This window comes from Sminthopsis crassicaudata, chromosome 1 (assembly GCF_048593235.1).
Source record: "Sminthopsis crassicaudata isolate SCR6 chromosome 1, ASM4859323v1, whole genome shotgun sequence".
NCBI lineage: Eukaryota > Metazoa > Chordata > Mammalia > Dasyuromorphia > Dasyuridae > Sminthopsis > Sminthopsis crassicaudata.
In genome coordinates this window covers 674,598,927-674,883,511 of record NC_133617.1, presented here as the reverse complement: position 1 = coordinate 674,883,511, position 284,585 = coordinate 674,598,927, and the positions used below count along the sequence as shown (strand labels likewise).

The window sequence follows — 284,585 nt, the reverse complement described above, 5'->3', positions numbered from 1 at the left end:
TTGAGCTAAAATCTGTGAAATAAATTGTTCCTTTCTCTTTCTGTGAATAAGTAAAATAAATTTAATCCCTGAGAATTTAATAGCCAAAGTCCAGAGTTTCTAGACCAAAGGGGAAAAAAAATACTGCAAGCTGCTGGCAAGAAGAAATTTAAATACCAAGAAAATATAGTCAGCATCACATGAATTTCAGTACTTAATACCATAAAGAAGTATAAAGCATGGAATGAAATATTCCAAAAGGCAAAAATAATAGAGCATGGGCATCTAGATGCTATAATGAGTAGAGTACCAGCCCTGGAATCAGTAGAACCTGAGTTCAAATTCAGCTCAGATACTAGCTGTGTGACCCTAGACAAGTCACTTAACCCCAATTGCTATATACATACACATACACACACACACACACACACAAGTTATACTTGTGTGTATATATACATATTACAACCAAGAATAACTTAAAAACAAAATTAAAAATAATCCCACAAGAGAAATAGAGGACTTCCAAGCATTCCTAATTAATTTTTAAAAAACCAGCTGAATAGAAATTTTGGAAATACAAACACAAGAGTAAAAAAAAAACCCTAAATGATCAATAAGAAAAAAACAATTTATGTCTATAAATACTTTGTTCAATAGAAGAAAGAACAGATGAATGAGTTAGGCATGCAATTAAAAAAAAAAAACAATAGAAATAAGTCCATGAAAAAATTTAAACACAAAAGTAAAAACCCTGAAAATCAAAGAAAATATTAACAAAATGGAAAGCAGTTATGGAATTAATAAATAAAACTATGAGCTGTTAAAGAAACAACACAGGTAAGCCATCAGCTAATTTGATTAAAAATAAGAAACCAAATTACTGATATAAAAATGAAAGTAGAAAATTTACTTTTTTTTTCCCTTTTATACTGAGGCAATTGGGGTTAAGTGACTTGCCCAGGGTCACACAGCTAGGAAGTGTTAAGTCCTGACTTCAGGGCTGGTGCTCTATCCACTGTGCCACCTAGCTGCATGAGAACTTACAACAAATGAAGAAATAAAAATTATTAGAAACTATTTTACTCAACCATATGCCAATAAAACTGGCGACATGAAATATGTAAATATTTTTAAAAGAAAAAAATTACAAATTAAGCAAATAATTTAAACAACTCAATCTCAACCCCCCAAAATTAAACAAGTCCTAAATGAACTCTCAAAAGAAAAAAAAAAAAAACTTGACAGATGAATTTCTAAGCCAACTCTATGAAAGATCAATTCATTCCAATATTACACAAACTGTTCCAAAAGAGCAAAAGAAGGCATCTTGCTACATTCCTTCTTTGCCTCAAATATGGTCTTGAACTAAAATCATGGAAAGTTAAAAACAGAGAAAGAGGGGCAGCTAGGTGGCGCAGTGGATAGAGCATCAGTCCTGAAGTTAAGAAGACCTGAGTTCAAATGTGGTCTCAGACACTTAACATTTCTTAGCTGTGTGACCCTGGGCAAGTCACTTAACCCCATTTGCCTCAACAACAACAAAAAAAAAAAAAAAAAAAAGAAAGAAAGAAAGAAAGAGAAAAACAGAGAAAGAAAACTAGATCAATATCCTTAATGAAAATTGATGTAAAATGTAAAAAAAAATTTAAGTAAAATATTAGCAAAGAGGCTACAGAAACATATTACAAAGATTATACACTGACCAAGTTGGATTTATATCAGGAATACCAGGTTGGCTTAATGCTAGAAAAACATGATTGACCAACAAAAATCATGATTTTTCAATAGATACAGGAAAATCTTTTGTCAAAATATAACCCATTTTTATTATATACACACACATACACAATAGAAAAACTAGGCATAGTAGTGCACACTTGTTTGCCTTGCTACCAGGGAATCTTAGATTGATGAGTCTTTACAGTTTGGGAGTTCTGAGTTTCAGTTGTCTAAGCCAATGGACCATCCAACTTAGGTTAGGTATTCATATTTATTAGTAGCACTGTATTAGTAGCAATGGGTTAACAAGTTGTCTAAAAAGGAATAAATTGGTGTAGAGCAGAAATAGAGTAGGTTAAAGCTCCATTAAGAAGGGGAACAAATCTATGAGTAGTCTATGCATTTCTGGACAGGGCAAGATAGACATAATCTTTATAAATTTTAAGTATAAATTTAAAAAATTATTTCTGGAAATCAAAACCAGGAGAAAACATGGGACTAAAATTATTTTTCCTTCACATGAAGGAAGGTTTAAAACCAGGAGCTGACACAGAATGAATAAGCAAGGTCCATTGTCCATTTTTACGTAGTACTAGAAATCCTAAGGCAATAAGACATGGTCAAAGAAATAAAATGATCATTTTTTTTTTTGCAGATAATTTTGTGTATTTAAAGAATCCTCAAGAATCACTTAGAAAGCAATTGAGATAATTAATAACTTCAGTAGAGCTATCGATATAAATTGACATAAATCATTACCATTCTTGCATACTGCCAATAAAATCCAGCAAGAAGAGATATAAAGAGAAATTTCATTTAAAATACCTACAGAATGTATATAATACCTGAGGAATCAATCAAAACACAACCAAGAACTGCCTAAATGTAACTACAAACCACTGTTTATAGGAATAAAGATCTAAATAATTGGAGACAATAATTGCTCATGGATAGTCTGAGCTTAATAAAAGAAAAAATGGCAGTGCTACCTGTTTTTTTCTTTTTTTCTTTTCTTTAATATTTTCCCCCAGTTACATTCAAAACAATTTATTAAAAATTTGTAAGATTTTTGAGTTCTAGATCTTCTCCTTTATTCCCATCCACTATGGGAATACATGGGAGCCATCTGACGGTGGCTGCTGGAGATCCAACCCAGAATGGATCTCCTCTTGTGAGAGGATGATACAAGGAGACCTAGAGACAGTTGCTGTTCTCTGACCTCTCTGACTGAGAGACCATTGCTTTCTCTGACGTCTCTCCTTTTCCCTCTGCCTCTAATTTATCTCATTCTCCGTGTACATCTGTGTCAGCAAAGGCTGCCTTGCAACTCCTTCAGATGCTATGATTCACAGCTGTGAAGACTCTTGGAGAATTGACCTGTCCCTTAACAAGAAACCACATATGAAGTTATGCAAAACATTTCCATAAAAGTCAAATTGTGAAAGAAGGCACAGATCTCCCATCCTAATGAAAATAAAAACCCTCAAGAAAAATTAAGTTAAAAAGAGAGAGATAGAAAGAGAAGGAGAAAATGCTTTAATATGTATCCTGATTCAAGTCCTTCAAATTACTCATGGATGATTGTACTACTGAGAATAACAAAGTCATTTACAATTGGTCATCCCAGAACATTACTTTTATTTTATATATAAGTACTATCTAAATTAATTTACTTATTTAGTGCCATACCAAACTATCAAAGGATTACTTTATAGAACAAAAACATAAGTTATCTGAAGGAACAAAAGAGTGGTCAGAATCTCAAGGGAAATAATGGTGGAGAAAATGGGGTGGTGATGAGGGTGGAAGGAGGAGAGAGTGATTAGGAAGAGAGTTAACAAGATCAGATCTCATACTATACTACAAAGCAGTAATTTTCAAAACAATTTGGTACTGATTTTAAAAGAGAGAAGGACAGCTAGATGGTACAGTGGATAAAGCACCAGGACTGAAGTCAGAAGGATCTGAATTCAAATCTGGTGTCAGATACTTAATATTTCCTAGCTGTGTGACCCTGGGCAAGTCACTTAACCTCAATTGCCTCAGCCAAGAAACAAAAAACAAAAATAGAGAGATCCCTTCAGTGGGATATATATGTATGTAATTAACAGATAGACATCAGCAAAAGGTTGCCTATTTAATAAATTCGGAGATTCTAATTGCTGGAGTAATGTTTCACTAGTTGAAAATAACTTCTAGGAAAATTGGATAGCAGTTTATTTCTAGACCAGCACCTCACACACCAAGATAATCTTTAAATGGATATACATGACCTAGATATTAAAGGTCACATAATAGAAATTAGAGGAATTTTGGGAAAAATACCTGTCATATCTATGAATAGAGAAAGAATTTAGTGTTTAACAAGAGTTAGTGAGATTCACAAGAGGTAAAATGGACAATTTTGATTTTATAAAATTAGAATGCCATTGCACAAACAAATCCTATGTCTTTAAGATTAGAAAGGAAACAATTGGGGAGGAGTAGTCTTTGTAGCAAGTTTTATTGATAACATTCTTTCTCTTTTATGAATCTTTTACAACTCCCCTTAGCTGTTAATGTCTCCCCTTCAAAGTTACCTTGAATGTGCTTTGTATGTGTATAAGTTTTTTGATTTTCTCCATTAGAATGTAAGCTCCTTGAAGGCAGGTACTGTTTTAGTTTTGTCTTTGTATTCTCATCATATAATCCAGTGCTTGGTGCATGCTAAGCATTTGATAAATTATTTGTTGATTGAATGATAGGAAAAAAGGTTCCATAATGCAGCAGGAACAAAAACAGAGGCAGAGAGTGAAGGTCAGAAAGAAGAGTTCCAAGGCAATGTGATGGCTGCATGACTTTTTGCTTGGACTGGTGGCTGAACCTATTCACCCTGCTGCTGGGTGGAAAAGTTCTATCACCCATCATATCTCTAGTTCTGTCTCAGAATGAGCTAAGATATGTTCTATTACGTACTGAATGTCTGAGTTGGAAACTGCAATCCAAAGAAATCAACTTTGGGGAACTAATCAAGCTCAAAAGTACAATTGTCAGAACTTCTGGGTTTGGAGCAAGAATTCTGATTCAAGAAGAGAGATAGTCCACTTACTAGATATTCTAGTAGAATCAACTATTTAGGAGATATTATATTATGTGTAAAAGAGAATGTATGGTATTCTCTTCCACATATGCAATTCAGCTGATGAAGTTGCAGATGACAAAGTTTTAATAGATAATAGCTCCACCATCTTTATTGCTGATCGTGACCAGTTTGGGGGTTTTTTGAGTAAGGATATTAGAATGGTTAGCCATTTCCTTCTCTGCTCATTTTTATAGATAAGGCAACTGGAAAACAGGGTTAAGCAATTGTTCCCGGTTCACACAAGTAGTAAGTATCTGATGTCAAATTTGAACTCAGATCCTTCTCACTTCAAGACTAGCACTTTATCTACTACTCCATGGAACTTCTTGGGGCTCTACTTTCAAATACATCCTTTGAGTAAATCAGGGGGGGAAAAAAAAGGACAATGTGATTGGCTGCACAGAAAACCAACAATGCCTTTGAGAACCAATAAAAGGCTGAATTGCTAGCTTAGCAGTGCTTGGTACATGGTAAGCATTTAATAAAGGTTTATTGATTGAATGATTGTCCCTCCCAACCATAGCATAGGACAAAAGAGGATTTGGGTTGTAAAGCAAGAAGAAATGACATAATGAAGCAGGAATAGAAACCATGTAGACCTGGGAAAACTTTGTAGAAAAGATTTCTGCAGTGGGGCAGAGAGGAGAGAAGATCTGTCTCTTCTCCCAACTCCACTGGCTATGGCACCTAATAGCAACTTGCCCAAAAGGAGACATTCTATCCAGCAGTTTGGTTGAAAGAAATCCAGGCACAGATATAGACACAGAAAGGGAGGTGTCTGAGGGAGAAAGAAGCTTTGAGGAATGGGAAGCCTGATCTTGAAGAGGTTGGATTGTGGACTCAAAATAGAGCTAGCCTTAGTGTATAAGGTGTGTATGTACATACACACACATATGTTATAATTATAAGGAACTTGAGTTTGGGAGCCCATCTGAACAACTTACTCAGCAGAAATGTTGTACCCAAGAAGGAGCTGTATGAGGATTCTATGAAGAGATAAATATTCAGCCTCTAAAATTACATAAATCCTCATCTTCTGTGTTCCATTCCTATCCATTGATGTACCTCCAAAGCTTTGTCCTGCCAGCTCTTTTCTTCTTCTCTATTCCCTCCCTCTTGATCTCTTCAATTCCTATGACTTCATATATCATCTCTATACACATTTTCTTTTCAGGTCTATAGAATTAAATACTAATCTCTCTCATTAGCTCCATATCTCCAACTTCTTGCTTTACATCTCTACCCTGATGTCCTTTAAGGATTTCAAAATTAACATATCCAAAAAAGAAGCACCATCATCTTTCTTCCTAAACTCACTAGTCCTCCTACCTTCCCTATTTGTTAAGGACACCACCATTCTTCCAGATAACACAGGTTTGAATTTCACTCCCACATTCAGTTACCAACCCTTGTTGATTCTACCTCATCATCTCTCCCTTTTCTCACAGCAAAATCATCCGTATCCAGAGCCTCATAACTTCCCAGGAGTAGTCTCATAATTATCCTCCAATCTCTTCTTTTTCCAATCAATATTCCATGTAGCTGCTAAAGTGATTTCCTGCATTACATGCCTCCTTAAAAAAAAATAATTGATGTCTTCCCATTGCCTTGTATATAATAAAATACATATTTGGCATTTAAAACTCTTACAATATGGAGTTAACATATCTTTCCAGCCTTATTATACTTTAATCTTCCCATGATTTGGGCTCACTATACCAGCTTGAGATTCCTATCTGTTATCTATCTGTTTCTCCTATACAGTATGCTTTTGCACAGGCTATATCATTCTAGAACATTACTCTTCTCTGCTTCTTAGGATTCCTGCCTTCAAGGATCAATTCCAGTGCCACGTTCAAAAATCCCCCCTGATTCCTCCCAGGGATTAATCCTATGCCCTCACCCCACCCCAATTATTTATATTGCATATAACCTCTCTGTGTATTCATTATATGTATATTAACAGAATGGAAGCTCTTTGTGGGCAGGGCAGAGACTCTTGCTTTTTGTAGGGCACCTAGCATTGACTCTGACACATCCTTCTTTGTGGTATTTCTTATTCTTTCTTTGTTCCTTCACCTCCTGCCAGGTTGCATACATCATTCCTTCTCCCTGGTGGTCCAGCTTGCTGGGATTTTTAATTGAGTTATAGGTCAAACTAAAAGCCCTTCCAATTCTGAAATTCTCTGATTCTAGATTTATTGCATGGCTTTTGTTCTTTGTTTTGTTTTATTATTATTATTATTATTAAAACCTTTCATTGTTTCTAAGTATTCACATTTCTATAATTTCCGTCAGATAGCCCCTTTTTCACAGATTACAGCAATATACAAAAGGCCAAACATTCTTTATTGCTCTCTTGGAATCCAGTCTTTTGCATGTTTGTCTGATTAGGACTGAGTTGTACTATGGTAGAATAGATCAGGCACAATATAGTCAGTGTGGACACCATCAATCAGCCCGGATCCGTTGTCATGGATAAACCAGCAGGAGACCTTGGTGCCCTGTCCAGAGTCCTTCCTATAGTCTTTCTGTGAACCCCTGAAAAGAAAAAATGATTCATTGTAAAATTGGTCAAGATTGTGAGATATCATATAGGAAAAAGCAGATCTGTCCAGGATAGGGATTTAGGTGATCCTGTGCTGGAGATCTGATTCCAGTGTAGAATAGCAAAAGAATGAGTCCCTTGATATTCATCCTGGGGCTTGGACTTCTCTATGGACCAAATATTTCTATGGCCTCTCTTACTGAAAGGGCCCCCAAAGAAACCCCTAAACCATGAAAACAGTGATCTAAAGATCTCATTGGAAATTCTGTGTGGTCCAAGGGAAGTCCTCAGAAATACACAGGATAGGAAAATTAGGTTTTTAGGGGAACCTATTTACCTGGTGACTGTCAGCTTATGGTTTTTCACAATCATGGTGGCATCCGGCTTCTTGGGGTCAGATCCTGGCCGAACATCAAAAACTTCAAAGTCAAAAGGGTGAAAGAATTGTCCTAGAAAGAGAAAGATCACACTATGAACACCAATTCTCCTATGTCACTTCCCTAAAACGTCTATTTTGACATGATTGGTTAAATGTTAATCTAGGAGGCAAGAGAGTTCTATAATCATGGCTCTATCAGATTTGCTGTATGATCCTGGATATGTGATTTCACTTTTTTGAGCTTCTTATTCCCTCATTTTTAAAATGGAGAATAATATTTTTCCCTATTTAGTTCTCCAGGATGTTGTGAAAATCAAATGAAATATGATTGTGAAAGTGCTTTGGAAACTACTGTGCTGTGTAAATAGTAAACAGTATCATCATTGTCATTATTATTTAGGGGTTTTTGAACCAAATACTATTCTTCCAAAAATAGTGTTATAATAATGACAATACTTTAGGGATCTGTAATTTTAGCAACGTGGCTGCTCCTTCCACAGATGACAACTGCAATCCCTTTCCAGATCTTAGTAAATATAGCTTTCATGAGTTACTGTGACTGAAAACAAGTCACCATTTGGTGGTGAATCAGCTTTTCCAAATTCAGAAAGGCTGAACAAACAAGCACAGTTCAACATCAATATTCAAAGTCACTCAGTAGAACTTTTCAGCACTTGTGATTCACTAGTATAGTCTTTGAAAACTCACCATGATGAACATTGGAGGAAGGATTTTGTGTGATCATTATTATCACTATTTGCAAATACAGGGAGTTATAACAAGAGATTATGTTAAACTCAGAGTACTTGGATCCCCCTAAAGCAGGAGTTCCTAGCCTGAGATTTCTGAGCTTTAAATATATATATATATATATATATATATATATATATATATATATATATATATAATTATACATATTATATATTACATCATACATATTGTATATTCAACAATATATTGCATATGATTTATATAAATATTTATATGTATTGTGGGTTCTAATACACAAAATATTTACATATAAATATAATAAATTTGATGACCATATTTCAATATAATTGGTTTCTTTATAATCCTATATATTTTATTCTATGTATTTAAAAACATCATTTTGAAAATGAGACATACACTTAACCAGATTACCCAAGGGTACCATGATGCCAAAATGTTAAGGTCCTTGGCTCTAAAATATGCTTAAACTCATACCCAGCAGTCCATGTGTCTTTGTTGACATCCGGTGACTATCAACTGTATATAGCCCAAGGAAGTCCTGGTGAATTGGGTGTTTCTTCCACACCTGATGTAAGACGATCACAAAGGTGGCTCCATCTCCAATTGAGACCACCATGTTTTTCTTTCGATTGATGGTCACTGACAAACTGAAAAACAAAAAGTTTTTGCCATGTATTGGAGAGATTGTCCCCAGACATTGTCTGAAGTCCAATTCAAGGGAAGCAACATCTCTGAATTAAAGATAGAATCTGAGTACAAATAGAATTCCTGGAAATGTTCTGAGATCAATTGTATTGTGCTTATTATATGGGCACACAACTAGTTCAGTTAAGGGATTTTTCTGAAACTTAGCCTGGGGGGGGGGGGCGTAGAAGATAATTTGATCTCTTTCTCTGACTCCATCAAGTCAAGGTCATTTTCCCTTTCTAGGCTTCATGATATATACAAAAGGGGAATAATGATCTCTGCCCTGCCCATCTCAGTAGGATTCTGTGAAATGTAAAGTGTTGTAAATGTACAGAGTTATCATTGGCTATTGTTATTGCTGTTATTATTGTTATGGTTATTCTTTTCCTATTTACATCTTCATCTATTACTTTTGTCAGAATCAGAAAAGTTCCTATGGGCAATCCCTTTAAATCTGTCTCTGATGCAGCCATATGTGGGTGAGAGGAGTGGTCTTATTATTCCCTAACACCCCAACTCCTCCTAGTAACTCCTTAGGAGTCTACACTCCAGGGATTTATTGGAATCCTTCTGAAAATGGTCCTATTTTCTCTTGTACTGCTTCTCAGAGTGAAATTTAGAGTTATTTCCTAACGGTAGCTTTGTAGATTTTGCCTCTCTGGATCTCAGTTTTACTAATCTGTAAGATGGGGAAGCTCCATTGGATGGTATTTAGGCTGCTTCCAGCTCTAAAGTTCTGTGATCCACAACTTTGTTGGGTTTTTTTAGGGATCATTCAGGGTTTCTGGAAGGCCAGACTCTGAGTCATTTGGAAAATCTAATTACCCATTTTGTGTGATAGTGACCGTGTCCATCCATGTAAAGCTGCTTTTCCTGCCTCCACTCCATAGGGTAATCTTCTGGGGTGTTACTTCCACCTGCAAATCCATCTGAAGGGCAACAATTCCAAGCTTCCCAAAATATGACTTCCTTTGGTTTGGTTCTGAACTGGCTTTCTTTTCTCCAATGATCTCCCCATTAACTGTGATACCTGGACAGCAGTGGAGTGAGAAGTGTGAGTGAGTGATCCGAGGTTCTCAGCCTCTGATCCCTGCCTGAAGTCTGAGTTATTAACTTGTCTCCAACAGCAGCAGACTCACCCCAATTCTGCCCAAACCAACGTCCAATATTGGCTCATATACAAGTGGTTTGCATGCTGCCTCCTCCATGAGATTGTGAGCTCTTCAAGAGCTTTTGTCTCTTTTACATCCCCAGTGCATAGTGACTGACACGAAGTAAGTGCTTCATAAATGTTTATTGACTTACCCTTCTAACCCAGACCCCAGACTGACCCATGGAGAGAGCATTGGGTCCCAGGTCAGAGGACTATCTCTCCCATCTCATCTCTGACATATGGGACCCCAAGTATGTCATATAAGATGAACATATATAAAGCACTTTGTAAAGCCCTACTAAGTACTAACTATTATTATTATTAATTATAGGTATGCCTTTTAAGCACCGTGGGGCTCAGCTTCCTCCACTTTGAAGGAAGGTGGTTGGTCTCTATGCTATCTGAGGTGCCTCTTAGGACAGAAGCCCATGGAGCCTCCCTGTTGTTGTCTGGTCTCAGGACAGCCTTCCTAAGGCCAGTTTATCCCCAGCTTTTCTCTGCCTCAGCTCCCACCTGTGTCTGGATCCCGGATGAGGTTCAGCACCACCCCGGGCTGTGCATCAATGTTGAAACAGAGAGCGTCATCCTTCTGGGGCACTTCAATGATAAAGTGTGGGTCTCCGTCCACTGCCGGCACATGGTAGATAGAAAATGGGTTAGATACTTGGGAGGGACAGGGCATGAAGTGCTTGACCAGTGTTATATTACTATATTGACAAGCATGAGAGGTATGCACTAGTAGTATTATTGCACCCATTTTCCAGATAGAGAAGCTGAGACTCTGAGAGGTTAATTAATTGAGTTAGTCAAGAAGTGTCAGAGGCAAGATTTGGATCTGGCTCTTCCCGGATTCTCAGAAATCTCTGCTGTACCCCTCAGCTTCTCAAAGGCCCTGACATGGGTCTATGGATCTGACTTTGCCCCAAGACAGTACTGAAGGTCATGAAAAGGGTGAAAGTCCTAAGCTACTTAACTGGAAGACTCTAGGCAAGTTTATCTCAATTTCATCATCTATAAAATGAGATAATAATAGATCACCTCTCCCAGCATGGTTGTAAGGGTCAAATAAAAATAACTGTAGAGTGCTTTAGCACTGGGCCTGACACACAGTAGGCAATATATAAATGCTATTATTGCCCTTATTCACTTAAAGTTGAGAGTGAGAGAATGTATTGCATCTTATCTTTATTTTTAACCTAAAATCCATTACCTGAATCTTTCCTCCTGGCTTTTCTCTGTACCCCTCCCTTCCTCTCTTTTTCCCATCTCTCCCCTCCTTCACATAGGATTTCTTTGTAATTCTTCCTTTATTTTCATCTGACTACCTCATTTCTATATAATTTTTATTTTTCTCTTTTTAAATAATAATAGTTTTTATTTTTAAAGTATATACAAAGATAGTTTTCAACATTCACCTTTACAAAACCTTAAATTCCAAATTTTTCTTTCCTCCCTCTTATTCCTCTCCCCTAGATATCAAGCAATCCAATTTATGTAATTTTTTAAAAAATGGATGCCTAGTACATGAGTGACACTGTGCCTCCTAATAAAGCAAAGAAAAGATAGAATCCAGCCAGTTGTCATCCTGAGGAAGCTATTGGTCTAATGAAGGGTGCCTCACAGTTTAATACCTCCCCCACAGCTCTGATAGCTCTGCTAAGAGGGAGGTACAAAGTCCTATGAAGGGAAGGGGGGTTCAGCTATTCTTCCCCCACCAAGTATCTCTTCTTCCTCTGCAACCAAAAATTTCTCTCTTTAATTTCCCTCAATCCATTTCTACCCTCAGATCATCTTCCCTTCCCCCAAGACCTCTCCAACCTTATCCCCTTCCCCAAGGTCCCTTTCACTAGCTCCCTCTGTGTGGGCTCTTTGGTCCCCAGGCTTCTCATGCTGGCCCAGAGGGAGGAAGGGGTTTTCTGAAGGAACTTTTGCTGCTGCTGTTAGGATCCAAATGCTCAGAGAAGACTTGAGACTCACCCCAGTAGTAGGGATTGGATGGAGGCTGATAATTAAGTTGGGTTGCATCTGAAAAGACATAGGAGTAAACAGCAGTATTACATGAGGAAGGCTTGGTCTTCAATCAGAGTGTTGATTTTAATGCCCAGACTTGGATGCTTCAGAAAAGAAAATATCTTTTTTGAGGTCTTTGAAAGAGGAATATCCTTTGATAGTTCACATGCCTTCTCACCCAAACACCTTCAGCCTTTGGTCACTAACTCTTTTAGAAAAATCATTTCTTTAATCCTAGCCCTTACCTTGGCAGAATAAGATACTCACAGACATGGGAGATTTGATCAGCCTTCACTGTAAAGGAAAGACAGCAGTTTTTTAGTCTTACTCCAAGGCTCATGGCCTACTCTTGGGTCTACCTGACAGGACTCTCTATGAGATCTCTTCAGACTTTGGACTTGGGCTAGGCCATTGGAGCAAAGGTATCTCCAGTAAAGGTGGGACCTTAAAAAGAGAGTGATCATAATGAATAGTAAAATGAGTTCTGACTTTCTTGTTGAGATCCCTTGTTATATCCTAGCTCTGACATTTACTAGTGAGCAATCATGGGCAAATTCCATAATGTCTTTAGGTCTCAGCTTTCTTGCCTATAAAATGAAAGGGTTGAACCAGATGATCTCCAAGGTCCTTCCATCACTAAAGTCTATAGGATATTTCTGCTTACGCCTCTTTCTTCCTGCCTTTGGGCAGAGGAAAAAGCTGATAGCTCATGATAAAGATGGTTCATATTTCTCTTTCTTTCTTTCCTTTTTTTCCCCCTGGGGTTAAGTGACTTGCCCAGGGTCACACAGCTAGGAAGTGTTAAGCGTCTGAGACCAGATTTGAACTCAGGTCCTCCTGACTTCAGGACTGGTGCTCTATCCACTGCGCCACCTAGCTGTCCTTGTTGGTTCATATTTCTATAGCCCTAAATTTACAAGACCATCCTATGAGGCAAGTAGTACTAGTATCCTCCTCCTCATTTTAAAGATGAGGGAACTGAGAATCAGAGAGATAAAGAACTTATCCAAAGTCAGACTGTGTAACTGGCAGACTCTAGTTCTGAATCCAAGCCTTTTGCTTCCAACTATTTCCCCAGGAGGAATAGCTTCATTTCACTGCCTCCCTATTATTTGGGAAAGAGTCCACACTCTTTCTCCTATTTCCAAATTGATAGTTTCCAACTTAGGTTTTCTCCCATAACATAGCTATTATAATGTGGTTGGTCTAAAGCCTCCCTCAGTGTCCTGAGCATGAGGACCTAAGGCCATATCATCTGAGGCACTTAAGAGATAAACTTTGGAAATGGTGAGAAGGGGGGTTGGAAATCCTTTTATGACGCTATTGTTGAGTGAGAAGTTGGGAGAAAGACAAGTAGCCCAAAAGAGGCTGTGAATATCAGGCTGTTTAGTGCATGAAATTATTATGTTGGTTGGGGGGAGAGAGGTAAATGATCCCTTACATTTGCCAAAGTTCTTTCACATTCATTACCTCACTGGATCATGGCGACCATCCTATAGGTCAACAAGGTAGGTCACTTTACAAATGGGAAGACTAAGGCCAAAAGAGGGGAAGTTACTTATACTCACATAGTAAGTTAATGACAATTTTAAGACTAGATCCCCTGTCCTACTGTGCTCCTTCCATCACCGTACAGAGGTGAGTAATATGATTAATACGCACAGATAAGTCTTTCGATATTTAATTTAACTTTTGACAATGCCAGGGGATCTAGAGCTATTGAGTGTGGGTTAAAAAACCAAAAAGCAGAGGAGCTTAAGGAAACCTGGATATTACTTGGGAAAATTTTCCTATTTCTTTGCCATTTCCACCCTTTCTCCATGATCCCCTTAGCAAGCCCCAGCCAAAAGCAGATATCAAGACTTACCTTCTGTTTTCCAGGCAATCAAGTGATGGGGAAAAAGAAAAGAAGTCAAAAGTGGTTAGTTGTGCAGAAACTTAAGGCAGTTACTGCCTTATTTTTTGCCAAATTTTGAATTAACAGCGACATCATTCATTCACGTTGAAAATGAATAAACTCAGACTGAATATAGCTTAGAACCAAAGCTTTAACTAGTGGAACTGTCCTTAAAAGTCACCTTGTCCAAGCCTGTCTTTTATAGAGGGTGGACCTGAGGCTTATAGCAATCAAGTGATCTGCCCAAAGTCCCACAATAAATTAATGACACATGGGGAGTTGAACCCAGGTCTTCTTATTTCCAGAGACTGCCTTTTTGTACCATTTTCCACTGTCTCTAGACTGTGTTCTAGACTGTACTCCACAGTCTCTAGACTGTAGATATTCTCAGTTTATCTGAACCTTAGTCCCACCCAAGCCAGCTTCCTGCTGCCTTTAATCTGGGCTCCTTGCAAAGCATGGTGTCTGGCCCCCTACCTTCACCGGGCTTGTCTGCGATAGACTGTGTTTCTTCATTGTCTTCAGGCTTGGTGACTACCATGGATGTCAGTGGTGTCACAAAGTGGTACTTTAGGGACAGATCCAGAGCTTGGGCTGTCAGGTTCTCCTTCTCCTCCCCTTCAGCATTCTTCCTGTGAGGGAATGGGCAAAGGGGTGAACTCCCTGGACAAGTGCAACCAGAACTCCCTCCCTACTCCAATGCTAATGTAATAGTACCCTGATTTTCCTTTCCCTAGATGCTTTATTTGTGGAAATCCTGTTAATGCTTAAGACTGAACTTTCTGAGACCACATATGGCATGGGAACTTCATGACCACTCAGGGATGGATGGTTCCCTAGCAACAGTGCTGGGCTCTGAGATAACTGGAGGCTGGCGTAGAGACAGTGGTCTTCAAGTTGTTGGCCATAGAGGTCTATTTGTGGATCTCAGCTCAGGTCAACAATAGCTCCTAAAAGTAATTCTCCTAAAACAGAGCCAAAAAAGGTAAGGCCATTGCAGATCTGTGTTCAGTCCCTACCAAGTGAGTTCAGTACTTGAGGGAGAAGGATCCAATTCAGGAAAGCACTTGAGGAACTGAACTGAGAGGATAGTCAAACAAAAATCAATCCTGGATTGTACTGCTAAGTGGTAATTATTAGCATAAAAGATTAATTGGAAGCAAAGGTTTTCCCAGTTAATTTGATGTTTGCTGTCAGGCAACTTTTTAGGATCTTATGGACCATACTGCCCATGGGGTTTTCTTGGCAAAGATAATAGAATGGTTTACCATTTCCTTCTCCAATGAATTAAGGCAAGTAGAGGTTAAGACTTGCCCAGGATTCCATAACTGGTAAGTGTGTGTGAAGCTGATTTCAGGCCTTCCTGACTCCAGGCCCAGCCTTCTGTTTACTGAGCCATCTAATTGCACCTGTTTACAGAGTGATAAGTCTTTGTCTAGGGCTAGGAAAACAAATCCCTGTTGTCCATTGACACCTTGTTAAAAGTACAAAAGATATCTATCTCCTGATTGATTTTCTATTATTTAAACTCCTGATTTATTTTTCTTTTTTTTTTAAATTTATTTTGCTGAGGCAATTGTAGTTAAGTGACTTGCCTAGGGAGCATGGAGTATCAAGTATTAGAGGCTGAATTTGAAATCAGGTCCTCCTGAATTCAGGACCTGTGCACTGTCCACTGTACCAAATACTGCTTTCCCCTTTCTCCATTGGTTTTTAGTAACTTAAGCTGCACACCTTTCTGTCAAAGGGGAGTCACCTTTGTGTACTAGCCTAAGAAAGATCACTGACACACTGCTTTGGCATCTTTTCACCTTTGTACTTGTCAGAGAAGAATGGAATAAGACTATACCTTGGTCATGGCAGGAGAAAAAGGAAAAGGGAGCAAGAAAAGGGGAGATTGGAGTCTGTGGATTCCATAATCTATAACTGAGGATATTAGTAATTGCATTGGGAAAACTACATATACTGGCCCATACGACCAAGGAGAATTCATGGACAATGGTGAACAACATCCTTCAACTGACTCCTTAGTAGAGAAGGGGAGTCCTCCTAGGCAGTTTGCTTCTAGTCTTCTAGTCAATGAAAGAAGATTTCTTGGGCAGTGCTAGTCTTGGGGTTGTCTTGGAAGTAGCTCCAAGTTCAAGAGTTTGGGAACTGGATTTCTCGAGAGAAAAAAGCAATTCCTTAGAGGCATGCTTTTTAACCTTTTGCCTACGTAGTAACAACTACTACATAGGAGTAGAAGGAGCAGAAACAAAGAGCATAAAGCTGGACCATCATTGAGCAAGATATCAAAATCTTGCCACTCCCCACTTTTATAGTGACTTATTTGAATGGTGAAGGTCCAGTAGGAAGAAGTTTGTTCGTCTATCTGTTCTTCTAGAGTTAACTGGAATAACAAGGTAGCATTATAGTCTGGGAGGAACTGTGTATAAGAGAGAAATTTTACCTGGAAATCAGTATAACTCTGCAAACAACCTCATGATCAGTTCTCTTATAAGGGAAGCTGATGGGCTATAATAAATACTTTCTGGGGTTTTTTTTTTTTCTGTATTTCTTTGTGAGTACTTTTAAATCTTCCATATTTCTTTAAGGCAGAATAAAAATTGTCTTCTGTTTATATGCATATATAACTGTTATATATGCATATAAATGTTAACTCCCTTTGTATAAACCTAGACACAAGGGGAATTTGGAGATTATTTCAGAATAAATGAGTCAGAGACCATATTGATCTTCTAAGGAAGGCTCTAAAAATCAGATCTCATCCAAATGAACTTAAGAGTCTTGAGAGACGCTGAGTCAGGGTCTTCACGATTGCCTCAGTGTACTAGCTAGAAGAGAGGTAAAAATAAGGTTACCGCTTTTCCAGGAGCTGTTCAATTGTGAGGTAGGCCCAGAGTCTCTCAATGTAGTCCCCAAAGATATATTCTTGCTCTTTAAGGGCTTCTTCCATCTCCTTCATGTCTACTTCTTCTGTGAATGTCAGATCATTTAAGGCCTTGGAAGAGACAAAAAGATGGTCAACATCCTGGTTTTGGTAGAAATGGGGGAGGGGGGTATTATATTCAGCAGAATATCAAGGCCCAAGGCAGTGGATCTAACTCTTATCTCAGGTCACCCCCCTGATTAGATGGGACACATTAATATGTTTTTGCAGACAGAGAGCTTCATATATATAGGTGATTGCCATTGGATTCCCAAATTTCCAGAGGAGGAAGCTAAGGGAGAGGTGACTGTGAGTGAATTTCCTAACAATAAGTTCTGTGTCATTCATAAGAAAGCATCTTGAGCACCAAATCCCAAACTGGCAAGCTGCAAAGGTCAGATGCCACAATAAGACAACCTCCCTTCTGATGAGGAGCCCAGTACCAGACCCCCAATCCAGAGAGTAACTCACACCATGTCCCTTAACATCAGCAATGAAGCTGTTTGTCTCCAAGTCCACCACTTTCCCAGCCACCACAATCTCAGAGCCGTCATAGAAATGCTGGTAGTTGTTCTGGGTGACGTCACTGATGGCATTCTGTGGGTACTGCAGGTCTACATCGATGAGCAGTGGGTTGGCCACTTCATCATAGAAACCCTGAGAAACATAAGAGGTAGGACATAGTCACCCCTGACACCCAGGGGCAGTCCCATGTTAACTCAGGATATCAACAATAGAACATTAAAGCTTAGGTAGCTTTTAACCACTCCAAAAAGGAGAGAAACTGTGCCTTGTAACTGAGAAATAGCAAAAGCAACCTTGCTAAGCATTTATGGATATTGTCATGATGAGAACAACTCTCTTGAATAGCTCAGCAGGCTCGAGCTCCCTGCTGCATCCCAATAAGGGACTCCCTGTAATTTGGAAACTTGGCCTTGGAAATTATATTCATAGAAATGTTAGGAAAAGGTAGGATTATTGAAGGCTTGTAAATTCAAATCATAACATCTTTGAAATGAAAGTTTAAAATCATAGAATCTTTAGTATAGAAATTAGGATGTGAAATTTTAGACTTATAAATTAGAATTACAGATCTTAGAAATGAAAGGATGAACCATGGAATCTTAGATTTATAAATGGGAATGAAAAGATCTGGAGGTGACAGAGTCTTGGGGTCTGGTGGGGTAAGGGGATGTGACGGATTTATTATTAATTTTTATAGGGAATTCTCAGTGTAAAAACTCCCACCATTCATATAGAAACTCAACTGGAATTTATAGTTGCAGGCACTGAGAGTTTTAATGACTTACTGTTAATCATGCAGCTATTGCATCAGAGAAAAGGCATAAAGCCAGGCCATGCTGAGGCCAGAATAGTTTTCTGACCACCCTGCTCTTCTGTCTCTTATGGAATACTATAATTGTACATTTGCATTATCAGATCGTCCAAGCCAGATACATAGAATTTTAGACTTTTAGATTAGAACAAACAATTCTAGAAGTAGAAATAAGAAGCAAAGAAGGACCAGATCTTGGGCTTAAGATGCTGGGGACAGAGGGATTTTTTTCTTACTGATGTGGGATTGGACTTGTACCTGCAGTTGTAAATTTGCATCAGAATCTTCATAGATTCTTCGGGCCACCCCGTGATTCTCCAACGCCATCTTTTCCAGGAAGTTATAATTGACATCATTGCCAAAGCCAAGATTATATAAGGGAAACTTGCCTCCAATGGCATTCTTCACATTTTGCTGGATTTTATCAACTCTACTTTCTCCTGCAAGAGGGATTGTAAATGACTCAGGGCTAGATTCAGAGCTGGTCACAAGAGGGTGAATTAAGAATTGGAGAAAGGGAAATGGAAAGCAATTTAGGAAATCCTTTTTTTAGCTTGGTGAGATAAACAGTGTTTAGCAGGGGATCTAATTCATTCTTTGGACAATTAAATTCTTCCATCCGGGGAGCCTCTAGAACAAAAGATAAATGAGATGTAAACTACTGGCCTTGTGGGGTTGAAGATGCAAAAGAGATTGAAAGATTTTGGTTTTTGGCTCACTTAAGGTGCTACCTCAGACACTGAATTGTGAGTTGCAATTCCACAACAACTGCGTAACTTCCTCCTACCAGAACAGGGGTCTCTTTGTCAGTAGACCTGCTATTTCCCATAATGGTCCTTCACCCCTCCCACCTTTTCTGTTGCTCATCCACCTACCAACATTGGCTTCCCCATCGGTCAGCATGATGATTATAGAGGTACTTCTGTCAAGGAGGATTCCCATCTCTCGAGCTCTGTTCACCATCTCAATGCCCTTGAGAAGGCCATCATTGATATTGGTTACTATGACACAGACAGACAACAGACAAAGCTCCATTGGAGGAGAGCTTCTTGGTCTTCACCTTTGCGATGGATAGAGCACCTGAGAAGAGCACCTGGGGAAGACCTAGTCCCAAATCCCCTACTAAGTTATACAGCTGTGAGCCTCCTTTTAGAGGAGGCTTACACTTTCTCAGCCACCTTTTCCTCATTTGTAAAATAGAAATAATAATTTGTGCCTAAGTCATTTGAGCTGCTGTTAAGATCCCAAGTAACAATGGATGTGTAAGTGCCTTGAAAAATGTAAAACCCCTCTATGAATGTGAGACACTCTAATGGTAATTACTCTACTCTAACAGAGGCTGCTTAGTCTTCCACTGATACCTCATAAGCTATGGAAGTAAGCTACCTGTGGTGGGTAGACAGGTGCTACCTTTTTGGAAAGATTTTAAGACTAGACCTCATCCTAAAGTGCATGTCTGTAGCCCAAGCATCAGTCTAGTTAAATTCAGATTATAACATCACCAGGCTTGGCCACAGACTGATGGATTCTTTTGGTCATAACAGCTCTTGAAGGCTATTGATAAAGCTATTCATCTACTTTAGTAGATATGCCCATACCTACAAAATCCCAGATGCTTTTTGTTCGGCTTAGTTGTTTACATTTGCAATGAGGTTTCTTTTTCTTTTTCCCCCCAGGGAAGTAAAAAGAGAGAAAAAAATTGTCTATTAATTGAAAAAAAATTAAATAACATTTTTCTAGCAGAGGAAAAGATCTTTTTCAATCTTCAAATCTCAAAACTTCACCAAATTAAAATGTTTTCCTCTGCTAGAAAAATGTTATTTAATTTTTTTCAATTAATGGGCATTTTTTTCTCTCTTTTTACTTCCCTGGAGGGAAAAAGAAAAAGAAACCTCATTGCAAACATAAACAACCAAAGCCAAACAAAAAGCTTCAACTTCAACTTTGAAATGAGAGAACTAAACTAGTCCAGGGATTCTTAACCATTTTTGTAGATGTCACGGACCCTTTGGCAATCTGGTAAAACATTCCTCTCCTCAGAATAGCATTTTTAAGTGTATTAAATAAATGCATAGAATTGCAAAGGAAATGATCAGAATTCTGCGGAATTGCAGAAATGCATTGGAAAATATTGAAATATACTTTTCAAAGTGTTATTTTAAAAAATAATTCACAAATTCCAGTTAAGAATCCCTGGATGAGAAGATCTCCAAAGTCCATCCAGTTTTATCATCTTGTACTATTGTATCATACCATCTCATTCTTTTCTCCGTATTTGGCTCTCTCTCTCTCTCTCTCTCTCTCTCTCTCTCTCTCTCTCTCTCTCTCTCTCTCTCTCTCTCTCTCTCTCTCTCTCTCTCTCTCCATGACCCAGGAAGATATATGGCTCCAGAAGGGAACCAGAAGACATTTAGATAAGGGACACCTATTGAATTAATGGTATTATGCAGAAGTTGGGTCACTGTCCCTGCTTGGCTAAGAGAATTTGAGCCTAACAAGTTTCTTCTTAAAGACTCTTAGGTTGCTTTCCTACAATCCCCTACTTAGCCAGGAATACTTTAGCTAGTGCTTAGCTAGATGCAGTAGGACTTAGCACAGATGATTGTGATTGTTAAATCAAGCCCCACCCTGATCTGGAGGACAGATGACCAGATAACAAGGGGGTCTTTGAGGATGGAATGGGGTACATGAAGCCCAACTGAGGTGACAATTCTTACATCCAGTGGTCTGCATGTTTTCTACAAAGTTTCTTGCTTCCTTGAGGTTCTCAGCAGTAGCTTGGACCATATTTTCTTTCCAAGTGGTCACATCTGAACTAAACAGGATAAAATTGAGGAAGTCATCTTCTTTTACATCATTCAAGATATGGAGAAGTGCATCTTTTGTCTGTAAGAGAGAGGGCAGGTTTGTTGTTTTGTGGTTTTCATTTAAAGACACAAGGGCAAGGAACTACTAGATTAATACAAAGGACAGCACTTTTTTTTTTTTTAGAGTATCAGGACCAGTATGACTCTTGAGGATAAACTTTTTTTGTGTGTGAAGCAATTGGAGTTGACTTGCCCAGGGTCACACAGCCAGGAAGTGTTAAGTGTCTGAGGCCATATTTGAAACCAGGTCCTCCTGACTTCAGGGCTGGTTCTCTATCCACGACATCATCTAGGTGCCCCAGATAGACTTTTGACTTGGAGTCAGAATAACCTATATTTGAAGCTTTCCTAAACTAAGTGACTCTGGGAAAGGCATTCAACCTTCTGGAGCCTGTTTTCTCATTTATATAATGAGGATAATAGTACCTATCTCAAAGACTTGTGAGAATCAAATGAACTTATGTCTGTGTATTAATTTGCAAAATTTAAGTTACTATTTGTATCAGTTACTATTAGGAATTAAGTATTAGAAGATCAACGAAAAGATTAGGGAGGATAGAATAATAGCAATGCACACACAAAAAAATTCTGTTTTTTCTTGGAGTTATCTCAAACCCTTAACACTTCCTAGCTGGGTGACCCTGGGCAAGTCACTTAACCCAAATGCCGCAGGGGAAAAAAGAATTTTTTGAAAAGGAGGGATAGTACAAAACACAAGTAACAAGAGTTAAAAATCTAAGATAAGTGAAGAAATCATAAGAGAACTAGATGCCTTTAATAATTTTAGTCACTAGTTCAGAGAAACTACATCTCAGACTAGGAAAAGAATTGGGAGGGGCATTGGCTGAATCTTTGTTGGTAAATTTGAAAAATAATCATGGGAAAAGAAAGGAAAGGAAGGGAAAAGAAAAGGAAAGGAAGGGAAGGGAAAGGAAAGGAAGAAAAAAGTAGAATAAATGAAAGGGAGATAAAAAGAGATGACTTGTGAGCAATTTGAAAAGGAAGAGGTGATTAGTAAGAGTAAACACAGGTCCATCAAGAAATTCCATGAGAGAGTGACCTAATTTTCTTTATAAGGTCAATAGACTAGTAGATAAAGGGAATATTGTAGACCTTATATACCTGGAATTAAGAACTCATTAAATTATTTGACCCTAAAAGTAAAGACTAATGGATCAATGTCAAGATGAAAGATTTTTATAAAAGAGTGTCCACGTTGTCTGTCCCTGGTCCTCTGATGATCAACATTTTTATCAATTATTTGGATGAAAGCATAAATGACATGTTTATCAAATGTGCAAAAGACACAAGGTAGAGAGTGATAACTCTAAGTGAAATGTATCTTTTAAAGAGAACTTGGTTGGCCTTAATAATAATCAAATTTAAAAAGAAAAAATTTAGAAAGGATAAATGTAAAATTGTAGATTTGGAGCTGAAAAGGACAGCAGAGACCGTCTGGTCCAATCTCCTCCTTTTACATATGAGCTAAATATTTAGAATCCAAAGATAAATTTGAAAGCAGGTCCTTCTAACTCCAAGTGCAGCACTCACTATATATCACCTTATTCTGCTTGGTTCCTGAAGAGCAAATCCAGGAGTAATGGGTGGAAATCATAGAGACAGACTTAAGCTTAATATATGGAGGAAAAGTTCCTAAAAATTCTGCCTTGGGAAGTAATGTGTCTTTGGGAGCTTCCATGTGATCAAGGGGATTCATGTTCAGATATGCATTGTTCTAGATAATTTGTTTCTCTCCGAAGGAGGGAAAAGGTATGTCTTGTTGCTCCCCAACTTAGCAGAGCAGGCGATAATGTCTGCCTGGTCAAGAATGTCTCAAGTTCATCGTGAAGGCATGGATGTCCCTAATAGTGCCCTCAGCCCAGATTCCTTCCAGCAAGACAGAAAATGACAGATTTTTTTCACATTTGTATCACTTTCTCCTTTCCTTGGTGTTTTTTACAGAATAATCATATACCTGCTCCAACTTCCGACCAGACATGGACCCACTGATATCTATGACAAAGATCACATTCTTGGGCACAACGGGAAGGTTTTGGGGAGCAAAGAAGTGCACAAAGTAGCCATTGACAATCTGAAAAAAAAAACACAATTGGTCGGCAAATCTTACTCGACAAAATCTTTGAACTCAATTCCCTTCTCATTATTCTACACTTATTACCTCTCACTTGACTATTGCAACAACCTGCTAATTAGTCTCTTTACTCAAGTATTTCCCCTCTCCAAACTCATCCTCTGCATTATTGCCAAAATTATTTCCTAAGAAGCAGACTTGACCATGACCTTCCCCTACTCTATAAATCCCAGGGTTCCCTATGACTTCTAAGAAAAAATTCTTTTTCTTTGGCATTTAAAGCCCTTTCTATGTTTACTAAAATAACTTCTCACATTCTATGGTTTAGTCAAACTGTCCTTCTAACTGTTCCTCACTAAGTTTCCTCCATCTCCTCTCTAAATCTTCATGCTGAATGACTCCTTTTCCTGGAGTGTACTTCTTTCATCTCTCTACCTCTTGGGTTTCCTCCAGGTCTCAAATCAAGAGCTACTTTTTATACGAAAACTTTCCTGACTTCTTTAAATGCTAATATCCTCACCTCTACCTGCCTTCCCCAAACTCTCATATTTACTTTTTATATATTTACCTATATGCATGTTATCTTTCCCTAAGCTCCTCAAAGAAGGGACTGTTTCTACTCTTGTTTTTAAGTCCCTGGAGATGAGTATAGCATCTGGAAAATTAGTAGGCACTTAACAAATGCTTGCTGATGAACTGATGGGCTATTTCTTTCTTTCCTTATGGGGAAGGAGCCCAGTGTAAACAGTTTATCTTAGACAAGGTTATTAATGGACTATGCTGATACCTGGATGCCTTCATCAATGAGTAGAGAAAGCTGTGATAGAAAGTGGGTGATAGAAAGGCTAGACAGACAGACTGACAACCCAACATTATGCCTTCCTTCATAATAATCACATCCTCATGATTCCACCAGAGGCCCAGAACCAAACTCAAGTCTCCATCTGATAAGTGACTCTACAAAAGGTAAGATTTACCTGCACATTCCCAGGTTGTTCTCTGTTTACATCATATGTTATTATGAAATCCCCATTCAAGAGAGAAGTGGAGCAAGTTGGACATGAGCGTTGCTGATCAAAACTTGGCTTGAAGGACACATGACCCTGAAGAAGAGGGAAGAAGATTGGTTAAGTGATGTCAAAGGTTGGAAGGCTATCAGTCTTGGTATTTGGGAGTTTGTTCCAGTGAATCATAGTGCAGGGGTGCAAGTTCCAAAGAGCTCCACTTTGGCTCAAGGGGAATATCCTAACACTGAGATCTGTCAATAATAGCCACCTTGGGAGAAGAAGAGCAAAGAATGACAATTTTCTGAAGAAATCATTGAGCAGATTCCTACATCAGGTAAGGATTGAACTAGATTTCCTGAACTACTTTCCAGCTTTGAGATTCTAGGATCCCAAAATGATTGTCAATGGATGAAAAGCATAAGGTCTAAAGGAAAAAGAAAAAAAAACAACCCTTGATCCAGCAGTTGGGAAATGAGTTTGGGGGCTATTTCCTTCATCCACTCTTTGTGTCATCTTGGGAAGGTTACTTGAGATCTTCTGCTTTCATCTTCCTTTTTACAGATCATACCTATGATTTATGCTATGAATAAATTTCTGGATCCCCAGCCCCCAAATTGGAATTCTTTGTATTCTCATGGTAACATGGAGACAGTGATAGATGGACTATTCTAGTACCGGTCTCTTTAGGCACTTAATGGTCTACAATACCTTTTTCCCTGAGAAGGACTTTGTGAGGACATTCATCAGGTCATTGGTGATAAAGGAAACATCAGCATTCAGTTCTTTGATCCCTTGGGGCTCATAGATGTCTGCCACAATCTACAACATGGGAAAGGTAAAAAATAAGGCCAAATTAGTGTTGTTCTGGGAACAATGAGAAGGCCCTGGTATCTCCAAAAGGGCTACTCCACAGATTCACTGCTGCCTGAAATTCTGAGCTTAGAATTTTATGCACTTAATAAATGTGGAAATATGTTTAGAAGAATTGCACATGTTTAACCTATATTGGATTATTTGCTACCTAGGGGACAGGTAAGGTGGTGGGAGGGAGAGAGAAAAATTTGGAACACAGGGTTTTGCAAGGGTGAATGTTGAAAACTATCTTTGCATTTGTATTTTGAAAAATAAAAAATTGTAATTTTTTTCACATTGCTTACTTGGTTACCCTCCAAAAAAGAACTGAAACATTGTCTTTTGATTTAACTTATATAACTTTTTCAATTTTATGTTGTAGTACTGAAGATTTTGTAGTTGGGAATTTTAACAGGTTTATTCATCTACTACATGTAATTTTGTTTTTCTGCTTTATAATTTTTAGATAATAATTTTTCCTAATAATTCTTTCATTTTATTTTGGTTTTATACTGATAGTTTAAATAAATTGCCTACAAAACTTGAACCCACACTTATTATTATTATTATTATGTATAATAAAATATGCATGGAAATAGTTCTATTAATTGTAATCTGTAACACATTTGGAACTTTTATTTATGTTAGTTAATAGTTAGATTTCTGTAACTAAATTTTCTGCCTGTTTATTTGTTGAACATACTAGTTTAAAATTATATATTTTTTTAAATAAAGAAGAGCTTGGGTTTCTTTAATGAAATAAAAACAAAAAGATAATATTATTTTAAAAATGTATGTTTTTGACCTGAAGTCAAAGATAACATGAGATAATGAAAAAAAAAAAAAAAAAACACCTGACATAGAGACAAGAAACTTGGGGTCAAATCCCATTTCTTATTCTGAATAGCTATGTGTCTATAAGAGCTTAATGTCTCTCAGCCTCAGTTTTCTCACCTGAAAAATGAGTTTTATAATCTGTTGGTTCTGCTTGTGCAAAATCTTTTTACTTTAATGTAATCAAAGTTGTCCGTCATACCTTTTATAATGTTCTCTAGTTCTTTGGTCATAAATTTCTCCCTTCTCCAAAGATCTGAGAGATAAATTATTTCTTGTTCTCCCAATTTGTTTATGGTATCATCCTTTATGTCCAAATCATATGCTTATTTTGACCTTATTTTGGTAGGGGGTGTGAGGTCTATGCTGAGTTTCTGACATCTTATTTTCCAGTTTCCCAGTAATTTTTGTCAAAAAGTGAGTTCTTTTTTCAGAAGCTGAGTTTGGGGAGTTAGCAAATACTAGATAGGCCTTGATTTTTGTGTTGTGGCTATCTTACCAGTAAAATAAAGAATTTGGGACTAAATGGCCTCTAAGGTCCCTTCCAGCTTCTTATCCTATGGTGATCTAGCTGTGATCCCTGTTAGCAGGTGAATATACCTGGGAAGCACCGACCCCTTAGGATGAAGGAGCTTTGGTCCTCTCCTGAGAATAGACTTTGGTGAGAGTATTGTAGAGCAGAGTAAGGAGATTCTGTTTGGGACGACAGTGAAAGAAGGAACACCAAATTTCCCATCATAGGACTCAGTGAGAAAGTGAGCTGTGTGAGCCTTTACTAGGCTGAAGGGAGGTGTGGAAAGAAGGAGGGTAGAGTGAGTTTTGGAGGCCAGATGTTTGGCCTTCAGATAGTCTCTGGGCTGGCATTATGATCAGTTCACTTTATTGTGGCCACTTCGGTCTTTCTCTCAGCCTCCTATCTCTCCTCCCCTTTTCTTCTGACCTTTATGTTCTGGCCTCAGATTTACCTCTGATGCTTACCTGTTTCCCTTGGCTATTGATTAGGACCTTAGCTTCTCTGCCTTTGACATTGGATTGTACCTTTGGGTTCCTTTCCCAATGTCCACCAGCAGAAATGCCCTTGTCCCTGGTCCCCCTGTAGCCTCTGGACATCAGCTCTGCCCTGTCCTGCCCCTGCTTTCCTCTGAAGCTACATCTCCTCATCTGGCACTTGCCTCAAAGTGATTGATCAGTTGCTTGGGCTGAACCTTGATGTACATCTCATATTTTCCTTTGTGCCGCTTTAACAGTTCCTCATAGGTCAGCTCAAAAGTAACTTTGCTGCCAGCAGCCACATTCACAGAGACAGTGAATTTCTCCAGTTTTCTTCCTGAGGCTCTTTGTAAAAACAAGACAGGGACAAAGTATGTTTGTGCCAGTAATGAAAAGCACATACACATCCCTCTCACCCCTTGCCCCAATCAGCAGAAACCAGTTTGTTTAACCTGAAGAAAAGCAGACTTATTGAGGAGAGGACTACTGCTCCCTACTCTCTAAAGGACCATACTGTGGTGGAGATCCCTGATTGGTCCCAGAGAATCAAAAACTAGACAAGTGGGTAAAAGTTACAGGGAGGCAGAATTTGGTTCAAAGTGAAAAAGAGGTGGTTAATTAGAGCTGCTCAATGATAGAATAGAATGGACAGCATAGAAACTGATGAGCTTCTAGCATTAGAAGCTTTCATATGAGAATAGCATTGCATTTAGAACTCAGTCACCTGGGTTCAAATCCTGACTCTAGGAGCAGCTAGATGGGACAACAAATAGAGCACCAGTTCTAAAGTGAGAATAGATCCAAACTATCTGGCCTCAGACACTTACTAGCTGTGTGACTCTGGGCAAGTCACTTAATCCTAATTAAAAACAAACCATATGTAATACATATACCACAATAAACTAATTGAATCAGCAATATGTTTTAAAATAATTTTTAAAACTAAAAGAACTTTTTAAAGCTATTTCCTAAGGAAGGATAGATAGAAGGAAAGAAGGAAGGGATGAAGGAAGGGAGGGAGGAGGGAGGGAGGAAAAAAGGAAGAAACTTCAATCTGCACTCTGAACCAATAGTGGAATCATTTTAAAAATGAAAATATTTAGGAAAACTGGACAGCTACATAGCAAAACAAAGCAAAAACAAATCACATCTAATGAATATACCATAACAAACTAACTTATCAGCAATGTATTTTAAAATCATTTTTAGGAGTAAAAGAAAAGAATTTTTTAAGCTATGAAGTGGTGGAGCATTTGTGTCAAACAAATAGAAAAAATCATGGAAAATAAAATGGCTAAGATTATTCAAACATAAGATTTTGTCAATAAATATGATAGATAAATAAAATAAATAAATAAAAATAAAATCTTTAAAAGGGAAGAAATACATTAGTAAATATATTTGCAGGAAATAAGTCAGATGCTGACATCCAGAAAGTATATAGAACTGAGGAATATGAGATTAAAAATACATACTATCCAATAGCGATGGGCAGTGAACATGAGTTTTTGATTTTTAAGAAAGAAACATAAACTTCTTATAACCATATGAAAAGATACTCATATTCACTAATAATTATGAAAATTCCACTCACTAGAATGACAAAAATAACAAAAATTATACTCCATAGTGAAGAGGTAGGAAAAAATACATTGTTTATGGGACTACAGACTTACACAAATATTTTGGACAGTAGCATAACAAATATATTAAGAACTATAAAAAGGGTCATTTTTTAGCCCAACAGGATTCTATTACTAGATCTTCAAAGGATAATAAAGAGAGCAAAACAAAACTATCTATGTAAAATATTTATATCTGTCCCATCTGTAATGGTAAAAATTTGCAAATAACCTGCATGTCCACCAATCAGAATATGGTTAACCAAATGAAAGGGGAACATAAAGTCCACCATGTGTTTCTATTGGTATATGGCATTGTCTTGATTGCATCAAGCCCCAGAATATTTCAGAGCCAGCCCATAATTATTTAAAAGTATTTGACCTAAACATCCACACATGAAAAACCAAGTAGATGAAGAATGGCTGGTCCAGATATAGTGCTGGATGGACAATTTATTGAGCTGGTGTATAAGTGTATATTATCTTAGACTAACATTGCAAATGAGTAATGAGTTGGGCCCAGAATTGAACAGAAGAGGAACACAGGATTGCTTTTGGGAAACTGCACAATATTTTTTAAAATCCCAAGCTTCTTTCTGAAATGAAAACCTATGTTTTAAACAATATTGTTTGGTAGATGCTATAAATCATGGAATTCCCCAAACTCCAAAACATAAAAATTGCAGGTCACCTATAGGGCAATGAAGAAGCTGATGGTAGAAATGAGCAGATTGCGACACAATACCAAGTGACAAATTACAGAAAAAAAGTGCTTAGAGAGCTGTATATTATATGATTGCAAAGGATGGTAGTTAAATCATGTAAGAAATGTGAGGGATAATAACCAATGTTCAAGATTTGTATTCTGTATTCAAGCAACGAAAAGAGATCTATTGGCATCCTCCTGCATGTTGGGATGTTTGTGAGGATAGAGACAAGAAGAACCTATGAGAAGCAGGGGTGGATGGATTATGAACTGCTTTGGGAAGGCTGGGGGGAAGTACCATTACCAGTGAAAGTCCAGATCCATCAAAATGGAGAAGCACAAGAAATAAATATGAAAGAAATTTGGAAAGACCTTTATGAAGAGATACAAAGTGAAACCAGCAGAACCAGAATTGCAAATACTTTGATAGTGTTTTTTATTCCATAAAATCTAATTTTCAAATAATCATGTTAATTTTATTTTCTATGATTTCTTTTACTAGTTTTATTTAAAACTGCCTAGTTTTAAAATAAAGCAAAGGTCATAGAACTTCAGATAGATCCAGAAAGAGACACAGGATTGTAGAGGGGAAGTAGGAAGAATAACAACTAATATTTATATAGCTTCTACTATATGCCAAGCACTGAACTTTATAATTAATAATAATAACAATTTAAATAACACTTATTAAGTGCCAGGTACTGTGCTAAATAATTTACAATTATATTCTTTGATTCTCACAATCACCTTGGGAAGGAGGTGTTATTACTATTCCCATTTTACAGATGAGAAAATTGAGACAGAGGTAAAATGATTTGTTCACAATCACACACCTAGGATGTGTCTGAGGCTGTATTTGAACTCAGAACTTCCTTTCTCTAATTTCTGTGCTCTCTCCATTGCATCATCTAGATGCCCAAATGTTTTTAATGAGAAGAGTGTGTGGAAAAGGGCACACCCTCTCATGAGAGGCCAGATTCCCAAAACAAAACCCTTACCCAGCAATAAAAATAAGAAATGGGGCAATAGCCCAGTCCCTACAAAGGGTTCTTCAAGGAGACTAATAAGGACACTCCCTCCACATCGTGGATAGCAGCATGTCTGTAACATAATATAGTTAAGTCCTAGTTTCATTGAGATTAAGTCCAGGATCATAATAAGTGGCAGAATTTGTACCCAGATTTTCCTGATTCCAAGCCCACTAATTATCTAGTTCTTAAGTTAAATCAAGGTGACACATGTTTATTCAACATTACAATCCTTGACCTCAGAGAACTTCCAATATAATGGAAAAGATGATATGGAAACTGTTATGTACCAAGAAGTCTGTTATATACAAGCAGTCTGCTTGTTCAATATGTGGATACACATGTTATGTATATATGTCAGAGACCAGCAAAGCCAGATGAGCATACATTTCAACAAAGGATGAAAGGTGACCTGAACCAGTCCAAGCTGGAGGGTCTGGGGGGAGTCCAAGCCCATGCAGCTCAGGTCTCATAACAATGGGCTTCATGGAGCCTCAGTACCAGATGCCTTTCCCTTCCCAGGCTCCACTTACTTTACCAGGCCAGCTGTCTTGCCCTGGGACACAGCTTTCTCATACTGCTTTTTGGCGACTTCTTTTTCCTTCACATTTCCAGGATAGGTGATGCCATCAATTGTCCTGTTGTCAGGAAGAAGATGTGTAGCAGTCACTTTTGCTTCCCAGTGTCCAGAACCTCAAGTCCCTGATGCTTCCTGCTATCACTTCATCTTAGCAGAGAATGTTATCATTCTTTTGTTACAATGGAAGATTTGGGATTAATCAACACATTTTCACCTCTTTTGCTAGTTCATAAAAGTACCCATAAGTTTTGTTGTCAAATCTGCCTTATTTTTTTGGACTTGACTGATTTCATCTCCCCTGCCCCAAAGATTCTCTGAGCCATCATTTAGTTGTCTTGAAGCAGAGTCTTTCTATGTCCTATAATGCCCTCTAAGAAGCTAGTAGGAATCAATTAGACAATTGATATAAGGAATGTTCAAAATAGTTTCCACTCAGCCTAGAAACACAGCATCCATTCTAAATAACAAAAGCAACTCCCCCCCCCAAAAAAAAACCCTTCCTTAGACCCTGCTATCATTTTTCCCCTTCACTTCTTTTAGAAAATGTTTCTTATTCAGGCTGCCTTCACCTTCTCACCTTTCCCTCAACCCTTCTCAGTTCTCATTTTTCTTGACCACTTGACAACTTCTAATATTATGTTCTATTTCTTGATACCCTTTCCTCCCTCACTTCCATGACACTTCTCTCTCCTGGTTTTCCTCCCATCTACCTGACCTCTCCTCTCTGTCTCTTTTGTAGAATCATCATCCATCTCATCCCCCTAAGTGTAGGTGTCAGGATTCTGTCCAAAAGATTCCATTTCCTTGAGGGACCCAATTTTAGTCTTTATTACTCTTTATTGTAACCACCTTGATATGTTTATGAAACATTCATTGCGTATCTACTGGGCTCACTGCAATAGATTGAGGGTTAGGAAAGTGAGGAGAGGAGAGGAAAGACATTCTGTCTCAGGGAACCCCCAATTTGAGGTGGAGATACGGGGTTTGGCCTCTTAGTCTAAGGGAAAAAAACATGATCTTGTCTTAAAGATTCTCTCTTACTTCTGAAGGTCCCTTATCGCCTATCTAAGGGCTGGGCTCATAAGATGTGCTGAATAAGGAACCTTTAATTTGATACACAAGCAAACAGGGAAGATAGTTAAAAAAAATCCTAAAATTGATGTAAAGTGACATAGATGTCCTAACCTCCAGTGACACTGAGGGGTTCAGAACAGGTATATGGCAGGGCCAGATGGGGTTTGATCAATCAAAAGATATAGAGAAAACATTTCAAACAGGGAGTACCAACCAACAGATACCTACATGGTAAAGTTGGTGATGAAAGCTGTCTTGGGCAACTCCACATCAAAGGAAATCTCCTTGGCAGTGTCTGCACGGTTGACAGCCCTTGTTGTGACCACATTATGGGCAAAACGGGAGGTCACTTTGCAGTTGATCTTGGTACTATATATTTCAATGCCATCCACAACCTGTCCAGAAAGAAATAAAGAAAGGATAGCAGGATCGGGCCAACAAATTACATAGAAAATGCTTATTAAATTCTTTGTTGTTCATTTATGCATTCAGGAGTCATAATGGGAGCTGGGGTTCAATAATCCTTAACAAATTTTGATTAAGTCCCTATTGTGTGCAGATATCTGTTTTTAAATAATGGGGGAGTTACCATACCCTCATGGAGTTTAATAGGACAAGACATCAATATAAATAAAAATAATACTTAACAATACATAAATAGACCAGAGAAGTATAAACAGTGCTATGTTGGGCCCAAAGGGGAAAGTTATCACTGGCCAGAAGAACAGGGAAAACTTCTTGAAGGAGGTGGCATTTGAACTGGGTTTTAGGATTGGGCAGAAATTCAACAGGTAAAGAAGGGGAAGATAGGCATTTCAGGCACAAGGAACATCACAAGCTCATGGCGGCAGGGAGGCAGAAGATCTCAAGGTATGTTTGGAGGATGGAGAGTCTAGTGTGGCTGAAACCTAGAGGGTATGAGGGGGAGAGGGAATAATATGAGATAACCTAGAAAGTGGCACTGGGTGGTAGAAGGCCCTGGAGGCCAAGTTAAGAAATTTGAACTTCTCTTGGAAGTAGTTAAATATTTTGCTCCTTCAGGCAGATTCAAATAGAAATTATTTTAGGATTACTAGAGAACAACCAAGAAGGGGATAGTTCTATCTTTCAGGATGTCAGCCTCCAAAGGATGGCACCAACCCAATCTATTCTATTTCTCTCTAACCCAGAATGGGTCTGACATCCAATAATTTATCTATACTTTTCTTAGATCCTTTCATCCTTTTACTCTAGACTCCCCTCCCATAGCCCCCAACTCCTGAAGTTCAGTTGAGAACTCAGGGGCCCAATAAAAGCAATACTCCTTCTTTAAATCATTATAAGAGCCTTTTAGGCTCTTTTAATATAACCCTAATCTGTTAGAGTTCAGGTCCCTTTCTCTAGGAAGTGTTCCTAGAATGCCCCCATCAAGTATAGCTTATATCCCTCCTTTCCTACTTTGATAAAATTGATGCTTTAAGATTTTAAAAACATTTTACAAATATTATCTCTTCTTATTTCATATCTTACCTTGTGCCTTGAGTTAACCTGTCAAGGTCTTTTCAACTAGACTAGGAGATCCCTGAACTCAGGGATTTTGTCTTCCTAACTTTGTATCGCCAGGCCATTTGGTAGACAAAAAATGAATGGATGGATGGATGGATGGATGGATGGATGGATGGATGATGGGAATCAGTCATAGCCTAATAGAACTTAAAGTTTAAAAAGGGTCTTAGAGATTAACTAATCCAAATTCTTTGTTTTATAAATGAAAAGTGAGACCTAAGAAGGAGAGAGTCTTTCTAAAAGTCATATGTGGAGCCAGTAGTTAATTTTTTTGATATTGTACAGAACAGGGTCCTGCTGTATGTGTGAAGCACATATGATCTAGCTAAAAAACATGTAAGTTCCTACTGTGTAATGTGTGGCTATTGTCATCCATTTGGCGATTGAGCAACGTTCCCCCAAAATGATGAAAGCATTACCGTATCTGGGAGGCTCCGCTTCTGTGAAAACAAAAAATAGACAAAAATGTGGTCAAGGAGAGACCAAAGGGTGATCAATCACACAGCTGTGAACATATGGGGGTGGTCTGAGAAGCAAGGACTGTCTCCTAAAGCTGTAAATAGCCATTTTTGTGCCTTGGGTAGGATGGGGAGCCTCTCGTTGGTTTAGCTTCATGCAGGAGAAGGAAGTATGCCCTGGGAGACCTGACTCTCTCTGCTACTAGTACAGAAGGACTGACAGCTGTTAAGGAAGGTGGGAGTGAGGGGACTGGGGATTATACCCTCAGGGAATGAAAGGATCCTAGAACAAATTCACTGATTCCTGTGTGGGGAGTGGGAGGTAGGAAGGTGGAGGGTTAGAAAGGGGAAAAGATGGATGTGAAGAATCCCAGCAGGACTTCATTCCTTGAGCTTTCTACATTTTCAGGATGCAGGGGAAAGGAGGTGTGTTCAAGCTGCCATTGAGAATGGGGATAGTGGGGCAGTTAAGTGGTGTAGTGAATAGAGCACCAGCCCTGAAGTGAAGAGGCTTTGAGTTCAAATCCTGCCTCAGATATTTAACACTTACTAGCTGTGTGATCCTGGACAAGTCACTTAACCCCAGTTGCCCACAAGAAAAAACAAAAAGAAAAGCTTATAGGGAAATGAGGACAGACAAGAAAATGGATTCCTATACTTATAGAAACAGTTGTAGGATTTGGGAACTTCAAAGGGAATAGACAATGGAGAGCAAACATCCTTGCGGTTCTGTCCTTAAAGGTCAGAACTAGGGCAGGGATGCCAGTACCCTCTGATTTTCTACCCTGGCCTTTTGGTCCCATTGTAGATATAACTGACTTTTGAGGGCAGATCTCCAAGGCTACTCTCTTTCCTGATTTTCTCACTCCTCCTTCTAATCCCTCCAATACCCCCATCATTCTCTCTCTCTCTCTCTCTCTCTCTCTCTCTCTCTTTTTTTTTTTCCTGAGGCTGGGGTTAAGTGACTTGCCCAGGATCCCACAGCTAGGAAGTGTTAAGTGTCTGAGATCAGATTTGAACTCGGGTCCTCCTGAATTCAAGGCACCTAGCTGCCCCCACCCCATCATTCTCTATTGATTCTCAGATTTTCTCCTCTACAAGGCAACATCTAGAAAGAATGTCTCCTCTGGGGGCAACAAGTGATCCCAATTTATGTCCTTGTCAAACCTGGAGGCTTGTCCCAACCAAATCTTTCCAGCAACCCCTGATCTCTAATATTTGTGGAATACCTTCTTTCAAGATTTCATTTTCATTCAAAGGACTACTCTTTGTAAAGATGGCAGGCTAAGTATTATTATTCTCATTTTGCAGATGGGGAAATCAAGGGCCAGAGAAAAAAAAGTTGCCTTGCTCAAGCTCAGGAGAGAGGTCAGTGGTAGAGTTAGCACTCAAATCCAGTTCTGTTGCTTTCTAACTCATTAGACCCTGGTGACTTTCTCAGAAACCTGAAAGTCCAGAATGAAGGTCTGACTGAGAGACACTCTTCATACCTGGACCAGGGGAAGTTAGTAAGATTTATTTCCTGGGGAATTTGAGGCATGAAAGCAGCAGTTGCAGGCTGGGGAGCACAAAGTAAATACCTTAGGCATTCCCCACCTGTCTGCCTGCCCACCTAACCAAAGGTCTACCAGCACTGGGACATAGGTTTGTTTGTTACCAAAACCTTAAGTATAGCCCAGATCTCAGAAAGTAGAGATTTTAGACTCACCCTGTTGTTCCTTAGAGGATTTATCAAAAAATGAGAGGTCCCCAGGCCAGCAAGCAAGACCAGAGAGATGTACAACCTTATTGTGACAGCCATGATGAAGGACTGAGCTGCCCCCCAGGACAGTCACCCCCTGATATGGGAATCTGCTATTTGCCCAAAGTCAATGAGTAACATGTTAGGCAGCCAGCCCAATGAACCTTCCCCAAGGCAGAAAATGAAAGAAGTGGCCACCTCCACATCCTGAGAATGGAGATTTGGGGTATGATATAGCCTACTGCCATATAGGAAATATTGCAACTTGACTTTGTAGTAAAATATTCCTCCCCAACAAAAATGGATTATGGGTGAACAGTGGAGCTATAATTAGAATATGAAATTTCGAGAGCATTTAAAGTATTTGCTGTCTGCAGTGTGAAAAAAAAAAACAGAGCTCAGCATGCAGTTAGAGAGAATTAATTAAAACAGAAAGCTTCCAGACTGTACTTCCAAGCTCCACTCATCACAGCATCCCAAAGGAAATACCTTTCCTGATCCCATCCCCTTTCTCCTCACTCCTTCTTTGAAGTATTATCCTTGAGGGTCTTTATGTTATTCAGTTTGTCCCAGATATTCTTTGTACAGTCTCAGATACAAAAATAGTTTACACCTCTACTGAAAAATGATGTATAAGGCATATAGGCAAGTAGCAGACATATAAAAGGCCAAAAGCCATACTCCAATAGATAAGTGATCAAAGGATATAAACAAATAATTTTCAAAAGAAGAATTGCAAACTATTAATAACTATAGAATAGAATGTCCTAAATCTTTTAAATAGGATAAACACACACCAAAATAACTCCTGAGGTTTCACTTTATATCTTGTAGATAGCCAAAGATGATAAAAGATGAGAATACTAATTTTTAAAGGAATTGTGGGAAGATGATCACACTTATGCATTGTTGATGAAATTGTGAATCAATACCACCATTTTGGAAAACAATTTGGAATTGTGCAAATAAAGAGGCTCAAATGTCCATAGTCTTCCCCCTCAATATTCATTACTAAGTTCATACTCTAAGGAGATCATTGATAAGAAAAACATCTTGATGAAGCCAAAATATTTATAATATCTCTTTCTATGATAACAAAGTATTGAAAACAAAATAGATACCTGTTGGTTGAGAAATAACTAAATAAATACATAAATGTAATCAAATGTTATTGTATTATAAGAAATTTGATCAATTTAATGAATTAAAAAATGCTTGGAAAGATCTGAACTGATGAGATAGTGAAGTAGGGAGAACCAAGAAAATAATACATACATAATAATGACTAAACAATGTAAATAGAAAAATCAGAAGTGAATGTTGCAAAATTTTGGAAAACAAACATGACTTGAAAGAAGAGATATGAGAAAAACATCCAGCCCACCCTTGTGCAAAGGTGAGAGGTCTATAACTGTAGCACAATGTACTTTTTCAATGTATCAATCACGTATCTGATTGTTTTTTCTCTCTCTCTCTCTCTCTTTTTTTTTGTCTTAAAAAAAACTGTTATATGCAATGGCTCTCTGGGAAGAGAAGGAAGAAGTATACAGAGAGAAATAGAGTGATATAATAAAGACTCATTTCATCATGAATAATAAGATATTCAAACAAAAACTCTGAGGTTTCATCTAATACTAAATATATTAACAAAAATGACAAGATTTTAACAATGAATATTGGAGGGACTGTAGAAAGACAACAACACTAATGCACTGTGAGTGAAGCTGTGAATTGGAAAGCAATTTGAAATCATGCAAATAAAGAAGTTAAAATGTGCATATCCTTTGACCAGAAGATTCAACTTTTAAGTATATATCTTCAAGGAGGTAAATAACAAAAAAGAAGGATTCAATGCACATTAATATATGTATGCAGCCCTTTTTGTGGTACCAAAAGAACTGGAAACAGTAGATGTTTATCAGTTAAGGAAAGGCTAAATAACTTGAAGGACATAAATGTAATAGGATATTTCTGTACTATAAGAAATATTCAATGTGATGAATTCAGAGACTTCAGGGAAGATTAATATGAACTGAAGCAGAATGAAAAGTTAAACTAGGAAAACTACAACATAACACAATAATTATAGTGACCTAGATTGAAATAACCATCAAAAAACAAAACAGAATGTTGCAAAATTTTAATGATCAATGAGAAAACTGAATCTCAGAGCAGAGATATGAACTGGTGACACTTCAATGATTTTTGCTAAAGATCACATGAATTTAGTATAAGAGCACAGGTTGAACTCCAAATCTTCTGACTCTAAAATGGTTTTTTTGCACATTGTGCTGGATTCCCATTGCATGATATAGCAGAGTAGAGGTCAGAAAGAATGATAATGCTAACTAGGGAACAGGAATGGGTTGAATTGAGTCCTTTTTCCAAAAAAAAAGAGAGTTAGACTTTAGAAGGAGATGGCACCAAGTGGCAGGACTTAGGGAAAAGCCCAAGACTAAGAGCAAGCCAACAGAAAAAATATAAGATGACCTTAGTGTTGACCATAAATCAGGAAGTGTGGACCCAGAGAGAATGGACCCCTAAATCAAAAGGAGTTCTAAGGAATGGTAAAGAGAAAGTTATGGTAGGATAATGTAAGGAAAGTAATGGTAGGAGAACTGGGTCTTAATTTAGTCTTTGCTACTAACTAATCCCCAACTTGGGCTTCAGTTTTCTCCTCTGTAAAATGAGGGAGCTAAACTAGAGAGAACCTTTTTAAGGTGTTCTCAGTACTTGTCATTTTAAGACTCTAAGGCCAGAAAACAGGATGTTTCCAGTTGGGCATCTTTGGTCTGAGTTTTTTGAGGATGTCAAAAGAGCAGGTTAGAAAAACAATATTAGAAGCTGTATTCTGTTTTTCAGGAAGAATGAGTGGTTGTTTTCCTGGAGTAAGAGGGAACGAAAGGCCAATTCTCACTTCTGGACAGGATTCAAGGCCACTTTCCTGTAATTTGTGTAGTACGGAAACATAGCCAAAGCAACAATGAAGAAAGTAAGGATAACCCTCAGCAAATCTAGGAGGTTGGAGTTCAGTGTATCCAGGCTCCCAGTTATATGTTTTTTCCTTTCCTAATAGTGCCCCAAGTTCCTAGTCTCTAACACTTATTAGCTATATGCCCCTTCTTTCAGATTCAGTTTTTTCACCTGTAAAATGGGGATAATAATACAAGTACTATTTACCTTACAGGATTGTTGTGAAGAAACATTAAATCATTATAAAAATGTGAATTATCATCATAAAACGTCCACCATTTGGTCCTCTCTCCACCATCATAAAAAAATAGAAATGAACTCATACAAGCAGTCACCTTCCTGGTGCTCAAAAAGGATCTGAAACTCCTTCAGGAATAGGAATGAATGGCAGGTGATGAAGAACTTTAAATTTTAAATAGTGTTTAAATTATTCTTGAAGCAATATATGGAACTTATAGAGTAGTGAGTCATATGGTCAGACCTGTGCTTTAAGAAAATTACTTTGGCTATGTGGAGGATGAATTGGAGATGAGTGTCATTTGGAGCAGGGACTCCTTTATGTATCCCAAAAGGAATTACAGTCATTAGATCTTGGGGTCCAAATTTAGTCCAACCTCTCACCCATGTAGGAATCCTCTTAACAGATTACTTAATATGGGGCTGTTCAGTCTCTGCTTGTAGTAATAGGGAACTTACTCCCCAGTTAACCTATTCAAGTTGTTGGATAACTCCAATTAGTAGACAGTTCTTTCCCAAACTGAACAAAAATCTTTCTCTCTGTAGCTTTTCTTTATTTCTCAAAGTATTGCTCTATGGAAAAACACAAAATAATTTTACTTCCATTTCCATGCATAATGGCTTTGCAACTATTTTAAGGAAGTACTATTGTATCTCTTCTAAGACTTCTTTCTGAAGGTAAACATCTCCATTTCCTTAAGTCAGTCTTCCTAGGAAATGTTTTTTAGACTTCTTCCAATTCTGAAAGGAAGAAAGAAAGGAAAATTTAAGAGGAAAACATTGCCAGCTACATGTCTTCAGTCATTATGTACTGAAATATTGAGATGTGATCCCACTGTGTCCTAATTAACAACCTGTCAATAATGTAGATCTATCACCTCTTGATTTTCCGCTTCTATTTTTTTTAGGTCATTATATTCTGTGAATAGGTCAACTTCCTCTTTTCTAATATCCAGTCTTTTCCTCTTACTTGTCCCTTCTGTGACACTTTCAAATTTGCCCAATCCTTCCACATCTTTAAAATCTTTTTTATTAGATCTTGTTTTTACCTTAAACTATCATCCTATATCTCTCCTCCCTTTCTCAATCCATCTCTAGAGAAACAGAAGAACTATATTTATTGTCTTCATTTTCTTTTAACTCTCTTCTAAACTTTTTACATTATGACTCTTCTCTCAATGGAAATTGTTTTCTCCAAAGTTACTAGAGTCATCTTAATTACCAAATTTGATGGGCTTCTCTTAATGTTCTGTCTCTTCTCTGAAGCATTTAAACAGTGGTTGACCATACTTTCTTCTTCAATACTCTTTCTTCTCTGGGTTTTCTTGACCTTGATCTCTCCTAGTTTTCCTCCTGCCTATCTGCTCTTTTTCAATTTTTTTAATCACCATCAATATGTAAGAAAGGGGATTCCTGCCCACCTTAGCTGACATTCACATTATGCGTCAGATATGATGATATTTTATTGTGGAAATAAGCTATGTCTATGCCTTGATCATTTTTTGAGATGGGAATGCTTCTTTCTTGGTGCAGTACTTCCAAGTCTTCCTCTTCAAAACTATATGACTATTGGGAGAAAGGACAAAAATTACCTCTTCCCTCTCCCCACATCTTTATGAGGATTTCCTCTCTAGAAAGCTATTCAACTCTTATATTCATACTGCTCATTACATTTTAAAACCTCAACATGAAAGGGACCCACATGTGCAAAAATGTTTGTGGCAGCCTTTTTGGAGAGGCAAGAAACTGGAAACTGAGTGGATACTTATCAATTGGAGAATGGTTGGGTAAATTGTGGTATACGAATATTATGGAATATTGTTCTGTAAGAAACAATCAGGAAGATGATTTCATAGAGGCCTGAAGAGACTTACATAAACTGATGCTAAGTGAAATGAGCAGAACCAGATCATTGTACATGGCAAAAGCAAGATAATACGATGATCAATTAGATCAATAGATGTGGTTCTTCTCAACAATGAGATGATTCAGGCCAGTTCCAATGATCTTCTGATGAAGAAAGCCATCTACATCCAGACAGAGGATGGTGGGAATTGAGTATGGATCACAGCATAGCATTTTCACTTCTTTTGTTGTTGTTTGCTTGGATTTTATTTTCTTTCTCATTTTTTTCCTTTTTGATCTGATTTTTCTTGTGCAATAAGATATTGGATATATATATATATATATATATATATATATATATATATATATATATATATATTTTAACCATGTTTAACATATATTGGATTATTTGCCATCGAAGAGAGGCATCTGGGGGAAGAGCAGGAAATTAGAACACAAGATTTTGTAAGGGTCAATGGTGAAAAATTATCCTTGAATATGTTTTGAAAATAAAAAGCTTCAATAAAAATATTAATATTAAAATTAAAAAACTCAATGTGTGTGATAATGTTTTACAAACATGTTAACTGAAAGGGGAAGAAATCCTTTCCTTTACACATGACATGCTATAGGTAATTCTATAACTCTATACTGGGCTCTGTTTTTTTTTTCTTTGTCTACATATTCTTATTTGGTGACCTCATTAGCTCCCATGGATTTAAGCATCACAGCTATGCACAACACCTGCAGATATATATATATATATATATATATATATATATATATATACCCAAACCATCACTCTCCAGCTCTCCAGTCCCATATCAGTCAATTAATCAACCAGTATACATTTTTAAAATAATTATTATGAATAAGGTACTGAGCTAAAGTATTGAAGATACAAAGAAAGGTAAAATCTATCCCTTTACTCAAAGGAACTTACATTCTAAATGGAGAGACAACGTATAAATAAATGGGTTCATATAAGACATGGCTCATTCATTGTGCTTCCTTAATTCTTGAAAAGGACCATGACATCAGGAAGGTGAAGCCATGACTACTTGCAAGTACTTTGGATTTAAGTGAAGAAGGGCTGTACACTGTGTGTGTGTATGTATTGTATGTATATATATATATGCATATAGGTATATATGCACCTATGTGTATATATGCATATAGGTGTATATATGTATTGTGTGAATCTATATACACACAATACACACACATATATAAATAGGTAGAATGTTATTTTAGAAGTGAAGACACTAGCAGCTAAGAGAGGAACTGGGTTTTTGGTTGAATCTTAAAGGAACTATTGAAGAATGAGGCAAGAGTGAGGAGGGAAAACATTCCAGTCAATGCAAAGACCTTGAGACAGGGATGAAATGTCTTACACATTGAAAAACAAGAAGGCAATGTAGTTGAATCATAGGGATAGTTGAGAGTAAAATATAAGAAATGCCTATGGTACAACCTAGATGTGCTGTGTCTAAAACAAAATCCATCATCTTTTCCTTCAAACCAACTTCCCTTTTGAACTTTTCTATTTCTGTCAAGGATACCATCATTCTTCCAGTCTTTCAAGTTTATAACCTTGGAGTTACCCTTGACTTCTTCCTCTTTCTTATTCCACATATCTCATCAATTGCCAAATCTTGCTGTTTCTACCTCCACAATATTTTTCATATTTGGCCTATTCTCACTGCTCACATAGTCACCACATTAGTTCCAGGTCTCATGGTCTCTCTCTTAGATCATTACAATAAGCCTCTTAATTAGTTTTTAACAATCCAATTCATCGTCTATCCAACTGCCAAAGTGATTTTCCTAAAGCACAGATCTAACTAAATCATTCCTAGACTCAATAAACTCCAGTGACTCCCTATTGATTTTAGAATCAAATATAGACTCTGTTTGATTTTTAAAAGTCTAATCCCAATCTATATTTCCAGCCTAAATATACATTATTCCACTTCTCACATTCTATAATCCACCCAAGTAGTTTCTTGCTGTAACATATACACAATACTCCATTTCATGCTTCCATGTTTTTTTTCTTGTCTCCTATACTTGAAATTTGTTCCGACCTCACCTCCACTTCATAGCATTCTTTCTTCCTTCAAGATGGATCTCAAGTATCATGTCTTATATAAAGCTTTTCTTGATTTTCCCCAATTGTTAATGTCCTCTTTCTCTATTTATCTTGGCACACATTAAGTGCTTAATCAATGTTTGTTGGTCAATTAGATAGATTCATAGCTTGTAGAGTGTAAGATTTGAAAAAGACTTTAAAAGTTATTTAATCTGGCTTTCTCATTTTACAGATGGCAAAACTAAGGCCCAGAGATAGAAAGGGACTCCCCCCCCAAAAAAAACCAAAACATAGTTAATTGAGAATCTAGAACTAGAGTCCAGTTCTCCTAATTCCCTTTCCACCATCCTTTTCACCACACCATGCTGGTCCTTTGAGGCCATCTTCCTTTCAGTCCCAGTGAGATCAACAGGAAAGATTCAAAATGTATGGCAGAGCACATGCATTTACTAGCTCAGAGATATATGTCTGTATTATATGACCATAGGCGCTTCTTTTGTGGAGGTCCATTTATAAGGCTTTTGTTTCTGTACTATGAAATATGATCTTTTGATTATTTTATAAACTCAAACAATCTTTAATCATTAATTTTTTGGCAAGTTCAAGTACTTGCTTTTGTTAGCTAGTGTATGTATGAGTAGAAGGAAAAGCTTTTAGATGGCCTAATATAGTGTAAAAAGATTAGCCAAGAGAATCTCTCTGATTTGATAAATCTTTGTCTACAGGTGGGAAAGCACCTTCCCAAGAAAAGTATATACATGCTTGTTAAGAGGTTAGATATATGGCTTTGATTGGTTTATATTGACTGGATTTGCCCCCAAAATGGAACTCTTTAGGGCAGATTATTGCTGGGAATAGCTAACTCTATAAAATTAAGAAAACAACATTTTTTCAGCTTTTTTCCTTTTGTCTTTTGATTGTCAAGGCAGTGAAATACCAGAATCTAATCTCCTAACCAAGATTTCCTGAGCAGCATTTGTGTCTGTGGATAATTCCAAGTTAAGTTCAAGGGTTTGGTGGTTCAGCCTTCTAAAGAGAGAAGAGGATTTCCTAATCAGAAAAAGGAGTACCCACATGAGTACCACTCCTTCAGCTGGAGAGCCACAGTAAGGGGACTAGGAGAAACAGAATAAAAGATGTGAATGTTGTCACCACGCACACAGAAACACATGCACTAAGTGAGTTATTTGGAGAGTATGAGTACAGTAGAAAAGTTGTGGTTTACTCAGCAATCCCAAGGCAGTTTTAGGTAGAATGAAATATTTGGGGGATCATCTGAATCTATCTCTGAATTGAGAGTGACATGACATGAGTTTGGGATATATTGTGAAGTACTTTATGGGAGGATTTATTAATATGGCAAAAGGCTGTCCCAATGGAGTTCCTTCTAAAGAGAACCACTTAGTGCTATATTATAGTCTCCTTATTTGCCTACATTATTCTTTAAGTCCTTTAAATGCCTTGTATATTTTCTGCAGCTATTTCATAGACTCATAGATTTAGAGCTAGAAGGGACTATTTTTCATATAAGGAAATGGAGACATAGAGAGGTTTAACACAGAGAAGTTTAAGTGACTAGCTCATGGTCACACAACTACTTGGTTTTAGAAACTGGATTTTAACCCACTTCTTTCTTATTCCAAGTTCAACATTTTACCCAGTATCCCACACTGTGTCATCATAAGCCCTTTTTACATTTTCTATGGGGTGAAGTAAAAGTTATCATCTACTCATATGCTTTTGCTACTTTAAATGGTTGTACAAAATCTGGGGACTTTTAAAATCTATATTTGTGGAGACTAGATATGACCTATACTTGGAGATTTTCTAGGAGCAAATTTTACATGGGGATATAATGGATGAAAAAAGAGGAACTGTTACTTTTTTCTTTTCTTTTTCCTTTTTTTGGGGGGTGGGGTCATCCTCCCAGAGCACAACCACTCTGTGTAGGCTTTAAACTATAGGTTCACATAACAAAAAGTCAAGATTATTTTGCTGATTTCAGATATATACAATAAAAGCAGGCAGGTAGGCCAGGAAAATGGAAGACAATAACTTTGCCTCCTTTACTTAGCTATTTTTCTGGCTCATGTTCATTTGAAGAAGATATTGGGAGTGAAATAAGCTTCATAAGCCAACGTCTACATAGTTATACTGGGATTTCCTTGTAAGAACAACTTGAAATAATTACTTTCTTAGAGATCCACCTTTGAGAGGGATTTGATGGAATTCCATAATCACTCATGTTCCCTTGGAATAGGGAGAATGGAATTATAGGAAAAACTGTTTTCAAAAAAAGAGAAGATTCAGAGATGATAGGGAAAAAAAGTGAGTTACTGTTTGTTTTTTTTTAAGTGTTTACCAGACCCTAAACAATCAACTTTGAGGATTTTAAGGAGAGGATGCCGATCCTTTGGGAAGATAGGTCTCCAGATCCCAGGTCAAGTAGTTTTTCTGATTTTTGTTAGCCAGACATTCCCTTTCTTTCTCACTTTCCAGTATGCCATGTCTGAAGCTCTATCTTTAAAGTTTCATTTATGGGTTGTTTTGGGCTCTTTAGATGTCAATGTCCCCCAGTAATCACTCCCCTATTCCCTAAATATACACAGTTGCAAAGCAGAATGAAGCTACCATTTAATGAAGTATACAAAATATTAACCATAATTATAGAACAGAATTTAAAAGAGATCATGGAAAAATCTAATTTAAAAAGCAAAAAGGAGTGAGGTTAGAGCGCATGTGAACATGCTGAACTGCTGGCCATTGCTCTATCCAGACTTATCCCATAGGCTGAAAATGCTTTTCCTCCCATTTAAACTCAAGCATAAATGCTAAGAGGGGACTCTCATGTGATCAAAACGACACACTCGTGAGGAAAAAAGATTTTTCCAAATGGTGGGGTTAGAATATGCTGGGGATGATGTAGTCAGTGTGGGTGCCATCAATCAGCCCATCGCCATTATTATGCACAAACCAGCAGGAGACGTCACTGCCCAGCCAGGGGTCTTTTCTGTAATCTTTCTGTGAGCCCCTAGAAGGAGAAATACATACATTATAGTATAAGCCACCCAAGGAAGGTAGATTCCCAGCCATGCATAATGACTCTAGCTTTCTCTTCACCCACTGAAGGTTGTGAGTTAATGGGAGGAGGGAGGAGAGGGTCAAAGACCCTAGAATGTTTGTCTCAATCCTTCCTCATTATTTTCTTTCAGGCCCCACATAAAACCCACAGAAAGTCTTCTTTGTTATACCAGTGCAGTGGTACAGCTAGATGGCATAGTGGAAGGAATACCAAGTCTGGAGTTAGAAAGACCTGAATTCAAATCCAGCCTCAGACACTTACTATATAATCTTGGGAAAGTCACCTACCCCTATTTGCTTCAGTTTCCTCATCTGTAAAATTAACTAGAGAAGTAAATGGGAAATCATTCCAGTATCTTTGCTAAAAAAATCACAAATGGGTTTGTGCAATGGTTTCCATGCTCCATGTGGCCTTGTCCCTTACTGTAATTAATGCAATTTTTATGATAATTCTTTTACCTGTTATGTTGATTGATAATTATAATTGTTCTCTAGTTATTTTATACATGCTAATCTTGTCTCCCTAGCTAGATGGTCATGAATAAGGACTATTTTCTTTTTCTCTTGCTTCTCTTCAAAAAATTTTCTGTTTTAATATAATCTTAGCAAAACATCAAAAAAGATAAACATTTAAATGCAAAAATAAAAATAAAGGAAAATTATTAACTTCTGTCAAAGTTTAAGAATTATATTAATAAGATAATAACAAAAATGTCCTATGTGTTTTTAAATTGCTTTCCTTCTGTGTATTTTTTCATATTTTCTTTCTCTTATTTTCTTATTATTTACACAATTGTAGTTGCTCTATATACTGTGGGTTTGATTCTGCTTTCTTTGCTTTAATTATTTCATACATCTTTTTTCTATTTCTGAGTTCATTCTGTGATGTAAAAACAAAGGACATCAGTAACAATATTTAAAATATATCTAATTTTAAAGCTCAAAAAATTCTCCTGATAAATTTAGTTATATTATTAGGTACATAGTCAGTGACAGATTAAGCATATTATAATTGCCTTGTTTCAATGTTGCATCTTCACCCCTAATAATGGTCCAGATCACAATTTATTCTTGTTCGCATATTCTGTGAAATTCTTGTTCATTCCATTTTCTTCTAGAAGTTTTATATGGAGAATGTATCTAATATCCTTCAGGTATTTCTTAAGGCTTTTTAACATTCTGTCACTGGAGAAACTGGACTGTCCATCCATCATCTCTCATTCTTCTTCTATGACTGGCCCACCTCATTTTCTGATCATATATTCCTGAAACGGCATCATTTAAGCCACTTCTTACATACAAGTCATCAGTAGTAACATCCTGAAGCCTACTTGCCATCCTTATGAATCTTCTCATTGACAGCAATTTTCATTATTTTATCATTTTTTTTTTTTTTTAGGATTTTTTTTTAATTTTTTATTTTATTTTATAATTATAACATTTTTTGACAGTACATATGCATGGGTAATTTTTTACAACATTATCCCTTGCATTTACTTCTATTCAGATTTTTTCCCTTCCTCCCCCAACCCCCTCCCCCAGATGGCAAGCAGTCCTATATATGTTAAATATATTACAGTATAATTTAGATACAATATATGTGTGTAGAACCGAATTTTTTGTTGCACAGGAAGAATTGGATTCAGAAGGTAAAAATAACAGTTTACATTCATTTCCCAGTGTTCATTATTTTATCATTGCAGTGCTCTATTATTTGAAACCACATGTTTCAAATTGCCAGGAGGCTCTTGACATTAAAAATTATGGAGTTTCATGTCACGGAGCAGCTTAGGTTCATTGAAGATGCTGCATAATTTTGGAGTTTTATAACAAGGAGAAGCTTAGGTTCATTGAAGATGCTGCACTATTTCCCAAATACAGTCTAGCTCTCTTTCTCAATCCTATTAAATTTTGGTCCCAAATCAGTCTCCATTAGCAATGTCTCTCCCTTAACTGTGAACATTATCATGTTAGAAGAAAGCTTAAATGAAAAAGGAATTTTTACCTAGAAGACAACATCTTTCCACTCTTCTATTTCTAGATGACAAGATGCTGACTGTATTGAGATTTAAATACTATATTCTCTTTTTTTTTTTTTGAGAGAAGATGAGAATAAAAATACTTATAAAACTTTCACAAGAGAATTGTAATTCTTTGTTACAATATTAATTGTTATAGATACTTATATTCATGGGATAATACTATTGTAAACAAATGGTTATGCTATAAAACACAAGCACTTTCTATTTTCAACAAGCCCAACTAATAAAAATTATCTTAAGACTGATTTATGTTATATCTATATGTTTTCAGGAATATCTTTCATGTTTATGAAGCATAAGCAGAACTTATTGTTTAACTATACGTGTGGACCTAATATCAAGCAATTTTATAGAATCATAATAGCTTACTTTGCAACTAGACATTCTTGTTGACTGAAAATAATGGCTGCATCTATAGTAATAATTCAATTTCGGGCTTCTTAATGGCCCACAGATTTTATTTTGTAAAACAAAATTAAAATCCATCTTTGCTGAGTACTAATAAGAGCAGCATAAGTGTAAATTATTTAGTATATTCAAATATTACATATTCAACAAATTCATTAAAACACACATATTTTCTATTTTTCTTAAGGTTTAAAAATGTATCAACTGAATGTCTAATTAGACAAATTAGCCTGCCTGGGGAGGGTAAGTATGAGAAGAAAGAATGGTCTTTCTTTGTCATTAAAAGCATAAAGATTTAGCTATATTGTGCACAATTTTAAGGATGATGGCAAATTCTGAAACTAATAAAAATACATTGTGTTGCTATATGAAATAATGTCCTAAATATTATCTAAAATCTTTTAGCTTTAAGATGGAAAAAGTAGAAATAGATGTTTTAGGTTTTTCATTATTGAAAAATTAATGGTAAGAAGTACTGAACATTCCATCTTAATGTGTAATAATTTCAGTTGTTTAGTACTAAATACTGGGTTTTTAAGGCTGATATTAAAATACTTAGTATTACTAGAGTATGTAATAAAATTTAGTCAGTAGTGGCTTCAGTTTCAATTATATCTCTAATTAGTTTTCTCAATTTGTCTTTTTTCCTGCAGGTTCTTTAACCGCAAAATTATGCTTATGTCATATTGTTTTGGGGGTATCTTGCAAAGGAAATCTACTGTTAATTCATCTCCATTATTTAATTCAATCTTTCCTTATTACATCCATCTGTTGTTTTCTGGCTAAGTGCTAATGAGATAATGAGATATTAGGTTCTTAGTAAGAACCTAACAGAATAACATATTGAATGCTTTAGAATTCTTTTTGACAAGTCTTGTAAGACTATATTTGTCATGTTAGTCAAGCTATATTTAATTTTTATCTCTATTTTCCACTGCACATAGTTGAGCTGTTACTCAATTTTTCCCAAAAAAAACTGCTCCAGCAATGGGGAATGTTCTTGCTTGTAGTGTTGAATACTTAGAGGCCATACAACATCAGTTGGACCTCATTAATCTTACTTTATTGTAATTCTTCCTCACTTTCAGTCAAGGGGTCAGAGAAAGACTGAGAAATCAAATATTTTCTATAAACATGCACACAGTGAACTGCCTTTCTTCATTGTTCCAAATAATTCATCTTCAAAATGATCACCTTCAAAGGGTTTGCTCTTATTGCTAAATACAATATTTTTGATGAGTGTGAGAATATTCTGGAGATCAGAATGAAAATCTATTCATATCACTGTATATTCTGAAATTTCAACATGGTTGATGTAGCAGAACTGCTTGCCTTCTAGCCATGGTAAAATAAAAGAATTTTTCATCTTTATCCTAAGACTTGGTTAGGTTGACTGGAAGATCCAACTACAAGTACCTCATAGATATCTTTAGAAGATTATATTTCTTACATCTCTCAGTTCTTCATTTGCTTGAACACCATTCTTGTGGGATGGAGTAGTGAGGGTAGGAAGACCTTGGTTATTTTGGAACAGAGTTACCTTTAGCTATAGGCTCTGGGATGTCAACAGGCATTCTTCAATGAAATCTCTTAAAAGAGATTGGCCTAATAATTCAAACAAAACTAAATGGATCAGAATGTCTCTTGGTCAGGGTATGGCATGCAATTGGGAGCTTCTCCAATGGGAGTATTCTCCTAATGCTCCCAATGTTTATTTTAAATTCATATTTTTCTGAAGTCATCACTGTAATTACAAAATTTCTAGCATCTTCCCAACTTAAATCTATAAGGGACTATCTATGTTAGAATTCCAATATATATCTCCATTGTCTTGGAAGATGAAAAAATATTTGTTTTTTAAATCTTCAAAGATCCCCCCCATTTTTTTATGTTTATTGTCTTTCTTCCAGTTTCATTCTTAAATATCCTATTATTTTCTTAGTTGGATATTTCATCAAATTTCTTTTTAACTTGTTTTCTTTTCACTATACTTCTTGCCATTTTATGAAAGGATACTGTTTATAATCTTCCATCTTTTTCCTCTGTAAGATCTTAACAGTTCAATACAACAAATATTTATTAAGCACCTACTTTGTACAAAGCATTGTGCTAGCCTCTAAGAAGACAAAAAGAAATATGAATGAGTTTACATATTGATATTCCACATTTCTCTCCTTGGAATGAAATCAAGTGTTTTCTTGATAAGAAGGCTTTCAGGATTTTTTATCTCATTGTGACAATTAGTTTGTAGTGGTTAAACTTCCTTAAGAAATGTAAATAGTTAATGTAGATGTAACTATTCCACATAAATAGTTAATGTTCTTTTATCCATTTGATATTTTTCAGCATCAACAAATTGTTTAAATACATCAGGTTGGAGTTGCTTCAATTGATTGATATATCTTTGTTTCATTTTTGTTCTTTCTTCTAGTTTGAGAGTGATTTTTATGATTTCCTCTAACTAGTGATCTGATTATACCTAGATAGTTAATTCAGAAATGGCTACCTCCTTAGTAATCAATCAATTATAGCCCATTGAAATGTAATCATTCCTTTTTGTGTTGTTACTCATATGTGCAATATCTTCCAATTCTCTTCTTGAAAAAAATATTCAGGGGGCAGCCAGGTGGCGAAGTGGATAGAGTACCAGACCTGAATTCAGCAGGACCCGAGTTCAAATCTGCTCTCAGACATTTAACACTTCCTAGCTGTGTGACCCTGGGTAAGTCACTTAACCCCAGACTGGGGGGGAGGAAACAGTGAAAAAAATTTTCAAGATATATATGCAATGCTTTTATATAGTCTATAACTTTTCTTATTTACTACTACTGAATCATGTTTTCCAACATATTTGTCCAGTCTTCTTCTACCTCAGTTTTGCCTTTGAAGTTATCAAGAATTAAAGTATATGTCAAATTTGGAATTATGGGGAAAAAATTGCCAAAATATTCATATCTTTTATACAGCAATCCCAAGGAGGCAAAAAAAAAAAAATAGAAACAAAGGTTCGATACACATAAAAACATTTACAGTAGCACAATTTGTGGTAACAAAAATCTGGAAACAAAAAGTGCTTCTTGATTCTAAAATTTCCAAACAGATGTTTCAGTTCACATAAGCTGTAGAATACTATTGCATGATAAGAAATCATAAATGTGAGGAACTCAGAAAAAAAGAAGAGAAATTTGCAGGAAATTAAGCAGGATGAAATAAAGAGAACCAGAATAACAATTTACCCAGTTTTCCAAAACATAGTCTTACAGACTCCTGGGGATCTACAAGACTCTTTCAGGAACATATTCTATGAGAAAATGTTCTATGAAAGCAAAACTATTTTCAAAATAACACTAAAATGTCACTGACCTATTAAAACACTACTTTTTTCTGACTGCCTATCTGTGTGAGAACATATTTTTTCATATTTCTTCAAATAAAATAATGTTACAATAAACTGAATGAAGAAGTAAATATCCAGTCATTTACTAAGTCCGATATTAAAGTGATTTGCAAAAAGTAGTAAAACATTGCCACTCTTCTCACTAAATTATTTTTGTTTTGGAAATTACAAGTATTTCTCATTAAGTATGTCATTTATGACAACATGTAATGGTCTTGTTATTTTAAGTGAATATATAAGTACATGTTTTAAAAGTCTCAATTTCTAATAGAGTAAATATAGATAGATATTACCCACATACATAAAAGCTCTTTATGATCTCAATAATTTATGAGACACTGAAGGCAAAAAGCTTGAGAACTGCTTATTTATGCAGACTACAATAATGGAAATGAAAGCAACACTAAAATAAATAGCCAACATTATATAGAGCTTTTGGTTTTGCAAGACATGTAACAGATATTATTATCTCATCTGGTCCTCACAACTGTGTAGAGTAGGTGCTATTATCTGCATTTTACAGATGAGGAAATCGAGGACAGAGGCTCTAAGGGACTGGTTCACAATCACATGGGTGATAAGTGTCTGAAGAGGGATTTGAACTCAGACTTCCTGACTCCAGGTTCAGTGCCCCTAATGACTACAACCACCTAGCTGCCTGCCTAAAAAAACAGGCAAATTCTGATAAATTACAATGACAATGCCATGGAGCTAGTGATAAAACATTTGGATGTGCTCAGTCATGTCCTTTATAGCCCTCCACTTGATAAATGTAGTTCTCCACTGCCATAATCTTAGAGAATTCTGGGCTACCTCTATACAGCATTATGTAGCTTTGAAGTAGGACTTTGTTCTATCACTTATAATTGCTCAATGTGACTTATATTCTATCATATTCTATTAAGTTACTCATTTTCGGGGAAAAGAGAGTACAATCTTTCTAATTGTACAAAAATTAATCATTCTCCAATCTTAATAAACACACAACACAAAAAACTCCTATTTTTATAAAAGTATAAGTTGCAAGACTATGTTTTGCAAAAACTCTACTTCTTCATTATTCTCCACACTTACATAACTGTCATTCTGGTGTTACTTCTCTCCATCTTTCCCTTATTAACCTGCTCTTTTTTCTCTAGCACTTCAATATTCAGTCATATCTAAAACCATTTTATGCTTCTTCCCTTTTCCTCCTGTTTTTCTCCTTTCAAACTTATTTGTTACTTGGTTATTAATCAAAATAATGCTAATGTAGTTTTTAATTTCTCCATGGAAACATAGGGAAATGTTGACATAGCAATATTAATATAGCAATTAGCTATAACTAGTATGATCACATTTGCAAATTACCCATTAATTTTTGATGATTCATTTCTAACTCTGTAGCTTTGTCAGTTTTTAATGTCAAAAGCTGATCTAAGTTTGTGCCATTCCCATCATTAATTCAACATATTAAAGTAGACTAAAAATGGCTGTCTTTTGTCTCTTAGCTTTTCAGGGAAACATGATATTCAAGGTTTTTTTGTATTTGTATTTATTGCTTTTCTTGATTTGATAACTTTGGGGGAAATATTTTGCAATATGAATTGGAGCTTTCAGATATATATTGTCTTTTTTTTTCCTTGATCATTTATAATATCGTCATCTTGTCCTAAGTTTGAAGCCTGGATTTTCACATTCACCCTTATTGGCACCCTGTTGATTTGAAATGTGTACTTTTAAGATATATTTATGGAAATTTTTCTTGTATGGATTTCTTGAAATATAATGATGAGTCTCTTGTCACAGTTTGGGGAAAGGCCAATAATTCTTAAATATTCTCCATTCTTACTCTATTCTACAGGTGTCACTTTTGTCTGCATTGATTCCAAATGCTTTTCCGTCATTTTCTGAGCTATTTTAAAATTTTCATCTGCTATTTCATTTATTGTGATTGCAAATTAGATAATTATATTTTTCATTGAGCCTGTTGCTTTGCTAATATTTGCAATGGAGATTTCTAGATTCTTGAACTTTTTCAACATGTTGTCTTGGGATTCTTTGGGACACTGGAAAAGAAACTAAGTTTAGAGGAAGAGGATTTTAATTCAAAATCTCAGTCCTGATTCAAAATCCATTAGGGATTTTCTTAGCAAAGAAACTGGAGTAGGTTTGCCATTTCCTTCTCCAGCTCATTTTATAGATGGGGAAACCGAGGCAAACAAGGTAATGACTTGCCCAGGATCACACAGATACTAAGTATCTGAGATAAAATTTGAATTCAAGTTTTCCTCATTCCACACCTGGTGTTCTTAAATAGAACCATTAGTTATGTTGTTAGCTGCCCTTCACTATCCCAGAAGCTTTCTCAGTTCCTAGTCCAAAACACAGAAAAGGGCCAATAAATGTTTTGCTGTTAAGTTCATTTTGAAATTCCTGAACTGGGTTGTAAGACAGTAAGAATCAGAGTTGTATGAAGAGATGAAGTTTTTTGGTAAAACTGATCATGAAAATGTTTGTCATAATGTAGGCATCAGACTTGATGTAACAACAGTGATGTGGGAGAGGACCTAGTGGCCAACAAGACATAATTATGTTTTATTAATTAGCTATGAGGCAGCCCTCATTTTAAATCTGCTAGGAAAGACGTGCTGGAAGGTGAGCAGAGACCTACTGATACTAAGACATCATTGGGAAGTGGAGATCCATGAGTAAGTATATATTGCTTGGAATGACTTCTAAAGAAACTAGGAAGGGTGCCAGGAGATTATGATGGCCAGATTTAACTCCCCATGGGGAGAAAGGGTTAGGAAGAATAGACTTGACAAGTTAATTTATGGGTCATGTAGTAATTTAAATAGCTAATTGGTTAATTTATAAACTCACATAATTTTTCCACACTATGAGTTCTACTTTGTTTTTTGCATGTTCCAAACTTCACTCTCTTCCCTTGCAAGTCAAGCCTTTCTCATTATATTCCCAGTGGGATGTGGGAATAGTAAAAAGGATAGAGAAGGACATCTTTGCTAGGACTAGGAACAAAATACAGAAAATAGTTGAGAGTGCAAGTTGGAGCTTTTAGCCAAAGCCTGATTAAGTTATTTGGTCTATAAAGTGAAGGATTCTTCTGAATCACATTGCGCATAATGACTTAGAAATCTGAGGAAGCTGTGGTCATATTCTACTCAGAATTTGCCAATAATAGCCTCCTTCTGCCAGTGCATGAGATTCTTGAGATGTTTAGGGATGGCTAGCTTGATAGGAGACCACTCTTGTTAAGAGATGTGACAGATTGGTCCCAGCAATCTGGGAAGGAATGGAGATGGAGTAAGAGAAGTCTGTCTTTCGGCCCTAGCTTCTGGACATTCATCCTGAGAAAGGGCCCACTCACTTCAAAGGAGGTTTTATGACTTTGTCCTAACAATTCTGAAAGGCACAAAAAAATTACCCAAAGACAATATTTGTTGATTTATTTACCTGGTGACTACCAGTCTATGATTTTTCACCAACATTGTAGCATCAGGCTTCTTGGGGTCAGAGCCGGGCCGGACATCAAAAACTTCGAAGTCAAAAGAATGAAGAAATTGTCCTGAAAATTTTCATCATAAGTTATGGTTAACATTTGTGCATTTCTGCAAGATGAACGATTGAGACACTCAACCCAGAACTTTAGCAGAGAGCAGGTGCTTGATAAATGTTTGCTGAGTAAAGGAAGGGAAGAATAATAAAAGCTGACCTGCTGGATGTCATTCAAAATGACATTAAAATCATCAGTTTTAATCTAGATTGGTAGGTCTTTAGTTTTTCCCAAGAAGGACTACTCCAACAGGGCCAAAGACCCTGAGGTCCTTCTCTCTCAGCTCCTGTACTTCAAATCACTATGACAAAAGATGAGCCCAGTGCTAAGTGGGTAAAATAAGATTGCTTTGGGTGACACATCAGTAACCAAAAGAAAATTATTCATTGAATGAAATGGGGTCTTGCTATCAATTTAATAGCTTGGTATCGTGTTCCTATTCCATAGTAACTTTTTAAAGCCATCTTATTTTGATGAATTTTGGGACATCAAACAGCATCAAAATACACCTTATCATTAATTTGTAGAAATAAAATTATGGCCAATAAGACTACTGAAATAATCATGTCTAATTTTTAATGAGCTCTAGTGACATGAGATTGCACTGAATGAATTTTTGGGGTCACAGAATCTTTTTTAAAATTATCATTTTTATCAAATTTATCAATCAGAAAATTTTAGTCATTATCATGCTACATACATTAACATGTATGAAATCATATGGGCCATTAGCTGTCACTCTTTAGAAATTGCTGGCCCATGCAGTCCTACATTTCTGGCACATCTTCTAACTGTTATTTGTCCTTGTTTTAGATCTAGCTGGCTAAAGGTTTTACACAGAAATAAAAGTTCAGTAAATAAAATGCTGCTTTTCAATACTGAACATAAAAGTCAGAGGGTTCCAAAAGCCCTTTGTATGCTGATATTAATAACTTGTTATGATGTCAGCCATATCCCAGGGGTTGCTATAGACATTTGACCCCATCCACATCCCAAGGATGACAAAATCAGAGCAGCCTAGAATCCTACCTAGCAACCCATGTGTCCGTGGTGACATCTTGTGGCTGTCCACTGTATATAGCCCAAGGAAATCTTGGTGGATGGGATGCTTTTTCCACACGCGATGCAAGACAACCACCATGGTGGCTCCATCGTCCATGGAAACCATCAGTTTCCGAGTAGGGATGATTGTTACTGTCACCCTATGGTGAAAAGAATATAGATTTGAAGCCAGAGCATCTGGATTGACATTCTAGCTCTGACACTTAGTTCTTTAGATCCTACATCTGTAAAATGTGGGATTTAGATCAGGTCATGTCTTTCATCCTAGGATGCTCTGGTCCCTGCTGGGGAATGGTTCAGAAAACCTACAAAATGTTCTCTGGAGGACTCTGTGGGGTATGTATGTGTGCACACAGGCTTTCTAGCTGTCCAATTAGATAATAAACCCTTTAAAGGCAGGGACTGAGCTCTCTGTGTTGCCTCCCCTCTTGTGCCTAATGCTAAGATCAGTAGAACAAACCTTGATTTTTGTTTTCTGGGGATGAAAAATTAGACAATGGGTCCATTTATACCCTGTTCTCTCAAGTGAGCCAGGGCTACCTTACCCTTCCTGCCTCATTGTGATTTGGTCCAGCCAGGAAAATACAGGTCCCTTCATGCCAGAGTGAAGGGAGATATTCTGAGGTGTCACCTCCAATGTGAATCCTGTCTTTTGGTTCATAATCCCAAGCCGTCCAAAATAAGTGTTTTTGTTCTTCCCATTGTCATGATTTTTATCACCAATGAGCTGCCCATTCACTGTGATACCTGGGGGAAAAAGTGTATAGAGATCCTATTGAGCTATAAGGTCCCCTTCCTCCTTGCCCTCCCCATAACTTATGTGACCCTCCCCTTATTTCCCCAGACCCACATCAGTCCCAACCTGTGTCTGGGTCTTGGATGAGGTTCAGCACCACACCAGGTTCCTCATTGATATTGAAACAGATGGCATCGTCTTTCTCAGGCACCTGGATGATGAAGTGTGGGTCTCCATCCACTGTGGACAGAGGTATATCTAGGAATTCTGTTATCTGGTATCTGGGGTAGGCAAGGTATAGCCACAGTCTGGCCTGTTTAGGTGACATTTTGCCAGAAAGGAAAGTAATCTATCCTCTAAGGAGTCCAGCTTTAATAAGCTCAACCTTCTGGCCCCTAAGAAAAGTCAGAATAGGAAGGTAGTAGGCAGGAGCATTATGACAGGAGATATTTGGGAACAATGTGAAGAGATACAAGGTAGATTCTGAAAACAGCCACAAATCTGGGATTCTCTGAGATAGATATGAATTATGAATTCTTTGTTAAAGTTCTCACTCTCCTAAGTATCTCTGCTTTTTGTCTAACAGCCCTCAGAAATAAGGCATTTAGAAGGTTATAAGTAGGAGAACAAGAGCTGAGAGAAAAGGAGCCAGTACAAAAGGAGAGGAACCAAGGCAAGCTTAGACTAGTACTGTAGGTATGTCAGTGGAGCCCACAGTAAATATCCAAGACTTCTTATAACTGGGGAACTTTATCCTTTCCTCTGAAATTCCCATTTTTCTCTATGGTCACTAGCCCCAAAAGCCCTTAAAAATAGTTATAAAAAAATAGCTCTTTCTGACTTAAGCAAGTCTCTTTCTGAGTGACAGTATTCATAAAGCTCTTCAAGGTATCTATCTATTTATCTATCTATCCAAATGTATATGTGTAAATACATATGTTTGTGTGTATATGTATATTTTATTATTCTATATTTTAAATATATTAAGTTATACTTTAATATATTTATTTATAAAATATCTATATTTTATCATATATAAATTCACTTACACAACTATTACCTCCTTTGATCCTTACAACAATCCTGCGAAGGGAATGCTATTATTATTCCCATTATATATATATATGTATATATTATATATAATATCATATGTAAATTCACTTGCAATTATTATCTCCTTTGATCCTTACAGCAAATCTGTAAAGGGAATGCTATTTTTATTCCCATTTTATAGATAAGGAAAATGAGGCTAGAAAAGGTTGAGTGATTTTCCCAGTTACTGTGGTAGGATCTGAACTCAGATCTTCTTGACTGCTAGTCCAAGATTCTATTTCCTATCCCACATAGCAGTCCCTAAGGGGAAAGCTAGAAAGCTTGAAGAATGAGGCAGCCTGAGAATGGAATCAGGAGATTTGGGTTCTGGTCCCAGCTGTGTCACTGGCAGATTGGGTGCCCTTGTCTGAGTATTAGTCTCAGCTTTTGTTCCCATGGATCTGATAACAAGTATAACACTTTTGGTGGCCTGAAGAAAAGGACTTGGAAACCTGAGCCATGAAATGTGCTGGAGAGGAGGGCTTAAGCCTCGGGGAGTGGGTGTGCCCCAGGTAATTTGCCCACTAATCTGGAAGGGCTTCTGGATTGATTATTTTCCAAGGGTGGGAAAGGTAAGCAGTAGCTAGAGCCAGGGAAGCCTGGAGTGAGCCTTACTGCCAGGTGAGGGTTATCCAAACCTTCCTGGAGACTATTCTTTGGACTTGTTCCCCATCAAGTGATTATCCTTGGAATTTGTCACAAAATATGAATGGCCTTACCACCAGTCACGTGGGCTGGAGGACCCTGAGGTTGAGGAGGGACCCGAGGTGTAGAAAGGACTCGAGATGTAGGAGGGAACTGCTGAGCTGGAAGCACCATTGCTGCCCAGGAAAAATCAATCAACCAATCAATCAATATGCATTTATTATGTACTTACTGTGTGACAGGCATTGTACTAAGTGTTGGGGGATAACAACCCACTTCACTGTTGGTGAAGTTATTTTCCAGTACAGCCATTCTGGGAGGCAATTTGAAACGATGCCCCAGAAGTTACTAAACTGAGTATAACCTTTTACCCAACATTACTAGGCTTATACTCTCAAAGAAAACAAAGAAATAAATATGTACAAAATGACTCATAACAGCTATTTTTATGGTAACAAAAGACTGGATGGGAAGAGAGTGTCTATCAGTTGAAGAGTAGCTGGAATGTCTGTAATTACTACAAATCTAGTGGGATATTGTTGTGAAATAAGAAATGATGAAAGGCATAGTTTCAGACTAACCTGGGAAAACTTATATGAACCAGTGTGGACTGAAGGGAATAGAACCAGGAGGAGAGCAACTTGTACAATAATAATACTGTAGAAAACAAGCCATCATTCAGTGTCCTACCATGATTCCAAAGGACCCATCTGCTGATAAAGAGGGGTCAGATGTAGAGTGCAGAAGGGGACATGTATGTGATGGACGTGGCTAATGGAGCGATTAGTTTTGCCTGACGAGGCATATTTATTATAATAGAGAGATTGTCTAACCCAACCAGCCCTTGAGCTTCCTCTCATATAAATATTTGTCAGGACAGGACAGAATGACTTTTTGGAAAGAAACCCCTCCTTTGGACAATCCTAGAAGAATCTCTTTTTCTGCCATTAGGGACCTTCTTGGGGGCATATTCAGAGAAAGGATATTCCAAGGAGCAGTGGCGCTCAGTGGTACCCACTATTTGGTTAACTCTCTTGACTCCTGAAACAATGTCTGTCTTTAATGTCCGGAAACAAAATACTAGAGGAAAAGAAGCACTTTGACTATTTAATGACGTGCACCCTGTAACCCCCTCCCAGGGGAAGAAAGCAAAGGGAGACTGTACAGATGGCAGGGGCATTCAGTACTTACTCCTCCTGGGCTTGCTCAGCACTATGGATAAAACAAGACAGAACACACACATCATCATAGGCTTCCAGAGGAAAAGACCCTGTCCCCTCCCACCTGGCACCATTATGCCATCCCTCCCCCTCTGGGCCTCAGTTTCCCCACCTGTAAAATAAGAATGTTCAGTTACTTCTCTTTGTGATCCAGTTTGGGGCTTTCTTGGCAAACATTTTGGAGTGGTTGGCCATTTCCTTCTCCAGCTCATTTATTAAGCTGAGAAAACTGAGGTAAACTGGATTAAGTGACTTGCCCAGTATCATAGAACTTGCCTCTGAGGCCAAATTTGAATTCAGGTTCTCCTAATTCCCAGGCCTAGTCTCTATCTACTATAGCAACAACTTGCCTGAATAATAATAATAATAATAATAATAATAATAATAATAATAAAACCTAATTCACTTACCTCTCAAGGACATAGTGAAAGCAAAATCATGTAACAGATGTGAACATATTTGGAGAGGCATGAAATAGTACATACATGCAAAGAATTAATGTGATTTTCATCATGATTATTAACCAAGGAGCACAGAGCCTAGGTGAATGAGAATGGAACTTGCAGAAAAATGGGAAAATCCTGACACTGAATTAGGAAATATGCAAGATCAGAGATTAAGAAGAAGAAAACAAAACAAAGAAAAGCACAGAAATGTCCCCAGTAAATTGTGAAGGCTCAGCACTGAGACAAAGCATCTCCCAAATTCCATGGCGGAATTCCATGTATGGTCATGAGGGAAAGAGAGAATCATGTTCAAAGAGGACTTGTGTGTCAGTTTATTTTGAGGCACTCCCCAGAAAGCAGACACCCATCAAGCCAGAGAAGTTGTATGCTGTTCATTCCCATAAAAAACACTCCCCAAAGAATCATGCCATTGAGGACTTACATTCTGCTCTCTCTGGGGAAAAAAAAAAAACAAACAAAAAAACAAGCATTTAAGATAACGAGTAAAGTTCAAGTAAATTTACTTCTTCTGTAAGCAAGTAAACAGAGAATAGATCTATTCTAGGTTTCTTAAACTTTTTCCACTCAACCCTTTTTACCTGAAAATTTTTTATGCGATCCTAGATATTTGAGTATATAAAATAGGTATACAAATGAAACATAATAAATTATAATTTTGCGACACCCCTTCATTCAGTTATGAGACCCTATATGGGGTTGTAAACCACAGTTTAAGAAACTGGGTTCTAGGAGATGCTTCATATAGCCCAAGCTGGCTTTGGACCAGCAGCCCTAACTGCTGCATTGCTGAACACTCTTTGAAAAATGCCTCAGCTTCCATACCTTCTTCTCCTGGCTTATCAGCAATGGCAAGCTGGTCATCAGAGTCTCCTGGCTTGGTGATGACCATGGAGGTCAGAGGGGTCACAAATTTGTATTTCAGAGACAATTCCAGGGCTTTGGCAGACAGGTCATCCACCTCCTTTTTACTGTTTGCTTTTGTCCTGAGAGATAACAACAGTTCTGAGCTCTATGTCAGGGGTCCCGGGATGTCCCAACCCAAGGGGGTCTAGAGATATGGATATCTCAGTGAGAAAACCCTGCCTAACATGGTGATTAGCACTAGGGATGTTGGAGAAGGGAAAGGAAGAAGTGCTACCATGTGCCAGACACTAGGCTTTACAATTACTATTTCACTATTATAACAGTGATGATCTCATTCAATCCTCACAACAACCCTGCAAGGTCAATGCTATTATTTTACAACTGAGGAAAATGAAGGAAATAAAGGAGGTGACTTGCCCAACATCATGTAGCTAGGAATTGTCTGGGGCTGCATTTGAACTTAGTCTTCTTGATTGCAAGCCCACTGTTCTTATTCACCTATCTGCATTTTATAAGCACCTATCTGCCTCCTTCTAAGGTACTTATAAGTACTTTAAACAAATAAATACATGCTGTAAACCTGGAAGAGTTGTTCTTGATTCCATGTCAAATACTAGTAAATCTCATGGAGTATTTTTTCTTTAATCATTGTTCAGTTACTTCTATCATATATTATCCCTTATAAAAGATTTCATTATGATTTAAAATCTCAGACTATCACTTAAAATATTCTGAGCTATCTTCCCCCAATGTTGGCTTCAGAAAACAGAAACTAATTTTGGTTTTTTAAAAATGATAGCTACTCAAAGATTATAGTTGACTAATAGATGAATATTAACTTATTGAACAAAATACAATGGCAAAAATTGAGTGTCAATAAAAAAAAAAAGAAAACATGGCAGGTATCCTGAAGCCAAATAAAAAATATTTGGATTATCTGGATTATTGCTCTACTCTGAGAGAAGTCGTGAGGGGACTGTGGCTGTTACCGTTTTTCTAGCAACTGTTGGATAGTGAGATAAGCCCAGAGTCTCTCAATTTGTTGCTCAAACATGTGGCCCCGCTCATGGAGAGTTTTCTTCATCTCTTCTTCATCAACTGAGCAAGTTGTCACCATGTCTTGGCCTGCCTATGGGTTATGAAGATGAAAAAAAAATGCACTGGATGAGGCCTGGGGATATGTGGTGAAAGTCCAGCCTTTACCTTAAACTCAGGTCACGTATTATTTTTTAGTAAAATCAAATCCCCAATCAAGAGGGGCATCTGAAGCTCTACAATAATACATAACCTCCATCCATCCAGACCAGATTCTTCAATAATCATCAAATGGGATATGGGTTGCTGCTTCCATATCTTTTTGATACTATTCCATTATTCTGGAATACTTTATCAAAACTTATCTAAATCCTACATCTCCTCCAAAGAAAATTCAAATATAGGGGATAGCTAGGTGGTGCAGTGGATAGAGCACCAGCACTGAAGTCAAGAGGACCTGAGTTCAAATCTTACCTCAGACACTTAACACTTCCTACCTGTGTGACCCTGGACAAGTCACTTAACCCCAATTGCTTTAGCAGGAAAAAAAATCCAATTACATTTCTACCTTTTCTTTATAGCTTTCCTCCTCTGATTGCATAGTATCCATCATAGGTATTACCTATTTTTCCATTAGCCATCTAAATGTTTTTGGGTAGCCTGTGCACTGTTATTTAACTTTCTGGTTATTTAACCATAATCTTGGCTCCCCAATGAGATGATAAGCTCCTTGAAGGCAGGACCACATCTTGTCTATAGTCACCAGCACCTCCTTGTAGCTTTCCAATTCAAGACATATTTATTAAGGATCTATTAAGTACCAATACTAACACTTTCTAAGTGTTCAAGGATCAGCAAATCAATGAATGAAGTTCACTTTTTTCCAATTTTTTTTTTTGCTGAGGCAATTGGAATTAAGTGACTTGCCCAGGGTTGCACAACCAGGAATTGTTAAGTGTCTGAGGTCACATTTGAACTCAGCTCCTCCTGACTTCAGGGCTGGTGCTCTATTCACTGCATCACCTAGCTGCCCCTTTTCCAATACTTTCCAGTGAACCAGAGAAGAAATTTGGGTCCTCTCCATTCCTTTCCAGGTAAAACACTATATCTGGAAGATATAGGGGAGCTATTATTCTTTTCAGAAATGGATGGGCTTATGTTGGATTTTTCTCTCACTACTACTCAACCAGAATTTAGGAGGTGCTAGGATTTGAAGACCCTCCTGGCTCTAAATGTATGATCCTACAATTTGAGCTTTTCCCCTAAGTATTGAAACCCTAAAAAGCATTTATAGCGCAGCTGGAGAGAGAGAAAACTGAGCTGGCCCCAAGGCAGTAAGAGCAATTAGTCAAATTGGGAAGCTACCAGATGTTGCCCTTTCCCAGGGATTTTCTCCCTTAGTGCAGCCTGACCTGCTCTGCTTCCCTCAGCAAAATCCTTACATTGTCCCAGGGACTCTCTCCAAGGAATGAAGACATTTAAAAAGTTAATCTGAGGGTGTATTTCTTGCACTGCTTGGCTCAGATACAAAAAGTGTTAGTTTTGCTCTGTGAGTAGGATGGGATATGTGGGAAGAGAAACATGGCTGGGCTGCCTTCTAGTGAGAAGGTATAGCCCATGGGTGGGCTTCCCACAGCATGCTGAGTCTCTCCTGAAGCTGAGAGGAGAGGAGGTAAGAATCCCTAATCAGTAAAATCTGGTTTCAAATCCTATCTCAGAAGCTGACTAGCAAGTCAATGCAATGCTGTCTGCCTCAGTTTCCTTATCTGTAAGTGTCTCTAAGGTCCCTCCCATCTCTAAATCTAGGTTCCTTGGCTACTTACTCCTTTGCCAGTCACATCGACTTTAAAGCCCTTCTTTCCACCATCAGTGAGATGTCCAGCCACCACAATTTCAGAGCCATCATAGAACTGCTTCACCCGATGCTCTGTCAGAGCTTGGATGGAGGTCTTGGGATATTGGAATTCCACATCTGTGAGCAGGGGATTGGCAACTTCCTCGTAAAAGCCCTGCAGGAGACACAAGAAGCTGCTCTGGAGAAAAGGCTTCCCACAGTTGAGGTTCTCTTCACCTCCTCCTTATTCCTTGCACCTTTTTCTGAATGGAGAGAATAATAGTGTTCTGTGTCTCTGAAAAATCTAGACACTTGTCTGTGTTCATGCAAAGCTGGAGGGGAGACTTTCTGCAGGAGGAATATCTGCCAGATCACCACAGTGACTTGGAACAGATTTTAGGGAAATAGAATCTTTTTTTTTTCAGGGACATAGAATCCTAGAAGTGTAAGTAACCATCTCATCCAAACCTTCATTTTGACTAAGAAGGAAACTGAGAACCAGAAGTGAAGTGACCTTCCCAGAATCATAGATAAAATTAGTGATGGATTCCAGATTACAGTGTTAACTTCATACCACAGGGAATATTTCAAATGATCATTTTTAGGTTCCTATAATTAGTTATAATAGTTGACAACACGAGCTTTACAAAAGGTACAGAAACAGTAGAGAATGACTGGGCCATCCGTCTCCATTTCACTCTTGTTTGATCTTGTCAGGTCGTTTCTATGAAATGGGCTTTCTCTCAGAGCAGTGAAATATCTTGGTCTAGTTTTGTTAGTTCAATAATTACAGAATTAGCTCAATAGATGACCTCAGTCAAGTCCCTTCTCTTCAGCCTCAGTTTCCCCCTCTGTAATATGAAAGGTTTGGACCAGATGATCTCTAAGGTCCCTGCCTTATTCCCACATTCTACAATGCTTTGTTTTGCTGTTTTTCCCAACACAAGGATATCATGTAATGCCTGTGACCAGGAGTGTCCACTTTGGAAGCCCCAGGGATTACCTACCTTTAGCTGCTCAGCTGCATCATTATCTCTGTAAATTCTGCGAGCAGCCCCATCATTCTCTAGAGCCATTGCTTCCAAGAAATTAAAGTCAACGTTTTCTCCAAAGCCCAGATTGTAGAGTGGAAACTTCCCTTGGATGGCATTCTTGATGTTCTTTCGGATTTGGGCAAGATTGGTCTCCCCTTTGTTCAGATACAAAAATTGGCAAAGTCATAATCCCACCCCAATGGGGGCTCTTTACTCCAATCTCTTCCTCTTCATTCCTGGGTCTTGCCTTATTTGTCTATCTCAATTACTTCATCTATAAAATGGGCATCCAACACTCTGGGTTATTGTTGTGAGGATGAGAAAATATTTGTAAAGTGCTTTGTAAACCTTTAAATATCATGTAAATGCTAGTTGTTTTCATCATCCCCATTAGTCACTAAAGAGCAGGTTCCTATGGGTAGGAACCAGGGGTCTCCCCTATCCAATAGCAAGATCCCTAACTTTGCATCTAGTAGCTGCTCAGTTTGTTAAGTGGACTTCACAAATTGCTTTGCCTGGTTTTTGAGGCCTTTGGGGACTTACCCACAGTAGGTTCACCATCTGTCAACATGATGACTATGGGAGCATTATTTCTGAGCCTGGGGTCGACTTCAAGAGCCTTATTCAGGATGTTAATTCCCTCTATCAAGCCACCATTCAGATTTGTTGCTGCATTTGGAGATAAGCAGGAATAGTTTGGACAAGGGACCAAGCTCCTTGTTTCAAGGAGAAATGGATGAAAATAATGGAGTGTCATACGCTACATGGAGCAGAGAAGGCAAAGTCCTGCAAGCATTTACCTCCTGCCAGACCGAAGGTTTGCACAAAGACTCTGGCTTCCTGCAAATTGTCAGCTGTGGCCTGGATGAGAGAATTTTTCCAAACTCTGACATGGCTCCCAAAGAGGATGAAATTGAAGTAATCTTCTGGCTTAATGTCATCCAGGATCTTAAGGAGAGCCTGCCTTGTCTAGAAGAAAGAAAGGGCTTATTAGAGGACAGGACTTAACACTTGAGAGGACAGCAAAGTCTATTGGAATTATATTTGTGAGTGGGGTTGCCCAGAGTGACCTGGGGAAGCTCCATGAGCAGCAGCATCCCCTTTCAGTCACAGACAATGGAAGTCAGGCCCATCACTCTGAGTCAGGAGGCAGATGAACAGGGAGGCAAGGATGAACCAGGTTACTGAATGAGGAAGGACAGGATGGAAGACAGAATGAATGGAGTAGAGAGAATTGAGAAGCTCCTGAGGGAACAAAAGAGTGCTGGGTGGAAGAAGGGGGAGAGCAAGAAAAATCATAAATAGCCACATTTAGAAAAAAGGGGTATTGTTGCTCATTATGACTGAGAGCCCTAGGGCTGCAATGGGGTTGTCTAAAACATTTTTTAGACTTTTTTTTCCCCCCAGACATAGATGAAAGTGTCACAGAGAGGCAATACAGCATAGGGGAAGTTTGTCTTAGAATCAGCCTCAGCTCCTATCTTTAAAATTAATTGTGCTCTCAATGTAAATGTAATTCTGTATCACAGAGAGAAATTCCATACAGTCAGTTCTCAATCTGTCCAGACTCCCCCAAAATAATAATTTTATTCCAATCCTCCTGTCTGGAAATTCTCTATTTGATACAATAATAATTATACTGGTATTTGTTCAGAACTTTAAGGTTTGCAAAGTATTGCACAGATATCTCATTTGATCAACCCAACGAACCTGAGAGGTTGCTGCTATAGAAGAGGAAACTAAGAGATTAAAAATGAAGGGGAAACTAATTAATTCATTAAATTAATTAATGAATTCAGGTCTTCCTAATTGCATGTCCAACTTTCACTCCAGTATGATCTCAGCATTTTACATCTTCTACAGTTATCATATTCTAACGCATAGAATTTATTTTATGTTTATCTTATTTGTCCCTACTCAATAGCATACTCTGGGAAGGAAGATACCAAGTCTTATTGGTCTTTTGTCACTTTATACCTGACAGCAGGGATTAAATTCTAGCAGCCCTGTCTCTGCTACTATGAAATCCCTATTATTATTACTATCTACAGATGAAGAAACAGAGACATAGAAGAGTTAAAAAAAAAGTTTCCTAAGTCATACAGCTGATTAGTGAATGAAAGGATATAATGAAAATTTTCCAATTCTGTCTTTTGAAGAAAAAGTCAGAGGAGGTAGATAAGAAGTTGGTCTAGTTATTTAAAATTTCTGGTATGTGGGTCAGTATTAATTGATGAAACTTTTCCATTTTGCAAAGCCTGTCACTCACCTGTTTAATTTTCTGACCAGCCATAGATCCACTAATATCTATCACAAAAACTACATTCTTGACCATGTTCCTTAGGTTTTTTGGTGCAAAGAATTGTGCGAAATGTTTATTGACCACCTGAATCAAGAGAGAGAGAGAAGATAAAGAATTCATTTCACACACCCATCTATTTGTTAGCTCAAATGCTAAAAAGGAACCTACCTGGAGGTCACAGGCTGTGTCTCTTTTCACATCATATTTTATTGTAAAATCTCCATCCATCAAGGATTTGGTGCAAGTGGGGCAAGCCTGTTGTTGATCAATTGTAGGATTGAAATACACGTGACCCTGAAATCATTCAATTAAAAATGCATTATTTAACCATTATTATCATCTAGAATTTTTGCTACACCCACAATGGGAACAAGAGGTTGCCCCCTCCTTTTAAGGGAAGCCCATGTATCTACTAGTGATGCAAGGTTCCTCCCTACATTTTCAAAAGAGTATGAAAAGGAAAGAGAAACATTAGCTTAGTAAGCCTGAGTGGCTGAAAGTGTTTTTCTTTATTTTCAATGAGATTATTGTTTTTTCCCTCATCTGGAAAAGAAAGGAAAAGGCAGATGTGAGTGGGGCTCTAGGGATTTCAAGGACCATAATGCTTCCTGCAAGTGCTATCCCTCAGAGGCTTCTACAAACTGCTCTGGTTATTCTCACAGAGTTCTATTAAAAACAATATTTTAAGAAACTTCCTGGCAAGTTAGCAGAATGAAAGATTGTCAAAGAGCTATACAGTAATCCCTGCCTGAGTAAAGATAACAATGCTGTCCCAAATAAACAATAAGAGGATGAAAAGAAAAAGCAAATAAGGAACCTCAAAAGATGTATTCAAATAAAGAAAATGAAAGGAAAGGAATTTGTACATTATTGGGGGTGAGGTAGGAAATTCCAATACCAATAAAAAAAATTATGGTTTAAAATATACCAAAGAGAAGTCACTGAGAGGACCATCTCAATTATATAAAATGTAAATGTTTTGAACAAATAAAAGTCAGCACACCTAAACTCAGAAGAAAATATATGGGATTAAGAAAAACAATTCTGCATTAAACATTTCTGATAAAAATTTGATAACAAATATCTTCAGGGAATTGACACAAATATATAATATTAAGAGTCCTTCTTCAATAAACCACTTGGTCAAGGAATCAATGAGTAATTTTCAAAAGAAGAAATTCAAATTGTCAGTAATTGCTTGACAAAAATGTTCAAAATCATTACTAATCAGAGAAATGTAAATTAAAATCATCTTTAGGTTACTATCTCATACAAAACCTAACAAAAATGCTAAAACTCAGGGGAAATGTGGATATCACTTCACTTCCTATGGAATCATGAATTGATTTCACCATTCTGGAAAACAATTTAGAATTATACAAAAAGTTACTAACGTGTGTTTGTCTTGTCTCAGAGATCTTACCAGATCATACCAGATCTTACCAGAGAATCATACCAGAAAAGGTTACTGTCAATAAGAAAAAAAAGCCCTATATACAAAAATATTCATAGTAACCTTATCTGTGATAATAAAAAACTAGGAATTCCAAATGTAAAAAAAATTGTGCAATGAATGCTCAAATTTTGGTATGTTAATGTAATAGAATACTACTATCACATAAAGAATAATGAATATTAAAAAATCAGAAAAACATGGAAAGACTTCTCTTTAATGGTTGAAAACAAAAAAGCAAAGCATAAAAAATAATATACACTGCGACTGCCAAAATGTCGATAAAGGAACCATAAAACAACAACAACAAAACACTGGTCAAATCCCAGTCACTATTAATACCACACTGTCAAAGGTAAGGGACACAGTCTCTTCTTTCTCCATATTATTAATTATTAATAATGTGGTTTTATTCAGATAATATATTTTATAAAGGGATTTAGTGAAAAGTATATGTATCAGAATATATTACCAAATTTACCATAACAAATTAGAGATTAAGGAAATATTTAATCTTTCATTATTCTGGAGAGGAAATAAATTCTTAACATATCACAACTTAAAGGAAAATATAAAAGAATATATATATATATATATATATATATATATACATATATATATATATATATATACATAAAAAATTTGTGATTTTTTAGCATAGGAAACTCCTGGTGTGGGAACTTTCTCCAACAATATAGATTTTAATTCATCCATGAATTTCTAAATAATTCCTAGGTAAGTAGTTAGCAGAAACTCTGAGAGTTTCAATGACTTTCCTAGGCTCACACAACTATTGTCAGAGATAGGCTTTCAATTCAGGTTCTCCCAATTCCAAGTTTAACATCCAAGAGAAGGATGGGTTTATAATTACTTTCTTATATCATTTCAATGACAGTAGAGGAAATTGTAAAAAATCAAATAAATGAATTTGACCTCATAAAAATAAACACGTTTTCTATAGCACAAAAAAAGCACTCCATCCAAAATAAGAAGGAAAGAAAGTAGCAGGTGGGGAAAGGTAATCTTTATACAAAGTATTACTGGTGAAAGGCATCCTCCTAGGCACCTTAGCTCACAGCATCACTGTCTCCCTCTTGCTCTCTCCTTCCACATATCCAATGTGTTGCCAAGTCTTATTTCTACCTGTACTCCATCTCTCATGTGTCCCCTTTTCTCCACTCACACGGTCCTTACCCTGATACTTTGATCACTTCAAACCTGGACTATGGAAAGAACTTGGAGACTAATTCTCCTATAGCAATCTTTCCCATCCCAATATACCCATATTCACTTGCCAAAGTGATCCTTAATTGATCCTCACCCTTAACTCAACAGTGCTAATGACTCCCTCTTGACTTATAAACCAAATATAAAATCTTACTTGGCTTCTAAAGCCATTCACAATCTGGTTTCTTTCTGGTTTTCTTTTCTTTACTCCCACAATCCAGTGACATTGGCCTTCTTTCTGTTTCCTGCACAGAATAAAATCGACCAATTCCTTGCATTTTGCTGGCTGTTCCCCATACCTGGAATGTTTTACTAGCTTCTCTGACTTCCTTTAAAACTCGGTGCACATTCCAATTTGCAAGAGGCTTTTCCCCATCTTCCCTTCCATATTTTACCATCAGTGACTTCCTTTTGGGAGCATTCTATTTAATATATATCTTGAATGTGCATAATTGTTTGTATGTTGTCTCTCCCATTAGAATATAAGCTCCTTAATGACTAGGATTGTGTTTTCTTTACTTTCTTTAGCATGGTGTGCCTGGCACATAATAAGTTCTTAATAAATGTTTATTGATTGGATGTTCTAAAAATGTATGAGGAACTGATAAGAATACATAATAGTATAAGTCATTCTTCATTATACAAGTGAGCAAATAATATTAATGGATAATTCTTAAAAGAAAAAAACCCCACAAATTATCAACAACTACACAAAAAGGTCCCAAATCCCTAATAATCAAAGAAATTAAAGGCAAAACAAATCTGAAATAAACCAACATTCAACAAATTGTCAAAAATACTAAAAGTCAACAAAATTCAGAGCTGGCATGGTCATAGGGGAAACAAGTATGCCATTTCTGTGCTAGTAGAATGATGAATTAGTTTTTCTGGGAGGGGGGGAATATGGAAGTGTACAATGAGTTATAGAAATAAGCATATCACTGGAGCTGTGAACTGAGCCAACTATTCCAGAGAGCAATTTGAAACTATGCCAAAGGACTATCAACCTGTGTATATCCTTTGACCCAGCAATACCACTTCTAGAATTGTAATCCAAATAGATTTTTTAAAAAGGAAAAGGGCGTTTATGTACATAAGTATTTATAACAACTTTTTTTGTGGTGACAAAGAATTGGAAATTGAGATGATGGCCATCAGTTGGGGAATAAATAATTGAACAAGTTGTGGTTTGTGATTAAGAGATAATACTATTGGACTATAGGAAAAGACAAGCAAAATAAGTTCAGAAAAGCCTGAGAAGACATATGAACTGATGAAAGTGAAAAAAGCAGAACTAGGAAAACATTGTACCCAATAATAGCAATATTATACAATGATCAACTGAATGACTTAGCTATTCTCAACAATATAATGATCCAACACAATCCCAAAGGACTTACAGGGAAAAATACTACCTACCCCCAGAGAAAGAACTGATGGAATCTGAATGCAGATTAAAGTATATTTTTAAATTTTTCTTTTTTTTCTTGTTTTTTTTATTGGTTTATGTTTTCTTTTGTAACATGGAATATGGAAATATGTTTTTCATGACCATATGGACTATATATATATGTATGTAATTGCTTGCCTCCTCAAGGAAGGGAAGGGAAGGGAAGGGAGGGAGAACATTTGAGACAACATTTTTTAAAGAATGTTAAAAATTGTTATAACATGCAATTTAGAAATATATGTATATATATGTATATAAATTTAAAAATGAGCAGTGTTCCTACTTCTGAGACTATGCCTTAAGGAAATCATTGGCAAATTTTTTTTTTCAAAAGACCTAATATTCATGGAGAAATAGTCAGGGATGAAAATATAAAACTATATTTTTTAATCACTCAACATACCTTTTTTCCAGAGAAAGATTTTTTAATAACTTGGCTCATGTCCCCAGAGAGGAAAGATGCTTGAGCATCCAGCATGCTGATCTCTTGTGGTTCAAAGATGTCTGCTTCAATCTTCAAAGTTTAAAAAAACACACATTATATATAGTATGATTCATTATTTTCTCTCTCTGTCCCAAACATAACAGTACCCAGGAAAACACGGCGATATAACCTGAAACAAATTAAATGAATGGCAGAGGTATCGGCTCTCTTTTTCCTAACATATTCAAAGAAACAATGCACTCAACCTCATACACAGAGATGGTAGAAAGTCTACCAGTTTTGAAGTGGGGGACCTGAGTTATAGGTTCCCCTCTGTGACTAAATCTCTGCTTGGCTTTAGGTAAGGTTCTGGGGCTCTCTACGTTATATAATTAAAATGCTGGCTCCAGAGATCTCAAGTTCCTTCAAGCTGTAATGTTCTATCATTCTAGGATTTGGAGAGAGACAAAGCAGAGATTCACACTGAACCTATCACCTCTTTCAAAGTCAACTGAGATTCCAGTATTATCATCCAAAAGCAGTTGCTAAAGATCTGAAGAAAGCATTAATCCCAGCTTCTGAATCCCATTACTATGGTTAAAGATGGATTTACAAAGGATAACTCCTATTTGTTCGTACATGAACAACAAGGTCCATCCCATAGAACATGCTCAGAATTTCTGGTTCATGGTTCAAACCATGTGCATGTTTTGGAAACTGCTTCTTGTCATGTGTGACTCAGTATTGATTGTGACTCTTCTCAAAGAGTCCCCTTGCTGGTTGGCAAGAAGAAAGAACTGGTGATGTTTAAGAGAGGATGACCCTAGCCTTAAATCTTTCTTCTCTTTCAACTGTCATAATTGCTTCAATTTGCTTTATATGAAGAGTGGGAAAGAGAGGTCATCATAAGATCCTTAGTTTATGCCCTGTTGAGTCTGGGTTTGGGACTATCTCTATTGGGTTGGTTTTTTGTTTTTGTTTTTGTTTTTTCTCTATTGGTCTCATTTTAAGTAAACAAGTATCCTGAAATGGATGTTCCTAGACTTAAGTGCAACCTTATGAATCCCAGATATCAGGAGGTACTGGTCCAATCAGATCAGAGATATCTGGAGATAAGAGGAAGAGTTTTCCACAATAGCTTCAAGACTTTTGGAAGAGATTACCTCAATAAGAAAATTGGTCCAAGCCTGGCTCACTTAACCAGAAGATATAGATCAGGAGTTATTTGCACAGTGCAGAGCTGGGGCAAAATCTTAAATGTCTAACCAGAAGTCCTGTAAACTGCTTTATTTTCTGATGTATCAGTTTCCTAAGAAAACTTCAGTTAAGTTACTGATTCCTTTTTCAAGTTGTTCTGTCTCCAAGGCAATCCCAATAAACTTTAGATAGAAAATACCACCTGCATCCAGAAAAAGAACTATGAAGATTAAATGTAAATTAACACATGCTATGCTCATATCATTTTTCTGTTTTTTTTTTCTCTCCTGTTTTTTCCCTTTTCTTCCCTTTTCTCTCCCAACATGATTCATAAAGAAGTGTGAATTAAGGAAAAGTTAATATACATATATACTAGAAAAAAAAAAACACAACTAACAAAAAGTTGTTCCATCAATGCATACTGAGCATTTTGTGTTTATTAGCCTTTCTTTCATGTGTAGGAAGTATATGCCTGATTTATAATATAAACTGAGACTTTCCACTTCCTTTTAAGAGACAATACTTAAGTTGACCTTCCCATGGTGCTGGAAGTAAGAAGATAACAAGCTAAGCCATGTGAGATGGAGGTGTATCACCTCTCATTAAATACTGGTCTTCCCCCAGAACTGAAACCAGTCCATACCATATATAGGTTTAGAGCAAAGGGAATCCTTACGAAGGAGTGGAAGCATTGCTCCAGTATTTAGGTCCAACAATAGTTTTAGGTTGTGGTTGGAGGTTTTGTTTTGTTTTATTTTGTTTTTATTAGTGTTAGATGTGAAACTTTTCTTAGGTGATTTAACTTTTTAATCTTTCTCTCTGTCATGATTTAATTGTGCAGAACATCAAAAGGAACTGGTTCTCAGGCACTAAACTTCACACTACTCAGAGGATCCTTGGAGCCACAATAACCAGGGGGCGACCATGATTGCCTTTCCACTACACCAGCAACCATGGAACCCATAATCAGAAAGTCAGGTTCAAAGTCCAGTGTCCAAGATTCAGTTCCCACTGCTCATCCTCCAAGGGAAAAGTTCCTGAGGAGTACTTCTTGAGCAACTTATAGAACCTGAGACTAGAAGATACCTCAGAGGTGTTCAATCCAAGCTCCCTCCCTACATTTTGGAGTTGACAAGACTGAGAGACCTGAGGAGGGGTTAAATGACTTGCTCAAGTCATAACACTATGTAGCAAATAGCAAGGCCCAGATTCAAACTCAAGTTCTCGGCCTCTAAACTTAATCAATAGTCTTCCCTTTACACCACAGTGCCTCAGAGATATTTATTAAAACTATATCTATCTTTACATGAAAGCCCTCCATTAAAGATATAATAAGATTTTGATGCTTTCAGAGTTGGAAGGACTCTTAGAAAATATTTGTTCCAACATATTAATTTTATAAATATGAAAAGTGGGACTTGGAGAGGATGGGGACCTGCCCATAGCTGTAGAATAAGGAGATAACAAAGCTCGTACTGCTTGCCTATTTAGGATCCTTCTTCCAAACTACTCTGTATAACAAGAGATAGACCATGAGTCCATAGAGAATTTCTGGTATACTCTACAGGTGATGAGAATCAGGCCCAGGGAGATTTACCTCAAACTGTTTGACCAGCTGCTTTGGTTTAACTTTAATAACAATTTCATATTTTCCCAAGTGTCGCTTCAATAACTCCTCATAAGTCAACTCAAAGGTGACTTTGCTGCCAGCACCAATATTAACTGCAATGTTGAATTTTTCCATTTTCCTCCCAGAAGCCCTAGGGAAAAAAGGAAGAAAATCCATCTCTATAGATTCATAACTCTGAAAGCATCATGCTTAAATTCACATTGCCTTTTGCTCAGAGGCTTTGCTTTGAGAATTCAGCATGATTAGGTCAGGTTTTTCTTTTAGTCAAGCTCTGATATCCTCATAAATTGGGACTACCTCCTTTGTATTTTTTCTCTATTTGTCTCATCTTAGGTGAACAAGCATCCTGAAATGAATGTGCCCGGTGTTAAATACAATCTTATGAATCCCAGACATCAGGAAATAGTGTATCCAGTCAGATCAGAGATGACTAGCCACAAGAGGAAGAGTATCCCATAGTTCTTTATCTTAGTAGGAACTAAATGAGTAAAGCAAATTTTGATGGCCAAGGTTCTGAGGAAGCTCCCTTATCTCACTGGTAAACATATTCATTTCTGTATCCCAGCTCTGCCCTAGTATATCCCCCCAACTTTACATGAGTATACACACACACACACACACACACACACACACACACACACACACACACACACAAACATGCCCCTCATACAGGAAGTTGGGGCAAAAGCTCACCTTACTAGACCTGCAGTCTCTCCTCGAACAACAGCTTTCCGATATTGCTTCCACGCAAGCACCTTGTCTTTGATATTTCCTGGATATGGAACTCCATCTACTGTACTGTTTAGAGACACACCAGTAAATGTATATCCCTAAAGACAGCTTCCCAAAAGAGTCTTCCCTATCCTGATCAAAGTGTATGGAGCCTCCCCTGGCCTGAATATATCCTTCTCACAGTAGACTTTAAGCAAGAAGTCACTCTAGTTCACAAAACAGGTAAATACTTGAAGGGTAGGAGTGTGTTATCAAATCATCTCTTCATTTCTGCTGTTACTGTTCAGTCCTGTTTGACTTTTCATGATCCTAGCCTGTCCATGGGATTTTCTTGGCAAGTATTCTAGAGTCATTTCCTTCTCCAGTGGATTAAGGCAAGACTTGCCCAGGATCACACAACTAGTAATTGTCTAAGGTCATATTTGAACTCAGGTCTTCCTGCAGTTAAGTTTTCAGTGAGATTAAAATAATCTTCATATATCTTTTAGTAACCAGAAAACATTTTGTTAATGTGAAGGCCAAAGCTGGAACTAAGCCAGGAAACCTAACTCCTTTTCCCTTCTTCCTCTAATACTAGTTCTATCATGAATATTTTTTTTTGTCAAAAAAAAAAAAAAAAAAAAAAAAAAAAAACAACAACAACAACAACAAAAACAAAACAAGATCAGAGATCTTCCCTGCCATTCTTGTCCCATAGAGCTTGTGGCTAGTTTCATCATCACTTTAAGGAAGATCTTGGAGAAAGAGAGGGAGAGAGAGAGAGAGAGAGAGAGAGAGAGAGAGAGAGAGAGAGAGAGAGAGAGAGTAAGAAGAGAAGAGAAGAGAGAAGAGAAAAGAGAAGAGAAGAGAAGAGAAGAGAAGGGAAGGGAAGGGAAGAGAAGGGAAGGGAAGGGAAGGGAAGGGAAGGGAAGGGAAGGGAAAGGAAGGGAAGGGAAGGGAAGGGAAGGGAAGGGAAGGGAAGGGAAGGGAAGGAAGGGAAGGGAAGGGAAGGGAAGGGAAAGGAAGGGAAGGGAAGGGAAGGGAAGGGAAGGGAAGGGAAGGGAAGGGAAGGGAAGGGAAGGGAAGGGAAGGGAAGGGAAGGGAAGGGAAGGGAAGGGAAGGGAAGGGAAGGGAAGGGAAGGGAAGGGAAGGGAAGGGAAAAGGAAGGAAGAAAGGAAGAAGAAAGGAAGAAAGAAAGGAAGAAAGAAAGGAAGAAAGAAAGGAAGAAAGAAAGGAAGAAAGAAAGGAAGAAAGAAAGAGAAAGAAAGGAAGAAAGAAAGGAAGAAAGGAAGGAAGAAGGAAGAAAGGAAGAAGGAAGAAGAAAGGAAGAAAGAAAGGAAGAAAGAAAGGAAGAAAGAAAGGAAGAAAGAAAGGAAGAAAGAAAGGAAGAAAGAAAGGAAGAAAGAAAGAAAGAAAGAAAGAAAGAAGAAAGAAAGAAAGAAAGAAAGAAAGAAAGAAAGAAAGAAAGAAAGAAAGAAAGAAAGAAAGAAAGAAAGAAAGAAAGAAGAAGAAAGGAAGAAGAGAGAAGGAAAGAAGGAAGGAAGGAAGGAAGGAAGGAAGGAAGGAAGGAAGAAAGAAAGAAAGAAAGAAAGAAAGAAAGAAAGAAAGAAAGAAAGAAAGAAAGAAAGAAAGAAAGAAAGAAAGAAAGAAAGAAAGAAAGAAAGAAAGAAAGAAAGAAAGAAAGAAAGGAAAGAAAAAAAAGAAAAGAAAGAAAAGAAAGAAAGGAAGGAAGGAAGGAAAAGAGAAGGAAGGAAGGAAAAGAAAGGAAGGAAGGAAGGAAAAGAAAAGGAAAGGAAAGAAAAAAGAATAAAGAATGGAGTCCCATCTTTGGTGTTAGGAACTGCAGTCTCAAATACTAGATATATGAGTCAAGACCTAGGAATGGTCCCAAGTTAGATACTAAATAGATTTGCACTTTCTGATTCAGAGAACAAATTGGGGAAGGGATTACCCACATGAGGAAATTGCTAATGTAGGCTGTCTTGGGGATCTCAACATCGAAGACAATTTCCTGAGCAGTACTGCCATGGTTGATGGCTTGGCTGGTGATCACATAATTAGCAAATCTGGAGGTGACTCTGCAGTTAATTTTCATATTCTGAATTTCTATTCCATTGACGATCTAGAGATGAAAGATAATTATACTTTGGTATTGAAGTCTCAGCTGGTTGACAAAAACTCCTTTCTCAGTTCAGTTTTTATCTAGTTCCATAGGTGATATACTTTATTCTGATTTCAAAAAAAGAAAAAATCTAAGATTTTTGAAATCACTGAATTCCTCAGATTTTTAAAGATAATAATCAATGAAGGGGAAGACTGCATCTGAAGCCAAACCCTGGCCAGCCAATTAATTATATACTACACCGGAAGGAGCTCTAAATTCTCATATGCGTGAAAGGAGTGGCTGGATTAATCATTTCAGAATTGCATGCTATTAGTAAAGTTTGAGGAAAAAACCCCACAACCTATCACCATTCTCCCAAGAATTAGAAGTTTACTTACAGTGCCCTGAGTCTGTCTCTTCTGCAAAATAAAAGCAATTTCAAGGTCTAGAAAAGAGAGCTATGCCATTAACAATAATCTGATTATAAAATGTGATAATAAAACCTCTTGGTCATTTTTTGGTCCCTTTTTATTTTCTCTTTAAGGTGTATCCAGAAATTTCATATTTGTACAAAAGAGTGTCAAAAAAGACAGTTTCCTGAGTAACTGAGTAACTTTTAGGCAGTGTTGGGGAACAAGGGAAAGATTTCAGGGAAAAGTAGCAATGCACTTAAATGTCAGTGCACTTAGCAAATTGTACTTAATGTGTCTTTTCATCCCTCCCCTCAAATGATGTTTTTTACTTTCAATATGATTATCTGGACTATTTCAGATTAGCTCTCTATTTATATCCCCAACACCAGCTGAATAAGGCTACATACACATCAGAGGGACCCATTGCTTTGGGCACTTTGGATTTGTACCCCTTTTTTATTCCCAAGTGCAACCCATCTGGTACCTTCTGCATAATGGGAGGAGTGGCTAATTCACCCAATATGGTTACATACCCCAATGCTCCTGGGCTGGCCTATTAAGCTTGATGTTATGAGACCAGGGAGGGATAAAAGGCAGAGACAGAACAGCATCTGACGCTCCATATTGTAAGTCAGCTACAGTTTGAGGGACACACATTGATGACATACTCTTCCCAAACTGTTGATCAATATAATGATGTGGAAACACAGATTAAACATTAGACAGCCAAAGGCAAATACTCTAAACTTTAAATATAAGAATTTAACAGTTAATTTTTCCCTTCTGGGGAGCTTGCCCAAATTCTAATTTCTATTAACCTCCAATAAAATCAGAATGTATACCAATAACAACAATGTTGTTATTGAGTCCATCTCTGGAGATCCCAGGAGACGCGATTCATTCTCATGTACATAATGAGTTTTCAATAGGGGGTGATAGTTTAATTTAAAAAAAAAATTAAAAATTAAAAAAAAATCTCCAGTAGTCAATTGTAACGTGCTCTCCTGGCAGTTACAATTACTAGTCTGTCCTAGACCCACCAGAGTACCTTTGACCACTGTCCTTTGCAGTGTGAACTCTACCCGGCTCGCCTCCTCTGAGGCCTTCAAAGGTCTCCGGCCACGATCTCTTGAATCTATAGTTTAATAACCGGTAGCATGCTCAAGAACAGCCACGTGTAATCTTAAAAGCCTTTATTATACCTACTCACATAATGCCCTGACTGATGCCCTGACTTGTTGGTTTCCGAGTGAACACCTGGTCTGAAGACCCACGTGTTCACTACCAAAACCCTTACCTCTTTTGGCTATCCATCTTGGCTTGGCCACCCAGGCTAGGGAGCCAGGGTTGAGAGCGCCAGGTTAAAGAGGCCGCCTGCTGCCTGCAGTGGGCTTACATAGGGCCTGTGAGGTCACACACACAGCCCATCAGCGAGAGAGTCACCCATTACGAAGCTATCTCAAAATGGATAGGATCCCACCTACAAGGCAGTCCTAATATCCACAGAAATTACTTCTGGGCCTCAATGATGCGCTGTGGCGCAGCCCATTTAAAGGGCCCTTACAGTCAATTAACTTTTTGACAAGATACTATGCCCATCTTACTTCCACCACAAAGCCAAATATTTCCATAAAGCATCATCATTTCAGATTAGGTTCAAATTGAATTTCCTCTAACATACATTTACTCTAGTGAATGCGACATATGCTATCTATAGAGTTGGACAAAATATGAAATCAATTTTGAGTTGGAAAGGAATTGAGTCGGAAAGGCATTTATTTAATGCCTACTATGTTCTAGGTACTAAGCACTTTATAAATAGATCTCTTTTGATCCAGATTGATTTCTTTTTGCTCTCTTCATAATCCCCCTTATATTTATTAGAATGATTAGCCATACCATTAGTTCTACAGAATGTTGTCTCTGAATAATCCATAAATCCTTATTCTCTTTATTACAGTTAGACCTAGTCCTTCAGAATATGATAGAGACACAGGTCAGATATCCATATCACTTTGACTCTGATTTCTGATAAGACTAATAAAAAAAGACACTATTTGGTTAGTCTGTACTTTGTAATCCTGGAGGCGGATTCCAGGAAAGGATGAATTGTCAACAAATCTAGAATGAGGTCACCTAACCCCCAAATCTCTTTCCTGATAAGGTAACAAAAACTAAGTCTGAAGTAAACTTTCCAGTTAAACCTTTGTTAAAAAGATCACTATCAAAGATAAGGGAAAGATTATCATCAACATGACCCACATTTAAGTAGTATGCTAAAGTTGAAAAATAAATTTCTTCATAATAACATTATGAAGTAGGCATTGCAAATATCATTGTCTCCATTTACAAATGGGGTAATTGAAGCTCAAAGGAATTTTATTTTTATTTATTATTTTATATATATATATATATATATATATATATATATATATATATAAATTGAGTTTCAAATTCTATACCTCCTCCCAGGCCTGCCTCTACCCACTGAGAAGACAAACAATATAATATCATGATACATGCAAAATATACTTCTATTCAGCCATGCTGTCAGAAATACAAGAAAAATACAGAAAAATTCTATTTCAATTCGCATTCAGCGTTCAACAGTTCTTTTTCTCTGAAGGTGGATAGCAATTTTCATAGTGAATCCTTTGGAATTGTCTTGGATCATTGTATTGATCAGATTAGCTAAATCTTTTACAATTGATCATCATTATAATATTGTTATAATGATCTCCTAGTTCAGTTCACTTCACTTTGTATCCATCTGTATAGGTCTTCCCAAGCTTTTCTGAAACTATTCCCCTTGTAATTTCTGATAGCACAAAAAGAGCTGCTATAAATGTTTTTGTACATACAGGTCCTCTTCCTTTTTATTTATTCTCTTTGGGATATAGACCTAGTAGTGATGTTGCTGGATCAAAGAGAATGCCCAGTTTTATAACTCTTTGGACATAGTTCCAAACTATTATCCAATATAGTTGGACCAGATCACAACTCCAGGTTATGCAGTTTGAATGCTCTCAATCCATGATGGTCAAGAGGTTAGTGGCAATAACAGAGTTGTTAAATATCCCCTTTAAATCGGCTGCAGGTTTAGAGTGAAAGAATTCAATTATTCCTGAATTATTAGTTGCAAAATGAAAGTTTATTGTTGGACAGAAATCAGTTTGCTAAGGGACTGACTTCTATAGTGGCAAAGATCTATTTGGGAAATGGAGTTTTGGCACTGAGAATGCTTTCTCAGCAGGCAGAAGGGTCCTGGCAACTGAGCAAGCTGCGTAGGGCCATCTGCAAAGAGCTTAGTTGAGGGAAGCTGTTATATTGGGTATCTTGGTGGGAGCTGGGACAGCCCAAGCTGATCAGACCAGGATTCCTCAATTGAATGAGAATTTAGAATTTTTATGGGAGTTGATTTGCCCCTAAATCATATTGCTTCCTCCTGGGAGGATGGGGCTCTGTCTTGAATCCTTGGAGCCTGGGACATCCTTGGAGCCTGATCTCTGAGATCAGAAAAGGGGACAGACACAATCTCTAAGAGTGATAATCTTAAAGGGAACAGTTCCCCTCCCCTTTCACAGGTATATTAATTTATCTATTTTCCTATATCACCTCTAGCATTTATCATTTCTGATAGGTGTAAGGTGGTACCTCATAGTTGTTTTAATTTGCATTTCTCTAATCAATAGTGATTTAGAACATTTTTAAAATATGGCTATAAATAGTTTTGATTTTTTTCTGAACACTGCTGTTCATATTTCTTGATCATTTAGTGGCTCTTATTTTTACAAATTTGATTTCGTTCTTTACATATTTGAGAAATGAGGCCTTTATCTTAGAAATTTGCTGTAAAATGTTTAATATACTTGTCTATAGTGCCTTTTGGTGGAATGTAATTTCCCTGATTATTTCTTAAAAAGCATATGGGATATGCTTTAGAAATGTTTGTTAAGTGAATAGGTAGCTTAGGGGTTTCCCCTTTCACCTGAAGCACCGTTCTGCATGGACAGAGAGAAAAAGGCATGTAAAGGGCAAAAGTAGTAGACCTATAGGCACTCAGAATGTAATCCCTACACGAACCACTAGATGGCTTGCTAAAACTTGAACTACTTATTTGAGTGTTGATGTCCAAGTGCTGACATGATTTGCTTGAGTTCAGTTCCAACTCTGTATTCCATTGAATTCTTTGAGAGCTTTGCATCTCCATTGCCCAGCACAGAGCTTGGTATAGTGCTTGACATACAGCAGGTGCTTAATAAATATTTATTGATTGATTATAAGTACTTGATAAATTTTTTTTGATTGATAAAATGATTAGTGCTTAACCAGATTATCTTTCTAGGTTGTAAAAATTTTCAACATGATTCATCAAAATAGTTTATAATGATCAGACATGATGGTACACAACTGTAATTCCTGGTGTTGGAGAGTCTGAAGCTGGTGGATCACTTGATTTTAGGAATTCTGAGTTGTAATAGGGTTAATGCCAACCAGATGATCACATTGAGTCTGGCAAGAATATGGTGAGATCTCCCAGGAGCCAGGATTCAGGGGATAAATGAGAGATAGACAGACAGACAAAGAAAAAAGCAGAGAGACAGAGACAGAGAAAGAGAAAGAAAGACATGGTGACAGAAAAAGACAGAAAAAAAGAGTAAGACAGGGAGACAGAGACAGAAAGACAGACAGAAAGAGAGACAGAAAGACACACAAAGAGAGACAGAGATAGAGAAAGAGACAGAGACAGACAGAGAGAGAAAGCTAATTTGGCTGGTCAACATGTGCTCTTTGGTTTTTTTTTTTTATATAAAGGGGCAGTTTAGTTGGTTCAGTGGATAAAGCACCAGCCCTTAATTCAGGAGTACCTAAATTCAAATCTGACCTCAGACACTTAATACTTCCTAGCTGTGTGACCTTGGGGAAATCACTTAACCCCAATTGTCTTTAGAAAGAAAGAAAAGTGTATATAAAGTGTATATAAAAATGTCTATTGAAACTTAAAGCTGTGGAATTATAATGGTCAGGTTTGGTCCTAAAGAGGATATAGAACGACAGCTTCATTTCTTGAAGTAGGATACAATCAATGTGAACTTTTGATATGTTGGTTAGTTATATTGACATTTACCCCTCTCATTTTCATTTTCCATTCTAAAAGATGATTGGAGAGAAAGGAAGAAAGATTCACTGAGAAATGCAGGTAATATCAAAATAATCATTCAAATTTATTTTAAGATTTTTCTAAAGTGTCTTTGATTCCTTTGCCCATCTTCTCAGTTTTCTGCAACATAACAAAACTTTCAAGATGATATTAAGGATTACAACCATTTTGTGAAACACAGGGCCAATGAAAGAGAATTCTGCTTTTAGCTTAGTTTCTAAAATCAGTAATAGGGGTTATATTTCAGGAAGTGGTCCTATGAATTTGAATCCACTTTTCCAATTATCAAGACTAGAAACAGGCATTTTAAGTAATAAGTTAAAATAACTTTGAGTAAATCCAATACCCCTGGATAGATGATTGCTAACCGTAAATTATGAATCAGCGAGTATCCAATTATTTTATAGCCCATACTGTAATCTTCAAAAGTAATACAGAATGACTTTTCAACAAATAATTAAGCATCATCTCTTATGTGTAAAATATTCCAATTGCTAGGGATACAAAGATTTAGATGTAACACAGACTCTGTTCTCTAAAAGTTATTGCAAACCCTACAGCTAACAGGAGTTAAAGCTGGGGAAGAGGAAATACACAAATAACTGTGACATATGGAAAAAGAAGGTAAGTAAGGATAAGGGTTCAGATAGAGTGTTATGAGAAATCTGAAGAAGGAAAGATCAATTTCATTTTTCATTCATGGAAAGACACAGGATCTAAGTTGGATTCTGACAATAAAGATTTCAGGCAGACAGTGTGAGCAAAGATGGACAGGTCCAGGGTGGTTAAGAAGAAATAGCAGAGACAGTTCAAACTCAGGTGCAAAACCAATGTTAGTAACATAGTTAATAACAGTGTTAATAACATAATAACATAGGGAAGAGACCAGAATTGAGTCCGAGAGCTTGATCAAAGATCAAAGCTGAGAGAAGGGAAATTAGTTCAGAAAGTGAACTCAGGTTGATTGCATAGCCTGGAGATGAAAGGTAGGAAGATGCCTGGGTAGAATGTCTCAGTCCTAGAGATAGTAGCCATGGAAAGAGTATGTATCAGCAAAGTACTGCTGTAAAACAGTTTCTGGAGGGTGGTGCCGTGTATGTGGCTCCAGAAGAAGTCCATTTCTTTCTTCCTTTTTTTTTTTTGTTTTGTTGCTGAGGCAATTGGGGTTAAGTGACTTGCCCAGGATCACACAGCTAGGAAGTGTCTGAGGTCAAGTTTGAACTCAGGGTCCTCCTGACTTCAGGGCTGGTGTTCTATCCACTGCACCACCCAGCTGCTTAAGAAGTCCATTTCTTGACCTGAAAAATGGTAGAACTAGAAGGCAGAGTTCCTGCACCTACCCCAAGGAGAGAGATGCCAGAATTCTTGGATCAAGATGAGGAGCTCTAGAGTCAAGGTGAAGTACTAAGAGACAAAGCCATAATGTTGAAGCTGGACTTCTCTCCTCTCCTACTCTCAATTCTCCCCGGGCAAGTTTCTGAGTGTGACAATCCCTGACGCTACTTTTACTGCGCTACCACACTTTTGTATCCGTCCTGGTGTCTTTCCTTGCATCCATTTTTTACACTTTTTTTTTTTTTGTAAAATAAAAAATAATAAATCTAAAAGGAATGGTGAGTTTCCTTATTTTCCACAAAGATCGCTTCAGACTTTTCCTCCTTATCATAATCATTTTTCTTTATTTGCTTGTTTCTGAAAATTTCTTTCTTGAGAGTTCGTCTGTGCCTCCTGGACTGGCCAGTCTAGTAGAATTTAAAGCTCCGGGAGTATTTTCAAGTCATTATTTAGCCACACTCCGCTGTGGCCTCTGGGCATACAAAGGCAGAAGTAAAATAGTCCCTGCCCTCAAAGGCTTTGTAATCTAATGGGGGATGGGGTCGGAGGAACATGGTACAAAACTTTGTGTGATATATGTGCATCTATATGTGTCTATAGATTTAAATAAATGGTTTAAATTGGGCCCATATGTATGTTAGGTTTAAATAAAATATATCAAGTAAACACAAAATAACAAGGGAAAAGCACTGGAAGCTGAGGAGAAGTGGAAGAGAGAGGAGAGCTAATCCACAAATCGATGAGAATTTATTAAACACGGGATAAGAGGAAAGGCAGAAAGGCAGCGCCTGCCCGCAGGAAGCCCACAATCCAATGGGGCCGACTCGCCGAGGACTGCAGCCGAGATACAGGAGATAATCCACAGTACTCAGGTGCATCCGGAAAAGCTCGCGGCCGAGATAAAATGGAGATAATCCACTGGACTGGGGGCTTCCGGAAAAGCTCGCGGCCGAAGATGGGAGGTAGACGTGGGAAGGGGAGGGGCGCGGGTCCTCGTGGAATCGGCCTTCGCCCGGCCTTGAGGGCGTGGCCTCTCCTAGATTCGAGGGGCTGCTCTGCCCCGCCCCCAGTTCTCCTTGTCTCTTAGAATCTGTGAGATTCCCCGCCCCTACTTGAATCCTGATACCTTGTTATTAATATCGGTGCAAGCCGGAGTGCTGGCGGAAGGGGAAGAGTCAACACCACTTTTACCTATAATTGTGCCCCATCCCTCCCCGACAAAAGGGGGCGGTGTGCAGCTACATTAGGGCCAACGAGTCCGGTGTACGCTCTGGCCACCGGCGGGACGAGCGTCCCGAATGTGTTCAATGTTTGGTCCTCCGGGGCATGCGCAGTGGCGGAGCAGGAATCGCTATGGCAGCGGCTGCGGCGTCGGCTTCCCTCTGGCCGCGGGGCTCTCGTTAGGCCCAGCTGCCTCCCCAGCCCGGTGAATGAGCGCCTAGGCTTCCCGCCGCCCCTGCCGGGGAATGAGCGGCGGTCCGGCCTCCAGCCGCCACCGCCGCCACTCGCGGAGACCATGCCCCTGGCTGCCTACTGCTTCCTGCGGGCTGTGGGGAAGGGCAGCTACGGGGAGGTGACGCTTGTCCGGCACCGGCAGGACGGCAAGCAGGTGACCCGCAGGGGGGCGGGGGAGAAAAGGGGGGAGGGAGGAATCGGGGAGCGAAAAGGAGGGGCGGGACTCAGAGTTGGGGAGGGAAGAGGAGGAGGAGGAGGGGGACGGTACCGTGTTCTGTACTCTGGGACCTTGCTTCTCCAAGGGAAAACCCCTTTGGGGTTGCTGGTGTTTTCTCCCCCTTCCTCAGATTGTCATGTTTGTGCGACCCTGTTTAATGTAGAATTAAAGGGGGCAGGGAATGTTTTTCCTCCATTTTTTGTTTTTGTATCCCCATTTCCAGCACAAAGACCTAATGTGTATTGGGCTGGACTAGGAGAAGTTAGCAGCCCAAGACTTAGAAAAGCTGGGCTGGGAAATGATGATTCCCAAAGATGCGCATAAAGGTCTAGGCCGGAAACTTTGGGCCTAGAGTCGAGGAGCAAAGATGGCCCGAAGTGAACGGAACTCCGAGAATAATTGCAAGGAGCCAAGGGCTGTAGTGCCAGAGGGGCCAGAGCTAGACCTGCAATCTGGAACCCTGAACTCGTATCTTGCCCCCGAGCTAATTCCCTTCTCTCCTCCTCATCTACTTTATCTTCAGTCCAACCATATCTTTGTGGTGCTGAGGAGTACTTGAGATAATATTGGCAAAGTGCTTTATGAAGCTTAGAGTCTGTTAACAGTCATTCTTGGTATTAGAGTTATGGAATGTGGAGGAGGAAGCGAACCCAAAATGGAAGGTCACCATGACAGCAGGGTTGAAAATGTGGATGGAGGCTCTGGCTGGGACTGTTGGGTGGAAAATAGTGAGGGATAAAGGATTAAGAGTAAGACAATTCAGGCTGAAAATAGGGGTTCAAAGACTAGAGGAGGGATAGTTCTTGGAGTGGATTTCTCTGACTCATCATCAGTAAGATAATTAATTTGACTCCAAAAAAGATTCCTATAGGAAGATCAATTGCAGGTGACCCTAGTCTCTTTACTAGCAATATGTTGGGAGTCTATTACATTGCCCATGTTCAATTTCAAGTCCTAGTCCTGGTTGGTAGTTCCAGAGCAAGGTGGAGTATACTAGAGCTTGTAAACTGGAGTGGGGTCCCTCATCACTGTTCCAGGGCAGAAAAAAGTGCTTATGGCTACTCATAGACCAGAGCAAGGGCCAGGAGAGTAGTAAGCGCGTTCATCTCTTCTGATCATACTGAAAATTTACAGGTCTCTAGAAGTATCTCTGAAAACAGATGCATTAAAAACCCTTAAAAGCTTTGGATACTGGACCGTACACCCTGGAAGCAGAGCCCCACCAAGAATAAAAAATCAAGGAATAGGCTAAGAAAATGAGTCAACAACAGAAAATAATTCTGACCTTAGAAAATCACTATAATGACAAGAAAGATCAAAATGCACATTCTAAAGAAGTCATAGCTTTTTCCTCCAAATGTCCAAGAAAAATATGAATTGGTCTTAGGTCACTGAAGAACTCAAAAAGGATTTTGGAAATCAGGTAAAAGGAAGAGGAAAAATTAGGAAGAGAAATGAGAGTGATAAAAGAAAATCATGAATCAACCTCTTGGTAAAAGAGATAACAACAAATACTGAAGAAAATAACACCTTAAAAACCAGAATAGATCAAATAGTAAAAGAGGTATAAAAAGAGAAGAGAAAGAATGCCTTAAAAAGTAGAACTGGCCAGATGGAAAAGGAGGTACAAAAGCTCACTGCAGAAAATAATTCCCTAAACAGTAGAATTGAACAAATAAAATCTCATGACTATATGAGAAATCAAGAAATAAATAAAACCAAAAGGATGAAAAAATAGAACACAATGTAAAATATCTACTTGGAAAAATGGCTGACTTAGAAAATAGGTCAGAAGAGATCATTTGAAAATTATTGGACTATCTGAAATCCATGATCAAAAAAAGACCCTAGATATCATATTTCAAGAAATTATCAAAGACGAGTTCCTGGATATACTAGAATTAGAGGATAAAATAGAAACTGAAATAATCTACTAATCACCTAAAAAAGATTCCAAAATAAAAAGTCCCAGGAATATTCCAGCCAAATTTCAGAGCTCTTGGGTCAAGGAGAAAATATTGCAAGCAGCCAGAAAGAAACAATTGAAGTATTGTGGAGCCACTGTCAGAATAACACAAGATTTAGCAGCTTCTTACTTTACAGAATCAGAAGATGTAGAGTATGATAATCCAGAGGGCAAAAGAGCTGGATTACAAGAATCAACTATTCAGCAAAACTTGAGTATAATCCTTAAGGGATAAAAAAAATTGGATAGTTAGGGGGCAGCTAGGTGGCTCAGTGGATAGATTACCAGCCTTGAATTCAGGAGGATCCGAGTTCAAATTTGATCTCAGACATTTAATACTTCCTAGCTGTGTGACCCTGGGCAAGTCACTTAATCCTAGCCTCAAAAAAAAAAAAAAAAAAAAAAAAAAAAAGATAGTCAATGAAATAGAGGATTTTCACACATTCTTGATGAAAAGACCATAGCTGAATAGAAATTTTGATTTTGAAATACAAGACTCAGAAGCACAGAAAAGTAACAGGAAAGGAAAATCATTGTTTATATTCCTACCTAGGAATAGGAACTTTCTCATTATTAGGATAATTAAAAGCATATCTAGATAGAGTGCACAAGTATGAGTTGAATATGAAAGGATGATATTACTTAAAAAATAAAATTGAGAGAAATGTATTGAGAGGAAATAAAAAGGAGAGGTAGGTAAAATGAAGTAAATTATTTCACATAAAAGAGGCAAGAAAAAGCTTTTACAGAAAAGGGGAAGAGGAGAGGTGTAAGGGAGTGAGTGAACCTTACTCTCATTAGAATTGGCTCAAAAAGGTAATAACAAACATGGTCAATTGAGTGTAGACATCTGTCTTGTTCTACAGAAAAGTAGGGGAAGAGGTTGAGAGAAGAGGGTTGGTGATAAAAGGGAGGACAGTTTGGGGGAGGAGGTAGTCAGAAGGAAAACACTTTTGAGGAAGGATAGAGTAAAAAAAGAGAATGGAATAAGCAGGGCAGTGGGGAGGAGGTGATGGGGAAGATAGGATGGAGGGAAATATAGTTAGCAATAGTAACTAAAATTTTTTAATCTTATTTCTGTGATTAAAGGTTTCATTTCTCAAAAACAGAACTGAGTCAGATTTATAAAAACAAGAGCTACCCCAATTAACACATGATCAAAAGACTTTTCAAGTGAAATAATCAAAATTAACTGTAGCCATATGAAAAAAAGTAACTCACTATTGGAGAAATGCAAATTAAAACAAATTCTGAAGTACTACCACATACCTATTAGATTGGTTAATAGGACAGAAAAGAAAATGACAAATGCTGGAAGAGATGTGGGCGAAAAACTGAGATACTAATGCATTATTGGTAGAATTTTGAACTGATTCAAGCATTCTGTAGAGCAATTTGGAACTACATCTAAAGGGCTATAAAACCATACACACCTTAGCAATTGACTTAGCAATACCATTACTAGATCTGTATCCCAAAAAGAGATAAAAAGCAAAAAAGAAAGGATATGTGTACAAAAATATAGCAGTTCTTTTCTGGGGGCAAAGAATTGGAAATTGAAGGGATGCCCGTGAACTAGGGAATGTTTGAACAAGTTGTGGAATATCCTTGTGATGGAATACTACTGTGCAATAAGAAATGATGAGTCCAATTCTTTCAGAGAAACCTTAGATGCAAAATGAAATGTACTATGTGAAAAGAATAACTCCTATTCTCAGCAATATAATCATCTAAGACATCTCTGAAGACCTTATGATGAAAAAATGCTACCCATCCCCAGAGAAAGAACTAGTGATATCTGAATACACGTTGAAGCATATTTTTAAAACTTTATTTTTCTTGAGTGTTCTTTTTTTTTTTTTTTTTTTTTGCGGGGGTCTATATTTTCTTTTATGATGTGAGTAATATGGAAGTGTTTTGCATGACTGAATATTAATAACATCAAATTACTTGCCTTCTCAGTGGGGTAGAGGGAGGAAGAGAGAATTTGGAACTCAGAGTCTTAAAAATAAATATTAAAAAATTGTTTTTATATGTAGCAGGGAAGCAAAATAAAATATTAAATACAATTTTTAAAAATTCACCCCAAAACTGTAATTGCTCTACAAATGTTTGATAATATCAGTTGCTTCATGCAATATGATAAAACATGACTGATTCATATGTACTCATAAATAATTGTCATTTTGGAAAGCTAAGGTGGAAAATATCCAATGTTATTCTGAGTTTTCTTCAAGGTTCTATAATTTCACTTTTCCTTCTGCTAACAGCTCAGATTTACCTTTATAACTTAGCATGTGATTTCATGAGTTCCAAAGCAAAGTATTTTTTTGCTTTGGTAACTAAGCCTTCCTTGAGTTCAACCCACCAGAGGCCAATGCTTTCTTGAACCTCTCTAAACTTAACTGGTTCTCATTGACAAACAGGGAGATGTTCACAAGGCTCAAACAGAACGCCTTTTTACCATCAGGATTTGCCAGAGTTTATGTTCCAATGATAATGCTTTCAGAAACCCAAAGTCATCTTTTGTAAGGCATCTTATGAGACATGAAGAAGATAGAATTTCAGTTTTTCAGAAAGGAGAGTAGCAGTATACAGTGTTTATTGTTATAGAACTGGTGATAGGTCAGTTTGGAACCTTTTTTTTTCAGCAATTTCTTTTCGAAGCTCTGCTATCTTTCATATAACAGTTTTCTCACTGTCATTATTACACAATACATACTTATTCTCCCTACCTGAGATGTGCTATGTGAATTGGTCTCCTTGTTGCATAGAGTCGTTTATTTTTACAATGAAATTGTGTTTAGAAGCTAGGTTTTATAGGAATCCTACAAATACTTAGGAGGATTAGAAAGAATATGTCTGTGTATTTGTACTTGTGTGCACATGTCTACATATGTGTAAAAGTGTGTTTTCTTTGCAGTATGTCATCAAAAAACTAAACCTCCGACATGCCTCCAGCCGAGAGCGGAAAGCTGCTGAACAAGAGGCCCAGCTTTTGTCTCAACTGAAGCACCCCAACATTGTTACCTACAGAGAGTCTTGGGAAGGAGAAAATGGCCTGCTCTATATAGTTATGGGCTTCTGTGAAGGAGGGGATCTCTATCGAAAACTCAAAGAACAAAAGGGCAAGCTTCTACCTGAGAACCAGGTGGTGGAATGGTTTGTTCAGATTGCTATGGCCTTGCAGGTATTAATCAGAATGGTGGCAACTCATCTTCTGGGTCCTTCTTTCTGACCTTAAAATTTCAAATGAAATTGGTCAAAGCTTTCACCTCAATTATAATTTTGTCAAATATCAGTGGAAAACTAGTTCAAAAATTTTTATATTGTAAACAAGGATATTCATAATAATGGCATAAACATTTGACTTCTGCTGTATTAAAGTATATCTTTTAAAATTCTTTGTCAAAAAAATAAAAATTGGCATCTCCTGAGCCACAAATTACTAAATCTTTAGGGTGCTTGGTTTCAAAGGAGAACTACTTGATTCTTGCTTTGGGAGCTATCCTTCTAAAAGCAACAACATGTGTGTAAAGCTCTCATCCATCAACATCAGCTATTAGGAACTCTGCCAAGAACGAGAAAATTAGTTTTAAAAAAATCAATGAAAGGAACACTTATTGAGGACTTGCTTTATGCAGACACACTGCCTTGTACTAAAGGAAATGAGTGGTCATAAAGCTCAAGATGTAACCTCCTGCCTTTTACAAAAACCGTTTCTCAGAACCTATAGTGTCTTCATTTAGACACAATTCTAGTACACTTGGTTATCTCCTTTCCCTCTATAGCAGGTTAAAGGCAGAAACTTAGAAAGAACATAGAGGAAGACTGCTAGAGACAGGCCCACTGATCATTAGCTAAAAATAGCAGCTAAGAGCTAGAAAGGAGATAAAAACCATGAAAAGAAGAGAAGAAATAATTGAAGCTAGCACTCCATGGAGCACCTGCCGGATGCTAGGCAGTAGGCTAAGTCCTATAGAAATACTTTTTCACTTGATCCTCACAACAACCCTGAGAAATAAGTGCTTGTCCCCACTTTACAGTGGAGGAAACTGAGACAGGTAGAGGTGAAGTTTTGCTGAAGGTTACAGAGCTAGTGAGGGACTAAGTCTGGATTTGAACTCAGCCCAGTATTCATTGCCTCCCAGACCCCTCTCCCCCTGCCACCTGTACTTAAAAACTATTAACAGTCTGAGGCTATTTTGTGTGATTCCTAGATAGGAATGCATGATGCAATCATCAGTGTTCCTAATCATAGTATCAGGCGTCAAGTAAAGATTGTTCATGTTTAATGTAGTCCACTTAAGGAGGTAGGGAAATACCTCTTATTACATTGGAAATATATATATACACTCACTGTGTTTTAGAAACATTTCTATCCTTTAAGATAAGGTTACATTTGCACTTAAAATAAGTTTTTAATTTTCCCCAATAATGCCAGGTATGTTAGATGTCACTTTTACCATAGAAAACTGTTGGTACATTTCTATCCCAATGATTTTTTTATTGTTTGAACAAATTTGTAGTGTCATAACTTTTCTTGTCACAAGATAATAGGGAGAGATTTCAGACACAGTTCTTTATTCGTTTTAGGAATAAAATTTCCTTTGATAGAAATAATTGAGTCTTTATGACCATATGATGAGTAAATTCAGTATCAATTAACTATTTTCCCTAAAAAAATTGTCTTAAGGTAGCAAGATTTGGGGTGTTAATTAACACATGAAAATATAACTGGACTTCTTCCTACAGATAGAATGATTTAAAAAATAGAAAAAGAAGCTAATATTTAATAGATACAAGAGCATAGTTCCAAACTGCTCTTTAGAATGGTTGGATCTGTTCACAACTTCACCAACAATGTATATCAGTGTCCCAGTTTCCCCACATCCCCTCCAACATTTGTCATTGTCTTTTCTTGTCATCTTAGCCAATCTGACAGGTGTGTAGTGGTATCTCAGAGTTGTCTTAATTTGTATTTCTCTGATCAATAATAATTTGGAGCATCTTTTCATATGGGTAGAAATACTTTCAATTTCATCATCTGAAAATTGTCTGTTATATCCTTTGATCATTTATCAGTTGGAGAATGGCTAAGCACATTTTCTTGCAAGGGTCTATGCAGATTGTCAAGGACACTGTACATAGAAATAATTCTCTGGCCCTGCTTCAGGATGGACCTTGGGGGTGCACACCACATCTCTCTTCCACAGTTATCCTTTCCATGCCAGCATTAAAAAAAAAAAGAAGTTAATAGAAAACAAGAGAACAGCAGAGACAGATAGGGACAAGCCCCATTGGTGAGAAGGAATTGATTTTGGACACTGTGATCGCATGGATAGAGTTCTTTCACATTTGCAAAGCACTTTGATGTAAGCTTCTCAGTGATCCAATGAGGTTCTCTATACAGGTCTTACTGCCTCTATTCCACAGATAAGAAGACTGAGGTTCAGAAATTAAGTAACTTGCTTGTTGTCCTATAGGAAGTTTCTGAGACAGGATTGGAATACAGGCCTTTCTGACACCAACTTCAGTTTTCTTTCTGCTTCCCTCTATTGTCTTGACTCTAATGGAGTAATTGTGGGCCAAAAATTTAAAAAACTTGAGTTTCATTTCATTCTGGTTATGGCTCTGACACTGACTGTGTTATCCAGGCTAGGAATTTATCTTCTGTGCCCCAGCTTCCTGATCTGGAAAATGGAAGTAACAGAGGCTGCCTAGGGGCTGGAAAAAGTCTCAGGTTTAAATGTTAGTGTTTCTGCATGGCCGTTGCGGTTACTTTCTGCTCTTGGATCCTTTATAAAATTAAAAATGAACTAGATGATTTCCATCATTCATTTAAATCTCTAAATCTGTGATATTGTCTTGAATAAAACATCTACCTCAGGGCAGCTAGGTGGTATAATAAAGTCAGGAGAACCTGAGTTCAAATCTGCCCTCAGACACTTAACACTTTCTAGCTGTGTGACCCTGGACAAGTCACTTAACCCCAATTGTCTCAGCAAAAAAAGAAATCTGCCTCAGTACTCAATACCTCAATACTCAACTCAGTGTAATTGTATTTTCTACCTTTGGTGGAAAAAAAATAGAATAGTTTTAACTGGGTTTGTGTAATTCAAGAAAGGCAACTTTTTGGAAATCATTGGAGGTTTCCTTTTACATTGTTCTTACTTGAAAAGACATGTCTTAATATATAAATGCCTAGAAACTTCAGGAGAGACATGTATGGGATTTAATTTTCTTACTTTCAAAGGGTCTACATTAAGCCTTTTATATAATAATGAGGATTATTACAAAGAAAATAGCCCAGGGACTCCAAAACAATGATCTAAAAGATATTGAGGGTTTTGTGGGCTACTAATGAAGTATTCTTTCTCCCTCACAGTATTTACATGAAAAACACATCCTTCATCGAGATCTGAAAACTCAAAATGTCTTCTTAACAAGAACAAATATTATCAAAGTAGGCGATCTGGGGATTGCCCGAGTGTTAGAAAATCAGTACGACATGGCCAGTACACTCATTGGGACACCATACTACATGAGTCCTGAATTATTTTCAAACAAACCCTACAACTATAAGGTAGGGAAGAGCTGCAATTCTCAACTGATCCTGCTTCTATTTGTTCATGTTTTGTTTGCAGGAACAAAAGGGCAGAGTTGTCTTTAAATTTGTATAAGGAAAATTATATTTTATTTTGAAAATTAATAAGCATATAACTATGTTGACACACTTTCTTTTTCTATTTCCAGTCTGATGTTTGGGCTTTGGGATGCTGTGTTTATGAAATGGCTACACTGAAACATGCTTTCAATGCAAAAGACATGAATTCTTTAGTTTATCGAATTATTGAAGGAAAGGTAAAAACAAATCTAGAACTGATAGTATTTAGTGTTGGGAATAAGATTTATTTAGCTCTTCTTTGCAAATAACCACTTTCTGGGTAATCATTATTTTATATTGAATGAGCAGAAAAAAATATCGTACCTCATGGGAAAAGGTGAGCTTAGAAGGGGGAGAAATGGACTGATAATACTTTTTAGTACCAATTGTAAGACTGATTTAATGGCTTTAGAAAAATATTATGGGGTGACTTTTTTGAAAATGGGGAGCTTGCAACAATACAGATTTCATGGAACTTTTGGGGGGTATGTAGTCCATTTATATTTGATATTAAGTTTGTTAAGTTTGATATTAAGTAGTTATTAAATGAAAACCATTGAAAATAAGTCACTTTGTGGATTTGATCATATTTTTGTTCTATAGTAGTCATCATTTGCAACAACTCATGTCTATTCTTAAGTTGAGAATTGCAGAAAATGTTATTATGGATTATGTAGCAAGTCCTCTTAATAGCATTTCATGATTAATGGTTTGACATAATATCCTTTGCATGATGGCTGGGTGAATATGAGGATCCCCTACTGCAGAGACCAAGTTGGAACACTGTGGCTATCCATCTTTCATCCCTTGATCTCATCACATAACTAGCCCATTTCTTGCTAGCATCTTATTGAACTGTTTATAGATTAGATATAAAAATTATGACATTATAAGTATCCAAAACTTGTTATTCCAGTCACAACAGCTTAGCCATTGCTATCTTGGGACAGATACACTGAGCAGGTCAGCTTGGTGGCTGTAAATGCATGTTGGAAACTATTGGAGATGATTTACTTTTTTTCTATCCAGTATTTGAGTTTTATTTGTCCTGTTGTTTCTTCCTACAGCTGCCACCAATGCCAAAGGACTATAGCCCACAACTGGCAGAACTGATAAGAACTATGTTGAGCAAGAAGCCTGAGGAAAGACCCTCTGTGAGAAGCATCCTTAGGCAGCCCTACATAAAACGTCATATTTCTTTATTTTTGGAGGTCACAAAGGCGTAAGATATTTTTCATACAAGAATCTGGGTTAAAAAGTTTCATAGTTGCAGTAAAGGAAGGTGTCTATATTTTTAATATTTCTCTAGGTAGGACTCTAAAGCCAAATCTTTATAGTAAATGCCTTAGGTGGCTAAATTCTCTTGTCTTTTTTGTTTTTGTTAAAATTGGAAACCTAAAGGGTCAAGACAAAGACTAATTTGTTTTGGCTACATAGGATTTGTTAATATCTAATAAGTTACTCTCTGATCTCTGAAGGACCCATGAGGGATCCCCCAGAAAAGTAAGCTCTCATTTTGTCTCCTGTCCTTTTCTCCCCAAACAGCTGTTTCCAGAGCTTTGGGCTCACTTTCTCTCACACTGGAATCCCACTCCTTCTAACTCCAAGTCTATAATGCTCTCTGCTATGTCACATTAGTTCATAGCATTGTGATTGTCCACTGTGGGGGCTTAAAGAGATTGCAGGAAGCTGATCCCCCAGGAGAGGGCGTTGTGCTCCTTTAATATGGTCTATTACATTTTTTTTTTAATGTACTCTATTTATGTATTCTACATTCCAGCCAAACTGGTCTGATTTACTCATGTATGACAATCTTCTTCTGTCTCTAATGTTTTTGTACAGGCTGTCCCCATTGCCCAAAGTGTTCTTCCTCCTTATTTCTGTCTTTGGTCTGCCTAATTCCAAGCTTCAGCTCAAGTGCCTCCTCCTACAAGAGACCTTTCCTTATTTTCCCTTTTTATTCTCATCCTCACCCCACCCCCTTACCTTCTTCCAAGTTATAGAATTTTAGAGTTGGAAAGGTCCTCAAAGATAATCTGTTTTTAAGACAGACCTAATCAAGAATCCTATCTGAGCCATGTGTGGGTCCTGAGGGCAGGGAGAGAGGAATAGTGACTCTGGAGGTCAAGAATGAACAATGAGGAGGGAATATACTAGAAGTCACAGAATGAGGAAGTTTAAGGGAGGAAGCAACTTAGGGCTTGAGCACGATTCATATCACACCTGACCTTTACCTCTACATCTGTGCCTCAGGTCCTGGACAGAGGTCAGTGATGTCCAATGAGAACCTCGCAGCCCTTCATAGCAAAGGAAAGTCCATTCCCACTCTTTAGATTCCTGTGTACGTTAGTATGTAATGGATCTGTGACTATGACTTTGTGGGTGCCCTCTCTAAAACAGCTTGTAGCTAGGCCTTGACTCTTCAGAGAAGCCTTAGGCTAAGTGATTTGTTTCCTCCGTCTGAGTCAGAAACTGGATTTGCATTCTTCCCTTGCAAGATCAGTACTTTTATCTACTGTAGCACACTCCATCTAGACTCATAACAAAGAAGGCAAACCAAAGAAATATTTTCAGTAGAAAGAGCTGAAAAATAATAGATAGCATTTCATATAGCACCTTAAAGTTTATAAATCTCTCATCCAAGTCTTAAAACAATAGTAAGAGTTAAATGCTACCTCACATGACAGATGAGGAAACTCAGGCAGACAATTTAAGTGACTTCCCCAAGATCACACAGATAATAAGTTTATGAGGCTAAATTTGAACTTTGGACTTCTTGATTCCAAGATCAAAACTACCCACTCTTCTGCCTAACTTATTAGGACTGTATTGTGTCTGTATTTTGTATTTTCTGATCTGTGTATGTTTTTACCGCAGTAGAGTATACTTTTTCCTTTTTTGTCTTTGTAACCCCCAGCCCACCTAGCACAAGGTATTAAGCACCTTATGCTTAATAAATGTTTGAATCTTGCCACATTTAATATATTTCCTTTGTTTTCTTTTTATGAAGGAGAACTTCCAAAAGTCATATTAAAAATGGCAATTCTAAAATCAAACCTGCTGCTGAAGTTATTTCTGTAAAAATTGAATCAGAAAATGAAGGAATCATCTCTCAGCAATGTTTCTCAAAGCAATCCAAGATATCTACAGAGGTATGTTTCTTTAAAAGGACACATTTTAAAACAATAGTTAAAATAATAGCTTATCAGACTGTATGTGGGAATAGTTGTAATTTTTAAAAGAATATCCTGTTAAAAAAATGGATTAATTCTAAAACTCCATCCAGAAGAAAGGTAATAAAGTTAATTTATTTAGAACATTTTAAATAATGTGGATTGTTAAAACACTTGAGATAGTAGTACCATAGTAATTCTTAAAGCATATTTGCAGGTTGAAGAAAAATGTCTACCCCAAGGTAATAAGCCTATGGATACTTGCCTCTCAGAAGTAGCCTGTCCTAAAAGTCGTCCCAATAAGAATGAAGTGCACAGCCTTGGAGAATCTTTAGCAACAATCAGCAAAGTGGATATTAACATCTTACCTGCCACTGAAAGGAGAAACTCAAAGAGCGACAATTTACTGCAAGATGACAAATCAAAATATTCTAATATTTTTGATGAGCCAGAAGCTAAATTAAATGTATCTCCAGTGAAGGAACAGAGGCAGCAACTGAGTACTAAACCTGAAAATTTAGCTCCCTCTCAGACTTCTATTGAGGTCGCTGATGAAGAGAATGACACGATGAAACTTTTGCAGCCTTTACACAAGGATCTCAAGCCAATGCACCAGGTGAGGTTTTTGGCCATTGTCAACTCTCAGTTTCAGAGTACTGTAGGAAGTACTGGTTAAGATATCTTGTTTAGGTCTGTTTTAAAAAGAAGATTTTAAACAATAAGATATTTCATATACCCTTTTATATAAAAGCTAAAACAAGAGATTTGCACTAAAGGCACGTTTAGCTATCTTATCCTGTTCTCTACCACTTATGATAGTAGATAGGGAAAAATTCAACAGCTGCATAGATTTCCATCCCTTTTCCCTCTCTTGCATCTTCCTAACTTTCCATCATCTCTTTTTCCCTCCCTCCTCACTATCTAGGACTAAGCCAACTCCATTACTAGTTCTGATTTTTAAAAATTATTTTTCCTTAGTATTCAGTGCATTTCCACCACCATGTGAGCAAGTTTTAATCAGCTTCTAGAGAAGATGTATAGTAAAAAATGAATTAGATAATTGTTTAATTAAGAGAAAGGAGTCATCAGAGGATTAAGAAAGGAGTCAATCAGAGGATTGGAAAGGTAAAGTAGAATAGTGAGGATATTTTTTAAAAATTGGTATCCTAGAACTCCGAAGATGAAATGAAGTAGAGGATTAAAAATTATCATTCTTATTCCTTATTTGGCTCTTAGATTACATTCACAGAAGTTTTGAGAGTTACTTTGAGTACCATTTTCATACTACTTATTCTTTCTTCTGGGTTTTATTTGTTCACGAAAATACAAGACCTTCTTGTTTCAGGATAGTTTGGACTCCACTGAAAAGCTCTTAGCACCATTTGTTCCTGTTGTCCTGGTAAGTCTCTTAACCTTTTAGTGAATATATCTTACTTGTTCAACTGATAAATTATGTTTTTTTTTTTTCTTGTTAGAATTTGATCAGCTGACTTGATCTTATTTAGTTCCTAATGAAACACTTTATAAATTTTGTAAAAATCACTCAAGATAGTAACCTAGCTGTACCAGATTAAAACTATATTATAAAGTAACAATCATAAAAACATTTGGTACTGGCTAAGAAAGAGAGTAGTGGATCAGTGGAACAAGTTAGGTACACAAAACACTTATTTCACTTTGTTCATGGAGGACTTTGTAGGTTTATTTTTTTTTTCCTGAGAGCATCTTGTTCATCATTTCTCAGAGAATAATAATATTCCATCACAAGCAAATATCATAGTTTATTGAGCCATTCCCCATTTGATGGGCATCTCCTCAATTTCTAAATTTTTGTTGTCCTAAGAAGAGAGCTGCTATGAATATTTTTTGTATATATAGGTCATTTTCCTTTTTTTTTCCTGAATCTCTTTTAATATTCAGGACTAGTAGTAGTGTTAAGTCAAGTCAAAGGATATGCATGAATTTGTTCACAGATCATATCTTTTGATTAGTTGTCAATTTGGTCATGCCTTTTATTTTTTATAAATTTGACAGTTCCCTCTGTGTCTGAGAAATAAAGAAACTTGCTTCAAAAACTTTTTTACCGTTACTATTGCTAATTGTATTTCCCCCCCATTTATTCTCTCATTCCTTTCACCCTATTCCTCCTTAAAAACTGTTTTGCTACTGAGCATTCCCTTTTCCAATATGCCTTCTCTCCTTTCTCATATCCTGTTTCCCTTCTATTTTCCTGCAGGGTAAGATAGATTTATTTGCCCCTATTGCATATGTATGCTATTTCCTATTTGAGCCAATTCTAATGAGAGTAAGGATCTCTCATTTACCCTCTTGTCCCCTTCTTCCCTTCCACTGTAAAAGCTTTTTCTTGCCTCTTTTTAGGGCAGATAATTTGAACCATTTCACTTCTTCTTTTCCTTCTCTCTGTACATTCCCTTCTCACCCTTTAATTTCATCATTAAAAAAAAAAAGATATCCTCTCATATTCAACTCATACCCATTCCCTTTGTCTATATATTCCTTATAACTGCTATAATAATGAGTGTTCTAATGAGTTACAAGTATCATCCTTCCATATAGGAATGTATACAGATAAACCTTAAATTCCTTATGATATCACTTTCCTGTTTACCTCCTTATGCTGCTCCAGAGTCTTGTATTTGAAAATCAAATTTTTCATTTAGCTCTGATCTTTTCATTACGGATGGTTGAAAACCCTCTATTTCATTGAATGTCTACCTTTTCCTCTGATGGAAAAAGTTTTGCTGGGTAGGTGATTCTTGGTTGCAATCCTAACTCTATTATTCTCTGGAATATCATATTCCAAGCCCTCCAGTCTTTTAATATAGAAGATACTAACTCTTGTCTTATCCTGATTGTGGCTTCACTGTATTTGAATTGTTTCTTTTTGGATGCTTGCAATATTTTCAACTTGATCTGAGAGTTCTGGAATTTGGCTATAATATTCCAGGGAGTTTTCATTTTGGGATCTCTTTCAGGAAGTGATTGGTGGATTCTTTCATTTTCTCTTTTACCCATTGGTTTTAGAATATCAGGACAGTTTTCCTTGAAAGATGATGTTCGGCTCTTGAGCATTAATTTCAGGTAGACCAATAAAATTAAAAAAAATAATAACTTTTTCTTTTTAATTTAAAGCTTTTTATTAAAAAAAAACACACACACACATGTACAGAACTCCTGCAAAATCCTGTGTTCCAAATTTTCCTTTCCCTTCTTTCTCTACACCCCATCCCCTAGGTGGTAAGTAATCTAATAAATGTTAAACACGTGCATTTCTTCTATACATATTTCCACAATTATCATGCTGCACAAGAAAAATCAGATCCAAAAGGAAAAAAGAAGAAAACAAAATACAAGAAAACAACAACAAAAAGAATGAAAATAATATATTGTGATCCACATCAGTCCCTATACCCCTCTCTCCACTCTAAGACCATTGGAATTGGCCTGAATTATCTTGCTGTTGAAAAGATCCATGTCTGTTAGAATTGATCATTGTACGATCTTGTTTTTGCTGTGTACAGTATTCTCTTGGTTCTATTCACTTCACTTAGCATCAGTTAGACCAATAATTTTTAAATGATCTCTCCTGTATCTGTTTTCCAAGTCAGTTATTTTTCCAATGAGATATTTCCAGTTTTTTTTTCCATTTTTTCGGTTTTGCTTTATTGTATCTTGATTTCTCATAAAGTCATTAGCTTCCATTTGCTCAAATTTATTTTCCTCTGTGAGCTTTTGTACTTTCTTTCCCAGTTGGCCAATTTTGCTTTTTAAAGCATTCTTCTCCTCATTAGCTTTTTGTATTTCCTTTTGCACCTTTCTCAATTCTTTCCCTAATTTTTCCTCTTATCTCTCTTATATGATTTTCAAAATCCCTTTTGAGTACTTCCATAACCTGAGCCCAATTCTTAATTTTCTTTGAGGCTTTGAATGTAGGAGCTTTAACTTTATCATCTTCTGAGTGTGTGTTTTGATCTTCCTTGTATAATAACTTTCCATAATAACTTTCAGTGGTCAGAACCTTTTTTTGTTTTCTGCTCATTTTCCTAGCCTATTACTCTGCTTTTAATTCTTTGTTAAAGTACAGCTCTGTTTACAGCGTGGAGGGTACACTGTTCCAACCTTCTGGGGTTTTATGTAGTTATTTTCAAAAATCTGACCCCAACACTGTTTTCTGCCCTAGAGCTGTTAGGTGTGTCCCTGCCTCACAGTAGCTGTAAGGTCTAGTGTGCTAGCCAAGGCTGCACAGGGACTGCACACCAGATCCCTACCCCTTTGCCACAGACCCTCTCAACTGACCTTCTGAGTCTTCCCTAGTGTCCCCAGGCTGAGAGGTCCACTAGCCTCCAGTACTGCTGCTGATTCAGAGGTCCTGCCTCACTGATGCTGGGGTCCAAGCCTGTGCTGAGATTGCTCAGTAGCCCCCATTCTAGTCCCACAGGCCTTTTCTGCTGACCTTCTAAGCTCCTCTTTAGTGTCTCTCAGCTGAGAGGTCTGGAAACCACCAGTACTTCTGCTGAGTTAGAGGTTAGGCCTGGGCCTGGACCAGAGCTGGGTCTAGTACTGCACTGGCATGGCCCGCACCAGAACTGAATGCTAGACTCCCATCCAGGTATCCCATCCTGTTCTACTGAGCTTCTAAGTTATCTTTGGCTGAAAAATGTTCTACTCATCTTTTTGGGTCTTCTTTTGCTCTAAAATTCATTTAGAGTCATTATTTAAAGGAATTCCTGCCTTTGTGTCACCATCTTGGCTCCACCTCAAAACACAGACATTATAATAGTAAATTTGGAATGTCTCCATTTTGTTTTAATTTGTTATTTTTCAATTAAACCCTTTTTTTTTTCCATTTGTAATTTTAGGAATATATTTTGTTTTTTATATTACCTTCATTTCTGAGTGCATTTTCCTTTAAGTCTTACCCAGTGAGCTTTTCCTTGTAACAGAAAGAAAAAAAAAAAAAAAAGAATAAAGAAAAAAAAATTAGTTCAGCAAAATGAAGCACTTTCTCAGTCAGGTGTGTGCAGTTCCACATTCATAGCTCCTCACTCTCCAAAGAAAGGAGGGAAATGCATTTTCTTATCCAATTTTCATGCATAAGATATGCATTGATTCTTTTCTATAACCATCTAAATTTAGTCCTCTGCATTTGGAGATTTTTACACCTAAAAGTTGTTGCATGGAAATTACTGAAAGGCTTTTTATAGTATTAATTAAATTAAATTATTGAAAGTAGGTTATATATTTATATCCAAATTACTAGTTTTCATCAGGAATTAAATTCAAAATTTAAAAGAAACAAATGGTGTTTTGCTGAACCACACATTTACAATTATTTTTTCCATTAAAAGGTTATAGAAAATTCTTAGCTCAAAGAGTTGTTAAGTTCAATAAATGTTTATTCAGTAGATAGGACTGTGTATTCACCAAGAATACTAAGACAGAAATAAGATTTTTCCCTGCTCTTAAAGAGCAGAGATTTGAGTAGGTAACAGAACATATACACCCACAATGAGGGAAATGTAAGGAGAGAGAGACAGAGACAGAGAGAGAGAGAGGGAGAGAGAGAATGAGCACACTTAACAGCTGAGGGTATGCATATGGATTCTCTAGTGTTGAAGTGAAGAAGGAGTGTATTCGCAGGACAGTCCTTGCAAATGCACAAACTGGGAGATGAATGGAAAGTAGCATTCAGGAAACAAATAGTCCAGAATGATTTGTTTTTTTAATTGGGCGAAGAGAAACAAAGAATTCTGAATTGGGACAGAATAGATTGATGTTATTTTGATTGTAGTCCAGGGTAGCTAGAAGGCATTTATTTTCAGAATTTCTGCACGTACCAAGGGAAATTTTTTCCTCCTAAGCCCCAGGAATACTTTTTGGATGGGAACTAAGAAGGCATGGCCATTTAGAAGACTAAAATCCCATTTCATTCCATGGACATACGAAGTTTTTTTCATTTTCAGGATAGAATCAATCCATACTTACAGCCCCATAGTTCTGTGTCTGAGCCCTTCCACTCCCGGCAAAGAAGGCAGAAAAGAAGGGAACAAGTTGAAAGAAGTAGAGGTAATGGACAGGTAGGTAGAAACTTCTTTGGGATAATTTGTCACGTACCTTTAACAGTGAAATTTTCAGAACTCACAAAAGTTATATATATTGATTCATTGTGGTGTGAAGGAAACTTTGAATTTTCTGCAGAGAGGAAGTTCTGATAGGTTCTACAAGGTAAAAATATTTCACATCTGCTCCTTGTGATGTACTGGGATTTGTCCATCTGAGGGCCAGGCTAATCTCTAGAGGATCATCATGGTGGCCTCAGAAGGATGTTTTTTGGTCATGGCAAATCTTTAAATTATGTTACATACACATGTATGTATGTTTTAAATTTGTTTTACTTAATATTTCCCAATTACATTTAAAAATTTTTTTTCAACATTAACTTATTTTAAATTTTGAGTTTCTTTGAGAAGGCAAGCAAATATGATATGAATTATACATATGAAGTTATGTAAAACATATTTCCATATTAGACATATTACAAAAGAAAACACACAAAATCAAGAAAAATAAATTTTAAAAAGTATACTTCAGCCTCTGTACAGAGTTCATAATTTCTGTCTCTGGAGGTGTATAGATAGCAGTTGTTTATCATAGATTCTTGGAATTGTCTTGGATCATTGTATTGATTAAAGTAGCTAAGTCTTTCATGGTTTCTCATCATTACAGTATTGCTGTTATTTATACAATATTTTCCTGGTTCTGCTCACTTCAATTTGCACCAGTTCATATAAGTCTTCCCAGATTTTTCTGAAATCATCCTACTCATCATTTTAATAGTATTCCATCACAGTGATAGGCCACATTTATCTATTCTCAAATTGATGGGCATCTCCTTAATTTCCAATTTTTGCCACCAAAAAAAATCTATAAATATTTTTGTACAAAAAAGTCCTTTTCCATTTTCTTTGATCTTTTTGGGATACAGACTTAGTGGAGGTATTTCTGGGTTAAACAAAGGGTATGCACCAGTTTTTTAGCCATTTGGGCATGGTTCCAAATTGTTCTCCAAAATGGTCAGATCAGTTCATAACTCCATCAAAGTGCATTAGTGTCATTATTTTTCTACAACCCTTCCCGGCATTTGTCATTTTCTTTTTCTTCCAATTGAATAGATGTGAAATGGTACCTCAGAGTTGTATTAATTTGCATTTCTTTAATCAGAGATTTAGAGCATTTTTAAAAATGTAACTAGTGTTAGTTTTGCTTTTTTCTGAAAAGTGCATGTTCATATCTTTTGACCATTTATCAATTGGGGAATGGCTTTTTTTTTTTAATAACTCTAGCTCAGTTCCCTATATATTTGAGAAATGAGATCTTTATCAAAGAAACATACTGTAAAAAAACTTGTTTCCTGCTTTCCCGATTTTGGGTACATTGGTTTTATGGTGCAAAATCCTTTTAATTTCAGTTAATCAAAATACATTTTACTTCCCACAAGCCTATCTATGTCTGTCTTACTTAGTCATAAAAACTCTTCTTTTATCCAAATATCTGACAAGTACAATTTTCCATGTTCTCCAGTTTGAATCTTTGGATTTATCAAAAACTAGATTACTATGGTTATCACACTTTGTACTGCTCTATTCCAGTGAATCTATCACTATATTTCTTAGCCAATACCGGATTATTTTCTTGATTACTATAATATAGTTTGAAATATGGTACTGCTAGGGTCATGGGAACTCTTTGAAGATCATTTATTATGATAAAATGCGATCTGAATCAGAAGTGGCAACACCTATACTGATAATATCACAAATTCTTGAATAAACTTATCTCACTTGTAATAGACTTTGGATAAGTTGTTTAAAATTTAAATTAACAATTGCCCAAAAAGATACATAAAACACTATCAACAGAAGACCAGGAAATATTTAGGAAAAAAATGACATGCTAAAATTAGTTTTAAAATATGAATCAATTATATATAATAGGGGAAATGTCTACTTTTGAAAGAAGATGGAAAGATCGCTTTGGGTATGTAAGGGAAGAGGCCAGTATGGCTTAATATGCAATTCTCTTTAATGAGGTGTTGGTAATTTTTTCCTTATCCCACACTCATAAATGGAGATAGCTAACCTCTTTAAGGAGTTTTCTCTAGTATTTTTCCTTCTGTGCTAAGAGGGTGGCTATTATTGGGTAGGTTATTGTAAAAATATAAACATTTGAAGCTTTGGGAAAACAGTTTTGGGGATTATAATGTGAAGTGAAAAATGGGAAAGGATGAATATGAAACTGAATTTATTTTTATATATTTTTTAAGTTTCAGGAAGTTCCTTCTAGACCTTTGCCTTCTCCTCCCATTGCTAGTAAAACAGTTGAGAAGATGACATACAGTGATGCTGATAAACATAGCACAGAAGTAATGGTGTCTATGGATAATTCAAGAAGCAGTGAGATAACATCCTCAAAGGTTTGCAGGAATTTTTTGAAATTTAATTAGTCTTTGTAACATTTTTTGACATAAGAATCAGGGTAAATTGTAGAGTTGAGAATAGTATAGTGAAGTGGAAGGGACACTAAACTTAGAGGCAAAAGACTTTGATTTTATTCCTACTTTTATACTTAACAGTTGTGTAACCCTAAGCAAGTCACACAGTCCTCAGTTTCTTCAGCTATAAAATGAGGATAATAATAATAATAATAATAATAATACCATGTCTACCTCACAGTCTTTTTTTTTTTTTTTTCCCTGAGGCTGGGGTTAAGTGACTTGCCCAGGGTCACAGAGCTAAGTAAGTGTTAAGTGTCTGAGATCATATTTGAACTCTGGTCCTCCTGAATTCAAGGCTGGTGCTCTATCCACTGTACCACCTAGCTGCCCCTCTCACAGTCTTTTTAAGAAAACTATTTTGTAAATCTTAAGCTGCTATGGAATAATATACTATTATTCTTCTAGCCTTGATTCGCAGAATGGTTACTTGCAAAATATGAAAAGATGTAAAGAATCTTAATTCCATAATGGAACATCTGCAAATTATAGAATGGAGTAACCTGGGATTGCTTAATTGTGCAGGCAAGCAGCTTCCCTGGTTTAGGTACCCTGCTACTTCAAATACAAAAATTTGAAATTAGGAAGATTTGGTATATTTTTTAAATGCATTGAAAACTACTGATATTCAGACTTCTTAAATATGTGTGCCTAGTTACAGTAGCTTTGATATTGAAAGGCTGGTTTCAAAGCTCCCTTTGACGGCTGGTGCCAAACATTTTTATGTGCTAATGATAGAGTAACTCTTAGCTCTCATTCCTTAAAAGGATCGACCTTTGTCAGCTAGAGAAAGAAGGAGATTAAAGAGGTCACAAGAAGAGATATTTCCTACTGGTAAGATCTTTTTCCCCTTCCCCAACCACTCTTGTTGAAGAAGAAGGGGGTAGGGGAGTGGTTAGGGGGAAGTTGGTGCATGTATTTAATTTTTTTTCAGTGTGAAAGTATGAAAAAAAGAACTCATACTTGATGAGGTATAGGAACTTTCAATATCCAGTTTAGGATTTTGACTAGTATAAAGTAATTTAGATAATCTTAACATTATCAATATATGTTTTTGGTTTGGGAAAGTGTAATCTCCTAATTGGGCAGAACTAACACAAAAGAGTAAAGTAGATTTTTCAAATTTTATTGTGTTTCTACTTCTAAACTTTGCCTGAACTTGTCTAGGGGTCAATGCATTGCTCTCAAGAACATGAATAGTGAGTTAAGGCCATTGGAGAGGTTAGTCCAGATCTAGGGATTATTAAATAAAATGTATGTATCAGATCTTTAACTAGATAATATTTATGTTTTGCTTTACAGAGTGCAACACAAGTCTTGAGATGAATAGTGTAATTATCCCCATTTTACAAACAAAACAAAACCAACACCCAGAAATTAATTGCTTTGTCCGTAACCAAATGGCTAGTGTCCTGCCAGATCATCAGATCTATGTCTGTCTATACTTCTCTGGGTCTCAATTTCTTCATCTATAAAATGAATGGGCTTGTCAGATACCTTCCAGCTCCATAGCTATGATTCTGTGAATCTAAGACCAGTGCTTTTTTATAGTTTCTTCTGCCTGACTCTTGTCCCTAAGTTTTAAGCCAACTGGCCTTTGATAGTTTTTTCAGGTCCTTCAGTGAGAAGAGGATCTCTGGATACAGAAGGAATGAAGTTGCACATAGAAGATGAGCACATTATTGCTCATCAGTTATCTTCAGATGTGGATACCTCTCAGGTAAATCACAAGCCACATGCCTTAATTTGGAAATATTTAAATTCTCTTTTTGTTTTTTTAACAGTATTGCTGATGAAAAAGAGGTGACCCTTCTTGCCAAGGCCAAACCTTGATCTCATCCTTCCCATCTGCCTCTGCAGAAGCATAATTAACCTCTTTTTCAGATTCTTCCTATCTGTTAGTTCATTCCCAGCTGTCTACAAACATATCTGGGTCTTTTCAGTCCTAAAAAATTCTGAATATTGATTAGGCTGTACCATCCCTTTAAGCCATCATCTTCCTTCCTTCATAGCTCCATCATCTTCCCACTCAGACTTCTAGAAAAGCTGTCCACTCTTGTTACCTGCACTTCCCCTGTCTCCTCAGCTACCTGCAGTGTGGTTTCTGACCCAATAGCCAAATCTGATCACTTTTCCTCAATCCCCATCTTTCTTGACTACTTTACACCCATTTGTTCCTATTGATCATATGTCCTCCTGGATGTACTCTTCTTTCTGGGTGTTCATGATACTATTCTCTCTTCCTTCTCCTGCTCCTATCTGAGTGCCCCTGAGTCTCCTTTGCAAGATCATCAGCCATGTTAAGCCTTATAACTTTAGGTATTCCCCAGAGCACTGTTCTGGACCCCCTTCTGTCTGTCTACTTTCTCACTTAATGACCTCTTCAGGCCCTATGGATTTGATCATATTTTTTTAGCAGGTGATCTCCAAATCTATATATCCAATCCTAGTCTCTCTTCTCATTGCTCCAATATTATCAACTGTCTTTTTCATATTTGAACTAGATGTCTTACAGAGATCTCAAAATCAACACATCCAAAGTTGAGCACATTATCTGTCTCTTCACAATGTATCCTTCTTCCACAATTCTTTATCTCTGATGAGGATGCCAATCTCCTTCCAGTCACCAGGTGTATGACCTTGGGATCCCCTTTGACTTTGACTTTTCACTCTTACACACATAGCATACTGCCTGTCTTATCAATTCTATTTTCCAACATCTCTCACACCTGCCCCCTTCTTTCTCTTTATATGGCCAATCTTCCAGTTCAGTCTATCACTTCTTACCTCACGCAGGGCAGGGTCTTCTTAGTGGCTTCCAGATTTCATTCCTCTTTTCTGTCCAATTCATTCTTTACGTAACTGCCACAGGCCTGATACATATCTGGCTGTATCACTCTCCTACTCAAAGATACTCCAGTTTATCCCCGTTGCCTCTAGGCTCTAATAGAAACTCCTATTTCGCATTTAAACCCTTTATAATACAGCTCCTCGCCATACATATGCATTGTTCACACATTCTGATTCCTGCTTTTTGTTACATATAACACTCTTGCCTTTAGACTTGCTGCCTCTCTATCTGATCTGTACCCTTTCCTTCCCACTTAGGGAGTTTTAGGATACTTTGGTTCCTTTAAACCTCAAATACTACCTGATACTTGAAGTTTTTCTTGATCCTTTCCCTCCCTGGCTGTTAGTGTCTCTGTAGCTTCTAGTCACCTTGCATTTATTCTGTATCATTCAATCCTGAGCTTCTAGTTATTCATTTTACTGGATGAACATGCATGGCAGGGGGGCTATATTAGGTCAGACTGTGGGCCAAGTACCCAGAGAGGTGACCAAAAGAGCCCAGGTAGAATCTGGTCTCAGCCTCATACTAGTGAATGGCTCTGGCTACTCTGTCACCCTTTAAATACCAAGTGGCACTAGGAGATCATTATACACTTCAACAATGATACTGTATGAGGATGTGTTCTGATGGAAGTGGATATCTTCAACATAGAGAAGAGCTAATCCAATTCCAATTGATCAATGATGGACAGAATCAGCTACACCCAGAAAAGGAACATTGGGAAATGAGTGTAAACTCTGAGATTTTTTTTTTGTTTGTTTTTTTCTCCCCAGATTATTTTAACCTTCCGAATCCAATTCTTCCTTTGCAACAACAACAACAAAATTCAGTTCTGCACATATATATTGTACCTAGGATATACTATAAGATATTTAATATGTATGGGAATGCCTGCCATCTAGGGGAGGAAGTGGAGGGAAGGAGGGGGAAAATTCGGAACAGAAGGGAGTACAAGAGATAATGTGTAAATTATCTATGCATATGTACTGTCAAAAAAAATGTTATAATTATAAAATTAATTTAAAAATAAGTAAGTAAATACCAAGCAAGTGGCAGAAGAATTGCCACTCTGTGTTAAGAAGGAAATGCTTCCTTAGGGATTCCCTCTGCCAATGAAATCAGGCCAGCCTTGAACCCTATCTGAACCCTGGATCATGCAAATACTTATATGGATATCTGGTATCATCTCCAATTGAATATAAACTGCCTGAGGGAGATAACAGTATCATTTTGTCTTTGTGTTCCCATACAGAGTAGGCACTTAATAAAAATTTTTATTGATTGAAGGTGATAATATTGAAATTAAGAGAAAAATTTTGAGGTATGGTCACATACAACTAATCGTATGCTAGTAACTCATCACTCACTAAGAAAGTACTGTAGTATTACTTACAAGATAGTAAGCTTGGTTCTGATAAATACACGCAAGCACACACACTCACAAACACTTTACTAATATACCCATTTAACTGGCCAAAAGAAAAGCCCTTATTTTCTCATTTCACTACAAATCACTTTCATATTTTCTTTTTCTGATACATTGTAATAGAGCTTGAAAATTCTTTTTCCTTACTTATGAGGCATGAATGTCATTTAGAGGAAAAAAGGGCAAATAAAGATTTCCTAACTAGGGATAAGCTTATTTTTAACTAGAAAACACATAGGGGAAAGCAGTTTTTTACCATTCTACTCTGACACTATATATTATGGTAAAGAACAAGACTTACTTATATCTGATGATAATAAAGTTTCACTTCTTTAAGAAAAATTGTGTTCAATAGATGTTTTACTAATTCATACTTAACTAATTCCTAATTAGTTCAGATTATTGGTTTGAATGCACTTAGTACATCAAGTGTATTCTTCCACATCAGGCAACCTTCTGAGCTACTTACTTCTCAGGTGTTATTGCATCATAATCAAGCTATAACTATCATTTGTTAGATAGAATTTGATGGTTAGTCTAATAAGCCAGGACCCATGTTAGTTAATCCTAGTCATACTGAAAGATTTGAGCATTATATAGAATTGTCCTTTATTGTGTAAAAAGAATATTCTCTTTAAGGTTGATTTTTCCTTGAGGGAAATCAGTGTGTTGCTCTTCAGGCTTCACTTGTGATCTGGATGAGAAGGGCTTTAATTTCCAATTCAGTAAAGAAACTTGGTTTATGGAGTAATTTCTGTCTTCTTCAACAAATAAGTATTAAATGTTAATCATTTTTTAGGAGCTGAGTAAACTACAGAGGTTAGCTAAAATATGGTGTTTAGCTTCATGAATCTTCAAGTCTAGAGGAGTAAGATAACTGTGTAGAGGACTGAAACTGAAAAAGATGTGCTTGAATCAGACAAGAGAGCACTTAAAGCTAATTACCTATTCAATATAAGATAATGGCTCTATAAGCATATATTTAGATGATGGTTCTTCTCACCTTTGGGGCTTGCTGAATGCTTGGTGGTGAGGTAATCGTAGGTAAGGATTGAAGGGCTGAGGGAGAGAAATCAGGGTCACTTAACGGCAGGATGAGGAGGAGAGAGGCTGGAGACACCGGACTCCAGAATCCAAGATATATCTTTGGTAAGCCTCGGGGCATCTTGCCTGCCTGCTTCACTTCTCCCCCTAAAGACCAAGGACTTGGATTTATCTTGACTCTGGCTGATCCTGAGGCCCTCCAGGGAGTTAGCCTGTACTTTTACAGAGTTGTAATATGTGGTATTACATAATTCCCTTAAAGTGATTCAATGAAACAAAATGTTATATGAAATCCAAGGAAATAAGGAAAGTTTCATAGGAGTTGCCCTGTGAGCTTTGCTTTAAAATATGGGTGGTGGTGGAGAGGGGGAAAATGGGTAGGAAATCTAGGCACAAGAAATTACATGAGCAGAAGCATAGAGGAAGAAGAATACAGGTTGTTTACTACAGCAAGTCACTAAGTTAGGCTATAATCTCAAGTATTTGGAGGGGAGACCAATATTAAGCTTCACCATTTGTAGACTGGTGTTAAGTTGTGGAGGGCTTTGAATTTCAGGCTAAGGGATTTGAGCTTTGCTTGTTAGGTAATAGGGAGCCACTGCTGTGTGAAAGATGAAGGAGGGAAGAATAAAAAATAATAAGATTTCAAATGTGGGAGTCTTGATGAAGAGTAGTATTACTAGTAGAAATAATGAATTAGGTCAGAGGACTTACATTGTAACTATATATATATGTTGCTTTAGCTTAAAATTTTCATATAATTGCATTTTGGATATATAATTACTGAGTATTTTGTTAATAGGAAAAGAAGTTAGTTCGTTGTCTGTCTGAGGATGAGTTAAGTTCTTCTACAAGTTCAACTGATAAGTCAGATGGAGATTCCAAGGAAGGGTAAGTATATTTTTTTAACCTTCCTTCATAGGTTAATTAAAATGCCATTTCAAATCTGTGTTTATTAAATTGTGTCCTATCTTAATTAATACTAATGAATTAACCTGATTTTTGTGTACTTTTATTCACATAGAAGATTTATGTTGGCTTCTCATTTATGCAATACTGCAGAAGTAAGTTTTAGTTCAATTTTGTAATAGCTTGTAGACAGATTTTTTTTAGGTATATTTTAATAATACTTTTGCTTTTATATCATATTTATTCCTGAATATTCTCTTCCACACTTCCCCATCAGGAAATTTTCCCTTGTGACAAAGAATTTAAAAAAAAAACAATTTAGGAAAAAAGCTAGTACATAAACCCTGTTATAGCTTATATAACATCAACAGCCATAGTTCTTACCCCCTACCATCTATTATTTCCTTACCAAAAGGAGAAAGCTGCATTTTCTCATTTCTTCTCTGAGACTAAACTTGGTCATTTTGATTACATAACTTTACTTGAATATTGATGGGGCGGGGGAAATCTATGAAAATGATAAATATAAAATTAAAAGTAAGTATTAAGTTGAAAATGATAATCATAAGATTGTGAAAGGTCATTGGTTTCTTCCCTGCCTTTAGATAATTGCACCTAAATTATCCTACTCATATGGCACCATATACTTTTAGCTTAATGTTTCAATTTCATATTTCAAAGAGACTCAGCTAAGGGAAGCCATGGTAAGTTCTTTACAGGCTAGATGTCCTAGAGTCCAGTGGGAGTAGTGAATGTATAAAAGGGACAAAGTATATAAAAAGTCCAATGTAAGATTATATAGAAGGGATAGAAGCCCCCATACTTAGACTTCCAGTTAACAAAATAGATTTTTTTAAAAACTGAGACACCGATAGGTTTGCTAAATCTCTAATCCATTGGTTAAAAGATAAAAATTGACCTAACATCTAGCTTGGGAAGATGACTCCAGAAAAAAATCTGAGGAAAAAAAGGATTGGCAATGTGAAATGAAAGGATTTATATACATTATTTCATAAGTATAAGACAGATTCCTTTAAATTCACTTAGGGCCATGTTAACCAAAAAACAAAACAAAACTTTGTATCGTTTCCTTTACTCTCTTGTATGTTTGCCTATAGTGTTTAGTGTTAGTAAATCTTTAAATATGTGTATATACAATTACATACACACACCGTTGGCTCTAGATACAAAATCCCACTTTACTAAGGAAACTGGGAAAGGTCAAAAAGAAAGCATTGTTTGGGAAACGAAGAACCCTAGGGAGGTAACAATTCAATGATATAATAGTAGGGAAGAGTTATTTTTTGCCCCTAATCCAACACTCATTATGCCCTTTATACAGGGTTACATAGATCACTCATGGGCTTACAATGAAACTCCATTCTGCCTTTGTGCTGCTTCTTCCCAGTGACAGAGAATCAAAAGGCAGAAGTTTACTTAGGGTTAGAAAGAAGCTCACCCAGAGCACTGAGGAACAGAGGAAATTGGGTCAGGACAGTCGTATGTTTATGAGGCATTCCACTGAGTCTGAGGGAAAAAAGCCCAGTGTCCATCTCTGTCATCCCCCAGAAATCACTTGGGTCAGAGATTGAGGCCAATGAAATGTGAATTGCCCAACATGGAAAAAGTCTGAGATAGCCTGGGGATCCAGTGCATGGGGAAACCACCATCAAAAGAGAAAGAGTCAAAAAATCAGCAATAAGGAAAAAAAGTTTAGAATTACTAATGATTTCAAAAGGAAGAATACTAAAAACTTTGAATAAAAGTAGATAAAACATTAGTGAACACATTAATAACAGAAAAGAATATGGCTTTGAGAACAGCTAAGAGAGTCTAGACATCTGTGATTAAATAATGCAACACAATTTAAAAATATGGATCCATGGTGGTAAGTCTTATCAAAGAAACAAAAGAGATAATAATTGATTGGGAATGCATATATACACAGAAGCAAAGGATAGCCTGAAAGCTGAGAAACAAAAAGCAATAACATAAAAAGAGAACGTTATCATGTAAGCAAAACATTTATCTCTGAGATACTTTGCACAGGAAAAAACTTGAGAATTATAGGTCTCCCAGAATATGACAGTCAAAAACCTGACTACAAGAACATAATAAATAATACAAGAAAACTGCCCAGAATTTCTCAATGTAGAAAACAAAGAGGTAATCAGAAGAATCTGTTTTGTTTTTAAAATTGTTTAAAAAAAATACTTACACAGCTACCTCATGCTGTCAATTCCAAGATACATAGAATTAAATTTAATAATTCCAATGACAAGCAACAAATTCTGTAAGCAAGTAGGAGAAAAACCTTCAGATATAAAGGAAAACAAAATTTGAGCGACACAGTTATTCTATACCCACAAGAAATAGCAGAAGGGAATGGAATATATTCAGAAGAGCAACGGAGCTTAAGTTGCAGCTCAAGATTGAGGCATATTAATGGGAAAAAAATTAACTTCAACAAAAAAGAAGCATTCAACACAATTCTACAAAGAAAACTTGATTCTTTTTATGACATAAATATAATCTTAAAACCTAAACAAGGGAAGGATAAGGCATAAAAAAACCTATATAAACCAATATCACTAATGAGTATTGATTCCAAATTTTAAAATAAAAAAAAAAGTAATCTGCAACAATTCATCAAAAAATCATTCATCATAGCTAGGTTGAATTTATAACAGGGATACAGGAATGGTTCAACATTATTGTATAATTATTTTGAAAATAAAAATATCCAAAGTCATATGCTTATCTCAATAGATTTGGAAAGAGCTTTTGACAAAGCACAGTACTCATTTATGATAAGAATCCTACAAAGTAGGCAAAAAGGAATCTTTTGAAACTATCATTCACAATATCTAATACCAAAAGGTAGCATCATACATAATGAAGATAGATTAAAATTTTTCCCAAGAATCGGGGGCGTAAAACAAGGAGGCCCACTTTCCTTATTATTGTTTGATATAGTTCTGGAAATGATAGCAAGAGCAGTAACAGAAGAGAAAGAAATTAAAGACATTAAATTTAGAAAAGAGGAAATAAAACTATCCTTATTAGCTGATACCATAATTTACTTAGAACAACTTAGGGAACTGGCAAAGATTCTAATCGAAATAACAACTTTAGCAAAGTTGCAGGCTACAAAATAAGCCTTTAAAAATCAACAGCATTTCTCTATATAACAACATAATCCAAGAAGCAATAAGAAAGAAATTCTGTTTCAAATAAATATTCAAAATATCGAGAAATATTTATCAAACACAATTTTAATAGATTTGATTACATTGTATAATGCTTCTTAAAGAAATGAGAAACTTAAATAGCTGGGTAAATCATGCCCATTGCTAAGCTGTGTCAATATAATAAAATAATAATGCCAAAATTAATTTATATTTTTAATGCTATGACCATCAAATTATCAAAAGGATACTTAATTTCAGCCTGTCTTGGGAAAGGGAGTTCCAGGATTGCTTATTTGATACCTCCAGGTTAAAGTTCAATGAAACAGATTAGGCAAAAGAGAATCAGAAAAATGAAACTCAATAACCCAGTGCTTGATAAAGTTTCTGATAAAGTAGAAAACAAAATATTTAGGAAAGAACTGCCTATTTGGTTAAAATAAACCGATGGAAAAATTGGAAGACAGTTTCACAGAAGTTAGGGCCAACACCCTTTACTATATTCTTACAGAACTAATTCTAAATGTGACCTTAATATTAAGATCATATTATTAAATTATTTGAAGAGAAGATCATATACCTCTTACAGCTGTGGGTAAAAGATGTATTCTTAACCAATCAAGAGAGAGAAGCAATCACAAAAGATGAAATAGCTAAGTTTCATTAACAGAAAACTGAAAAGCTTCTGTCAAACAAAATTAATGCATGTAGGATAAAAATGGAAACAATAATTAGAGATGAGGATGGGAGGGAAGAATCTTTATCTAAATAGTTAACATATATATGTATAAACATTTACATATAAAGACCTGTAGTCATTCTTCAGTAGACAAGTAGGCAAAGGATATGATAAGCAGTTCCCCTCAAAATTACAAAATATTCAAAATATGATTGAGGCAAATCAGTCATAAGAAAAATGTTAAAAACAACTTCGATTTTTACCCCACACTCCAAGAAAAAAAAGTAATCTGAAAATTTTTTATGAAAATTCATAAAAATCAAACTAATTATAAATGTAATCTTTTTCAGAAAAGGCCATACAAATGAAATGAATGATTTGGTACAGCTGATGACTCAGACATTAAAAATGGACTCTAAAGAGAATTGTGAAAATATTCCAAAACTTCTTCCCATGTCAGAGTTTAGACTTCATCGAAAATACAAAGATACACTAATTCTGCATGGGAAAGTTGAAGAGGATTCAGAGGAACTTGGGCTTAAAGAACTTTCTCCAGGTTTGTGATTTGTTACTTTTGAAGCAAACTGAAAATTACCTCTGTATTGAAGGTAGGATACTTAAAAGCCAAAATAGTTTAATAGTATTTTGTACATTTGATGTTACCATTTATAGATGAAACTTTATTCCAGTTGTTTAAGGGCTACATTGATACCATACTTTATGTGGGAAGTATTTCTCTGAAAAGTTAGGTTTTTTAAAATAATGCCTTATTTTAGATATATTAAGAGAGCTTGCTCACTATATAGTAGACCCATCAGAATTTATCTTTTGCCCCAAATTCTTTCTTCTTGCTAACTTTCTTCTTACTATTGAGCATCATTAGCCTACAGTTACGCTCCAGCTCACAACCTAGATGTCACCCTTGAGTCCCCTCTCACACTTACTTTACATAAAAATCTATTACATTATTCATTATATTTCCATTTATTTCTATTCAAACAGCAACCATCTGGCATAATATCTTACAACTTCATGCCTAGACTGTTGGAATAGCTTGATTGATCATCTCCTTGCCTTCAGTTTCTTCCAAGTTTTCATCCACCAAAATCATTTTCCCAAATGAAGATCAAACTATGTATCTTCCTCTCCCTCTCTCTCTCCCTCCTCCTCCACCCTCTTTCCTCTCTCTCTCTCACCACACACACACACACACACACACACACACACACACACCTTTCCGTTACTTCAGGATCAAATATAAAATTCTCTGGTTTTTAGAGCTTTCACAACCTGTATCCTTCCCACTGTTCTGGTCTTCTTACATCTTACTCCTATCCACATACTCTATTTTCTAACAATACTGGCTTTCTGCTGTGTCTTTTGACACGCCATCTCCCTTCTCCAGACTTTTTCACTGGCTCTCCTCCATGCCTGGAATGTTCTATCTCTTTATCTCCACCTCCTGGCTTCCTGCAAGATTCATCTTATATCTCACCTTTTGCAAGAATTTTTTCTTGTCTCCATTCCTCCCAAACCCCACTAGGATTACATTACATTTACATTGTACATATCTTACAAATATACATATAGCTATTTGCAGGTTGTCTCACCCATTACAAATGATGTTGCCTTTGTTTCCAATGAATACAGTACAGTGTTTCACCAGAAGTTAGCTCTTAATATGTTTATTGGTTTAAAGAGACTTCTTTATAAATTCACTCCCTGATTTACTTGATTTTTAATTGAATGTATCTAATTTTCTTAAAGTCAGGTTCATCTCATTTGGATTTGGTGAGTAAAGATTGGTAATTACCTCTGGAAGCATTATAAATAAGGCTGCTATATCATCAGACCTACAGAAAAACCTTCCTTTGTCTCTCCTCTTAGAAAGTGAGTCTTTTACAAGCAGGCACTAGTTGTATCTCCAGGGCTTAGCACAGTGCAAGTATTTAATATATCTTATCCCATTCATTCAATGAGGTACAAAACTATTTGTGTACAAATTTCTAATGTGAACATAGCTCAAGGATAGATTTCTAGAAATTGTATTCAGTAAGTAGGTTATAATCATTAAAGGTGAAAGTAGTTTAAAAAAAACTTTTTATTTTTCAAGTACATGCAAAAATAGTTTTCAGAATTTAGTCTTACAAAACCTTGTGTCCCTATTTCCCCACTCTAGACAGCAGTTAATCCAATATAGGTTAAACACGTGCAGTTTTTCTAAACATATTTCCACATTTACCATGCTGCACAAGAAAAATGTGATCAAAAGTAGGGAAAATTAGAAAGAAAAACAAGCAAGTCAACAACAGCAAAAAGGTGAAATTACTGTGCTGTAGTGCACATTCAGTCCCCATTGCCTTCTTTCTGGATGTGGATAGTTCTTTTCTATCATCTATTGAAATTGGCGTGAATTGCCTCATTGTTGAAAAGAGCCAAATCCATCAGAATTGATCATCATGTAATCTTGCTATTGCTGTATACAATCATCCTCCTTGCTCTGCTCATTTCACTTAGCATTAGTTCAGTAAAGTCTCTCCAGGCATCTCTAAAATCATCCTGCTGATCATTTCTTGTAGAACAAAAATAATCCATTACATTCATATACCATAACTCATTCAGCCATTACAAAAAGGTCTGCCACAAACATTTGTACACATACGGGTCCTTTTCCCTTTTTCATGTTCTTTGGGATACAGATCGAGTAGAGACACTGCTAGATCAAAGGGTATGCATAGTTTTATAGCTCTTTGGGCATTGTTACAAATTGCTTATGAATTCCATTCTTCTTGCTATGGAGTGTAGATATTGACCATTATTGCCCTTGTCTTATTATTTTTTAGTTGTTGTTTCTGGTTCTGAAAAGATCAGAAGAATGATTGAAGTCTTGAGAGCTGATGTAATTCAGGGGCTGGGAGTGAAGCTTTTAGAAAAAGTGTATGATCTTATGGAAGAAGATGATGAATTGAAAAGAGAGGTAAATATATAGATAACTCTAGATGGTCTGCTTAAAGATAAGTTTATATAAATTTTGAGTGCAGTGTTACTCTGAATTAATGTTTGTTTCCTCCTGCAGAGCATAGCACCTTGCATGTAGTAAACATTCAAGACTGAATTAGTCTGAATGAAGACAGAAAATTGCCTAGAGCAGGGCTTCTTAAACTTTCCACTCATATGACCCCTTTTTGCCCAAGCAATTTTTACAAGACTCCGGGTAAATTGGTATATGAAATAGGTATACAAATCAAACATTTACTGATAAATCATAATTACGAAACCCTATATGGGTTGATGAACAACAGATTAAACTGGGACCCAGAGTTCGAAAATTAGATGTGCCCGAAGTGACAAGGCCAATATGTCAAAAGTGAAAGCTGAACCTAGGTCTTGCTGGCTTTGTAGTAAACTTTCTATCAATGTTGCTCCCCTGCTTTATGTCTTAAAGTAAAGCTATTATTACCAATCTATCCCCAAATTTGACAATCAAAATTGTATTTTGGATTACATTTGTAAATGTCATCTGATATGCACATTTTTCATAGTGATTTTTCTTTGTTACACATAGGTACGTTTACAGGAGCATTTGGGTGAAAAATATGTAAATTATGGCACGAAAGCTCAACTCCTGAAATTTTTTGAAGAAAATGTGAACTTCTAAGCATTTGTTCTAATCTGTTGCCAGAACTGAAGACTTATTTTTCAAGACTTTTTTGGTATTGTTTTACCCAAGAAGATTACCTCTACCAAACATCAGATTGGTGACTTAAATGTAGTGTCTTTTTTTTTCCCCCTGGGATTTCTATATTTTGCAAGAGTTTAAAAATGGATATGAATGAGTGCTGTGTCGACTAATTTAGGAAGAGGCTTTTTAAAAAAATGAATAAATGGGTACCACATTGTGGGAAAATTATTTTATGTTTTACATGAGACTTGTTTGGTTAAGTAGCCTGAAACCATTGTATATCCAGAAATTCTAAAATAGAATAAAACCTCCCAGAGCAGTGCTATCAGTATAAGAACAGAGGTTTTCTAGATGGCTCTAGTAATGTAACAAACTACCTAAACAAATGGCTTTATTTAGTAGGCCTGATAAGTACATGGTGGTGATAATATCAGTACTACAATGGTAGATGATAAAATTGGAAGTCAGTGCATGATCTTTATAGATTTGAAGAATGGAGCTATACATAATTATTTATACACTTACAAAGATTTTAAAATTAATTGCTTTTAGTTTGAACAACATACTTGCAGACTGAACCTATTTAATTTGTGCTTTTGGCTTATTTATTCAGTATATATTTATATACTGGCTTTAATTAATTTTTTCATCAGCCAAAACATGCCCTGAATACTAATTCCTTTTGGAATGAAACAATTTGTAAGTAAAATACAGGTGCTTTTAGGCTGAATTTGAGGCATTTTATGTCTCTTGAAATATAGAATTCAGCTTCTTTGCATAATCTCCCTTATTTTATATCATGACACTTATTATCCTTCTTTGTTTTAAAGGTCTACTGTGTATATTCTAGTAATTGTTTTTTTATGAGGTAAAATTGTTATGAAGCAAATAAAAAGAATTTTGTAAAATAAAATTTGTTCAGTAAATTTCCAATGTAATGGAAAATGTACAGGACTTGGATCAGAAGACTTGGGTTCAAATCCTATTTCTAAAATTTGAGGGCATGTGGCCATTAACCCCTATCGGTTTCTTCATTTACTGTGAAACAATACTTAAAACTACCTACCTCAAAGGCTATTGTAAGGAAAAATCTTTGTAAGCCTTAAAATGCTATGTAAATGGAACTGCATTAGAGAAATGCTAACATTTTAATACTTGAGACATTTTTCTATTTTGTAAATTATTTACCACTTTGCATGCTATAAAAACCTTTGCAATATTGCATCCCTTCTGGTTCTACTTTTTTTTTAAACTAGGCTATTGTAGAGTTTGTTAAAATGTAACAACTTAGATGAGAACACTGAAACCAAGATCCGGAAGGCCTCCAGAAAACTAGCCGAGCCCCAAGTAAATAAAAAGAGTTAAGATTTTGGAAGAGACAATAAAGGATTTGGAGGTTAACAACTGGCTGCATTTGGGATGGTTACAGTGAGCTGAAACTAAGGCTGCTCCCAGAGATTATATTTTAGAGAAGATTACACATCATGGATGGACAGTTCACTTCCCTATAAGGCCTTAGATGACAACTTGAATCTTTTAAGAACTTGAAACCAAGTAATAATATGTGAAAATCTCAGAAGTAAATTTGCAAGATATTCTTTTAGTACCACACACTTTATAAACCATTACACTGTCATGAATTTTATTAATAAATAGCACTAGTTCTACTGTTCTCCAATTCAAAGAAACCATAGAAGCAGCATTATGGTGTGATGACAAGCCTCAGATTTGGAAAGAGAGAACCAAGGATAGTTGAATACACCAATTAACACATACTATTTTTCTTTTTACCTGCTGCTATATAATAAAACTTCCTAAGGAAGTTTATCCTATGTTTTAAAAATTGAAATCAATGTTCTTAAAGGTGCTTTCCAGTTCCAAAGAACTCCTACAAATCTTGCCTGCTGATTTATTATAACAATATATTAGGTTTGTGTGGGAGAATAAGGTTATGATTATTAATTCGGTTTCCTGAGTCTCTAAACCCAGGATTTAGAAATGGAAATCATACTTCTTTTAGAGGTCTTCTCCAAGGCCAATTCTAGCTCCATATTCTGATTGTGTCATCTGGTTAAATCTTCCCTCCATGAAAGTAATCTTTTCTATGTTGAGAAGTGGTCACTTAGCCTTTAAGTTCCATCATTGTTATTAGAATTCTTACAAGGTGCTAAGTCAGTGGAATTGATAGAGTGGTTGTTTAGCATGGTGCTTAACAGTTCTCTAGAGGTACTTAGTACTTACTACAGTTCTACAACATTCACACCTTTAAGAGAACATATATAAGCTAGAAGCCTCAACCAGGAGGGACTCTGGGAGATTGAGAAGCCACGATTCAGTAGGGCAGAATGAAGGTACACAAGAGAAGTGGTGGCAGGCTGTCCTGTGGAGAACACTGAAACCAAGATCCGGAAGGCCTCCAGAAAACTAGCTGAGCCCCAAGTAAATAAAAAGAGTTAAGATTTTGGAAGAGACAATAAAGGATTTGGACGTTAACAACTGGCTGCATTTAGGGTGGTTACAGTGAGCTGAAACTAAGGCTGCTCCCAGAAGCTCCCCCCCCAACCTGTTCCCAGAGATTATAATATTTTAGAGATTACACATCATGGATGGACAGCTCACTTCCCTATAAGGCCTGTGTTAAGAGAATCCTTAGTTCAAAAAGACTAGTATGCCCGAAAGCTATCTAAATTGTTTCTATGACTTAAATATTCCTGTTCCTTATAAGAGGCTTTGTCAAGTTTGATAGACTTTTGTCATAAAATACATTCTACTTCGCTAACCATTAGCTCATTCTTAAAATGTTTTAACTATCTATTCCATATTAGTTTGGAATTCATGCCATCCACCTTCTACTTCCTACTTCTTGGAATGAGCTTTCTAGTTTCTTCAGCCTACTTCAGAGAGAAAGCATAGATGCAGAACTTTGTAGCTGTCAGCAGCATTAGTTAATTAGCAATTAGAAATGTACTATAAAAGCAGAATAGCAAGTCACAGATCCCAAAATCCCATTTAGTGAATGCTTAGAGCAATAACTATTTTACTGAGAATTATTGCTTAATCATTCAAAAAGTTACTTACTGCATTTGAGGGAAAAGGGTGATTCATATTAAGAGTATTAAAAACCTTGGGAGCAGCTAGGTAGATAGAGCACCAGCCTTGAATTCAGGAGGACCCAAGTTCAAATCTGGTCTCAGACTCTTAACACTTCCTAGCTGTGTGACCCTGGGCAAGTCACTTAATTCCAGCCTCAGAAAAACAAAAAAAAAAAAAAGTATTAAAAATCTTTTTAAGAGGCAGCCACAGAAGTGGTATACAAGTGTACTTTCATTCACAAAAGCAGTAACACAATAAAAACTAGTTTTTGTCTTTATTGTACAAAAGACCCTTTAATCAATGTAATATTGGAGTGGCTTTGTTTTATTGAAAAAAAACCCAACTTTTTAATTAATTCAAAATGCAGTGTATAAAATAGTTAATTGTAACAGTCATCTATTAAATACTAGTATGCTTCAAACGAAGAACTTGCAATTACAATTGCAAGGCATGTTCCACATGACAAATACTTTTCATTTCACAAGAAATTTATGAAGCCAGAAGCTAAAAATGTTTATGAATAAAACCCAATTGTTCTTAGTAAACAATAGATAATGAATTCTAAGCATAGCTCTGCAATGTAGGTACTTTTATTGTTTTGGAAATGACAAATTTCACAAAGAACAGATTTGAGTATTGTAAGGTTGAATCTTAGAATGTTTCAGTTATTTTTAGGATGCCGTTTTATTTTTTTCTCTGCTGGTTTCTTGTCTTCTGATCCTGAGTCTTGAACAGGGAGCCATTTGAGGGGATGTCGGCGATATATGGGCCATGGAGGAAGTGTCAGCTTGAAGAAGGGAAGGGAAAAATATATACCTTATTCAAGTCTAAAATGATATGAATCATTAGTCTACAAATCTTTTCTCTAACTTATAACTGATTCCTGTTTTAGATATATAGGAATGTGGACTTCTTAATTTGTATGTATTGTAACTGTCTCTCAGGGCTGTACCAAACTCTTCTCTCCTAAGCCGCCTCTACCATCTCAGCAGAAGCCATTATATTTTTCAGAGAAAATAAAAGCCATTCAGTATTGGCTCCCTTTTCTTCCCTGGACATCTTCTGTTTTTTTCTTTGTTCCAGTATGTGATGAAGATCAGTCCTTTTACTTGTATGTTTGATCCCATTCCCTCTTGTTTTCTTCTATATATTGCCCCTATTCAATCACCATCTTCTCAAGGCTTTAATCTCTTCCTGGTTCCCTCTGCTGCTGCTTACAAACCAAAACTAGGTCTCCCTATACTTTAAAAAAATGAAATAAGACCAGTATCTTTAGGCCTTACATACCCCAAACTACTGTCCTCTTTCCCACAAATTCCTAGAAAAAACTTTACACTAGCTGTTCTGACACTTCCTCTCCTCAGCAACTTGCAGTATAGCGTCTTGTCTCATCATTTCAAAAATGCTCTCTTGTCAAATATGATTTGATAGCTGTTTCTCAATCCTTTTTGACTTCTCTGGCCTGATACCATTAACCATTTTATCATCACAGATATTTTCTCCTCTATGGCCTTTTTTTTTTTTTTTTTAAATGGCACTACTTTCTCTATACTCTTCTCCCCCTGACCCCCTGGGCAGCTGAGGTTAAGTGACTTTCCCAGGGTCACACAGCCAGTTAGTGTTAAGTGTCTGAGACCACATTTGAACTCAGGTCCTTCTGACTTCAGGGCTGGTGCTCTATTCACTGCGCCACCTAGCTGCCCCTATATCTCTATACTCTGACTTGGAAACCTAATCAGCTCCCATAGTTTAATTATTATCTCTATGCAGATGATTCCCAAAGTTGCATATAGTTTTAAACCATAACCTCAATCCTTATCTCTATCCCTATACCAATTGCCTACTGGACATTTTGAACTGGTCCCCAAATGTCTTCTCAAATTCCCTGTCTCTGTTGAGTATACCACCATCATCTCATCACACAGGTATCACCTGTAACTCATCCCACAAATCAAATCAGTTACAAATCATGGTAACATCCCTCTTCTGTCCCATTCTTTCTCTTTACAAGATTCCTATCCTTGTTAAGGTCCTCATAACATTCTGGCCTACTACAATGAAATCACCTAATATCATCTTTCCCTTCTAATCCAGCCTCCAAATAAATTGCAAAAGAATATTCCTAATGCATGGAATGAATTGTCATTGCTCTGCTCAAGAACTTTCTGGTAATTCCTCATTTCTTCTAGGTTCAAACACAAATTTCTCTCTTTAGTATTTAACCACCTGGTTCCAACCTACCTTTTTTTTAAACATTCTTACACATCATCCCCATTACTGTACATTCCAGCGTAGCCAAATTGGTCTTCTACTATTATTTCCACATATAATATTCTACTTTTCTAAAACTCTGCATGCACATTTATAGACTACCTTCCAGATTTGCCATGCATTCCCCCTTCACCTCCACTTCTAAAGTTCCCTAGCTCAAATACACCTCCTCTTCCCTGATTACCAACTTTCTATTACTGCCTTCCCCCTTGTCTTTACTTTACACACACACACTCTCTCTCACACACACACATAATACGTTTGTCACCATGTGTACACTACGAGCCCCTTGAGAACAAGAACTAATTTCTGTCTTTTTATCCCCAGCATCCTATACAATGTCTGGCACACAGCAGGTACTTTGTTGGCTGATTGTAGAAATACATATACTTTCTAAATGGAAGAAGGGGAAGGACTTTTTTAGCAGCAGTCTCTCCAACAGACTAATCCTATGTGTATGAAACACTCACATTTGCCTATGTCACACTGAAAATGCATATACATATATCTCTATGCCTAAATAGCCTGTGAGGTATTCCCAGGCACTTGACTGATCAAATCGGTGATTAGTCTTTCATATTTGAAGTTTACTCAACATCTTTGCTCCCTTCTCCAAAAAGAACTGATTGTCAGGCACTATGATAAGCACCGGGGATTCATGGACAAAGGGGAAAACGTTACTATCTTCAAGAAGTGAAGAATCTATCCAAGGGGAAAAAATATACAAGCTTATTCAAGATAATTTTGAGGGAAAGAAACCTCTAGAAAGGCCTTATGTAAAAGAGAGCCCTTGATCTGCGCTTGGGAGTAAACTAGATAGGCGAGGGTACATTCTGGGTGCCTATCCCAGAGGCGGAGGGCCCTGAGTGGGGTCAGGCCAGACAGGGAGAGCACCAGAAATTCTTCCAGGCCCGTAATTAAAGACTATTGTCTCGGTGGAGCTAAGTCGGACTGCTCACTCTGATGTATACAGCTCAGCATCTCCGTACCAAGTGGGGATCTATCAGACTGTTCCAATGACAAGCACTGGAGATGTGACTGACGGTGTCCAGGACCCAATTTCATCTCACCCTCTTCCATCATCAGTGCTTACAAAATGAAGACCAGAACCACAAGCAGGATCCAAAGGGGCATTTCTTACCAAGCACGAAAAAGCAAATCCAGCCATAACAATATAGACCGTCCAACCAAACTGTTCCGCCACATAGCCATAGATAAAGCCAATTACCTAGAGCAAAGAGAGATCTTATTAGGAAAGGCTATGCTGAGGAAAGCTAAACAAACGAAGACGGATACTTACTGCAGAAAAAAGAATAATTCCCTGAAACATCTGTTCAGCTAACTTCTGACCCTTATAATCCTGCGGGAAATAAAAAACAGAAAAGTCACCACTTCAACAACCCTTCATTTTTTACCAATCATTTTTGATTTGTATCTTGCCCCAGATCGGCCACGAGAAGCGATGGGGGAGGGGGGCGGGGCGCAGGGCCCGGGAACTCGGACAAAACTAAATTAGGGGAAGGTAAAGACGGCCGAAGTCAGAGGACGAAGGCGGGGCGTGAGGGCTGGTGAGGGGCTGGAAGGAGACACGATAAATGCCCTGACAAGTTCAAATGAGCTGAGCATCACAGAGCGCGCAAGGAGAAGCCCAGAACTCCGAGCCAGAAGGGCGAGAGCCACGGGAAAGGAAGGGACACGCAGCGGGGGGCGGGGCGGGGGGGGGGCAGCCGGGAAAGGCCTGCTCCTGCACCAGCTCGGTCCCCGGGAGTGGAAGCTGCTGGAGCGCAGGCGGGCGCCGGGCACACGAAGCCTGCCCGGGCGCACTCACCATCTGCGTGGGCAGCGAGCTCAGTCCGTCCAACATGACTGCCTTCGGGGCCAGGCGACGCTGCAAGGACGCCGAGGAATTACGCTTCGGGGATCTGGAATGGGAGCGGCTCGGGTCGACGCTGTTGGAGAGGCCTGGCGAAGGAGGCGGTGGCGGCAGCAGATTCGGGGGCTGGGGCCGAGTAGCGCGACTCGGGTGCGCAGAGAGCTGGATCCCGGAAGCGGATGTCCTCACCGCGCAGGCCGGCCCGCTCGGCCCGCCCCGCCCCATCGCTAAGCCACGTGTGCCTTCGGGGCTGGCTTGGACCTGGCGCGACTGAGGCGCGGGCGGAGGCTGCTGGGATTGCCGGAGGGAAGCATTCCGTCCCCGGGGAGGAGTCGCCGTGGGTGCCGACTCCAAGCGGGGTGCTGCAGCCCCGACCACCGGACTCGGTCCCGAAAGTTACTTGGCTGTCCAACGGCCACCGGCTCGCGTCGCGTCCCTATGGCAACGGGTTCCTCGCTACTTCGAAGACCCCTTGCGGTACGGGCGGCCAACACTCTGCCTGCTTGCGCGAGAGCCCTCGCTGTCAAACCCGCAGTTACCGTGGCTACGAGGGGGAGAGAGAGGGGCTTAGAAATACTGCAGATGAAAGGCGGGGGTGACAGGTGAGACACGGGGATGGCACAGCCCTTTCTTCTAGTTTAGAAGGGAAGGAAGAGGACGGGGTCCATCAGGCAGTGTCTTGGGCAACCCCGAGCCCTTTCGAATGGCTAGCCGCGGTCCATCGGCGCTGAGGTGGCGGGGACTGTAGTGGATGCGTGCGGGGCGGGCCCAGGCGGGTCCAGGCTCTATGGGTGGGGCTTGAGTCGGGCTCGAAGACTGCTTCTCAGGTAGCAGGTGAGGAAGTGGCCCGGCGCTGCTGGTTCCCTGCTCTGTCTGGGTTCGGGATGAGGAGCTGTGACCTGGCTTGGGGGTAGAAGGCTGGCGCAGTCATAACTTCCTCCGTGAGGACAAGAAGGCCCTCACGTCTCCTGGAACACCGCGGGGAAGGGACTAGTGGCGGCCGAGGAATCCCGGGGAAAAAACTCTTCTCTCCCCTCCCCCCACCCCGATCCTACGGGGACTCCCGGGTGGGCTCGAGGCTCCTACCCACCCACTCCAGGGAACTGCCCCGCCCCCCGGGAGGGTCCTGGGCCTTCCGGAGGCCCCGCCACCTCATCCCTCCCTGGGCTTTGACTCCCAGAATGGCAGAGCTGGAACCCACGATCCCCCCTCTTGTCTAATTGTCTATTCTCCTTCCCCACACCTAGCTAGGGAAACGGAGGCCTGGAGAACGGAAGTGAATCGCTCTCTTCCCACGCTGGGACTCTGAAAATACGGCTTCGGACGGGATCCCCAAAGTCCGTCAGAAGGAGTCCAGACAACCTCCGACGGATGAGTCCCGCCAGAATCAAATGTGCTCTCTTGGGCTCCTGCAGATAACGGCGTCTGATTGTCGCCTTCAGGAATTCTGCATCCTTCAGAACCGTTACCTGTAAACAGGTAAGTCACTTAGAGCTCTTAAAGAAACCGGACGGAGGGACCAGACGTCATTGTAGGTTGTGTATTCTCAGATTGTCCTGATAAGGTGTCCGTGTTGAAGGAAGGGGAAAGTATTGGTGAGTGCCATAGCTGAGATTTATCAGCGTCATGATGCTGAAATAGTATCTGGGTTCATGTCTTGGGCTGAAAGATCTGCACTACTTAAATTCTAAGGGCCTTCATTATAAAAGTGTGATTTTATCATGAAATTGCCGTTTTCCATGGCATATCCTAAATTATATTCTAAAGTTAAGGGTACAGAGCAGTGATTTAAAGCATTTCTTTAAATGTTTCATGTAAAATTGAAAAAAAAATACAGATTTGTTCAAGTTTTTTGGGAAACCATATCTTTCCTGACAAAGGAATTTTGTTTTGTAACAAATTTCACATGGTAGACACTCAGTAAAAGTTTACCAAATGAAACAAAATAGTTTTTTTCCCTTTTTAAAAATTTTCAGTAGTGTTTTATTTTTCCATATACGTGTAGATAATTTTCAATGTACATTTTTAAAAAAAACTTTGTGTTCTTCATTTTTCTCCCTTCTTCCCTTCCCCTCCCCAAAACAGCAAGCAATCTGATAGAAGAGGTTAAATATGTGCAATTCTTTTAAACATATTTCCATATTCCTTATATTAAACAAGAAAAATCAGATCAAAAGGGAAAAAACCTCAAGAAAGAAAAAAGAAACAAGCAAACAAAAAACAACAAAAAAAAAATGGAAAATACTATGCATTAAGTCGCATTCGGTCCCATAGTGCTCTCTCTGGATGTAGATGCAAATGGCTCTTTCCATCACAAGTCTATTGGATTTATTTTGAATCATTTAATTGTTGAAAAGAATCAAGTCCATTGCAGTTGATGATTACATAATCTTGTTGCTGTATACAATGTTCTCGACTTTGCTCACTTCACAGCATCAGTTCTTTTAAGTCTTTTCAGGCTTTTCTGAAATCAGCCTGCTTGTCATTTCTTATGGAAATGATATTTTATATTCCATTACATTCATATACCATAACTTATTCAGCCATTCCCCAACTGAGGGACATCCATTCACTTTCCAGTTCCTTCCCACCACAAAAATGGCTACTACCAACATTTTTGCACATGTGAGTCCTTTTCCCTTTTTTATGATCTCTAGCATATAGACTCAGTAGTGACACTGCTGGATCAAATTGTAAGTATAGAAATAAGCAGTACTTTAGCACCTTACTGTGTGCCAGGCAGGCAAGTAGGTAATAAAGTGGAAGGCCTGGAGTTAGGAAGATTTTTTTTCCTGAATTCAAATATAGCTTCATTTACTAGCTGTATGACCCAGGCAAGTCACTTAACCCTTTTTGTCTCAATTTCCCCATTATGAACAGAAAAGAAAATGACAAATCACTCCAGTACCATTCATATATATATATGAAGGATACATATATACAAATTAGGGCACATATACATGATAATGGAAATAGTTAAAAATGTAAAGGTACTAGAATTTAGAGGGCTTGGAGAAGACTTCCAGTAAAAGATGGAATTTTAGTTGGGAGTTAAAGGAAACCAGGAGCATCAATAAGCAGAACAGAAATGGGAGAGTGTTTTACATATGGAGGATAGCTGGAGAATATACTTGAGTTGAGAGATGAAGTATCTTATCCATGGACCAACCAGGAGCCCCAGTATCACTGGATCAAAGAGTATGCAGGGACTATGGTGTAAGAAGATTACAAAGGTAGGAGGGCAAAGATATGAAAGATTTTGAATGCCAAAAAGAGCACTTTGTATTTGCTCTTGGAGGTGATAGGGAACCACTGAAGTTTATTGAGTAAGGGAGTGACATAATCAGACCTGCACTTTAGGAAAATAATTTTAATGACTGGTAGAAGATATCTCTGTGGGGAGAGACCCACCAGCAAGCCAGCATAGTTATCAAGATGTGAGGTGATAAAAGACCAACACTAGAGTGATCTCAGTGTCAGACAAGAAAAGGGGACATACCTGTATGTGCCAAAATGTTTGTGGCAGCCCTTTTCATAGTGGCTAGAAGCTGGAAGATGAATGGATGTCCATCAATTGGAGAATGGTTGGGTAAACTATGGTATATGAATGTTATGGAATATTATTGTTCTATAAGAAATGACCAACAGGAGAAATACAGAGAGGCTTGGAGAGACTTACATCAACTGATGCTGAGTGAAACGAGCAGAACCAGAAGATCATTATACACTTCAACAATGATATTGTACGAGGATGTATGCTGATGGAAGTGGATTTCTTCAACATAGAGAAGAGCTAATCCAATTCCAATTGATTAATGATGGACAGAACCAGCTACATCCAGAAAAGGAACACTGGGAAATGAATGTAAACTGTTATTTTTACCTTCTGAATCCAATTCTTCCTGTGCAACAAAAAAATTCGGTTCTACACACATATATTGTATCTAAATTATACTGTAATATATTTAACATATATAAGACTGCTTACCATCTGGGGGAGGGGGTTGGGGGAGGAAGGGAAAAAATCTGAATAGAAGTAAGTGTAAGGGATAATGTTGTAAAAAATTACCCATGCATATGTACTATCAAAAAATGTTATAATTATAAAATAAAATAAAAAATTAAAAAAAAAAAAAAAAAAAAAAAAAAAAAAAAGAAAAGGGGACATATTTGAGAGATGCTGCAGAGTAAGATCCACAGGTCTTGGCAACAGTTTAGATGGGGTATTTGAGAGATGAAGACTTCTCTAAGTTGTGAGCCTGAGGAACTGAGATGATAGTGTTGATCTCTATCCTACAGTAATAGGGAAGGTAGGAGGGGAATGGGTTAGAGTTTAAGAGAAAGATAACAAATTTTGTTTTAAGACACACTTGAGTTTAAGATATCTACAAGACATCCAGTTTGACATGTGTGAAAGAGTTGGAGATCTGCTGAGAGATTGGGACAAGATAGGTAGATTTGAGAATCATCAGCAAAGAGGTAGTAATTAAATTCTTGGAAGCTGATGAGATCACCAAGTGAACTAGTATAGAGGGAGAAGAGAAGGTGGCATAGAAAGAACCCTGAAGGTTTCTGCAGTTGGGGGCCATGAACTGGAGGAGGATCCAGCAAAGGAGACAGAGAAGGCAGATGGGTGGAAGGAGAATGAGAGCAGAGAAGGGAGTATCAAGGAAGAGAGAGAATGATCAACAGTGTCAAAGACAGCAGAGAAATCAAGGTGAATGAGGACTGAGAAAAGGCCCCATTGGCCACTCTGAGATTATTGGTAACTTTGGAGAAAACAGCTTTGATGGAATGATAAAATCAGAAGCTAGATTGTAAAGGGCTTATCGAAAGAGGAAAGAAAAAAGTTGAGGAACCTGTTAATGACCTTTTTGAAGAGTTTAGCTACAAAAGACAAAAGAGATAGAACAGCAGCAGGGATTGAAGGAAAAAGTATTATGCACCTGTTAGGTGTTGTGGGCTTCACAAATATTTCATTGATTCATTCCCCTGAAAGCAACCCAAGGAGGGAGATGCTATTTTTATCCCTGTTTTACAGATGACTAAACCAAGGCAGATAAGGGTTAAGCAACTTTCCCAAGACCTACAGCCAGTAAACTGGATTTGAATTGAGGACTTCTTGACTCTAGGCCCAGGCTCCAGGTCATTACACTGCTAAAATAATATTCTTATTCTGACTCACCTGAAAAAAAAAAGGGGGGGGGGGAATTTCATATACTCATCCTCTCCCCTGCCTTTCTTCTTGGGCCTTTTGTGTAATTTTTTTTGTAAGTAGTCTAAGAATTGGTCATTTGATTGTTGAGGATAGGGCAGGGGGGATGAGTCGCAGATCCTTTAAAGGGCACACCTTCCCAGAATGATGTTTTAAAATACATAAAGTAAATTGCATAGGATTACAAAGGAAACCAATAATAATGAGTAGTTACCAATATTTTAAAAAAATAAACTCTGGACCCACTGAAATCTCTCTGTGGACCTCAAGTTTAAATGCTACTGTTGTTGAGGAAAGCACATCAAATTAGAGTCAGGAGACCTGAGTTTGAGTGAGTTCTGCCACTTATTGGTTTTGTGATTAGTCTAAGTTACTTGAATTCCTTGAGATTCAGTTTTCTTAACTATATAATGAGTACAATATTTGCATTTTCAGCTTCACTTTTTGTTGGAAAGTACTATATTAATATGAGTTATAAAAGAATAATTGCTAAACAAAGGAAAGCCAGAAGAGTAACAGATTTTTTTTTTTGCATTGCAAAACCATTTAAATACTAATGACCCATCCTAGTAATATGTATAGTGCAGCAGATAGTTATTTCTGTACTTTTGGATACATTTCCTATGACACAAAGTAATTCTTTAAGGGTAGGCTAATAGATAACGAGAAGTACTTTGTACCAAAATAGTTGTTACATTTCCAAAAATACTATCTTCAGCAGAAAATAATGATTTGTTTGCAACTTTTAGAGGGCATTTATTAATTCAGTAGTAAATTGCAAGGTCTTGCATTAGTTGCTGGGGATTGCAATATAAAAGAAACGTTTTGAGGGAATCAACATGGACAAATAAATATAAGCATTTGAATAGAGAGAATTCAGCAAGCACTAAGAGGATTCATAGTGGTATATTGGAGAATTTTTTTTTTTTAATTTTTCAAATGCATTGTTTTTTAGCTATCATTTCAGTTGCTCTTTATTTTCCACATTGAACACTGTTTAGTATCAAAGAAAAAAAAAAATTAAGCAAAACTACATCTGGCAATATATATAATATTCTATCCTTAGAGTCCACTTCTGTGCTATGAGGTTCGAAGAGAGCTGTTTCATTAACTCTTTTGGGGAATATTTGTAGATTTTTTTCTATTACTCAGTGTCTACCTTCTTCAGAGTGATCTTTTCATTCATATTGATTATTTCATTCTGCGTCATCTGTTTGTGCAAATCTTCCCATGTTTCTTTAAATTCTTCATATTAGGCATTTATCATAAAATATTATTGTACATTTATAGACTAAATGTCTTTCAGTCAACTCTTTCCTACTCTTCCTCCCAGTTTTCATTACTAGAAAGGGTTATACTCTGAATATCTTGAGTTATATTGGTCTTTTGTTCTTGTCTTTGACTTCCTAGAGAATGTTCCCACTAAGGGAGTTACTTGGTTAGAGTATAAATACTTTAGTCATTTTCTTTGAACAATTGCATAGAGATCTATGGAATAGTTGATCCACTTGATAGCTCTACCAATAGTCTCTCAGTTTGTCTTCTCATAAGCACCTTTAACCTTGACAATTTGGGGGATGGAGGGGCTGTGGCAGTATAATTTTTTCCATTTTACTTGATATGAGGTAATACCTGAGTTTTAATTTACATTTCTCATTAAAGATATGGTTGAGTGCACAAACTATATCTATCACATCCTTTATTACATCTCTAAAGAAAGCACGTAAGCAGTGCACCCATTAATTTGCAACTTCTTTATGTTGTTTTTTTCATTTTAGTTACAAGCATTTCAGTATAGGTGTGGCTCAATTTCTTTTAGGAAATTCACCAGTTGTTTGTGGGCCAAAGTTATTACATTTAATTGCAACAATTAAATTAAATGTTGATGGTTTAAAAACTGATTCTTAGCACTTCTCATCCCTTTTTGCACTTTGCCACTAATGGGCCTGAGGAACATTTTGAAATTTTATCTTCATGTGTTTCATGTGTCACCATTGCTTAAGATAGTGTCTAGTGGCTAACTTTATGATGCCGAACCTTTCTTTCTTAGGCTGATCCACAGAAAAACAGATGGAAGCTTTTACTAGGACCATACTCAGCATCACTGAAACTCAAAGTTGGATGGGACCTCAAAGGCCAACTAGGTTAACATGTATCTGAACAAGAATCTCCTACACAACTAGATAAAGTCTTTGCTTGAAAACATTATGTTGGGAGGAGTAGGGTCAGTAAAAGCCTTTCACCTTCTAAGGTAGTACATTCTACTCTGGGCTCAGTCTAATTACAAGGAAGATTTTAACTTAGAGTAATCCTAAATTTGCTTTCACTATCTTAGTTACATTCCAGCTTATTAGTTCCTTCCTAAACTCTGCTGAGTTTATTTCAGGATATCTCAGATGTTCTAATCAGGACCATTACCAATCTAGTCTTGGTCAATTATTCCTTTAGTTCAGCCTTACATTGCATTAGCTTTTACCTCTGCAACATCATACTATTGATACATCTGAGTTTGGAGTTCACTAAAATCCTCAGATCTTTTTAAAATGAACTGCAGTCTGATTGCTTCCCTTATCTTACATTTGGGTACAGTCAGCTTCACAGATAGGAGACTTTACATTTATATTTTATTTCATCATAAAGTATTTAACCCAATGTTGACATTGGTCAGGATCTTTCCATTGAAAGCTTGTGTTTTACTGGCATAGAATGTGTTATTATCTCCATGATTAAAGATTTAAGATAAGTGTAGAACTTTTGTGAATATTTCTATTTAAATAAAAGTTCATCCAAAATTTAAAAATCCTGATAGTGATGTGTACGTGGTCATTTTTGTAACAGAAATTACCATCCTATTTTAAGGTAGGTTTAGCATTCAATTGTATGCAGATTATTTGGGACTAAAGCAAAATAGTTAAATTATTGATCTATAGTAAACATGACGTATACATCTTTTTTTAAAAAAGTTTAATTTGCTGAATGTGTTTTTACCACAGTAACTTGTTTTACCAAATTTGTCATTAAGTTCAGTTTTTACCATGAATTGTTTTAAAAATACACTTTTATCACATTAGATGTATATGCTTTTTATGTCTCATTTTTAAAGTCTCATTAATTTTCACTGTGGTTTAATTTAAATCAGGATTTCCTAAGCCAAAAACATATTTATCTCCATCTCAGATAAATTTCTTAACCTTTCATAACTTGTAGCATGTTTCCATAGTTCATTTAGGAATTTCCTTAATTTTGGAACAATTCTGCTTCTTAATATACCAATATGTTTATTAGAATTCATCATTTCTCTCAGTAAGTAAAAGACTTCTAGGCCTATTGAAAGTGAAAAATCTGTTTTAACTTCATGATATCTGTCACATGTGTCCTCTCTTCTCCCCTGACACCCTGTCACCTCTCTGATGCAGGTCCTTGGCATCTTATGCCTGACAATTGCAGCAGCCTGCTGGTTTGGCTGTCTGCCACAAGTCTTTCCTATTGCACTCCATCTTCCAGTTGAGTAACTGTCCAAATGATTTTCCTAAAGTACAGATTTGATCCTATCACCCCTCTAGTTAATAAATCCCACTGATTCCTTATTATCTTAAAGATCAAATAACCCTTCTTGGCCTTCAAAGGCCCTCACAACCTACCTTCTCCCCTCACTCCACCCCCCACCTTTCTTCCATGATCCAGTGACACTTAAGTTCCTTGTTTCTCAATAATTCATTATTCCATTTCTTGGAATGCTCTTTCCCCTCTCATCTTTACCTCCTGGCTTCTTCAAGTCCCAGCTAAAGTTCCACCTTCTACAGGAAGCCTTTCCTAATATTGAATGGGAACCTGTGCATAAAAGCAAAAAATACACAAACTAGAAACTATATCTTCAGACATATAACAAGCTGATTCCAACAGTGACATACAGCATCAGGACTCATAAGGAGTTATTGAATCTTAAAAAAACTAGGTATTTAAAATAGGACTTTTTTTGATTTTACTTTCTTCCACCTCTATCACACCTTCTTTTACTCCCTCCATAACTTTTTGTTTGATTCTTAAATTGATATCCTTTCCTTTGATAGGTATTGTTTTTATCTTTTAGCACTCCAACAAAGCATAGACCATAATTACTGGTATAGCAGCTGATATTTAGTTGGATGAAAGTTTCCTGAAGATTCAGAGTACATACAATAGAATTGTACTTCAACACTAATATAAAATAGGGGAATTAGAATTTTAAGATAAATGTAATATAGTAGCAAAGAATAATGTGCATTACTTGATATTGAACCAATTTTTATTTTTTGGTTGACTTTACTATTGGAGCAGTACTTCAAGCTCATACTTGGGACATTGGATCACTTTTAGAAGTAGCATGTTTGGAATCTTTATTGCTAATCTTCATGGAAATGCCACCAGAAAATTTAACTGCTACAGCTAAGTGCACACAGTAACTTTAATTTTTTTCTCTTGCAGGTATTTAAAGTGACATTCCTTTAAGGTTGAAAGGAAAAATGTCATTCCGTAAAGGTACATGCTCTCTCCAAGTTGTAACTTTTTTGGAATTGGTTAAATAGCAAAGACGACATTTAACTCTTCTTTCTCTTTTTTGTTTTAGTTAACATCATCATCCTAGTCTTTGCTGTCACTCTCTTTTTACTAGTTTTGCATCATAACTTCCTTGGTCTGAGCGATTTGTTAAAAAGGGAGGTCTCAGGTACAGTGATCTTATTGGTCTTATAAAGTAAATGACAATTCTGCCTTGATATGGTGGGTTAAAAGAGAAGCTGTAGTTCAGTAATCTTTTTACTTCTAAATGGCAAATTACTTATACAGGAGAAAGGGGAGGGAAAAGTAAACTTTTATTATTGTAAAAGATCTTATAGACTTTGGGAGGGAAAGAGAGGAATGTTAACATCTCATAATGTGTGGAAAGTGCTTTGAAGATCTTAAAGCATCACGTATGCATTAATAAGCGTAGGATTATTCCTCAAATTTGATTTCCAGCACACTAGCTTACAGCATACAGACATCCCTCCAGCACAATTTTGATTAGCTTAACCAAGCTAATTTGACTTTCAGGTCTACTGAAATCATCATCCACATCCCTTTCCTTTTAGGCTTGGATGATTAGTGCTTTAGAATAGAAAGCCAGAGCAAAAAAAAAAAAAAAAAAAAAAAGTCCCCTGTAACAACTTGTAGAAAGAATTATGGCACTTTATTACCATTTCTTTTCCCTCTCCATTTCTTGGATTTTGTATATCTAGTGGTTATCTCTTTACCATTATGTCTTCTACAGATCCAAATCTTGTGGGATTTCAACCACTTGCCTTTGTGCCTAATGCTCCTGAAAGTTTGATCTTTAGGAGTGAAGAGATTCCAGTAGTCATTGCAGCATCTGAAGATAGACTTGGGGGCACAATTGCAGTGATGAATAGTATTTACCATAATACTCGCTCCAATGTGATTTTCTACATTGTTACTTTGAACGATACTGTGGATCATCTCAGGTAAGCTCCTGTTTCAGTTCTTAATACTGTCCTACAAAAGAAGAGGAATCGGGAAGACCTGGAAGGCCATACCACCTAATGCAACATACACAGGCATAAAACATTAGAGTCCTAAAGAAAAGCTTTTAGTAAAGAAAAAAACTTTAAAAAGCTCATCAGAATTTGAAAATGTTTTTTTAACTGTTTAAAGATAGCTATTTCCTGCTCTTTCCTCACTATAACACTGTGAATATCACAGTGCTAAGATATTACAAAACAAGGAAATGGAAGCTCAGACATGTGACCTGCCCATGGTGTTACAACTAGGATGGTAGCAGGAATCTCGCCCTTCACCCTTTTCTTTTGGCCTGGCTATGGGGGGGGCAAGTGGGCAAGTGACATGCCCAGAGTCACACATCTGATAACTGTCAAGTTTTTGAGGTCAGATTTGAACTCCAATCCCCTTTACTCAAGGGCTGGCTCCCAACCTTCACTGTTGACAATGCTATTTGGAGGGTCTTATAGTCCTATTCCTGCTGCCCCCAACCCAGCCCAGGAATAAATAAATACAGCTTTTAAACTGTTAAAATTGCATGTATTGAGTATCCAAAGTATACTATAAATTAGTCACAAATGTAGGAAAATACTTCTTTTAAGGACAGTAGATGCTTTTGCACTCAACTCTTTCCTGGGGCAGAATATATTTAGGAGGCAGTGTGGTGAAAATAGAGAGGAAAGAATTGTTCTATTTTCTTTCTGCTCCCATTACAATATTGTTTTTTTTTTACTATCTTTTTTACATTGCCTCAATTTCTCTGTACTCTTCTCAGAGCCACTCCTCACATTAAAAATAATCTTCAGTAAAACTGATCAGTACACAGAAAACATTTGCCACATGTAATGTTCCATACCCATGGGACCTCTACTCCCTACTTCCTGCCATCTCCACAAATAGGAAAAAACATCTTGTAGCTCTTCTTTGGGGCCAAATTGGTTCTCTGTAGTTTTATATGTTTTAAATTACTGTTTTTTCCACATATTGTCGTAGACATTGTCTACATTGTTTTCTTGCTCAGTTTACTTCACTTGACATCATTTCACTTTTTTAAAAAAATTTATTTTATATATATTTGCTTCTCTGCCTTCATATTTGTCTTTTCTCACAGTAATGGTCCATTACATATATGTGCCACATATTTAGCAACTAAGCTTTTTATTTTCAGATAAAGCTGAGCCCCTCATTTTAGAGGGAAGTGAGACCAAAAGAGGGGAAGCAACTTGACCAAAAATTCACTCAGAATTTTCCTTTGGGGCTTGTCATATTTCAGATTATAAGACTTTTATGTGTTTACTGGAACAATCTCAATTTCTAAAATGTAATAGCCAAACCCCAGATTCATGGCATTATAGATCTAAAGCTGGAAGGCCCCTTAGAGCCCAACTAGTTCAGTCTCCTCACTTTACTACTCACAGAGTAAGACTGGTCACTCAACATAGTCTATTATGTCAGGGCTTTAGATCATAAGAAGCAGTAGATAGGTAGTCAGAATGCAGTGAAATTTTTGGTACTAAGTTGCTAAAAGAATGAGACACATTTATCTGATTTTTTTTTTAATTGAAACAAGATCATTTACATACTAAGACTGACATGACACTTGGTGTTTTACCATGGTCAGATCCTGGCTCAATAGTGGCTCTCTGAAAAACATCAAATACAAAATTGTGGATTTTGACCCTCAACTTTTGGAAGGGAAAGTAAAGGTGGATCCTAAACAGGTGGACTCCGTGAAGCCAGTGAGTACTATCCATCATTTGTATCTAGGAGAAGTCTGAAACTGGTAACTTGTGGGGTTCACATGACAAAGGGGTGCTTGGAGCTTTTCGTGGCAGTACAAAATTAGTAGAGTTGTTAAAAAATTGGTTGTATATATTATATATACAATAAAAAAATTTTGTGACTGTGACATACACAACTTTAAGGGACCAGATCTAGACCACTGCAGGAAGATCCTTTAAAACATCTAGCCCTGCAAAACTAAAGCCTTCCATCTTTAAAGTCCCACGTAAATATGTTACAAGCCATTTACATTTACATTTCCTTCTTTTTTAACAGTTAACCTTTGCAAGATTCTATCTGCCTAACTTGGTTCCCAATGCAGAAAAAGCAATATATATGGATGATGATATAATCGTACAAGGTACCTTTTTTCCTCATGGTCTCAACTTTTTGTCCATCTCACCAAATTTCATTTTAAGTCATTAGGACTTTTAACTGTAATTTTTATTGAAACCTTGGTTCATTCAAGGCCTCTTGAGGCATTTTTTTTACTCTTCCAGGTGATATTCTTGCCCTTTATAATACACCGTTGAAGCCTGGGCATGCAGCTGCTTTTTCAGAAGATTGCGATTCAACTTCTGCGAAAGTTATCGTCCATGGAGCAGGGAATCAGGTGAATCACTTATCAAAACATAAGCTAAATAATTACTAAAGTTACTGTTCTGATATCCACACAATTTTAATTAATGACACCAATGTCAACAAAATGGCATTATTCTTAGTGCACTGGTAACAATGTCCCATTTTTTAATGTTTGCTGCTCTCTAGCCTGAGTTTTCCATCCTCCTTCCTACCTTCACTTCCACCACCACTCTAATTGCCTAGGGTGCCATTTCTTCTCTCTCATTACAGAATTTCATGTTATACTTTCTCAGAAAATTTTTCCATATTAATATGGAACTTGATTATACAATATTTCAACTTCATTATTCTGTCTAAAAATTAAACTGCATCATAATTCTGTTCACAGTATAATTATATTGGATTTTTGGACTATAAGAAAAAAAGGATTCGAAATCTTGCCATGAAAGCTAGCACCTGCTCTTTTAATCCTGGGGTTTTTGTTGCAAATTTAACAGAATGGAAACAACAAAACATTACTTATCAATTGGAAAAGTGGATGAAACTTAATGTAGAGTAAGTTTAATTATTAAAGTTATTAGCATTTAATTCAATATCTGGAGCTTATGGTACACCTCAATGGCTTTTTGTTTATTCCTCTAGAGAAGAATTATACAGTAGAACACTGGCAGGCAGCATTACAACACCTCCCTTGCTCATCGTGTTTTATAAACAACATTCAAATATTGACCCCATGTGGAACGTCCGACACCTTGGTAGGTAATCAAATTTTAAAATTTCTTTACTCATAAAACCAAGTATATATTATTAATAGTATATATGTTAATGTATATATGTACATGTATATTTTGTTTTGTTAATGGAAGGCTCTAGTGCCGGAAAGCGATATTCACCTCAGTTTGTCAAGGCTGCCAAACTACTTCACTGGAATGGACACTTTAAGCCCTGGGGAAGAACTGCTTCTTATGCTGACATTTGGGAAAAATGGTATATTCCAGACCCAACAGGAAAATTCAGCCTAATTCGAAGACATGGAGAAATTGCAAATGCGGAGTAAAATAGACCACCAGAGTGAAATTGAATATACACTACCAATATTTTCTCAGGAAATTCTGAAGAATAGTACTAGTTGGGAAAATGTCTTCCATAATGTTGATAATTTTTCTGTGTGCTACACAGGAAAATCAACAGACTCAAATACCATGAAGTTTCTTCTAAATTCTTTCAACTATAATATGAAAACTAATCTACACCTGCCTTACTTGAGGAAAAAAATATTTTAATTTTTATTGTTATTATATGGAGAGTATTTGACCAGAAGTGAGTGGTACACTTTCCCTAGGACTGTTGAGCCATCTTGCAGTTAGTTAAATGCTGCTGTTTTTGTTCTACTCATGTAACCTGTGGCTTTGTATGATACTTTTAACTTTGCATGAAACCCACTTTTGAAGCATGTTTACATTCTTTTAAGTTTTTAAAATATACTACAGTTATGGTTTCTTGTTTCTTTCAAAAAGTTATGCCTCCTAGTTTTGTTGACTTAGAGTTCCCCAATGCTGTCATAATTTAAAGAGTTTTTGATCTTATTCTGAAAATAAAATTTGAAAATACACTCATCTTCAAATTATCTATTCACTTCCATTAAAGACTAAATCTGTTAGGACCAAAAGTGTCCAAAAGTTCATAGAATACTGTTAATCCATACAAGTCATTTAACCTGAACCTCAATCTCTTTTTTGAATTGTAAAAATCAAGATGCAGCCTCAGGATATAAATAAGTCAATGGTGACAAAATACTTACTTTTATGTATTTTCATATCAGCTACCCATTTGTTCAAAAATTTTGTACATATTTACAAATAATAACTGCTGTACATGTTTCCTATACCAAAACCATTTTTGCTGCAGTATATACAGTCTTGTATGAAGATAACTCAGCGATCAATTAAAGGCAATTCAGCAACTTCATAAGAGGATTTCATTACACAAAATCGGTATTGAAATTGTAAGTATCATCTTCTTCCTCTATTATCTTATCCACACGAAGAGACTTTTCTTCTCTAGCACTTAAATTTTTACCTATTTATAAAGAAAAAGAAAAGCACTGTGAAAATATCTATCAAATCATAGCATTCTAAACTATAGATAAATATAACAATGAATTCTACAATTCGTTAACTCTAGACATACCTGAGTGGAGTTCTTCCTCCAATGGTACTTCTTCAAGTTTAAGTCTTTTGGTCTCTAACCTTATTTCCTGTGGGGAATACATTATATTCAGTTGATCTTTTGGAATGGAGTTTGAGATAGAAGCAAAGGTAGCTCCAAGTAAATAATCTTCCTCCCCCATTTCCCAAGCAATAAAGATTTGAATTTCATTACAATAAAACCATGGGACATGGCAGAATTATCCTTTAAAGTATCACCTGGTAAAATAAGATCCTCAAATGGACTGACTGTAGAAGGTTACTTTATTGAAAAAGTTAAGAGCTAAGGATAAGAAAAAGACTTAAAAAGACAATGAAGAGATAGCTACTCTATTAACATGCTTGTTTTTCTGAGAATCTTTAGAATGCAAAAGACAAAAACAAATGAAAAGGAGTTGCTACTGAGGATAAGTAGGAAAAAACAACATTGAGCTGTCTTTGATGCACTCAAATTACCAGGACCCAAATAAACTGCAAACTAAGATAGCAGAGTCAATCATGGAGAAAGGGAAGGAGAACCCACAGGGTGGTAAAGAAGAAATGTTATTTTCTTATGTAACATATTTAGGCGGATTTGAAAATGCAATAATAAGTCATGACTCAGTTACCATTTTGGAAGGTCCCTAGCAAGGTACCCCATGAAACTTTACTTAGTCCTGTGCTATTTGCCAACTTTTAAATTTATTGACTCAGTTATCTAAACTTCAGGTGACTCAAAGGCACAGCTAACATATTAGCCAAGAGTTCAGTTTAATAATAAACAACAAAAAGTTGAGTGGTAAAACTGTCCCAAAGTAAATGCCATCTTAGCTATGCAATTTGTACACATGTAGCCTAAAAGGGATTGCTTGTAGTAAAAATGTCTCCCCAGCCAATCCAAGTTCATGGACCCCGAGATATATCCAAAGACCCAATTAAAAACTCTCAAGCTAGAAGGATTCTGCTGATATTCTATGATCTTGTTCCCTCATTTTGCAAATGGAAGGGCTTACTAAAGGCTTTTATTTGGGTGTCCCAGTGCACAGAAAAATCTTTCCACATTAGCTACAGCTACAATCTTTTTCTTACATCCTGCTCTTGCTCCATACATGAAACAACAAAATTAGAAGTTCCCTCTTTTTTGGAATATTTCAAAGATGACATTGAAGCATCTTGAAGAGGGTTTCTACTGGTTGCTTAAAAACTAAAGGATTTCTAAAAGCAATCTTACATCATTTTCTTCATCCTCATCTTCCTCCTCCTCCTCCTCGTCGTCATCGTCGTCGTCGTCGTCGTCCTCTTCATACAGAAAATCCTCTTCATTCTCTTCCTGTCTCGGAAGTTCCTCAGGCACATCACTTTCCTCCGTTATGCCATTAGTCAGACCAGAGTACTGGAATAGAATGCTACTTGACAATCTGGGACACCTGATGGCTAGGAAAAGAAATCTAATGTATCCTTAACAGATAGATTAGCATGAAGTCCAAACAAAACAAGAGAAAGTAGGTCTTACTAACCTTTAATGGTACCCATGTTGTTTTTTTCTAGCTCCTCTAAATTAAAGCCCTGCTGCATAGTTTCTATAACACATTCAGTAAGATGCGTAGAGAGAGTCAATGATGTAGGAGCTTGACAATAATAACTCATTTTGGGACTAGTAGTAAAAAAAAAAAAAAAAAAAAAAAAAATTAATAGTTAATCCAATGCAACCCCAATATAAGTTTTTAACAGCTGAAATAAAGTCTTTACCCTGTCCAGTGAGACCAGAACAATTTAGCAGCTTCCTCCACTTTGGGGAGGCCGCCTTTCCGCACCATCCCTCTCTTCTGTGCAAGCAGAATCAAGAATTCTTGGGAATCTCGATAGTTTGGGATGTTGTATCGTAACATTAGCTGAAACAAGAAATATTCATCTGGTTCAGCATAAGTTTTGTTAAGAATTTTAAGGCATTGTAGTAACCAACTAAATATAACATAATTGTATAGTTATGCAAGACAAAAAGAAATGACTGAAGTAGAACTACCCTATCTGGTTACACAGGTCAATCCTGTTTTTCACTTCCATACAAATGAAGTCAAGAGCCTTTTCTGTGCCAGAAAAAAAAAAACCCAAAATTACTGAATACACCCTCATCCAGTAAACCAGAATTTCCAAACTTTTTTCCACTTGTGACCACTTTTCCCTTGAGAAATTTCTACATGACACCAGGTATATGGTATATAAAAGTTATACAAACATCTACTAATAATCATAATTTTGGGACCTTCATATTCAGTTACTAGACCCCAAATGAGATTACAAGTTACAATTTAAGAAGCTGGATAATAAACCAATGCCTATAATCACTCACTATCTTCAAGTGATTCCATGATTAGGTAGCTCTGGCTACAAAGACTGCATATCAATATAGAAGAGCTGGCTTCAAGAACTCCAAATAAAAATGGAAATTCATGAGGATACAAGAAAAACTTAAGACTTTATTACCTGCTGTTTATTGCAGTGTTCCACAATTGTAGTTACTGAATCTAACAGTTCTTTTTCTTCAATATTTGTGGGACTTCTCAAAGCAAGAGCAACTGCAGAGTTAGAAGGAGATGCAATAATGCTCGGACTATCTAACATCGTGATATTCTTGTCAATGTGGACAATTTGCATGTATCTAAAGAAAAATATCAATGAATAAAAATTTTAAAAACCTTGAAAGAATGACAAGGAGAAAGAAAATCTAAGCAAACATGAAGCTCAGGGTTGGATTGAACAAATTCAACATATAACATCAGATCCAGTCTCTCATCATATGCTTCATGTGTGGATGACATACGAAAACATGTTAAATATTTTCCATATAAAGAAATGAATCTTATTTATGGGGAAAACATGGCATATAATCAGAAAAACTGAAGAATAGTTATATAAAAAATTTGACATGTGAAATCTCCCTCTAACTGAAACCCTTCAAAAAAGAATAAATAGGGCTACCCACCCTTTTGGCCATTTAGTTCAAAAGAATACATGAAAAAATTTTCAATTTTTTCATGGAGTATCTCCAAGCTTGCTCACACTTTTTAGACACTTACTTTGTGAGACCCATGGCTGGTCCAGTATGACACACATATGCTTCTTTTAAACTATTAATTACACTGCTTTTGCCCACATTTGGGAAACCTTCAAATGGAAAGAGACATGTCATGTTTACTATGTAAACAATTGGAAATTCACATGGCATGGAAAACCTATCTGTACTTATATATAGAATAATTACACTGGCAAAAATTATCTTTTGAAGCATGAATTAAAATCCTGGATATTTTGATGGTAAGTTGGATAAGAGTCCTGCTCAGAGTGAAATCAGAGTTGGATCTCATATCTTCACTTTTAATAGTAAGATCATTTCTATCTTCATTTCTCACTCAATGATCAGGACAGATACTCATTAACCCAAATATTCTAACAGTATCTCTTAAACTTCTAAAGGGCAGCAGTACCTTTTTTGGTCACAAAGAACTAAAAATAAATTCGATGTCTTTAGATTAGGGAAAATAAAGGTTTAAATTGTTACATAATAGAACATTACTGGCTCTAAGATATGAGCTTTACATGATGTGAATGAAGCAAATAAAATGAGAAAACAAGATACATAATGATTGCAACAATGTCAATGGGAAAAACCTGCAAAATAGTCAAAATGGAACATGCTGCAAAATTACAAAGAAAATAAAGACTCCCATCCCAGCTCCTTTGTAGAGGTGAGGGGTACAGACTAGTATACTGAAAACTGTATTGACTGTTTTTTGCTAACTCTTAAAATAAATTTGCTGTATACAAAAAAGGATAATAAAGATACCAATGAAAATACACTTTAAAAATGTGGCAGACTAAATTGACTTCAATTATTATGGGTTCTTTTGAGATATTTAAAAAAAAGATTCCCCCCCCCCAAACTAAATAAGTTACTTGACACTAGTAATTCATATCCCCATTATGTATACTGCTTTTCACATGTTTCCCTCTCCTCCCAGTCAGGCTTTTTTTTTTTTTTTAAAGCAATATTTTGGTTCATTTCCACAGAAAACTTGCTAGTTATGATTACATAAACTCACCAATCACACCAACTCGAATGGCTTTGTTTTGTGTCTGGCAAAAGTCATTGAGGATTGTCAAAAGGCTCTTTCCACCCAAGCATATGCCATGCCTGCTGAGGTCCAGTTTCTTCTTCCCTGGCTTCAAGTTCAAACAAGTTAATTACCTTCTTGAGCTCTCAAACTCTATAGTATAGAATGGTTAACATTCTAGGCAAGAAAAATAAAATACTATAGCAAAAAAGAGCCACCTAATTATATGTGGACAGAATATTAGACCTAGGGCTAGGCAGACTTATATACAAAGCCCGATTCTTGCTAGCCATATGACCCTGGCCAAGTCAAACTCTGCCTGAGTTCCTTCAATGGGAATAATAGCACCGATCTACTGACCCCCCCCAAACCAGAATCAAAAAAGATAATTTGTCTCTTGTATCCTCAGTGCTCAGGAGGAGTAGGTACTTAAGTGCTTAGCATATACAGGGGTCTGCCACACAGAAGGCATTTTACCATTTTTTTCTCTAACACACAATACATTACATACACTGCTCTTCCCACCTCAAAATAGAACAATGCTCAATTGAAATTGTTGTGGTTCTTTCCCAAGTATGCCAATCTGGTCCCTCTCCCTGTTTGTGTGAATGTTTAATGACATACTACTTTAGGATTCCTTTTAGAGTGACTATTGTTTTTCTACAATAGACCTATCTCCAAGCCTATACCTAGATGTGGACAATATTATCATGAATAAGGTTAAGTATATATATAGCTGGTTTCAAAAGACTGACAGTTTTTTTCCTCTTAACTTTAATTTTTTTGGTTGAAATCAGAGTTGGATCTTATAATCTTCACAATTTCATCAAGTTATCAGTGTTCATCACATTTCAACCCAAACAACTAGGCATAGAACTAAAGATCTTGTTAATAACACAAAACGGGTAACCCTTACCAGCCTTATCTTCTCCTTTCCAAACGTTGAGGCTCTAAAAACAATAGTTGGGAGTTCTTTCTTCAAGTAATCTACCCATTTTGCCAAATTTTCTTTTGGTACTAAATCTGGAAGTAGTAAGAAAATTTACATGGTAAAATTTGGCAACCATCAAATAAGATACATGTTTGCTATAAGATTTACACTCACTTAGATTCTGGCCTTGGCATCATCTTTAGATAAAGATTTTATCTCTTCTCCTAAAAGTAACTTAAGACCTGTGTCCCAGGTTAATTTGGGTTCCAAGCATCAGATCCCTGATGGCTACTGGTATTCCTAAGAAATATTTTGATTTATCCAAGCTCTTGGTTTGAAGTGTCAACAAAGAGAATTCACATACCTTCAACAATCATTTATTGATGTCTCCTAAAATGCAATTTTCTAGGTGATAAGGTTCAAATAGACACAGCCATCTTTATTCAGGGAGATAATCTCTTAGGGGAGGGGGGCCGGGAAGGGGAGGAGGAATCAGGTTAACATATATTAAAGTACAAAGTTTTGTAAGCATCAGTATATCAATCACTAAACACTGTTGTGGTGTTGAGTGATATCATCTGTGGCAACTAGAAAAAACAAACATTTGCCTAGGCTGAGGTCAGAGTTGGATCTTACAGTCTTCAATGTATTTCAGACTGATCAGGTGTTTTCCTCATACCTCATTATCTAATAGATATAAAAGTAACTTTTAATGAGCAAATTTAATGGTTTACCTGTTTTATTCAAGACAAGTAATAATTTTTTGTTTCCTCCAGTCTGTGTAATAACTTGTTCCACCTGAGGACATCTACATCCTAAAGGATCTCTGGCATCCAAAACTTCCAGCAAAACATCTGAGGCCTCAATCACCTACAGGAACAAAGACCAAATATTTGAGGGTAGTATGTCTAAGTATGCTTTTTATCAGAATCACCCCAAGTTCCTTTATGGCCCTAGTCACCTTTCTTCAGTTGTTCTAATTTGCCAAGTGTTCTGATTGAAAGGAACCAGAACACAGAACCAAATATCACAGACATCAATTAAATGGAGAGTACAGCCAGATTTTTCTATTCAATACAGCTAAAAATCACAATTTTTTTTTGACTGCTACATTAAACTTCTAAAGTATACAAAGTTTGTAGGCTATTTCAATTCAATAAATGGGTTCTAAGAAATTAGCCATATCTTTAGGAATGGAGAGCTGCTATCCTAACCTCCTCTCTAAATTACAACAGCTCTTTCAGTTTTCTCAATTTTCCATCTCTTACTAACTTGACTTTCCATTTAAGATAACTCTAGTTTGGTAGGTCACGAATTTAGTCCTACTTTAAAAAATTTGGATATTCCATTACAGACAAACTCTTTTCCACATAAGAGAAGCCAGCACAAATCTTTTTAAATCTCAGTAAAAGCAGCAGTTACTGAATTAGGAAAATCTAGAAACAGGATGATCTCAGGTACAGAAGTGATTTTTTTCCTGATCTAAAGTGACTGTAAAGAACAAAAATTACAGAACTACTTACATAGTGGAATAAATTAGAAAGGAGAAATTTAAATTTCTTTTACTGAACCCGTAATAAAGGTCAAGAGGAACTATAAGCCCCATTTTATGAATCATGCATAAGAAAACAAAATGAATCTGTAGTCTTTAAAGCCCAGATTGAATCAAAATCCCCTTTTAGTTACACAAATGTTTAAATCCCACGAATATTTAAAAGTCACTCTCTACATCATGATTAGGAAAGCAAACGGCAACTAGTGGAAATACCTTTTGAAGTTCTCTACAAAATGATTTTTTTGAACCTTGCTTGACTGTCCTACATGATAGCTTTGCCTTTCTTCCCACAAATTCCTAAATGACAAAGGAAAAAAAAAAAAAAGACAAAAATCAGAATTTGGAAGAACTGGACAGGGAATAAAATGAAAAGGTTAATCATTTTTATTCTTGCATGTTGACACTATAACATCCCAGTGAACCCTGTATGAAGTTAACCTTTATGTACCTTTTATTATTTCAATCAATATGGTATGTCATCAGTGCAAGCAGTCTTTCTTTCAGTTCAAAAGTCCACCTTTCTCTGCATCTTAAGAGATTATTTCCCCCATTTTCCTTTAGCTCCTCTGCTAAAGCCTTCTAAGTTCTACATTGCTCAACTATCAGTACGGGACTATTTAGTTCTTGCTCTTGCTAACAAATCCATATCTTTCTCAATTATGAATTTCTTGATGGGTACTCATGTCACTTCTGGTATACAAGATGACTAAAAATGGTACAGCCTATTTGCCTTCACCATATATTCACTGCCTTCGAGGCTATACTTATAAACAAGCATTTACTAAACTTTTATTACATTCCAGGTATCAAGACTAAAGAAGGTTGGAGGAATTTCAGTTCTTTGGATGCTGACGTGTTAAATTTTTGCAACCATAAATCATTATTAAGAGAATACTAACAATCTAAAAGGCGTTTTTAGGATTGTTGTATAATTTGCTAAATGTAATATATGGCCCACTTCCTTTTGATTCTGGATCTACCTTATTGTCCATAAATGTTTCTAAATAATAAAACCACAACATTTATCTAGTGCCTCATGGTTGGCAAAGTGCTCACTTTTCATGCAATCTCATTTGATCCTAACAATGATGTGGTAAATGCTGTTAACCTTCATTTTACAGATAAGAGAAACTAAGGTTCAGAGAAATGACATAAATTGGCTTAAGTGGGGTATTAGCCTAGGTTTTTCTAACTGTGTGTCCAGCACTTCATCTATGACATTTCTAGATTGATATAAATTTATCAAAACTTGCCGGCAGTGGAAAAAACAAAACAAAACAAAAAAAAAAATCACTGATTCAGCTACCCAATGTATATCATAGTCCAGAAAGTACAGATATTTTCTATCAGAATTGTTGGGCTAACTTCTTTTTATCAATTGTGGAGCTTATCAAGGAAACCTTATATTGTTCTGACGCTTGATCAGGAATAAAAAAAACATCATCTGAGGCACCTTACCATTTAGTGCAGGAGCTCTTAACTGGGTGGTTCACAGACAATCTCCAAGGAAGTTCATGGATAGAGTCCAAGGGTTCACAAATATTGATACCTTGTCCAGTCAATTTTCTTTTTAGTAGACTTATGTTTTCTTAACCTTTTACTATATGAAATCAAATACCTAATGTCTTCTAAACTTTCTTTGAGGACAGTCCACATTACCTATAGCATTAATCCATAGACCTAAAGAAAGGCTCTCAGAATCAAGCCCTACATTTTACAGCTGAGGAATCTGAGGTCCCAAGTGTTAGTATTATCTCCCCTTCATTTAAATACACTTTTTATTAATTGGATGAAAAGGGCTTAAGAAAGTTACAAGTGCAAAATGTGAAAATGTATGAATTATATATTGTACGTGGTCATCTTTATTTTCAATGTTGTGATTTCAATTAAGAAAGCATTAGACATTAGTTATGTGCAAAACATCATACCAGAATCGGTAAGGAGAAAAGACAAAAACAAGTCTGTCTTCAAATTCTACTTGAAGGGGAAATTTATCTTTTAAAGAGAGAAATTGTGTACCTACCACAGAAGCCTAATGAATGCTATCGGCCTGGATGGGGACACCATGTTCCTCTTATAAATGAGGAACCCAAACTGGATCAATTTCCATTTCCCACCCCTATGCCTTTGCTCATGCCATCTTTTCATCTATAATATGATCAACTTTAAGTCCCCTTCCTCCTGATCTTTCAAAGCTCTTCTCTTCCCTCAAAAATAAAGCCAATCCTACCTTTTTGGGTGGTTCTGTCTTTGATGAAACAATATCTTCATCATGGTTCTGCTTCTGTTCTTGTTCCTTATGTTTGTTAAGTTTCTGCTTCTGCTTTAGTTCTTCAAGCTATTAACTCAGACCAAAAACAAAGTTTTAGGATCATTAATTATATTCTTACCTTGTTTTAAAAAAGAAATGTCTAATCTTCATAAGAATGTCTAAATGAAGCTTCTCAAAGGTGAGCAAAAGCTTGCCTCTTTCTGACCCGAATCTTACCTGCTGTTTTCTTTGTTCAGCTTCCCGGAGAAGTGCCTCTTTGAAGGGTGCACTATTTGGCACACCAGGATCTTTCTTTAGCTTTTTTCGACCACGTTTCTTGGCCTCCTTCCTCACTTTTCGGTAATGCTCCCGCACCTATTTTAATAAAGTCATTTAGACTGGTTTATAGGTTGCTATGGCTATGTCTATTCAACAAAAATAATTTTAAAAAATATCACTAAGCTCCAAGTTATATTCCAAACACAACTGGACTTTGACGGTATTACCAACTCTTACTATGGCAACAAACAAGGTTAAAAGTGGCTGTAGACTGTAAAAGCCTTCTAATATCTAGCTTCCACATATCAAGACTTAGTCAGAAAAGTCAATGCACACACTTTAACCAAGTTTCTTTATCACAAGGGTTAAGGAATCCCTCCTCTCCTCTCCCCTGCCCCCATTCCAAGAGAAGAGTATTTGATAATAGCAGAAATTTATGCTTGCAGATTTTCTTTATACAAGCTCATTAGCTGCTCATAGCTGTTGTAAATGGTTTAAGTTCATCCTAAATACATCCCCAAAAGTTTATGCAGAGACGCACCTTTTTCTGGATTTTAAACCGCTTATGACATGTCATGCGCTTACTTGCTTTTTTTAATTCTAGGAACAAAAAAATAATTCAAAATGAGGTCAGAACTAGGGGGTCAAAGGTCCGCTCCCTCTTCTTTTATACCTTACAGGTACCAGGAACAAACTCACCTATCATAACTAAAAAATGTAAAACACCTATCCTTCCATAAATCCATAAAACAACTCTCATATGGCTATAATCAAATCACTAGGGAAAAGTTTAAAGCATTCATTTATGATTTTAAGATATACATTTTTCATCAGGGAGACCCTAACCCCAGCCAAAGTGGATTAATTTCCTTTTCCCATCCCTATGCAGTTGTTCACGCTGTCCTTCAAACATCGATAATACATCTCCTCCTCCCGAACCTTCAGAGCCCTTCAATCTTCATTAAGCCATTTTCCATCCTAACGAAAAATAGCGCTCTATTCTAGTCGTTCTCATTTATTTTCATTCTGCCGATTTGATTTACCTTACTGGTGTTCTGGGGGCTATTTCTGCATACAGGCAGCACTGGAAAAGAACATTAGTCAGGGATTACGGGGTATGGGCCTGCTAAGTGCCCACATTCCAAATCCCTTAATCTCAGATGGTCCTTCTCCTTTTACTGCTGGAAAACTAATTGTTAAAGAGTACAAATCCCCCATAGCCCCCGGCCCACACTTCACACAGGCGGCTGAAGACAAATTCGCTCCTAAGGCTGCACCAGGGACGTGCCCCCCCTCCCACGCTACCTCCCCCCGGCCCGGGCCTGAAGCCACGGCCAGAGCTTAAGCGCAAGGCAGCACTTGCGGTCCCCTCCGTGTCCAAAGCTTCACACTGAGAAAACCGAGAATCGGAATTCGAGCCCAGGCTTAGCCGGCTTCCCGCTCCTGGGCTGCCAACCTCCGAGGCCGGAAACCGCCCGAGCCCCGTGCTCTGCTCAGTTCACTCCCCATATCCCCGGCTCCGGAGGAACAAATACAGAGTAGGCGAAGGAGGCCAGTTATACACGAAAGAAGAACGCCCAGAAACTCCCGCCACCCCGAGAATAAAAACTCACTAGGCCGCTTCATAGTGGCGGAGGAGAAAGCAGCTCTCACGTCCGGCCGACTCGGACGCCACGTGCAGACTGAAGCGCAGAGCCGTCACGACGTGAAGACGCTGCCGTAAAGCGCGCCTGTGCCTTAGCCTCCTGCCCCGCCCCGCCCCGCCCCGCGCCAGAACCTGGCTGGGCTCGCGCTCGCTCTTTCTCGGAGCCGCTCGCGCTCCCGCGCCCTTCTCTCTCTCTCTTTCTCGGCCCTGCCCCCTCACCCCAGGGCGCGCGCACGCGCACGGTCGCGCGGGGCCGGTCTCGCTTGGCGGCCGTGCGGCTGGGTTTGCGGCGGCGGCGGCGGCGGCACCAGGAGCGGAATCGGACCTGAGCGAGAGGGTCTGAGAGCAGGAGCGGGCCGAGCAGCGGCAGCGCCAGCCTTAGCCGTGGCGGCCACAGGACGGGGCGCGGCGCCGGCGGTCGGGGACCGCGGCAGGGGCTGCAGGCGGCGGAGCAGCTGGGTAAGGCCGGAGTTCTGGGGAAGCGGTGGCTGCCGAGGAGGCCGCGGCCGCCGAGGCCGGCTCCGCTCGGACGGGGGCCCCTTTGTGTGGCGGCTCCCGGGATAGGGAGCTCTCCCGGCCCCCGGGAGCGCGGTCCAAGCCGGGGTTCCCCTCGCTGCCCACCCGCTCCCCTTGTTCTCCGAGGCCCCCCGCCAAAGACGGGGCCCCATCCCCCACCCTTCCGCCGAGGTCGGGGTCCCCCCTCTCCTAGAGGGTCGTCTTCCGTCCCCCCGCCGACTTGGATCCCCCTCCCCCAAAGTTGCTGAGTTTCCTAACTTTCTGATGCCCCCCACCCTTATTCTCCTGGGTTCGGCTGCGTGGGCCCCCATCTATCTCTGGTGCCTCTGTCTTCTGGCTCTGTAAAATGGGGATGAACCCCTCCGGGCGGGCTTGGTCCAACTCGGGGCAGCTCCCGGCATCCCCGAAGCCTCGGGCCGTGCCCCGGGGGGCCCGGGCTCTCCAGAGTTCGGGGAGACCCCAGCTGGATTCCAGATGTCAGTTTTCAAGGGATCCTCGCTATCCGCAGCCAGGTGTGGGGCCAGGGGGCTGTCAGAGGATGCTGGCTTGGAATCACCGAAGGGAACGAGCAGAAGGGCTAGCCCCCGGGGGAGGTGCAGCCACTGGCAGCTGCCTCCTGGGGAGACCCTGCAGACCACCTCCTTCCCCGGCTAAACAAAGAGGAGATGCGAAACTAAGCTAAAATTCTGCGAAAGTTCAGAATTCCAATCAGAACCCGTCAAACCTTCTTGAAATTCCCTCCTTAATAACCAGTTGGGCTCAGGACTACTTCCGTATTGTGTCCCTTGTTTGGGCATTTTATTTATGGTGTCAAGTAATTTTCTTTTGTTGTTTCCTCTAGTTCATCCAGTGTCAAAAATCCTTCATTTTACCTTCTGAATTTCATTCGTCATTACAGTATCCTTTTGTTTTTGATCTTGGGGATGTTGTGACCACAATTCTCCCCAGCAATGGTTTTTTGTATTTTGTTTTTGGTTTGGTCTCCCGAGCTGGTTTTTTTTTTTTTTTTTTTTTTTGTTTGTTTTTTTGTTGTTGTTTTTGGTTTGGGGTTTTTTTTTGTTTTGTGTGTTTTTGCACTTTTCAAATTGGCCTTTTAAAACTAGTGTTTTTTGATGGGTTTTTTTTCCCCTTACTTTCTGAGCAGCTGTTCCAACATATAATACTTAGAGTGTTACATGTTGTACACGATTTCCTATGTGCTTTTTTTTTTCTTTATGCAGTTGTATCAGTGACACAAACTATGTGAATTATCGTTTGATCTAGACCTTTGATTTCATTGGTGTAAGACCATCCCTATGTGGAAACTTCCCGAGTGCAGATCTGCCTCAGATCTTGTAGCTCATAGCCAGGACACTGAGGAAATGAGAGATTGGGCTGGTTGTTCGTAGGGTAGTTGTGGAGGAAAGTATTTGAACACAGATCTTCCTGACACTTCCTACTTATGTCTTATGCTACTGCTCTTGTCAATTCTTATGAAAAAGAATCACAAGAAAAACTATTGATAGATATCACATAGGAAACTCAGAAAAGTTAAGAAAAAATAAATGTACAAAGATACAAATATCTTTTATGTTATATTCATCAGTTTAGCCTCCCCTTCTCCCCTTACCGATAATCTTCTCTACATTCAGGTACCTTACCTGTACTCCCCACACACCAGGTGAATGAATCTTTTTTCCTGGTCTGTCATATTTGGAAAATGAGAGTGAAGGTATTCATTTATCATTTCTTGTTATTTGAGAAGGTCTTGATCTTTTTAGAAAAAAAAAAACAAACACCCAACATTGTTAAATATTATGTGGATCCCACTAAGAATCAATTAAATGAACTTCATGAGAATATTAGTTATGATTCTTGATTTATCATACCCTACAAGAATGTGAATACATTTTTTAGGTCTAATTTGTTTAAAAAAAAAAAAATGCAATTGATAAGTATTGTCTGAAAAGATGCTTCAGGTTAAAAAAAAATCAATAAGGCATGATTTATCACCTTTTAGTGGTTCAAAAGTCTTTAACTATCTTCTGTAGCTTTTGGAGACATATGAGGTATCTAAAATATAACTGTAATTTCTTCTGAAGGATATCAAGTTTTAATAGCTATACAGGTAAGTTGAAAAAATTTTAAGCTACTCAGAATGTATAAGGTTTCCCTATCCTCAGGGTATTCAATCCTTATTGGGTATGCAGTCCTTACTAACAGGTGGTAGATAGTAACATTTCTCTCTTAGCTTCCAAGTTTATGGCTACAACTAAGGCACTAAGACACTAAGAACTTAGCCCCAGAAATTTCCTTTATGTGTCATGGAAAAACATTGATGAAGTGTTCAATAGCCACTTTTAAAAACAAACTTCATTTCAGTACATGATATTTTTTCATAAACACTCTTATGGTTTTTGAAAATGCTTATAGATAGTATTCTCCAAAAGTGTTTGAAAGTTGTCCATAAGTGGCATTTTTTTCCCATATTTTAAAATTTAGACTTTAGTTGCTATTTTGTATACACTTCTGTAGTTACCTCATAAAAGTTACTAAGACAGATATCAAAAAATTAATTTGATCCAAACATTTCTTGATGACTGAAGATTTTTAGTTTTTTTGTGAAGAAAATCTTGGTAGGAATTTGTTTTATAGATGTTAAATAGTACTCCTTTTTCCAACTTTCCATTGTATCCCTCTTAAACAGTTCTACTTAAATACTTTCTACTATTCTCATTCCTTTTAACTTTTTCTGACCTTTCCTTTTATTTTCTCTTTTCTGTCTCTGTTCTTCTCTTTCAGTTTTGAATATAGTAACACCTTTGCCGATTCAGCACTTCTAAAGTTCTGCCTTCTCCCACTAGCTTAACTTGGCCTTCAGACATTATGAGGAGACTGGCTTTTCGAGGCGCTGGTTGTACTCTGGTAAATCTGGTAAATTACTAGTCATTTACACACCTGCTTCCTTTATTCCTGCCTCTTTATACTTACCCTTCATTGCTCATTTCTGACCTTTCATTTAATGAGCCCTTTCTTTCACATTCATCAAACTCATATGTTTACCATATTGGATTGTATCAAGAGTATTTCATCTTTTTTTTAATAATATGTTGATAGATTATTAGATTTTTAAAAATTCGTATCCTTGGCCTATATATATAATATATTTTAACCCACTTAAAAAATCCATACCTAACAGTAGACTCTGTATACAAAAAGCAAATACTATTTTTTAAATACTTTCACAATCATTTTGAGCAGACTTTTTAAAAAAACATTAAAAATTCAATGTCAAGACTTTCATCCAGGTGAAGAGTTGTAAGAATCCTAGATTTTTCCTCAATTAATAATTTGTACCCCTAATTTCTGCTTCTGTGAGAACCCATTAGGAAACTTTAATAACATACTTTGCCCTAATGTTTTTGGAAACCAGGGTGTTTCTCCTTATGTTCTAACTTTTCTAGCTTCACAGGAAGATTGAATGTGAAGTGGTCTAGAATCTTCAGTTTTAGACCAGGGTTATTAGAATCTCAGTTGACACTGGGATCTTGTAATTGAATTAAATAAGCAAACATGAAGTACACTTTCTCTACCCTACCCCACCCCACCTTTTTTAAGGTGTCAGTCAGTCTCCTCTATCTTTAGAGAGATAAGAGTTAGTAATTATAACTTCTGTGTTAGAGACTGGTATGGAGCAATAGCCCTAAAACTTAAAGAGAAGTTCCAATGCTATTAATTTCTTCTAACTACAATGGGTTAGAAAATTGTGATAAATGACTTATTTATTACAAGTATGAATGTTAACTAGAATGTTCCATCATTAAACCGCTGACAAAACTTATTGACCCTCAAAGGTCAATCCTAACATTTGAACTAAAAAAAAAACCACACACAATTTCACTTAACGATAAACATAAATAATATAGTAATGTGACATATTTGTAAAATATATTATTTGTATTTTGGCCTTCTTTTCGAAGATTGCTGTAAATGGGGACATGACTATAAAAGTCTCATGAGTAGAAAAATAGAGAAAGAATACAATTATCAGATGAGACTTTTGTTTTAAGCAACAAAGTCATGTTGTTCTTAACATGATCTTGTATTCATGTTCTAGAATCTCAGGAACAGTTTATAAATACCTACCTTCTAGATACTACTTGATTTAGCTTGGTTTTGGCACCATAAAAGTGGTATTGATGGTTGGTTTCTTTTATGGTAACATTTGTATGGTTTAGAGAGAAGGAAGGAATAGATAGAGCTACTGTATGATTCTTTTCCATGTCTTTTCCATAAATCTTTCACAGAGGATCTGCTGAACATTCTAGAGGCCACCTTCTGATGTCTTGAGAATACTATTGGAGCATTTGGGCTTTCCGTCTGCTCTTTCATTCTTGATACATGCCTTGCCTACATTCTTAATCTCCTTAGAGAATGAAAGCCTTAAAACCTTTTGGAAGGCTTATCCTGTACTAATTTCTAGACTTTTTATTGTAGACTAAGCACTGTATTTCAGAGTTTCACCCTCTTGACAAACAGTCCTTAATTTGTAGTTCCAGAATGCACGAATACAGTAAAATCTTACCAATTTGGATTTAGTGGGAAAGTATAATTGGAATTATAGACTTTTTAAAAAGTACAATTTTGATATTTCCAAGTATGAAGAGCAAGCTACTATGTACTACTATGGACAATTGAGTCAGCTTGAATGAATAGGTAAAATTCAGTGATTTTAGGTATATAAATAGATATTGCTAAAGGACTTGAGAATAGTCCTTGTTAAACATATAAAATACCCCTTAGTCTTTTATGTGTTGTTCATTTGCCTTAGGTACATAAATCCAAGTTAATGGGCTTTTACTGTATCTGCCCCTCTGTAGTTGATGCTCAACTAAAGGTTGCCTTTAATTAAAATCATTGTTCTTACAATGAAGCTTTTCAGTGATATAGCCCAGCAACTTGCACTGGAATGACTTGAGTGTTGCTAAACTTTCTATAACTGCCACAATATGCCTTAAATGAATCAAAAGCTTGGTAGCAAGTCCTTCCCAGAGGGCTTTGCTCCCAAGTCTTAAATTTAAATATAAGAACATTGCTAATTGTTTTATTATAGAAGAAGTTGGATTCAATGGGCTCCAAGAGACGAAGGGCAACATCTCCTTCCAGCAGTATCAGTGGGGATTTTGATGATGGTCACCACTCTGTACCAACACCAGGTCCAAGCAGGAAAAGGAGACGACTTTCTAATCTCCCAACTGTAGATCCTGTAAGTAACTTTGGTAAAACATTCTTAACTAATTTCATTTTCTATGATTTCTTTGCATCTGTTGGGTAATAGAGAAGGTTACAGATTATTTTCCCCTTCACCCCTTGCTTGATGTTTTCAGGAAAAATTGCTTTAACTTCTTTTTAGTAGAAGTTTATTGATGTGTGAAGTCTTCCCTTCCTTTTAGAAAAATATATTCACTACAGACTGAAACATGCTATTGTTTACTTTCATATAAAAAAAAAAAAGTGAGCCTTCTTGTACATAATAATAAAAATAAATGTTTTACATAATTGCACATGAATAACGTTTACTACCTTGCTTATCTCATGGAAAAAGGAGATGAGGGAGGGAGAGATAGAATTTGGAAGTCAAAACTTTTTCAAAATGTTAAAAAAAATTTGTTGAAAATTTGTAATTGGAAATAAAAAATATTTTTAAAAGAAAAATATTTTCACTCATAAGAATTGAAAAATATTTTTAAAATCTTAACTAGTAAAAATTATTAATATATAGCATACTGCATAATATGGAATATTTTTAGAAGTCTCATTGAAAATCTTTCCAGAAATGAATAAAAATGTTAAAAATACTTTAGGCTTAAACTTTCTTGGACCGTAAAGTTTTTCCTTAGTAGTTCATCTGGTTTTTTTTTGTTTTGTTTTGTTTTGTTTTGTTTGTTTGTTTTGTTTTGTTTTTGTTTTTCCTTTATTCCTGGCCTCTTCAACTTAAATAACTCTTTTTATTAAAAGTATTAATTCTTCCCTTTGCTGCCACAGCTTCACGATCTTATTTGATTGTTTCCCTTCTTTATTTTGCTCTTAGATTGCCGTGTGCCATGAGCTCTACAATACCATCAGAGATTACAAAGATGAACAGGGCAGGCTCCTGTGTGAACTTTTCATCAGGGCACCAAAAAGAAGGTACACTGAGAATAGCTTTGATGGAACAAAGATGTTGCCATCCAGTCTTCTAAATGTTTTCTAGGTTGTTTCTTGGAAAAATGATCCCAGAGTCCTTGAGAAGCTCCTTTGTCAAGGACATAGGAAAACACATCTTGGAATAAGATCAAAGATGTGAATACCCTAAAAATGGCAGAGAGATCAGAGGATGGTGCTTCTTCATTTTTAATCTAATTTCCCTTATTCTGTTCATGGAATCATAGACTTAGAAATGAAAACTGCCTGACTCCCTTATTTTGTAGGTGAAAAAGTCAATGACAAAGAAATTACATAACTTGTCCAGGGACACCCAATTAGTTAATGTCTAAGGTAGGATTTGAATCCAGGTCTTCCTTCAAATCTGGGTCTCTGTGCCCCAACCCCTACCCCACATTGCTTCTCAAGGAGATTCACTTCATCTGACATTCAGTGTATCCTGTGAGCAGGACCCTGTGCTCACTCCTTGTGACTCTTGTCCCTGGGCTTCGTGCTCTCTCCAAGAGATTTCCTGCACAGCCTCCCAAATGTGAGCCTTTAAAATCCCATTTGGAAGTGAGGTCTCCTCAGTAGTCCTCCTTCCAAAAAGCTAAGCACCATGAGATTCGTGTCACGGAATCAGCTCTTCATTTTACAGATGGGGAAATGAGGCTCTATGGCAGAAGTGCTTCTCAGAGCGTCACACAGGTTGTCAAGAACAGAGTGCTGACAGAAGTATTCTTGGCAGAGTAGTGACAGAGTCTTTGGATCAATTGTTCTAACTAGGGTCCAGGCCTATTGATATTATGGAGAAGTCTGTTTTCAGTCACTTGATGCTCTTCTTAAAGATCTAAATTAAGAGTTCTATTGGCTAAAATGCTTTAGGAAAAAAAAAAGTGAGAATATGGATTCAGAAGGAAGCCATTACAGATATTTGGAATGTATTCCTCAGGCTTTCATATAGACTTCATTATATCCAGTGTGGAAATTTGTTTTGTTTGATTATGCCTATGTAAAAAGTTTTTGTTTTTCTTTGTTGTTACTCCTTCCCCATTGGAGAAGCTTGGAAAGGCAAAAGGGGATGAATATAGAGTAGCAAAGAAAAAAAGAAAGAAAAGAAGGTTAGTGAGATAGGCTTTTTTAAAAAGTACGCAGAAGAGCATAGAAGACCCAAAAGAAGCAAAGACCAACAATACAGCTTTAAAAACTACAAGTTTAATCTGTTTTTATACTTTTAACCTAAAACAGTGTACATATTAGAGATCTGCAGTTTCTTTATTTTCTATTTTATGTATATGGAAATATCCTTTTTTGGGGTGTTTGTTAAGTTCAAAATAACAATAAATTTAAAAAAAATAAACCTTATGGAGAATAATGATCACATGAAGTACTTGACTGAACCAATATAACTTTTTGTTCTTAAACTTTTCTTGATAAGTCTCTCTCAACATTTTATTCACCCCTGTTAATACAAATAATGTTGTGCAAAATTGTTTGTCTCTATATGAAGGTGTATCCATACATATATGTTAACACATGTCTATGTGTGTGTATATATATATACACACATACATATACACATAACACATTTCACATATATTTTAAGCCATAATTAACCTGCACTTGGTTGGTTTATGTATTGGGTATGTCCTTTTTATTTGAGTTATTCCTTATTACACTAGAGAAGCTCCTTAATAGCAAATATCTACTTAGTCTTTTGTAGCTTTCTTCAGTGCTCCAACACAATGTTATGTACACTGTAAGCACTCAATAAAAGTTTGACAGTAAAAAATCCTCCAGTTGTGAACTAAAGATGGCTTTTAAAAGAGTTATGAGATCTAAATCTTTTCAACTACATTTGCTCAATGAAAAAGGTACTGTTAGCTTGGCCACTTATTTTCCTATATAGGGATATTACTAATGGACTAAGATACATGCTCTTAAATCTAATCTATGAGACATTATTTTAGAAGATTATAATTCTTTAATTATATATTATATATTCTTTAAGGCAGTAATTGGTGAGATGTGAAAATTTATTGTCTTTTATTTTTCATTTAAAATTTCCTTAGAAAATGTTTGAAAGGATGTTTTCACTTAAAGAATTTGGATTAATTTGTACATGTAACACTTATGAATTATGACAGAAATCAACCAGATTATTATGAAGTGGTTTCTCAGCCCATCGACTTGATGAAAATTCAACAAAAACTAAAAATGGAAGAGTATGATGACGTTAACCTGCTGACTGCTGACTTTCAGCTGCTCTTTAACAATGCCAAGGCCTATTATAAGGTGAGAAAGCAGCAGTTTTTGAAAGACTGAATTCACTTTTCCTTATAAAAATCAAAATGTATTTCCTCCACTAAGGAAGATAATAGTTCCATCTATAAAAGAGAATATTTTGGCCATGTGTATTTGTGGTTACTATATCAGATTCTTCTTTTTCTTCTTTGCCTTCTCTTCCTCTTCCTCCTTCTCCTTTTCCTTCTTTTTCAGACTTGTGTTTTCATCAGGTTAGGGAACTTTTAGTGTGGAAACTCCCTACCTATGCAAGTCACTCACTCCTTTGCAGCTCTTCATCTTTTTTTTTTTCTTCATTTAAGAATTTTTAAAAGTATTATTATAGCTTTTTACTTACATAATATATGACATGGGTAATTTTTCAGCATTGACAATTGCAAAACCTTTTGTCCAATTTTTCCCCTCCTCCCCACCCCCTCCCCTAGATGGCAGGTTGACCAATACATGTTAATTATTTTAAAGTATAAGTTAAATACAATATATGTATACATGTCCATACAGTTATTTTGCTGTACAAAAAGAATTGGACTTTGAAATAGTGTACAATTAACCTGTGAAGGAAATAATGCAGGTGGACAAAAATAGAGGGATTGAGAATTCTATGTAGTGGTTCATGCTCATTTCCCAGAGTTCTTTTGCTGGGTGTAGCTGGTTCAATTCATTACTGCTCTATTGGAACTGATTTGGTTCATCTCATTGTTGAAGATGGCTACGTCCATCATAATTGATCATCATATAGTCTTGTTGTTGAAGTATATAATGATCTCCTGGTCCTGCTCATTTCACTCAGCATCAGTTCATGTAAGTCTCTCCAAGCCTTTCTGAAATCATCCTGTTGGTCATTTCTTACAGAACAATAATATTCCATAATATTCATATCCTACAGTTTATTGAGACATTCTCCAATTGATGGGCATCCACTTAGTTTCCAATTTCTGGCCACTACAAAGAGGGCTGCCACAAACATTCTTGCACATACAGGTCCCTTTCCCTTCTTTAGTATTTCTTTGGGATATAAGCCCAGTAGTAACACTGCTGGATCAAAGGGTATGCACAGTTTGATAACTTTTTGAGCATAGTTCCAAATCGCTCTCCAGAATGGCTGGATGAATTCACAATTCCACCAACAATATATGGGTGGTGTCCCAGTTTTCCCACATCCCCTCCAGCATTCCGCATTATCTTTCTCTGTCATTCTAGCCAATCAGAGTTGTCTTAATTTGCATTTCTCTGATTAATAATGATTTTTCATATGGCTAGAAATAGTTTCATTTTCTTCATCTGAGAATTGTCTATTCATATCCTTTGACCATTTATCAATTGGAGAATGGCTTGATTTCTTGTAAATTAGAGTCAATTCTCTATATATTTTGGAAATGAGGCCTTTATCAGAACCTTTGACTGTAAAAATGTTTTCACAGTTTATTGTGCAGCTGTTCATCTTAAGAATTACATAGAGTATTGAGATATTAATACTCCCTCTTCCCCTTCTTTCCCTCTTCCCCCCCTTTCAGTGCTAACATGTCCGGTTTAGTTTGGCTGGCTCCGAGTCTGGACTTTCTACACTGTGCCACTGCTGCTTTTTGAGTCATATCTAATTAAAAGGAAATTTGTATTGAGTTTTTTGGTAAAGCAATCACCCTCTAATTTATCTGTTTTGCAAGTCTTTATTTTTGTAAATCTGATTTTTTAAAAATTAGGGGATGCCTTTAAAGTTATAAGCATTGCTTATCACATTTATAATTAACCATAAGTTATGGTGCTTAAGAAGAACATCAGTTGAAATTCTTTTTCATTTTTTCCTGAGGCAGTTAGGGTTAAGTGACTTGCCCAGGGTCACTTAGGAAACATTACGTGTCTGAGAACAGATTTGAACTCAGATCCTCCTGACTTCAGGGCAGGTACTCTATCCACTGCACCACTTAATTGTTCCTCAGTTGTTATTTAAAGTCATGTTCTTGGTCAAATCGGGATGAGAAGGGCCAGCCTTTATAACTACTAATATTGAATGTCTAGTTTCTGAATACTGTAGAAAGGAAATAGAGAAGGACATGGGAAATGCCATATTGGAGCAGACTGTGCCCAAAGTAATGCCATGTGATACATGCCCTTTTTCCTCTTAGAGATCAGACTTATCCCTTATAAGCCTGATTTTCTGAGTTTTAGCCACTCCCAGCAGAGTAGGTTGAAAAAAATGATCTGCTTTCAGAAGTTGAAGAGTTATAATAATATGCATCTAGGCTTTCATTCATGTCAAATTTCAAACTGATAAATTTAATTGATCTGTATTTAGAAAAGCCTGCTGGATTTAAAACTAACAGTACACATCAGTTTGTATACATTTTGAAATTTCCTTTTTCTTTGTTGACTAATGCTGCCATCAAGGAATAAGGAAAGACTTGAAAAAGTTAGAAATGACTGGACCATGAAGGAAATAGGTGAAATATCCTTGGGATGAACAGTCAAAAAGGAAATATTAGAAAAGGCAGAGGGCAGGACCCATGAAATTAGCAAAAATTCTGCATGTTTATTTGACCGTTTCCTAACTTTAAATTTGTGAGAATGTACAGAGAGTTTTGTAAATTATTATTATTAATAGGTTTTGTTTTTGTTTTTGTTTTTAAAACTGCCCTTGCTCAGCATTTTGTAATATTTGGAGATGCATTTCATTTTATCCTAATCAATAGAAATTTAAGCTATTTTTTTATTCCATCATTTTGTTATCTCATGAAACATGAATTTTTCATTCTCAGTAGACCCACGCTAGTTTTAGATATTGCTAGTTTTTTCTTTCTTTTTCTTCAACAAATCCTTTAATACACTAATTATTTTGACTTCAAAAACCGTTTAAAGTCCATATTGGCTTAGAGTTTATTTTATAGCAGCACACCTTGCCCTATTCCTTAGGTGGGCCAAGGAGACTTCATGAACATTTTTCATTGCTATTTCTCTCTAAATATGCTATGCATTTACACATCCAAATATTTGAACAGAAGGTTCTTTTAAAGATTTTTGGAATATTTCACTTGCCAGGTAACTATATAGCTGTATTGTTGTCCACATTAAAAAAAAAAAAATCTCTATATAATTTTTCATCTTAATTGCACAGAGTGCTTCTTGAATGATATTTTTAAATGATGTTTTTGAACTTGATAATGTGTTAAATTTAGATTAATATGTTTATGTCCAGCATTTGGTATTGAATGGAAGTACAGATACCAGAATAACTTAAATGGGAAAAAGTTTTTGTCCTTTAAGTTGATAGATAAAATATTCTTTATCCTATATTAAACAAATAAGAATTATCCAGTGAATTCATTTTGCTTTACAAGGACTTTTATTCTTTTTTTTTTCCCCAGTAGAGGGAGGTAAGAGGGATTAGACAAGGATGGACAAATAAAAATTTAAAAGGATCATTAAGTTATCTTTTTAAAAAGTGTCCAAAAGAGAATGGAAGAAAAATCAGAAAGAAATATAGACAAACAGGACAGCTTTGAAAGCTACAGGTTGAACTTTCATATTTTAAGAGAAACGCAAGCTATACATAATAGAAATCTAGAGTTTCATGTACAGTTCTTTTCTGTTCTCTATATATGTGGAAATGTCTTTTTTATGTTTAAACTCAGAATAAAAATAATTGTCCACTTCTTCAATGAGAAGTTTAAGTTAACCTCTTAGAAATATGATGTGCAAATGGTGGTCTGTGTAGGGACACATAAGAGGTGTTTAATGTAATTGTCATGGTCATTTGTATATGTGTTTTTTTGCTTGTGCACAGCCAGATTCTCCGGAATTTAAAGCTGCCTGTAAACTCTGGGATTTGTACCTTCGAACGAGGAATGAATTTGTTCAGAAAGGAGATGCAGATGAGGATGAGGATGAGGAAGATGGGCATGACAATCAAGGGACAATGTCTGAAGTAGTAAGTGAATCATTTGAACCATTAATGGGTGGCATTCTTAGAAGACAAATAGTTCTGAGGAGTATATTTTCTGTTGTGATACTGTGAGCATCTAATTACTCCTTTGAACTTTGAACAGCAAATTTGCTAGTGAATAGAAGAGGCTGCCTAGCTAAAGGCATTTTTAGTATTTCCATCCTATGTGAAAGAAATATCTAACATAATGTTCTCCAAGGCTAGTAGCAAGTGCTATTAGTCTTACGTCAGAAGGGATGTCCAAAGGTAGGAACTGATTGCCTTAATCCAACGATGGGTACTTGCATGAAATTTTTTTTTTCTATATGAATAAGCTACAGACTAATTGCTAAATCTGATTAAGGACAAATCAGGTACTAGTCCGCTGAGATTGACAATGACCAAAAGGCAGGAAATCATCAGTTGCTCAGCCAGCCTATCTGCTCATTCTAGTTTATAGTATGACGATGAGGTCTTCTTTATTAGATATATTTGTTCAGTACTTTCCATGGTCTTAATGCCTTTTTTTCAATAGGGTTACCAAACATATAGATGAAGGGGATGATTTAATTATAGTTTACCTAGACTTTGAAGTATCTCATACTTCATGTGGAGTAGATAAAGTGGGGTGTCCTGTTGAATATTTTATTAACTTGGAAAGAGCCATGTTAAGCCTTTACATTTGCACATGACATTCTACTAGAAGAAATTGACATCCTGAATGACAAAGCCAGGATCTAAAAGTTCTTGAAAAGACTAACTCTAATAAAATGAAATTCATTAGAGATAAACATAAAATCTTATAATCTGGTTAAATAAATCAGCTTCATAGGTACAGGATGATTAACACTTTCTCTGAAAAAGATCTAGGAGTTTTAGCAAATTACAGACCTGTAAGGGGCCTTTAAATGGGTGCCACAGTGCATCGGGAGATTGAGGCCCGGAAGTAATTTCTGTGGATATTAGGACTGCCCTTGGGCGGGATCCTGGCCATATTGAGATAGCTTCGTAATGGGTGACTCTCTCGCTGATTGGCTGTGTGTGTGAGACCTCACAGGCCCTATATAAGCCCACTGCAGGCAGCAGGCGGCCTCTTGAATCTGGCGCTCTTCACCCTGGCTCCCTAGCCTGGGTGGCCAAGCCAAGATGGATAGCCAAAAGAGGTAAGGATTTTGGTAGTGAACACATGGGTGTTCTGACCAGGTGTTCACTCGGGAACCAACAAGTCAGGGCATCAGTTAGGGCATTATGTGAGTAGGTATAATAAAGGCTTTTAAGATTACACGTGGTTGTTCTTGAGCATGCTACTGGTTATTAAACTATAGATTCAAGAGATCGTGGCCAGAGACCTTAAAAGGCCTCAGAGGAGGCGAGCCGGGTAGAGTTCACACTGCAAAGGACAGTGGTCAAAGGTACTCTGGTGGGTCTAGGACAGAATAGTAATTGTAACTGCCAGGAGAGCATGTTACAAATGGCGCCAAATGTGGGGCGCCAAATGCTGGAACTCTATCTTTCCAGAAATTAGCAGGAGTCAGGATCACTAAACGTCTTTATTCTAGATCTTTACCGTCGCCTCCAACGCCAGGTCACGAGTGCAAGTGAGCGTGAGTTCCACCACCCAAGTTTCTCTTACTCCTCCCACACAAGTCACTTCCCTCTCTTTGTCTCACCAATCAAGTCAGCACAGAACAGCTGGGGAGGGTCAACCTTAAACAAGTTAATAGGGAACCGTCCAATTGGCAATTAGTCTCACGTGCTTCATCATCCAAGTGCATTGCTCAGTTCTAGCCCTTTACACAGACCCAATGGGAATCAGCTATGCAATATGGCAGCCAAGAGGAGACAGAGCTTCCAGAAGAAAGTGGAGAATAGCTTCACAGTGTGTGTCCTGGTTAGAACTTGTCTAGAACACTGCATTAAGTTCTGTGGGCCATGATTTGAGAAGGACTCTAGCAATCTAAATGGTATCCAGAGGAGAAAAAAACAGAATGGTTAAAAGAAAATGAGCTGATTATGTTTTTTGTTTTTTACTTTAATAATACTTTATTGGGGGCAGCTAGGTGGCGCAGTGGATAGAGCACCAGCCTTGAATTCAGGAGGACCCAAGTTCAAATCTGGTCTCAGACACTTAACACTTCCTAGCTGTGTGACCCTGGGCAAGTCACTTAACCCCAGCCTCAGGGGAAAAAAAAAAAGTACTTTATTTTCCCAAATTTACATGTAAAGATAGTTTTCAACATTCATTTTTGTAAAACATTGTGTTCTAAATTTTTTCCCCTCTCTCTTTTACCTCCCCCCTCTCCAAGATAGAAAGCAATCTGATATAGGTTAAACATGTGCAGTCCTTTTAAACATTTCCATATTTGTTATATTGCACAAGAAAAATCAGACCCAAAGGGGAGAAAGAAACTACAAGAAAGAAAAAAACCCAAAAAGATGAAAATAGTATGTTTAGATACACACTGAGTATCTATAGTTCTCTCTCTGGATGCAATTGGCATTTTCCAACTCAAGTCTATTGGAATTGCCTTGAATCACTATATTGTTAAGAAGAGCCAAGTCCATCACAATTGATCATCACATAATCTTGTTATTACTGTGTACAATGTCTTCCTCGTTCTGCACATTTCATTCAACATCAGTTCATGTAAGTCTTCCTAGGCTTTTCTGAAATCAGCCTGGAGCTGGTTATCTTGAAGAAAAGACTCGTAAATATGAGTTGTCCTCAAGTGTTTGATAGACTTGTCACATGGAAGAGTGATAATACTTGTTCTGTCCTGCCCTAGAGAGCAGAGCCATCTGCAGTGGGCATCAGTCACAAGCCAATTGAAGCCTGATAGTAGGAAACACCTCCTAACCACTAGACCTATCCACAAGTGGAATGCACAGTTGGGGATGCGATGGGGGAGGAGGATGGGGAAGGAGGGAGAAGGTTCCATTTCTTCTGGTTGGAGGTTATGTTGGTATGTTGGATATTTCTGTGGGATGTGGTTTGGACTGGATGGCTACTGAAGTCATTCCAACTCTTAGATTCTTTAGTGCTGTAATGGGTCACTGGAAGGGACCTTTGCCAAGATGACTGGAAATCCTTTTCTGCAACAGAATAATCAAAAGAAGTCAAATAGAATATACCCCTTTCTTCCAAAAATGTTTCAGGCTATTCTTTCCTTAGATAAATATGCTAAAGATAAAAATGCTGAACTTAAAAAAATCTCTTTCTTCTCCCTTGCCCTCTGTAAAACTCCTTTCTTTGGTTCTTCTTGTCCTTATAGAACTTTCCTAGGCCCTCTTTTCAATGCATATTTTCTCTTGATAATCTAATCATATCCCATGGTGTGAGTCATCTGTGTAAACTACTTCTTGATTTATTGCTAGTTGGTTGTGCATCTCAATCTGCGTGTCCCTTTATCTCAAACTCAATCTGTCCTAAATAAAATTTGTTATCTTCTTACCTTCCAAACTGTTTCTGTTGAGGGATTTGCTACATTTCCAGTTACTCAGGTTTTAAGTTATCCTTAATAACTGTTCTCTCCTCCAGACTCATAGCTAACTAGTTGTGGAAGCTTTTCAGTTCTGCCTCCAAAATGCCTGTGCTATTTAACCCTTCCTCTACTTTATCAGCCACTGCCCTGGTTCAGATGTAATTACCTTTCATCTTGGGTACTGAGATACGCTTTTCATTCATTCTCTGCTTCTGACCTCTTCCTTTTACACTCAGTTAGTAAAATGACATTCCCAAGGCATAGGTCTTCTAAGGCCAGCAAGCACTTATTAATGTGTACCATGTCCTGGGTAGCACATTAAGAAATAAAGAAAATGCGAAAATAGGCTATATCTGCTAGGACCTTACATTAAAAAAAAAAAAAAAAGAGCTAGGCAAATACATATTAAAGCAAATGCACAAATATAAACTAAGTAATGATCCACACCACTCCATGTTAGGGAAGCACATGAAGAAGCACACAGGGTCTTTGTCATCGGTTCTCGGGAATACCTGCATCCCACAAAGCTGTTTCTTTGCTCACTGCATGGTGGTTGATCCTCTCTGCTCTATTTTATTTGAACCTAAGATTTACAAGCTCTTACTAAACAATAACCTTTTAAGAGTCTTTCAGAAAGTGCTTTCCCTTGAATTTGGGAGGCTGCCTAAACTGAGACAGACTGCCCAGTTCCCTTACACCTAACTCCAGCAAAATCTCCATGAAATTGAATAATGATCAAGAGACAAAAAGCTACAGTAAGAAATTTCTTCTGCATAACAATTATATGGAAAGTCAGCCTGTTAGCTTATGGGCAATGGGAAAGGGGACCACATGCTGGTGACTTTTCAGTATAATCAAAAGAGAGCCAGAGACATCTGCAGCTTACTGGAGTTTGTGTCTGGAGACAGGACAACGCTAAGAGAAAACCCCACGATAGTTGTAAATCCAGAATGGAGGATTCGGAATCTCTACAGAACTACAGTGACTAGTGGGAGCTCATGACTCAGACCAGGATATCTTGGAGGTACATAGTCCCTCTCACCCTGTTCTGAACTAGAGAGAAGAACTAAAGGTTGCAAGGTATATATAAACCTTAAGGATCCTGAAGAGTCTAGCTCTGGACTGAGGGTGCTACCAAATAGGGCCAACCATCTCACCCAAAAGTGCACCAGGGGTCAGAGCCTGTCCTTGCACAAAACTTCACTTTAGAACTAGAGTTGGAGAGATAAATAACCAAAAAAAAGATACCAACCAATATCAGAAATTAATAAAAATTTAGAGATCTTCTCAGAGAAGAAGAGAATAACTCTAGGAACTGTATGTAGAAATTAAATGGACAAATAGATTTTCTATGTGATTACCTAGAAGAAATGAAGCAAAACATAAAAAATGAACACTCTGGAGGAGGAGTGATCTCACAGAATAGTCCCATGCAACAGATAAATCACAAGATTAAAAAAAGAGAAGAAAATGTAATAAATATGATCTCAGGAAAACCTGACCTGAAAAACAGATCAAGGAGAAATAATTTAAGAATTATCAGATTCCATGAATACCAGTATTTTTTAAGCCAAGTAAACACTATTTTAAGAAATCATGAACACACTATTTAAATCTATCAAAAACAAAAAGTAAAGTGAAAGTAGAATATATCATTTCCTGAAAGAAACACCAAAAGGAAGTCTCAAGAATGTCATAGCCAAAATTAAGAACTTCAGCATCCAAAGAAAATAATGCTATAATTCACACAGAAATATGCAGTTCAAGTACAAGGAAATGCAATGAGAATCACACATCATGGCAAATATTACTAAAGATGAGCTAAGAACTTTGACTACAGTTTTCCAAAAGGTAAAAGATAAAACTTTGCAACCAAAAAATAACCAAAAAGTCTAATATAATCCTACAGGCAAAACAATGAATTTCTAATGGAATAGAGGTCTTTTTTGCATTTCTGATAAAAACACCAAAACTGAGTGGAGCTTTGAAATGCAAATACAAGTTCAGAAAAACCAAGATAGTTTTATTTAAGCAATTAGAAGGGACTATACAATGATGCACTGCTAACATTCTAAGGAGAAAGTAAAGAAGTTTCCCTTCGTAACCATTAATGTCTTCAAAGAATAATGAAGGAAGTAAATAAGAAAAACAAGACGGGAGAAGGGCACTTTTTTCTAGGGAGTTTTAAGGGGAGAAAAAGAGGAAGTATGAAAGAAAGAAGATAGGAGAACTTCCCTTTTCTCATAATTGGTATGCATAAAAAGACAAGTATACAAATACAGAGAAAAAGGTAAGGGAAGCAGCTTGGCGTTAGTTGAGCTTTACCTTTATCTGAAAGAAAGATTTGAACACACACACACACACACACACACACACACACACACACACACACACACACACACACCCTTTTTTGATATCTTAAGTTTAAAATGGAAAAATTAATACATCGAAAAAGTTTTACCTCTTAATGTTAGAACTCCCTTTAAGCTAGAGAACTGCTGAGGTTACACAGACTCTCTTGGCACACAGACTAGCCCAATTAGCAATTCAATTACCTGAATGTTGGATCTAGTCAGAATAGAGAGAAACTTACATTCTAATGTAGAACACAGTGTGTAAGTAAATAAGCACATGTAAATTCTATTCAGAATAGGTGATAACAGGACATAGACATACACCCACATGTACGTTTGTGTAACATATACACATATGTGTGCATGTATATATGTAGACAAGTCTGTATGTGTAATTACATGCATATACGCTAATTACACATAAAGAGAATATATACAAAGAAGTTAAATAGATGAATTAGAGAAAGAGGCTCTAGCCTTTAGGGATCCTCCTCCAGAAAATGGCATTTTACCAAAATCCCCAGGAAGCCAGAGATTCTGGGAGGTGGCAGAGAAGAAAGGAGAAGAGAGAAGAGAACACGCTTAGCTGGAGGGGGCAGCCAGAGAAGGTAAAGCTTCATGTGTTAGGCCCTGCAAGAAGGCCTTTATGGTTGGGCTGGAGGTGACAAAGACAGTGATATGGAACAGGGCTGTGTAACTTTGCACTCACACTTCCTTTTTGCCCAAGAACTTTTTATGTGACTCCAGGTATATAGGTATATAAAGTACGTACACAAATCAAACATTTTCTGATAAGACATCATAATTTCTTGACCCCCATTTAAGAAACTTGGATATTGAAGATGGGAAAGGAAGCAAAGCCCAAACTATAAGAGTTTTTAATGACCTAAGGAGCTTATATTCAATTCTAAAGGTAACAGACACTGTAGTATGAGGGGCTAACATAGTCATAGCTACCCTTTAAGACATGACTTTCAGCTCTGTGGAGTACGAGTGTTGTGTTAGGAAGAGGCTTGAGTTGGGGAGACCAAGGAGGAGGCTACTACTGAAATCCAGGGGAGAAATAGTAGTTGTGTACATGGAAAGAAGGTGATTTATATATGTGAGAGATGTGGAGGTAGAAATAAGATTTGACAACTGACTCAATATATATAAATATATTGTCATATATAAATATATGACATATTTATATATGACAATATATAAAGTCAATGATGCTGTTAAGGTTGTAAACAATGGATGGCTTTAAAGATGACATATCTTCATCAAGGATAAGGGAATCTGGAAGTGGGGTCACTTTGGGGGGAAAGGTAGCAAATTCTCTTTCAGACATGTTGAGTGTGAAGTGGCCATGGATATCAGATTCAGAATTCTAATAGGCAGTTGGTAATGTGGGACTGACTGGAGCTTTGGAGAAAGTCAAAGGCTAGACATATAGATCTGATAATTGCCTGCAGAGAAATGATAGGAAGCTGATGAGATTACAAAGTGAGATAGTTGTGTGCCACGTTAGTACCCTGGATATCTTAGAATCAGCCGGAGTCAGGATAAGCAGAAGTCTTTATTCTTGGTATTCTTTTGGTGTCAGGGATATTGAATCTACACACCTCCTTCCTCTCTCTCCACCACCCAAGAATGACTCTGCCTGTCCTACTCTACCCTGTGATCTCTCTCTTCCCCTTCTTTGTCCACACCCACAGATCCAGCCAGCACAGAGTTGAGTAGGGTCATCCTCCAAGTATGTTAATAGAGAATTGTCCAATTGGTAATTAGCCTTAAGTGCTAGGTTATCTCGGTTAAGTTCATCTGCTCAGTTCTAGTCCTTTATAGGGATTGGCAGGTCATCACACCAGAGGTGTTAGACCTGAACACTCTATATACCCCAGGCATGGGAGAGCACATAGAGAAAAAGAAGAGAGTCCAGGAATAAGGGGATACCTGCCACATGTTGGTTCTGATATGGATGAAGATCCACAAAGAATGAAAAGAAGTCAAACAAGTAGGAAAGAGTAGTATAACAAAAAACCAGAGAGGAGAAAATTTTTAGGAGAAGGTAGTTACTGGCTTCAAATACCCTGCTCAGAAATCTTGAGTGACTTCCCATTGCCTTTAGGATAAGATAAAAAAAACTCCAGCCCTGAAGTCAGGAGGACCTGTGTTTAAATCTGGCCTTAGACACTTAACACTTCTAGCTGTGCAACAGCTGGGCAAGTCACTTTATCCCAGGGGAACAACAACAACAAAAAAAACACCTCAGTCAATCACTCAAACCCTAGTGAAGACACTGTGACTTCTACTTACTTAGCTAGACTTAAGACATGTTACAACACCCCCTCCCCCCTTCTTCACATAACCTGCATCCAGACTACTTAACCTTTTCCGGAGTACAACTTGGCATCTCTTTTTCTCCATACCCATGCCTGAGATGCATTCTCCTTTTTCTTTTAGAATCCTTTATTTCCTTCAAGAATTAGCCCAATTGTGAGTTCTCCTGAAATGACCCTATCTTTTCTTATTTCTGTACATGTCACATTTCCCTCAATAAAATTTAGAAAATTCCTTAAGGTGTAATGCCTTCTTCCAAGTACAGAGCACAGCTACCTAAATTAGGTCTTCTGGAAGTGGAGAAAATGCACAGAAAATAATATCATAATGTACCGTATGTATTTATTTACTAAATATACCAAGTTATAAACTTTACTAGGGCTTGATACAAGTCAGATTGAGGGAATGGCAAGAAATGATCTATACCCTCAAGATAATATGGTACTAGTAGACAGTTTTGGTTTTTTTGTTTGTTTGTTTGTTTGTTTGTTTTTACATGGGGGTGAGGTTAGAGGTAAATCTGAAAAGACAAGTCTTGTAGTTGAGCTTCAGTACATAGGAGGCATATGCTTCCTGCTGTTGGTTATCCTTTATTCTTGAAGAAGACCCTTACATCAGAGAGGTGATGCCATGACATACAAGTGAATTGGATTGAAGTGAGGGAAGGTTGGGCAATGGCACCTGCCTCACTTTCTCCTCTAGAGCTGTCCGGGTCCAGTGGTCAGATGTAGATCCGGAGGACTGTAGATCACTGCCTGGATCCAGTGGGTCTTTTTAAGCGAAGGTCATCAACATGCCACACCCATTCAGTGATTAAGGATACATAAGAAATGAGGCAAAGAATGGTCTTTTTAACCTAATCAAAAAATAGTAATTTAGGAAGGGAACACCAGGATTTCCAACTAAAAGAAAAATATTTACTATTTATGTTCACTTCGAGTCAGTCAGGGCTTAGCCTTGGGGTTTTTGTTGGCCAATCAGTAAGAGCCAGACTGGTTTGGGTTTTAAGGAGTGCTCCTTAAGAAAGAAAATTTAGAGGGTAAGCCCAAGATGTCTTGAGAGATTTCAGCATTCCAATTTTACATTCCTTTGGACAGAACACCCACAGGTAAAGGTCTGGTACTATATGTAGAAAGGAAGAGAGGAACTGCTGTCCAACTGACCAGTCCATTTGGGTCCCCGTTGGAGCAGTTGTTTGCCTTTCATTCTTGAAGAGGGCCATGACCTCAGGGAAGTAATGTCACAACAAGTGAGTGAGTTGGATTTAAGTGTGGGTGAGCTGTGCAAATCACCTGCTTTGCTTTCTCCTCTGGAGCCAGCTGGGTCTAAAGGGCAGATACTTACTAGCTGTGTGACCCTGGGCAAGTCACTTAATGTCTGCTTGCTTCAGTTAACTCGTGTGTAAAATAAGCTGGAGAAGGAAATGGCAAACCAGCCCAGTATGCTTTCCTGTGCTGGGAGGCTTAATCAATTTAGAAGCTCTTATGTAGCAAACTAGCTTTGGGTATAGAAGACTACACAGAAATTTCATATAGAATTTTTCAAGTATCCCTTCATCTGCTATGTTAAATGGAGTTTAGTAATTCATTACAACTAAAATCACCATAATGTGACAGCAACTAGGAGGCACTGTCGTGCACTGAGCTCCAGACTTGGAGTCAAGAAAACCCGAGCTCAGATCTGGCCTCAGATACATACAAGCTATGCAAGTCACTTAATTTCTGTAGAATGGGGATAATAGTAGCACTTCCTAGGGTTGTTGCAAGGATAGTGTTTAGTACACTAAATGCATGTAGTAATTACTTTATAAATGTTAGCTATTATTATTTCCTTCTATAGGAAGCATTTCCCAAGCCCTCTTAATTCTAGAGCTTTCCTTATTTCCTATTTATCATGTGTGCGCACATGTGTGTGTGATATAGATGAATCTTATTTAGAGACCAAGCAAGAGAAAGCTTAATTGTATTTGTTTGCTTGACTCCCCCATTAGATTTTGAGCTTCTTCAGGATAAGAACTCTTTTTTGCTTCTTTTTGTATCTCCAGTGCATTGCACAGTGCCTTAAACATACTAGTGCTTAATAAATGTTTATTTACTGACAAACTGGTAATTAGCTTTAGCCTTCACATGTATACTGACTTGTAGTTAAATGCAAGTAACTATCAAAATTTCAAAACATCAAAACAAAAGTAGAAAATCTTAATGCCAGCTTTGAGAGTAGGTTTGGGAGTTAATTCATAGCATTCATGAGTCCAACAATCTTTGGATCCCAGACAGTATACTGAGAAGGAACAGATCGTCATCAAGATTTATTTCATCTAGGTTTTCATCCTTTAAATAGATACATTTTCATTTTTTGACATATTACTATCTTGTCATAACTCAGTTTTTTGCCTTGGAACAGAATGAACATAAGGTAGATCTATCTCAAATGTGATGCAGAGGACTTATTTATTAAAGTTAACAAAAGATTTTGGTTATAAGACACTTTCATTTATAAGGTTCTTCCTGGTAAAATATAATTATAACAGTTGTGCAATGTATTCTCTAACCGTGCATAAAAATTTTTATATTCTCTTTTGTAAAATTCTCCATGAATAGACTTATGTTTTTAGTAGCAATAGGTTGCTCAGAATTTGTTATAGATTTTCCAACACTCACAAAGTCCCTTTTATTTTTATTGTCTTTGCCAGTCTTCTCCAAGTTACCTGAAAGAGATCCTTGAGCAGCTTCTTGAAGCCATAGCCATAGCTACAAACCCATCAGGACGTCTCATAAGTGAGCTTTTTCAGAAACTTCCTTCAAAAGTGGTGAGTTGTAATTGACTTTTCATGTTTGTGGATACAAAAATGTAAGAATCCAAATCCTTTCTGAAGTAAGAAAAAAGAAAATCTTTCAAATCTTGAGAACAGGGTGAGAGAGAAGGTAGTTCTTCACATTTTTTTTTTTCCCCATCACCAGGTAAGTGAAGAGTAGAAAGAAGCAGCATTAAACAAGATGAGGTGTTTTTCAAATGACATTTTTTAGAGTGTCTGGGTTATAATTTAGAAATATGAACTTTAGAAATAATTTGGAAATAAAACTTTACACTTGTAAAATGAGCTCACCTGAAGAGACCTTACCCATTATTCAAAAATCTGTAATGACATCAGGATTTTTATGGAAGGAATAATAAAGAAAAGGAGGTTTTGCTTATTTTCCCAAAACTAAAAAGGAAGCAACAGGATTTAAGCATGTAGAATTTTTGGTTATTGTTTTCCTATTGTTTTTACTTTTAATGAAAATAGAAGGAAGCATTAGAGAAAACTAAAAGATTACCAGAACAGAGAAAGCAATTTCTTGTTCTCTAGACTTAAAGAAAGGATCAAGATTAGAGGAGATGTTGGATCATAGGATTTAAGAGCTTGAAAAGCCTTAAAGATTATCAGTCTAAAACCTTTTGCCTTTTCTTCCCCTTCTTGTTTGTTCCTTTATGTTGACTGCCAAAAAATCATGCTCAGTGTCTTGAGTAGAGAGGTAGGAACTTTCAAGAATAGGCTAGAGCCAGAACTTAGGAGCTTGAGGAGGACAGAAAAGAGCACTACATGAATAGGGGCCATGATCAGAGTAGAGACTGGATATAGGGAAAACTTATTGGAGTCTCCTCTTCTATGGGATTGTATAATGTAGGAGGGACTCAGAAAGACATTTGTTGATTTAATTGAATCCAATGAGACAGCCAAAAAAGTTCATATAATCTCAATTTTTGTTTTTCCTTCATGCTATTGAAAAGGAATCCCAAGATCTTTTTTTTTAATTTCTTAATTAATTTTATAAGTTGAATACATAAAGATAAAAGATGTGTACAGATCAACGTCAAGAGATTTCAATATAAAGTCATGAATTTCCAATTCACACTGTTTACTTTTTTTGAAAAGCTAAGTGATGAGAATTGCACATCTTTTTAAAAGCTACCCTGTTTTTCTTTGCTTCCTTCTAAATTTTGTTTTGTTGCATGCTGAATACTTTTTCCCCCTCTCTCCCCACCTCGCCCTAGAGAAGCCCATCATTAGATACAAATTTGAATATATATGTAAAACCATAATAGACATACTTCTGTTTTTCAGTTCTTTATTTGGAGATGAATGGCATATTATTTCAGAGACCCTTTATAGTTGATTTTTGTATTTTGTAACACTCAAAATGATTTAGTTGTTCAAAGTTAGTCTGTTACTATGTACAGTATTCTCATTTCTGCTCATTTCATTCTTTGTTGTTTCATGCAAGTCTTTCCATGTATCTTTTTTTCATTTCTAAATTCTGTTAATTGTGTAATTTTAGTTCATTATTCACATTAGGGGAACTTGAAGGACAGACAGGACTCCAGTGAGTGAAGGGCATTTCAGAGACAGGGGGATAGTTTAAGAGAAGCCAAGCGGGGCAAGCCTAACGTATTTTGGGGGATGGAGGGGAGGCAGAAGAGTGGCCAATTTCTCTGGAACAGGCAGTTCTGGAGGAAGAACAATATCAGACTGGAAAGATTGGGGTAGGGGTAAGGTTGTGGGACTTTGGATGGTAAGCAGATGTTTGGACTTTATTTGGTAAAAATTAGGGAGCCATGGGAAAGTTTTGAGTAGAAGAATGTTATGACCAAATCTGTGCATGAGAAGGACTATTCAGCATTGCAATGGATTGAAAGATGGAGAGAACAGAGATGGGAAAATCTTTTAGGAAGTCATTGTAACAGTGGCAGTAATGAGGGCCTCTGAACTAGGGATGATAGCAAGAGCTAGCATTGGCAGGATCTGATTAGAGTAAGAGAGGAGGTGAGCCTGAGATTACAGACATGGGAACCGAAGTGGATGCAGGTGGCATAAAAAGGGTCAATAATTGTTTATTGAGTGCTTACTATATGTTAAGGCATACAGACAGAAAAGCAGGAAAAACATTCTCTGCTCTCAAGGAGCCCACAGTCTAAAGAGGGAGAAACATGCAGGTACCTATTTGCAAACCAGGTATATACAGGATGAACTGGATATAATATAAAAGGGAGAAATGGGAGGGTCCTAGTGTTATGGTGGATCAGAAAGGATCTTGGGGAAGTGAGGAGATGGAGTGTCTTACCTGAATAAAAGCAAAAAGTCCAGTGTCCCTGATGGGTGGGAGGCCTTTCTAAGCCCTCAATATGGGTGTTCTCCCAAGGGTTTAGAAAGAAAATGAAGTCGTGAAAAGGACAGAAATTTTATTTCTATGGCCTTATTTTTTTCTTTGGTGACTTTGACCATAGAAGATAGTGCTTTGAAACCAAAACCTTTTTTGTTTTGTGAATCATATAGTTACCTCTATTGATAGTTAATATTTGTCAAATGTTTATTGAGCACAAGGCTGTGAGAAGGGCTCCTAGGACTATGCTTCCATCAGAGAAGGTAAGATGGGCACAAAGAACTGCAAGAGAAGATTTCTGTAGAATTCAGAGGGACCTTGCCAGCCTTGTAATTAATTCATTTTAAAATGAGGAGATAGGCTTAGACAATAGATCTAAAACATCAGACAAAAACAGGCCATATGTCTCTGGTCATTGTTACCCATAAGCCAAAAAGCTTTACTACCCAAGACAGATAGAGTGGGAATTATTCAGTGGAGAGGAATGGCCTTCAGATCTGACCTACAGGGGTCATGACTTTAAACTCTTGTTTTATCCTCTGGCTTCTCTAGCTTCTTTTTCTGCTTTTTGGTCCAGATCTGTGATTTTATTAGTGTCAGAAATCCCCAACTTGGAAACTTCCCTTCACAACAGCAGTTCGGCAGCTTAGCTGGACCTCAAACTTCAAGTTGCATTGAAGTCTTCAAGTTCCTTCTTGGGCACAGAGAAGTTAATGACTTGCCCACAGTCATAGCTAGTATGTCAGACACAAGATTTGAACCTAAATCATCCTGACTAAACTAACTAACTAAAACTGACAATGTTTTAAATAGACTTCTTTTTATGTTATTAGATTGGTAATGACTGCATAAGCTTTAACTGGATTCATCTATACATATCATTATCCTTCTATCAAAAATGCTTAATTCAGCATAGAACTAACAGAAGTCTCTTACCTTAAAATCTTAAGAATTCAAATATGAAAAAGAAAAAAAAATCCATTTTATTCACAATATATAGCAAGAGAATATACAATCTTCTAAAATTCCCCTATTTGTCTTCTATGGATGATTTATTTGTTTCCTTATATTTTAAGTCCTATGATCCTTTGAATTAGGGATAAAAGTATTTAAGTTATACTACTCTTGTGAAGATCACTGAATCCCACACTTGGGCAGTGTTCTATGATGGACATTTTTCATATATATATATATATATATATATATATATATATATATATATATATATATAGTATGTTAAAATCCAAATGTTTTATAGTTTAGTAATGTTCTTTTGAGTATACCTTCTGGGTCTTTGCTCTTTGACATCTCTGGAAACATATGCTCATTTGGTCTTGTGGAATAATACTTTAACTGATGAAGCTTAGTGGAATATGTGTGTTTTGTTTTCCAGCAATATCCTGACTATTATGCAATAATTAAGGAGCCCATTGATCTTAAGACTATTGCTCAGAAGATACAGGTATGAAGAAGTCTATATATTATACGTACTATAATTCTGAGTAGATCTGCCAGGAGGCTTGTGGGGAATTTGAGGGAAGGATATATAATCCCTTTAAAAAAAGTACTAAAAAGCAAATGTTTCTGTAGTATTTGACATCTGTAACATAAACAGATAAGGCAATGTTAACTGATTACAGCTTTTGAGAAGGCTGTATCTATTTTCTTCCTCTCCAGAAAATAGGACTTTTTCATTGGCAGAATAAATACTGCTTTTTGACCAAAGATACAATTTAGCAGTCATTTCTGACTTAGAAAATTGATTTCTAATATTTCCACATAGTTGGTTAATATCAATTACTTATAAATTATTTGGGAGCACAAAATTTTTCATGGTATTTTAAAATACTGCTCAAATTACTATGTCATCAACAGTCAATGCCTGATCTTGAGAAAAATGCAATCTCCCTATTCATAATTATCCTGGATTTTTAACAAGTGTCTCAGAGGAGGATGGCTGTTTTCCATGACCCTGTAAAATTGAACTGCACCAGGGGCAGCTAGATGGTTCAATAGATAGAGCGTCGGCCCTGGAGTCAGGAGAACATGAGTTCAAATCCAGCCTCAAACACTTAATACTTTCTAGCTGTGTGGCCCTCGCAAGTTATTAAACCCCAATTGCTTCAGCAAAACAAAACTTAAAATTAAGAATTACCTTGAAGTATAAAATTTAATTTCTCACTTTATTCCCAGACCTGTAGTTTTTTTAATCCTACATCCATTTTCTCATCAAGTCCTGATGTTTCATCCTTCCAAACTATCTTAAATTTGGTATTTCTATCATCATAGTAATCTACACTCTTTCATCTAACACTTGAATTATTGCATATCTTCCTAACTCTAGATCCTTTACAATCGTCTTATATACTGCTAGACTGATCTTTCTAAAACACACCAGTCATTCTTCTATTCAAGAATCAAGAGTAACTCTCTGGTATGATGAAAAGAGATGGAGTCAGAAGACCTAGATTTAGGTCTTAGCTTTGCTATTTATAGTAGCTTATGACCTTAGTGAATCATTGAGCCTCTCTGAACCTCAATTTCTTCCTCTGCCATAAAAAAAAAGTAGTTATGAGGACTAAATGAGTATATATAGCATTTGTTAGTCATAAATGCTGTACAGATATAGATTTTAGTATTGTTATTATTACAATTAATACCTGATCCACAGTAGTGCTTCATCATGGCATGGAGAATTGAGTTGCCAAAGGCTTTCTTAGGTGAAGCACAAATTCTTGGTACAGAGCTGAAAAAATCTCAATTATACACATGGAGAAAAAATAGGTTTCTCTTGTCCATGAGCCACCCAACTTAGTCATGACTCTGTATTCTATTTTTAATTCTCCAGATGATCTGGGGTTAGTTTTTTGTTTGTTCGTTTGTTTTGCTTTAGTTATTCAGGAAACCCATTAAACCAAGATGTAGAGGGTCTAGGAGAACTGGGGCAGTCTTTTTGGTTTTTCTTTTAGCTCTAGTCTGGCCTCAATTTTTTTATCACCTCTTTTGTCATTAAACAGCCTGAGTGACCTTTTGTCTCTAGAAAATACCATCCATTCCTATTTTGGCTTATGGGTGTCTTCCCATTTTCTTATTTCTTGCCTTTCTGACAAAACAACCATGTTGCTTCATATCATCTAAAAATTAAATCAACAGGGCAGCTGGGTGGTGCAGTGGATAGAGCACCAGCTCTGAAGTCAGGAGGACCCGAGTTCAAATCTGGCCTCAGACCCCTAACACTTCCTAGCTGTGTGACTCTGGGCAAGTCACTTAACCCCAATTGCTTCGACAAAAAAGACAAACCAAAAAAACCCCTTAAATCACTTTTTGCTTTCAATAATTAAAAACTTACTTAATTGCCAATAGTAATAAGATTAGAAAGAGATTAAATGATTGCATCTGTTAACCTGTTATTTGAATTTTTTTTCTTTAAAGGTTTGAGCTTCCATTGAAGTTTTAAACTATATAGCTAATTTAATTGGTTTTTAAATTCTTAACAATTTTGTTTAATAGTTATTGCCTGTTTTTTTGTTTCTCATAGAATGGGAGTTATAAAAGTATCCATGCAATGGCAAAGGATATAGATCTTCTAGCTAAAAATGCCAAAACCTACAATGAACCTGGGTCCCAAGTATTTAAGGTTAGTTTCTAATTGGTGACTGGGATTGGTGGAGGTGTCTTTTTTATTTCTGATTTTCTGATCATCTAAATAGATGCATATGAATGCTTTTTGTGTGTAAATGTGTATGATTACAGATATCTATGTATATATGTGTATATACTATACTTATATACCAGTATATACCGTACTATGCTTATTTGTCCTCTGTTTCTCTGAAAGTGGATATTTTCCTCTTAGGTTCAAATCTTTCCATATTTTTCTAACTTTATCAACTCATCAATTTCTACAACACAGCAATATTCCAACTTTATACTGCCTACTTATTTTAGATAGTATTGATTAATATGGCTAGCATATGGTGTAATTTTTCTCTTTTGATTAAATATGCTTTAGCTTTAACTTTGAGATCATGATCATTACCTCTGTTATTTTACATAATACATTCTATTCCTGATTTTTATTTTTTGTTTGTGTGTATTTCTTATTTTCAATCTCTTCTAACTCTTTTACTTCTACCTGCTACAGTGACCACCTATTACTTAAACTAGACTTATTTTTAGAATTTTATTTGCTACTGTAGCTAATAGAAATTTCATGCTCTTATGACTTTAATTATCTTCTTTTAAGAAAAGTTTCATTGTGCTATTTCCCATTTACCTCCCTCCAAACCAGACCTTCCCTTGTGATATAGAAAAATAAAAACATCTAATTGGGAGATGATATTTGATAATGTGGACCTGAAATCAGGAAGACCTGAGTTCAAATCCAGCCTAGAAATACTAGTTGTGTGACTCTAATCAGATCACTTAACCTGTCTCAATTTCTTCATTTGTTAAATGGAAATAACTTACCAATTGTGAAAATTGTGAAAAATTGAGATAATATTTAAGTGCTTTGTAAGCTTAAAACCATATAAATGCTACCTACTAAGCAAAAATAGTGTCTTAGTGGCCCTCCACACCACTGCCTTGAATGAAAAAGTTGGCTTCAATTTTCATATTTAATTGTAAGACAAGGAAAAACATTTTGTGTCTAAAATGAGTTGTTAGAACTCTGAGGTACCACTACATACCTCTCAGATTGACTAAGATGACAGAAAAAGATAATGACAAATGTTGGAGGGAATATGGGAAAACTAGGACACTGATACATTCTTGGTGGAACTGTGAATGGATCCAACCATTCTGGAAAGGAATTTGGAACTATGCTCAAAAAGTTATCAAACTGTGCATATCCTTTGATCCAGTAGTGTTTCTATTGGGCCTGCATCCCAAAGAGATCTTAAAGGAGAGAAAGGGACCTGTATGTGCAAAAACGTTTGTAGCAGCCCTTTTTGTAGTGGCTAGAAACTGGAAACTGAGTGGATGCCCATCAGTTGAAGAAGGCTGAATAAGTTATGGTATATGAATGTTATGGAATATTATTGTTCTGTAAGAAATGACCAGCAGGCTGATTTCAGAAAATCCTAAAGAGACTTACATGAATTGATGCTGAGTGAAGTGAGCAGAACCAGAAGATCATTATACACAGCAACAGCAAGATTATACAATGATCAATTCTGATAGACATGGCTTTTTTCAACAATGAGGTGATTGAGGCCAGTTCTAATGATCTTGTGATGAAGAGAGCCATCTGCACCCAGAGAGAGAATTGTGGGAACTGAGTGTGGATCACAACATAGCATTTTCACTTCTTTTGTTGTTGTTTGCTTGAATTTTTATTTTCTTTTTCTTATGCAGCAAGATAATTTACATATACTTTTACCATATTTAACATATATTGGATTATTTGTCATCTAGAGCAGGGGGAGAGGAGAAAGGGGAACACAAGATTTTGCAAGAGTCAGTGTTGAAAAATTATCCTTGGTTAGATTTTGGAAATAAAAAACTTCAATTAAAAAGAAATTTAAAAAAAATTTTTAATCAGTTGTTAGTTTGGATTTTAGATTTTGAAGCTAATAGATTATAACTGGTCTTAAGCCTCTGTATTCACCCAAGAGGACTTTCTGCTGACATTTATAAACTCCAAATGGAAAAGCCCCATAAGTTTCCAAGTATTGCTCATTACATTATCTTGCTTTTCTTTCCATTTATCATCAGTGCTTTACTGTCAAAAGTTTGACAAACTTTTGGTGACAGATTCAGGAAAGTTTATGTAGCTTTGTGAAGGCTTGAAGGTATCAGGGGCCTTATAAAAACAATGAGGAATATTAGTTTGAGTGTGGTTTGGAAGATGGTTTTTCATATAGCATGTGCTGTAGAAAAAGAAATTAGATTTTATTTTACTTTTTAAAAATTCTATTCACTTACTGAACCAAATAATTTTTATTTTAACAGGATGCAAATTCAATTAAAAAAATATTTCATTTGAAAAAGGCAGAAATTGAACATGTTGAAATGGCCAAGTCAAGCCTTCGAATAAGGTGAGTAAAAAGTTTTTCCTCTGTACATGGGGTTTAAATGAGTCTTAGGTTTTAATAATCTGGTATGTTTACCTTTCAGGAAAAATAATACTTAAAAAAAAAACCCAAAGTATTCAGATTTCTTTCATAATTATAAAATTAATCATGGGATTTGGATGGAGTTCCACATAACTTTCCCACAGTCCCTTCTTCTGTGGAGACATTATTATAATTTCAATTAGAGTTCTACTTTTGACACTCAGTATCTTTCCAGTGACACTTCCCGTTGTTCTATATTTCTATCACCATCTCTTTACAATCTCTTTTGGGGGGGAGGGGAAGCTACTAGCAAAAAGATTGCCAGTTTGTATTATTAAACCGTTCCTGTTAAACCAAGTCTAGGAAGGTATGAGGAGAGAATTCACTCTGACTCAGCTATTCACTAGTTTGGTAAGCTTAGATGGCCAAGTCTGTTTCTTCATCTAAAATTAGATTGTTTTGAAGGGCCTTTCTCGTTCTACATTCTGGTTTCTCATCTGCTCACCTTGACTCTTGTCACTGACTTCTTGTTTGCTGAGTGTCATGATTTCTTTATTGTATCACTTGGGACTTGGGCCTCTCAGTTGTCTCATTTCTGAACAGGACTCCATCCAATTTGGCTGCAGCCAAGCTGACAGGTTCTTCACAGGGTAAGGGCAGCCTTAGTGAAGAGAGAAATCCTACCAGCAAATATTATCGGTAAGAGAAATAATTGAGCATTGCACATTGGTTGCAAAATCTCAATAGCTTTGCCTGATACTATTTTGAAGTAGAATCATTGCTGCTGTTAGAATTTTTTGAGACTACATATGTAACTTCTTTTTAAAGTATATATAGCATTAAATAGAAATAACTGACAGCAACAGGGAAATTGCATGCTGTATAATTGTGACCAGTCTTGGCTGTATCGAAACATTAAAATATTACAATTTCTTCATTGTGGAGGTTGGCAAATTGGTATATGGAATGTTATGTATATTGTCAAACATTGTTAACATGTTAGTTTGATTTGCTTTATTATTTTTTATTTTTTTAATCCTAATTATAAAGGATGGCTAACTGAATAGGAGAGGGGTAAAATGTATATATTTTTAAAAATTATATATAAAAGCAAAAGCATTGTTAATCCTTCCAAGGCTTAAATTACTGACTTCTCAGAAAACATTGACATATCATGATTAGAATATTCCAAATTTAGACTCTTCAATTAGGATTTTTACGATAAATGCCTTAAGACTTTTAGTTACTCTCCTTCATTGATATTATTGTTCTATTGTCTTAGTTGTAACTGATTCTATAACTCCAGTTGATTTTTTTTTGGGCAGAGATTCTGGAGTCATTTTCTTTCTCTATCTCATTCTACACATGAAAATTTTGAGGCAAACAGGGTTAAGTGACTTGCTTAGGGTCACACAGCTAGTAAATATCTGAGGCTAGGCCTCAGGAAATTACATCTTCCTGGCTCTGGCCATGGCACTCTATTCACTGTGCCACTTAGCTGCCCTTCAGTGAAATTACAGAGCTGAAATCTGTTGGCTTTCACATAGTAGCAAGTTATTACTATGCCCTACAGGTATCTCTGGAAAAAATTTATTATATAACATATAATTTTTTTTTTACAAGTCATTTATGCTATAGATTTTTTATAGTCCTTTACACTGTCAATAAGGATATTTCTCTAATATCCTCATTTTAATAAAAAAATTGCTATTTGTGAAGATCACAAGGCTTTTAAAAAAGCATATGGTTTGAAAGTTTAATAGAATAAACAGAAGATAACAGTTTCAAATTCTTTGCATCCTAATTCCTAATTTTTCTTAATGAGCCAAGTATTGTCTACTTACTATGTTCCTGTGGGAAATATAAGTACAAAAAAAAAAAAAAAGAAGAACAATTCTCATTCACAGTAAGCTTACATTTTAATAGGAAAACAAATACATAATAAAATATTTACAGCATAAATATAAAGCTTTCAAATAAAATCATTTACAAAGTAATTCAATATAGGTTAGTTTGGGAGAGAAGGTATTAGCATTTGAGGGGATCAGGAAATGCTGCATGCAAACCAAGATGAGCTTTTTAAAATATACTTTTTACATACCTAAAACTGTGTGAAGAAAGAATGAAAATCTTAAAGCTTTAAGACCCATACTTGAACAGTATCTTAAAGGAAGAGAAAGACTTTGTTACTTCTTGTTATTGATATTATTCTCTGGATCAGCATGATTTAACATTAATAAATGCATGTCTCTTTGGTTATTTTCTCAAGCATTAATGATTTTGTTCTGTTTCAGAGGTTTTTTTGGTTTTTGTTTTTGTTTTTTTTAATCTTGGTCTCGACCTGTGATTTGATTAGTATGAGAAATACCCAGTAGGGAATTCCATGCAGATTTGCAGCTGTTCTCTACATATACTCTTAGAGAATTGCCTTAAGCACTAAGCTGTTAAGTGACTTGTTCAGTTCTAGTGTTAATACATGTCAGTTGAAGGACTTAAACCCAAGCCTTCCTGCCTATGCATTCAGCCCTCTATTCATTACACCATGATATCTTTTTTAAATATTTATTTTTGAATTAGGAAAAAAAGAAGAAAAGAAAAAAACCTGATGGTTAAGAGAAAAAAAAATTTCTAAGAAGCCAACAGAGATCTAATGACAAAATATAATCTCCCAAAATATAGTGATTTGCATTTATTTAAAGGAAATAAACTTTAAGATAATGTGCACAGTTGGGTTAATAAGATCCCAGAGGAATAGACATTTTACCCGGGGAGTAATTACGATACACTTATAGCCAGGATTTTTTTATTTTGAAACTTGGAAGTGTTACCATCTTATACTAGAAAGAAGTCAGTTGGCAAGTTTGTATGATCTACTGAAGGTTCTTCCAGACCCTTTCTTTTCTGTATTGTCAATGATTTCTATCATCAGTTCCTAATCAGAATAAATCCATGCTAAAAAAATTGTATATCTTCTCAGCTTTGATTGCAGTTCTTACATTTTGTCCTTTTTCAGTCATGTTCGACTCTTCATGATCCCATTTGGGTTTTTCTTGACAAAGTTGCTAGAGTGGTTTACCATGTTCCTCTCCAGCTCATTTTACAGATGAGGAAATTAAGGCAAACAGGATTAAGTGACTTGTCCAGAATCATACAGCTAATAAGTGTTTGAGGCCACATTTGAACTCAGGAAGAGGAATCTTCCTAACTCCAGGCCTAACACTCTATCCATTGTGCTACCTTGTTGTTCCAACAGTTTTAGATGATACATGCTAAAAAATACAAAGATAAGCTCAAGTGGTAGTTAGGAAGAAGAATTTCTGTGTAGATGGATGTATATATGTATCTATATGTGTATGTATTATTATTTTTTCTTGAGTGATTTCTTTTTTTGAATTATGGAGTTAAATTTCCCTAACTTTTTCTTCTGTCTTCATTTTTTTTCATTTTTATTTGCAGTAATAAAAGAGCTGTCCAAGGAGGTCGCTTATCAGCAATAACTATGGCACTCCAGTATGGCTCAGAAAGTGATGAGGATGCCGCTTTAGCTGGTAGGAACTGAATCCTGAACAAATCTAACCTTTTTTTCTTTTATTTTAAAAGAAATCTTGCTGAATGAATGAAATGATCCCAATTTGCTTTAAGTGCTTTGTGGTTTTTCTCTGTGTGCTTATGATTTTGTTAAAAGTTTTAGAAACAGAATATTTGATTAAAATTTTAATAACTGCTATGACTAGTAAAGGTAACACAATTTTATGTTTTATTTTGGTTTGAAACTTTTAGCTGGATAAAGACAAAAAAATTCCACTGACATAGATCCTTCATTTAGAAAGCATAGTGACCAGTTGGATTGAGTAAATCTCAGAAGCAGTCCGAATCTCATGTAGAGAAGTTCACATCATGTTGGAAACTCTAGTAGTTAGTTATAGTTTCACTGTAACATCATTTTCTCTTGACTGCTAAGTGGTAGTATAATTTAGCTTCAAATCTAAAGCATTATTGCCTGACATTGCCTAGAATTAGCATACCTTAAATTGCCAGTGTCCTTTAAAGAAACCTTATCAGAGGAATAAAACTTAACATAGTGGGGTAACTTTTAAATGTGGGGTAAACATAGTGGGGTAAACTTTTTACTTTTAAATTCAGTTTAAAATTTTTTTAATGTGTACTGCTGATATTTGTATTTGTAATTCAGTTCAGCAGATATTGAAATTCAGAATTAAATAGCTTGCTGGATTTAGAGTCCAACAATCTGGAATCACATTCTGACTGTCAAATACTCCTAAGGTGATTACAGGGAGGCTATTCCAACTCTTTGGGCTTCAGATTCCTCATTTGAATTTGGGACTTAAGGTTCTCTGTACTCCTTTCCTGCTCCTTATCTCTGATCCTTGGATTTCCTTAAGATACTGTTTTAGGTGCTAGGAATATAAAGGTGACATAAGGTCTAGTCCCTATCCTTAAGAAGTTTATGGTCCACTAATGGAGAATGAGACATGCATATAAATATTTGTACAATCTAGCAAATGCAAAAGGATCATATAATTTAAAGCTCTTAGGGATCATCTATTTGAACCCTCTCATTATAAAGAAGATATCTCTGAGGCTCAGTTGAAAGACTTGCCCAAAGTTACCATCTTGTGAGTTACAGAACCAAGATTCAAACTTCAGTTTTCTTAGAGAACCAAACTAAGGGATATGAGAGATAATCGCATTTGTCTGTTGTACAGAGAAGGATATTTGCTGATGAAGAACTTAGGGTCAAATCATGTGACTTTACCTTCCTAGACCTCATCTTGCCTATTCTGTAAAATGAGTGAGTTGAACTGAATGATCATTTTTTAAGACCTTTTAAAGCTCTAAATCCTACCTATGATTTAACAAAACAGAGACCACTAAAAAACAAATCATCTAATATACCCGTTAATTCTAATTTTAAAAATTTAAGATATACCTGAACAGTTTTCCCAAATTGCATCCCATTTCACTGTTTCACTTTGTAGTCTCAAATACTGATGAATTTTTGGTCCATGCAGGTATTCCCTCCAGTGTAGATCACATGGCTGCTCATTCAGTGCAGCTCTTGTCTACCTCCTCCTGTAAAGGCTTCCTAGGCATTTCATTCAATGGTCTCTTCTCTTAACACTTTTCCTCACATGGTACAACTATCATTTACCCCTACCTCTCTCTAACTGATCAGCCCATTGTTTTTTCCATTCATACATTTCTCTAATGGTGTCCTTGACTCTTCTAAGGCACATTTTATTATTTACAATATATTGTAAACTGCTCACATTCACTATTCACCTCTCCATTAGTCTTTGAATGATCCTCAACTTTATTTCTTTGGAGACCATAATATCACATTACCTAGAACATCATTAAATCACTGGAATAATATTGTTATTAAGAAGATCGAACTTTCTTTTAGGAAGAAATTTGGGGATATTAAAAGAATTGTGTCTTGAAATCTAGCCCATTCTCTTCCTGCTGCTATTCAATTTCAGACCCAGTTCATTGGTAATATTTGTCCAGAATATCTGTACTGATGTGTGAGAACCAGCCACAGGTTCTCTCTCCAAACAATAAGTATTCTTTATTCATTTTGCTCTTCCTACATAGATTTTTAGTCCAAACTTTTGGGTTATTATGGATCTCATTTAGAAGACTACAATATTATGGGACTTGATGCTTTTAGAATAAGATCATTCACAAAAAGGAATATTTAAAAGATGTTAACGTCTATATATAATCTTTCATTTGAACTCTGTACTGGCATCCCTCAAAATGGTGGCAAACACTTGAGTGGACATATATTTCCCTATTTTATACTTTGGTACAGTAGTACGCACATAATAGGCTCTTAATAAATGCTGGTTGACTTAATTGATTGACAGAATGTTCCAACTAGTGACCCCTTTTGAGAAGCTATATACTATAAACCATTCATTCTTATTACCATCCACATAACTGGATTATTTGAGAGTGGATTACAGAAATTAGAAATTTTCTTTCATGACCTTTGGATGTTGATACTGTGATTTTCTGAGCTTAATTCCATTTCCTGATGGAAGCAAGATCTTTTGTTCTAGCCGAACAACTGTTTAAAAAATAATGACAATTATAATGAAAAAAATAATTATAATTTTACAGTGCTGATAAATCAGCAAGTTCAGAAACTGGAGAACCATTTCCAATGTAGAATGGTACTTTGGATTAGTTTAATAAGTGATGCAGTTCATTCTGAGGATCAATTGAGGAGCAACAATAAGATGGAATAAATGACTTAAGACAGATTCCAACTCTTGAATTGAGTCTTTAAAATACAGTCTTGTACTTTTGCTGGAATTTCAAATTTATAAAGTATTATATTCTGTTCAAAATAAGCATCTTAGGCTCCTCCTCTTACACCTATTACTAGCATGGACACTAAAATTTGCTCTTGAATATTTTGTAGGTGATCAGAATCTTTTACTTTATTCTTTTATTTGTACAACATATCCATTATAATATATGTGTGTGAAAAGAGCACATAAGAGCATACTGTATATAATAAAAATTGTGTTTCAACATACATTAATACTACCTAGCCCTCATTGTCAGAAAATTTCCAGTATGTTTGCATCAACGTCTTCAGCAATATACTTCCTTTTAGGTCAAGAGTTCATATTACTATTGCTATGTAGCTTTCCATTACCTCTAATCTGTTTCCTTTCCTACGTGGAAGGAAGATACTTGTAAGTCATAAGAACTTTCTCATTATTAGGACAGTTAAAAGGAGTATATATATATAGACAGAAGACACAGGTATAAGTTGAATGTGAAGGGATAATATCCAAAAAATAAATAAATGTAAGAGGTGATAGGAGAAGGAAGAGGTGGATTGTCATAAATTATCTGTCATAAAAGAGGCAAGAAAAAGCTTTTAAAGTGGAGGAGGAGAGTAGGGAGACTCTCTCTCATCAGAATTGGCTCAAAGAGCCAATGACTCATTGGGTTTAGAAATCTGTCTTAACCCTGAAGCAAAGTAGAAGGGGAAGGGAATATGAGAAGGGAGAAGGATAATAGAAGGGAGAGCATATTGGAGGAGTGGGTTGTCTGAAGCAAAACGCTTGAGGAGGGACAGGGTGAAAAGAAAGATTGAAAGAAAAAAAATGGGGAAAGCTTAGCAATAGCAATTATGAAAAGAATTTTGAAGCAAGTTTCTCCAATAAAAATTTCCTTTCTCAAACATAGGGAAATGAGTCACATTTATTTAAAAAAAAAAAAAAAAAAGAGCCATTATCCAGTTGATAAATGATCAAAAGATATGAACAGTTTTCAGATGAAAAATCAAACTATTTATAGACATATATACATATAAACTCACTATTCATTAGAGAAATGCAAATTAAAACAATTCTGAGGTAATATACTTCATACCTGTTAGATTGACTAATAGGCCAGAAAAGAAAAATGACAAATATTGAAGGAAATATGGGAGAAATGAGACATTAGTGCATTGTTGGCAGAATTGTGAACTGATTCAGTCATTTTGCAAAACACATTGGAACCATGCCCAAAGAGCTATAAAACCATGCATCTTTCTTAACAATATCACTACTCAGCATGTATTCCCAAAAAGATTTTTTAAAAAGGATCTATATGTACAAAAGCAGTTATAGCAGCTCTTTTCTCAAGACAAAGAATTGGACATTGAGGGGGTGTCTGTCAATTGGGGAATAGCTTAATAAATTGTTGTATGTGATTATGATGGGATACTATTGTTCTATTGAGCTCATGCAAAATGGCATGTACTGTATGCAAAATAACAATATTGTTACATGTAAATGTAACTCCTGTTAATGACTGCTATTCTCAGCAATACAGTAATCCAAGGCAACTCTAAAGGACTTTTGATGAAAAATGCTATTCATCCCCAGAAAAAAGAATTGAGTGTGTCTGAATACAGTTTGAAGCATGCTTTTTTAAAATTAATTTTACTGGGTGGGGGGGTTCTGGTGGAGGAATCTGGTTTTTTTTAAACAACATAATTTATGGAAATATTTGCATAACTTCACCTGTGTTTTTTAATGAAAAGGGGTTGAAGAGGGAGGGAGAGAATCTAGAACTCAATATTTTTAAAAAGTTTAAAAAATTTTTACATGTAACTGAGGGAAAAATAAAATATTAAATAAGTAATCAAAAAAAAAAAAGGCCATTTCCCATCCTGTCTCTGGGCCTTTGCATTAACCATCCCTCCTGCTTAGAATGCCCTCTTCCTTTCTCCCTGCCTCTTGGAATCCCTCCCTTTCAGGCTCAGCCCAAATGGGGACAGAACCTCCAACCTTTCCTGATTCCCCTTCCGCCTCTCCCACCCCACCTAACCTGTGGCTGTGCTGTTCTCTATCTATGCATGTTGACACTTTGCCCCACTAAGTTATAAGGTGGAGTAGAAGCTGCTTGACTTGTGTCTGAGCATCCTTCAGGTCAGGTGTGCTGCTTGGCTGGCACTGTGACCTTCACAAATTCTCCTAAGCTGACAGTGCTGTCAACCTGCGAGACTTCCCAAATAGGTTTGTACCAGGCTGTCTCGGACATAAAAACCTGCATATGATCCTGGGGAGCCATTGGGGTCTGTTAGTCAGGTGACATGGTGACTGTACACTAAGAAAAGGGCTCTGTGGGAGGCGGCAGAATGTGGCAGAGGAACAGGAGGCCACAAGATGGTTGTGAGGCTCTTTCAGGAGTCCAGGGGGAGATGCTGTGCTCTCATTCCCCCAGCCATCCCCTTCTGTCTGCTTACATAACTACTATCCTCATTCATTTGTGAGAATGGAGAAAAGATGGGCATGAGAGGTGAAGCTAAAAGGGAGAAGGTTTGACCATGGAACATAAGGGGTAAGAGAGAGCAAGGAGGTGAGGGCGATACTAACCAGGCAAACCTGGTCAACTGAAACTATGGTCTCTCCTTGACAGAAATAGGAAAATGTGGGAGAGGGATAGGTGTGTAGGGCCTTGAGCAAAATGTCTGTTGGACATTCCGTATCCCATAAGTAGTATGATCTCTAGATGATCTCTAGAGCTCAAGTATGAGGGTGTGAATAGAGTGTTCTGAGTCTTCTTTATAGAAATGAGAGAAAAAAGGGGAAATGACAAAGGACAGAATTGGGGAACAAAGTTAGCCAATAGGATATGGTTGATGAATCGGCAAAGAAGGCTAAAAAGGAGTGGTCAAATAGGAGAAGGAACAATAGAAAGAGCTGTCACAGAGAGCAAAGAGTATCCAGGAAAACAGGGTCGTCAGCAACAATGAGGAAAGCCATCGCAATTGGCAAGCAAGATTTGGAGAGGACAGTTTCAGTAGAGAAATCTGATTGCAGACAATTTAGAAAAGAGTGAGGTAAGGAAGTCAAGACAACAAGCATAGACAGCTATCTGTAGGATGATATGGTTTTGAAGGGAAGAGATCTTAAGAAGATCTCTAGGAGATGGTAGGATCTAGGAGCATGTTTGTTAATATCAGGGAACAAACTTGTGACTATATAACTAAAGAGAGATTGAAGTCAGCCCCCCCCAAAAAAAATCCAAAAAATTCAACAGGGGAAGAGGTTACTTATAGTAGAGGGCACAAGATTGATTCATTAAATCAGAGATACATATCAGAAAGGGAAGATTCCTCAGGTACATTAACACCAATAAAAACTGACATCAAGGAGACAAGCTATAAAAACTACCCAAAGTACAGCAATCCAAAGACATCAAATGAAGGGGCAAGACAGACTTAATAGGATATGACTTGATTATACATATTTCTATTATTTGTGACCTTTACTATTAGTTCTTTGAGAAATAGTGTAAGTCATTTTATTACCCACATTATTATTCATTCCTGGTGTTATCAATAATTGTAGTGAGAGTTACTATTTGAAAGCAATTTCTCTTTAAGAATACATACCTTAGTTATTCAGATTAATAAAGTATTTTTAAGGGATTTTGTAAAGTTTCATTTTCTAAAAAACTCATAAAACTCCTTTTTTGTCTTTCTAGCTGCTCGTTATGAAGAGGGGGAATCAGAAGCAGAAAGTATTACTTCCTTTATGGATGTTTCCAATCCCCTGTATCAGCTGTATGACACTGTTAGGAGTTGTCGGAATAACCAGGGACAACTAATAGCAGAACCATTTTTCCATTTGCCTTCAAAGAAAAAATACCCTGATTATTATCAGCAAATCAAAATGCCCATTTCATTGCAGCAGATAAGGTAAGAGGACAATCTTTTCTGAGTATTTCTTGGTTATTTCCAAGTGAGTGCATTTGATTGAGTTTGAACCTTTGTGGTTTTGTTCTTTCCAGGAAGGAGTTAAGAAGTTAAATATATTTGGTTTTAGGATATGTGAAAGTTTCTCAGTGAAATATCTTTACTCTTTTATTTCCATAAAAGAAATGTAGTCTTCAAATGACAGTTGACATTTTCAGCACAGTTATCAACTCATTGTAGTGCAAGTAAAGAATACTTTTGGTGATTTAATTGGTCAGGTGACAGAGCAGAAAAATAAATAATTAAAAGGTAAATGTCCATATTCTTTGGTCTAGCAGTGTCTCTACTGAGTCTATGGCAAAGAGAACATAAAAAAGAGAAAAAGACCTATGTGTGCAAAAATGTTTGTAGCAACCCTTTTTATAGTGGCAAGGAACTGGAAACTGAGTGGTTCAGTTGAATCATGGCTGATCAGTTGGAGAATGTTAATGGTATGGGATGTTATTGTTCTGTAATAAACCTTTGATCAGGATGATGATTTCAAAAAAGCCTAAAAAGATGAACTGATGCTGAGTATTATGGGATGATCAACTTTAATAGATTTGGCTCTTTTTAACAATGAGATGATTCAGGCCAATTCCAATGGATTAGTGATGGAGAGAGCCATCTACACATAGAGAGAAGATTGTGGGGACTGAATATTTTCACCTTTTTTGTTGTTGTCATTTGCTTGTGGTTTTTTTTTTTTTTTTTTCTCTTTAACTTTTTGATCTGACTTGTGCAGCATGATGAATATGGAAATGTATTTAGAAGAATTGCACACATTAAACCTTGTATGCTGTCTATAGAAGGGGGGGGGGGGGGAGAAAAATTTAGAACCATAGGGTTTTTCTAAGGTAAATGGTGAAAACAATGTGTTTGGAAAAATAAAAGGCTATTAAAGAAACATAAATAAAAATATTTTTTATATAACATTGGATATGGAATAAAAAGGACTTAGATTCAAATCTCAGCTCCACTGGCACTTTGGTTAGGTCACATAACTTTTCTGAGCCTCTTTCATCATTTGTAAAATGGGGGTGATAATATTAGCATCACTTATCTCACAATATTTTCCTTTTGATCCCTAATTTTTTCGCATTTAATAATTTTGGTTTTTTTCCAATTACATGTAAAGATGGTTTTCAACATTCATTTTTATAACACTTTGGATTCCAGACTTTACTTCCTTCCTTTGACCTTCCCCAAGACAGCAAACAATCTGATATAGGCTACACATGTACAATCAGGTTAAACATATTTTCATATTAGTTTTGTTGTGAAAGAAGAATTGGAATAAAAGGAAAACACCATGAAAAACAAAAAATATATTTTTAAAAAGCCTCACAATACTTTTTACACCAAATGGTATCATGGATGGAAAGTTTCTTATCAATAGTAAAGCACTAAATAATCATCGAACTGAAAAAAAAGGTCACTGTCAGCAATCATGGAACTGACCAAACTGGAAAAACAGTCTTCCTTCTCTGATCATCAATACATTATAATGACTGTATCTGTGTTCATGATATATTCTGGATATTAAGCTATATATGTATAAACTATCTTCAGAAATTAACTGTTTCTCATTTACCTGATAGTTGTGTTTCTCAAAATCACATTTGAGACAGTTTCTATTTAACTTCCATTTTTCATTTAGGTTTAAGGTACTGAATATTTGGTAAATCATGAGTCTTAGTATATGTCAATTCTTATTTTAAGAATATTTTATGTCAAAACATCCAAAACAGTAGAAAGAAGCATCACTTAGGTAAAATATTGCTTCAATTCATATCATCAAAATCTGGGACTGTCATTTGGGGAAGTCAAATCTTGCAGTGTTCATCAGAGTTAAATAGAGTGGCTTTTCTAAAACAAATCAAATGGACAAGAACTTTACATGAGCCCCCTAGGACAAATATCCAGTCTTCCAGGAACTAAAATGTAACAACTCTTCAAATAGCTAGATTCTAGAAATGTTAGATAACATCATTATTGGAAGCTTTTTTTTTTTCCCTTATAACTTTCTTTCCTCAGCAGTTCTATACTTTTGGTGTTTGAAAGCAAGTCCTTTTGAGATACTGTGCAGAAATGATGCTATAATCAGTGTATTTGGCATCCTCTTAAAACGAAATGAAAATACAGGCTACCTACTGTTAATTAGGGAAGTGCCTTAGAAACCTCTAAACTACTCCTGTGTGTACCTTCCCTGCCAAGAAAAGAAAAAAAAAAAAAAGAAAAAAAAAGATAATGATAAGGAGACCCTGAGACAAATAACTTTTTAGTTGACTTTTTGTTCTTCCTAAGAACTAATTTTCTGTAGCCCTTTTTATTTAAATATTCTAATTAGTTTAACTTGAAATAACACAAGTTTAGCTGTTCAACCATAATTCCTTGTTGCCTCACATAAAAAGTCTTTACAAATTTCTTAACTGTTCTAAAATTTGCAAAGTTTTTTTTGATTCTTTCATGTGAATTTCATGACTCTTTGAGGTAGTACCACTGGTTTTATTATCTCCATTTTACGGAAACTCAATCAATCAGTCAACAGAATTGTATTTAAATAACTCTTGTGTATCAGACCCTATGCTTGGCCCTGAGCATAGAAATGCAAAAAAGGAGACAACTCATAGTCACAGGAGTTCTATATTTTAACTAGGGAGTATCAGGAGCTGGATGTGAATCCATGTCTTCTACATTACAATTATGCTGAGAGATATAGTATCAGAAAATTTTCTCTTTTGTACATATTTTTTCTGGTCTTGTTTAGGGATCATTTAGAACTTGAGTTTTATTTTTAAAATGCTTCTTTGTGCATTTCACAAGATTTAGATGTGCCAGGTTGTATTGGGATGCTGGTGAAAAACAGAATATCAGAATTAGTAGGGGCCTTTGGGGTCGTCCAGTTCAACCTCCCATTCAGTTTCAGAATGCCTCATCCATTATAGTGGGTATGGGATATGGTAAGCAGTGCTGCCCCCCCTCAGGGTGGCCCTCACCCTCTTGTGTGCTGGGCCATTAGGGAGATAGGAGAGGGTCCTTAATCTTTCTCTGGTGGCTTTCTCTGGTGGGCCTCAACCCATTATTTGTTATTAAACAGTAGGGGCAGTAGGTGGCGCCATAACGCCTAGAGGGCAGAGCCTGAAGTCAGCAAGGCTATCTCCAAGAATTCACAATTGTGGCTTCAGACTCTGGGCTAGTTAACTCTGTTTGCCTCAGTTCCTCACCTGTAAAATAAACTGGAGGAGGAAGTGGCAAAGCACTTCAGTATCTCTGCCAAGAAAACTGCAGATGGGGTCACCAAGAGTTGACATGACTAAACAATAAATAGTTGAAAAGCTGTGGAATCAAGAACTCTCAGGTCAAAGTCAGGATATCTGGATTCCATCCTGACTCTGCCATTGACTAGCTTCTTTCCCTGGAGGCTTTCTTTCCCCATTTATAAAATGAGCAATTTGAATGAGATGATCTCCCAAATTGTGTGGCACATGTAATTCTGTGCCTCTGTCCCCAGATGATGAAGAGCACCTGGTGTTTTGCAGAATTTATTCTTATATGAAATAGGTACCAAAGATATTATTTAACCCTTATATTTGTAAAGATATAACTCATGGATGAATTTATACCATTTTTTTTCTGTGATATGATACACTTCTTTGAAAATTCATATGTGTTCTATGGACCACATGTAAATTGTATAGCTTTTGTTTTGTTTTTTTGAATGGCAAACAATTGTAGTTACTTATAGAACAAGTAATATTATCCTTCCTTTGAGTTTTATGTTTTTTAATGATCAAATCCCTGTTTCTTATCCTCCTAGCTTTTCCCCTATCCCCCAGTGGGGCGAAAACAATCTTGTAACAAATATGCATGTCAAGCTAAAAAAAATTCCTGCATTGGCCATATCCAAAAAAGTCAATCTACATTCACCCTGAGCCCAATCACCTCTTTGAGGAGGTGGGTATCATATTTCATCATTTGTTTGGAATTATAGTTGTTCACTATGTTATTAAGTTTTTACAATTTTCAAATTTGTTTTTGCAGTGTTATTTTATAAATTGTTTTTGGGGTTCAATTCATTTCACTCAGTGCTACTTCATATAAATCTCCCCAGGTTCCCCTGATCTTTTCATCATTTTTTAAAGCACAAATAGTATACCATTACATTTATATACCAGAATTTGTTTAGCCCTTTTCTAGTTGATAGGCATCTCTTTAGTTTCCAGGGTTTTTTGCCACTTTAAATAATTATTTTTATACATATAGCTTTTTCTTCTTTTTTTTTTTGATTCTTTGTAGTAATGGTATTTTTGGGTAATGTATAGCTTGAAAGCTTTTTGGACTTTCTTAGTTCTTTCCAGAATGGATAGAACAGTTTACAACTCCTCTAGCATTTATTATTTTCTTTTTATTTTTTTTTCTTTTTATTTTTTTGTCAAATTTCCCAATTAAATGGGTGAGATAGAAACTCAGAGTTGCTTTAATTTATATTTCTTCTGTTAATGATTAGTGATTTCAAGCTTTTCATATGGCTTATTAATATCTTGGATTTCTTCTGAAAACTATTAATATCCTTTGGCCACTGGTTCCCCAATGGGGGAACCACTGAAATAATATTCTGATGTTCAAGTCAGAAGATGATATTCATCTTTTTAAAATAGCTTAGTATAATATTTTCTTTCTGCTACTTTCATTGCCTTATTAAAATTAGCACATGTATATTTCAGTCCGGAGAATTTAGAAATCTAGCTTTTGTGTATATGCATATGTAATTTAAACCAGAATTTCTATGTGGTTTTAGACCAAAGATAAGTTACAGTCATAGCATGTCAGAGCTATAAAAAAATCTTAAAATTATGTGATCCATTTTCCTTCATTTACAGATAACAAACTGAGGTCCAGATAGAAAAAATGATTTGTCCAACCCTCATAGTCAGGAAGTGGGAGAACTGGCCTTCTAATTCCAAATTCTTCTCCCTACTATGTCATATTCCCTTTCATAGTACAATGTGTCTAGAACCATTCATGGTATTGTTGATGCTATCATTAAAAAAAAAAAAAAAAAAAAAAAACAAGTCTGAATTCTAAGTATAATAAAATGTGGATGGAGTGCCATACTTTGGTCCATTCATCCAACAAAAACTTATTAGCTTCTTAAATATTCAAAGATGTTTATCCTGAAGAATAGAGGAGGAAGTTGATAACTTAATATTACAAAAAACATCATTACACATATATTGGTTAAATACCCCAGGTTGACATCAAAAGAAAATTCATTACCCCTGGAATTCTCTTCCATGGTCCCTGCATGTACTTTAATTTATACTGGAACATGGAATTCCCTCTTGGAAGTTTTCGTATTAGTGTAACAATTGGACATGCTACTACAGTTCAGAACTTTCTTAAATTAGTTCTAATCGTCAAAAAAGGTTGTCATCCACCAGAAAGGGAAATAGGATAGTTTTGTCTCTTAGGGGATCAATTCCAGTTTTTTAATAGGTATTATTCCCAAAATGTCACAAATGAATGAAAAACATTTAATATTTACTAAATACTTATTATATTTCAGGAATTGTGTTAAGCACTAGAGATACAAATACAAAAACAAGATGGTCTTTGCCTTCAAGAAGTTCAGATTCTAATAGGAAAACACAACAGAGAAAGGATATTGGGGGTCAAGGAGGGATATTTTCTTCTGGGAGGTCATCAGGATGGTGAATGAACTCAGGGCAATTGGTGACCTGTACTTTGCAGGAATGGTAATGTTGATCTGGTTTCTTTGTTCCAAAGAAAGAGATAGAAAGGGGTGGAGGGATTAGGCAAGCAGTTCCATGTGATGGACTCAGGAGAGCATGGCCCCATGATGGAGCCTCAAAGGACCAAGTCAGAGATTGAGAGGGTCCTTAACGTACTTGGGTAAGAGAGCTAAAAGTGAACTTGGAGCTCATCTTGGCCCCTCTACCCTTTTGTTGTACAGCTATAGAAGTAGATCTGGAGAGATTAAGTGATTTGCGGGGGGTCAGAGATAATCAGTAATAACAGAACAAGGATTTAAATTTCATTCTTCTGATTCCAGATCCTTGACTTCTGTTAGGAATTTGAGTTAAATTTTCAGAAAGGGTGTTTCCAGTATCTGGCTTCCATGAGTCAACATTCAAGTTTTATGTCTTCTTTCACAGAACCAAGCTAAAGAACCAAGAATATGAAACTTTAGATCATTTGGAGTGTGATCTGAATTTAATGTTTGAAAATGCCAAACGTTATAATGTTCCCAATTCAGCCATCTACAAACGAGTTCTAAAAATGCAGCAAGTTATGCAGGTAGGTCAAAATAATATTTGGGTGAGTTTGTATTACATTTAGTGGAAATATTTTTTCAAAGATGTGCCTTTGTTTTCTTGAAGATGTGAATTATAGGAGACTCTAAGTTACTTGACTTTATTCCTCTTATACACAAGTCCAATTGACCATCTTCTTTTAGTCAGCAGTGTAATCTTAAGCACCACTGATACTATAGACAGACTATGTTTACTTGGGTGCCAGACACTCTTTCTACATGTTGATATTTAGAAAGCCCTCCTTTGACAAGCCAAAAAAAAGCTCATCTGTTGGTTCCCTGTTACTTGAAATTTCTCACTTTTAAAGTGTTGTGATTTTAACTTAATATCCTGTCTTGGTTTTGTTATTAATCTCTATCCCTTTTAAAATACAGAAACTGATTAGGCATCTCTACTATGTTGTAAATTAGTTTATCAATTAAAATGGTCTTAGCAGGAAATTAGAAAGAACATGACAACACAGATGGAGAGGCAAAATGGGACATAACAATTGAAATAAAAAAGATTGCAGGCACAAAAAACAAATTTTTCCTACTTCATAGTTTTATTTTTTTCCATAGGGCTTTGACTCCTTGGAGAATCTTGGAGAATAGACAAAGGCTACATCAGGCCAACCAAATATAATCCAAACTCTTAAACTTGGCATTTCTGGCCCCCCTAAAACTAATTTAGTTTTCCTACTTTATCTCAGAGTGTTGTCCTAAAATATATTATGTTCCAGTCAAATCAAACTATTTTTTATTCCCCTAATATCATCCACACTTTAATGTCTGTCTTTGTATCTTAGAATATATTCCCATTTCTTGAAATTATCTCCATATTTAAAGACCCAGTTTAGATATTAGCTCCTCCATGAAATGTTCCAGCTATAAGATTGCATTAATAGCATAACAGTTACAATAGAAAACAAATGAGTATGCATCTAACAGTAAAAGTGTGTCAGGTTTAGAGAAAATATGCTCTCCTTTGTCAGGGTCCAGCAGCCTCCAAATGCAAGTTTCCCTATGGAACTGTAAGTTCCTTGAGGGCAGGAATCATGCTTTATTTTGTCTCTCTGCACTTAATGTAATGCCTCACACTCAGTGGGCGTTCAGTAAATGGTTAATGAATGAAAGAATTTTATATGGATAACAGTATTTGCAAAGGCCACCACAGATTTTGTGAACTCGTTATTTGCTGTTAAGTACTATATCTTATGTTCTGTGAGCCTGCTAGGTTAGGGCTTCTGCTCTATTTGGCAGAAGAGCTTTAAAAATTCATGTGTTGCTTGAAAAGTAGATCTTCTTTCAGCTCTCCCTTCAAACTTCCATTGTTTTCAGCTAGACTGCCCCACAGAAATAAAAGGCACTCAGAATTTTTTAAAGTTGCATGAAGAGAGCACCATGTAATATGGCCACCAGAAGAAGGAAGCATTGGCATCTTCTTAGGTCTCATTTGTTAAAACTTTTGAAGAGGCTAGTTCAGGTATTTTATAGTCCTAAATACTGTTGACTAGAATTGACTCCTTAAATATCTAGGTCCTTTTTTGACTTGTTCTTTTTGTCTGGCTGACTCATTAAATTGTGGTTATTCAGGCTTTTTAATGATGCTTTAATATTCATGCATTTTACTCGTAGTTGTATCTTTCTGTGTGAATCTGATCTCTGAAGCTCTTTATTATTCATGTATTCCAAGAGCATTTAGTAGAGTGAGCCTGACTCCAGGGATTTGCTCTCTTTCAGGCAAAGAAGAAGGAGCTTGCTAGAAGAGACGACATTGAGGACGGCGACAGTATGATCTCTTCAGCCACTTCTGATACTGGGAGTGCCAAAAGAAAAAGGTACTTTTCTCTTTGCTCTAACTCTCTTCTTTTCATTTGTTTAGCTTGTCGTTTGGCTTGAGGAAAGAAAATATGTTACTGAATATAAATTGCATAATTCTCCATTTAGATTCTTTAATAACTTGTCAAGTCAAAATATCAGTTTTAAATTGGACAACTCATGTTGCTTTTTAAAGCACTAACATACTTTACTGGTTCTTAGTAGGCTATGCCATAGTGACAAAATATTTATATCTTTCCTTTTCATATTTGCAACAACAAAAAATGTTTTAGAAAGCCAGAAGAATCAAAAGTAGTTCTTTTAAGATTTAAAATCCTATCCTTACAAAGACTTTAGTGGTTTAATACTAATTTAACTTAGTAAAGAATATGTGGATTATTTTCAATAAAGTAAGTTTTTATTTTTCCTTATTATTCTGCTCTTTTTAAGATGTCAAATCACAGAATACTAAATCATGTCTTCATGCATTTCATGAAATCATTAAGACAAAATCTGTGCTGTTTTCTTTAACCTTAGCCTGCCTTCTTTCCTTTGAGGAGGTTTCTGGAAAAGGTGTGTGGGTCATAAAACTTTCAGCAGCTCTACCCCTCTGGCTCTGTTGTCTTAGAACATTTCTATGGGGCTTCTCAGATTGGTTCTGATACAGTGAGATGCTTTTTCTTGCCAACCTCTACTGTCTTAAGCTTTTCCACACAGTAAGCCCTATAGTTAGTAGGATAATTTATAATATATAATTTATAATCTTATAAATTATAAGAGCCTAAACCAAATAAAAAAATAAAATAAAATATAGTTGATCATGGGGCCCAACTGAGTGAAGTGGAAGAGGTAAATTAGTGATTGCTTATATAGCTTTCTACATATACTTCTTTAACAAAAGATATAGGATTAAATCTATTCAATTGTTTAAAAATGGGAAACTACTTAATATATCCGTTCCCTCTTAAACATTTGGGGAAAAAAATTTGCTTTGAAAAAAGACATTTATTTTGATAGACTCCCATAGCTTTAGTAAGTCAGTGCATCCTGAAATGATAATCACCATTTCTGGCCTATGGATTTCAACCTTGTAAGTTCTTAATTGCTCATATAAGAGGGAAGGATGGAAAAATGTGAAACAAAATTAGAAACATTAAATAAAAATATTTTTGAGTTCCATTTATATTACATCACTACCTGTGTTTTCTAATTCAGTAAACTATCAGAGATACTTTTCAGGCACAAAAAATAATGAAAGCAACAAATTGAAATACAATTTACTATCATTATTAAAGGGAAAGAGAAGGGTTTTTTTTTTGTGTGTGTGTGTGTGTGTGTGTGTGTGTGTGTGTGTGTGTGTGTGTGTGTGTGTGTGTGTTTTAACTTCCAAAACCAGTTCGACCCAGCATAGAACCACATAAACAAAAAGTGTTGTTGGCTTGAAGTTTACAGCATTCACTCCTACAAATTAAACCAGACTTCTTGGCCATTAAACCACCTATAAAAGAAAATCAAATAGTGTGCTTTTGGGATAATGATTCTAGTTCTGATGAAAAGTTTTTGTCATTATTCAGGGTTCTCAGGAAATGACATATCCAATAAATGGACAAACAAAAATAAGAGAATACAAGAAATATAGATTATACCCTGAAGCAGTAAAAAGCATATGCTATTGCCTAGAAATTCAAAGATGAAATGGAACTTGAATGAATGTGAGGTGAATTAAATATTTGTGAGATAAGATAGGCCTTCTTGTGGGGGGGAGTATTTTAGAAAAATGGACTATTTGGGGAAGCTTGAATACTTTGTCTTGTGTTCCTCCACAAAGTATTGAGTAAATACGCTCACTTAACTAGATTAGTATCAAACTTTGCTATAGAAATCAGTTTCCCCTGACTAATAAAAGCTGTCCGAGTGCTTCCAGACCTGAGGATTATTATTATTATTTTTTTTTAAATAATAGCTTTTTATTTTCAAAATACATGTAAAGGTAGTCTTCAACATTCACCTTGCAAAACCTTGTGCTCCAGATTTTTCTCCTTTCCTTCCCTCCATCCTTCTCCCCTAGACAGCAAGTAATCCGATAGGAGTAATGCTTAATATGTGCTTCTATGCGTGCCTTATCACCTATTAATGCCAGAGTACGAGTGCAGTTGCATGCCTTGATCCTCATGAAAGTAAAGCTCCTCTTTTCCTTCCCTAAAATACCAATGATAAAGTTTGATTTTTGATTTGAAGGGTTTTTAAATATCCCTGTCATCTTTAACCTTTGGTGAGGAAGAGCCCCCTGCCTTTTTCTCAGCCACATTTAGTTTATATATTTGTCTCTGATGTTTGCTTATTTTGTTTCTTTCCACATGTAAAATGTTTGTTTCTGCTTTCCCAGGAATTCTCATGACAATGAGATGTTGGGCCTCAGGAGGCTATCCAGGTGTGCGCACATTTTTTATGCATAAATGTACTTCTAAAGATTAACTTTTTCTGGGTGTGGTCACTATTGTTTAGGTGGACAGGGAAATCTAAAACTTTATTTTTAGTACCAGGCTATTTTAGTAAAAAGCAATAGCACTTCCAGAGTGTTAAAAATGTGTCCTCAGTATACAAATTAACTGGACACTTAGACAAGGGACTTATCACAGGCTTGGCCAAGAGAACCAAAAATGCCTTATATGTTAATAAATTTATTGAAGGCGAGAACTGTTCTTCATTGGGATCTCCTACATTAGTATTTCTCAAATTTTTCCACAGTGGTAGAAAATAATTTTGTTTGTTTAAACAAAAGTTTGACAAATACTTATAGTAAAATACTTTTAAATTATTTTTAATGCCTATTAACAAAGTATAAACGAACTTCCATTCAAAAAAAGCAACAACAATAATAACAAACTAAAGATATTTCAGTTTTTTACAGCAGAGTTTGTGAAATACTACCTTAAATGCAACTTCCCTTCTTACAACCTTAATTAGGCTAAACACATAAAAGATTTTTGCTAAAGGAACAATTGATATTTAATTCCTGGACTCAGACCTAGTTAGACTGAGGAGATATTAGTGTTGATGAGTGAGGAAGGTAAGGAGGAAGTTCAAGTTGGCTCGTGTGAAATGATCATTATTGGGTTTATTATAACTTTATAGAGAGGGCCTTATAGCCTAACACTTTTATATTAATTAGAATGCTAGTTAACATTTACTCTGAGCCTCTGGGAAGGAGAACAGCAATAAATATGAAACTTCAGGGGAAGTGATTTTTGCTCTGCTTGTGAGTGAATAGAAGTGGAATTAAGAGGGGCAGGGGAGGAGAATGTAGGCAGGCTTGGGAAGTTGAAGATAGTTAGATTATAAACAGAACATTCAGATCTGTTAATGATGGTGATAGCAAAGTGGAAATAAAATTTGAATGTGGTTTTAGACAGACTGTTTTAGGTGTTCATGTATGAGGTCTATACAAAGAAGTAGAGTGATGATAACATCTGAGAATTATTCTTATTCTAATAATGTTCTTTGAAACCAGGTGAAGAGATGAGCTGTCCACAAAATGAGGATAGTGAAGGATGTTCAGAGTTAATGGTTAGAAGTCATTATTGGAGAAAGATAAAAGAAACTGTGTAAATGAGTGTTTTCTGAGCTTATGCTTAGATATACACATAAATAAATATATGTTTTATTTTGAATGAATGTGAGATAATCCAGAAGAGCACTTATAGAAACAAAAGCAGTCACTGATGTTAAAAATCAGCCCTGCAGAATGAAAGTAAATCTTCCACTTGAATTGATAGTCTCTTGATTGGTAGTAGCTGAAGCCCAGTTAGAACAGGTCCAGAAGAGATTTGGTGGTAAGACGTCAAAGGAAAGGGACACTGGGGGGAAAAAAACAATCAAGAGTTTCATTGTATGGAGTAATGGGGGGAGGGGGGTAGTATCTGGAAGCAGAGCATATATCAACAGTATTTATGTAGTACTTTGAGCTAGAACCCTCAACCTTCTCTTCCCATCCAAACCACACACATACTTATCTACAGAACAGATAAGTTGTAACAGACATTAAACTAAATTTTAATTTTAATTTAAATTTCTTTTAAGAGAAAGAATATTTTTCCAACACTATGAATTAAGAATGAACTTCAAGAGGGAAAGAAACAAGATTAATATTTACTTCCTCCAGATTTTAGGCACTCATCTATTTATTCTTCATAAAAATTTCACAGGTTATCTTATACCTACAAAACGTTTTGAATTTGTGTGAAAATCATTAAAAGTATTTATGAAAGATCTGATGTTAAGGCACTATACTAAGATGTATACCAGAGTTTTTCTCTGCAAAATGCTTGACAATCATGATTTCCCCATTTTACAAATGAGGCTTAAGAAAATTAAGGGATTTGGCTTGGATTGCCCAACTAGTATGATGCACCTAGCTCTCCCAACTGTACATCAGAATTCTTTCACAGAATGCTGCTATAGGTACTCCCTGTAGGCAATTGCTTTAAAAAAAAAAAAAAAAAGCAAGTTCAGAAAAGTAGGAAGATATGAGAAAGTTCTATTTTAAAGTTCTTATTGGGTATGGAAAAAAAGAAAATTGGTAAGGAAAAATAGAAAAGCATCCACTTTTGTAACAACCATTCTTTTTGTCCAACTTCCAAAGACTTAATGAAGCAGGCTTATTTAGGATAAATTCCTAATAGAGCGCTAGGAAAAAAGACCTAAAATATGTTTAGGACTATGTCATATCTTCTGTACTAACAAGTGAGTTAAATGGAGGGGAGGGGATATTCTTAATGTGCAAAAATTTATAGCAAATTGAGTTTTAAGCATCAGATTAAAGTAGTTTCCTGGTTATGTCCTTTTTGATTTCAGATTTGGGACTTGTCTCACTAAATGATGCCTGCCAGGTTCAGTCATTGGAGACAAAATGACCATCTACCATCAGTTGTCTATCTGACGACAGCCAAGAGTAGTCAGATCTCTCAATGTTTATAGCATAATGTAAAAGATTCAGCTAAGCTTGCTGAATAGCTACATGTCTGAGAAAATGCAAATGCTCTGCCTTTGTTATAATTGCTTCCAGATTTATTTAAAAACTATTCCTCCAACTCTCTTAAAAGTTGATAAAAGTTCCCAAATGAAAATGTTAACTTCCAGTGCTCTTCCTGATAGCAAGTTGGTATGTAAATATCTAGGGATAAATTCCAGTCAACCAAAAATGAGAAATCATCTCCTTTCCCATTAGAATATTTTTGTTAAAACAACAAAAACACACACTTTCTAACTATATTTTTAAGAGATTTTTTTGAGCTGATTATGATTTCAAAATGGAATTCTTGAGTTTGTTCATTTTGAAGTTGAATTCTCAGAAAGCTTTTTAAAAGTCTGGATTTTGTGGCATAGGATCTATAGACATTACATTTGTTTTCTTCAGCTTTCAACCTGGAGGTCCGTTTTTAAAGTCTGAGGTCAAAAGAACCTGTATTCTAAGTCTTGATTTCAGGTATAAAGTTTCTCATTGTCTAGTTACTAAAAGTTTGGGATGGGAAAACTATTTCTGTCATATCTTTTTCATGGGATGTCTCTTTGGATTTATTACATCTATCAAAAGAAACAGCTTCCAAATTATTCTGAAGTTGTAGGTAAAGCCTTCAAGAAGAGCTATCACTTAAAGTGGTACAGATTTTTTTTTTTTTGTTTATTTTGTATTGTTTTTTGAAAGAGACATAAAACTAATACCACAGTATTCCAGAAGACTGTAAGAGCAATGAATGATCAGAGGGAAAATGCAACCAGCATCAGAGCAAGACAGCACTTCTTTAAATAGAAAGTCTATGTTTTTTCTTTCTAGATAACCTGCTCTAGCTTGTCATGACCTTTTAAAATGTTAGTTTAAAGAGTCATTAGGCACTTAAGCATGGTTTAGAATCTTCATATAAGCACAAAAATATCTTTCCCTGTTTGTTTGGTTTACTGCCTTATGGAATTTTTAGAACTCCTAGAAGCTTTATAACTCACAGTGTTAGTAGTGTCTAATAGTAGCTTGGATAAGTTTAGGGAAAGCAGCTATTATTATATACGGGTTTGTATGCGGTATTTTGTACCATACTAGAGGCTTATCATCCGGTTTTGGGGTTTGACGAAAGCAATAAAATTTAGTAAGGGGGGGTAGGGAAGTTTAGCGGTAAAAAAAAATTGTTATAAATTATTATAAATTATTTGCGTATAATTCGTGAAATCTGTTTAGGGCTGGATAAGCTCTCCAAACCACAAAGCTGTTGTTGGGGACAACTTTTGTAGACTAGGAAGTAGACATAAATGTTTACCACCCAGTCTCTGCATAGCCATTTATGCTTCCTTTTAGTTCTGCCTCAGCTGCTAATTTGGAGGCCACTGGTTCCAGTCTAACTGCAAGCATCTCTAAATGCTTATGATTGGAAAGCAGGAAACCTGGGTTCTAGTACTGACTGCCACTAACTCATTGTGTGACCCCTCAGCACGTCACTGAACTTCTCTAGACCTCAGTTTCCTCAGTTGTAAAATGAGGGAATTGAACTAAATGTTGTCTAAGGCCCTTTGTGGTCTAAATTCTGTTACCTGATACAACACTACTCTTAAGTCCCCCTTATCAGTTTCTAAGTTTGTTACTTAATAACTGGAGAAGAATGAAATCATGGGGTGAGAATTCCACACACATTAATAAAAAATTGGCACCAGCTACCAGCTTGGATAAGCCATAGATGTACACCCCCAAATAACACTAGACTAGTTTCTGCTTAGATTGGCACAGATTGTTGCAGGTTAGAAACACGGAATGAGAATGAGGATTGGCCTGGGTAAAAGTTCACCCAAGGGAAAAAAGAGAAACTAGGATTTGCCATGACATACCAGTGAAATATCTGTAACATAGAGGTGTCTCCTCATGTGCTGATTGGCCTGATACAACACTACTCTTAAGTCCCCCTTATCAGTTTCTAAGTTTGTTACTTAATAACTGGAGAAGAATGAAAATCATGGGGTGAGAATTCCACACACATTAATAAAAAATTGGCACCAGCTACCAGCTTGGATAAGCCATAGATGTACACCCCCAAATAACACTAGACTAGTTTCTGCTTAGATTGGCACAGATTGTTGCAGGTTAGAAACACGGAATGAGAATGAGGATTGGCCTGGGCAAAAGTTCACCCAAGGGAAAAAAGAGAAACTAGGATTTGCCATGACATACCAGTGAAATATCTGTAACATAGAGGTGTCTCCTCATGTGCTGATTAGGAAATCCAAATCCAATATGCATATATGCACATTTTAAGCAAGCTTCTTAGCAGCCAAAATGATTAAATTTTAGTGAAGATCGTAGGTATTAAAGATTTTCTCTTTCTACTGTGGTTGCTTGATAAATGTTAGACATATTTGTAAGAAAAGAACATTACTCAACTGCAGCCCTGCTATATGAGTCTTAAAAGCTAAAATGGGGTGATAGTTAAAAGATTTCATTCTTTTTGAATGTTGGATCACATCTCTTCATGAACATCGTTGTCCAACGTTGTAAAGACAAATCTCTCTCCCTAAGATTCATTAGCCTAGAGATCCGTTGGCTAGTTCTGACAACCACTCTTTTGTTAACTATAAATTTGACTGGGCCTGTTTGTTAAAAGTTGCCTGTCCTCTGACAAGCTCCCAAAGTATTGATTTGGCATGTGGCATTGTTTACAGGGATATATGGCAAAGGGAGGCATAATCATTATTCTGTGCCTGCCAAATAGAGACAAAAAGCTTGCATTTCAATTTCAGCCCTTGTAAAAAGAAGAAATTGAGTTGTCTATTGTTTTGCTCCCTCAACAGTAAAAAGAACATAAGAAAACAGCGAATGAAAATTTTATTCAACGTTGTTCTTGAAGCTCGAGAGCCAGGTACAGGCAGAAGACTCTGTGATCTGTTTATGGTTAAGCCATCCAAAAAGGACTATCCTGATTATTATAAAATCATCTTGGAGCCAATGGACTTAAAAATTATTGAGCATAACATCCGCAATGACAAATATGCAGGAGAAGAAGCAATGATGGAAGATATGAAGTTGATGTTTCGAAATGCCAGGCACTATAATGAAGAAGGCTCACAGGTACTGTTCATAACACAAACACATTTCCTTTTGGGGCTTGAGGGCAAAGTTTTACACACACACACACACACACACACACACACACACACACACACACACACTGATGATTTCATCATTGTGGGTAATTTTGTCCACCAGGACAAATCAATCATGGCCCTTCCACAAAAGTCCTCCTTCATTGCCTTCTTATGGCCCAGAGGGAACCCAAAATTACCAGAGATTATTCCAGTAAGATACAAGTTTTGACAGATCCTACCATGCTTCAGATATGGACCTTAGAGATAGATTTTGCTCCATTTGAAGACCAGCCTAGATAAGGCCGAAAAGCTCATCCCCAGAAGATTGGCTACAAAGTCATGAATTTTTTTGGCCACATTGACCCATAAAACAGACAAACATTATAATTTTATGGGTCAATGTGGCCAAACATTATATTTGTATTTTATAGTTCACTTCATTTGGTAGTTATGCTAATTATTATTCCTGAATAAAAAAGCAAACAAAAAAGTTTTTATTTTATATAAGTGTAAAAATAAATTTATAAAATGGTGGGTTTTTTTTTAAATCACATTCAGTTCTAAAAGTGCTACTCTCTCTAAATTGAAATGTCACTTAGGATAAAGAAAAATATTCATCAAAAACAATCCTATACAATGACTGCATCTTACATTGTATATATAACATTCTTTCCTGGTATTCGCCATCTTCTCTGCAGAGAAGGGAGCTATGTTCTTTATTCGTTATCAGAACAATATTGTCTTTTCATTTGCTTTAACTTTGGCTTTCTCTTGTGATCTTTTGTTTACATTATTGTTTTAGTTCTGCTCATTTCAGTCTCTAAAAGTTCAAGCTTGTTCTCTATAAGTTTATATAATCCTCATACTTCTGCACATTTCTTATATTCATTTCTTATTCCATGATATTTCATTATTTTGATATACCATAATTTATTCAACCATTCCACAAATAGTGGCATTTTGTTTCCAATTCTTTGCTGCTACAAAAATGCTGCTCTGAATATTTTGATATACATTGGACTTTGTTTCTGTGTTGGCCTTCTTGGAATATGTACCTAGTTGTAGAATTATTGGGGCAAAGGATATGCATTTTTTAGTGTTTCTTTGCAAAACTGTTCAAAAAAGTTTTATAATGTTCATGTGGATTCTCTGCTTATCTATTTCATATTTAGTTATTAGACTACTTACAAGCTTTGCACAACTAGTGTTATTTTGATGATTTTAAAGATTGCTTCAAGACAGGGTCAGAGACAGAGCTATCTGCTGAAGCATAAGTTGTAGATTAGCTATAATCAGGTTATTATACACATATACATATATATATATATATATATATATCACAGAATTTAAGAGAGAAAAGGGATCTCAGGGGCCATCTAATGCAATTCATACATAATGGCATCCTCTGTAGAATATAACTAACAAGTGTTAACAAACAGACGTTTCAAGCCTATAAAATATGAAGCAAATGAAACTGGAGAAAGTTAGCTCAAATAATGAAGAGAAATTCAGAGTTGGAAGGTCCTTAGTAGCCAACTCCTAAGTCAACTTCTAGCCAAAAAAAGAATCCTTCCTACAGCACCCAAGTGGCTATCTAGTCTTTGCTTGGAACCTCCCAGTGAGTCCATTCTATTTCAAATACCTCAAGATTGTTTGGAAGATTATCTGCTATCAAACCTAAATTTGCCTCTTTGCAAGTTCTTATCCATTATTCTAAGTTCAGCTCCTTGGGGCAAAACAAGTCTGTTTTCTTTTCCACATTATTTCCTTCGTTGAAGATACATCGTTCTGCACTGAGCTATCTCTTTTAGAGGTCACATATTCCTGGTTTATATAACATAGACTTGAGGCTCTCCACCATTTGGACACTTCAGTTTATCAATCTCCTTCTTAGAAACTGTAGTAGCCAGAACTTAATGCGGTGCTCTAAGGTGTGATTTGAACAGGGTAGAATACAGAATATGATCTCATTCCTGGAAGCTTTGCCTTTCTTAATGCAGCCCAAAATCACCGCTTTTTTCTGTTGGTCATATTAGCCAATTCTAAAACCTATCCTATCCTCCCCCCCCCCTTTCTTTTTTCAAACAAACTTCTTTCTAATTATACCTTCCCTATCTCATCTTGTGAAATCAATTTCTTAAATCTAAGGGTGTGAGTTTATATCTGTCCCATTTCAGTTTTATCTTATTAGATTCAACCTAGTTTTAAAGCCTCACTCTTAGCTATCTCTTCCAGGGTTGAGGTATCTGAAAATTTGGTAAAGTTACCATTTATGCCTTTTTCTAAGTCAGTGATAAAAATGTTAAACACCACAGTGCCAAGCACTCCAGTGGAGACCTCCTTCCAAATTGATATGAAACCAATGAATGATGTCTTTCATTTGGATGATTCAGCTAGTTTTGAATCCATCTAATTGTTGTTGTATAGAACATACATCTCTTCATCTTTTCTACAAGAGTCTCATGATATTTTATGAAATGCTTTGTTAAAATGTAGGTAAACTATAACCATAGTTCTAGTTGCTCTGATTTACCACTTTAGTAACCTTGTTAAAAAAAAAAAAAATCAGGTTTTTGCTGAAACCATACAGTTCTTAATGATCGCTACTTCCTTTTCCAAATGCTCATTATTTAGTAAAACAGTTATCCCTTTCATATCACAACTTTCCCCATCATGAGTTGACATAAGAAATTATATGGGAAGTTACTTAACCCCAGCCTCAAAAAAAAGAAAGAAAGAAAGAAAAAGAAATTATATGGGAATTTGGGGGAGTTTTGTGGAAGCTGTGAATGACATACAAAGGCCAGTAGACAACACAGAAAAAGTTTAGAAACTCAGAAATACATAAAATGTATGTATAGTATTTTGTAACATCAACATTTTTTATCTTTTAATATCATAATAATTCATATGACTTGTCTGGTACAAAACAGCCAAAAATTTTTTCATGGATTTTCCAGATTGTGGGCTGCTCTGCCTTTAATCCCCATGATGTATAAAGGACAACTGTATATTCTAGAATTTTTCCAAGAATCAAAGCAAGGTATACTGGTCTGTGGTTTGCTGGTTATTACCTTCTGTTTTAAAAATGGAAACGATATTGTACTTCTCTAGTCTAGAGAGATCTCTGTTCCTCTACAATCTTTCAGATATTAACTACTCAGTATTCACTTCTGTCAGTACTTCCACTTTGGATAGGTGAGTCAGTTTATCAAGATACTTTTACCACCTTTAGCTAGTAAATCCTCCTTAGTCAGTTTTGTTATGTTTTGTTTTATTTTTTATTTTTTTTTTTTTCCTCTCAATCCAGAGATCATTGTCCTTGGCCAAGAAAACAGATTTTTTTAAAAATCAGAAATGAGTGGCTTACTTCTTGTTAGCGATCTGAAAACACCATTTCCCCATGAGAGCCATTTGAGAGAGCTTTTGACTTTGGTCTCAGGACTTACACCATTTACTCCTTTCCAGGCCTTTTCTGATCATTGAATTTCTCTCCCTCCAGCCCCAAGCTCAAGACCCATTTACTTCTAGATTTTTCACTGTTCCTCATCCTTTTTGGTTTCTTTGGTTGAGAACTTCCCAATTACTTCTCATTCTTCTGTTGCTACTATCATAGCTGGATGCCCTTTTCTAGAATCTGCCTTCTCCTTCTGTTCACTAGCTATAAAATATAAGCTCATAAAAGTGGTGTTTTCTAAGGTTTACTTAATATCATACAAACATAACATATCAGGGTAGGGCAATTAGAGATGCAAATAAAACTACATAGTTCGTGTCTGGATAGTACATGGCTCATATACATTTTCCTCAATTCCCCTGTACCTAAGTTGGCTCATTCTGAAAATTTTTTTAGGTCAGACTATCTAGTTCTCTTATGAACCTTAAAAGTGTTCCTACTCTCAGTTGCTCAGCTAACAAAATATTTCCCCCTACTCTGACCAAAATTTGATAGAATAGAATTGTTACATAGAATTAAATTTTATTCTATAATCTCAAAAATGCTACCCCTTTGAAAGTACCCAAAGACAGGTTCTACGTTCACAGTCAGTTCATTCAACAATTACTTACTGAACCTCAATTATATGGAAAATCCTATGTTTACAGAATGAATCTTGAATCAGATTTAGGTAGCATATTCTTATGACTACATTTCTCCAAGAACAGTTCAGTAAAATTTTAGCAGTTACATAGAAGTTGGGCATATTCTTGTAAATGCTTTACCAATATTATCAATTTTGGGAATTTTGATATGTAATAGATTGTTTCAAATCTTTGCAATTACACCAAAGAGAAAGTTCCTCTTCTTTCCTTAGGTTTGATAAGTTTGATCTCCTGTATCTACTTTCATTCTTCCAAAAATACCACAGCATTTATAAATTTCTTTTTCTTCTCTCTCCTATTTTGGACCAGATGATGGATTAGGTTTGGCAGAAAGGAATGCATCATGGAAAGGGTGCCTGTGACACCATCCTTCCTGCCTACTGTCAATGCTTTAGACCATACTTGTCCATAGAAGTTAGAAAGGAGAAAGAATTAGTGTCAGCCAAGGGGAGAGGCCACTCTCTATAAAGTGGACTCTACTGTTCTATGACTTTAACAATGCTTTTGTTAATTCTTACTCAGAATGCAGCATAGCAGAAGAAGCCTGGAAGGTAAGGTTTATTTATTGTTCCACTTCTCCACTTAATCAAGGGACCCATAAAGGTCTTAAAGTTTGGAATCTGTGGTTTTGCTGGGAAAGTTGCTTTTCTTTACTGGAATCAAATCATAACCTTTCCACACTTTCTCATTCTGTGTGATTCTTCTCCATGTTTTTCCATAGAAAAATCTTTGATAGAAGTTCTAGCCAACCCATTGCCAGCCTTCCTCTTGGCTTTTTGTTGTTGGGGCTGTTATTTTTTAAAAAATATTTTGATGGGGCCAGTGTACCACCTTGTCTAACTATCTATTGTGTTCCATTCTTACTATGTGACTGGTCTACTGCCTTTCCCAGTAATACCTGCCTTTGATAATATCTTTTACACCACTTCTCCAGTAGAAATTGTTTTTGATATTTGTGATTTGTAGTCAGTATTGTATCACTGGAAAAATATTGGCCTTAAAAGAGTTGGCTTTTGTGGCAGCCTTCAGTTAGGGAATCATTGAAAATAATGAGTTTTTCATATGCAGTCCACTCTGATTTCCCCCCATCCTACACTTTTTTCTGAGGTTACCTCTCCACAAAAACTAGCTTTTATGCATTTTTTATGCATTGTGGATATTTACAACAGTCTTTCCTGCTGCTGTGTGTTCCAATGAAACTTTTTAGTGTTTTGAAGATTAATGCAAATATTTAGGAAAAATTCACCATCTATAGGGAGCTCTTCTTTTGTTGGACTTTGTGTAGGTCTTCTTCCATGACTCTGGCAGGCAGCGGGGGCAGTGCTGGGTCTATAATCCTAGCACACAGATTTGCTCTGAGCTCTGCTGCTGGTGCCTCGGTGATAACCTCATCCTGGCTGTTGGACTACGTGACCTCTTAGATCCCTTCCAGGTCTGAGCCTGGGAACACTGAGATTGTCCCATATCTGCTTGTTGTCAATATGCAGTCTAGTGCTGAATGAAGTTCTTTCCATAGTCCCATCTGTCATTGTCTTTGTTCTGTGCTTTGGAGATGCCCCATCTGAGGAGAACCTTTAGGGCCGCATTTTGTTCTACCAAATCAAATACTTGTGTAAAAGCAAAGCTGTTAGGCAACAGAATCTTGCAGTCTAGCACCACTCATTAAGCTGTGACATGACATTCTTTGATAGCAGCAAGCACCGAGCACCTCATGGGGGCTGAGCTTTGACAGGACCCTTTTCTTCCACTCAGGAGTTTTTGCAGTAGAGGAATAGGACCCCAACCTGGAGAGATACAACAGACCAAAGCATCTTAGCTTCTGACAACATGCTGCCCTGTGGCTCTGCTCAGTATCCCTGTGCTTCGGAGCTGTGGACAGGCAAGGCAACAGCTGCCTGTCCTGACTCTCACTGGCTCCTTCCCTCCTGCCCATCCACATCAGCCCCATTCCTCAGGTGACCTTTTCCCTTCCCCCTCCATTATGCCCTCCAGAATCCCTTTTCTGGTGTCACCAAACTGCTATTCATGTTAGACTTCTTCATCTCCCACCTAAATTACTTTGGATGTGTTTTCTATTTACTATGTAATTATGTGTAATGTTGTTTACTCCCAAAAGAGTGTAAACACCTGGAAGGCAAGAGTTGCTTCACTTTAGCATTTAATAAATGTAGTACATAATAGCACATAGTGGTGCATAATAGTTATTCAAAAAAAAGTGCTACAAAATTAAGTCTGTTACTTGGAAAAAATAACATTTGAATTGGGTTTAAACAATGGCTAAAATCCAGCAATGAAAGGGGAAGACAAGACATTTCAAATGAGCATAGCAATCAAGATGACATCTCCTTTATAGCACAGTTGGAGGAGACACCAGTGATTATGGGTGGAAAGGGGAAAGCCCAGATCAACTGGCTAATTAGATATGGTAGCACAGGATTGTGGAGAGCCTTGAGTGCCAGGCAGAAATGAGAGCCAGAGTTAGTTTTTTTGGGTTTTTTTTAATATATATTCAGTAGTACAGTATGGTATAGTGGAAAAGATGCTGGCTCTGAAGTCAGAATTCTACCTTGGGCACATTAATAGGACTCAGGACCTCAATTTCCTCCCTCCTGGCTTCGAAGGCAGCTTCATGACCTGGTAAATGAAATGCTAAAAATCAAGGAGATTAAAGTTCTTTTTTTTTTTTTTTTTTTTTTTTTTTAGTTCATTTTCCCAAATTATCCCCTCCCTCCCTCCACTCCCTCCCCCCGATGACAGGCAATCCCATACATTTTACATGTGTTACAATATAACCTAGATACAATATATGTGTGTAAATACCATTTTCTTGTTGCACATTAATTATTAGCTTCCGAAGGTATAAGTAACCTGGGTAGATAGACAGTAGTGCTAACAATTTACATTCGCTTCCCAGTGTTCCTTCTCTGGGTGTAGTTATTTCTGTCCATCATTGATCAACTGGAAGTGAGTTGGCTCTTCTTTATGTTGAAAATTTCCACTTCCATCAGAATACATCCTCATACAGTATTGTTGTTGCAGTGTACAGTGATCTTCTGGTTCTGCTCATTTCACTCAGCAACAGTTGATGTAGTCTCAAGGAGATTAAGTTCTAATCCTGTTCCAGACTCTTTTTTTTTTTTTTTTAGAATTTTTTTTTCCACAGTATATATGCATGAGTAATTTTTTTTTTTAATATTATCCCTTGTATTCACTCTTCCAAACTATCCCCCTCCTCCCTCTACTCCCTCCCCCCGATGACAGCCAATCCCACACATTTTACATATGCTACAATATAACCTAGATACAATATATGTGTGTAAATACCATTTTCTTGTTGCACACTAAGTGTTAGACTCCGAAGGTATAAGTAACCTGGGTAGATAGACAGTAGTGCTACCAATTTACATTCACTTCATTTCACTCAGCATCAGTTGATGTAAGTCTCTCCAAGCCTCTCTGTATTCCTCCTGCTGGTCATTTCTTACAGAGTAATAGTATTCCATAACTTTCATATACCATAATTTACCCAACCAATCTCCAATTGATGGACATCCACTCATCCTCCAGTCTCCAGCCACTACAAAAAGAGCTGCCACAAACATTTTGGCACATACAGGTCCCTTTCCGCTCTTTAGTATTTCTTTGGGATATAATCCCAGTAGTAGCACTGCTGGGTCAAAAAGTATGCACAGTTTGATAACTTTTTGGGCATAATTCCAGATTGCTCTCCAGAATGGCTGGATTCTTTTACAACTCCACCAACAATGTATCAGTGTCCCAATTTTCCCACATCCCCTCCAACATTCATCGTTATTTGTTCCTATCATCTTAGCCAATCTGACAGGTGTGTAGTGGTATCTCAGAGTTGTGTTAATTTGCATTTCTCTGATCAGTAGTGATTTGGAACACTCTTTCATATGAGTGGAAATAGTTTCAATTTCATCATTTGAGAATTGTCTGTTCATATCCTTTGACCATTTATCAATTGGAGAATGGTTTGATTTCTTATAAATTAGGGTCAGTTCTCTATATATTTTGGAAATGAGACCTTTGTCACAACCTTTAACTGTAAAAGCGTTTTCCCAATTTGTTACTTCCCTTCTAATCCTGTTAGCATTAGTATTGTTTGTCCAGAAACTTTTTAGTTTGATGTAATCAAAATCTTCTATTTTGTGATCAATAATGATCTCTAGTTCTCCTCTGGTCATAAATTCCTTCCTCCTCCACAGGTCTGACAGGTAGACTATTCTCTGTTCCTCTAATCTGTTTATTATCTCATTCTTTATGCCTAAGTCATGGACCCATTTTGATCTTATCTTGGTATATGGTGTTAAGTGTGGATCCATATCTAATTTCTGCCATACTAATTTCCAGTTTTCCCAACAGTTTTTTCCGAATAATGAATTTTTATCCCTAATGTTGGTATCTTTGGGTTTGTCAAAGATTAGATTGCTATAGATGTACCCTTTTTTGTCCTTTGTATCTAATCTGTTCCAGTGATCAACTAGTCTATTTCTTAGCCAATACCAAATGGTTTTGGTGACTGCTGCTATATAATATAGCTTTAGATCAGGTACACTTAGACCATCTTCCTCTGACTTTTTTTTCATTAGTTCTCTTGCAATTCTCGACCTTTTATTCTTCCATATGAATTTTGTTGTTATTTTTTCTAGGTCATTAAAATAGTTTCTTGGGAGTCTGATTGGTATAGCACTAAATAAATAGATTAGTTTGGGGAGTATTGTCATCTTTATTATATTCGCTCGGCCTATCCAAGAGCACTGAATGTCTTTCCAATTATTTAGATCTGATTTTATTTTTGTGGCAAGTGTTTTGTAATTTTTGTCACATAATTCCTGACTATTCTTTGGTAGATGGATTCCCAAATACTTTATACTCTCAACATTTGTTTGGAATGGAATTTCTCTTTGCATCTCTTGCTGTTGCATTTTGTTGGTGATATATAAAAATGCTGAGGATTTATGTGGATTTATTTTGTATTCTGCCACTTTGCTAAAATTCTGAATTATTTCTAATAGCTAATTATTTCTAATAGCAGAGTCTTTGGGGTTCTCTAAGTATACCATCATGTCATCTGCAAAGAGTGATAGTTTGATTTCCTCATTTCCTACTCTAATTCCTTGAATCTCTTTCTCGGCTCTTATTGCTGAGGCTAGCATTTCCAGTATTGAATAGTAATGGTGATAGTGGGCAACCTTGTTTCACTCCTGATCTTACTGGGAAAGGTTGCAGTTTATTTCTGTTGCATATTATGCTTACTGACGGTCGTAAATATATGCTCCTGATTATTCTAAGGAATAGTCCATTTATTCCTATACTCTCAAGCGTTTTTAGTAGGAATGGATGTTGGATTTTGTCAAATGCTTTTTCTGCATCTATTGAGATGATCATATGGTTTTTATTAATTTGATTATTAATATGGTCCTGTTCCAGACTCTTAACTAGCTCAGTGAGCCTAGGCAAGTCATTTAACCTCTCAGCCTCAGTTTTCTCTTCTGTAAAATGAGGGTAACAGCACCTACCTCACAGGACTGTTGTGAGAATCAAATGAGATAACAGGTGTTTAAAAACAATATAAATGCTAGCTACCATTATTCTCTTGGATACTGGGATCCTGTAATAGAGTGATATGGAAAGGGGAAAGGATAGGAGCATATCATCTCCTAGCTATACCAGGGGTAGTTGGGGAAATAGAATCATCAAGAAAGTAGTAGAACTATAAATACAACAGTTAGGTATTGCCACATGTGTGTGGTTTATTATGTCATGTAATGTCATGTCAAAGATGACTTTAGTATATAACACGTATGCAGAGTGTTAGGTTCAGTCTTCCCACCATTAGCAAAGTTTTCATCTGTATTATCTATTTGGACTTAATCTGCTATTTTTTGGACCCAAAGGAATAGAAATACTTTGGGGAAATATAAGATACATAAATGTGGTTCAACATAAGAAAATATTATATTGCCTTTAGGGAGTTGCTGGGATAGTTAGCATAGCATCAGATCCCTTAAACATTTTTTTTCTTTTTGATGTTGTTTTGGAAATAGGTGTATAATGATGCCCATATTCTGGAGAAGATGCTCAGAGATAAGAGAAAAGAGCTTGGCCCACTACCTGAGGATGATGACATGGCCTCTCCCAAACTCAAGCTAAGTAAGGCAGAATTGTGTATATTCATTAAGTTTTGTGTTTAATAAGAGATTGCCATCTTACTGAAAGGTCATTGAGAAATTGATAGTTCTTGAAGTCTCTAGCATTCTAGTATCTAAGTGACCATTCTTCTTCTACCCTCCTTCTTTTTTTAGTCTAACTACTTCAGCTGAAGAATAAATAAAGGAAAAAGAAATTTTATTAAAAAATGTCATATGGGTTCATTTTACTTATACACTATGGGTGTTTGTTTTTTAGAAAGATGTAACAATAGAAATTTTCCATTTGTGATTATACACAAAGTGTATGTTGTTTGTTGTTTTTTGCTTCTAATTTTATAATCAATCAAATTTAATATTACCTCCAGGGCTCTTAGGCTTAGAATTTTAGAGCCTAGTTTTATGTAATCATTATACAGTAAAAACTAAAGCAGTTACAGGCTTAGTCCTGATTCTTAAGAGCTCGGTCAGACTCCCTCCAGAGTGCTCTATTCTCTTTAGGATACCGCACTTTAGGAAGGACATGACTGCGCTACAGTCTCCAAAAGGGAAGGCAGCCAAGATCAGGAAGGCCTTAATACTTGTCATATATGGAGTGAAGGAACTGGGGTACGATTGAGTTGAACTAGAGAAAAAAAGACAAAGAGTGAAGTAACAGCTGTCTTCTGGTACAGGCAGTTCTTGCTTTATATAAATTTGCATTTTGTAGATTCAGTGGTATACACAGATTTGGAAGAAATCAACATTCCCCCAAAAAACCCACCTGTGTTAACTTTATCATACGGTATTGTGCTCTCTTTGCTCCTCCACAGCAAAAAAAAAAAAAAAATTTTTTTTAAAATTTCAAGTGAAAGCAGAACAACTAATATGTTGCCTTCTGTCCATTCACACTTAAGTACTGCCAGCTATCTCTGGCCCCTGGGCTTACCTTCCTTCCCTCTAGATCCATTTCCAACCTCCACATATCTTCCCCCTTTGTGTTTTTCTTCTTGGTTCCAGCCACTGGGTGTTCCTTTTTCTGCTTTTACTTCTTCTCTGTTCCTGGCCCTCATGTGTCCTTAGACTGTGGGCCAGCCTTCATGGGTATGCAGCTTCCTTCCTAATTCCTCTCCTCCCAGGTCTGTGGGCAAATGTGCATTATATAAAAATCACTTGGCAGAGAGATCTGTGAAATAGTCCGTTTATACAAAAAGGAGAATTGGCTGTGTTGAACAGCTTTCACTTAGAAGAGGGGTTTGATACAATGACCAACTCCCGAAGCATTTAGTCTAAATAGTTCTAACTTCTAAATACAGTGGGCTGTCTCAAGAGATGGAGGTTCACCCTCTGTGAAGGTCTCCAAACAGAAGACTAGAAGGCAGTCATTGTTCAGGGAGATCCTGGACTAGGGTATCTTGAAGATCCTGTCCAGCTCTGAGGTTCTATGATTCTGAATTAACTGAGAAGTAATTGCCTTATTGGAACATTGCCTCCTCATTTCGATCCAGCAAACATTATACAGAGTACTTACTGTTCTGGGCAATGGGGATACAAAAGGGAAAGATAAACTAAGCCCTGTCCCTAAGGCTGAGGAGCTGACTTCTCTGGCATTGTGGAGAGAAAATTACTGAAGCCTACCAGAAAGAAGCCCACCTGCTCCTGCAGGGATAGACCACCTTGTGTAGAAACATTAAGGCCCCAGGCCAGGGTCCTTCAATTGGCAGGTGAAGAGAAGGCCCATGGAATGATGAGGAAGGAAGCTGAATTGGCTGGCTAGAAAGGGTTTGAAGGGGATGGTAGAGACAGTGAGCCAGTGAAGGTTTTTGAGTAGGAATTAAGGGCATTTTTTAGAAAAATCAGTTTAGTGGCAGTTGGAAGGCTGGATTGAGAAGGGAAACAAAGCAGAGGTGCTGTGGGGATGGGAGAGAGTAATATGGATGTAAATGGCAAAAACAACTAGACTCGGTAACTGGTTAAGTACAAAGACTTAGAAATTGAGAAGAATCAAGGATGACCCCAGAGTGCAGACTTGGGTAACTTGAAGGATGGTAGTGCCTTCAGGAGGTTTCCTGGGGGAATAAAATGACTTTATAATAAATATAATTTGGGAAATGGTGAGATTGAGTTGCTTAGAGAAAAAAATCCAGGTAGAAATGGAAATTAGAAATGTGAAACTGTATTTCAAGATAAAAGATTTCCACTATTGTTTTCTTACCTGAAATTCTTTATGGCAAGGGAATAGGATTCATTGAGAAATGACAGAAGTATTTAAAAGGAAAAAAAGTTCCAATAAAACATCCATTCTTAAAAGGATAAAACTTTATATCAGACTAATTTGTTTGTTTTTATTTTAATTTAAAAAGAAAGGAGAGGCTAGAGCTTCAGAAAGAGTCTTGGGTAATAATACCACCCATAGGGGGCAGAAAGAGGATAATGATCCAGCAAAAAAAGCAATCTCTTTCATCTTGGTTTACTGTAGGAAAATATTAAGAACAAAATATATTTTCACTTATTAAGCAGTGTAACAATACTACAATGTCAGATGATTTTAATCCACATGTTTGAGTGATAGGGTTTTTTTAATCCAATACTTTTATAATTTAAAAACTGAAAAATTGCACATGAAGAAAATCTCTAACCATTTTATTATTTGCCCAGATTTAAGAACACATATAACCAATATGTGTCCATTGGGCAGCTACATAACATAGATACATAGATAGAACATAGGACTTTGTCAGGAAGATGAGTTTAAATCCTGACTTAGACACTAGTTGTTCACTCTGTGTTTCCTCATGTGTAAAATTGGGATGATAATGGAAGCATCTGCCTCATGAAGAACATATGTAAAACTCTTTACAAATTTTCAAGCACCATATAAATATTAGTATTATTGTTACTCATGTGGTTTTACCATAAAACTTTTTAGAAATCCACTGCTTAATGATAGTTTTACCATTGATTTTTAAAAAGCCATTGCGCCTTTTGCTGAACCTAAAGTAACCAGTTTGAAATTCAGATCCAACTATGGTAGAGGTTAAATGTCAGAATTTCAAGCCATTTTTAAAATTGTGCTTTATGTCTAGAATCCCTTTTATGAAAGTATAAGTTGCTGTTCCTAATTGAATCAGTTTTACTCTTTGAAAGATATAGTAAGTAGTGAAGCATTTTGCAAATTAAAATGTGTAGATCAAGGCAATTGAAATCCAGAGGGAGAGAGAGATTACCTCACCAAGAGCTATACTTGTCACATGAACGGCATCTTTCTGAGCAGCTCAGATTACTGATTAATCTGACTTCCTCTCTAGTTTTCTTATGAGAGGTACATGAGAAGAGTTACTTTTAATTTTGGAAGTGAGAACATTGACATTTTGAGAAGAAAAGCCAAGATTGAAATTCTAAATTGACTTCTACCATTCACACGGCCCAATTCTCTACCCATATTCCTTCCACCTTTCTTAAACTTTGTAAGAGTTGAGAGAGGATTCCTGAACCTTCACTAGTAGGGAAGCTAACACCGACCACTGTCATATATTCTTCTGATAGAAGGGGAGGGTCCATCCTAGTAACTTTCTTTGTTTCTTTATTTAAACTGATAGTGTTCTACAATAAAACCATTCAGGAAAGAAATTCCCAACCTTTTTGAATATCAAAGAACACTAATCCTGATATATAATTAGTAGTTGTTCAATTAGCATAAAATAGTATAAATAGTATAAAAATACTTAAATGACAAATCTTTTAAATGAATTTGTATTTTTCTAATCACAGTAGGATCTATATACATTTGAAAAATGATACATATATTGCAATATCTTTGGCAGATAGAGGTTATTTTGGTTTATTTGTAGATTTGCGAATGGATTCTTGGAACTCCTTTCAATAACTTCAAGGTTGGAACCACTAATACAGAGCATATGTATTTATAGAGATGATAATCAGTAGTTAAAAGGTGGTATTTGAAATAACCAAATTTGTCCCTAAATTATCTAGCTTATCTTTACTCAAAATCTCAAGCCACAATGGAAAAAGGGTAGGCTATGGGAGGAAGAGAAATATTTTACTGCTTATGTTATCTTTGAAACTGTTTCTTTAGGTAGAAAGAGTGGCATTTCTCCTAAAAAGTCGAAATATATGACTCCAATGCAACAGAAACTAAATGAAGTGTACGAAGCTGTAAAGAACTACACAGATAAGCGAGGCCGTCGGCTCAGCGCCATCTTCCTGAGGCTCCCCTCCAGGTCAGAGCTGCCAGACTACTATCTGACTATCAAAAAGCCTGTGGACATGGAAAAAATCAGAAGTCACATGATGGCTAACAAGTACCAAGACATTGACTCCATGGTGGAAGACTTTGTCATGATGTTCAATAATGCTTGCACATACAATGAGCCTGAATCACTGATTTACAAAGACGCCTTAGTCCTGCATAAGGTCTTGCTTGAAACTCGAAGGGACATAGAAGGAGATGAGGACTCTCATGTTCCTAATGTGACTCTACTTATCCAGGAGCTTATTCACAATCTTTTTGTCTCTGTAATGAGCCATCAGGATGATGAGGGAAGGTGCTACAGTGACTCCTTAGCTGAAATCCCTTCTGTGGATCCTAGTTTCCCAAACAAACCCCCTCTGACTTTTGACATAATTAGGAAGAATGTTGAAAATAATCGCTACCGCAGGCTGGACTTATTTCAAGAACAGATGTTCGATGTGCTAGAAAGGGCAAGAAGAATGAATCGGTAAGTTAGACTATTTTGTTTGGGAAGCAAATAAGTTTTATTCAGAGGGCAACAAAATGTTCTTCATTTGTATAACTTTGTTTCACATTCTTTAGAGGGTTAAAAGTTATGGCACCCACAATCTAATGATGTAATGGAGGGATTCTTTTCTGAATCTCCAGTTTTAAAAGCTAGAGGGCAACTGATTTCTCAGGGGAAAAAAGAGGAAGAACAGAGTTCATATCTCTTATGATAAAAAGACAGTTAAAAATCAAAAAAAAAAGCATTAAGGAGAAATATTTGTATTGGAGCTAAAATAAAGTCATTTTACAAAATTTTTTTTAAAGATTCACCAAACACAAATCTAAGAATACATCCCATAGATGATATTAATTGAACACAATTAATTGAAAAGGATGTAGTGCCTGCTATTTGCCAGACACTATGTTGGGTACTAGAAATATGGGTACAAAGGATGAAATAGTTTTTGTTTTCAATGAGCTTACATTCTAATGGAGACAAGTACTTATAAAATCTATGCAACATAAATGTCAAGCTTATAAATACAAATATCTGTATGGTGGTTTGGGAGGGTGGGCACTAACAATTGAGAGAATCAGAAAAGACTTAGTGAAGAAAATAGTGCTTCAGCTGCATTTTAAAGGAAGAACTCTGAAAAGTCAAAGTCCAGAGGCATGGGTATTGTCCTTGGGTAATAAACAGAGACAAGGCCAGTCTGTCCAGATCACAAAGTGTGGGTGGCAGGGTAATGTCCAGTTAGTCTGGAAAGAAGCTAACAGTGTAAGAATGTATCTTAAGCTTTAATGCAATATTCTCAAAAAAAAATTGTAGTCTTTTCAACTTTAAAAGATTTGACATTTCCACAAATTTTTCAAAGAGCTAAGGTTAGTATATTTCATATTGACATGAGTTCATCAAATGTTATAAATGAAGCAATAAATATAAGACTTAAGGATCTTTTAGAAGTCATTACCAAGTATCATTTCCAATATCTAGAGGTCATGTGATATATCTTCTAATTCTCTGTGAAGCTTTGATTAAGGCCCTTATCCAGTCTCATAACTGTTGAATGTCTGTGAGTCATAAATTAAAGTTTCTCAAACTTACAAAAAGTTTGGGAAATGAATTAATACTTTGGATATAAAAAAATCTCTTATCTAGAATAAATTATTAAAAAACTCTGTTGGTATTGAAACTTCTTTAGTAAGCTAATCTGTTGAAGCCCATTCTAAGAGAATACTTTTAAATGCATTATACAAAATACAAAAAGTTAGAAAGGACACCAATTATTTTGAAATACAGTTATCAAAATATTTTTTTAAAAACATTCATAATGTTTTGGTGCCATGCCCAAAGGACTATAAAATCATGCCTACCTTTTGACCTAACAATATCATTACTTGACATGTTCCCAAAGGAGATTAAAATGGAGGGGAGGGAGAATTAAATTGAAGGGAAGATCTATCTGTACAAAAATATTCATGGTAGCTCTTTTCTCAGGGCCAAGAATTAGGAGTTGAGGGGATGCCCACCAATTAAGGAATAACTGAATAAATTGTGATTTTTGTGGTTATTATGGAATACTATCATTCTATGGGAAATGATGAGCAGTACGCTCTTGGAAAGACTTGGAAAGCTATTCATGAGGTCATGCAAAGTGAAATATACTGTGTACAAAGAAATAGCAATGCTGCGGGATGAACAGCTGTGAATGACTTTGCTATTTTCAGCAGTACAGTAATCCAAAACTACTCTGAAGGACTTAGTGAAAAATGTTATCCAAACCTAGAGAAGGAACTGTGCCTGAATACAGATTGAAGCATATTTTATTTTTCTTGAGGGTTGGGTTTTTTGGTTGGTTGGTTGGTTTTTGGAGAGAGGAGGAGATCTATGTTTTCTTTCACAACATGACTTATGGAAATGTTTTGCATGACTTCTCACTGGGTGGGGGGGGTAGAAAGGGAGAGAATCTGGAACTCAAAGTTTTAAAAACAAAAGTTTTTTAAATTGCTTTACATAAAATATTAGAAACAAGTTTACAGACCTCAGATTAGGAGTCTGGGTCTAGAATAAGAGGCCAGATCAAATAAAATGAAATTTGATAGAGATAAAATGTTGAAGTACTTCAATTTTAAAAATCAACTGTACAAATACTAAGTGAAAGAGGTAGAGTAAATAAAGAGTTCAGCATTAAGTCTTTGGTATAATGGAAAGATTGCTAGACCTAGAGTCAAGAGGCCTTGGGTTGAAATCCTGTTTGTGACATCTACCAGCTGTCTAATAATGGCCAGACTCCTCACCTTCCCTATGTTTAAGTTCCCTCCTCTATAAAATGGAGGTAACATCAGGTCACCTTCCTCACTAACTTATTTATCTCAAATGAGATCATGTCCTCTACAATAGATATCGGTGTCATCAGCAGCAGCAGCAGCAACAGGAATAATGACAATCAGAAAAGCCAATCTGTTTGTAGGCTCTTGTAAGAAGCGTAAAATCATGAAAACCAAAGTTGGTGAGGACCTTAGAGCCTTAGTTAGACCTGCCCAACATGCCCTGTGACAGATCCAACAAGTTCTGTTCCGTTAAGGGAGAACCCAGCAGCTTTTGAGGCAGCCCATTCAATGGTTCAGTGAGATCACCAGATCGTTTTTCATGTGAACTCTTGTCTATCCATAGCACACCAAGTCTTTCTTGTGCAGTTGATTTTTTGAACCCAAGTATGGACTTAACATTTAAGTTAAAGGACTTACCCAAAGTCACACAGCTGATAAGCAGAGCCAAGAGTCAGATCTAGAACTCAAGACTGTCAGTTGAAGATCCTTTCATGTATTCTATGTGATTCCTTAGCATACTTGAAGGGTAAAAAAAAAAAAAAAAAGATAGTTGGTAAAGATCTAAAGTTCATTAAATTCTTAACCTTTTTGGAGGTTATAAACCCGTTGGGCAGTCAGTATGGTGAAATCTGTGGACCTCTTCAGAATAATGATTTTAAAAACATTAAAACAAAATATATCAGAATTTTAAAGGAAAATGATTACATTGAAATGATTATCCAGATAATTGTTTTAAAGCTCACAAACCGAAATTTAAGAACCCCTATACTAAAAGTTACTTTGATGTTGTAATTATTACTTTCTTTGAATAATGAGCTGTTATATAGAAAAGAAAATGAATTTTCAAAATAGAATTGGCTGTTTAGTAGGAGGAGTAATGATGATGGTTGTGGCAACAGCTAACATTTATTATCTCATTTTATCCTGACAATAACCAGAGAGATGGGTGCTGTTGTTATTCCTATTTATAGATGAGGGGACTGAGCCAGGCAGAGGTTAGGTGCCTTGCTTGGAGTCTCAGATAGGACTTGAATACTTCTCTCCCTGTGAACAAGGCTAGTGAGCTGCTTGGTAAAGATTGTGTAGAGGGGGTTCCTCTGTAGGTGTATCTTGGACTACATGACTGGAGAATTCAGAGGCGTCCCTGAGACTATAGTGGGCCTCTCGTAGCACTTGCAGAGACTTTCAGTACATTAGATCTTAGTAAGAGTTTGATGGTGGTGGTTTAGAGGGAGGCTGCCCTTCCTGAGCTGCTGAGGAGCTACAGCTTGCCCGAGATTGACAGTCTGGGCCACACAGGAGCAGTGATAGGTCTGCTGATGAAGAGCCGAGAGGTGTCAGGCAGAATTTGAACCCAGGTCTTCCTCTGGATAATTTAACCTTGGCCTGTGGGTTGGAACCAGAGGGAGCTTGAAGGTTTTGTGGGCTCCCTTTTATGGATGGATTTCAGAATAGCCTTGAACTCTCAAAAATGCTGTTTTTCTCATTTTATTTGTAATCTCATTATGAGGCAGCTAGATGGTGCAGTGGATAAAGCACAAGACCTGAGTTTAAATCCAGACTCAGATAGCTAAGTGACCCTGGACAAATTATTTAACCTCTGTCTACCTCAGTTCTCTCATCTTAAAGTCAGAAGTAATAATAATTATGTCTAACTTTAAGAGTTGTGAGGATAAAATGAGATATTTGTATATTACTTTGCAAACTATAAAGTACTTTTTAAATGCTGGTTATTTTCCTCATTATTATTTTTTTACTCCTTTATTCTAAGAAGAGTTTCATAGGCTTCACCAAATTGCCAGGGAAATACAAGGAGAGTTAAGAGCCTTGGATCTCATCTAGTTCATATATTTTACAAAGAAACTGAAGCTCAGATTTCCTACTGGGACAAACTTGTTAGTAGTCCCAGAAGTTCCTACCCCTAATTTCAAGGGTCCTGGCCCGGTAGATTTCCTTACCTGGTGGGGTCTGGGTTCGTTGCTGCTTACACTTAGACACAGAGACCACCATGTGGCTTCTCTGCATCTCCTAAATTGTCACCCACAGGAAGCCACCTTGTTTTTGTTCAGAGAGGTTTTCATTGCAGAAACTTTGCTTACCAACTCCCCTACATCTCAAATTGTACAATAAATGACATGACTGTTTTTAAGGACAAGAAATCCACAGGCTATTTGAATCTGACAAAACTAGGACAGATTCTTTAGATGGGAGAAAGGAAAAGAGGGAATCATGTCAGTCGTGTGGTACAGTATTAGAAGAATTGTAAAGACATACTTTGAGGCATCCTTTTTTAGATAGTTTGTTTCTGTCTTGGTTTATCTTCCTTATTGCTCGTCTAGTTGGTAAATTCTTCATCTCTCACTCTCTATATACCTGATTTCATCCCATCCCCTGACAGTAACTACACACAGCAAGCATTCCATGGATGTTCTTGGGCAGACAGGGAAATGATTCAGAACTCAACAAAGTAGCCTTGTGATTCAATTAGAAAATTAATTTCCAAGAACAAAAAGTTTTAAAAGATGACTATTAAAACAAAGGATTTGACCCTTTTTGGTTCATTACATTGCAGTGGAGATATTTGAATAAGTTGCTGGACAGTATTTCATAAAAATGCAAGAGTGACTTTGAGAAGGAAGCTTTGCCTTTTTCATTACTTTTAAAGAAAATTCATAGTATTTCTACTTGAATTATAGTATCAAACATTTGGCCACTTTTCACCTTCATCTGCTGGCTCTGCTTCTAAATAAGTAGTAAATAAGGAATAAATATTCCATTCTTTTAGAGTTCTACAGCCAAGTAAGACCTGTGTGATACACAGGGACAAGAGAAGTATGGCAAAGACCTTGAAAAATTCATAATTTCTTTCCTTAGATTATCTGCTTCCTTTGATAAGGTTTTCCCATAAATTAACCAGAATGATTGCCTTAGAATAGAATCAGGTCTTTTACTTTTACCTTTTTATTCTACCTTTGCCTTCAATATGAAAAAAAAAAAAAAAAAAACAACCATTTTCCACAGAAAAAGTTAGCCTGTTCTACTCACGTTCTTTTAAACATTAATTTATTACCTGGTGCCATTTACACCAAGAAAGCTTCTTTACCACCCCCACACATAAAGAGTTCTATAGTCAATGAATATACAAATGACCTTTAACTTAAAATTGCATACTATTTACCTGCAGTTATCCATTCAGTGTTTTCAATAACTAGTTTTCAGAATACCCAAAATATGCTTCAGAGTTGAGTCCATTGGTATTATATGTATCCATAACACTTTTCCAGGAAAACATAGCTCTCAGTATTTCTGAGAATGATGACTACTTCTGTACCCAGAAAAGATTGTGCTTAGACATCTTTCAAGAAAAACTCCAAGTTCTTTGCCACACTGTTCCATTTATTCTAAAAAGACAGTTTTAAGTTTCAACTAATAGCTTCATAGAAGTTTTATTCTTTAAATTCCTTTGATTAGAGGCACTTGTGACCTGTTACGTACATTACTGCCATTTCTCTCCCAAAAATAGCACTGCCAAAGCTAATAAAAACAAGCTTTCCTTCCCCTCTCTAGAGCCTACCTTCAAGCTCCCTTCACGATGACAGGGAGAGACAAAAATGACCTCCTATCTTGACAAAATGATTACATGATAGAATATGTGATTGACACCTAGCTTCTTGGATACTTTTCAGGCCCCAGTGTTCAAAATTCATTTATGTTCTTACCAGCCAGCTAATTTCTGCATGAGGAACTGGTGCTCATTTCTGTATGAGAAAACATTGAGCTGGAGGTTACTTAGTCGTGTTGTACTGAAGTAGGATTGTGAATCAGGACCCCCAGGTCTGGACCTGTCCTGATACTTATTGGTGATAACAACCATGGACCAGGCCACTTAATCTTTCTGAACCTCACTTTCCTGACACAGTCTCCTGGTTGTCCAGAAACATTTTTCATAACAACAATGAAACGAAAATGAAAACTGGTATTTGGAAATAAAATTGATGGTGATGCCCTTTTTTAAAGTTCTATAATTATTTTGGGAATCTCTTCCAATTACTAGTGTTATAACTCACATCTTTGAATATTGTGTCCCACTAACCCACCCAGCCAGTGCTCCAATAAGGTAAGTTGAAAAGGCACAAGTTCACTTTGACATCTGCTCCCTAATTAAGAAGTATTTTTTTAAGAGTTACAGAACCTATGCTAGCCCATCTGTGACAATTACGTAAAATTTAGTAGTATATGCCCTGTGTTGCAAACATTTATATGCTGACTTTGGTGCATTTGCATGTACCAAAAGCCCTTCAAACCTTATAACAAAACCTTATAATGATGAAAATGTAATTTCCTATTGAACGTTTGAATTTGAATATTCCTTTCAACTTGAGAAGCATATGTCATAGGTAATATGAAGTAGATACACAACATTACAAATAGTAATTAAACAAGTAAAAGCCTTTTTTTTATTGATAACTTAGAAATTTATCCACATTATTCCTTTGTACCTGAATTGTATTCAGTATCACTCACAACAAATGCTCATTTTAATGCTATATGACACATATGAGAAGAGATAGGAAAGGAAGAGTAATGATAATAATTCAATTGAAAATGTACCCTGTGTCCTTCCAGGACAGATTCAGAAATATATGAAGATGCAGTAGAACTTCAACAATTCTTCATTAAAATCCGTGATGAGCTCTGCAAGAATGGAGAGATCCTTCTCTCACCAGCACTCAGTTATACAACAAAGCATCTCCATAATGATGTGGAGAAAGAGAAAAAGGAAAAATTACCAAAAGAAATAGAGGAAGATAAACTTAAACGGGAAGAAGAAAAAAGAGGTGAGTTTCTTTTCTTTCTTTTTTTTTTTTTTTAAAGTGACCAAGAAAGTTGGTGCTTATTTTTGCTTCTATGTCAAAGTATCCTGAATTTGTAAATGAAGAATCATAATTTAAACTATTGTCTCCTACAACAGAGGTCATTAAGAGGATTGTGTGCATCCTTATCACCATGAGATTTCTTCATAGGGCTTGAAAAGTTTGGAAAGATGCCTTTTCTGGCTTCTCGAAAGAAGAAGATAAAGTTCACAAAAGAGCTTAGAACTTCTTAATTTGTTGACTGACAAGCAGATAAGAATCTGACAAGCAAGGAGGCATTTTATACAATCATTCTTAGTAAGGCTTCTTCAAAATAGGCTCATCGTATGCAATCTTGTATTTCTTCCAAGACACATACTTGAATTTGAGTTGCTTTTCTAATTTTTAAAAAATGAGACAGAAACTTATTCATTGCAAACTAGAAAAAAAATCATTTTACTGAATATTTATTATAAAGAATTCTGTTACAGCCATGTCAATAAGAGCTTGCTACCATCTGCCAGGATTTGTAACCATTTAAGGGCTAAGGAGTTTTTTTGGTCGGACTTGCAATCATTACAGACGGATTTGTGCTATAGTCAATTTGCAATATTTTTTCTATGATAGAATCATGAGTTAGCATAAATAATTGGAATGTACAAATTTCCTTCTATCTCATTACTTCAGTCTTTCCATCAAAATAACTTACTTGGTCAAAGAGCAAAACTTTGTTTCTTGAAGTTAATTCCTTCCCCTTGCTCCAGCATAGCCTTTGATGAAAATTCTAATGTAAAGTTTCAGGAGGAGAAGTTTGGAGCCTAGACTATCAGCACTTGAACAGTGGAGTTGACTGTGTCTATTCAAAAGGTTCAGCTACAACTATAGTTCAATCATGAGACTTAGAGTCAGATAAAGCTGTCGTCTGTCCTGCTTCAGACATTTACTACTCGTGTGAACCTGAACAAGTCACTATCTTTCTCAGTTTCCTTATCTATAATATGTGGGTAATACCTTCCTCACAGAATTGTTGTGAAGATCAAAAGAATCAACATGTTAAGGCTTTTCAAAAGTTAAAGCACTATTTCAATGCTATTTATCATCATATCATTGTTTATCATTATCACCATTATCATTGCTAGTATTTAGGAAAAGGGAACTAAATTTCTGAGAGCATTCTGTTCATTGTCACAAATCGCACTTTTATAACCTCATAGAACATCTGAGAGTTGCTTTGGCCAAAAAATTCATCCCTCTCCAGCCTAACTGGTGGCACACCTCTGTTAACTTAAACTGATTTTCAGATGGCAGATGGTTCCATAATCATGGCCTTTTCAGTTTGGTCTAGCATCCTTCTGTTCCACTAAAGTCTCTTTTGCCAGTCCAGGGTCACATCCATACCATATGAGGCACTAGAGAAGGACTTCAGTAAAGGTAGTCCATAGCTAACCTTGGGAAAATTTTATTTGTCATTTATCATTCAAATTGTCTTCATGGCTGCCACCTAGTATACCCTCATTCCAAGTACATAAAATTAGGTCATCACCTCACAGTCTTAGAGCTAGAAAGAGACCCTGACATGATCCAGTTGGACCTTTTCATTTTCCAGGACTCTAAACCCCAGAGAGGCCAGATAGCTTGTTCTGTAAGTACCATAGCCAAGATTAGAACCTCGGCCCTCTGATTTCAAATGCAGGGCCTCTTCTGTGTAATTTAAATTAAGCTGAGAATATTTTTTTTCCATCCAGAAAGTATCCTTAAAATTATTCTGAATGTTTGCATTGATTATCATTGCTTACCAAAAAACTTTTGTGTAAATTCCAACAGTAGATCCAGAGAGTATACTAGATGGTTTTTCACAGGTGGACTGTGGAGTTTGAATGTTGTAGAGTTGATTGAATAGATTATCTGATGGAATAATGAACCCTTTTTTAAAGAAACAAAATATTTGGAGTATTGCAGACTTTCTTGTGTACCTTAAAATAAATCAGTGCATAATTTAGTCATAAATGAGCTTATGGATTTTTGTGTTTTTCTTTTATGAAAAGGTCATGTTCAATAGCTATTTATTTATTTATTTTATTATAGTTTTGTTTTTGTTTTTTTTTACAGGATATATGCATGGGTAATTTTTCAGCATTGACCCTTGCAAAACCTTTTGTTCCAATTTTCCCTTCTTCCCCCCTCCTCCCAAGATGGCAGGTAGACCAATACATATTAAATATGTTAAATACAATATATGTATACATATCCATATAATTACTTTGCTGCACAAGAAAAATCGGACTTTGAAATAATGTACAATTAACCAGTGAAGGAAATCAAAAATGCAGGGGAACAAAAACAGAGGGATTGGAAATGCTATGTAATGGTTCACACTCATTTCCCAGAATTCTTTCGCTGGGTATAGCTGGTGCTATTCATTATTGAACAAATGGAACTGATTTGGTTCATCTCATTGTTGAAGAGGGCCACGTCCATCAGAATTGATCATCATATAATATTGTTGTTGAAATATATAATGATCTCCTGGTCCTGTTCATTTCCCTCATCAGCATCAATAGCTACCTACTAGAGCTGTATTTAAACATTAAATGAAGATATAAAATTTGGTTGACATGATCCTTGCTTACAAGAAATTCAACAGATACAAGGATAACTATAGTGCAAAATAATGCATGTCCATAGACAAGCATTTATTAAGGGCATGTTATGTGCCAGGTACTGTGCTAAGTGCTACAGATAACAAAGAAAGGCAAAAGGTAGTCTCTTCTCAGGCACTCTACATTATAATGGGGAGACAATATGCAAACATCTAAGTATGAACAAACTATATACAGAATAAACTGGAAATAACCAATAGAGAGAAAAAATTAGAATTAAGGAGGAGCAGGAAATGCCTTAAAGGAAGCCAGGGAAGTTAGGACATGGATGTTCTAAGTGTGAAGGGTAGCTGATAAAAAGGCAGAGAGTTGAGAGACAGTGTCTTGTGCATGAAACAGCCTGTGTCACTGGGATGCTCAACCAAGATGTTATATTTGATCCTAGAATTGATAAGAAGCCACTGGAGTTTCTTGAATAAAGAAGTGGTCAGATCTATCTTATCTTTAGGAGGACTAACCAAAGGGTCATTGGAATAGTCCTGATATAGGACCTGCAATAGTAAGGTGCCAGTGTCGGAGGAAAGAAGGTAGACTAAAAAGAGATCAAGAGGTGCTCCCAGGGTGAGATCAACAGGTCTTGACAACAGATTGGCTTGGATGTGGGAGGGGAGGGGAATGAAAGAGAAAACACTTAGATTGAGAGCCGGGATGATTGGGAGCCACAGCAGTGGGGAAGTTTGGAAGAGGGGAGGGTTTGGGGAGTTCATATAGAGTTATTGAGGTCCAACAGGCAAGTAGAGATGCAAATTTAGAGGTTAGCAGAGGGGTTAGGGCTGGATAAGTAGATTTGGGAATCATAACTATGATCATTGAATCCATGAAAATTGATGAGATCATCAAATGAGATAGTATAGAAAAAAAGAGGGCCCAGGACACTCACCATTAGGGGGCTTGACATGGAGAAAGAGGCCGTAATGGATGCTGAGGAGAAGCAGTCAGGTAGGAGAAAAATCAGGGTAGAGCAGTATCACAAAAACCTAAAGAAAGATCAGGGAGAAGAAAGTCATCAGCAGTGTCAGAGGTGAAGAGGTCAAGAAGGGGAAAGTATAATTTGGCATTTAAGAAATAATAGTAACTTTAGAGGCAACAGTTTGATTTGAATGCCAAGGACAGAAACAGAGTTGTAGAGCGTTAAGATAGTGAAAGGAAAGGAAATGTTATAGAAAGCCTTCTTGAGAAAGTTTGCTATGAAAGGGAAGGGGCCCATAGAATAATCAAAGAGCCATGTTTTTAAGCAAGTAGGGAAGGAAGCAAACATTTGATAGAGAAAGAGAGAGACTGAAGATATGAGAGAGGGGGTAGTCTGCTGGAGAAGATGAAATGGAATAAGATCACTTGTGCCTCGAGAGGGGTTCATCCATGGCAGGGAGAGTCATGTCTTCCTTGAGACATAGATAAGGGAAGAGAAAAGTTATAGAAGGCCATTAACTGATGGGAGATGGCAAGAAGGGGAGGAGCTCTTCATGAATGGCCTTGTTTTTTTCAGTGAAATATGAAGTTCTTAGCTGAAAGGTAGGAAGAAGTAGAGGCAGTGTGAAGTTTGAGAAGGGATTGAAAGCCACAATGATGAATGGGAGAGTCAGTTAGGGAAGGACTGCCCTGAAGTCATGAGGGCCCAGTTGATATTATGTAACATAAAGTTGTTGTGGACCCAGTTAGGGCAGGGTGTTTTTTTGTTTTGTTTTGTTTTGTTTTTTTCCCTTTTAAAAAATATTGTTTAAGGTCTACAAAAACAGAATATTACTAAATAGGGAGATCAAAGGACTCATAGACTTTTGAGTTCGGCTTTTAAAACCAAGAAACATTCAGAGAATAACTACAATAGCCTATTATAAAGACAATATTTAAAAGGCAGTAAATCTCAGATAAGTTTATAAGACAGATTTAGAATCTGAACAATAAAGCATTTATTGAGTTAGGGCTTGGCTCTTCAACATTTTTTCGTCCTTCTACTATTTGGCTTCAGTAAACTGTTTAATATAATGAGAAATAAGAGATTTTTTTTCATGAAGAAAACTTTGTTCAGTACATAAATTTTTCTGGTTTCTTAATTTTGTTAGATGTTTATCAGAATAGTCAAATAATTTAAGATTGTAGATTTTGTTTCTTGGCAACTAAGTTTTAGTTTCAGTATACTGTTGTTGAAAGAGCCACTTATGTTGAGCTGCTTCTTTGAGAGTGAGGCAGAAAAATCCTGATTCACAGAGATAACTGGTTATAAATACAATTAAAATTTTGTGATTATGTTTAGTAAAAATGGAATGTTTTTTAAGAACATGCCCCCAAATTTCTAGAAAACAATATTGTAGAAATTAGGCAGGGACTAATATTTCATACCATATATCAAGATATGTGCTCAAAATGAGTGTGTGATCTAGACATAAAGGGTGATATGATCAAATTAGGGGAACATGAAAAATTTTTTTCTGTCAAATCTATAATTAAGGGACTATTTTACAATTAATCAAGAGATTCAGAAGATCATGGGAGGTAAAATGGGTTGTTGGGGTTTTTTGTTTGTTTTTTGCAAGGTGAAAATATTTTTTTATAATAATAGATTTTTATTTTTCAAAATACCTGCAAAGATAATTCTCAACATTCACCCTTGCAAAACCTTGTGTTCCAAATTTTTCTCCCTTCGTCTTTCCCTTCAACCTCCCCCAAACAGCAAGCAATCCAATATAGGTTAAACATGAGCAACTCTTTTAAACATTTTCACATTTATCATGGTGCACCAAAAAAAAAATAATAATAATAAAAATAAAAAGGGGAAAAAAAGATATGAAGGGGGGGGGGGAAGCAAGCAGACAACAAGAAGAAAGATGAAAATACTGTTGTGATCCACAACAATCCTCTTTCTCTGGGTGTGATGAGATTAGGGTTCCTAGTGGTCAGGGAGTTAAATGATGATGTTAATAGCAGGTTTGAAGTTCAGCGCAAGATAGGGAGTTGTGGGAACCCCCTTCTGGCAGCACAGAAGTCCTTCATAAAGGAATTTACAAATCCAAAAAGCTAAACTGATAAAAAGAAGTTTATTTTAGCATTGGGAAATCAGCCTTTGCTATGCATGAATAGAAGCCTGAATTCCTTAGTGGCAAAGTCCTTGCAGAGAGATATAAAGTCTTGTTAGGGAAATAGGTGAGGGAGATAAAAAGAAGGTAACACTGAAAGAGAATATTATTTCAGCAGGCAGAGGTTTCCTTGGCATAACATGGCATGGCATGGCATGTTAGGTCCTCCCAAAGGAGTGAGTTTAAAATTGGCCCTTTTTATTGTTAAGATTATTATTATCCTGGGTGCTAAGTCAGTTGTCTGGTACTTAACAATTCTCTAGCTCAGAGTTCACACCTTTAAAGGAGTTTACACCTTTAAAGAAGTTTGCTCATTGGTTCTGTAAGGAGTACCCACAAGCCCATTCTCTGGGAGGATATAAGGAGCCAACATTGAGTGGGGAACTCAGTCTGGATTAGGTCAAGAAGAAGACTTCCCAGGAGAACTTCAGAGAAGCTCGAGGAGATTCAGAGGGAGGATTCAGTGGATTCCCAGCAAGTCCAGCAGATTCACAAGTCTAAAGGAAAAGGCTGCTCATGGATTTCCGGGAGATTCACATCTAGGATTGAATTCTAGGAAACCCACAATCCCACACTCTCAGAAGCAGAGTCTGATTCCCACACTCGGAGATTCAGAGTCAAGATTTCATTCCCACATCTACCTTCATTCTGGCTGGAGGCTTTGGATTCAGAGGGAGCTGGAGACGGAAGCTGGCAGGAGACATTATTACAGGAAAAGATTCAAGACTTTGAAGGACACAATATTGGATCTGGACTTTAACTCCTGGCTGCATTTTGGGATTATTGAACTGAAATTAAAACTAAAGCTGGCTCCAGAACCTCCTCCAAGGGAATGATTACGATTAGGATGTAGAGAAACCGGACTTTATAATAGAAGCCTTAGCTACAAGCTGAGGCCTGCTCCCAATGGAAACTGGTAGGTGGAGTTTGAGCTGGAATTGAATAGAATTGAATGAGTCTCTTTAATTCATTGGGATGCTTAATCAGTAGCAGGTGTTATCAGTGGAGATGGTACAGTCTCTCAGGATCTTTTACAGAGGCTAGGATTCATGGAGAATCTGTCCTTCAAGGAGTTTTAGAGTTTCAGGGCTCCCTTCAAGTGCATGTGGCTCTTTCTTTCACAAGTCCATGTGAATTGGCCTGAATCACTTCACTGTAGCTACCACTACTAGGTCTGTGCCTCAAAAAGATTTTTTAAAAACCCATATGTACAAAAATATTTATAGCAGCTCTTTTTGGCAGTGGAAAAGAATTGGAAATTGAAGAGATGCCTATCAGTTGGTAAATGGCCAAACAAGTTGGATATATGTTTATGATTGAATACTATTATGCTGTAAGAAGTGATAATGGGAATGACTTTAGAAAAACCTGGAAAAACTTACATGAAACCCATGCAAAGTAAAATAAGCAGAAGCAGGAGAACAGTCTACACAGTAACAGATGTATTATAATATTGGTCAAGGCTTAGCTCTTCTGATCAACACATTGATCCACTTCCAAAGAGAAAATAGATACACTCTTAAGTGCAGATTGAAGCTTTTTTTTTTTTTTTTTTTTTTTTTTTTTTTTTTTTTCCACTTCATTTTTCTTGCTTTCATAGGTGGAGGTGGGGGAAGGGGATTACCAACATAGCCAAGGTGAAAATGTTTTACATAATGGCATATGTATAGTGAATATCATTTCTTGCCTTCTGAATGGGTAGGGAAAGGAGGGAGAGAATATGGAACTGAAAACGCCTTTACTTAGCAACTGACATCCCAACGTTTCTTCACCCTCCTCTCCTCCAAGAAAAGGGAAATCCAAACCCCAAAGGATAAAAATCAGCCCTGACTGCTGTCAGTCTAGCAGTGCTGTGTTCTGCTGGGGACAGACAACAAAGAAACAAAAAGAGGAGGCCAAAACACCATTGAGTTGGAAGGTTGGGGGAAGATGTGGAGAAGGAACTATGCAGCACTCCACTAAACTTGAGGGAAAGTGTCCTCTAGGCTCTGAGAGAAAGCCCCAAATGAGCCAGATCTGTTCCTCCAAATCACAGAGCAGTGACTTATATTGACAAATTATGAATTGCCCAGAATGGGAGGAAGCTGAGACCCTTTGAGATCCAGAACCTAGGGAAACCACTATCAGAAGGGACAGAGTCAGAAAGTGAACAATAGGGAGAAATAGAGTGGAGGGAAAAAACAAATTACCGAAGAACTCATGAAGAAGAAAACTCAAGAAACCTTCAACAATAAATGATTAAATCAGTGAAGGAAGCAAAGTTAGATGAACATTAATAACAAAAGGAAATTTGGAATCCAAGTTTCATAAATGTATTTGAGCATCTATGAATAAAAACCACAAAACAGGGAAACAACACTTGATGAGACAGATGACCCTGTAGAATATAAGGTGAAAATAGACCCACAACTTGCTGTTCCTGGGTGATTTTAAAAAAGAAATGAGTATTTTAAGAGTAGAATTTAAGACCTGCACAGCAGAAATAATCAACAGAATAGAAAAAACTTGAATTTGCAATGATGAATCAAGAAACAAGAGAGGATGAAAATGTAAATACACAAAAGGAAGGTCTGTCTAGAAGAAACAAAAGGCAAAACATTTAAAGAAAATATGCTTCATTTTTAAAAGAAAAAAACATTGACTTCAAAGATAGGATGTGGAGAGAGAACTAAAGGATTATAAGTCAGAAGAACATAACAGGTCAAAAAACTTTATTACCATAATGCAAGAAATAATACAAAAAACTGCCTAGTACTCTCCATACAAAAAATGAAATACTAATAAAAAGAATCCATAGATTACCTCCCAAGAAAAACAAGGCTGCAAACTCCAAAACACATAATGTTTAAATTTAATAAATTCTGTAAGCAACTGGATGAAAAACCTTCAAATACAAAAGACAGGAGAATAAATAACACAAGATACCATTCATCTTGCCTTAGAAGAGGAGCTTCGGGGGGCTACCCATACTGAGAGTTTTTGGCCATGGATTCAATGGAGATTTTGAGGCAAATAGTGAAACTAGATGACCAGAAAAAGCCTAGGACTCTTTAGTAGACTGTATAAATAAAGATGAGAAGGAATGGAACTACATTATTTTTCACTGTCACCTTACATCTTTATGGGAGGAAAGCACAAGGGAATAAAATGCAATAAAATGACAGGAACTATTCTAGGGGAGGGTTCAGAATGGATATCTTGGAAGTTTTGATTCCATCAAGAATGCAGACAATAAGAAGGAACTACTTAAGCCTAAGAACCATGAACTGGAGAATGATGGAGGAGGGATAGTGAAGAGATTGAAAAAGGAAAATTAAATTTAAAAAACAACTAATTAAAAGGGAGAAGTAGAGAAAGTCTACTCCACTAAAATGGGGGGAAAGTAACTAGATAATACAGGAAGGAAAAAAAGAGCTAACAAGTAAAACCCCAAAGAGAAACAGGAAGCAGGGATTGGGAGGGGGAAAGAGGTAAAAATTAGGCATTATCCTTTCATTTGGAGAATGGCCGAATAAGTTATGGCATATGGATATAATGGAATATTACTGTTCTGTAAGAAATGATGAGCAACAAAAAGTTATCAAACTGTGCATACCCTTTGATCCAGCAGTATTACTACTGGGCTTATCTCCCAGAGAGATCTTAAAGAAGGGAAAGGGACCTGTTTGTGCAAGAATGTTTGTGGCAGCCCTCTTTGTAGTGGCCAGAAACTGGAAACTAAGTGGATGCTCATCAATTGAAGAATAGCTGAATAAATTGTGGTATATGAATATTATGGAATATTATTGTTTTGTAAGAAATGACCAACAGCATGATTTCAGAAAGGCCTGGAGAGACTTACATGAACTGATGCTGAGTGAAATGAGCAGGACCAGGAGATCATTATATACTTCAACAACAATACCATATGATGATCAATTCTGATGGACGTGTCCCTCTTCAACAATGAGGTGACTAAATCAGTTCCAATAGAGCAGTAATGAACTGAATCAGCTACACCCAGCGAAAGAACTCTGGGAGGTGACTATGAACCACTACATAGAATTCCCAATCCCTCTATTTTTGTCCACCTGCATTTTTTTATTTCCTTTGCAGGCTAATTGTACACTATTTCAAAGTCTGATCCTTTTTGTACAGCAAAATAACTGTATGGACATGTATACATATATTGGATTTAACATAAACTTTAACATATTTAACATGTATTGGTAAACCTGCCAGCTGGGGGAGGGGATGGGGGAAAGAGGGGAAAAGTTGGAACAAAAGGTTTTGCAATTGTTCATGCTGAAAAATTACCCATGTATATATCTTGTAAATAAAAAGCTATATAATTAAAAAAAAAAAAAAAGAAAAAGAAAGAAAGAAATGATGAGCAAGCCAGTTTCAGAAAAGCCTGGAAAGACTTACATGAACTGATGCTGAATGAAGTGAACAAAAGCAAGAGAACAATGTATGGAGGACAAGATTATGTGATGATGAACTGTGATGGTCTTGACTCATTTCAACAATGAGATAATTCGAAGCAATTCCAATAGACTTGTGATGCAAAGTGTCATCTGCATTCAGAGAGAGAACTATGGAGATTGAATGTGTATCAAAGTATAGTATCAATTTACTTTGTGTTTGTTTACTTGTTTTTCCCCCCTTTTGAGTTGATTTTTCTTGTGCAGCTTGACAAACATGGAAGGGAAAGGAAGTGAGGGAGGGAAAACAATTTGGAATACAAAGTTTTGCAAAGATAAATATTGAAAACTATCTTTGCATGTATTTGAAAAAATAAAATACAGTTAAAAAAAAAAGAATTGGGTATCCTAAAAGATTAAGCTAAAGTAGCTGAAGCTACGTAGAGATAAATGGAGGAAAATATAAATCCAACTCTAATAATTTTTAATGTGAGTAGATTAAATTATCAGATTTTCCATTTATTTTTAATATACACACATTGTTTTATGAATCATTTTGAGAGAGAAATTTTTTTTTTTAGGAAAAAGGGAAAAACCATGGGGAGGGAGAGAAAGAAACAGAAAAAAGTAGTGAACATGGCATGTGATGATTTACATTCAATCTCCATAGTACTTTGTGCATATGGCATTTTCTGACCAAGTCTGTTGAGATTGTTTTGGATCACTGAACCATTGAGAAGAACCAAGTCTTTCATAGTTGATCATTGTACATTCTTACTGTTATTGTATACAGTGTATTTCTGGTTCTGCTTGTTTCACTCAGCATCAGTTCATGTAAATTTTTTTAGGCCTTTCTAAAATCAGCTTATTCATCATTTTTTATAGAACAATATTATTCCATTAACTTCATATACCACAACCTATTCAGCCATTCCATCACAACTTATTCAGCCATTCCCCAATTGATGGACATCTACTCATTTTCCAATTCTTCCATAGAAAAAGTTGCTCTAAACATTTTTTGCACATATGGATCCTTTTCTGTCCTTTATGATTTCCTTGGGATACAAACCCAATAATGGCACTCCTGAATTAATCATGCCCTTTGGGCATGGTTCCAGGATGTTCTCCAGAATATTTGCTATGGAAATGGAAACCAGTTTATTATGCATTAAGTTTTTTTCAAAAAAACAAGAGTTGTAAACATACTATAACAAGGCAAAACAAATCTTAAAAATAGAAAAGATGGACAAACAAATCATATTATCCTGAAAGGAACCATTGACAAACCACTATTAATGCTAAATTTATAGAGTCCAAATGTCTTAGTATCCAAAGTCATAAAGGAAATGTTAATAGGTACAAGAATACACTGTAAGTGATAGGAGATTTCAATATTCCTTCCAATGTTAGGTGTCTTAACAGAAAGATGAAAGGGAAAACATAGAACAAAATAAATTGCTGGAATAACTAAAACTGAAAGACTTAATGGCATCTTCTATGGTGCTGCAAATGTGTGTGTGTATAATGTATGTGTGTATGTATGTATACACACATACTTTTCAGTATTATATGGAATTTTTACAAAAATTAAACTAAACATGTTATGGTACAAGTATTTGCAAATAGTTGTAAAAAGGCAGAAATAATAAATATATCCTTTATAGGCCATAGCACAATAAATATAGTCATTGGTTCAAGGACCACAAAGAAAGCTAAAAAAAAGATTTAACAATTTGGAAACTAGTATGGCAGAAATTAGGCATTAAACCACCCCTAACACCATATGCCAAGATGAGGTTGAAATGGGTTCACAATTTAGACATAAATAACGATATTATAAGCAAATTAGAAAAACAAAGGGTACTTTACCTCTCAGATCTGTGGAAAAAAGGAATCTACAGCCAAATAAGAACTGGAGTTCATAGAGACCATTATTGATCACAAAATAGAAAATTTTGATTACACCAAATTAAAAAGTTTCTGCACAAACAAAACTAATGCAAACAAGATTAGAAGGGAAGTAACAAATTGGGAAAACGTTTTTACAGTTAAAGGTTCTGATAAAGGCCTCATCTCCAAAATATACAGAGAATTGACTTTATAAGAAATCAAGCCATTCTCCAATTGATAAATGGTCAAAGGATATGAACAGACAATTTTCAGATAATGAAATTAAAACTATTTCCACTCATATGAAAGAGTGTTCCAAATCACTATTGATCAGAGAAATGCAAATTAAGATAACTCTGAGATATCATTACACACCTGTCAGATTGGCTAAGATGACAGGAACTAATAATGATGAATGTTGGAGGGGCTGTGGGAAAACTGGGACACTGATGCATTGTTGGTGGAGTTGTGAAAGAATCCAACCATTCTGGAGAGCAATCTGGAATTATGCCCAAAAAGTTATCAAAATGTGCATACCCTTTGACCCAGCCATACTACTACTGGGCTTATATCCCAAGGAAATACTAAAGAAGGGAAAGGGACCTGTATGTGCCAAAATGTTTGTGGCAGCCCTTTTCATAGTGGCTAGAAGCTGGAAGATGAATGGATGTCCATCAATTGGAGAATGGTTGGGTAAATTATGGTATATGAATGTTATGGAATATTATTGTTCTATAAGAAATGACCAACAGGAGAAATACAGAGAGGATTGGAAAGACTTGCATCAACTGATGCTAAGTGAAATGAGCAGAACCAGAAGATCATTACAGAATCAGCTACATCCAGAAAAGGAACACTGGGAAATGAGTGTGAACTGTTATTTTTACCTTCTGAATCCAATTCTTCCTGTGCAACAAGAAATTTGGTTCTACACACATATATTGTATCTAGAATATATTGTAATATATTTAACATGTATAAGACTGCCTGCCATCTGGGGGAGAGGGTGGGGGGAGGAAGGGAAAAAATCTGAACAGAAGTAAGTGCAAGGGATAATGTTATAAAAAATTACCCATGCATATGTACTGTCAAAAGAAAGTTATAATTATAAAATAAAATAAAAATTAAATTAAAAAAAAAAAGAACTGGAGTTCATTATTGGACGCAAAAGAGACAATTTTGATTATATTTAGTTTAAAAGTTTTTGTACAAACAAAACTAATGCAGACAAGATTAGAAGGGAAGCAATAAACTGAGAAATTTTTTTTTACATTCAAGTCCTGATAAAGGTCTTATTTCTAAAACGTAGAAAATTGACTCAAATTCTCTTATTAATAAATGGATATGAACAGACAATTTTCAAATGAAGAAATTGAAACCATTTCTAGTCTTTTGAAAAGGTGCTCTAAATCACTATCAATCAGAGAAATGCAAAATGAGACAACTCTGAGGTACCACTACATAACTCTCAAATTGGCTAAGAGATAGGAAAAGATGACAAATGTTGGAGGGGATGTGGGACACTGATACATTCTTGGTGGAATTGTGAATGGATCCAGTCATTCTGGAAACTAGTTTGGAACTATGCTTAAAAAGTTATCAAACTGTGTATACCCTTTGATTCAACTTTGTCTCTATTGGATCTGTATCCCAAAGAAATCTTAAAAGGAGGGAAAGGGATTCACGTGTGCAAAAATGTTTGTGGTAGCCTTTTTTGTAGTGGCAAGAAACTGGAAACTGAGTGGATGCCATCAGCTGGAGAATGGTTGAACAAGTTATGGTATATAAATGTTATGGAATATTATTGTTCTATAAGAAATAATCAGGAGGATGATTTCAGAAAGGCCTGGAGGGACTTAACATGAACTTATGCTAAGTGAAATGAGAAGGACCAGGAGATGATTGTACACAGCAACAATAAGATTATGTGATCAATTCTGGTGGACGTCGCCCTGAGATCATTCAGGCCAGTTCTAATATATAATGTTCTGATTGTCTCTCAATCGTAATCCTTCTCTGGGAGGAGGTTTCTGCCAAAATGTAACATCCTGTCATCTATCAATTATAATCCTTCTCTGGGAGAAGGTTTCTTTTCTGTATAATCTTTTCCTCTGTGAGCAGGTTTCTTGGGAGGCTTCTGGAGCCTCCAGCCAGAGCAAAGGTAGAATCTTGAATCATCCTCTTCCTGAATCCTGGCTCTTAATCTCCTTGAGCTTTCTGAAGTTTTCCTGGGAAGTCTTGTTCTTCTCCCAGTCTAGACTCTCTCTTCCAGACTGCTGTCCAAACTCAACGTCCCTGGAGGCAGCCTTGGTGGCTCCTTATATCCTCCCAGAGAATGGGCTTGTGGGTACTACAGGGGTTTGTGAGAACTACTTACAGCCAATGAATTTGCTCCTTTAAAGTATTCCTTCAAAGGTGTAGACTCCCTTAAAGATTTGAACTAAAGGTGTGAATTCTGAGCTAGAGAATTAAGTACCAACTTACTTAAGAACCTTACACTAATAGACTTGTGATAAAGAGAGCTATTTGCACTTAGAGAGAGGACTATGGGGACTGAATATGGATCACAACATAGCACTTTCACTGTTTTTGTTATTTGCTTGCATTTTATTTTCTTTCTCATTTTTTTCTTTTTGATTTGATTTTTCTTGTGCAGCAAAGTAATTGTATAAATATGTATGCATATGTTGGATTTAACATATTTTTTTCTTATGTTTAGCATAAATAACTTGCCATCTAGGGAAAGGGAGTGGGAATTGGAACACAAGGTTTAGCAAGGGTTAATGTTAAAAAATTATCTATGCATATGTTTTGAAAATAAAAAGCTTTAATTTTAAAAAAAGATTTATAATTTAATCTAAACAATAAGTGACTCAAAGAACAGAACATAGAATATTTATGTGAAAGAACATGATTGTGAAGAAACATCCAAACATTTCTGGGATGCAGCTAAAACTTCCTCCAAAAGATCATATCCCTTCAACACATACATTAACACACTTATTAACACATAGAAAAAAAGAGACAATTACTGAGTTGAGTATGCATTCAAAAACTTGAAAATCCAACAAATAAAAAATCTAAAATAAGCACAAAAGAAGAAATATTAAGAATTAGAGGGAAAATAGCTATCTAGAAACAAAAAAGTAGAAATCAAAACATTAAAAACAGATTCTTTGAAAAGACTAATTAATAAAATTGATAAACCTTTAGTTGATAAGACTGAATTGAAGAGAGCAGAAAATCAAATAAAATAACAAATGAGTAAGGTGAAGTCAAAACAAAATCTAAAGAAATAAAAAGAATATTTGGAATCTATTGTTTTCAGTCAAATACTAACAAAACTGAGAACACACACACACAAAAACCTTTAAAAATGTATTAGACTACCTTACAGAGATTTTTTTAAATCTCAGAAAAAGAAATAGAAAACCAGCTGTAAAGTTTTAAAAAAAAAACCTCCTAATCCTAAAGATTCCTAATTTGGTATTTCAAGTTCTTGTTGTTACCCTTCATTGTCTAAGAAAATCATGACATCAGGGAAGTGAATTAGATTTAAGTGAGGGAGGTCTAGGCAAGGGAATCTACCTTACTTATCCCTCCAGAGTCCTCTGGGTCTGGTGGCAGGATATAGATCAAGAAGATGGAGATGGGCCTGGATGCAATGGGCCTTTTTAAGCCAAGGTCTTCAACAGGTCTCAGTTTAACTGAAGCTGCACCCAATTAAGCCTAGATAGCAATTGAGGCAAAGAATCCCTTTTTTTTCACATATTAATAATATTAAGTATAGACTTCTCAAAATTATTCTCAAAAATTGAGAAAGCATCCTATAAGAATTGTTTTATGAGACAAATACAGTCTTAATACCTAAATCAGAGAATAGGAGATAGAAGGAAAACTATAAATCTATGATCAAATATTAGAAATAAAACTGTCTCAGACATAAATCCAAGAAATTATTCATTATGATCAAGTTGATTTTTTTTTATACCAGGAATGCAAAGATAATTCATTAATTAAAAAAAAAACAACAGTATAATACATTAAAAACGTAATATATGACAATCTCATTAGATGTAGAGTCTTTAACAAAATATAATACCTAGTTATGCTAAAAACCCTACAAAATAGAGGCATTGTGGGAAGGGGGAGTGTAGAATTATCTAAAACCAAAAGCAAACACCATATACAATGGGGATACTGTAGAACCTGGAAACAGTAGATAAAATAGTAAAAACCTTTCTATTTTCAATTTTATTTTTAATGTTTTTTTGTTTGTTTGTTTGTTTTCCTCTCCTTTGTGAAATAAGAAGCTGAAAAGAGTGAGGACTCTTCCGGAGGAGCAGGCCTCTCTATCTTACATCGAACATACAGCCAGGACTGTAGCTTCAAGAACAGCATGTACCACGTTGGGGATTATGTTTATGTGGAGCCAGCAGAAGCCAACCTCCAACCACACATAGTCTGTATTGAAAGACTATGGGAAGATTCTGCTGGTGAGTGCCAAAGTCTCCCTAGGCCTTCAGTAAGGAGGGACACAGGATTCTTTGGAAGGATATGTTTTTTCAGTAGATAGAAGTCTGTCACTAAATAGTAATCAAGCACCTATTGTTTGTAAAACAAAATCCCAGATTCCTGCTATCCTTTACATTTTACAATCAAGTTGAAATAATGTTCACATGATATGAATACTTTAAAAGCAATCTATTTATAAGAAAATATGGAATAACTTACATATCTTCAATATTTAGGTCTAACTAGAAGGCTTTCTTTCAGGAAATATATTAACAAATGGGTTTTAAAGAAGTGACATACATTTATAGATAGGAGGAAAAGAGCTACTGTGGATAGAAGTAATGGAATGTAAAGAGATTCCACATGTTTTAAGATGCAGAGAGATGGAGGATATGAGGTTAACCCTTCCTTTAGCGTATAATATAATTAAACTGCTTTTTCCTTGCTTATTTGTTTGTAGAAATTTGGTGAAAGGCTAACTTAACTCTTTTGAGCATGCATTGATAATGAAATTAAGTAGTATGCAGACTCTCATTACTGGGTTTGGATCCTAAAAAGATTAATGGATTAAATTGCTTTTTTCTAACATTTTTATTTCTTGTGGTATTTTTTTCCCTTTTGCTTATTTTAGGTGAAAAGTGGTTGTGTGGTTGTTGGTTTTATCGGCCAAATGAAACATTCCATCTTGCTACACGAAAATTTTTGGAAAAAGAAGTTTTTAAGAGTGATTATTACAACAAAGTACCTGTTAGCAAAATCCTAGGCAAATGTGTAGTCATGTTTGTTAAGGTAAGTTACTAGCCCTGAATTCATTGCCTGTTTTATAATGAAACATGAAACATATCCTCACACACACACACCCCCTCCAAAACTCTGAAATGCAAGAATTGATTGAGATTAATCTACTTATGAAATTTTAGAGACTTGCATATAAAATTTAGGGAAAGAATTAACTACTTTATGTGGAGTGAGGGTTAGTTTTTCCCAAGAACTAGTTAGCAGATACAAAATGTTTAATTAGATTAATGTCTTTTCTTAATTGAAGGGTGATTTTCAAAGAAAAACTAAAATGAACTTTTAGGGATTTGTCTATTTTTAGATTTTCATTATGCTATATCCCAATGCCAGAGGAAAAGGATACTAGAAAAGTAAACCTAGGATGTAAAGGTCAAAGATCAGGAAACTAAGGTCTAGAGGCAATCTCAACAGCAGTCATGGCTTTGGGAGGTATCATGATCCTGCACTTGTGGGACCCGAGTCAGAATCCCTCCCTAAGTGATTTTGGGCAAATCATTAATCTTTCAGAACTTTAGTTTCTTCATCTGTAATTTAAAGATTATTCTAATTTAACTTCTTCCCTTATAGGCTAGTTGTGAGAAAACTGCATTGCAAACTTTGTATCTTTTTATTTTGTGTTTCATTACATGTCATATATGGATATTATTTCCTATGATAAATTAAATTTGAGAACAGGAATTGTTTTCATTTTTTATCTTTATATTGCCTAAAGTATTTAGTCATTTGGGGTTTTTTTTTATTTAATTTCATTTTATAATCTGATGTTATTGCTTTATTTAACAGGAATATTTCAAACTGTGCCCAGAAACCTTTCGAGATGAAGATGTTTATGTCTGTGAGTCACGATATTCTGCCAAAACAAAATCTTTCAAGAAAATTAAACTGTGGACCATGCCTGTTAGTTCCGTTAGGTTTATCCCACGTGATGTGCCTCTACCTGTGGTGCGTGTTGCTTCTGTGTTTGCAAATACAGATAAATTGGATGAGGAAAAGCACACTGAAACTTCAGAGGACAGTAAAGGAGCAGACACTTTCCTCAACCTGGAAAAGGTATGGGGAAGAACGTCATAGAGGGTTTTACATTTTTAAAGAAACATTCACAAAACAGTTCTACCTGGTATTGTATACATGGTGAGAGGAGTGAATAAGAAGAATTTAAACAATTTTCTGTAGTTTAAAGTATCTATTTTTTGGTGATCATATCTATAACCTTACATAACTAAGAACTCCTCTTAGTTATAACTATGAAAAGTACCTAATCTGGTTCATTTTTTTTTAAATGGTATGACCTTTAATATTCAAGTCATGAATTCATTTTGAGCTTCTTGAGTACTTGATACAAACTGTTAGTCTAAAACCTATAGTATTGATCAGAATTTCAAAATCTTCAAAATTGTTGGAAAATGTATTTACATAGTACAAATTATATAAATTAGTTGGCTGTATAGTTTGGATTGTGTTTTGAAGATTGGAAACTCCCATTGATGTAAATGATTTTGCATAGTTCTAGAAGACTCATGATGAAGCATACTGTCACCCACATAAAAAGGTGCTAGGCTCAGTGCAGAATGAGCCTTTTTTTTTTTTTTTTTTTTTTTTTTTTTTTTTTTTGACATGGTTAATTTGGGAATTTGTTTTGCTTGACTATCCTGTAACAAGTTTTGTTTTTATACTCTCTCAATGTAATTTTTCTTAATAATTAGTCTCAGGAGTTTAGTATGCAGTCAGTCCATAAACTAGCATTTACTAATCACCCAGGCAGGTAGGTATAGCCATAGTGCCCAGAGCACTAGTCCTGGACTCAGGAAGAACTGAGTTCTAATGTGGCCTCAGGCACTTCCCAGCTGGATGACCCTGGACAAGTCACTTAACTATTTGCCTCAGTTTCCTCATCTGTAAAATGAGTGGGAGAAGGAAATGGCAAACCACTCCAGCATCTCTGCCAAGAAAACCCCAATGAGGTCAGAGTCAAGCATTACTAAAAAAACAACTGGAGAACAAGCAGCTGTTCACCACCATCCCTTTCATATATCTTCCTAATATTCTTCTTGTTTCTGCCTCTATTGTCTTGTCCTATGATCTATTCACATAGTCGTCAAAATAATCTTGTGCATGTACAAAGCTGGCAGTATCAGTTTCCTTCTCAAAAACCCTCAGTTTCTATTGCCTCTAGAATAAATGTATGCTTTTTATCATGATATTTAAGGATTTGCCAAAGAACTGCACTCTGATTTCAAACTCTTTGCAACTTTAATTTTACTTCATTTCTTGTCATGCATTCTACATTCTGGCTGAAATGGGCTCATCATATCTAGATCTTTTGAGACCTCTCCTACCATGCATATGTTCAAGTCATTCCCCCCATTGCTAAAATGAAGTCCTTCTTGTTAACATTTTTTTATTCCATCAGAGTCTACCTCAGGTTTTTCATGCTGAATTTTCCTTTCACTAAAAGAATCTAGCCCTACTCAGATTCCTTATAAAACTCATTTTTAAAAACCATATCTTTATATTGTCAACACAAAGAAATAGTATCCCATTGATCCTTTGATGCCCTCAAAATTATGTTGTCTTTCATGTGTACTTTCTGTATATTTGATTTAGTCCAGTTATTTTTCCAATCTTTGTTTGCTATTACTTCCTCCTTTTCAGGAGTTCTTAAACTTTCTCCACTTGTGACCCCTTTTCATCCAAGAAATTTTTATATGACCCTGGATGTATAAGTATATAAAATAGGTATACAAATCAAACATTTACTAACAATAAGTCAAATTTTGTGATTCCTACATTCAGTAATGAGAACCCTATATGGTGTCACAAACCGTGGTATAAGAAGTTGGGTCCTATAGCATTGTGAACTGTGATTAAAATTCAGATGAGATGGCTTCACTACTATTAATGGAGAAAATAGTTAATTGAAAGCTTGACAGATCTTTTCAACTTTTCATCTCTTTGTCATCCTTCTAGTTTTATCCTTAAATATTTTGGGAGTGATGTATTTGAGTTAGTGTTCTCCCTAAGCTTTCTGTGAATTTGCTTTTCCAACCACTGCTTCTCATTGTTCAATACTATTCATATTCTTCTACCATACTCAACTATATGATTTTACAGATGAGACTATATTCTAAAGTAGTGTTGTCCTTAATTACTATATCTCACAGCCAAAAAAGAAGAGTTTGCTGACTATGGCAATATCTTGTTAGGATTGCTTAATTAAACTCCCGGAATTTAGGAAATAAGGATCATAGCATAGATTTAAGGCTGGCAAGAAAGTGGAAGTTTATTTTTGCCTATCTATCCATCCTTGGTATATTGATTTGTTCTTGTGTAAGGGGATGGGAAAATTCTCACAGAAGTGGGAAGAGAAAGTATATTTTTGTTAATTGAAAAAATATTTTTATTTAGAGCTAGGAGAGACCCCCAAAGATTATCAAATTCCAACACTCTCATTTTTTAGATGAAGAAGCTGAGGTCCACAGAGGCTAAGACTCTCCCAGGTAGCAGCTTGGAGTCAGCAGTACTCCTCTTTCTGGACTCTGATCTGGCCTCAGATATCTAGCCAAGTCACTTCACCCTGCTGACCTCAGGTTTCCTCATTTGTAAAATTATCAGAAGAGGGGGCAGCTCAATGGTACACTGGATAGAACACTGACTCTGGAGTCAGGAGGACCTGAGTCAAATCCAGCCTCAGACACTTAACACTTCCCAACAAGTCACATAACCCCAAATTGTGCCTCTCCCCCCCTAAAAAAAAGTTTTGTTTTTTTTAAATAGCATGAGAAGACAATGTCAAACTATTCCAGTATCTTTGCCAAGAAACCCCAAATGGTTCACAAAGAGTCAGACATGTCTATACAACACAAACAGTAACAAGATTGAGCCACAATTTGTGTCCGGTAGTTTTCTACCATATCCTTGTTTGTGGGTTCTTTAGTGTCTCTTTATTCATTTTCCACTTCTCTTTAGGCATTTTGATTGCGTTTCATACCATTCTTTCATTTTATTTCATTCTTAACAAGTCAGGAGTCTGATTCTGCAATGCACTATCCACGTAGGCATCTAGCTGTTTCTAGATGCATTGGTGTAGGTTATAATAGGGTTTCAAGTGCAGTACTATGAGAAGTTAAAAATTCTTGGTTAAAAGCAAGATAGATCTCAGGACTGCCTCTTTGGTTTACTTCAACATGCATGTCTTTGATAGCAGTTTAGTTTTTTTCAGTTAATATTCTTTTAAAAAATCTGTCTTCCTTTTCATATCCCTAAACATTTCCTGTGATGCTCAGTTTCATTTCTCAAATCTTGTGTTTACTATATATTTTACTGTAGGAGAAAGAAGATGTTCCAGTAGAAATGTCTAATGGGGAGCCAGGCTGCCACTATTTTGAACAACTTCGCTATAATGATATGTGGCTGAAGGTTGGAGATTGTGTTTTCATAAAATCTCATGGCTTAGTAAGACCTCGAGTAGGCAGGTGAGTATTTGATTTTTTTTCCCCATTAGAAAATATAGCTTTAAAAATATTATGGATTTTTTTTAAATCAGCAATCCAATGAGAAATAGACTTGGTAATAAAGAATATAGTATAGATTTAAGAGGTCATTTGCATCCGTACCCCAGAATTTCTATCTTTTCTTATGTCACTTGCTGGAAGAGCCTGGAATCTGTACTGTAGCACTATTTAGCCCACGGCATGACACTCGGACATCACTGGGACAAACTGAGCAGCTCAGAAACTGCTGTTCTTGTTGCCGCTGAACATTTTGTTCTCTTTCCTCAGTGGGTGCTCATACTAAAAGGCTTACTTTTAAAAAATCAGGAAAAGGTTCTTTTCATCATAAAAGTGACTATTGAAATTACTCTATGTGGTGCCTGCCCTCTAAATGTTCAAGAGATACTGATTTTTTTTCCCCATTTATTAAGAGTTTACTATGTTCCAGCCACTAGTCCAAGTGTTGGGGATGCAAAGGAAGGCAAGAAACTGGTCACCATCCTCAAGGAGTTCATGTTCTAATGAGAGAGATGTAGGCAAATAATCCATTTACAACTGTGTGTGGTGTAAATGGGAGCTCTTCTCAGAGGAAGGCACTGGTAGTGGGGAGAACCAAGACAAGCTCTTTGCAGAAGGAAGCTCCAGAGCTGAGATGTGCAGAGAGCCAAGAGGGAGAGAAACAATAGAAGGCATGGAGCCCTCCCTACCCCGCCCCCTCTCGAGCCAACTTGAGTAGCACTCTGTTAAGTCTAGAAGTACATCCAAGAGGCTCCTAACCTCCGCCCCTTGCTCCTCAGCACAGACCCTTCAGTCCAGGGGCTCTGACCTCCATGTCTTCTATGAGGAGACTCTGCGTCTCTGCTCCGAGAACCCTCTTGGGCTGTTCCTCAGCACCCTTTGACCTCTGATCTCTTAGATGCCTTCTCCAGGGAGCTTCTTCAGCCCCTCTTAATTCTAGTGCAATCCTGTCAATTATTTCTTGTTCAACCTGTATAGCTCCCCCTTTGTATGCATGGTTTGCATGCATTCTGCCCCATTAAACTACAAACTCCTTGAAGGCAGAGATCATCTTTTGTCTCCCCAGCATTTGGCACAGTGGCTGTGCTCTTTGTGATTATGTCCCACTCTTTCCCATCACGCCTTACTGTCTCTGAGATTTTCTTGGCCATTTTCTTTCCCACTTGATTAAGGCAAACAGAGCCCAGCGAACCCAGGCCTTCCCAACTCCAGACCTAGCACTCTTATGCACTGAGCCACCTAGCTGTGGATTGTGTAGGCACTTCAGAAATGTTTATGAATTGATTGATTGAATGGCAAAGAGGTCAGACAGTGTTATAGAACACTTGGAAGGGAGTAAAGTTTAAGAAGGCTGGAAAGTTTGTGAAGGGCTTTAAAATCCAGGCATAAGATTGTGTATTTGGTCCTAGAGTTCCCAGGGAACCATTGGAGTTTGTTGAGTAAAAAGCGTGACATAAGCCAACCTATACTATAATAATGTGACTTTTGCAACCAAGAGGAGGATTGAATAGGACAGGGAGAGAGGAAAGGCAAGGAAACTAACCAGAATGAGACAGGATATAGAAGAGAAATTTTGTGAAAGTATAAATGACAAACTGACAAATATTATTTCTGTGGAATGAGCAAGAATAAGGAATCAAGCGGTATCCCAAGCCCAAGTGACTAGTCAAATGCTGGTCCCCTTGATAACATAAGGAAAGTTAAGGGAAAAAGCATTGGAAGAAGAGAATAATTGGAGTGAGTTCTGTTTTGGACATGTTGAATTTGAAGTATCTGTGGGACAAGCACTTTGAGATGTCCAATAATTAGTGATATGATTGAAAATCTGGAAAGTCTTGCAAATAATCTAGGAATCATCTATATAGAGATGGTACATTGAAGCTAATGAGAACAGTAGGTGAAATAGTGTAGGAGGAAGAAAGGTTACAGGACAGAGAAGGCACTAGGTAGTAGGCCTGACCTAGAGGAAAAATTAAGCTAAAGAGACTGAAAAAAAGCAGTTTGGACAAGCAGGACAGGGAACAATGTCACAAAATCATAAGATACAAGAGTGTCAAAGAGAAGAGGGTGATAAACAATCTCAGAGGGCATGTGGAATGTATTGAATTTAAGACATGTATGGGACATCCAGCCTGAAATGTCCATTAAGCAAGTAGAAATGCAAGAGGGGCAGTAAAGAAAGAGATTAGGGATGGATCAAATCTTAGAATCATCTGCATAGAAATGATGTTGATTTTTAAAAAACTTATCTTAATAGGTTAGCCCTTTATAAATACAATCTGATTCCCACTTTTCTGGAAACTTCCCTTCTTTGAACACTGGGAATTGAATGTAAACTGTTCGGAATCTAATACTTAATGTGCAACAAGAAAATTGGATTTACACACATATATTGTATCTAGGTTATATTGTAACACATATAATATGTATGGGATTGCCTGTCATCTAGGGGAGGGAGTAAAGGGAGGGAGGGGAAAATTTGGAAAAATGAATACAAGGGATAATGTTATAAAAAAAAATTACTCATGCATATGTACTGTCAAAAAAGTTTTTTATAATTTTATAATTATAAAATTAATTTAAAAAAAAAAAAAAAAACTTCTCTTCTTTGTAGAATTGAAAAGCTATGGGTCCGGGACGGTGCTGCCTATTTCTTTGGCCCCATCTTCATTCACCCTGAAGAAACAGAACATGAGCCAACAAAAATGTTCTATAAAAAAGAAGTGTTTCTAAGCAATTTGGAAGAAACCTGTCCCATGACATGTATCCTGGGTAAATATTCATACATCAAGATCTTGGTGGGCCAGAGCTTTTGTTAATTCTATCAGAATCATTTCTATAATTGCCAAAAAGTCAGAAACAGACAGCCAGTGTCATGGATTACAAATAATTATCTTATAGGGTCTTCACTCTAGAATGCTTTTCTTGCTTGCTCACATGACTTTGCCCTTCTCAATTTCCTCACCTTTATTACAGCTTTAGTTACTAGTTTAGTTGGTTCTGGCACTGAAAAAATTTTTGATAATCTGGGGGTTTTTTACAGCTTACATACTGCCTTTTAAATCCACTGCAACGGATTTTGGGATTAATTATTATGTATTTTAAATTGGACTACCAAATATAAGGGGCTTTTTGCATGTCAGATTTTACATATAGGTTTCATTACTTTTATTAAACATGTTCTTCTCCCCCCTCCCCCCACTTTAAAAGAAATCCATTATTAACAGGGGGTGGTTAAAGGGGAGAAGGGTAGGGATTAAATATTTATTAAGCACCTGCTGTGTGCCAATCAAAACAGACTAAGCACTTGGGTTTTTTAGATAGTAGTGTTCCCATGTGACTACAGGATGTGCTTGATTTAACCTACTTATTTTTTTAGGAAAGTGTGCTGTGTTGTCGTTCAAGGATTTCCTGTCCTGCAGGCCAACTGAAATACCAGAGAATGATGTTCTGCTTTGTGAGAGCCGCTATAATGAGAGTGACAAACAGATGAAGAAATTCAAAGGGCTGAAGAGATTTTCACTCTCTGCTAAAGTGGTAGATGATGAAATCTACTATTTCAGGTAAAATATGAAAATTTTAAAGGAAAACACCTTTTCTTTTGACTTTTAATATTAATGTAAAAATTGTGTGGTCAATTATTTTTGACTGACTCTTGATTTTATAGAATAAGACTAGTATACATATACTTAAAAAAGAAAATATTTAGTAGGTTAAATGGGGAAAGGAAATTATTTGCTGTATTTAAACAGTCTGCTTCAGCTGAGTTCAGAATCACACAGTGAGTTAAAAGGGATATTAGAGGTCTCTCCAGAGTGCCCCACACATCCAAACACTCAACAGGAATTCTCTCTACAACCAACCAGCAAGTGTTCACTAGTCTTGGTTTGAACTGCTCTTTTTGAGGGAGCTTCTGATTGTTCTAGGAGAGGCTTCCCTTAGGCATTGTGCTTGTTTCTGCCCTCTGGAGTCAAGCATGACAAGAATATTCCTTCCCCAGGAGAGCCAGCATGTGCATCCCCCCACCCTATTCTTTTCCAGACTAAATGTCCCCCAAGTTCTTTCAGCCAGCCCTCTTATGGCAGAGTCGGAATCTCTGGCCTCTTCATCATCTCAATGGTTTTTCTTTGGATCCCCTCCAATTTATTAATGCCCTTCCCTAAAATAAGGCACTCAGAAGAACTGAACATAATATTCCAAATGTGGTCAACCCAGACTAGCACACAGGAAGAACAATCACTCCTTCAGGTCTGATCATCATATATCTCTTAGATTACATTAGCATTTTTGGTCACCATTTGTAATGAAATCTAAAAATCTTGATGATTTCAAAGTTGTAAAGGTTCCATATCAATTCTAGAGATTATTCTCATTGTTTTGAACAATCAAGTTACTTGGGTTAAATTGCTATAGGAATAATATGTAAAATGTAAAATTTGGAAAGGAAGAGACTAGATTGAGACAAGCAGTAAACAGTCTCTCCACATCATTATTATATGGGAGTAAAGTTTTGGGACCCCCCCCTAAAAAAAATAAAATAACAAAACTGAGGTACTTAACAGAATGCTTTAAAAACAAATATTTTAATATAATACACATGACAACGTCTCTTGGTAAATACCTATCTAAGCTAGTACTGGGAACAAGATTTCCTCTACAATTGTTATTTGTCCTTTATTCTTTTTTTTTTCCCTCAGGCAGTTGGGGTTAAGTGACTTGTCCAGTGTCACACAGCTAGGAAGTGTTAAGTGTCTGAGGCCAGATTTCAACTCAGATCCTCCTCACTTCAGGGCTGGTAGTCTATTCATTGCACCACCCAGTTGCCCCTTGTCCTTCGTTCTTAAAGAGAATCGTGACATCAGGAAGATGATGCTTTGACATGCCACAGCCTTCTGACTTAAAATAGCCTTTTTTTTTCTAGAATAGTATCTAGAAGTAAAAGTCGGAGACTTAGAAGTCTGTTATGCTCCATTGTATGTGTTTTTTTCTCTGCCATTTTTCCATCTCAGAAAACCCATAGTTCCACAGAAGGAACCCTCACCCTTATTGGAGAAGAAGATTCAGTTACTAGAAGCAAAATTTGCCGAATTGGAAGGTGGAGATGATGATATTGAAGAGATGGGAGAAGAGGAAGGGGAAGTTATTGAAGCCCCCTCTTTGCCGCAGCTTCAGACTCCACTGGCCAATGATCTGGACATTATGCCCTACACTCCCCCACAGGTGAAAATAACATGTTTCTGGCCACACAAAGCAAAAGAAAGAGGGTTGCTTTATTTTTCTATTTGTGGAGAAAACCCTTCTTTGGGTGGAGGGGAATGGGGGAATGAAGGGACATGAAAAGATGGGGTCAGAATGGAAAATTGCTTAATGAAGATAGCAAACTTAATATCAGATTTATCTCTTATTCTCTGGGTCTTTCTGGACTTACATATAATAACCTTTTGAAACAAAAATGAACTAAAAAAATTCAATTTACTTAATTATTTTTAAACCTTCAAAAGAAGTGATTTAAATAAAATAAAATAAAATAAAACCACTAGTTTTTCAGATGGGAATATTTATCATGCTTTGTCTTTAAGAACAATAAGTAATGACATTTCACAGTTACTCTCTGGCTTTCCATAGGACTGGCCACCTATTTACTATTGTCTATGCTTTACTAGCCTATTTTTGTTTGGAAAACTCATTTTGCTATGTTTTGAGATGATTATTAATGATGTTTTTCCATTCAGAATTTTCTCAAGCCCTAATTATGAGGTCACTATTACAGGTTGCAATGCCTGAGTCCTGTGGAATATTAATTTATTTCTTACATACTACAACAAGTACCAAGTACTAGTTATGCTTAGGTGCTTTCCCCCTCCACTAAGATAATGGTCAGCTTAAAATCTGGCATCTCTGTAACATCAATCCACAACAATAATTATTAAATCATGTTTTTCTGGAGTCCAGAAACTTTAGGAAGTTAACAAACTCCATTTGCACTCTAGACAATTCAGGGTTTTCTATCTTGCAGTCTACTCCTAAGTCTGCTAAAGGCAGCTCTAAGAAGGAAGGCTCCAAAAGGAAGATCAACATGAGTGGCTACATCCTCTTTAGCAGTGAGATGAGAGCCGTGATTAAAGCTCAGCATCCAGACTACTCCTTTGGAGAGCTCAGTAGGCTTGTAGGAACAGAATGGAGAAACTTAGAAACAACCAAGAAAGCAGAATATGAAGGTAAATAGATTTTAGTCAAACTTTTCATCTCATCACACCTTTTCTAAAACCACTTACCCATATTTTCACCCTTCGGTCATTGTGTGTTACTCAGAAATATGAAAATTTTCTATTTAAGGATTATCACAAGTGATAAGTACACATTCAGCAAGGTAAAGTCCATCGTGGTCCGATTTGATGACAACACAACCATTTTACTTAACCCATATCTGTTGATTTCTCCTCCCATTTGCCTAAATTAAAGTTGTCAATTTTCAGAAAGCTTTTTTAAAGAAGCAAGTTTTCCTCCTTTCTTTGCACTCTGAAACAGCTGCCCCTAAAAGGGGAGAGGATACAATAGCCGCATATCCTAAAAAAATTGTCAGATTATAGCCTCTAATATAAAGATAGTGAAACCCACTTAAGGAGACCACCTGAAACTTTGTTTGCTTTTGTTTCTTACATACAAAATACAATACAAAATGTGTAACAGAGTCTTGATAATTCTGTTTGACTCTAGACTGGGAGTATGGAGCCTTTAAGGCTATGATGTGCCAAAATGAGTGGTCTCTTAGGCAGGTTTTAGTATATATCCTTTCTGAATATATAAGCATATAAGTATTTTCTTAAGATTCCTAATATGTCTGTAATGAGGTTCACTTATCTTTATTTTTTTTTATTCCACTTGAAAATTGCTTTTGGGGGGGGGGGGACATTGAGCCAATTTTCAAGGATTTAGTGGCATATCTGAGAAGCAAGTATTTGTAGGATGTATCTTTTGTTTTAAGAGAAAGATAGCAGAAAGTCCAGCCAGCCAATTGGACAGACTTTGGCCCATGGCTGCATTTTTTATCACCAAGAATTTTGCATATAAGTTCATTACTTGGAATCAGAGCAGGTTTCCCCTTTGTTAGGTACAAGACAGGTCAGCTGAGCTGAATCAAGGCAGTGTTCTTTGATATTTTTGCAGGAGATAAAAAGAAGATAGCTGTGTCAAAAGGTGCTTTTTTTATTCAATTACTTTAGTCAAAAAGATAACCTGTGGACTTTCTGTGGAAGACTCCATAAGAATACCAAAAAGAATTATATTGTACTTTCAAGTCTGCGCTGATTCACTCCAAATAAATTGTAACAGGAATCTGAAAACCTACTGTACTTGGTGAATTTAAAGCCATAATGTACTTGGAGGGATTGGGCAAGATTAGACTAGGGATCTGTAAGGCCATTCTTGTGAGAAGAGAAGCAAAATTATATGAGTGGGAGAGAGAAAGACAAGTTTGCAAAGGTGAAGATAACAGTGGCTGATAAAGTATAAAGAAAGAATGAAGATCCCCAAAATTAAGGGGAGTAGAATGTAATTATGTTATTCTAAGTTGCTGTTTGAGTCAGAAAATCCAAACTCTCTTGGATTTTAATATATCCAATTCATAGATCAGTGATCCTCCATTAGTGTTCAGCTAGAGTAGTTAGGAGCATTGATTTCCACCTAAGAAGAACCTGCTGGTGTATTCAGCTAAAATTTTTATTCTACCATCTAAGCCTGAATTGTTATTTTTTCTTTTACTGGCATCATCTTCTCCCATTTACTGTGTGTATTGTATGATAAAAAGTATCAGAATTAGATCTAGTTTCTTAGTATTTAGTCTTCAAACTGCCTCGACCATAACTAGGTTTCAGATATCCCTTCACTTGTAATTTGTTATTTAGAAGACCTTTTCAGAAAATCACTAGTTCTTTAAACTAGACCATTTACAGGTAGTCGCTCTAATGTAAGCAAAGAGCCTTTAGCTTTTAGAGCTTTGACTCTCTTAAAACTAAAGAAGTGTTGGAGTTTTTCATTTCATTATTTTCCTTAAGCATCTGTGACTTGGAGACAAATTTTCCACTGCACGAGCTCAAGTGTCATTTCTCTGAGTTTCCATGTTGGAATTGGAATATGATATTAGAATTCAGGGCTTCGTGGTTTCCTCACCTTGGTGCTGTTGGTTTTGTATCCTTGGAAGTCACCAGATGTCTATGTACTTCAGTTTACCCATGTGAAAAATGAGGAAAACATGTTATCATTATTGTGTACAGCATTACAAATGCAGAATCAGTGGGGGTTTGTAAATTAAAAGTATTAAGGTTTCTAACCAGTCGGCAAATGGAGAGTCAGTATTTTGTTATCTAGTCTTATCAGTTACAGGTGGGTCTATGGGGGGGAGGGAACCCAACAAAACAAAACAACAGATTAGCTTGAAAGAATGTAGTTACCCTGGAAAGAATGTCTGACTTCAGAGAATTTGAACAAGGATGTTGCTATTCCTATACATTAGTGATATAGCATTGGTTTCTAGAATCTGCTAATTTAAGGAGCAGCTGCATGGAGTAATTTAATCGTACTGTTGAAAAATTTAGCCTCAAGAAACTTGGTTATTTTTGGGAAAATCTCACTACTGCAGGAAAGTACAAGGAATCATTTCTTTTCCCTGAAGTTTAGTTATTAACACAACCCCCTTTGCTTCATCAGAATGTTTGATATTATCAGCTTTACCAGAAAGCTTGTGAAATAGGCAGTGAGCTACTCTTCCCTTACAGAGTTAATTTTCTTCAGCTGCTATCCCCCAGGACACCAATAACCCCAGCTCTCAGTAAGACTGGGTACAAGGAATCATGAAAACCCAAGTATCGATTGTGCCAAAATTATAATGGGCCATGGAATTGCTTCTTGTTGAAATTCTAAACAATCCGTGATGCCATTAATAATAGTGATGACATTAGCGCTTTCATCATCAGGGTGCCTCATCAACATTAATTAACTACATTGGTTTTGCTGGTGACATGTTTAAAACCTGTGCTTTCTGAATGTGTGTTGCAGTCTTAACATTCTTGAAATCTTTGCAGACAAGTTCTCACGACGGGCTAGGAAAGCTGGGAATGCCCACTAGGTTACCCACCCAACGACATCAGCCGTATCCTGGGTTGAGAACGGGCCTCTGCTCTATGCCTTTCCATTAGATGAAACTGTCGCTGTGTTTTGCTAGTCCTGTTGAATGAAATGGATGGTGTTGTGAACTCCTGGGTTAAAAGCAGAATTGAAAATCTAAAATGCCTTTGCAGAGCGGGCAGCTAAAGTTGCCGAGCAGCAGGAGAGAGAGCGCGCAGCGCAGCAACCGCAGCCGAGTGCTTCTCCCCGGGCGGGCCCCCCCGCGGGGGCGCTCATGGGGGTGGTGCCGCCACCAACACCAATGGCGATGCTCAATCAGCAGTTGACACCTGTTGCAGGTAAAAGCAGGAGCTAAGACCATTTTTTTCCACTTTTAAGAAATTCCTTCATAATGGATCACATTTTTTTTCCTCCAGTTCCAAATGAGCCTTAGACTCCTCCAGCCTTTTCTCATGACCAAATCTACTTTCAAAGTTTGAGATCATCCATGTCTTCCTCTATTGCCCTCTCTCACACAGAAAATACCCTTCCCATAAACAATGGAACTGGGCCCAGTACTGGAGAATTCATAGGGAACAATTCTGCCTTGGCTGTGGGGATGCTCTAGAAGTATTTTCCACCCCAGATTTCTCTTGCTATAACAAAAAAAAAAGGTAGCTAGACCTTGAGCACTGTCCTAAAAAAAACTTTTAGAAAAATCTGCCAAATTAAACTCAGAGTAGTGTGGTTCATTTCCCTGGTTCATGCCAGTATTCCGTTGGCCTTGTTTTACTGCAGCCATCCTTAAAACACTGATCATTTAAAGGATTTTTTATTTTGATTATAAATCCTTTCCTGATCAGTTATGTGCATGACTGCTAAATTGAATATGTATCTATATTCCTTATTCAGTTCATTATGCCCACTCTGTAATGCTTTCCTATTTTATTGCATTAAACTGCATTTTCTGTTAGTATCCCAGTCACATATTTTTTCCTAAAATTGTGAATGTGGTTGCTTGTGTGTGTTGTCTCTGGTTCTTATAGCCATAGCAAATTTGGCTGTTTCTTGATTTATTATTGTTTGGCATGTTCTAACTTCAGAGGTCCATAACAACTTCTCAAGAAGTGGACTTTCTGATATAAAATGAGGTACCTTTTCAGCTATTCCATGTTTCCACTGTCAAGCAAGCAGTTTTTCCCCTAAAACTTTTGTAGTGACTCCAAGGCAGTGGTGTTCAATATAATCTTAGCTTCTTCTTTTTTTGTTGTTGTTGTTGTTTTCATTTTTTTTTTTTAATGGAATGATAAGTACAGGGTAACATTTTTCCATTGGTGCTCTTATCTTTGTGATGGCAAAAATTCTCAGACACTGTCGCTTAAGTCAGTAATTGCACTCACCAAACCACATTTGAATCATGGCATTTGAATTGATTGCATTTATCATAGCTGATGTAAAGCTAACAAGTTGCATAGTTGCTTGCTGTATTCCATGGCCCATTTTGGTTAATAAGGTCCTGAAGTTTCTAGAAATCATTCCTTCATTAATGTCAAAATTGCCTTTATTTTATACATTAAATTTTTAGCATTGTGCCCTTGGCTAAAATGCCTAAGGACACATTCACAAAAGACTTACAAACAACATTTTTTTTTAATGTGGATTTTTTTTTTTTAAAAAAAAGAACAGCAGCTGCAGCATTTTAGCTCCCTGTTGGGAAATAACATCAAGTCCAAAGGTACCTTAGACATATAGACTTTTATAGACTGGGAGAATAGCCATACACTGGTCAAAAACATAAACCCTCACTAGAAAACACCCTGGCTCCATTAGCAAGAATACGCTTTCTGAGCTTACTGGTCCCAGGAGTGCAGAGGGAACAGATCAGATGTGATTTCTAACATAGCCAATCTTTAATCCACTGGGGAAATAAGGTATCATTTACCAGTGGTTCATCATGCCGTTAAAAGGATGCTTTTTCATGGTCTTTCAAGTGGCAATAACAGTCTAGTGCCATTTTGGATTTGTTGTTGCCTGGGACTAGCTTTGCTTACAAACACCAAAGCTCATTTGAACAAATGTGACTGGGATAGTAAATGCCAAAGTACAGTTTAATGAAAATGCTTCACATGTGTAGTTCAGTTAAGTTGTAAATGATTCTTTAGTAGTAGCCCATGAAATTTGCATTCAGATGGGCTTTTGTAATTGAAAGCAAAGCCTTACAACATTCAGTATCTTCTTAGTCCAAGAAGCAGCATCTGGTAGTGTGGTAGGGTTGTGTTGCCCCCTGGAAAGCAATTCTTCATGCTTTTAAGTAATCTTATTTCTCTGCGTTTACATTTTTTTTGAAATTATACAACTCAGATTCAAGTTCTTTACAAAATTCAGAAATGTTGCCATTTAAATGAGTTTGTTTACATTGATTTAAGTTGATTTCAACTAATTCAAAATTTCCTTGGCCAGTCCACACAGTTGATCAAGATGAATTCTGTAAATCCTTAATGACCCTGGCCTTTGGTAATAAGCATTTTGAATTATTTAACAGCTATAAAAGAAAGGCTTTTAAATTTATCATTCATTTCCTGAGAATTTGTCTGAGTTGGTCAAACCTTAGGAAGCTTGAATTTCCCTACTCATTCTTTTCATGAGCACTTAAAAACCTATAGCGCTGTTTTGTAAGAATAAGATTTGGCAGTAGTGTTCTTAACTACCTCTTAGTTTCCTTAATCCACTTTTGCAGAAGAGTCTATCATGTATAGGTGGCTTTACTTGGGGGAATCAAAGGTACTGTGTGGGGAATGCTCTGGAGTCCATCATTATTGTTATTGCAGAAATTACTGGAAAAGAGAAATTGGGCAACCTGAAAAAAGGTTCTTTTTTTTTAACAACATCTTAAAGTTTCCTATGGTCCTTGCTATTTTGAGAAAATTTTCTTCTCTTCATCTTGTTGCTTGCCAAATATTTTCATATTTTGTTTACTAACATTCTTCCCTAGCCAACAGAAAATACTTTATCCAAAGATGAGTATTTGTGATTAAAGGAATGGAATACTCTGTGCCCAGAGGCCCCTTCTCTTATTTAAAATGTTCCCCATTAATGTTGAAATGATGAGTTCATGCATAAATTTGGAAAATGGCACTTGAGTCATTTCTACTTTTTGGAACTTTTCCCCCATCCATCTCTGAGTTCTCAATCTCCAGCCACTACTCCCAGAACTTTCATTATTGGACATTCAGTTACCTGGGGCTTAAATTTGGGTTTTTGTTGTATTTCATTTGTCACAATTTAAAGTTTAATGGTAAACAATTCATTATTATTAGGTCTTATGAGTTAAAATGAGTGTAATTTTCTGGTATGAGAATTGATCCTTACCTTGTTCTGGGGCAGGACCCTTGATATATGCCACAGAGAACCGTGCTTCATGACTCAGGGCACTTTATAACCATGTAACTGGGCCCTCATTTTTATGCATGATAGTACTACTGTGCAGGTGTGTGCAGAGTTGAGTGAAGTTGATAGTATGCCATTTAATCTGGATTGCAGTTGGCAGAACTTATTGCGATGTATAAACAGCTTGGTGTGGCTGGTAATATTAATTTTTATTAATATTTAACTAAGAATATACAGTGTATTTCACCCAGGATGAACATACAGCAACAGATAATAATAATATACTAAGTACTAATTCATTCAGAAAGGTGTATTTCATATATATAACTTTTTATTTTGTTCATTATTGCAAGATACTAATTGCTATTGTATCATGCAGTACTAAAGATGCTTTTCATTAGTAGTGCACGTGGTTTTTTTTTGGGGGGGGGGTGTTTTTAATTATTTAGATCATGTTGCATGTTATTGATGCATGTTTGAAATTTGTTGTGTCCTTTAAGGCATGATAGGTGGCTATCCGCCAGTCCTGCCACCTTTGCAGGGGCCAGTTGATGGCATTGTTAGCATGGGCAGCATGCAGCCACTTCACCCTGGGGTGCCCCCACCCCACCACCTTCCGCCAGGTATGCCAGGCATCCCAGGCATCCCACCACCGGGTAAGAACATCATCCTCGTTCACTCATTATCTCATCTTCATTTTTTCATCTTCCTCCTGTAGCCAGGTATTTGGGGGAATGCCTGCCCCTTTTTCTTCATATACCATTGAGGAAGATGCTAGTAATAATCATCAGGAGAACCAGTGTTATGTTGCTACAGATATTGAGGATGTCTCTAGAGAGATTTGATTTAAAAGGAGCAGCACAGCACAAGGCCTGGCAGAGGCAGGCTGAGTGGAAAAGTGAATCTAAAACTTATAATGCTGAATTGATCCTACCAGCAGCGGAAAATGCCAGATATGGCCTAGGAAAGACTGTTCAGTTATCAAAATTCTTCAGAGCCTTATTTCTGTGAAAGGATTTGGTGTTTACTGATAGCAGTCCTTTACTGAGACAGTTCTTATCTTATAGGAGCTATCTCATTAATTACAGAAAACAGTCAGTCTCCCTTTCCCAGTTTTTCTGCTCTTTCTAAGTGAATTGTGAAGGAACCATTGTCAAAAGAAATTGGGGAAAATCATCAGAAAGTAGCATTGCCTCAGAAATTCCAATTAACATTTTATAACAGATTGACTCTTAAACTGAAGGGTGAAGAGAAGGGAAGTCATGAATCTCAGCTGGATTTTTTAGCTCAGTTAATTCCAGCAAACTAAATACTCAGTTTTGTGTGCTGACCCATTTGATAAGCATTGTAGGTAGCAACATGATACGAAAATGATTTTATTTAGCACGACCTTTTTTATGAGAATTTGTAAAAAGTTTAAGAATTTGTTGTGGAACTATTAAGTGACAGGAAAAGTATATAAATTGATTTCTGACCCAGAAAGATTGACCATCTGATTACCTTGTCTTCTGGGAATTATGACTTTCAAATGAATCCAGAAGCAACTGGGTCCTTTAACAGATGACCAGATCTCAAATCTCTTCTCTTCTTTCCCTTTTTCCCCCTCTCTCCTCGCTCCCTCCAGTGATTTTGCACAAGTCATTTAATTATCTGTGCCTTAATTTCCTTATCCATAAGATAGGGGAGCTTCTGAGATCCATTCCAGTTCAAGTTTATTACCCTCTGAAGTTAGCCCACTTTTATATAGTTATACACTATAAACTCAGTTAATAATCTGATCGGTTAATACAACTAAACCTTATTAAATATCCTCTATCTATAAGGCCCTATCTACACACACACACACACACACACACACACACACACACACACACACACACACACAGAGTATTTTAGGTTAGGTTTTCCTGAGGCTTCAGGAAAGTTAAGTGAGACCTTCAAGGAGAGTCTTAGGGAGAACTACTTAGCTCCCAACAGTTCTAAGAAGATAAGTTTTTGTGTGATATGTGAAACAGGTGTACTGACTTCTGAGGCCTTTCTTACACTAAAAAATTGATATCTAGAGATAAGATAGAATCCCCAAGAACTATTGGAAGTTGTTGAGGGGAGGAGTTAACTTTTTTATTTTTAAGGCTTCTGGAATGTACCTTAGGGATGTTGTTGTAAAAGGAGTCATTAGAGTTAGGGAAATACTATTAGAGAGAAAGGGAAATGTTTACTTCTATATAGCTATGACAACACACTGTGAAATCATGAGATAGATCCATTTTCACTTGTAGCTTGAAAAAGTGATGTCATTACTTTTTAATCAAACTTTGTAATTGCTTCATTGATTTGTTAGTTATTTGCTGTTAACTATCTAGATTCTTAACACATCCTAAAAGAAGCTGAAAAACACCAGCATCTTAGACAAGCAGGCCCTTTGTGATGGGTGGTAAAGTGTTCTTTCTCTCTTATTCTTCCCAGTGCCCCCAGTCACAAATTTTAAAAAAGTAGATATGTTCATGTAGATCCAGAATAGTAAGTCACATTTCTTATGCTTAATATAACTAATTAATAGTATGATATATAAGAACAAAATTAAAAGAGCTTACAGAGATAATTTATGTTCTTTCTGGTCACTATCTTGTTAGCTAGCAACAGCAAAATGAATCTCTGGTAGAAGGAAACACAATGCAGAAAGTGGTTTTGCATTAGTCTATAAAAAGCATTTCTGTGGCACAGTCAGTGCCACATTCAATAGAAGTTCAAATATTCTGTGCCAGCGTTCTTGGCAGAGTCAAAGAAGTATCAATTAGTATAGTGGCTGCTTACCTCAAGTCAAGCAGCTCATAGTCATTTTTTCTTTTGCCCCAAAAGAACAAAAAAGAGAGCCCTAAATATTACTTGAAAACAATATGTAACCACTAACATAACAGGAAAGTTGTCCTCCCTAGCTCCCTACAGAAACATCTGCAATTGAAATAAAACAGGATGAGTCAGAATAGGAATGTCCAGGGAAATAAGATCTCACCAAATACCATCTGTGTAGCAAATTCATCTAGGACCAAAGGTAAAGCACCAACTAGAAGCAAGGAAGAGTTTTCACAGAGTAAGGTTCTGGCTTTTTTAAAGAACTGAGTTCTTGTTTTATCAGAAAAGCCAGTGGATGAATTAGGGTGGATGAGTTAAATCTAAAGAACTGAATTGGATTTCACAAGAAACTGTAAGACAGTTGCTTGTAAAAAGGTCACCAAAGGAACTTAAAAAATAGATTACTGTCAGAGAAAGATATTACAATACATCAGTAGCCTAAAAGTCTGCCTTTATTGGTAACTTTGTAATTTTGAATATTAAGTCTTAGCAATTAAAAATCAGCCTTCTTTTAGTCTTCTCATGCCTGGTAACAGCACAAATGTGGGAGGTGCAAAGCCAACGTTTTCATCTTGTGGTATATTTTGTATATTGCACTGGGATGCCCTGCTGAATAACAATTAATTGTGATGTTATGACTTTGTATATCTGTAGCATTTTTAACTTTGCACTTTAAAATCCATATAATAATTTCCTTCCTCTTCTAGTATTTTACACACCTCTTGAGTTTAAGGACAATGTCACCCATTACTGCACCAAAAAAATCCCTAGATCCAAGGATCATGTTTTCAAACAGAAGATAGGCGCCTTAGACATAAAAGTTTACTCAGGCCATAGTTTATTGTGAAGAGGGGAGGGGAGAACTGATGATTTGTAAAGGTTATAAGCATTCATTAAGGGTTAGAGGATAAATTAATAGCGTAAGCTCATGTTAGGTCACTATTTCTATTCATTAAAACAGCAGCTTTGAGAACCAAGGCCATCTTTGACACATACCAGTTGGGTGATCCTGGGCAAAACCCTTTCTTTACCTTTCTGTGTTTGGGGCAACTCTAAGAGACTTTTTTTTTTAATGGGTTTAAGGCACTTGCCCAGAGTCACACAGCTAATAAGTGTCTGAGGCCAGATTTGAACTGGAGTCCTTCTGACTCCTAGACTGGTGCTCTTTGGAAAGAGCTACACTTAAGGAAAAAGAAAAGTGCTCACCCTAATTCCAGATCCATAGTGTTCCCTCACAAGGAGTTCTCTATATGAAATAGCAGGTCTAGTTCCTATTCCTCAAATATAAATAAAACTATTGAGTGTATTACGGACACAGTCATAAAGACAAAAAGACACAGGGACTCGTGGCGTAAATGACATGATCTCTTATCAGAGAGTGATTTTTCTGTCATTGTAATCCGAGCCTCTAACTGTGTTAATTACATTTTAAAATATAGGTGTGATGGGCCAAGGAGTGTCCCCCATTGTAGGACCTCCAGCGCCAGGAGGGAGTCCTTATGGACAACAGGTAAATCATTTAGTTTGGTCTTCTCGGTGTCCAAAGTTCTGCCAGTCTGAATGTGTGCATGCATGCCTTTGTGCCCTGTGTGCTGAACCTTCTGTGTGTGATGGCAAACATCCTCATTTCTCGGTCATATCCCATTTCAGATGGGAATTCTTGGGCCCCCAGGCCAGCAAGCACCACCTCCATATCCGGGTCAGAATCCAGCAGGCCAACCTGTCATGCAGCAGCCTACAACACCAATGTTTGTCTCTCCCCCACCAAAGACCCAGAGGCTTCTGCACTCAGAGGCCTACCTGAAATACATTGAGGGGCTCAGCGCCGAATCAAACAGTATTAGCAAGTGGGACCAGACCCTTGCAGGTAAGAAAAGAGTACCTATACCAGGCAAAGCCAGTGCCTGTTTGGATGTGGCATTTTCATTTTCAAGGCAATTTATATGACATGTGTCGTTGGTTTATATTTTGGTATTGAAGTTTGAGAGGCAGCTGTTCATACAATGACTTTTAGTTAAACACTTATTAGCTGCTGAAAAATACAAAGAAATCCCAAAACATTTTAGCCCACAGGCCTTGAATTTAGTGATGTGAAATAGATACTACATAGCATACTGGAAATCAATCTCTGGCAGACTTTAGTGTTATACTTTGTATTGAATCTGACTATTCTGTTTTCATTAAATTCTAAGTTTATCTGCTTAGGCATAAAAATGAATTTTGCTAAAACTTGGAAATCTTATTAACCTCTAAAAGCAATGTATTTTGATTGAATGGTATTTATGCATTTTCAGGAGTCACTGGCCATACTATATAAGCATTAACCTAATCTATGGTGAAAACTCAAGAAGCTTAAATCAAGGAAATTGTGCTAATCCTTCCCTTTCTTCCCAAGTTTCCTTTTTTTCTTTTTCCTGAGGCAATTGGGGTTAAGTGACTTGCTCAGGGTCACACAGCTAGGAAGTGATAAGTGTCTGAGACCAAATTTGAATTCAGGTCCTCCTGAGTTCAGTCATTGCACCAGCTAGCTGCCCCTCTTCCTAGGTTTCCAGGAAAAGTTGATTAGATTTTTTTCCCCTATTCCCCAAAGGTTTAAAGTTTTTTGTCTGTTTGTTTGTTTTTTAAGCCCTTCCAGTCAAACAAGCAATTAGGGCTTTCTTGCTATGTGCAGCCACTGTAGTTGGTATTGGATGTACAAAGGTAAAGTGAAAAATACAGTGCTTACCCTCAAGGAACTTATACTCTCTTATAGAGAATCATAGCACTTAGAAGATTATGAAGTATTTTCCTTAGCACTCTAAAGTGAGTTTTGATTGGTAGTGAATGGATTGCAATGAGAAAAGAGTGATGAGTGATGAGACCTGGCTTTTGGTTCCCACCTCCAATATTTACTAGCTGTGTGATCTGGTATTAGTTAACCTCTCTAAGCCTTACTTTAATTATCTGAGTAAAATAATAACTTGATATACCTATTTTTTAGAACAAGGAAGAAAAATTTTTTTTATCAACATTAAATTGCTACCAAAATGTGAGCTTAAGTCAAGGAAATTGTGCTAATCCTTCCTTCCTTACCAAGTTTCAAGGAAAAGTTGAGTAAGATTTTAACTTCATTTTATAGGTGAAGCCCCTGAAACTCAAAGGTTGTAATTTGCTTATGGTCACAGTACTGCCAAGTGCTGCAGGTGGGAATTTTAATGAATTTACCATAAAATGATATGGGAAATGTGTTTGGAAATACTCCACAGTTAAATTTCATGGACTGTGTTTCCTACCTTAATAAATGTAGTAAACCTTAAGAAAATGAAAGCTGGGGTTAGGTGATCACTCTGTTTTGCTTCTCAGCCCGAAGACGAGATGTTCATCTATCAAAAGAACAAGAAAGCCGGCTTCCTTCACACTGGCTGAAAAGTAAAGGGGCCCACACTACTATGGCGGATGCCCTCTGGCGCCTTCGTGATTTGATGCTTCGAGATACCCTTAACATTCGCCAAGCATACAACATAGAAAATGTTTAATCGCATAAATTACTTTCTTTGATACAAACATAAAAGAGTTTTGTGGAACAATAGCTGTTTTAGTTACTGGGGGGATAACAAAACAATAATTTTTATTGCATTTTATTGTACATTGCAAGACCATTTTTATATAAGGACACTTTTAATAAGCATATTTCAATTTGTTTTTGTTATATTAAGTTGACTTTATCAAATACACAAAGATTTTTTTGCATATGTTTCCTTTGTTTGAAAGCCAGTTTCATATTTGGTTGTATGTGTAGACATGGAGTTATCTTTTTACTTGTTGCCATGGATCTGATACCATTGGGGGTTTTTTTATAAAACAAAAACAGACCAAAAAAAAAAAAAAAACCATGAAAAAACAACTGTTTACAAATTAGTTTAAAATGACAATGAAATGTGAAGTTAGTCCTAGTTTACATTGTAGAAAAATGTCTGTTCACGTGCCTGCGTGTTTTAAGGCACTTCCAGCAAAAACCATTGCTTACAGGTGAATTAAAATGCTTTCTCAAGAAAAAAATATTGGAGATTCAGTAGATTTGTAGAGACTTTGATCGAATCAGTAGCTACCCAGTGGGGAGCTGGGTACTCTTCTGAAGCTTGCACCTCTGCCCTAGATCAGTCCACTACCACAAGCACATTTTCTTGTGCTTCATTAAATGTCTGGGTAGTAATTGACCTATACAAAGACATGCATAATCTTGTCGAGTCTTTATAGGTGGGTGAATAGAACATTTTCAACTGTTTAAAAAGAATTCACAGTGTTCTGTTAGATCTCATGAAGTTTTCGAATCCATATATTAAAAAGCATTTACATTCACACTGGAGTATTATGGTAGATGGAGGTGATTTTTAAAACATAACCCTTGCTTTAAAAAAATACAGCAGTGTGTAAAAGTTGATACCTACACTGAAAATGAAATTATGAGAATCATTTACAATCCTTTTTTTTTTTTTCTTCCCATTTTTCATTCCTATGCGTGGCATCTTTTCTTTCTCCAAGTTTCAAGGTTGTAACTTTCTACCACTTAGGATTTGCTACACGTTTTCAGCCAAAAACTTATGAGCTGCAACTTTTCTGTTTCAGAAATATTTTTAATATTAGCTTAAATTTTTGAATTTCAGGGGGAATAAGTGCATTTAGAGCTGGGGGAGGGGGGGAATCACTATTTAAGAAAATGCTTTCTGAAAAGGCCACACAGATCCCATACATATTAGTTTAGAAATACTTTATTCCCTGTCTAACCTTATAGTAAACATTCTTCAGGTGGCAGCTTATCTTTAGAGCATCTATCCAGGAAAATAACCAGGCAGCTCAACAAAGCTTTCACATGCTGCTATAGACTACATCACATCACTTTGGGGAGGGGGGGTATTTGTGTTTTTGAGAGTGGTTTTATCATATCATATAACCCCAGAAGAACTCCTGTTTTTTTTTTCCTAGTAGGCATTAGTTATCCCAATGTCTAAATGCCATTCTTATTAAATCATGAGTGTAGAGCAGAGAAACTCTTTTGTCTCTATATATACTTAAGTACAGTAGGCCGTCATAACTGCCGTAGTCAACCACTGGATCTAAATCTTCATCAAGTATTTCTAAAAGTAATTTCAAACACTTTTTTTTTAAATGTACATTACTGTCTTGTTAGAATACATCTCGGTGACTAGAATTTTTGCTGTTTTCACCACAAAGATTAAGACATTGAACTGAATCAGATAATGAATATGTCCTAGTTCTTTGTTTATCTGAGCCATCCAACCACCATCATGGACTGTATATTAAAATCAGATTATTTTATTTGTAGACATTAACAAAATTACACCAAAGAGCCTGGAATTAATTTTAGTTAAGTTATTTATTTATTTTTAAAGTTTTACTTTATTTTATTTGAGGCCTATATAAGACTCCTTTTGGGAGTATTAAAAACACTTTTATTTCAACAAATGGAATAGTTGCTGTTATCTAAGGCACTTGGAGCTGGGAACACTTCTTTTTTTCAACCCTGTTACCAGCTTCACTGTTACTGTAAGAACTAACCAAATCAACCCTGGGTGTCCTTTAAGGTCATGCAGAGCAGTGCCATCAAGGCTACTTGTGGGCCCAATCAAGTTTGTTTGTTTTGTTTTGTTTTAACTGTGTATTTATTTTAGAATCATGTCTTTCTGTGTATTTCTGTGGAGAATGTCAGTAAAAATTTAGGAGATAGGATTTGAGGTCTGCAGTCTAGAATTTCATACCTAACCAAAAAAAATTTTTTTTCTAATTCAAGTGATTAAAAAATAATAATAAAATAACCACACATTTTTCCTGTGGTTTTTAGAACCTCTGGTTTGTATGGCTGTGGAAAAATATGTTGGCCTAACAGCATTGTAATATTTTTAAAGTGTAAGTATGTATGGGAGAAAATTGGGTTTATATGCAAAGTAAGAATTTAGATTAAAATAGTGTATGTATTTTCAGTCAACTGGTTGAAAGCCATTAATTGCATTTTTTCTCTCACACAACACACACAATACACACACACACCTCTTCCCCTTCAAGAGAAAAAATATATATTCTGTGCAAAATTAGTATTGATGACTCTTCAGCTTAAACATATTCAGACCTGGTTAAGTCATAGTTGGTTTATCCTTACCTCTGTATCAAAAGGGTTGAAAGTGGTAACCAGTCTTATAATATAATATGTATGTACCATCATTTTGTTCATCTGAAGCTTTTTAATCCAAATAAAAATGGAGTTTGCAAAGTGATTTAGATTAATCAGGTTTGATGGTTCCATTAAGATTTTGTTGACAGCATTTAGTTTCAGGAATGTGTGGCACCTGAAAAATGTGACCATATAAAGACTCTGATAAATCTTTGTTTAAAAAGAAGACTTGCACATCAGGAATACCTGTGATCCAGGAAAAGAACGTTGCATGTGGAGAGAAGGCCCGCGCCGACCTCCTGAGGCTCCACACTGATGCTGGGCTTAGAAGACCTGACCCCTTCATGACTAGTGTGCCATGGCAGTAGTCAGGCAGGGGCCTGCAAGATGATAGTGTGAAATGGTAAGCACCAGGAGAAGTTGGGATTCAAAGCTGATTAGAAGCTTTAATCCCTTCTAGGATAAGGAGAACATGGTATCCATAAAAAATTGTGCTTCAGCAGGTGAAGTATACCACTCAAATATGGATGAGAACATGTGGCCTTGGTATATCTAATATACATTTGTGTGTAAGATGTCAGCACTTTTTTAAAGGAAACTGTTTGTTAGTGATAGTAATAGAATTCTTGCTTTTCATATCACTTTGCAAAAGTCCATGTGATTTCCTTTATATTCCAAAAAAAAAAAAAGTTGGAGGCTTTAGGAACTATTAAATACAATGAGCAATTAATGTTTGGAACTACCTTTTCATGTATCCCCAGTCTCTGGAGGAAATGCACAGTGAAAACAGGAACCCACATAGAAATGTGACGAGTAAACAATGGGGAAATAAGTTTTCTTGACTCCCCCCCCAAAAAAAAAAAAAGTTGCAACCTTGTTGCAAAAATTAATGTTAATGCTACTGAGCTAATAAGAAAAGAAAGTCAATCTTCTTGGAGAAACTTGGATGAGTTCACATAAAGAAATTACTCTGGGGAAAATGTAATAATCTTTTAAATATGTGCAGGGTGATACCCATCTCATCAGGAAGGAAGAGAAATGGGACTAAATTATAGTACAAAGGTTTGAGGTTAGATAGATAAAGCATCTAGCCATGAAAATGAGTTACCAAAGAAAATGGTAGTATTCTTTCCTGTAGAGACAAGTTAAATTGATCATCTTTGTCATAAGCAAAAAGATGAAATGAAATGGCCACTTTTAGAGAACTGCCAGGCATTTTTCAGATATTGGGGGTGGAATCTGACCTTGCACATTTTCCACTCCGTTGAGACTTTTAGGTAGCGCCATGTTAGATTGAAAGCATTAGATTTAGATTCAGAAAACCATCTGTTATTACCCTTCATAATCAAGTCAATTGATCTGAACCTCACTTTGCTTATCTATAAAATGAGAAGATTAGAGTAGATGAAACCTATGAATCAGTGATCCATTAATAGCAAAAGACATTACTAATCATTTTTTACTCTTTGGGCAATACCTATAACTATATAGGGTATTCCCCAAATCAGAGTTCCCTCTACCAATGAAGATCAATGACATTTCTGTACCTTCCTTAGCAAGTCGTCTGGAATATAAGAAAGTGTGACTTGTTCCAGATAATCATTATGTACATGGCCTCATTCTAAGGCCAGGTTTCTTTTATCTACTCAACCACGTTGCCTTTCATGATAATATGTTTTATTCTTTAATGCATACTGTGATACTGCTTACCTTTTAATCAAGTGTCTGTCTCATTCAATGTTTTTACTGTGAAAGGAGACAGACATCGATAGACATCGAGAAGACAAAGACCAGAAATGTGTTTGTATGTTACTACTAATCGGGGCTTACTTGGTGTTGCAGGCCATGTGGCACACTTCAGCAATCTGCTCTGATGCCTTAAGGTATTGGTGTTTTAAAGACATTATTACCCTGTTACAGAGACTTCATGTTTATAATATAAGCTTCATTGTAACCAAATAAACTGGAGAATGATACAATGTATAATGATAAAACAGTTAAGAGAAAATGGCATCTTAGCCCAACTTTCATGTTCTATGCAATCACAGATTGACACTGAAATAATCTTTTTTTTCTTTCACAGCTGATCCTTGTAGTATTTTCCCCTGTTGCAGGTTAGATAGACTCCATTCCATCCAACAAACTCTTGTTGAGATCTCTACAAGGTAAAAGATCTTGTGCTGGGGCTTGACTATGCCCTGAGAAATCACTTCCAGTAGGTGGGAATCAGAAAATTTTATGAAGAAAGTGACTCCAGAGTTGGGGTTCAAGAGAAGAGATTTTAACAGTAAGGAGGGAGGAGCAGTGTCTGAGAATGGTCCAGGCATTTGGGATGATTGTGAACAAAGAGAGATGGGAATGGCAAGGTAAAAGTGGGAAACCCTAAGGGATCCAGTTTGAAATTCATTAACATGAAGCAGTTTGAGATAAGGCAGGAAAGGTGTGTTGAAGCCAGATTACATAAAATAAATTTTACTCATTAGGTAATAGCTCAAAAACAGAAGTGATGTGGACTTTTTTTTTTTTTTTTTTAAATTTTTAGACTCAGAGACTTAAGCATGTTCATAGACTAAGGGGAAGGCACCATTATAACCAACGAGAAGAAGGAAGCCCAGGTGAAAAGTGATGAAGGCTTGGACTAGAATGGAAATAGAAAGGCAGGGATTTGGAGAAGGTAAGGGAGAATTGAGAAGGCATCAAAGAACTCTCCACCAACTGTAGATGTGTAATGCTTTTGAATTTAAAGTACTCTCTCCACAACTACCCTGCTGGTTTGGCAGTGCAAGATAAGGAAAATGAAAGTGCTTTGGTGGTTATCAGTAAGCATTTGTTAAATTTACTGTGGACCAGGTACTGTCCTTTCAGGAGTTCACATTATAAAGAAAGAGACTACACATAAATAACATAGTACATACAAAACAGACATAGAAGACAGTCTCAGAAGGGAAGACTGATGTTCCTGAATAAGTTGGGATTTAAGTTTAGTCTTGGAAGGAGCCAAGGGGCTGAAGTTTGGAAAAGTCAAGGTAAAAAATCCAGTCAGGATTTTTTGGATGTCATGAGTAGTTCAGAATTGGAGTCCAGGAGAAAGAATGAGATTGGAGGAATCACACACTTAGACATATTACTTGAACTAAAGGGAGTGTTAAGTGGGTCACCAAGAGCCCTGAAAGAAACCTACAGTTCTAGAAAAGAACCAAGAAAGGGTCGCTAAAATTAGAGGAAAGGTTTTCTCATATGAATTGGTTAGTGTTGGTTACATGCTGCCCAGAGGATAAGGATTGAGAAAAGATTATTAAATTTCAAAGTTAAGTGAATACTGAGAAAAGTGATTTGATATAAATGATGAAATCATTTGTCACAGTGCAAAGGTTTAAAAACAAAAGAGAAAAAGAGATGGAGGTAGCTGGTGTAGACTGCCTTCTCAAAGGCCAAGAAAGGAAGAAATATAGTACAATACCTAGTTGAGATGATTATATTCAGGGAGGAGGTTTGTTTTTTTTTTTTTAATGATAGGGGGGTATGTAGATAAAGAGACTGAAGTTAGTGAAAGGGAATGACAGGAGAAATCTGCTGGAAAAGATAGGAGGGAATGAAAAGCATGGGTATACATGTAACTTCTGATCACCTTGGTTGACTGAACTTAAGCAAGCTGCCCAGCTCTCTTTGTAGAAAGTCCTACAGAACAGCCATGAATAATCCAAGCACTACTCAACCAGGTCCCTCATATCCTATCCTGAGATGCCAGAAAGGATTTTGCAGATCCAAGCCCAGAAAGGTCTAATTAGCCTGGGAAGATGGGAATCCAGGTAACCCAGTATTTACTATACTCAAAAGTGGATTGAAGGCAGAGCTTGACCTTGAAACACAGTCTCAGTTTGGTAACTAAAGCTGGAGAGAGAAGTATACTGCAGAAGACATAGACTAACATCAAGATTTATTGAAATTCTAGTGATTCTTCCAAAAGAAGTACTTAACTCCATAAATAGTTGCAAGCCGAATCTCAAAGGAAAAAAATTTTCCACAAGGATTACATGTATATCTAGAAGAAATGAAGCAAAAAAATAAAAATAAAAGCTCTTATAAGGATAGAATTGGAAGAACAAGAAGTTTAGAAGAGAAAGATGTAAATCAAGTAATCAGCTCCTTATGAAAATTAGAACAAACAAATCATTAACTCCAGGAAACAGAAATATTAAAAATCAAGAAGTGGAAAAATAGAAGAATATGTGAGAAACCTGATAACAGAACCAACTGTCCTATAGAAGAGCAACAAAGAGATATTTTAAGAATCATTAGATTCCATGAATGCCTATATATTTACACACTCCTCTCCAAAAAAGTCTGGATGTTATATTTCAAGTAATAAGTGAAATCTGCCCAGATTATCAGAACTAGAGAGTAAAGTGAAGATAAATTTGATCATTTATATTAAAAAAAAAAAAAAAAAACAAACCTAGGAATGTCATAGCTTAAAATTAGTCCAAATTCCAGCATCCTAGGAAAGTTGAAATGAATACAGAAAAAGATACTAAATGAAATAAGCATATAAGACCTAGCAGCTTTCATACTAAAAGTGAAAGGAGATCTTTGGATATGGTATTCCAAAAAGGAAAAGATAGTAAGTATATGAGCAAGAATACCTTCATAAGAAATATAATCCTGCAATGGAAAAAGGTAGATTTTGAATGGAACAGAGGACTTTCAAACATTTTTGATGAGAAGATCAAAGCCGAGTAAGAACAATGAAATACACATAAGAGTCTAGGAAACCTTAGAATAATATAAAGTTATTTGAGCAGTTGGAGAGCTGAACAAGAGTAATCTTAAGATTCTAATAAACTGAAAAGAAACAAGTATTCCTTCAGATCGTTAATGTTTTCATTAATGGAGTTGGGTTTTTGTTGTTTTAACGCAATAGGAATGGATTGGTTTAGTTCTGAGAGTTTTAAGAGGAAAGAGTTAAAATAGCATAGTATAAGAAAGGAACAAGAAGGATTTAGAACTTGCTTTTCCTCCGAGTTGGAGTGTGTGAGAATAAAAGGATGGGGAAGTAGGCAACATAAGAACCTCAATCATTTAGCTAAGACTGATGAATACACAAACACAAAGTTTGGTGCAGAAGTACACAAACTCAGTAGGGAAACTAGTGAACTTATGAGGAAAGGTAAGCAAAGGGGCCCAAGAAGAACAAATTGCCTGATTTGGGACAGTGTTTTAAGAAGAAGAAACCAAGATTCTACAGAGCTTTTCCCTTCAAGTGAAGTGCCTATCAGCTGAGAATGGCAGAACAAGTTGTTACATGTGAATATGATGGAATGCTGAACCATAAATAACGACAAGATAATTGCAGAGAATTCTGGAAAGTATGAGCTGATGCAGAATTAGATGAGCAGAAAAAGAACAGTTTATACAAGGACAAGAAAAACAATTTGGAAAGACTTAAGAACTCAGATCAATGCAATGATCATCTGTCTTCATGAACCTGTAATAAAACAAGTTACCATCTGACAGAGAAGTAATACAGTCAAGGTACAGAAAGAGGCAGACATTTGGCCACTGTGTAAATTTGTTTTGGTTACTTTTTGTTATAACAGCTTTTGTTTTCTTTCAGCTTTTTAATTGGATAAAAGAAAAGAGTGGCCATTTAAACCTTTTTTTTCAAATGCATAAAAAAATGGAAGTTTTTGAATATACTGTTGTTCAGGGTAATTTTGATTGACTATGCCTGTTCATTACAAGGGTTTCTATTTTAATTAGGAAAGGATGAGATAGAAAGGGAGAGTTTGGAGACATCCCCCCAAAAGGGGGGGCATTGAAAAAAATTTAAACAACAGAAGGACATACAAATGGAAATACAGACTAGGACAGTTTTGAAAGTAATTTTATAAATTTCTTTTGTGCTTATTTTTTTAAAACTAGTACAAAATGAAAATTCATAGCATCATATACAATCCTCTGATTTACTATAATCATAAAAATGTTCTTCAAAATAACAGACTTCATTGAAGAAGGGCCGGCCTTGACAAGATGAAGGGTCACATCTCCATCTAAAACAAGAGTAAAGGTGATGCAATAGATAGGGAAAAGCAAACTCACAACAAATGTCCCCAATTTGGTTTGGCGGTGGAGGGGAAATGAATTATGGATTTTAAGAGGGTGGGAGAAAGGAAAAGCAAAAATGTTTGGAACAATCATGGGAGAGTGGA

General features: G+C 36.5%; 7 protein-coding genes and 3 non-coding genes across 67 annotated transcripts; 3 read left to right on the top strand and 7 right to left on the bottom strand.

Moving 5' to 3' along the window:
- Window positions 1–7,149: 7,149 nt before the first annotated feature.
- Window positions 7,150–35,984, bottom strand: ITIH3 (inter-alpha-trypsin inhibitor heavy chain 3). Of its 4 annotated transcripts, XM_074283515.1 has the most exons (21): window positions 35,854–35,984; window positions 34,107–34,127; window positions 32,371–32,537; window positions 31,022–31,126; window positions 27,315–27,477; window positions 25,165–25,275; window positions 24,427–24,552; window positions 23,333–23,449; window positions 21,208–21,376; window positions 19,366–19,491; window positions 18,749–18,930; window positions 17,626–17,811; window positions 17,087–17,226; window positions 14,703–14,857; window positions 12,596–12,622; window positions 12,296–12,343; window positions 10,832–10,945; window positions 9,991–10,195; window positions 8,953–9,125; window positions 7,705–7,816; window positions 7,150–7,360 (listed from the first exon to the last, which is right to left on the bottom strand). In XM_074283515.1, the coding sequence occupies exons 1-21, from the start codon at window positions 35,944–35,946 to the stop codon at window positions 7,210–7,212; spliced, it is 2,691 nt and encodes an 896-aa protein (XP_074139616.1). In that variant the 5' UTR covers window positions 35,947–35,984; the 3' UTR covers window positions 7,150–7,209. The 4 variants fall into 4 exon arrangements, with proteins under 4 accessions (XP_074139616.1, XP_074139618.1, XP_074139617.1 ...); XM_074283517.1 differs by lacking the exon at window positions 34,107–34,127 and having other exon boundaries at window positions 35,854–35,968; XM_074283516.1 differs by lacking the exon at window positions 12,596–12,622 and having other exon boundaries at window positions 14,679–14,857; window positions 35,854–35,965.
- Window positions 35,985–45,655: 9,671 nt separating this feature from the next.
- Window positions 45,656–79,095, bottom strand: ITIH1 (inter-alpha-trypsin inhibitor heavy chain 1). Of its 2 annotated transcripts, XM_074283513.1 has the most exons (21): window positions 78,951–79,095; window positions 78,403–78,423; window positions 77,856–78,022; window positions 75,883–75,987; window positions 75,157–75,319; window positions 72,342–72,452; window positions 67,977–68,102; window positions 67,776–67,892; window positions 66,307–66,475; window positions 66,050–66,175; window positions 65,480–65,661; window positions 64,462–64,647; window positions 62,593–62,732; window positions 61,562–61,722; window positions 60,244–60,264; window positions 59,127–59,228; window positions 57,442–57,555; window positions 57,125–57,326; window positions 56,547–56,719; window positions 55,418–55,529; window positions 45,656–46,064 (listed from the first exon to the last, which is right to left on the bottom strand). In XM_074283513.1, exons 1-21 carry the CDS (start codon window positions 79,038–79,040, stop codon window positions 45,935–45,937), a joined length of 2,718 nt encoding a protein of 905 aa, XP_074139614.1. In that variant the 5' UTR covers window positions 79,041–79,095; the 3' UTR covers window positions 45,656–45,934. The 2 variants fall into 2 exon arrangements, with proteins under 2 accessions (XP_074139614.1, XP_074139615.1); XM_074283514.1 differs by lacking the exon at window positions 78,403–78,423 and having other exon boundaries at window positions 78,947–79,095.
- Window positions 79,096–86,189: 7,094 nt separating this feature from the next.
- NEK4 (NIMA related kinase 4) lies at window positions 86,190–121,655 on the top strand. Of its 5 annotated transcripts, none has more exons than XM_074283502.1 (16): window positions 86,195–86,522; window positions 91,475–91,741; window positions 94,940–95,137; window positions 95,308–95,415; window positions 96,286–96,440; window positions 98,229–98,370; window positions 98,609–99,007; window positions 99,737–99,790; window positions 104,376–104,489; window positions 106,736–106,885; window positions 107,731–107,797; window positions 108,568–108,683; window positions 113,087–113,175; window positions 117,411–117,616; window positions 119,904–120,037; window positions 120,626–121,655. In XM_074283502.1, exons 1-16 carry the CDS (start codon window positions 86,430–86,432, stop codon window positions 120,716–120,718), a joined length of 2,385 nt encoding a protein of 794 aa, XP_074139603.1. In that variant the 5' UTR covers window positions 86,195–86,429; the 3' UTR covers window positions 120,719–121,655. The 5 variants fall into 5 exon arrangements, with proteins under 5 accessions (XP_074139606.1, XP_074139605.1, XP_074139603.1 ...); XM_074283501.1 differs by having other exon boundaries at window positions 99,722–99,790; XM_074283505.1 differs by lacking the exon at window positions 104,376–104,489 and having other exon boundaries at window positions 86,190–86,522.
- Window positions 121,656–124,409: 2,754 nt separating this feature from the next.
- Window positions 124,410–128,442, bottom strand: SPCS1 (signal peptidase complex subunit 1). Its single transcript, XM_074283512.1, has 4 exons — window positions 127,935–128,442; window positions 127,407–127,466; window positions 127,248–127,334; window positions 124,410–124,622 (listed from the first exon to the last, which is right to left on the bottom strand). Exons 1-4 carry the CDS (start codon window positions 128,202–128,204, stop codon window positions 124,497–124,499), a joined length of 543 nt encoding a protein of 180 aa, XP_074139613.1. The 5' UTR covers window positions 128,205–128,442; the 3' UTR covers window positions 124,410–124,496.
- A 250-nt stretch (window positions 128,443–128,692) lies between these two features.
- GLT8D1 (glycosyltransferase 8 domain containing 1) lies at window positions 128,693–149,217 on the top strand. Of its 3 annotated transcripts, XM_074283509.1 has the most exons (11): window positions 128,693–128,813; window positions 129,227–129,458; window positions 137,659–137,712; window positions 137,801–137,899; window positions 138,482–138,692; window positions 140,348–140,465; window positions 140,785–140,869; window positions 141,009–141,121; window positions 141,479–141,645; window positions 141,733–141,845; window positions 141,957–142,702. In XM_074283509.1, the coding sequence occupies exons 3-11, from the start codon at window positions 137,697–137,699 to the stop codon at window positions 142,145–142,147; spliced, it is 1,113 nt and encodes a 370-aa protein (XP_074139610.1). In that variant the 5' UTR covers window positions 128,693–128,813; window positions 129,227–129,458; window positions 137,659–137,696; the 3' UTR covers window positions 142,148–142,702. The 3 variants fall into 3 exon arrangements, with proteins under 3 accessions (XP_074139610.1, XP_074139612.1, XP_074139611.1); XM_074283511.1 differs by lacking the exons at window positions 128,693–128,813; window positions 141,957–142,702 and adding an exon at window positions 149,096–149,217; XM_074283510.1 differs by lacking the exon at window positions 128,693–128,813 and having other exon boundaries at window positions 141,733–141,849; window positions 141,964–142,702.
- GNL3 (G protein nucleolar 3) lies at window positions 142,874–154,111 on the bottom strand. 2 transcript variants are annotated; one of them, XM_074283506.1, is made up of 15 exons: window positions 154,018–154,111; window positions 152,946–153,004; window positions 152,363–152,500; window positions 152,105–152,212; window positions 150,088–150,171; window positions 149,054–149,189; window positions 148,305–148,411; window positions 147,377–147,497; window positions 146,354–146,441; window positions 145,761–145,935; window positions 145,026–145,168; window positions 144,794–144,930; window positions 144,508–144,710; window positions 143,281–143,347; window positions 142,874–143,169 (listed from the first exon to the last, which is right to left on the bottom strand). In XM_074283506.1, exons 1-15 carry the CDS (start codon window positions 154,028–154,030, stop codon window positions 143,072–143,074), a joined length of 1,677 nt encoding a protein of 558 aa, XP_074139607.1. In that variant the 5' UTR covers window positions 154,031–154,111; the 3' UTR covers window positions 142,874–143,071. The 2 variants fall into 2 exon arrangements, with proteins under 2 accessions (XP_074139607.1, XP_074139608.1); XM_074283507.1 differs by lacking the exon at window positions 154,018–154,111 and adding an exon at window positions 153,448–153,466.
- On the bottom strand, window positions 146,009–146,085 carry LOC141552384 (small nucleolar RNA SNORD69). Its single transcript, XR_012485179.1, has one exon. It is a non-coding gene; the product is annotated as a small nucleolar RNA SNORD69 (small nucleolar RNA).
- On the bottom strand, window positions 148,170–148,249 carry LOC141552404 (small nucleolar RNA SNORD19B). Its single transcript, XR_012485193.1, has one exon. It is a non-coding gene; the product is annotated as a small nucleolar RNA SNORD19B (small nucleolar RNA).
- LOC141552382 (small nucleolar RNA SNORD19) lies at window positions 148,926–149,001 on the bottom strand. The gene has a single exon (XR_012485177.1). It is a non-coding gene; the product is annotated as a small nucleolar RNA SNORD19 (small nucleolar RNA).
- Window positions 154,112–154,285: 174 nt separating the features above from the next.
- Window positions 154,286–278,479, top strand: PBRM1 (polybromo 1). 47 transcript variants are annotated; one of them, XM_074283456.1, is made up of 35 exons: window positions 154,300–154,508; window positions 155,407–155,462; window positions 156,596–156,672; window positions 157,347–157,469; window positions 159,661–159,810; window positions 160,636–160,733; window positions 162,875–163,022; window positions 166,810–166,953; window positions 177,801–177,917; window positions 181,643–181,711; window positions 183,788–183,886; window positions 186,205–186,290; window positions 186,912–187,007; window positions 189,765–189,856; window positions 196,335–196,548; window positions 202,764–202,905; window positions 204,644–204,741; window positions 207,108–207,152; window positions 212,549–212,825; window positions 223,015–223,120; window positions 227,192–227,834; window positions 234,794–235,005; window positions 251,358–251,543; window positions 252,194–252,351; window positions 253,144–253,410; window positions 256,687–256,832; window positions 259,483–259,640; window positions 260,248–260,431; window positions 261,878–262,088; window positions 262,885–263,086; window positions 266,165–266,329; window positions 269,858–270,013; window positions 273,650–273,720; window positions 273,861–274,077; window positions 275,553–278,479. In XM_074283456.1, the coding sequence occupies exons 4-35, from the start codon at window positions 157,431–157,433 to the stop codon at window positions 275,723–275,725; spliced, it is 5,169 nt and encodes a 1,722-aa protein (XP_074139557.1). In that variant the 5' UTR covers window positions 154,300–154,508; window positions 155,407–155,462; window positions 156,596–156,672; window positions 157,347–157,430; the 3' UTR covers window positions 275,726–278,479. The 47 variants fall into 47 exon arrangements, with proteins under 47 accessions (XP_074139568.1, XP_074139573.1, XP_074139594.1 ...); XM_074283454.1 differs by having other exon boundaries at window positions 159,658–159,810; XM_074283451.1 differs by having other exon boundaries at window positions 154,303–154,508; window positions 157,347–157,478.
- The last annotated feature ends 6,106 nt before the right edge of the window (window positions 278,480–284,585 follow it).

Coding starts and splice junctions, on each gene's coding strand:
- ITIH3 (XM_074283515.1), bottom strand. CDS start 35,946: ATGGCTGTCACAATAAGGTTGTACATCTCTCTGGTCTTGCTTGCTGGC. Junction 12,623..14,702: donor CGCAGACAAGCCCGGTGAAG/GTAGGGGGCCAG, acceptor TTTCCTTTACAG/TGAAGGCTGATCAAATCTCC. Junction 7,817..8,952: donor AAAGACACATGGACTGCTGG/GTATGAGTTTAA, acceptor TTCTCTTTCTAG/GACAATTCTTTCACCCTTTT.
- ITIH1 (XM_074283513.1), bottom strand. CDS start 79,040: ATGGAGCGTCAGATGCTGTTCTGTCTCTGCCTTTTATCCCTCCCTGGT. Junction 66,176..66,306: donor AACCTTCGGTCTGGCAGGAG/GTAAATGCTTGC, acceptor CTCCAAATGCAG/CAACAAATCTGAATGGTGGC. Junction 56,720..57,124: donor ATCACAATGAGGCAGGAAGG/GTAAGGTAGCCC, acceptor TTTTCACCATAG/GGTGACAGTAACAATCATCC.
- NEK4 (XM_074283501.1), top strand. CDS start 86,430: ATGCCCCTGGCTGCCTACTGCTTCCTGCGGGCTGTGGGGAAGGGCAGC. Junction 91,742..94,939: donor AGATTGCTATGGCCTTGCAG/GTATTAATCAGA, acceptor TCTCCCTCACAG/TATTTACATGAAAAACACAT. Junction 106,886..107,730: donor GTGAGATAACATCCTCAAAG/GTTTGCAGGAAT, acceptor ATTCCTTAAAAG/GATCGACCTTTGTCAGCTAG.
- SPCS1 (XM_074283512.1), bottom strand. CDS start 128,204: ATGGGGCGGGGCGGGCCGAGCGGGCCGGCCTGCGCGGTGAGGACATCC. Junction 127,467..127,934: donor GCTCGCTGCCCACGCAGATG/GTGAGTGCGCCC, acceptor TATTTCCCGCAG/GATTATAAGGGTCAGAAGTT. Junction 127,335..127,406: donor GAATTATTCTTTTTTCTGCA/GTAAGTATCCGT, acceptor TCTTTGCTCTAG/GTAATTGGCTTTATCTATGG.
- GLT8D1 (XM_074283509.1), top strand. Junction 140,870..141,008: donor TGATGATATAATCGTACAAG/GTACCTTTTTTC, acceptor TTACTCTTCCAG/GTGATATTCTTGCCCTTTAT. Junction 141,646..141,732: donor TGGATGAAACTTAATGTAGA/GTAAGTTTAATT, acceptor TTATTCCTCTAG/AGAAGAATTATACAGTAGAA.
- GNL3 (XM_074283506.1), bottom strand. Junction 150,172..152,104: donor AGACAGAACCACCCAAAAAG/GTAGGATTGGCT, acceptor TTTGTCATTTAG/GAATTTGTGGGAAGAAAGGC. Junction 147,498..148,304: donor GAAAGGAGAAGATAAGGCTG/GTAAGGGTTACC, acceptor TTGAACTTGAAG/CCAGGGAAGAAGAAACTGGA.
- PBRM1 (XM_074283448.1), top strand. CDS start 157,431: ATGAGGAGACTGGCTTTTCGAGGCGCTGGTTGTACTCTGGTAAATCTG. Junction 181,712..183,787: donor CTATTGCTCAGAAGATACAG/GTATGAAGAAGT, acceptor TGTTTCTCATAG/AATGGGAGTTATAAAAGTAT. Junction 227,835..234,793: donor AGGGCAAGAAGAATGAATCG/GTAAGTTAGACT, acceptor GTGTCCTTCCAG/GACAGATTCAGAAATATATG.